A 247,087-nucleotide genomic window follows, 5' to 3' on the forward strand; every position below is an offset into this window, starting at 1 on the left:
AAGTAATACCTGCCTAACCCAGGAAGGAGTGCAGAACCGCCTTAGTAAGATTAAAATTGACAAATCACCAGGCCCTGATGGCATTCACCCTCGGGTATTAAGGGAGTTAAGTACTGTGATAGACAGGCCTCTATTCCTTATATTTAAAGACTCGATAGAAACAGGGTCTGTTCCTTTTGATTGGCGGCAAGCAAATGTGGTACCAATATTCAAAAAGGGGTGTAAACGGGAACCTGGAAACTATAGGCCGGTAAGCTTAACATCTGTTGTGGGTAAAATGTTTGAAGGGTCTGTAAGGGATACCATTATGGAATATCTCAATGTTAATAAATGTTTAACTCCATATCAACATGGATTTATGAAGGATCGCTCCTGTCAAACTAACCTGATCAGCTTCCATGAGGATGTGAGCTCTCAAATGGACCAAGGAGAATCATTGGATGTCATTTATCTCGACTTCTCTAAAGCATGTGACACTGTCCCACATAAAAGATTGGTAAGTAAGAGGAGAAAGCTTGGGCTAGGGGAAAATGTGTGTAGATGGGTAGGTAGCTGGCTTAGTCATAGAAAACAAAGAGTGGTTATTAATGGGGCATCCTCAGATTGGGCCAGGGTTACTAGTGGGGGACCACAGGGGTCTGTATTGGGCCCCCTACTATTTAATATATTTATTAATGATCTAGTGGATGGCTTACACAGTAAAATATCAGTATTTGCAGATGATACAAAACTATGTAAGGTAGTTAGCACAAAGGAGGACAGTTTGCAACTACAGACAGATTTGAGTAAATTGGAGAATTGGGCTGAAAAATGGCAAATGAGGTTTTACACAGATAAGTGTAAGGTTATGCACATGGGAAGGAGAAACAGATGCTACAATTACTTACTAAATGGGAAACTGCTGGGGAAATCAGACATGGAAAAAGACTTAGGCATCTTAGTCAATAAGAAGCTAAATTGGAGTGCCCAGTGTCAGGCAGCTGCCACCAAAGCAAATAGGGTCATGGGATACATTAGAAGAGGTCTTGGGACACAAGATGAAAACATAATTCTCCCTCTGTACAAATCACTCGTCAGACCATCAGATTGTGTGCAATTTTGGACGCCGGTGCTCAAGAAAGACATTACTAACTTGAAAGGGTTCAAAGGCGGGCTACTAAAATGATAAATGGAGTTGGTTCACTACAATACCCAGAAAGGTTATCAAAATTAGGTCTATTTACTCTAGAAAAGAGAAGACGTAGGGGAGACTTAATATATGTGCACAAGTATATCAGAGGGCAATACATAGATCTCGCCAGTGAACTGTTTGTACCAAGAACAAGGGGGCATTCTCATCGTTTGGAGGAAAGACAATTTCTGCACCAGCATAGAAGAGGGTTCTTCATGGTAAGAGCAGTGAGGCTCTGGAATTCTCTTCCTGAGGAAGTGGTGATGGCCAACTCACTGAATGAATTTAAGAAAGGAATGGATGCTTTTCTTGTGAGTAACAGTATAGAAGGTTACGAATAACAGAATATTATAGGTAGATGGGTGACCCAGCTTAGGGGAAGGAATTTTTTTCCCAATGGAGAAAATTGACTTCTACTCTGTGGGTTTTTTGCCTTCCCCAGGATCAACAATGCAGAACAGCTGCACTAAAAATAGGCTGAACTAGATGGACATAAGGTCTTCCTTCAGCCTTCAAAACTATGTTACTATGTTTTTGCTCGATTTCTAAATTCTGTATGTATTCTTCTAGACTTTGGTCTTCTTGTTTAAATTTAACGTAGATACAGATGGAAATAAATGTATTGTCCTATAACGTAAGAGGTCTTAACAACCCATACAAACGACATGTTACATGGAGGGAAATAAACTATACCAAGCTGACATCGTATGCCTACAAGAGGTGAAATTCGCTAGGGATAACCATTCAGTGTTTCAACACAAACATTATACCCATACCTTTGAAGCATTTGGTGAAAAGAGGAAAGCTGGGGTTATGACCATAATCAGTAATAAAATACCGTTCCAGTTGATCAGCGAGGTAGTTGACCCAAGGGGGAGATTTCACATATCGTTATGTAAACTTAATGGCAAAACATTCATCAATGATAACATCTATGCACCTAATACAAAACAGTTCCCTTTTTTCAACAAAGTAATTCGAAAAATTAATAATATCAAACAGGGTGAACTGTTGATATTAGGAGATTTTAATATGGTGCCCGATAAGCATATGGACTCCTTCTCTTCTGCATGCCTATCGGCCTCATCCTTGGGTAACTGGTTGCTCAAGAATGAGCTGTTTGATGCTTTTAGGTGCCTAAACTCGTCCTCCCGTGAGTATACCTACTACTCTGATGTCCATGGCTCCTCGTCCAGGATAGATTTATTTCTTACAAATATCTTCTCACCTAAATTCAAAAAGGTTGAAATGCTTAATAAATCCTTTTCTGTCCATACTCCCCTAATGGCTAAATTTGTAATAGGGCCCCCGGTTAATAACACCTTTTTGTGGAAAACAAACCTAAGCATACTCAAAATCCCAAAATATCCAAAATCTTTAGAAGACTCCATAAGAAACTACTTCAATGAAAACTCTACTGGAACCATAGATCCATTTACTCTTTGGCAAGCTCATAAGGCAGTTATCAGGGGATGCCTTATGCAGCTTTCCTCCAGACATAAAAAAGAAAATAGGGAAAAGATATCTAGTCTACAAGCGAGTATTAAAATAAAAGAGGAACAGCAGTCTAAATTAAGTACTCCATTAATTAAGTGGAAGGTGGACCCAGGCAACTATAGGCCAGTGAGTCTGACTTCTATACCAGGAAAGATCTTTGAACAAATTATTAAATAACATGTATGTCAGTACCTGGATTAGAATGAAGTGATTAACGAGAGTCAGCATGGGTTTGTAACTAATAAATCATGTCAGACTAACTTAATTTCCTTCTATGACGGTATCACTGATTGGGTGGATCAAGGAAATGCTGTAGATATAGTATATCTTGACTTCAGCAAAGCATTTGACAAAGTCTCTCACACAATCCTTATTGAAAAAATGACTAAGTATGGAATGGACACGGCAACTGTTAGGTGGATTCATAACTGGCTTAGTGATTGGACCCAAATAGTGGTCGTAAATGGCTGCACATCCAGTTGGAAGAATGTCTCAAGTGGCGTACCACAGGGCTCTGTCCTGGGCCCTGTATTGTTCAACATCTTTATCAATGATTTAGATGAAGGAAATGAGGGTAAACTGATTAAATTTGCTGATGACACAAAGTTAGGAGGGATAGCTAATACTAGAGAAGAGAGAGAGAAGATTCAAAAAGATATAAATAAACTGGAGCAGTGGGCAGCAACTAACAGAATGGTTTTTAACGGAAAAATGCAAAGTACTACATCTGGGCAATAAAAATGAAAAAAGTATATACAGAATGGGAGGAATAGGGCTAAGCAACAGCACAAGTGAAAAAGACTTGGGTATACTAATAGATCACAGACTGAATATGAGTCAACAGTGTGATGCAGCAGCAAAAAAGGCAAATGCAATTCTAGGATGTATTAACAGAAGCATACAGTCTAGATCACGTGAAGTCATTATTGCCCTCTACTCCTCTTTGGTCAGACCTCATCTGGAATACTGAGTCCAGTTTTGGGCACCACATTTTAAAAAAGACATCAACAAACTGGAGCAAGTTCAGAAAAGAGCGAGCAGAATGGTGACCGGTCTGCAAACCCTGTCTTATGATGAAAGGTTGCATGATTTGGGAATGTTTAGCTTGCAAAAGAGAAGACTGAGAGGAGACTTAATAGCTGTCTACAAATATCTCAAGGGCTGTCACATTGCAGAAGGATCATCTTTATTCTCATTTGCACAAGGAAAGACTAGAAGCAATGGGATGAAACTGAATGGGAGGAGACACAGATTAGATATTAGAAAAAACTTTTTGACAGAGTGATCAATGAGTGGAACAGGCTGCCACGAGAAGTGGTGAGTTCTCCTTCAATGGAAGTCTTCAAACAGAGGCTGGACAGACATCTGACTGGGATGATTTAGCGAATCCTGTTTTGAGCAGGGGGGTGGACCAGATGGCCCAGGAGGTCCCTTCAAACTGTACGATTCTATGATTCTATGATTCACGCTACTCATATGGAAATTCTGAAACTGAGACAAGAGCTCAGTGCACAGATTTTGAATGAGTATGACTCAGCTCTCAGAGCCTCAAAACTCGCTTCTTACTCATTATTATTATTAATATTTATTTCTATAGCGCCATTGATTCCATGGTGCTGTACATGAGAAGGGGTTACATACAAATTACAGATATCACTTACAGTAAACAAACTAACAATCACAGACTGATATAGAGGGGACAGAGGACCCTGCCCTTTCGGGCTTACATTCTACAGAATGGTGGAGAAGGAGACAGTAGGTAGGGGGGTTGCAGCACCTCCAGTGATGGTGAGGTGGTAGCTCCAGTAGTGGTGAGGGGGTAGCGGGGTCATTGCAGGCTGTAGGCTTTCCTGAAGAGATGGGTTTTCAGGTTCCGTCTGAAGGATCTGAGTGTCGTTGATAGCTGGACGTGTTGGGGCAAAGAATTCCAGAGGATGGGGGCTATTCGGGAGAAGTCTTGGAGGCGGTTGGGTGAAGAGCAAATAAGTGTGGAGGAGAGAAGGAGGTCTTGGGAGGATCGGAAATTACGTGAGGGAAGATATCGGGAGATTAATTCTGAGATATATGGAGGAGACAGGTTATAGATCGCCTTGTAGGTCAGTATTAGTAATTTGAATTGGATATGCTGAGGGAATGGAAGCCAGTGAAGAGATTTGCAGAGGGGAGAAGTGGAGGAGTAGCGAGGAGAGAGATGAATTAGTCGGGCAGCAGAGTTAAGGATGGACTGGAGAGGTGCGAGGGTGTTAGCAGGGAGGCCACAGAAAAGGATGTTGCAGTAGTCGAGACGCGAGATGATGAGGGCATGCACAAGCATTTTAGTAGAGTGAGGGTTGAGGAAGGGACGGATTCTGGAAATATTTTTGAGCTGGAGGCGGCAGGAGGTGGAGAGAGCTTGGATGTGCGGTTTGAAGGACAGAGCAGAGTCAAGGGTTACTCCGAGGCAGCGGGGGAAAGCGTGATGTCGTCAATTGTGAAAGATAGGTCAGGTAAGGAGGATCTGTGAAATGGGGTAAAGATGATCAGTTCAGATTTGTCCACATTCAGTTTGAGGAAGCGGGAGGAGAAGAAGGAGGATATGGCTGATAGACACTCCGGGATTCTGGACAGCAGAGAGGTGACGTCTGGGCCAGAGAGGTAGATCTGAGTGCCACCGGCATAAAGATGGTACTGGAATCCGTGGGACTTTATGTGTTGCCCCAGGCCAAGTGTATAGATTGAGAAGAGTAGGGGTCCTAGAACAGAGCCTTGGGGACTCCACAGAGAGAGGGTGGGATGAGGAGATAGTGTGGGAGTGGGAGACGCTGAATGTGCGGTTGGAGAGGTATGAGGAGATCCAGGATAGGGCAAGGTCTTTGATACCAAAGGAAAAGAGGATCTGTAGTAGGAGGCAGGGGTCAACTGTGTCGAAGGCAGAGGACAGGTCTAGAAGGAGGAGTATAGAGTATTGTCCGTTCGCTTTGGTTGTGAGTAGGTCGTTAGTAATTTTGGTCAGGGCTGTCTCAGTGGAGTGATGGGGAGGAAACCAGATTGTAGATTGTCAAAGAGCAGGTTAGATGAGAGATGGGAGGAAAGTTCAGCGTGGACGTGCTGCTCCAGGAGTTTGGAAGCGAATGGGAGCAGCGATATTGGGCGATAGCTGGACATAGCGGTTGGGTCGAGGGTTGGCTTTTTGAAGAAAGCACATCCACAGGACATTGTACAATTTTTCAAAGAATGCAGAAAAGACATTCACAATTAGAGTTGAGCGAAACGGGTCGGTCAAATTCAAAAGTCGGCGACTTTCGCTGAAGTCAGGTTTCATGAAACGAAAGCCGACCATAGCGTGAGGTCAGCGACCAGAGCGCCAAAGTCACGTTTCAAATTATGCTTCCAGTGCCCTTTTTCAGCCAATGATGGAGGATGCACACTGTGGGCAACGCGATGACATAGGCATCAGTCACCACCATCTTTGAGAAGGGCATGCAAGTGATTGGCTGGCTTTGTGTGGCGTCACAGAGGCTATAAAAGGGCGTGCACGCTGACCGCCATCTTCTGCCGATCTTAGCATTAGGGAGAGGTTGCTGCTGCTGATTCAGAATAAGGGAGAGCGTTAGGCAGGGAAAAAGAACCAAAAACTGCTTCTGTTGTAAGCGATTTCCACTTACAACACAACAGTTTGTGTGCAGAGACAGGGGAGGCTCTATTTTTGTGCATCAGCTCTGTTAGTTATTAGGCTGCCTTATAAGGCTCCCTGATAGCTGCATTGATGTTTGCACACTGCTGTGCAAACTGCTTTTTTAAAAGCAAAAATACTTCTCTTCCTCTTTTCTGCAGTTACCAAGCATTCATTTTTCCACACTTTTGTGTGCAGCAGTCCTGCTTATTAGGCTGCCTGCGTCCATACTTGGACTGAGAGCATCATTGTCAGCGTCCTCAAATCTCTAGTGAGATTCAAATTCTCACCAATACTATATACACCCTCCTTAGGAGATGTTCCAGCAACTTCGACCAAAGGATGGTTAAAATCAAAAGACTTTATTCCAAAAAAATGATTAAAAACAGAATAGATGCATAAAAAACATATGGTTCACCAATGTGACAGACGCTTACGCGTTTCGGACTAGAGGGTCCTTACTCATAGCTTAACATCTTACAAATAAACATGCACCTATATACACTTGCTGGCTGAAGTAAAGTGTTTACTTTTTTTTTTTTTTTTTTATGGTGGAGAAAATCCTCCCTTCTTGCTATTGTGGACCTCCGCCCATTTTATTTCCCTCCCACTTTACTTCAGCCAGCAAGTGTATATAGGTGCATGTTTATTTGTAAGATGTTAAGCTATGAGTAAGGACCCTCTAGTCCGAAACGCGTAAGCGTCTGTCACATTGGTGAACCATATGTTTTCTATGTATCTATTCTGTTTTTAATCATTTTTTTGGAATAAAGTCTTTTGATTTTAACCATCCTTTGGTCGAAGTTGCTGGAACATCTCCTAAGTATTGTGCCTACAAGACTTTCCGGAATCCAAGTTCCATGCACCGCCCAGGATTGATTGCATTCCTCCAGACTTCGCATTTGCTACGGTTTGGTGAGCTGACAAAAATGTTTTTCCTTTGTGTACTTGCCGGTTTATGTCTTGCTCCTATAAACCAGTAGCTGAATTTGATCTTTAATAATAATTTTCTCTGGAGTGAATAGTTCATTTTCTGAAGATAAAGACTATTTATACAATATGGCTGAAGGTGAAGTGTCCTTTAAAGACTCAGAATTTTTTTCTATAAAAAATGTGGATAGACTTAACAAGGCCGCTGCTGTTTTTTCTAGAACAAATAGAGTGGATTTGAAAAATCATGATAATATTGAAAAATCTATATCAGAATTGGAAAAACAAATGATCATTAGATTAAAAACGTGGTGGGATCTGACCACTTTGCAACATTATATAGGTCATGAAATGATCCCTAGAGGTTTAAGATTGAATAAACGCTCCACAGTTCTATTTGATGTCTCATTTTCTGACAAGTGGAATAACATTCTGTCAGATTGTTCCATAAAATGAATGTCCCTTATTATCCAGTATGAGGAAGAAAAAGTTTCCGTTTTGGATAAAAAAATCAAAGATATTGAAACCGAATTAATACAATTTGAGAAAACGGATTATTATATCAAATCTAAAAAGAAGATCTTTGATAATCTGAATATGCTGGAAGGGGACATTGTAAAAAGGAAACAAGAAAAATTTAAAAGAGACATTAGAGATTATGATGAAAATGTGGTCTACAATTGGAAAAAATTCAATAGAAATAATACCCCGAACAGTAGTTTTCGAAAGCGGTATAAATCGCAAAGACATGTGAGTTTTTCGTCTACTGATAATACAGATGGGTGTACTGATCAATCTGATGTAGACAGAGAAGAACAGGCAGCGAGTACTAGTTCTATCCTGACAAAAAACTTGGATTCACAGAACAAAGGATTGTCATCAAGAAAAAACGAAGGCGGGCAGGGCGAAAATATCGTAAGACGAAATTACTACACCAGGTAGTACCAAAAGAGGAACAAACAGTTCTAAACCTGTCAGCTACAATTTTATCAGATGCACAGGTGGAAGTTCTGGAGAAAGGATTGGGTTTTGTCCCAAATAAACAGTTTAATCTTTTTGACACAATTCTGGACATGAATAAATTTATCAGAGGTTTAACAATAAAGAAACATTTTTTTGACGAACAAGACTCTATTCATACTGTCCAAGATGAGATTCCACCTGTGAATGAATATTCAGAAAAATCTTTTTCAGACCAGATTATTTTAAAAAATTTGTATGAAATGTCAGAAGAAGAAAAAAATTTTTTGGACATAAATGACCATCTGTTTGGAAACAGGGTTCCCAATCCTACTTATTACCCAGTGCAGTCACGTAGCACAGTGATGGAGGAATTTCAAATAGTGGTGGAAAGTGAACTTACCAAATTGGCATTGGAAAATAAAAATCAGAACAATAAAAAAAAACTTAACAAAAAAACAAAAAAATGCATTGGAGGAATTGAAGAAAAATTCTAACATTGTTATAAAAAATTCAGATAAAGGTGGATCTACTACTATACTGGATACTGGTCTTTATGAACAAGAAGTGAATAAGTTGCTTCAAGACAGTGTTGTGTACAAGCCGTTAATAAAAGATCCTACAGAGGAGATAAGAGTTCTTTTAATGAAAATTTTGGAAGAAGGACATTTGATGGGTTTTCTTACTAGTCAGCAATTGGAATTTATGAATCCACCTTTCCCCAAAATTCCTCTTTTTCATGCCTTGCCCAAGGTTCATAAGGGGGTATTTCCCCCACCTATGCGGCCTATTGTATCTGGAATAGGGTCATTATTGGAGAATTTGGGGGATTGGTTGGATGCACGACTTCAACCACTAGTATTGAGATCACCCAGCTATATCAAGGACAGTAAACATGTGTTACGTGTAATGAAGAACATCAAGTGGAATAGTAATTATACATGGGTTACTGCAGATATTTCTACACTGTATTCATTGTGAGGTGCCAAGGGGAGAGGTACTAGAAAACAGGTATGTTTCTCCCCGTTTCATTTCATATGTCTCCCTGTACTGATGATGAAGCCAGTTTATTTCACTGTAATCCAGTCCTGGTTTCCTTAGTGATCAGCATGGAAAGGACTGGTAGTTCCCCCTCCACTAATTCAATCCAGGTTTTGGTTTCCTGACTGGTCCAGCTGATATAATCAGGAGGAGCTGGAATCTCTCAGTCTATCGTCTGCTGAGCTGGGAGCTGACACAGTAAGATAACATGGACTTGTTTGCTGTTATATAGGTTTATTTTGTAGTTAGCCTGCTATTGTTAGTTAGTGGCCAGACGGCCTTAGACGTTTTATTTCATGTTTGGCATGTGTAACATTGGATAATAAGTGTGCACAATAAATATGCCGTGTCCATATTGCTAGTCTGCTGAAGTGACTTCATAGCCACACGCTTGTGCCAAAGCAAAGATCCTAGCTGAGCTATCTATTCCCCACAAATGGTGTTTCGAATGCGGGCACTTGTGGCTGCTGGACTGTGACTGCAGAGAAAACGCTGTGTATGTCCTGGCTGAAAGCTTCTGCGCTTTTGAAGAGCCAAGAGTCCAGTAATATGGAGGAACTAGTGAAGCAGTTATTGCAAGCAAATGTGCAGCAACAGCAGACTAATGCTTGCTTCCAGAAGGCTCTGGAGCAGCAACACCAGATGCAGCAAGAGCAGTTGGAGGCAATAAAACAGGCCTTGGTTCGGCAACCCCGAGATGAGGGAGACCGTGCACAAAGCGCTGCTAGTGCGCAGAAAGCCGTACAGAAGACTTTGCTTAAAATGACCGCAGACGATGATGTGGAAGCATACCTCACCGTGTTTGAACGTATTGCAGAACGTGAGCACTTACCACTGGACAGATGGGCTGAGGTAGTGGCTCCATTTCTGAGCGGAGATCCACAAAAAGCCTATTACGATCTGAGTGGAGCAGATGCTATGGACTATATCAAACTCAAAGGCGAAATCCTGGCAAGGCTGGGAGTAAACACGTATGTACGTGCACAGAGGGTGCATTTATGGAATTTTGTGGAGCATCAGCCAGCCCGCTCACAAATGCATGATCTCATCCATCTAGTAAAAAAATGGCTGCAACCGGAGGCTTTGACGTCCGCACAGATGGTGGAGCGTGTTGTTCTAGACAAGTACCTGAGGTCCTTACCCGCTAAGATCCAGAGGTGGGTTGGACAGGGTGACCCAACTACCGCTGACCAGTTGGTGAATATGGTCGAACGCTACAATGCTTCTGAAAGCCTACTCCAAGGGACGTTAGCACCCCACTGGCCCCCCAAGAAATCGCTGGAGAGTCCTGCGAAACCTACTCCATCTTCAAAAGAAGAGAACGTCACAATGAAGGGTAGCAGACTTACAAAGGACTATGGAGGTGGTACGGGCTCACATCAAGCCAGCAGACCTCGTCTGGGATCTCCATCGAGGAGACAAGGGCCTATACAATGTTGGCGATGTCGCGGGCTTGGCCATGTAGCAGCTAACTGCCCAATGACTACAGAGCCAATGGACTGTAATGCTATGAGGCGTCTTTCATTATATGTGCAGTCAGTCTGTGTGGCGGAGACCCTCACGGGAAATGAACAACACGTGTGCCATGTCGAGGTTGACGGTTATAGTGTGAATGCCGTCTTGGATTCCGGCAGTCAAGTAACGTTGGTACATGCCAGTTTGGTGGACTCTAGCGCCCTAACGAACTTAACCGTGGGCATTAGTTGCATCCATGGGGATACTAAGAACTACCCCACTGCCTGGGTTACTCTTGCCACGGCAGTAGGGACCAAAAGACATCAGGCGGCAGTCATAAAGTCTATGGGACACAGTGTAATCCTGGGGAGAGACTTTCCCTTATTTTGGGACTTGTGGAACTTCAAAAGTGGCATGAACCCTCTAGCTGAAGACGGTGCTCCGGAGCTAGCCCCTGAACCATTGCAGCAAGACGACGGAGAACTCATCTCAGAGGAAGTACTAGAATCTGTGGACTCTCCTCTGGCTGTGTATGCAGGCGAGGCAGACCAGCTAGAGGATGTTTTAGAAATGCCTGACCTTGAGGTGGCCCGTGGTAAGTTCGGGACCGCTCAGCACCAGGATCCTACTCTAGCAAGGGCGTGGGAAAACATAAAGGTCTCAGGGAAGACCATTGTACCCAGGGGCTCAAAACGAGTTCCCACACGTGGCGGTGCAGCAGGATATGTTGTATCACATAGACAAGGTGCGAGGGGTGGTGGTAGAACAACTAGTGGTACCTAAGTCCTTTCGCCAGGTAGTTTTGGAGTTGGCACATAAACATCCCTTGGGAGGACACCTGGCGGTAGAAAAGACAAAACACCGTATTCTGCAACGTTTCTTTTGGCCGGGTCTAGTGGGAGACGTGACCCAGTACTGTCGGTCATGTCCTACGTGTCAATTGACCGCACCTATGTCACATTTTAGAAGCCCCTTAGTGCCCTTACCAATAATAGAGGTGCCCTTCGAGAGGATAGCAATGGATATAGTCGGTCCATTAGTTAAATCAGCCAGGGGTCATCAGTACATTTTGGTAGTATTGGATTACGCCACGCGTTATCCCGAAGCAGTGCCCTTGCGGAATGCCAATGCGAAATCAATTTCAAAGGAGCTGGTTAATATGTTTTCCCGCACCGGCATTCCGAAAGAGATACTTACGGATCAAGGGACCCCCTTTATGTCTCGTATACTTAAGGATTTATGTAAACTGCTAAAAATCTCCCATTTGCGTACCTCAGTATATCACCCTCAGACTGATGGTTTGGTGGAGCGCTTTAACAAAACCCTAAAGGGAATGTTGAAAAGGGTGGTGGATAAGGACGGGAGAGATTGGGATGCCCTACTACCATACCTCCTGTTCGCTATACGTGAGGTACCCCAATCCTCCACAGGCTTTTCACCTTTTGAGTTGGTTTATGGGCGGTGTCCTAGAGGCCTGTTAGATATTGCCAAGGAGACTTGGGAACAAGAGGTGACTCCTTATCGCAGTGTAATTGAACACATAACACTTATGCAGGACCGAATTGCAGCAGTTATGCCAATAGTTAAAGAGTGTTTAGAGCGCGCACAACATGCCCAAAGCACGGTATACAACCGAGCGGCAAAAGCACGAGTCTTTCAACCCGGAGACAGGGTGTTGGTATTGGTGCCTACCATAGAGAATAAATTTCTTGCGAAATGGCAGGGACCATACGAAGTGCTGGAACGAGTAGGTGAAGTAAATTATAAGATACACCAACCAGACAAGAGAAACCCCGAACAAATATACCACATAAACTTGCTTAAGGCCTGGCGGGACAGGGAGAGTCTGGTGGCAGGAGCTGCCCTTGAGGATGGGCCTCGAGGGGCACCACCTTCTAAGGTAAAGGACCCCCAGGTAGCTCCGCCAGAAGTGGGTATTGCAGACACGCTATCCGAAAGCCAAAAACGAGAGACCAGGGAGTTCATACAGAGGAACGCAGATATTTTCTCGGAACTTCCTGGCCGGACTCACCTAATTAAACATGACATTATTACTGATCCACAGGCGCGGGTACGGCTTAAACCATATCGAATTCCGGAGGCTCAGAGACAAGCCATTGCCCAGGAAGTGAAGAAGATGTTAGAGCTCGGGGTCATTGAGGAGTCCTGGAGTGATTGGGCTAGCCCTATCATACAGGTGCCCAAACCCGATGGGACTATCCGATTTTGTAACGATTTTCGGAAAGTAAATGAAGTATCGAAATTCGATGCCTACCCGATGCCAAGAGTCGATGAACTGATAGAGAGACTGGGTTCGGCTAGGTACATATCCACTATTGACTTAACAAAAGGTTATTGGCAGATTCCCCTCACGGAATCAGCCAAAGAGAAAACTGCCTTTGTTACGCCCCAGGGATTATTCCAGTACCGAGATATGCCATTTGGGTTGCATGGTGCCGCAGCCACCTTCCAACGTCTAATGGATATTGTCCTGAAACCCCATGGCCAGTATGCATCTGCGTACTTGGACGACATTATTATCTTTAGCAATGACTGGGACACGCATTTGTCAAAAGTACAAGCCGTCTTAGACTCCTTAAAAACAGCTGGGTTGACTGCCAATCCCAAGAAATGTACGTTGGGATTGGAAGAGGCTCGCTATCTGGGATATAGCATAGGGAGAGGCGTCGTGAAGCCTCAAGCCAATAAAGTGGATGCTATTCAAAATTGGCCACGACCGGTAACCAAAAAACAGGTTGGAGCTTTTTTAGGGATCGTTGGTTATTATAGGCGGTTCATCAAACATTTTGCGACCATCGCAGCTCCTCTCACAGATCTTACTAAGGGGTCGAAATCTGTCACAATAAAGTGGAACGCAGAAGCAGAGGAGGCCTTTCAGCGATTGAAAACAGTCCTCTGTGACCAACCAGTGTTGGTTGCACCAGACTTTAAACGGGAGTTTATTGTCCAAACAGACGCCTCTGGGGTGGGCCTCGGCGCGGTTTTGTCTCAAGAAGTAAATGGCGAGGAACACCCAGTGGCCTATCTAAGCAGAAAGCTTACGAGAGCAGAAAAGAACTACAGTGTAGTTGAGCGGGAAGCCCTGGCTGTGAAATGGGCCCTGTGCACCTTGTGCTATTATTTACTAGGTCGCCAGTTTAGGCTAGTGACGGACCATTCGCCCCTAACATGGATGTCCCGGGCAAAAGAAGGCAATGCACGGGTGACACGCTGGTTCTTAGCATTACAAGGGTTTAAATTTTCCGTTGAGCACAGGGCGGGCACAGCGCACAGAAATGCAGATGCGTTGTCTAGAACGCACTGCTTGGTGACTCGTCGTGTCCGACCCCACGGGCTCGAACAGAGGAGGGGGGTGTGTGAGGTGCCAAGGGGAGAGGTACTAGAAAACAGGTATGTTTCTCCCCGTTTCATTTCATATGTCTCCCTGTACTGATGATGAAGCCAGTTTATTTCACTGTAATCCAGTCCTGGTTTCCTTAGTGATCAGCATGGAAAGGACTGGTAGTTCCCCCTCCACTAATTCAATCCAGGTTTTGGTTTCCTGACCTGGTCCAGCTGATATAATCAGGAGGAGCTGGAATCTCTCAGTCTATCGTCTGCTGAGCTGGGAGCTGACACAGTAAGATAACATGGACTTGTTTGCTGTTATATAGGTTTATTTTGTAGTTAGCCTGCTATTGTTAGTTAGTGGCCAGACGGCCTTAGACGTTTTATTTCATGTTTGGCATGTGTAACATTGGATAACAAGTGTGCACAATAAATATGCCGTGTCCATATTGCTAGTCTGCTGAAGTGACTTCATAGCCACACGCTTGTGCCAAAGCAAAGATCCTAGCTGAGCTATCTATTCCCCACATCATCTATACCTCATCATCTAGCTATTCGTGCACTTCAGGATCAGTTGCTTAAATATACTAAATACAGTGTGGAATTGCAGCAATTTATTTTATCTGTAACTGAATTTTTGTTAAAAAACAACTATTTTATGTTTAAAAGGAAAAGCAATTTGTTCCTTCAATTACAAGGATGTGCGATGGGGGCAAAATTTTCCCCATCGCTTGCAAATATATTTGTTACTTGGTGGGAGGAAGAAAAAATTTATGGTCAGGAAAATATTTTTATGGATCATATAGAATTTTTTGGAAGATTTATTGATGATCTGATAATAATATGGAAGGGTGATCCAGATAATATAAAAGAATTCATAAAATTCCTTAATACTAATAATCATAATCTAAAATTTACATATCATATGAATAAGGAACGAATTGCTTTTCTTGACATGATGTTGATTGGAAATGAAGCAGATTCTAGGGTTGAAGTATGTTTATATAGAAAACCGCAATCAGGTAATTCTTTGTTGCATGCTAGCAGCAACCATCCCAAACATGTCATTAATAATCTCCCAGTAGGTGAATTTGTGCGTGCCAAGAGGTGCTGCACAACTGATTCATTTTACAGACAGGAATGTGAAGTAATTGACGAACGATTAAAGACTAGAGGTTATCGCAAGCATCAAATTAATAGGGGTAAAATTGTAGCAGAAAGAAAAACAAGAGATGATTATTTGGAAATAAAATCAAAATTTAGTAATTTTCAGGAGAAACCAGTTTTTATTACTAAATATAGTGATCAATTTAATCAAATAACGGAAATTATTAAATCAAATCTACCTATCTTACGGGTGGATCCAACTTTGAGAACTATATTGGATAAAGGCTGCAATTTTATTCCTAAAAAAGGAACTACAATTGCGAATATTTTGTCCCCCAGTGATCACACTTTGCGTTTTTCATCAGAAAATAATTCAAGCTGGTTATCTGTCTCTGGTAGCTATCGTTGTGGAATAAGATCATGCGGTTTATGTAAATACATGTATAATACGTCTACATTTAAATCCACAGTTACAAAAAATGAATATGTCTTAAATATGTTTGCCAACTGTAGTTCCACATATGTTGTTTATTTAATAACATGTGAAACATGCTGTATTCAATATGTGGGCAACACCACACGTTCTCTTCGCAAAAGGATTTCTGAACATCTTTATGATTCATGTAATAAAACTACAAGGAGTCCCTCGGGAGCCTCTCAGCATTTTATTTCTGTACATGGAGGAGATGTCAGTACTTGCAGGGTTAATATAATAGAAACTGTCCCAAACCCCAAGAGGGGAGGTGATAGAAAAAAGGAATTGCAGCGTAAAGAAGCAATGTGGATTTTTAAGTTAAAAACACGATATCCCGCAGGCATGAATTTAAAGTCTGATCTTTTATATGTATATGATTGAGATGATGTGGTGATTTCCTCCATGTTCAGATACAATGCTTTTTTTTTTTTTTATGGTGGAGAAAATCCTCCCTTCTTGCTATTGTGGACCTCCGCCCATTTTATTTCCCTCCTACTTTACTTCAGCCAGCAAGTGTATATAGGTGCATGTTTATTTGTAAGATGTTAAGCTATGAGTAAGGACCCTCTAGTCCGAAACGCGTAAGCGTCTGTCACATTGGTGAACCATATGTTTTTTATGCATCTATTCTGTTTTTAATCATTTTTTTGGAATAAAGTCTTTTGATTTTAACCATCCTTTGGTCGAAGTTGCTGGAACATCTCCTAAGTATTGTGCCTACAAGATTTTCCGGAATCCAAGTTCCCTGCACCGCCCAGGATTGATTGCATTCCTCCAGACTTCGCATTTGCTACGGTTTGGTGAGCTGACAAAAATTTTTTTCCTTTATATACACCCTCCACCTTGTCATACACCATCCAATTTCAGCCTGTTACATTGAGGTGTAATCTCTACTGGCCCTGAGATACTAGTTCAGCGTCTTCAAATCTCTAGTGAGATTCAAATTCTCACCAATACTATATACACCTTCTACCTTGTTTTACAGTACCATATAGCTGGTGGAATTGTGGGTACATTTTCACAAAAATGAGGAAGTATGGTGGAAGAGGCCATGGAAGTGGGCGGGGTTGCCAGCTGGTCCTGATGGTGGTGGTGTTGGTAGTGGCAAAAGCACAATAGCACCTAAGGCAGGAGGTGTTGAGCCTGCGTCATCATCTGGCTCCACAAGGCCTCGAAGGCTCCCTTTTCTGGGAGTAGGTAAACCGCTTTTAAAGCCGGAGCTTCAGGAACATGTTTTGGCTTACATTGCTGACACAGCCTCCAGCTCTCTCGCCTCCTCTTCTGAAGTTTCAAAAAATAAAAGCACTGAGTCGTCAGTGGAGGCTCCTGGTCAGGAACAACACCTTTCCTTGTGTCCTTCACCCCTACCAAAAGTGAAGGATGCGGCAGGCCACACTACAGATTACTCCATGGAGCTCTTTTCACATACTATGCCTGGGTTATCAAGTCAAATCGTGAATTCCCCAGTCCAAGATAAATCTGACATGGAGTGCACTGATGCACAGCCACTGCTAGATTTATCTGCTGGTACATTCACTCAGAGCACTACATTGTCCTCGCAGTGTACTGAGCCAGAATCTGACCCTGATGAAACTCAGGTGCCCCTTCCCGCATACTATACCACCTTACACGGTGACACAGAGGAAGGTGCACATGAAATTGAAGAGGAGGTGATGGATGACCCAGTTGTTGATGCAGATTGGCATCCATTGGGGGAAGAGGGTGCCGCTGCCAATAGCTCAGAAGAGGAGAAAGATCCGCAGCAGGCAACGACATCGCAACAGCTGTTATCTGGCAGGACCGTAGCAGTCCAAAAACGTGTTACAAAAGCCAAAAGAGTTGCAGGACAGCTTGGCCAGACGGTCAAATTAGCACAGCGTGCAAGGCCTCAAAATGTCTTCCATAGTAGGAAGAGTGCAGTGTGGCACTTTTTTTTAACAAAATCCTAATGATCAGGCAAAAGTTATCTGTAAGAAGTGCACAAAGACCTTTAGCCGAGGGAAAAATCTGAGAAATTTGAATACCAGTTGAATGCTTAGACATTTAACCACCATGCACTTGCAAGCGTGGACGGACTACCAAACCTCACGTACCACATGTGCACCTGCTCCGAATGGAGATAGTCAGCAACGCTACATCGCTTCCCACACTGTAAGCCCACCGGTTAGCACACCACCAGCAGCAAATGTCGAGGTGTCGTCGCAAGGGCAAAGCAGTCATGGAATCACAATGTTATTGCTACGAAAGACTGAATCTAGGCCATCAGCAACACCACCAACACCATCACAAACCCTCTCTTAGTCCGCCATGTCCACCGCGAGTTCCACCATATGCAGCTCTCAAGTCCAGCTCACCCTACCAGAGACTCTGAGTAGGACAAGAAAGTACTCATCCTCTCATCTGCGTACACTGGCTTTGAATGCCCACATTGTCAAACTAATCTCGTTAGAGATGATGCCCTACCAGTTGGTTGAAAGCAAAGCTTTCCGCGAGCTCATGGCCTACACAGTACCATGCTATGACCTACCCAGTCGGCACTTCTTTTCGCGAAAAGCCATCACAGCCCTCCACGTGCATGTGAAAGACCGCATTGTCCATGCACTCAAGCAATCAGTGAGTGGAAAGGTGCACCTCACAACAGATGCATAGTCCAGTAGGCATGGCTAGGGCCGTTACGTGTCCATCACTGCGCACTGGGTTAATGTGGTGGATGCAGGGTCCACAGGGGACAGCGGCAGTGGGACAGTGCTGCCTAGCCCACGGTATAGGAAACAGTTGGCTGTAGGCGTTCGACCCTCCTCCTCCAGAAGCGAAAGCTCGTCCACAAAGCGCAGTCGCACGAGCACTCCATCCGCAGCTGCCAGTGTTGCACATGAGGTGTCCCACTATCGAACAGCTAGTGGTAAGCGTCAGCAGGCTGTGTTGAAGATGATGTGTTTGGGCGACAACAGACACACGGCGGAGGTACTGGCCGACTACTTGCAGCGACAAACTGAGTCATGGCTGGGCAGTCTACATCTTGAAGCAGGCAAGGTAGTTAGTGATAATGGCGGGAATTTTGTGGCAGCCATAGCCCTTTCAAAACTCAGACACATACCTTGCCTGGCTCACACCTTGAACCTGGTGGTGCAGTGCTTCTTCAATAATTATCCGGAGTTAACACCCCTGCTCCATAAGGTGTGAAGACTGTGCTCGCACATCCGCCGGTCGCCCGTACACTCCAGTCGTATGCAGAAGCTGCAGCGATTGCTCCACCTTCCCAAGCACCGCCTAATTAGCGACGTTGCAACAAGGTGGAACTCCACCCTGCACATGGTTCAGAGGCTGTGCGAACAGAGGCAGGCTGTAATTCATTTGTGGGAGGATACACGGTCAGGCAGTTTGCGGGCAGACATGGAGTTGTCTGGTGTGCAGTGGTCGAAGCTGAAAGAACTCTATAAAGTCCTTCAGTGTTTTGAGGAATGCACATGGCTGGTAAGCGCAGGGGACGCCATCATAAGCATGAGCATCCCACTTATGCTTCTGCTCATGCAAACTTTGACACATTAAGGAGCAGGGGTCTGCAGCCGGGGAGGAGGAGGGAAGCCTTGATGACAGTCAGCCATTGTCTGCTCAGGGAGGTTTCGTGGACGAGGTGGAGGAAGAGGAGGAGGATGATCAGGATGATTATTTTGGGGAGGAGGATGCTTCTCAGGGGGCAAGAAAAAATGTTGGCGTGGCAAGGTCAGGTACAGGGTTTGTGCGTGACTTGAGGGATGCTGATTTGCCAGAAAGTGCTCCTCCACCCAGCACTCGCAGTGCATCATTGACACCTGGAATATTGGCCCACATGTCTGATTATGCCTTGCAGATCCTATAAAGGGACCCCCGCATTGCCAAAATGATGAATGATGACGACTACTGGTTGGCCAGCATCCTGGATCCACACTATAAAGGAAAATTCCAAAACATAATGCCACAGGAGAACCTAGAGCTAATATTGGCTAACAAACAAGCAACTCTGGTAAACCATTTGTTTGTGGCATTCCCAGCACACAGCGGCTGTAATGTTTCTCCCACGAGCCGTAGGGGGCAACATGGAAGAGGTGTTCGTGGTGCACACAGCCGAAGTGGCGTTGGACACAGGGGTTTCATGACCATGTTGTGGACTGATTTTTCAAGTACTGCTCACACGACTGGTAATACTGCATCGATTGAAAGTGACAGGAGACAGCAGTTGTCAACTATGATAACAAACTACTTCTCCTCCCATATCGATGTTCTCCCTCACCGGTCATTCCCCTTTGACTATTGGGCCAGTAAACTTCACACCTGTCCTGAATTGGCACAATATGCCATACAGGAGCTCGCTTGCCCTGCTGCTAGTGTGTTATCTGAAAAAGTCTTCAGTGCTGCTGGATCAATCCTGACAGAAAAAAGGATCCGTCTGTCGACCCAAAATGTTGATGATCTAACCATTAAAATGAACCATGCATGGGTTTCAAAGGATTTTGTCCCACCCTCCCCTGCTGACACGTAGGTTGCCAGAAAAATGGCTCGCTTTTGTCCTCCTCTTCAATTACTCCATTTGCAGCTGCTGAATGTCCAACATCAACATATGCCATTTTTTCCACCTCCCTAACTGGGCTGCCTCCCCCCACAGGGCCAGGGTCACCACCTGGCGCACGCACCTGTGCGAGTGCCGTTGCCCTGGACAGGTGGGTGGGCCCACTCTTGGGCAACAGCACTGGCACAGGGTCCCTCATAGTACAATCAAGTGTCTCTGACGGTGGGGGTGCACACCTGCCATCAGACACCGGCGTACTATGAGGGGCCCTGTGCCAGTACTGCCGGCCATGAGTGGGCCCCCCCTGCTTGCTCAGGGCACCAGCACTTGCAATACTTACCTCTCCCTGCTCCACCACTGTGTAGTCTGGCCTGTTAAATACTTCACTGGGACTGCTGTTGTGAGTTCATTCTCCCCTCCGTCATTGAGGCCTGGTGAACTCCCTATTCTAGTGAAGGAAGGTAGTGAGCCTGATTATCAGGCACCTGGGACTAATGAAGATGATTGGCTGAGTGGAGTCACTGACTGGATTTAAGGCAGCCTACGCCCTTTCTGCCCTGCGGGTGATTTCTCTGTGGACTCTTGGACACCAGTCTGATTCCTGCTCTCCTAAAGCTAAGTTTTCTGTTTTGCCTTTTTGCATTTAAGATTTGTTTTTGTTTTTCTTGCTTTTTGGATTCTGCCACTCCCTGCTGGAGTGTGCAGTGTTCCGTTAGCTCTGTCTTCTGAAAGTACCTGAGTGCTGATTTAGTTTTTGAAGCTTAGTTGCTTCAGGGCCATTTTTATATCAGCTTGTTGGCTTTTGTCTCTGATAGGGTTTTGGCAGATTGCAGACAGCAGCCTTCCTTTCCGTTCCTATCTAGGTAGTTTTTGGGCCCCGTCTTTGCTCAGCCTGTCTTTCTGTCTGTGTAAGTGTTTTCATCTTGCTTCACCGTCATTATATGTGGGGGGCTGCCTATTGCTTTGGGGTCTGCTCTGGGGCAGTTAGATTTCCCCTTTCCTTCTTTAGGCCTATGTATCTCTCCGGCTGTGATCGAGGGGTCTAGGTCATCGTAGGAACCCCCCACGGCTACTGCTAGTTGTGTTGATAGGTTCAGGGGTCTGCAATCTGATAGTTGCCAACTTCTCTTTTTTTCTGGACTTAGCTAGCATTTCTGTTTTTGCCTCCTACGGTGACTCAATCATAACAGAATCACCCGCCCAACCGCAGATCCTGGGGTACTCAATAGCAGGAAAGAATTGTGTTTAAAAAAAAAAAAAAAAAGGAGTTGGTATATTCTTTCCTCTATATCTCTGAGGCCGTAGGGGGAATTTTTTTTTTTTTCTCTCAATGGAGATAAAGCAAGTGTCTGATCGTGTGGAGCAGCTCGCTGCTGAAGTGCGAGGAATTTCCGCCTATCTGACTCGTTCACATGCTGTTGAACCAAAGATCCCCACACCTGATGTATTTTTTGGGGATCGATCTAAATTTTTGAGTTTCAAAAATAATTGTAAATTATTTTTTGCTTTGAAGCCTAACTCGTCAGGGAGCCCCGCGCAGCAGGTTAAAATTGTCATCTCTTTGCTGCGTGGCGATCCCCAGGATTGGGCGTTTTCTTTGAAACCAGATGACCCTATTCTGACTAATGTGAACGCATTTTTTCAAGCCTTGGGGTTGCTGTACGACGAACCTAATGCTATTGATCAGGCTGAAAAGACCCTGTTAGCATTGAACCAGGGTCGAGAATCTGCAGAGCTGTACTGTCAAAAGTTCCGAAAGTGGGCGGTCCTTACTACCTGGAATGATAGTGCCTTGGCTGCTCTCTTTCGGAGGGGTTTGTCAGAAGCCGTAAAAGATACTATGGTGGGATTTCCTGTTCCCTCTGGTCTGGACGATTCTATGTCTTTAGCCATTCAGGTTGATCGGCGTTTACGTGAACGCAGGATTACACGAGAGGTGTTGCCACCGGTTGAACAGACGTCTGAACCTATGCAATGTGATAGAGTTTTGTCTAAGGCGCAACGTCAGGAATTCAGAAGGCGCAATAAGCTGTGTTTTTTCTGTGGAGATGCCTCACATATTATTTCTGTTTGTCCTAAACGTGAGAAACGCTTTGCACACACGTTTTCTGTTGGTGGGGTTCAGCCTAAGTTTCTTTTGGCGATTACTCTGATCTGTTCCCTGTCCACATTTTCCGCCAAGGCTTTTGTGGATTCGGGAGCAGCGCTAAACCTAATGGACTTGGATTTTGCTAAACGTTGTGGATTTCTGTTGACACCTCTGCAGACACCTATCCCTTTGAGGGGGATTGATGCTACCCCTCTGGCTAAAATTAAACCTCAGTTTTGGACCCAGTTGGTCATGCGGGTCGCCCCAGACCATCAAGAAAATTGCAGATTTTTGGTGTTGCATGGTCTGCATGATGCCATTGTTCTGGGGTTTCCCTGGTTGCAGATTCATAATCCAGTTTTGGATTGGAAGTCTGTGTCTGTGGTGAGTTGGGGTTGCCAGTGTACCTTTTTAGTGAGGCTCCGGTTTTTTCCACCTCTCCTCAGTCGCATGAGGTTCCTGACTATTTGGCGGACTTCTATGATGTATTTAGTGAGAATGAGTCTGCGTCCTTGCCTCCTCATAGGAGTTATGACTGTGCAATTGAACTAAGCCCGGGGTGTAAATTTCCTAAGGGTCGGCTCTTCAATTTATCTGTACCCGAGCACGAGGCTATGCGGTCCTATATTAAGGAGGCGTTGGCGAAGGGTCATATTAGACCATCCTCTTCACCCTTAGGTGCCGTTTTTTTTTTTTGTGGCCAAGAAGGATGGTTCTTTAAGGCCTTGTATTGATTATCGTGCCCTCAATAAAATTACTATTAAATATCAGTATCCGTTACCCCTGATTTTGAATCTATTCTCTAGAGTCAGAGGTGCTTGCTGGTTTACCAAGCTTGACCTCAGGGGGGCGTATAATCTTATCCTCATTAAGCAGGGGGATGAATGGAAGACGGCATTTAATACTCCGGAGGGACATTTTGAGTACCTGGTGATGCCTTTTGGGCTCACTAATGCCCCTTCTGTCTTCCAGTGCTTCATGAACGATATTTTCCGAGACTTTGTCGATAAATTTTTGACTATCTATCTGGACGATATTTTGATCTTCTCCAAGGATTGGGATGCTCATGTAGAACATATTCGGACTGTGTTCCGGATCTTGAGAGAGAATTCTCTGTATGTCAAGGGATCAAAATGCCTTTTTGGAGTACAGAGGATTTCTTTTTTGGGATTTATTTTGTCTCCGTCAACTATTGAAATGGACCCGGCCAAGGTACAGGCCATTTATGATTGGGTTCAGCCCACTTCTTTGAAGGCCCTCCAGAAGTTTTTGGGTTTTGCTAATTTTTATCGGAAATTTATAGCAAAATTTTCTAGTATTGCCAAACCATTGACTGACCTGACCAGGAAGGGTGCGGATGTGTTGAATTGGTCTCCGGAGGCTGTTGCTTCCTTTCAGGAGCTGAAGCGTAGATTTACCTCCGCCCCGGTTCTGCGGCAACCTGATGTCTCACTCCCGTTTCAGGTAGAGGTGGATGCTTCTGAGATTGGTGCAGGAGCAGTGTTGTCCCAAAAGGATCCGGTAACATCTAAAATGAATCCCTGTGCTTTCTTTTCCCGAAAGTTCTCTGCATCTGAACGTAACTATGATGTGGGGAATCGGGAACTGTTGGCCATGAAATGGGCATTTGAGGAGTGGAGACATTGGTTGGAGGGAGCCAAACATCAAGTTGTGGTCCTCACTGACCACAAAAATTTGATTTACCTAGAGTCGGCTAAACGCTTGAACCCTAGACAGGCTAGGTGGGCCTTGTTTTTTACACGTTTTGATTTTGTGGTCTCTTTCCTTCCTGGAACTAAGAATGTCAAGGCAGACGCCCTCTCTAGGAGTTTCTTTGCTGATTCTCCTGTGGTGACCAAGCCTGCTACCATCTTAGGCGAAGGGGTAGTTCTTTCTGCCATCTCGCCCGATTTGAGACTTGCTCTGCAAGAGTTCCAGGAGGACAAACCTGAGCGTTGCCCCAGTGGAAAGTTGTATGTTCCTGACCAGTGGAAGAAGAGAGTGATGTCTGAATTTCATTGCTCTGCATTGGCTGGTCATCCGGGTATTTTTGGTACTAGAGATCTGGTGAGTCGCTCTTTTTGGTGGCCCACCTTGTCTCATGATGTCAGGAATTTTGTGCAGTCCTGTGGGACTTGCTCCCGGTCTAAATCTTGTTCTCGCTCTAGTGGGTTGTTGATGCCTTTGCCGGTCCCCAGGAGGCCATGGACCCATATTTCAATGGATTTCATCTCTGATATGCCGGTCTCTCAAAGAATGACTGTTATTTGGGTGATTTGTGATAGGTTCTCTAAGATGGTTCATCTTGTACCACTCCCTAAGTTGCCATCTTCCTCTGAGTTGGTGCCCCTGTTTTTGCAACAGGTGGTTCGCTTGCACGGGATTCCTGAGAACATTGTATCTGACAGAGGAGTTCAATTTGTGTCTAAATTTTGGAGGACGTTCTGTTCCAAGTTGGGAATTCAGTTGTCCTTCTCCTCTGCTTTTCACCCTCAGACCAATGGGCAGACAGAGAGAACAAACCAGACCTTGGAGTCGTATTTGAGATGTTTTATTTCCGCTGATCAGGATGATTGGGTTTCATTTTTGCCCTTGGCCGAATTTGCTTTAAATAATAGAGCTAGTTCTGCCACTTTGATGTCACCTTTTTTTTGTAACTTTGGGTTTCATCCTCGATTTTCTTCAGGGCAGGTGGAGCCCTCTGCCTGCCCAGGTGTTGACACTGTGGTGGAGAGAATGCACCAGATCTGGGACCAAGTGGTGGATAAGTTATCTCTCTCCCAGGAAAAGGCCCAGCGGTTTTCCAATCGACATAGGACCATTGGTCCCCAGTTTAAGATTGGTGATATGGTGTGGTTATCATCAAAAAATATTGCTATGAAGGTGGCTTCTCCTAAGTTTAAGCCTAGATTTATTGGACCTTACAAGATTTTGGAGATTATTAATCCGGTCTCTTTTCGTTTGGCTCTTCCTGTCACATTTAAGATCCATAATGTGTTCCATAAGTCCTTGTTGAAGAGGTTTGTTGAGCCAGTTGTGCCTGAGGTGGCACCTCCGGACCCTGTATTGGTTGAAGGTAACTTGGAATATGAGGTAGAGAAAATTCTGGATTCCCGTCTGGCTAGACGGAGACTCCAGTATTTGGTTAAGTGGAAGGGTTATGGTCAGGAGGATAATTCCTGGGTCTCTGCCTCTGATATTCATGCCAAAAGATTGGTGCGTGCCTTTCATCGGGCTCACCCTGATCGCCCTGGTAGCGTTGTTGAGGGTTCGGTGACCCCTCCTCAAGGGGGGGTACTGTTGTGAGTTCATTCTCCCCTCCGTCACTGAGGCCTGGTGAACTCCCTATTCTAGTGAAGGAAGGTAGTGAGCCTGATTATCAGGCACCTGGGACTAATGAAGACGATTGGCTGAGTGGAGTCACTGACTGGATTTAAGGCAGCCTACGCCCTTTCTGCCCTGCGGGTGATTTCTCTGTGGACTCTTGGACACCAGTCTGATTCCTGCTCTCCTAAAGCTAAGTTTTCTGTTTTGCCTTTTTGCATTTAAGATTTGTTTTGTTTTTCTTGCTTTTTGGATTCTGCCACTCCCTGCTGGAGTGTGCAGTGTTCCGTTAGCTCTGTCTTCTGAAAGTACCTGAGTGCTGATTTAGTTTTTGAAGCTTAGTTGCTTCAGGGCCATTTTTATATCAGCTTGTTGGCTTTTGTCTCTGATATTGTTTTGGCAGATTGCAGACAGCAGCCTTCCTTTCCGTTCCTATCTAGGTAGTTTTTGGGCCCCGTCTTTGCTCAGCCTGTCTTTCTGTCTGTGTAAGTGTTTTCATCTTACTTCACTGTCATTATATGTGGGGGGCTGCCTATTGCTTTGGGGTCTGCTCTGGGGCAGTTAGATTTCCCCTTTCCTTCTTTAGGCCTATGTATCTCTCCGGCTGTGATCGAGGGGTCTAGGTCATCGTAGGAACCCCCAACGGCTACTGCTAGTTGTGTTGATAGGTTCAGGGGTCTGCAATCTGATAGTTGCCAACTTCTCTGGTTTTCTGGACTTAGCTAGCATTTCTGTTTTTGCCTCCTACGGTGACTCAATCATAACAGACTGCCAATACAAATTTGGTGAAATGATAGATGATGGTTAAGATGTAGCTATGCCCTGTCCTGCTGGGCTCTATCTTCAGATGATCAATGGCTTCCATTTGTTATGGACGTCGACTCACAATGAGATGCAGTGGTGGTTTATCATCAGCTTTCAAGTTTTTCGACTCACAGACGTGTGACATTCCTGCACACATTTTTAAATGTGTCCTCTCATGCCAATCCAATAGAATCGCCTACGGCCTGTGGCTTCTGTCTTTTGCACTCCAAAGTTACCTGACAGATCATGATAGGCAGTGAGGACAATGTCTACATCTCTCCCTGTGATCACAATTTGATGGAGATGAGTAACGGTGATGGGTTCCACGGTACTGCGATACAGCAAACCTTTCTTCACAAGAACAGTATTTGCTGTCTCCACAGACAAAGTAATTGAGGGTCAGCATCGTCTTTGAGAATTCTCCCGGGAGTTTTTCCCGTGATTAGTAATTCCAAAGTTTCTGCAATCACTTGACTTTCTGTCTGTACTTGTATCCATCTCGTTTCCTCTTGCGGAGAGTCTGGACTGTCTTACTAAGACTGAAATATATATGAAGATTGAAAAATACCCCAACAGTGTATACTGGTGTACGCTTCGAATACATAACCCTTTTTCTACTTTTTAGATTCTTGTCTAATCCATACTGAGGCTGTGAGTGTCTTTGTTGGACTCCAGAAATATACACGCAGATTTTTAATGTTTAAACTATGCTATATATACCTGCTATCCAGTGATACTGTACCCTTTCTCAACTTTCTACAATCACGTCGAATCCATACTGGGCCTGAGACCTTCTGAGTCTGACTCATGATATATAGACATAGGTTTTTAATGTGTAAACTATGCTATATATATATACCTGTTATCCGGTGATACTGTACCCTTTCTCAACTTTCTACAATCTTGTAGAATCAATTCTGGGCCTGAGAACGTCTGAGTCTGCCTTCTGATTAGAGATGAGCGGTGTTCGAGTCGACCTGTTCGCCAAGTTAAAATTCCAGCTGTTTTTGCAGGTGTTCGAGCCGTTCATCGAACTCGAACACTTTGCTCAAAATTCGGCTGTTCGAGAACGGTTCGTTCACAAAAAAGCGTAACTTCATTTTCACATTAATAATGGTTTTCAATGTTAATAGACTGTTTCATGGCATAGTAGCGGTGTGTGATAGCAAGCGGTGTAGTACACCTGTCAAGGAGCTAAACCGTGTGTGTTTCTAATAATTTTTTACCGCATCTTGTCCAGAAAATCCTTTAGGGCCTTGTAGCACTGTCTGCTACTCAGCAGAGGAGCCCACCAGTGAACCTAGCTATGCCGCCTGTTTATGAAAGAACCAGTTTTTGACTGCATTTAGCACAGTTAATACTTTGGGCCTAGTAACTGTGTCTGCTGCTCATCAGTGGAGCCCACCCGTGAACCAAGCTGTGCCGCCTGTTTATGTAAGAACCATTTTTTAACTCCATTTAGCCCAGTGAATACTTTGGGACTAGTACCCGTGTCTACTGCTCAGCAGAGGAGCCCACCTGTGAACCTAGCTATGCCGCCTGTTTATGTAAGCACTGTCTGCTACTCAGCAGAGTTACCCACCCGTGAACCAAGCTATGCTGCCTGTTTATGTAAGAACTGCATGCTACTCAGCATAGGAGCCCAGCTGTTAAGCAAGCTACAGCACCTGTGGTTTGGACAATTAATTTTTTCACATTCTTTCTGGAATGCCGGTTAGGCCTAATTCCGGAATTCCGGCTGATCTGCACTTACTGAAGAAATCCTTGTTCGCGGGGAAGAATTGGAATCCCAGATCCCCATCACTAACAGTGTTCAGCGGGTTATCTGCACCTGTAAGCGACACACGCTGGTCCTTTCAGTGTAGTACGCATGCAGCCCCGGACATGTAAGGGCATGACAGACCTGTTATTGCTCGATCTCGCATGCCAGAGCCTCGCATGTCCCTCTAGTAAGCTTGACGCGTACCGCGGGGGCATGCCGGAGTCTCGTTCGTTAACGGAATTAAGCTGACAAATCGCTAGCACAACTAAAAATGGACATCCACCACCGCCCACTGAATTGACAAAGCTTGCAATCTATCCATCTTTTCTGTAGCTGGCATGGTTGAGGTTTCCCGGGTGGAGTCGAATTAAGCCGCAGGCTCCACTCCTGGTGGTGCCCTTCTGGACATTCCTTTAAGGTTCAGCTTTGCAACCATACTGCCCCCCCGGAAACCAAACACTTTGCCTTCATGGGCGCTGTTCGGAGGTTCGTGGGAATAACGCCGCCCGATCGGCAGTTGTCATAATTTATGGTGGGAAGTTCGACGGTATATGATCATCTTCGATTTCAGATTTTTATTTTTTTTTTGTATTTTACATTTTTATTCCAGCCTTTCTTGACTTCATAAGGGCATGGCATGCCTATATCTGTGTCTCCTCCTCCTCCTTTTACTCCTCCACCTCTTTTCTATATGTAGTTGCTTTTTCCATATGTTATTTTTGTATTCTGAGCATTTTATCTGCTTTGGGACACCTTTTAAGGTGTTTTGTAATTGTTTTCTATGTGTTAGTATATGTTTGCCTGCCATTGTTTTCAATGGTGTTCGTCGAACGTTCGACAAACATTCGACGAACTTGCCTCCTGTTCTACGAACCAAAACGAACTCGAACACTAGCGGGGTGGCTCAACACTACTCCTGATATATAGATGTACATTTTTAATGTTTAAGCTATGCTATATATACCTGGTATCTGGTGATACTGTAACCTTTCAGCCAGGAAGTCCTCCTCCACCCACCACTCTAAGTGTATCATTGACACCTGGAACATTGTCCCACATGTGTGATTATTTCTTGCGGATCTTCTTGTTATATTGTGGTGTGATCCATCCTGAGCATGTGACAGTCTGTGGGTTACTCCTTCAATTTAGATGTACATATAAAAATTACCACAACACTAGTGTATACAGCTGTACGCTTGTGATACATTACCCATTTCCTGCTTTTTATATTCTGGTCTAATTCAAACTGACCAAGTGAGAGTTATTTTCTAACTGTGGAAATAAATACTGAGATTGACAACAATGACCCCTACACTGTGTACAGCTGTACTCTTCAGATCCATTACCGTTTTAAGGCTTTTTATATTGTGTTGTAATCCATACTGAGCCTGAGAGCGTCTGTGTCTGCCTCCTGAAATATCTATGGAGATTTAGAATGTTTAAACTATACTATATATACCTGCTATCTGATGATACTGTACACTTTTTCTACTTTTTATATTCTTGTCTAATCCATACTGAGCCTGTGAGCATCTGTGTGACTGATGGTATATATAGGGAGACTGACAATCATCCTTTGACTGTATAGAGCTGTACGCTTCTGATACAGTACCATATATCTGATGTTATTTTGGGTTCATTTTCTGCAAAATTTTGAAGTTTGGTGGAAGAGGCCGCAGATGTGGTCGTTGGGGGGCCAGCTGGTGCTGATGGTGGTGGTGCATCTTCTGGTAGTGGCAAAAGCACAATAGCAGCTAAGGCAGGAGGTGTTGAGCCTGCGTCATCGTCTGGCTGCCGAACGCCTGGAAGGCTACCTTTTCTGGGAGTAGGTTAACCGCTTTTAAAGCTGGAGCATCAGGAACTGGTTTATATTGCTGAAACAGACTCCAGCAAATATGCCCTCCTCTTCTGAAGTTTCAAAAAATGTAAGCACTGAGTCGTCAAGTGCTGGCTCCTGCTCAGGAAGAACCCCTTTCCTTGTGTCCTTCACCCCCACCAAAAGTGAATGATGCAGCAGGCCACACTTCACATTAGTCCATGTAGCTCTTTCTATCATACCATGCCTGGGTTATCAAGTCAAATCGTGAATTCCCCAGTCCAAGATGAATCTGACATGGAGTGTGGGTGGCCAGCCAGGGTAGTGGGGTTAATCGGTAATGGGCCGGTGTCTCAGAGGGATGTGTCACGTTGGTGGTGATGACCCATTCCGTGGCCCTGGGCTCCATGCAAAGGGGTGAATAACGTTTATAGGTGAATGATACGTGACACCACCTGTGGTTTCTGGTCAGATTGACCCGCGTTGCAGTGTCGCTTCTCTAGGACAGATGTTGTGGTGCAGCTAAGATGTAGAAGCCCTGCACAGGTAGAGCCGTAGTCGCAGGGCAGATGAAAGAGTTGGTAGATGGTGTGCAGTGCAGGATGTAGCAGAGCCGTGTGCCAGGCGCAGGAGAAAGATGACAGACACAGTCGTGCAGTTACTTTACCTGTACTTGGTAAGTGCTGTCCAGGACCCAGAGTACAGATGGAGGAGTTGGTCAGCCTGGAAGCAAACTTGGAATTCTCTCTCTGCAGATAGGTAGTGTGGCCTCCATTCTAGCGCTTATCTGAGGTACTCGCAGTACTGAGTTCACTGAAGTTCCCCCTGTTGACTCTCTTTTGGAACTTTCTCGTATGGCAGGCAGCCATAGCCTTTTCCTTCTGGCTTACACACGTCGCTGCTGGGGCCTCCGAGCCTTAGTTGGGAACAGAGCATTTACAGCTGCTACTTCCTCCGGTTTTTGCTGCAGGACCGTCAGTGTCCCTACAAACTCGGAGACCGGAATCCGGACCATTCGCGCCAGCTAGGAGTGAGCCTTAATTCTGCTCATCCTCCAGCTCCCCTTCTCACGTCCACACACTTCCTCTTCCCTTCACAGACTGCCCTAACTTACCTCCTCCTGACCACAGAGAGCAGCTCCTCAGCAGTCAGGTTCAGAGGTCTCCCTGCTGGCCTGGAGTGGGAACTGTGTTGTGTGTTGGTTTAACTGCTAGAGAGATCCTTCATTGCTCCCAAGCATGACATCACACTCCCTAGGAGGAAGGTAATGCCACTGTGGCGACCGTACTCCTGGGGGCGCCACAAGTGCACTGATGCCCAACCACTGCTAGATTATTCTGCTGGTACATTGATCCAGACCACTACATTCCCCTCGCACTCTACACAGCCAGAATCTGACCCTGATGAAACTCAGGTTCCCCTTCCTGCATAATATACCACCTTACACGGTGACAAAGAGGAAGGTGCAGATGAAAGTGCAGGTTCCTTGAGCAGGTAGGGTGGCATACTCATGGGCGATGGCACTGGCACAGGGCCCCTCATAGAACGCAAAAGTGTCTCTGCTGGTGGGAGGGCCCACCCACCGTCAGACACACCGCCGTACTATGAGGGGCCCTGTGCCAGGACCGTCGTCAACGAGTGGGCCCCCCTGCTTGCTCTGGATCACAGCACTTGCAAAGTTGAAATACTTACCTCTCCCTGCTTCACCGCCGTGACGTCTTCCGCGTTTCCTGACAGTGACATTCTGGTCAGAGAGCGTGATGACATCACGTCTGTACACCCTCTGTCTAACCAGTCCAAGTGCAGTGAGATGAAAGATGGGGACGAGGAGTCCAGACTAGTACAGGGATTCCCTAGCGAGGAGTCTTATTTAATTGTTTTCAATGTTGGGACAGCAATTTTTGGGGAGCACTATACTCTGGAGAATGATATATGAGGCCCACCATACACTGGAGCATTCCAAAGGTGGACATCAGACACTGGAGCAGCATTTACAGGGCCCATTATACACTGGAGCATTAGAAATGGGTCCCATTATATATGGAGCATTATTTGGGCCCATAAGACAGTGGAGCTTCATCCATGGAGCTCATCATATACTGTATCGAGCATTATATGGGACCAATGATTCTGTATGGAGAAATATATGGGCCTCATTACTCTGTATAGTGCACTATGCGGTGGCCATAATACTGTATGGAGTAATATACTGTCCGTTTTTGGAGCTATTGGAGAATTTAAAATGGATATCAGTCATGTGATGTAAGAAGTGAAGTATTTTTCATTGTACTAAACCAATATTTCTCTGCCATATCGGAAGATCATGAATTGTGGCATGTGTTAAAAGAGCCCAGTGACACTCTTTGGCCCAGGGCCCACGAAAATCTGGAGCCAGCACTACCCCCCCACAACTTTAGCCAAATAACCCCCAGTTTTCAATGCCTAACTATTATTATAAAGTAAGTTAAGGTTGACAAGCTTAAGTAATAAGAATTGATGTTTTTGGCATTAAAATGGGCACTGTAGGTTTGTTTCCTGTCCTCCACTCCCTGCCGACCTTGGTTCCCCATTGACTTGAATTGGGTTTCGTGTTTCAGTCGGCCTTCGACTTTTCACGATAATTGGCCGATTGCATTCGACCCGACTTTTGAGAAAGTCGAGTTTCATATCGACCCGAAAAAGGCAAAGTCGCTTATCTCTATTCGCAATCTAAATCTTTATTCCTCAATTCCTGCCCCAAGCGAGTTGTCTATTGATTCATTTCTCTCTGGCTTGAACCTTCCGCAAATTGATAAATTGGAGTTAGAGTTAGAGATTTTTAATCACCCTATTAGTGCTGAAGAAATAACCAACTCTATTAGTCATCTTAAGCCACTGAAATCTCCAGGCTCGGACGGCTTTATTAATGAATACTACCAATTATTCTCTAAACTTTTGTCCCCACAATTGCAATCTCTTTTTGATCATGTATCGACTTGTGGTTCCTTTCCCAAAAATATATTGGAAGGTACGATCATAATGTTACCCAAAGGGAAGGATGAACTTGACAAGGTCGAAAATTTGAGGCCTATCTCCCTGATTAATGGAGATGTTAAGATTTATGCTAAGATCCTGGCTGATAGGCTTAAGATCCTATTACCGAAATTGATCAAAGATGATCAAGTAGGGTTTATTGTAGGCAGGCAAGCGTTCGACGGCACAAGAAGGATAATAAATATTTTGAACATGATTAGGTCTTCTAATGTCCCCTCTTTGTTCTTGTCCCCAGATGCCTAAAAGGCTTTCGACAGAGTAAATTGGGTATACCTCCAAAATGTCTTATCTTGGTTTGGATTTAATGATAAATTTATTTCTAGTGTCTTTTCTTTATATGTAGAGCCCAATGCTAGAGTATACATGAATAATCACCTTTCTAAACCCTTTGCTACTACAAATGGCACCAGGCAGGGGTGTCCCTTATCCCCCTTGCTTTTCGCAATAGAGCCTCTGGCTGAAGCCATTAGGGCATCTGTCTCCATACCAGGGATAGAAACTAAAGTCCATTCACATAAAATTAATCTATTTGCTGATGATCTCTTTATATCAGTCACGAATCCGGTTGAATCTGTGGAGGCCCTGAAAATAATATTAGAACAGTTTTCTAACATATCTTTTTTTAAAATCCACAACGCTAAGTCCAGAATTCAACCTTTTAACTTGACACGAACGGATATTGAGGACGCTATAGGCCAGACTAAATTTCAGCTAGAGGAGAGGAGCTTGACATACCTAGGCATCAATATTACCTGTGATCTCCAAACGATTATCCTATCCAATATTGACATTCTGGTTAAGACTATCTCTAAAGACCTTATCCCTTTCTGGCTTTTAGAACTTACATTGCTTGGCAGGGTATTGGCGGTCAGATCCTTTTTTCTTACCTAAGATCTTATATATTTTTCGGACAATCCCCTTAAAACTGCACATGAAACTGACTATCAAGCTACAAAACTTGATAAACTCATTTATTTGGCAAAATAAAAAACCAAGAATAGCAAATAACATTTTATATAGATGCAAAAACAATGGCAGAGTGACCTTACCGAACATATGGGCTTATTCCCGAGCGACCTTTATCAAGCATAGTTACCAATGGTTTAGGGAGGGGGGGGGTTGTCCTTCATGGATGGATTTGGAATTGGCCCATAATAATTACAGCTCTCTGCAGACCCTGTTTTTCAAGTTTATGCTGGAATGGACGTCCAAAACTCATAGTCACCCAATTTTTGATGCAGTTTTTGATGCTTGGAGGAAACTTGTTAAATTTAAAAATCTTGATGATAGAATTGCCATTCTGAAATCTCTTCCCCTCAAATTTGTCTCACACATATATAACTTTTCACTATCAAGTATATGGTATGACTCTTATGTTACAAAGGTCGGGGATGTGTGGGATGGGTGTCATTTTCTATCTTTCTCTGAGCTCAAGGACAAATACCATCTTCCTTCGGCAGAGTTTATGCCTTATTTGATGTTAAAAGAGCATATCCAAAAACAACTTCGCAATAGTTTCCAATTTAAAAATTGTCTCTGCACTAGTGGGTAACCCTAACCTCAAAACCAAATGGTCTCTTAAAAGCATTTACCTCTATTTTAACGGGGATACTGAGTTTTTAAAAAACAATTACATGGCTAGATGGGAGGTAGGTTTGAAGTCATCCATACAGTTGGACCAATGGGAATACGCGATCAAACTCTCATATAAATCCACTGTATCGATGAGTTTACATGAAACTTTTTTTTGAAGGTTATGCTTAGGTGGTATTACATGCCTACGCGTCTGTCACATACTAGTACAGATATTTCGCCTTTATGCTTTATGCTGGAGAGGCTGTTCTCAACCCGGAAACTTATATCATATTTTCTGGTGCTGCCCGAAGCTGCGAAGTCTATGGTCACAAGTCAACTTTCATGTAACCTCTCTATCCTAGACTCCTATTGAGGTCACCCCAAGAATGGCGCATTTGTCCTTGGACTTTGAGAATGTCAGCCCATCCATCAAATTTGTGATCTTACATATCCTCTTGACGGTTAAAAATTGCATCGCCACATGGTGGAAAAAACCTGATGTGAATAAAATTTACTGATATCATAGAACTCTTGCACACACTCAGTTGAATGGAAGAGAAAATTGCTTTCAACTCCGGTACCTTAAATAAGTATTACTTGAAGTGGGAAGTGTGGAATTTAACCCCTTTACTCCCAAGGGTGGTTTGCATGTTAATTCCTGGGCCAATTTTTACAATTCTGACCACTGTCCCTTTATGAGGTAATAACTCTGGAATGCTTCCATGGATCCCGGTGATTCTGACAATGTTTTCTTGTGACATATAGTACTTCATGTTAGTGGTAAAATTTTATTCATATAACTTGCGTTTATTTGTGAAAAAAACAGAAAATTGGCAAAAATTTTGAAAATTTTGCAATTTTCCAACTTTGAATTTTTATGCTCTTAAATCACAGAGCTATAGCACACAAAAAACTTAATAAGTAACATTTCCCACATGTTTACTTTACATCAGCACAATTTGGGAACCAAATTTTTTTTTCCTAGGAAGTTATAAGGGTTGACCAGCGATTTCTCATTTTTACAACACCATTTTATTTTTAAGGACCACATCACATTTGAAGTCACTTTGAGGGAATACCCAAAAGTGACACCATTCTAAAAACTGCACCCCTCAAGGTGCTCAAAACCACATTCAAGAAGTTTATTAACCCTTCAGGTGCGTCACAGGAATTTTTTGAATGTTTAAAAAAAATGAACATTTAACTTTTTTTCACAAAAAAAATTACTTCAGGTTCAATTTTTTTATTTTACCAAGGGTAACAGGAGAAATTGGACTGGAAAAGTTATTGTGCAATTTGTCCTGAGTACGCCGATACCTGATATGTGGGGGGAACCACTGTTTGGGCGCATGGCAGAGCTTGGAATGGAAGGAGCGCCGTTTGACTTTTTCATTGCAAAATTGGCTGGAATTCAGATTGGATGACATGTCACGTTTGGAGAGCTCCTGATGTGCCTAAACAGTGGAAACACCCCACAAGTGACCCCATTTTGGAAACTAGACCCCCCCAAGGAACTTATCTAGATATGTGGTGAGCACTTTGAACCCCCAAGGGCTTCACAGAAGTTTATAACGTACAGCCGTACAATTAAAAAAATCATATTTTTTCCACAAAAATGATCTTTTCACCCCCAATTTTTATTTTCCAAAGAGTAACAGGAACCTAAAAGTTATTGTGCAATTTGTCCTGAGTACGCTGATACCACATATATGGGGGTAAACCACTATTTGGGCACATGGCAGAGCTCGGAAGGGAAGCAGCGCCATTTAACTTTTTTGGCTGGAATTGAGATCGGATGCCATGTCACGTTTGGAAAGCCCCTGATGTGCCAAAACAGTGGAAACCCCCCAATTCTAACTCCAACCTTAACCCTAGCCCTAATGGGAAAATGGAAATAAATACATCTTTTTATTTTATTATTTTTGCCTAACTAAGGGGGTGATAACGGGGGGGTTTAATTACGCTAAAAGACGCTTTTTATTGTAAAAATAGTTTTTGCATCACCACATATTGAGCTATAATTTTTCCGTATTTTGACCCACAGAGTAATGTGAGGTCTTATTTTTTGCGGGATGAGTTGACGTTTTTACTGGTACCATTTTCGGGCATGTGACATTTTTTTATCGCTTTTTATTCCGATTTTTGGGACGCTGAATGAACAAACACCATCGTTTCATGAATTTCTTTTGGGGGAAGCGTTTACACCGTTCCGCCTGTGGTAAAATTGATAAAGCCCTTTTATTCTTTGGGTCCGTACGGTTACGGATACCTAATTTATGTCTTTTTTTATGTTTTGGCGCTTTTATGCATTGAAAACAATTTTATATAAAAAATAATTATTTTTGCATCGCTTTATTCTGCAAGCTATAATTTTTTTATTTTTTTGCGGATGATGCTGTATGGCAGCTCGTTTTTTGCGGGACAAGATGACGTTTTCAGCCGTGCCATGGATATTTATATGCGTCTTGTTGATCGCGCGTTATTGCACTTTTTGTTCGGCGGCATGATAATAAATCATTATTTTTTGCTTAGTTTTTTATTTTTATTTTTTAAGGGGTTCACTAAAGGGGTTAACTAATGGGACAGTTTTATAGGGTGGGTCATTACGGACGCGGCGATACCAAATATGTGTACTTTTATTTATTTATTTTTTTTCAAAAAATGAATTTATTAGGGAATTTTTTTTTTTTTTAATTTATTTAGCGATTTTTAAAAAAATTATTTTCACACTTTTTTTTACTTTATTATAATGTCCCAGGGGAGACATCACTGTCATGTGACAGATCACTGATCTGTCACATCACAGATCGCTGTGACAGATCAGCGACCTGTCATAGGCACTGCTGCAGGCTTCCTCATGCCTGCGTTCTGCGGGCAGGGAGGAAGCCAGCTCCCTGCAGGCCCCCGAAGGTCCCAGTCGCTATATTGGATCCGGGGACCTGCAGGGAGAGAGGCCCCCGCAGCAGCGCTGCACATTGCGCTGCTGTGGGGGTCTCAGAGAAGCACGGAGGGAACCCCCTCCCTGCCGATGCTTCCTTTAGCCCCCGGTACACCACGATCATGTTTGATCGCGGTGTGCCAGGGGTTAACGTGTCGGGGGCGGTCCGTGACCGCACCTGACACATAGTGCCGGGTGTCAGCTGTGATAATCAGTTGACACCCAGCCGCGATCAGCTGCGCTCCCCCCCGTGAGCGCAGCTGATCGCACTAGACGTACTACTCCGTCCTTGGGACTTAGGTTCCAGGTCACATGGACGGAATAGTACGTCTAATGTAGGAAAGGGGTTAAGGTTCCGATAATTCTGCCTTTATTCATACTCTTTCATTAATATGTCTGTAGTTTGAATTATAAAAGTATCTGTAAGTGTATTTTAATGACCACTGTCTGGAAGTAGAGTGGAGCTTGCTAGCTTTTTATTTTCCCTTGTCCCTTTTGTTTCCCCTTTCTTTCCCTTTTAAAGATAAAATTACAATAAAAATCATTTGAAAGGAAGTATAATCTGGCCAATATTTTGTAGTGAGTTTCTTGGAGGGAAGCACCAGTTGTAGATGAAAAGGTCCATTTAAGGGCTTGAGACGAATTTTCAATGGAATATGAAATATTCACGTTTCTTTTTGATTAAAGTAAATGTATGTTCTTTGAAATGTTTATGTCATCATTGAACTATTGATTGATCTCCTATGTTTTTATTTTTTGTATTATCAAAAAGAATTGAGATTGTTCTGGGGAAAGTAAGAAGGAATTTTAGTTTTGTATTTATGTATTCCTCTTTTTTATATATAGATCTGAGTCACTTTTAAGAGATTTAAATGTTTGTAATTGTCCAGAGTTAGAGTCTGATAGGTGAAATATTGTAGATGATGCCTATTGGTTTATGAAAATTTTCGGTATGGCAAGTTCTAAGAATATGTTTGGTATATTATGAGTATTAATTTTAGATAATTTATCCTTACTTGCAAGATGTATTTTTTTCCCTGCATATACTGAGCGTCAGGATCCTGACAGCGCCGGCGTAGAGCCTCCGTTGAGCAGGGACTCACCCGCACTGTAGGGGGTCCGGGGACAGGTACAGCCGGAAAGTACAGATGCACAGGACCTGTGGACGCTGAAGTTTAGCAAGCAGTCACAAGACCTACGGTCATGTGACTGCAAGGGGGCGGGGCTTAGCATCCTGCTTTCAGAGATGGCAGGACACTATACAGAAATACTCAGAGTCAGGCAAAACGGAGGTCATACACAGTACGGGCAAGCTAGGTACAGGAGGGATATACAAATGGGAGGTCAGACAAAGCAAAAGGTCATACACAGTACGGGCAAGCGCGGTACAGGAGGGATATTCATGAGGGAGGTCAGACAAAGCCAAGGGTCATACACAGCACAGGCAAAGCAGGTACAGAGTCAGCAAACCAGAGATGTAAACTGTAACAGAACAGGGTCAGAATACTAGGCAGACGGACAATGATTGGCATGACGCACGGACAGAGCAGGGTCAGGCACACTCAGATAGGAGTATAAGCGACAGGGGACGGCTCTCCCCTGAAGCTATAAAAACCCTCCCCAGATCCACAGAGAGGCTCTCAGAGTTAACTCCTACACCACCTACCCAAAACTCAAAACACACCATGAGAGTACCCCTCCTTCAACGGGGGGCCTCCGGACCCCCAGATCTCTCAGGTTACCGAGCATGGTAAGCTCTAACCAGACGATCAGTGTGCACTAACCTGGCTGGTACCCACGATCGGTCCTCTGGACCGTACCCCTTTTAATGTACAAGATATTACAAGGAACCGTGTACCCACCGAGACTGTACAATGTTTTGCACTTCGAACTCCATATGACCGTCTACCAACACTTGAGTTGGTATGGAACCAGGTTCCTCTACCACCGAGCCTACTGGTTTGAGTAGAGACCAATGGAACACATTATGAAGTTTCAAGGATGCAGGGAGAAGTAAACGATATGCCACTGGGTTGATTACCTCGGTTATTACATAAGGGCCAATGAATTTAGGTCCCAGCTTGGTGGAAGATACTTTTAAGGTTATGTTTCGTGTAGAAAGCCATACCTTATCCCCACACTGTAGTGTCAGACCCGGATCCCTCTCATTGTCAGCAAAACGTTTATACTTCTCTTGTGCTCTGGAAATGTTCGTCCGAACCTTAGCCCATAAATCACTTATTCTGCTGACGCCCCTGGACAGCTTGAATCCAGCTGTGAGAACTCACCAAAGTGAGGGTTCAATCCATAATTAATAAAAAATGGTGATCTACCCGTGGATTGGTTTATTCGACTGTTAAAGGCGAACTCCGCCAATGGTAAGGCCTCGCACCAGTCGTCCTGTATCGTGGAAGGTAAACACCGGAGGATCTGTTCCAATGACTGATTGGTGCTTTCCGTCTGTCCATTGCTCTCTGGGTGGTAAGCTGAGGAGAAAGACAGAGATATCCCCAACTTCCTACAGAAAGCCTACCAAAACTTAGCCACAAATTGTGTCCCCCTGTCCGAGACAATGTTAGTAGGTACCCCATGGAGGCGAACAATTTGAGAAAGGAAGTGTCGAGATAGAACTTCTGTAGACGGTAATTTAGTCATGGGTACAAAATGTGCTATCTTAGAGAATCTATCCACAATTACCCAAATTACCGTATTACCCCGAGAAGGAGGGAGGTTAGTGATGAAGTCCATGGACAAATGAGTCCAAGGCCTTCTTGGAATTGTTAAAGGCACCAATTCCCCGGCCGGCAATGAGAGCTCTTTGAACGTGCGCAAACCCCGCATGCAGTGACATGTTTCTTAATCTCCCCCGACATACATGGCCACCAGAAGACTCTTTTTATCGCCTCACCTGTGGCAGCAATACCTGGATGAGCGCCCAGTTTAGAGTCATGAAACTCTCGCAGGAGATCAGAATGCAAGTGTTGCGGGACAAACAATTTTTTAGCGGGTTTGGACCTTGGAGCTAAAGATTGAGCCTCCATAATCTCCCGTTCCAGTTCCGATGACAGTGCAGCTAAAACTACCCCAGGTTGAAGAATGGATGACGGAGGATCAGGGGCAGACAATGGTTCAAAACTGCGAGATAATGTGTCTGCTTTCACATTTTTAGATCCTGGATGGAACGTAATCGAGAATTGAAATCGGGAAAAAAAAGTGACCAACGGGCCTGTCTGGGGGTCAATCTCATAGCAGTTTTGATATATTCCATATTTTTGTAATCAGTGATGACCGTAATTGGATGTTCTGCCCCTTCCAAAAAATGTCTCCATTCTTCAAATGCCAGTTTAATTGCCAGAAGCTCTCTATTCCCAACATCGTAGTTTCTCTCTGCCAGAGAAAACTTTTTGGAAAAATAAGCACAAGGTCTAAGGTTAGTCAGGGTAGCTGGCCCTTGAGATAACACAGCCCCTACCCCTACCTCAGAGGCGTCAACCTCCACCACAAATGGCAAGGACGGATCTGGTTGCACAAGTATTGGAGCAGACATTAAACAATTTTTTAAAACCAGAAAGGACTGTTTCGCCGAGGGGGACCAATTTTTGATATCAGCCCCTTTGCATGTGAGATCGGTGAGAGGTTTCACAATCTGTGAGAAGCCCTTGATAAATCTACGGTAATAGTTTGCGAATCCCAAGAAGCGCTGGAGTCCTTTCAGGTCCCGAGGTTGGACCCACTCCACAATGGCTTGCACTTTCTTGGGATCCATCCGAAACCCCTGTGGCGAGATTATGAGTCCCAAGAACGTTAGCTCCTGGACGAAAAAAGTACATTTTTCAGGTTTAACAAATAATTGGTTTTCCCTGAGTCTTTGAAGTACTGTTTTGACATGGAACAAATGAAACTCTTTGTCAGTCGAGTAAATCAGAATATCATCCAAGTAAATGACAACGAAGCAGCTGATGAGGTCCGCAAACACCACATTAATGAAGTTTTGAAAGATCGCTGGGGCATTAGTGAGGCCAAATGGCATCACTAAATTTTCAAACAATCCCTCTGACATGAGAAAGGCAGTTTTCCATTCGTCCCCTTCTTTAATTCTTATCAAATTATAAGCCCCACTAAGATCCAATTTGGAAAACCATTTTGCCCCTGAAAGTTGGTTACACAAATCTGGAATCAGGGGTAAAGGGTACGTATTCCTGACAGTAATTTTGCTGAGTTCTCTGAAGTCGAGGCAGGGGCGCAGGCCACCATCTTTCTTTTTAACAAAGAAAAACCCTGCTGCTACCGGAGAAACTGAGGGTCTTATATGCCCTTTTCGGAGACTTTCCGTTATGTATTCCTTCATTGCCAGACGCTCAGGTCCTGACAAATTAAATAAACGGGCTTTGGGCAATTTGGCCCCAGGGTTAAGGTCTATAGTGCAGTCAAATGACCTATGTGGGGGTAATGCCTCAGCCTCGCTTTCGGAGAACACGTCCTCAAAGTCCTTTAGGTACTTCGGAATACCCTCCAGACAAACAGAAGACTCACAGGCAGGTTTTGCAGGTGTAACACAGAACACAGGTTTATAGGCACAGTCAATACATTTAGGACCCCACTTAACAATCAATCCAAATCAATAACTGGGTTGTGCCATTGAAGCCACGGCATGCCCAATACCAGCCCTTCGGGCAGGTTGTCCATGACAAAACTTTTCATCTCCTCAACATGGGAGGAACCAACATGCAAAGCAAAACTGTTAGTAACATAATGAATCCCCGAATGGGTGAGAGGGGAAGAGTCAATGGCCACGATTTTCAGAGGGGTCTCCAACCTGACTGTCCCTATCTTGACCCTGGAGACGGTACTGGAACTGACCAGGTTAAGTGATGAACCGCAGTCCACCAAGGCTGTAGAAATGAAATGACAGTTGTCTACTACCAGTTCAACATTAACTAGAAATTTAGGGCATGAGGAAAAAAGTACCTGGGGGTCTGGGCAGCCTCCTCAATCACTACCCAGACCTAGTAGTTTCCCGTCGGCTTGGAGGACATTGGACAATCTCTCCTCCAATGTCCTGGTTCCCCACAGTAGAAGCAAAGCTGTTTCTCACGGTGGCGCTTCCTCTCTTTCTCTCTGACCGAGGTGGCACCAATTTCCATAGGCACAGGACTGGCCTCCACCTCTTTACTACTGGAAAACAAGGACGACTCGGAGTGCATAACCCCTCTGGCTCTGAGCCGGTGATCCATCTGCACGGCTTGGGTCATGGCATCCTACAGACTGTCAGGAGGTGGATGCAGAACCAGGGCGTCCTGAAGGCGTTCCGACAGGCCCCTACGGAATAGTCCACGGAGAGCAGCATCATCCCAGGAGACTTCCACTGACCACCGTCGAAACTCAGAGCAGAACCACTCTGCTGAGTGCCGACCATGACGTGTGCTCATCACCATGTCCTCTGCCAAGCGAACCCTGTCTGGTTCGTCATAAATGCGGCCCAAGGCCTCAAAAAATGCATCCACAGTCATACGTTCTGGGGCTGTGGGGGCTAGAGAGAAAGCCCAGGCTTGGGGGGCACCCCGAAGTAGGGAAATAATCATCCCCACCCTCTGAAATTCTCCCCCAGACGAACGGGGTCTCAGGGAAAAGAACAATTTGCATCCCTCTCTAAAAGCCCTGTACTCTCTTTTGTCCCCAGAAAAAGAGTCCGGCAGTTTAACCGGAGATTCCGGGGAAGTAAGTGACACGTCCCTGATCTCAGGACCGAGAGCTCCCTGTACAGTAATAACCAGCTGCCGCTGGGTTTGGGCCATAGAGCGCTGCTCCACATTAAGTTTCTGCCAGTTTCTGCCAAAGAACTGCCAGGCTGCTCAGGTCACCCCCACTGTCCATACTTATAGAAACATACAGGCCATTAACACCCAGAAACTTATGAAGAACTTGCAGTCTTCATTGGCCCCTATCTCCTCCCTCTCCTGTCCTGATTCTGCATTGAAGCATTACAATGAAACACTTCAAAGTGCCCTGGATGAATTTGCACCCCCTATAAATAGAACACCACAATGCAGACGGCGACAACCCTGGCACACGGTGCAAACACGTTTCCTGCAGCGGTGCTCCAGGTGCACCGAACGTCTGTGGAGAAAATCCAATCTACCCGAAGATTTCATCCATTTTAAGTTTATGCTTAGAACATACAACACTGCCCTTCACCTCTCCAAACAAACCTATTTCAACACCCTCATCACCTCACTGTCTAATAACCCGAAACGTCTCTTTGACACTTTTCATTCTCTACTCAATCCAAGAGTACAGGCCCCAACCACGGAGCTCCGAGCTGACGATCTGGCCAATTACTTCAAAGAAAAAATTGACCAGATCCGACAGGAAATTATCTCCCAATCACCTCATACCATGCACTGTCCTCCCTCCCCCACTGCATCGAACTCACTCTCTGATTTTGAACCAGTCACAGAAGAAGAAGTAAGCAGGCTCCTTGCATCTTCTCGCCCAACTACTTGCACCAGTGACCCATTTCCGTCACAGCTCCTTCAGTCCCTTTCCCCTGCTGTCACCCCTCACCTAACTAAAATATTTAACCTCTCTCTCTCTTCTGGTATTTTTCCCTTCTCATTTAAGCATGCCATCATACATCCACTACTTAAAAAACCATCCCTCGACCAAAACTGTGCCGCTAACTATAGACCTGTCTCTAATCTTCCCTTCATCTCTAAACTCCTGGAACGCCTGGTCCACTCCCGTCTTATCCGCTATCTCTCAGAAAACTCTCTTCTCGACCCTCTCCAATCCGGTTTCCGCTCTTTACACTCCACTGAAACTGCCCTCACTAAAGTCTCTAATGATCTGCTAACAGCTAAATCAAATGGTCACTACTCCATGCTAATTCTCTTGGATCTCTCTGCAGCATTCGACACTGTGGATCATCAGCTCCTCCTCACTATGCTCCGTTCCATTGGCCTCAAGGATACCGTTCTCTCCTGGTTCTCCTCCTATCTCTCCGACCGCTCCTTTACTGTATCTTTTGCCAGTTCCTCCTCCTCTCATCTTCCCCTTACTGTTGGGGTCCCCCAAGGATCGGTTCTAGGTCCCCTCCTCTTCTCCTTGTACACTGCCCCTATTGGTCAAACAATCAGTAGATTTGATTTCCAGTACCATCTCTATGCTGATGACACCCAATTATACGCTTCTTCTCCTGACATCACGCCAGCCTTTCTAGAAAACACCGGCGATTGTCTAAACGCTGTGTCTAATATCATGTCCTCACTATATCTGAAACTGAACCTGTCAAAGACTGAACTCCTGGTGTTTCCTCCCTCTACTAATGTACCTATACCCGACATTGCCATTTCTGTGTGTGGTTCCACTATTACTCCCCAGCAACAGGCCCGCTGTCTTGGGGTCATACTTGATTCCGAGCTTTCCTTTGCCCCCCACATTCGATCACTGGCTCGCTCTTGTCATCTGCACCTAAAAAACATTTCTAGAATTCGACCTTTTCTTACCTTTGACTCTGCAAAAACTCTTACTGTTTCTCTTATTCATTCTCGTCTCGACTATTGTAACTCTCTTCTAATCGGTCTCCCTCTTACCAAACTCTCCCCCCTCCAATCTGTCTTGAATGCTGCAGCCAGGATCATATTCCTCACCAATCGTTACACCGATGCCTCTACCTTGTGCCAGTCATTACACTGGCTACCCATCCACTCCAGAATTCAGTATAAACTTATTACCCTCACTCACAAAGCCCTCCATGGCTCAGCACCACCCTACATCTCCTCCCTTGTTTCAGTATACCACCCTACCCGCGCCCTCCGTTCTGCTGATGACCTGAGATTAGCATCCTCAATAGTCTGAACCTCCCACTCCCGTCTCCAAAACTTTACACGTGCCGCGCCAATTCTTTGGAATGCACTTCCCAGGTCAATACGATTAGTCCCCAATCCCCACAATTTTAAGAGTGTCCTGAAAATGCATTTATTCAGACTGGCCTACCATCCCAACACATTAACCTAATCTATCCCTGTGTGGCAGAGCCAAAAGTTTTACCATAACCAGGTTCCCCGCATCATGTTCCCACATGCTTTATGCCTCCATTAGCCCTCTGTGTCTGTACTGTTACACACTTAACATTATGACTGGTCCATACAATCAGGGTAACTGTTACCACCCACCTTTCGTGTCTCCCTCTTTCCTCATAGACTGTAAGCTTGCGAGCAGGGCCCTCTTTCCTCTTGGTATTTGTTATAATCTACTGTATGTGATTATTGTTATGCTGTAATGTCTATTGTCTGTACAAATCCCCTCTGAAATGTGCTGCGGAATATGTCGGCGCTATAAAAATAAAATGTATTATTATTATTATTATTAAGTTTCTGAAACATTTGTGATAGTTGTTTAACCTGGTCAGATAATGTTTGCATGGGGTCCATGATGCAAGCTGTAATTCCCACACTCACACACCTTACTCTCAGGGGCAGGGGAATGAACTGTTATAGGTCGCTTATAATGTCAGGATTCTGACAGCGCCGGCGTACAGCCTCCACTGAGCAGGGACTCACCCGCACTGTAGGGGGCCCGGGGACAGGTACAGCCGGAAAGTACAAATGCACAGGACCTGTGGACGCTGAAGTTTAGCAAGCAGTCACAGGACCTACGGTCCTGTGACTGCAAGGGGGCGGGGCTTAGCATCCTGCTTTCAGGGATGGCAGGACACTATACAGAAAACTCAGAGTCAGGCAAAACGGAGGTCATACACAGTACGGGCAAGCGAGGTACAGGAGGGATATTCAGGAGGGAGGTCAGTCAAAGCCAAGGGTCATACACAGCACAGGCAAAGCAGGTACAGAGTCAGCAAACCAGAGACGTAAACCGTAACAGAGCAGGGTGAGAATACCAGGCAGATGGACAATGATTGGCGTGACGCACGGACAGAGCAGGGTCGGGCACACTCAGGAGTATAAGTGACAGGGGACGGCTCTCCCCTGAAGCTATAAAAACCCTCCCCAGATCAACAGAGAGGCTCTCAGAGTTAACTCCTACACCATCTACCCAGAACTCAAAACACACCATGACACTGTGTTAGGAGTGGCGAAAGGCACTAAAAAAAATAAATAATTAAAGTGCCTTCGCCACTCGGGGTCCACCGTGCGGCAGGTGATATGACTGCTGCTAAAGAGGCAGAGCACTATGGTATTAATGTGCACGGGGTTAACTGCACCCGGAGTGCACTGAAGCAAGCTCTGTTAAAGACACAGAGCCGCAGCCTTAAAGCACACCAAAACGCTGTGTCTGTTCAAGCCACAGAACAACAGCGACACGGTAATAAAGGGTCACAGGAGCAGTCTTAAATGTCAGAACTACTCAGACAAGACCTACCGTGAAAAAGAGGTGCGAGACGTCACAACTGCGAACGCTCGAGAAACTGCAATCGCAGCGCGGTGTGAACGGAGCCTCAGTGGAGACACCGCAATATCGCTGGCGCGATGCAGGGCGCTAGCTGCTGAGACAGGAATAGCTGGAGCGCGATGGCGCTGGCGCTGCTACTGGCGGCTGCCCAATCACTCACACAATCGTATTATCAGAGGGAAGGGGTTTCTTAATAAGTCAGTCACAAGTACAAGCATCCGTCACCATACATACAGCAGCAGTATGAAAATACTAGCGCATGGCATAGCGGCCATGCGCACTTTTTTATAGCGTACGGGACCTGCCAGAAATCTCCAGAGCCCTGAGCTAAGCCAATGGAATCAGGAGCAGGACCTGAGCACCTGACTCCTGAACTCCAATGGGAGCTCACTCCAGGAGCATGCTCAGAATCTGGCTGAAAGGACTTAGCCTCTGGAGACAAATGTGAGGATCTGGATGTCTGCATAAGTATGGCAGGACATAGATTCCTAACACACTGAGGCCTTAAGTGTGGGGAAGCTTAGTAATATAAGTTTTATAACAAGAATATAAGCCTGAATTAGAGATGTGAGAGGGATGTTATTGTTGAGGTACGTCTCGATCTCTAACTAATCTGATTTCCATGATTGGAGAAACCATTTTTGTGTCAGGTTTATTAAATTGGTTAATATCCTGTAAGGTTGTGTAATCTCATGCCACCTCTTCTTTTGTTTTTAATTAGAATATGTTTTGCTATTCTGGTCATCTTATGTTTTCATATAAATTTGGACATTTGTTGCTGTAGCTTTTTAAGCCAGGTGCCCGATATGATCAAGGGGGATTGTGTGGAATATATAGAATATTTTGGGTAGAATCAACATTTTGTATAAAGTTGTCTTTCCTTTTCAAATATTTTTTATTAAGGTTTTATATGAAATATAAGGTAAGAAGAGGTAACAGAAAAAAGGAAAGGAGGGGAAAAATAAAAAATAGAGAACTCCACTCTGATACAGAAATATACATAAAATTCAAACCAGACTCCAAGTTTACAACAAAGTTAAATACAAATATGAATGGCTTTACATAAATAAAGAGTTCCAAACAGCCCATTTAAGGTGATATTTATGCAGATCATTGTTGTTGAATGCAAATCTTTCTTGTAACTGGCTATGTGAGCGCAAGTTATCAAGGATGACTGAGAATGAAGGTGTTTCATTCTTCCTCCACCATAGAGCAATCAAATTTTTTACCACTGTGAATATATGTATCATTACATATTTTATGGAGAAATCAACCTGTTCCATGTCCAAGGACAATATCGCCATCTGGGGAGTAACGACAATTGTATTTGACGTCAATAAGCCTACATGTTCTTTAGTGTTTGTCCACAAAGGTTTCAACTTTGGGCAGCTCCAAAAAATGTGATATAGGTTCCCAGGGAGAGTGCAACCCCTCCAACATAAAGGAGAATTTTCACATTTTATATGTGCTAATCTCGTAGGTGTGTAGTACCATCGAACCAACACTTTGTAATAAATCTCCTGCAGTGTCATAGATGTGATGGCTAGGGATGAACGACTTTGCCTTTTTTAGGGTCGAGTCGGGTTTCATGAAACCCGACTTTCTCAAAAGTCGAGTCGAACAAAATTGGCCGACTATCGTGAAAAGTTGAAGGTCTGACTGAAACACGAAACCCAATGCAAGTCAATGGGGAAGCAAAGTCGTCAGGGAGTGGAGGACAGTAAACACACCTACAGTGCCCATTTCAATGCCAACGACATCAATTCTTATTACTTAAGCTTGTCAACCTTAATTTACTTTATAATAATAGTTACGCACTGAAAACTGGGGGTTATTTGGCTAAAGTTGTCGGAGGGGTAGGGCTGGCTCCAGGTTTTCGTGTGCCCCGGGCGAAAGAGTGTCAGTGGGCCCCTTTAACACATACCACAATTCATGATGCTCCGATACGGCAGAGAAATATTGATATAGTGCAATGACAAATACTTCACTTCTTACATCACATGACAGATATCTATTTTAAATTGTACAATAGCTCAAAAACCGGACAGTATATTCCTTCGTACAGTATTATGGCCACCACATGGTGCGCCATACAGAGTAATGAGGCCCATATATTTCTCCATACAGAATCATTGGTCCCATATAATGTTCGATACAGTATATGATGAGCTCCACATAATGCTACAGTATATGATGGTCCCCATATAATGTGCCATACAGTATAGGACGGTCCCCATAGAGTAGAATGAGTCCCACATATTGCTCCATACAGTATAATGTGTTGCATATAAAGCTCCATACAGTATATGATGGGCCCCATATATTGCTCCATACAGAATGGGCTCCATATAATGCTCCATACAGAATAGGCTTCATATGTACTCCATATAATGCTCCATACCCTATATGATGTCCCATAAATAATGAACCCCATATGATGCTCCAGTATATGATGGGCCCCATGGATGATGCGCCATTATACAATGGGCCTATATAATGCTCCATATATAATGGGCCCCATATGATGCTCCAGTATATGAGGGGCCCCATGGATGATGCTCCAGTGTATGATGGGCCTATACACTGTGTGCAGAATTATAAGGCAAATGAGTATTTTGATCACATCATCCATTTTATACATGTTGTCCTACTGCAAGCCGTATAGGCTTGAAAGCCAGCAGCCAATTATGTAAATAAGGTGATTTGCATCTCTGTAATGAGGAGGGGTGTGGTCTAATGACATCAACACCCTATATAAGGTGTGCTTCATTATTAGGTAACTTACTTTCCTTTGGCAAAATGGGTCAGAAGAGAGATTTGACAGACTCTGAAAAGTCAAAAATTGTGCAATGTCTTGCAGAGGGATGCAGCAGTCTTGAAATTGCCAAACTTTTGAAGCGTGATCACTAAACAATCAAGCGTTTCATGGCAAACAGCCAACAGGGTCGCAAGAAGGGTGTTGATAAAAAAAGGCTCAAAATAACTGCCCATGAATTGAGGAAAATCAAGCGTGAAGCTGCCAAGATGCCATTTGCTGCCAGTTTTGCCATATTTCAGAGCTGCAACGTTACTGGAGTATCAAAAAGCACAAGGTGTGCCATACTCAGGGACATGGCCAAGGTAAGGAAGGCTGGAAAACGACCACCTTTGAACAAGAAACATAAGATAAAACGGCAAAACTGGGCCAAGAAATATTTTAAGACAGATTTTTGTAAGGTTTTATGGACTGATTAAATGAGAGTGACTCTTGATGGGCCAGATGGATGGGCCCGAGGCTGGATCAGTAAAGGCCAGAGAACTCCACTCTGACTCAGACGCCAGCAAGGTGGAGGTGGGGTACTGGTATGGGCTGGTATCATCAAAGATGAACTTGTGGGACCTTTTCGGTTGAGGATGGAGTGAAGCTCAACACCCAGACCTACTGCCAGTTTCTGGAAGACACCTTCTTCAAGCAGTGGTACAGGAAGAAGTCGGTATCGTTCAAGAAAAACATGATTTTCATGCAGGACAATGCTCCATCACATGCACCCAAATACTCCACAGCGTGGCTGGCCAGTAAAGGTCTAAAAGAAGAAAAAATAATGACATGGCCCCCTTGTTCACCTGATCTGAACCCCATAGAGAACCTGTGGTCCTTCATAAAATGTGAGATCTACAGGGAGTGAAAACATTACACCTCTGGGAACAGTGTCAGGGAGGCTGTGGTGGCTGCTGCACGCAATGTTGATGGTAAACAGATCAAGCAACTGACAGAATCCATGGATGGAAGGCTTTTGAGTGTCATCGTAAAGAAAGCTGGCTATGTTGGTCCCTTTTTTTGGTTTTGAATGTCAGAAATGTTTATTTCTAAATTTTGTGTTATATTGGTTTACCTGGTGAAAAAAAACAAGTGAGATGGGTAGATATTTGGTTTTTAATAAGTTGCCTAATAATTCTGCACAGTAATAGTTACCTGCATAAACAGATATCCTCCTAAGATAGCCAAATCTAAAAAAAACCCACTCCAACTTCCAAAAATATGAAGCTTTGAAATTTATGAGTCTTTTCGGTTGATTGAGAACATAGTTGTTGTTCAATAATAAAAAGAATCCTCTCAAATACAACTTGCCTAATAATAATTGTGCAAACAGTGTATAATGTTCCATATATAATGGGCCCCATTTATAATGCTCAAGTGTATGATGGGCCCCATGGATGATGCTCCAGTGTATGATAGGCCCCATTTATAATGCTCCAGTGAATAATGGGCCCCGTATATGATGCTCCAGTGTATGATGGGCCCCATGGATGATGCTCCAGTGTATGATGGGCCCCATTTATAATGTTCCAGTGTATAATGGGCCCATATAATGCTCCATATATAATGAGCCCCATATGATGCTCCAGTGTATAATGGGCCCTATCTATGATGCTCAAGTGTATGATGGGCACTGTATATAATTCTCCAGTGTATAATGCTCCCCATATATTGCTCCAAACATTAGAAAAAATGAAATACCTCTCCTCACTGGGCACTGCTCTACTCTAGACTCCTCAGCATCGCCATCTTCCAGCTCTGTGCACTTGGATTGTTCAGGCAGAGGGCGTACAGACGTGACATCATTGTGTTCTCTGACCTGAATGTCACTGTCGGGAAAGAGGTCACAGCAGTGGAGCAGGGAGATGTAAATATTGCAAGTTGCATCAGCACCTGGTGCACCCGGGCAAGTGGCGGTGCCCTGAGCAGGTGGGGGGCCCACTCGTGGGCGATGGCACTGGCACAGGGCCCCTCACAGAAGGCCGGTGTCTCTGATGGTGGGGGGGCCCACTCGCCGTTACAGACACCGTCGTACTATGAGGGGCCCTGTGCCAGTGCTGTCGCCCACAAGTGGGCCCCCCTGAGCAAGCAAATTGTGTCCCACTTGTTGTTGATTCTTCACCAAAAATTTACATTTGGTATCTTTATGTTTGATGCATGATATGTGAGAAAAGGTTGAAAAGTTCCAGGGGGCCGAATACTTTTGCAAGGCACTGTATATGTTATTCTTGAATCACTCAACTGCGTAGTAACCTCTTTGAATACTTTTCTAGCATATATTTTGTTTTTAGAAAAGTCTAAAAAGACTTTAATGTGATCATATGGTGCTGGAAAGATCTTTCTATCTCTCAGAAATTTTAATATTTTTTCTTTTGTCTCAAAAAAAAAGCAAGCGTAGAATGGTCTGGGGGAATACCTTTCGGGCGCGGAAGTCTGTGAATCCTATCAATGGTCAAATGGATGTCAGATAATGAGGGGATTGCCTTTTTAAAGAGGGCTGTAGAGTAAGCAGAGAGGTCAGTTTGCAATATAGTTTCTGGGATCCCTCCCAATTTAAGGTTATTCCGACAGCTCCTGTCTTCCAGGTCCGTCAATTTAGATTTTAATGAGGAAATTTCGTCCCTCAAGTCCAAATTTTGTTGTGTGAGTGTCTCTGTTGTGCTTTCTAATCTTGCAATTTTGTTTTCAGCAATCTCGAATCGATGCGTAAATTTGTCACTGACCTCTTGTATAAGGTTTCTTTGTGACTCGAAATTCAGTGTTATAGAATCTTTTAACGATTTACAGAAATTGGCAAGAATACCTCCGGATACTTGTTTATCTGAAGTAAACAAGGTTTCATAGTTGATTGTGTCTAATGTTGCGCCCTCAGAAAGCAAGGTTACTGGCCGACCTCTATTTGTAGAGGCTTATTTGGGCTGCCATTAAGGGAGAATTCCTCCGATGTACTGTCTGAATCTAAGACAGAAATACCACTACCCCTGTCTCCCCTCCCCAGGGTTTTTCGTTTGTTAGACTGAGAAAGGTCCATAGTGCCTTCGGGTGTTGTATCAAATTCAGTAGTCCCGGCACAATTATCAGCAACCACATTAGGTTTCTGAGTATTGTGAAACTCGGGGAGTAGGTCCCTTTGTATCATCTTTCCCTGTGCTGATTTGAGATCAAGTAAAGAGATCACTCTGCAATGATGAGTGACAAGCAGTATATCTTAACAATAGAGTCTCCGATCTCTTTAATGACACCAATTATGGTGGCAGTATACAGGTATAATGCAAATACTCCACTTAACAGTGAGTTTTATATGTACGGAATAATGCCCCTTAAGTAACTAAAAATCTCTAAGCTGCTAGTATTCCCACAGTGGGATTAATGGATGTAAATTGCGAAGCCAGTCCTTAAGAAAAATTCAGAGGGGGCAACCACAGCACAGCAGAGTCAGGCGTGAGTTAATTACCTCTCACCCTGAAAATAACTCTGCGTACCCTTGTAGCCAACGCAGAGCTCTCCTGGTTGTGATAATAGGCACCCTTCCCACAATTTGACGATAATTTTAACACTTATCTCCACTGGTATAAAGCAAGTGCTTAAGAGACTAAGAAAAAAGTGATTCATGACTGGCTTAGTGATCGGACCCAAAGAGTGGTCGTAAATGGCTGCAGATCCAGTTGGAAGAATGTCTCAAGTGGGGTGCCACAGGGCTCTGTCCTGGGCCCTGTATTGTTCAACATCTTTATCAATGATTTAGATGAAGGAATTGAGGGTAAACTGATTAAATTTGCTGATGACACAAAGCTAGGAGGGATCGCTAATACTAGAGAAGAGAGAGAGAGGATTCAAAAAGATATAAATAAACTGGAGAAGTGGGCAGCAACTAACAGAATGGTTTTTAACAGGGAAAAATGCAAAGTACTACATTTGGGCAATAAAAATGAAAAAAGCATATACAGAATGGGAGGAATAGGCCTAAGCAACAGCACATGTGAAAAAGACTTGGGTATACTAATAGATCACAGACTGAATATGAGTCAACAGTGTGGTGCAGCAGCAAAAAAGGCAAATGCAATTCTAGGATGTATTAACAGAAGCATACAGTCTAGATCACGTGAAGTCATTATTTCCCTCTACTCCTCTTTGGTCAGACCTCATCTGGAATATTGTGTCCAGTTTTGGGCACCACATTTTAAAAAAGACATCAACAAACTGGAGCAAGTTCAGAAAAGAGCAACCAGAATGGTGACCAGTCTGCAAACCCTGTCTTATGAGGAAAGGTTGCAGGATTTGGGATTGTTTAGTTTGCAAAAGAGAAGACTGAGAGGAGACTTAATAGCTGTCTACAAATATCTAAAGGGCTGTCACATTGTAGAAGGATCATCTTTATTCTCATTTGCACAAGGAAAGACTAGAAGCAATGGGATGAAATTGAATGGGAGGAGACACAGATTAGATATTAGGAAAAACTTTTTGACAGAGTGATCAATGAGTGGAACAGGCTGCCACAAGAAGTGGTGAGTTCTCCTTCAATGGAAGTCTTCAAACAGAGGCTGGACAGACATCTGACTGGGATGTTTTAGCGAATCCTGCTTTGAGCAGGGGGTTGGACCAGATGACCCAGGAGGTCCCTTCCAACTCTACAATTCTATGATTCTAAGATGTCACTCTGTAACAGTAAGCGGCAAACAGTATATCTAAAGAATATAGTACATAGAGTCTCCAAATTCCTTAATGACACCAATTGTGTTGGCAGTTTACAAGTATTAGGATTTAAAGAAAGAGAATGCAAATACTCCACTTAATAGTGAGTTTTATATGTACGGACCAATGGCAGAGTCTCTTAGGTAACTAGAAAGTTCTAAACTGCTAATATTCCCACAGTGGGATTGATGAATGTAGATTGCGAAGCCAGTCCTTACGAAAAATGCTGGAGGGGGCAACCACAGCACAGTCAGGCGTGAATTGATTATCTCTCACCCTGAAGAACAACTCTGCGTATGCTTGTCTCTGTTAGCCAATGCAGAACTCTCCCCACACCTGGTATTGTTCAGTGCTCCTCAGGTCTTAAGGCCCCGTCGCACACAGCGAGATCGCTGATTTTGCGATGCATCAGCGATCTCGCCAGTGATCTCGCTGTGTGTGACACGCATCAGCGACTGGCCCCCCCGCCGGGTATCGCTGACCGTGCAGGAGTGTCCTGGGCTGTTTTTTGATCGTTAGTCTCCCACTGGCCAGCACGCATTGCGTGTGGCAGCGGGAGAGCAACGATCAGCGAGCTCCCAGCGCTGTAAGAAGACGCTGGGAGTTGGTATCCAAGGTATCAGGTAACTAAGCGTGCGCGTCGCTTAGTTACCCGCTGTGTACCTTGGATACCTGCGTGCTGGCGCTGGGAGCTGGTATCCAAGGTAAATATCGGGTAACTAAGTGACGCGTGCTTAGTTACCTGATATTTACCTTGGATACCAGCGTCCTCGCTGGTCCTGATCGCTGGTGAACTCTGCCTAGTGATCATGTAACGAGGCATCAGCGATCCTGACAAGGTCGTGTCGTTGTCAGGATCACTGGTGCATCGTTTAGTGTGACTGTTACTTTACTGTGGTAATTGGCACCCTCCCCACAATGTAACAATAAACTGTAATACTTATCTCCACTTGCACAGAGGTTTCAAGCTATATTGGATCCCACAGCCCAGCAGAGCTATTGATTAAAGTTTTAACAGCTGCTCTTGCTCTTCCTGTGCAATCGCCGCTCACCGCTATTTTACTTTCTTCTCCTGTGGCGCCGCTGGATCTTCTGCTCTTTCAGCCGCTGTCATTGACTCACCGCGTCTTCCCGCTGGAGTAATGGCATCACTGTCTTCTTCAGCAGCGCTCCAGACCCGCCGCCCTTTAGTCAGTTTACCGCGATCTCACAGTCGTCACCACCTCTTCTTCCGTCTTACGGTACCTACTCCTCCTCCGGCCGCAACGTCAGCTGTTGCGTTCCTGCTTTCTTGTTTCAGCCCGCTCACCTCAACTTTGCTATGGCGCCTTCCTCACCGCCATTTCCTGCAGCACCGCTGGTTATATTTACCTCAGTGACACTGTGTGTCCTGGTCCTCCTGCTCACCTGAAGAGCGGTAAGCACTGAACCTTCATTATCGCGGGCACTGCTCCCGGCGTGTTCCGGTTAGTCAACGATGACGTAACCCCACAGTGAAGGGACTCCTGGACTCTTGCCACTTAGGCTAAGTGCACACGTAGCAGAAAATTTCTGCTCAAAAACCTGACTCCCTTCCCAGAAACCGCGTTATTTTCTGTGCGTTTTCCACGCGGTTTTGATGCGTTTTTTTCCCGCGCGTTTTCCAAACGCATAGAACTAGCCAGAAACGTGGAAAATTCAGCGAAATTAATGATCATGCTGCGTTTTTTACCGCGATGTTTTTTTCGCTGTAAAAAACGCATCAATATGCACAAAATGTGCAAAATGCATAGAAATTAATGGGAAGCTTATTTTTAGCGGTTTTTATAGCGGTTTTATTGGCAAAACCGCTAAAAATACCACTAAAAAAACGCTGTGTGTGAACACAGCCTTATGAACAGAATCTTCCCGCCATTACCGCGTCCGCCAATGCCGTTTACCTCAGGCTTGTAAGTGAAGGAAGGATGTCAATTCTTTTGCAAGCAATGTCCAGTGGCTTCAGGAATGTTAAGGAATGGTGTTACTACTAGTAATTATTAATAAAACTTCTGTTTACACATGTTGTAGTCGCTTTTGTGGTCAGTTATGCGGGAGCTCAAAGCTCAGACGTCCACCTTCGCGTTGAGCTGAAGCCACGCTCCCTAAAGTTGTCTTTCCTAACCAGCTATTATCAAAGCTAATTCGTCTTGAATCCTCATACATTCTGTGTAAGTTTTCCTTGATCAATGTGGGATCCGGGTTTGTGATCCATTTGCCCAAGTATGGAATGCTGGATTTTTCTATTTAAAGTTAGATTTATTTCTTAATTTTTTTCTTGCTTCTTATTCAAGAAAAAAAGATTTAGATTTATCTGCATTTATTTTGTATAATGAGGCTTTTGTGAATGTTTGCTTGGCTTCTGAATTCTAGTGCATTTATTACGTCTGTTATGGAAATTAATATGTGTCAGCATATCAATGAATTTTATGCTAGTAGGTATTCCTTTGATGCTATTATTTAATCTTATAGATTCCGCAAAGGGCTACATTATCATGGCAAATAGGGTTGAGAGAGGGCACCCCTGTCTCGTGCCATTGGAGATAGGGAAGTTTGATAAGTAGTTTTAGCTAGTGCATTAGTTGAGGGGACTGAGCATAAGGTCATGATGCTTTTTTAATATTTGGCCAGTAAATTCACATTTTTCTAAAGTTGACCGCATAAATCCCCAGTGTACTCTGCTGAACTGCATCTGCATCCAGAGATAGGAGTTGCTTTATTTCTAATTCTTTTATCTCTATTGGACATTAATTTGGTAACTGTTATTCGAATAATGTTTTATTTGAACTGACTGGATCCATTTGTCAATTTCATCGGCTAATAGAGATTTGATCTCTTTTCTGAGTTGTAGAAATTTGGATGGTATGGGAAACAGACAGCGAGAGGAAGAGGAGATGACGGGGAGCCAGAGAACAAAACACTGACGGAGCGGTCAGAGATAGGAAGAGAACCAGGAGAGAGCAGTGTCCTTAATGCCTAGTGACTGGAGCCTAGAGTGGAAAACGGTGGTCAACAGTGTCGAAAGCTGCAGATAGGTGAAGAATGAGCAGAGAGTGGTCACCGTTACGTTTTGCTGTCAGAAGGTCATTGGTCACTTTGATAAGTGCAGTTTCAGTCGAATGTAGGGGGCGGAAGCCGGACTATGAAGGGTCTAGGAGGGCGTGAGTGGAGAGGTAATGGGTAAGGCGGGAGTAAACTAGGTGTTCCAAAAGTTTAGAGATGAAGGGGAGATTGGAGACTGGTCTGTAGTTGTTTGTGCAGGATGGGTCAAGAGCGGGTTTCTTTAGTAATAGAGTAACAATGGCATGTTTGAAGGAGGATGGGAAAATGCCCGATAAGAAGCAGAGATTAAAGATTGCAGTTAGGTGAGTTGTGACGACTGGAGATGTGAGGGAATGGGGTCGGTAGTGCATGTGGTTGGACAAGAGGAGTCTGGAGACTTCTGTGATGGTATCAAATGTGGAAAGTGAGCAAGGGGAGATGCAGGAAGGGATGGGAGTCACAGCACTTGGTGGTTGGGAGTAGATTTCCTGACGGATATTGTCTATTTTTTCTGTAAAGTGGGAGGCCAGGACGTCAGCACAAATGTCTGTGATAGGGGCTTGGGCTTTTGGCCGGAGGAGGGAGTGAAAAGTGTCAAAAAGTTTTTTGGGGTTGTTGGCTAATGAGGAGATCAGGGTGGTGAAGTAGGTCTGTTTGGCGAGGTGAAGGGCAGTGTTATAGGTTCTTAACATAAATTTGAAGTGGATGAAGTCTTCTGGTGTGCGGATTTTTCTCCATAGGCGTTCCGTACTCCTAGAGCATCGCTGGAGAAGTTGAGTTTGCGATGTGAGCCAGGGCTGTTTTACTCTGTGCTTGGAGGTTCTTTGGGGGAGGGGCGCTACTAGGTCAAGGGTGCTTCTAAGAGTGTCATTGTAGTGATGAACAGCCAGATCAGAACAGGAAAAAGAGGAGATTGGGGACAGTGATGAGTGTAGGGAGTCTGAAAGTGTCTGAGGGTTAATGGCTTGTAGGTTTCTGTGTGGTAGGTAGGAGTGAGCTGGGGTCGGAAAGGATTTGTGAGCGTGAAGAAGAGAATGTTGTGGTCAGAGAGTGGAAGCGGTGAGTTATTTAGCTTAGTATTTTGGAATCAAATTATGGTGTAATTAGATGATGTTGCCTAATTCCAGGCATGAAACCTCTTTTGTGGACAATATAGTCCTCTAACACATAGTGAGAGGATATTTGGACTCTTCTTTAAGCATTAGAGGGAAGAAGTAATCACACCAGTCAATATACTTAAATTTATTTTTTATACAAATAAATCACTACTTTTTTTTACATTTCTACATTATTTTTGATGAAACAACAGATTTGTATTTCTTCCTGTGGGAGGAAAACAGAACAAACAAGACAACATTAAGAACATAGAATCATAGAATCGTAGAGTTGGAAGGGACCTTCTGGGCCATCTGGTCCAACTCCCTGCTCAAAACAGGATTCGCTAAATCATCCCAGTCAGATGTCTGTCCAGCCTCTGTTTGAAGACTTCCATTGAAGAACTCACCACTTCTCGTGGCAGCCTGTTCCACTGATTGATCACTCTGTCAAAAAGTTTTTTCTAATATCTAATCTGTCTCCTCCCATTCAGTTTCATCCCATTGCTTCTAGTCTTTCCTTGTGCAAATGAGAATAAAGATGATCCTTCTACAATGTGACAGATATTTGTAGACAGCTATTAAGTCTCCTCTCAGTCTTCTCTTTTGCAAGCTAAACATTCCATCTTATTGTAATGTACATTTGATCTAGGTCTAGTCTGCCTAGAAGATTCCTGGAAGGTGTCCAGGTGTAGACTGTTCCTGGGTATGCCCTCCATAGCAGGGTAAAGTTCTGGCAGAGCCAGGGCACCCCAACCATTCTGTGGCTTAGGTATTCTGTAAACATCTGCAGACCCATTGCTGGCAAAAAGCCATCGCTTGACCCAAGCGCTATGTCCAGCTATCGCACCATATCTTTACTCCCATTTGCTTCTAACCTCCTTGAGCAGCACGTCCATGCTGAACTTTCCTCTCACTTTGCATCTAACTCGCTCTTCGACAACCTAAAATCTGGCTTCCGTCCCCATCAGTCCACTGAGACTGCCCTGATCGAACTTACTAATGACTTACTTACAGCCAAAGCTAACAGACAATTCTCTATACTCCTCCTTCTAGACCTGTCCTCTGCCTTCGACACAGTTGACCACAGCCTCCTACTACAGATCCTCTCTTCCTTTCGTGTCAAAGACCTTGCCCTATCCTGGATCTCTTCATACTTTACCGACTGCACATTTAGCGTTTCCTACTCCCACACTACCTCCTCATCTCGCCCTCTCTCTGTTGGTGTCCCTCAAGGCTCTGTCCTAGGACCCCTTCTCTTCTTAAGCTATACCCTTGGCCTGGGACAACTCAAAGTCTTATGGCTTCCAGTACCATCTATATGCTGATGACACTCAGATCTACCTCTCTGGCCCAGATGTCACTTCTCTGCTCTCCAGAATCTCAGAGTGTCTATCAGCGATATCCTCCTTCTTCTCCTCTCGTTTCCTCGAAACTTTTTGACAGTTAGAGCGATCAATGAGTGATCCTCCATATATTTCCGAACTAATCTCTCAATATCTTCCCTCACATAATCTCCGGTCCCCCCAAGACCTCCTCTCCTCCATGCTTATTCGCTCCTCACCCAATCATCTCCAAAATTTCTCCCGAATATCCCTGATCCTCTGGAATTCTTTGCCCCAACACGTCCGGTTATCCACCACATTTACAGTAACATAGTTAGCAAGGCCCGAAAAGAGACATTTGTCCATCCAGTTCAGCCTATATTCCGTCAGAATAAATTGCCAGGTTTACGTCCTTCTAAAGAACCTTATAACTGTAAGATACAATATTGTTACGCTCCAGGAAGACATCCAGGCCTCTCTTGAACCCCTCGACTGAGTTCGCCATCACCATCTCCTCAGGCAAGGAATTCCAGATTCTCACTGCCCTAACAGTAAAGAATCCTCTTCTATGTAGAAAAACCTTTTCTCCTCCAGACGCAGAGAATGCCCCTTGTGACCGTCACCTTCCCTGGTATAAACAGATCCTCTGAGAGATATTTGTATTGTCCCCTTATATACTTATACATGCTTATTAGATCGCCCCCCAGTCATCTTTTTTCTAGACTAAATAATCCTAATTTTGCTAATCTCTCTGGGTATTGTAGTTCCCCCTTCCCATTTTTTTATTTTGTTGCCCTCCTTTGTACTCGCTCTAGTTCCATTATAACCTTCCTGTGCACCGGTGCCCAAAACTGTACACAGTATTCCATGTGCGGTCTAACCAGGGATTTGTTCAGAAGGATCCATTTGGATCCTTCAGACAGAACCTGAAAACCCATCTCTTCAAAAAAGCTTACAACCTGTAATGACCACGTGGCCACCTCAACACCATCGGAGCTACTGCAACCCCCAACCTACTGTCTCCTTCCCCATAATCCTGCAGAATGTAAGCCCACAAGGGCAGGGTCTTCTTCCCTCTGTACCAGTCTGTCATTGTTAGTTTACTGTAAGTGATATCTGTAATTTGTATGTGACCCCTTCTCATGTACAGCACCATGGAATCAATGGCGCTATATAAATAAATCATAATAACCTAGTATTGCAGGCCACAGGTAGTACTTGAGGTCTGGCATTGTTGATTCTGCCGCACTAGGGTGTGGCCCGTCTTAATTGTCTGTGGCCAAATTGGATCTTTGGTAGAGATTTTACGTGCACGGAGAAAAGAATACACAAGACAAGGTGTATCGTGTCAGTATGATTCTTCTCTGTCTTTAATCCAAAAATGAACAGCTTTTATACAGAGTTTGTGTTATTACATCATGGGTACGTTTCCAGGTTACTATTTGTCATTCCCATACCGCTACACAATCATTATGTACGTTTCCACGTTAATATTTACTGTTCTCATACTGTTCTCATATCGCTACACAATACTTATGTACATAAGTATTGTTTTCTAGCCCGATCCACCCTAATCCACCCAGTTCATTAAATATTAAATGAAGCTTAGGTGGGTGATATCATACAGAAACAATTAACAGAAAATCAGAAATATCTTAGAGAATCAGAAATATCTTAAAGCAACATGATCAGCAAAGCGTCCATATAGTGGTACAGTTTTGATTCTTGTATATATTCATATGCCATATATTTTCCCCTTAACAGCATAGGCTGGCTACTACAGATCTGGACTTTGCTATGGTCTAGTTCTTTTTGCAGTGTTGCTGCGGAGACCCAGTGTCTTTATCATTCTTCCTGGTTTTAATCATCTTGGTGCCTGGAGTGTTATGGAGCAAGATAGACTTGGGTTTTGGGTGGATGCTTTTTAAGGCACTTTTAAGTCACTTATTTATGGGCTCAACTGTGGAGTCTCAGCACAGCGCAACACTTCTGTAACACTTCAAGCCATGCCCCCCTCTCCACATTTTTGTGCAGGTAAGGTTGGCTTCACAGCTGCAAGACTTCAATTATAACAATAATAATAATTTTATTTCTATAGTGCCGACATATTCCGCAGCACTTTACATTTCAGCCTTTAGAAGTTTCCTTAATTACCTGTTTCTAAAAGTGGGGCAGCTGCATAGGAAACTTGTTATCTTGCAAGACTTTCTCTCTTTTATGGATATGCCTGTAAGCATTTTAATGGTTTGACAAACATGACTTTAAATGAATATCAATTTCAGTTGATATAAATTGTAAGAAATATTTTTGTCCCCATTTTATGTTTTTGGCATGTTGTTGCAAAATAGCTTATGATTTTCTTCATTGTGAACAGGCACTTAAAGGTATATTGTCAAGTTTGATATTAATTGCCTATAAGGGCTAACTGGTTCGAACACGGACCAGTAATGCCTGGACTTGCCACTGCTCTACTAACCCAAACATGACAGCTTCATATATTTCTATGAGGCTGTCATGCTCGGTCAGGAGGCCCATAGCAAGTCCATGCATTGCGGTCATAGATCGGACTGAAATCCACAGACATGTTAATGAGCCTTTACTTCTTGGTCAATGTGTATAATGTTCTGATCACTGGTAGTGTCACTATTGGGATCCCCTGATCCCGAGAAACCCTGGGTAGATGAAGTGGTGGCTGATTATATACACTGCCACTACATTTATTCTTACTGGGAGCACTGCAGTAGGCTGGTCTTTGGCACACCCATAATAACAAATGGAAAAAAGGAGATAGTAATCTAGCGGGACAAATGTAGTAAAATCCAGGAAAAAAAACTTTGTCAAAATATAAATAAAATACAAGGGTGGAATCACCAGCGGCACACTGACCAAGTGTCACAACCATGATTAAGGCTTCTTAGCTGAAAAGGGTTGGTCAGTGTGCCGCAGGTGATTCCACCCTTGTATTTTATTTATTTTTTGACAATAAAGTTTTTTTCCTCGATTTTACTACATTAGTCCCTCTGGATTACCATCTCCAATATTCCCATTGAAGACTTGTCTGGTTCCGGGCTATCCGTGCAGGACTTCTCATCTGAACTCCAACAACGTGGTGAAATGACTTTCTTCTCATTTTTCTCCATATAACAAATGGAGCTGCTCTTCAGAGCCTCAGACCCTGGGATTGGTGGGGTGTCCATCGGTCGGACCCCCAGAAATCAGGATTTTATCTGCTGTGCAGTAGTTAAGGAATAACTTTCAAACTTGATAATACACCTTCATGCAATATATCAGACGACATCATACGGCAATATCCTACAATTTCTACATTAAAATGGCTTACATGTTGTGTGAGTTCGCTGATGTTGAACAAGTCCTGATTTTTGGATAAAACATTTCCCACATTCTGAACACGAAAATGGCTTCTCCCCTGTGTGAATTCGTAAATGTTGAATGAGACCTAATTTCTGCCTAAAATATTTCCCACATTCTGAACATGAAAATGGCTTCTCCCCTGTGTGAATTCTTAAATGTTGTATAAGACCTGATTTCTGGCTAAAACATTTCCCACATTCTGAACATGAAAATGGTTTCTCTCCTGTGTGAACTCTCTGATGTCGAACAAGACGTGATTTTCGGTTAAAACTCTTCCCACATTTTGAGCATGAATATGTCTTCTCTCCTGTGTGATTTTCTTGAGGTTTCTCAATATGATGTTTAAGCTTACAACACTTCCCACATTCCAGGCATGAATATGACTTTTCTGCTGTATGAGTTCTCCGATGTTCAACAAGATGTAAATTTCTAGTAAAACATTTTCCACATTCTGAACATGAAAATGGCTTGTCACCTGTATGACTTCTTAGATGTTGCATGAGACCTGATTTCTGACTAAAACATTTCCCACAATCAGGACATGAAAATGTTGTATTTTTGGTGTGAAATGTTTTTTCTCTTGTGTGAATTCTCTGGTGTTTAACAAGATCTGAATTCTGGGTAAAACATTTCCCACATTGAGAACATGAAAACGGCTTTTCTCCAGTGTGAATTCCTTGATGTCTCTCAAGATGATGTTTCAACTTAAACCATTTCCCACACTCCAAGCATGAAAATGCTTTATCTTCTGTATGAGTTCTCTGATGGCCAAGAAGATGTGATTTCCGAGTAAAAGATTTCCCACATTCTGAACATGAAAATGGCCGGTCATCTATGTGAATTCTCTCATGCATGGAAAGACTATATTTCTTTCTAAAACATTTTCCACATTCTGAACATGAAAATGGCTTTTCCTCTGCATGAATTTTGTAAGGGATAACAAGATCTGATTTCAGACTAAAACCATTCTCATCAGGACAAGAAAATGGTTTCTCACCTGCATGAATTCTTACATGTTCCACAAGAGAATTTTTGCGCATAAAACATTTCCCACATTCCAAACATGAATACGGCTTCTCCCCTGTGTGACTTCTCTGATGTTCAACAAGATTTGATTTATTGGTAAAACATTTCCCACATTCGGAGCATGAATATGGTTTTTCTCCCGTGTGAATTCTCTGATGTCTTTCAAGACAGTCTTTACGTATAAAGCATTTTCCACATTCCAAACACGAAAATGGCTTTTCCCCTGTGTGAATTCTATGATGACCAACAAGATGTGATTTCCTAGTAAAAGATTTTCCACATTCAGAGCATAAAAATGGCTTCTCTCCTATATGAATTTTCTGATGTTCCTCTAGAGCTGATTTTCTAGTAAACGATTTTCTACATTCGGAACATGAAAATGGCCTTTCATCTATGTGAATTCTCTTATGTATTGAAAGATTAGATTTCTTTTTAAAATGTTTCCCACACTCAGAACATGCAAAATTTTTTGCCAGTCTCAGTTCTGAACTTTTTTTGACAATCAATGATGGACTATTGTCTACTTCAAAATGGGGAAATAAGAGCAGATATCCATGGGAGTCTCCTATACATTTTTCACCTGCAATAACAAAGATATATATATATATATATTATAATTTATACATAACAATTCATACAATGAGCAAAACCTGTATCAAAATATAGTTAACAAGGCGAGATTTACACACTGCGGCATCCAGTAATGCTGTTGGTCAACACTTTCAAGTTTTTTACGGAGGTTGTCTTAGAGAAAAACATCGTCAGATTAGATCTAGCATTACAACTGCATTTTCATGGCGAGATCGTGTCCAGCTACGTGCTCTACAGCCCCCATGCAGGGGAAATGTAGCAGCTACGGTATTTTAATAGCTGTCCCAACAGTCACAAAAATGAGCAGTGGTGTCCTAGACATAAAATCTTCATTCTGTTATATGCATCTCTGCCGGTGGATACAACACATGAGGTTATTTATTCTGGTGTGAAGGTTTGTCTTTTTTTGGTAAAATATATCAGTTTTCATTAACCCAAAATTGAGTTACAAAAGCACGGATACATTTTGATTCTGTTTTTGGGAGTAGGATTTTTTTTACTAATAGGTATTTGTGCATCTGTAAAGAGTTTAAAGATTAAAAATAATACATTAATGACACTGCATGGAGAGCACTGCTATTCAATCTGCCATTGCATAAATACTTGAACACGTATCTATGGCCATTCCAAGTAGGGTTACACAAAAAAGACCTGTGGACCCACAAAAACCCATCAACATTCTGCTGCCATGTGGCAAGATGAGATGACAGAGGCAGGATCCTCCTATTAAACTGTTTAAATAATGCATAACAGCTCATATGGCAAAGTGTCAGCCGTAATATACAGCTGCTGACCCCTGTAGATACTACAGGCCCAGCTTCTGAGCCCGAACCAAGCCATATATTCATTCCGCTTTTCAGGTGCAACCACCCACCAGCTGTGCACATGAACTGTTTTTGTATTATGTGGTTAATAAAAATGATAAAGAAGAGGGTGAGATACTCACCCCTGTAGAACACTGCTTGTAACTGTGACCCAAACTTAGGATGTTCTATAAATACCCCCCAAAAAAGAAGGAAAATTGCACTCATGGCCTCTTTAAAACTTGAGGAAAAACGATATGCAAGAAGGCGCGCTGCTGATAAAAGCTTCATGGCTGAGGTAAAATCAAAGGAGTTTAATATTAAACTTAATTATTAAACTCCTTTGATCAGGGCCGGTTTTAGGCAAAGTGGGGCCCTAGGCAAAGTTTAAAATGGGGCCCCAAATGCTAACATATTGCACATCACACGGAAGCATTTCTGTTGCATTTATGCGGTGAGCTGAGAACACTAAATGAGTGTGATTGACAATACTGAAGTCGTTCGCTTGTTTCCCGTCCTCTTTACACCAACTGAGAAACAATGATGGGGAGAGAACAATCACTAATGGATCAATCTGTCCCCATACAGTATCATGTTATCAGCAGCACATCTACAGTTTACACCGGCAATGTGCTGCCAAGGACAATGATTTCTGTTCCAGCATAAACAATCCAATCACTCGATGAATATGCAGCATTTTGCTTGTTTAGTATAATACACCCCATAGTCCTTCATATATTGTAATGTGCACCACAGTCCTCCATATAGTATAATGTGCCCCATAGTCCTCCATATAGTATAATATACTCCCCATAGTCCTCCATATATTATAATGTGCACCACAGTCATCCATATTGTAAAATGCACACCCCATAGTCCTCTATATAATATAATATGCCCCATAGTCCTCCATATAGTATAATACACTCCTCAGTCCTCCATATAATATTATACACTTCCCATAGTCCTCTATATAGTATAATACACTCCTCATAGTCCTCCATATATTAAAATACACTGCTCAGTCCTCCACATAGCAGAATACACTCCTCATAGTGCTAAATATAGTATAATGCACCGCTATATTCATCCATGTAGTACAATTCACTTCCCATAGTATAATGCACACCATAGTTCTTTATATAGTATAATGTATTCCCCATAGTCCTCTATACAGTATAATGCAGCCCACATATAGTATAATGCAGCCACCCCATAGAGCATAACGCAGCCAACCCACAGCGTACAATGCAAGTTCCCCACAGAGTATAATTTAACCCCCCCATAGAATATAATGCAGCCCCCCCTCATATGTAGCCTCCTCAGAGTATGATGCAATCACCCCTCATAGTATATAAATATAATATAGCCCCCCCATAGAATATAATGTAGCCCCAAATAGAATAGAATATAGCCCACCTCCCCATAGAATATAATGTAGCCCGCCCCATCAGAGCATGATGCAATCCTCCCTCAAAATCTAATACAGCCCCCCATGGAATATAATGTAGCCCCCATAGAATATAATACAGCCCACCTCCCCATAGTATATAATGTAGCCCCCATAGAATATAATGCAACCCCCCATAGCATATAACACAGCCTCCCCCATAGAATATAATGCAGCCCCCATAGTATATAACACAGCCTCTCCGTAGAATATAATATACCCCCATAGTATATAACACAGCCTCCTCCATAGAATATCATCTGCAGAGACTTTGAAGACTTAGGCAAGAAAGTGAAAGAACTGGGAGCGCAGTTGGTCTTCTCTTCCATCCTCCCAGTGGATGGCCATGGAACAAGGAGGTGGAATAAGATTCTGCAGGTGAACAACTGGCTACGTCGATGGTGCCGTCAGCAAGGATTTGGATTTCTGGATCACGGAGTGAACTACTTATACGATGGACTACTTGCTAGAGATGGGGTGCACCTTACGAAGACTGGAAAGCATGTATTTGGAAGTCACCTTGCTACACTTGTAAGGAGAGCTTTAAACTAGAACAACATGGGAAGGGAAGCAAAAGACCAGAAAAAGCCATACACCTGACAAATGCTATTGAGAACTCTGCTATTAGAAGTGGAAAGGAAGAACAAAGACGAAAGAATCTAATTAATAAAAATATTGGAGAAAGAGAAACCAATCACAAACTAAAATGTCTCTATACTAATGCACAAAGCATGGGCAACAAACAAGGAGAATTGGAACTACTAACACAGGAACAGAAATATGATGTAATTGGAATCACTGAAACTTGGTGGGACAATACACATGATTGGAATACAAGACTAGAAGGATACAACTTATTTGCAAGAAACAGACTTGATAAACGAGGAGGGGGTGTCGCATTGTATGTTCGAAATGCGTATATCTGCACAGAGATTGAAGCTTCAGAGACTGGGAGTTCTGTGGAAACTGTTTGGGTAAGAATACAAGGACAGAACAATGGAAAGGACACCATTGTAGGCATTTACTACAGGCCGCCTGTGCAAGCCGAATATATAGATGAACTCTTTATGCATCAGATGGCCAAGTTCTCCAAAAAATATGACATAGTTGTCATGGGAGATTTCAACTATCCAGACATTTGTTGGGAATCTCTCTCAGGCAAAACTAACAGGTCAAGGAAATTCTTATCCTCTCTTGCTGACAACTTTATCTTCCAAAAGGTAAGGGAGAAAACAAGGGGAACTGCTACCTTGGATCTAATCCTTATAAACAGGGAGGAAATGGTTGAGGAGGTAAAAGTGGCTGGGACCCTAGGAGGTAGCGACCATGCTATTTTAGAATTTTGGATTACTAGAGGTGGAAGACCTGTGAAGACTCAGACGTCAAGGTTAGATTTCAGAAAGGCAGATTTTAAGGGATTCAGAAAGAGAATTGGAGGGATCCAATGGCTGGATATCCTTAAAGACAAAAATGTCCAGGAAGGATGGGAAATCTTGAAAAATGAAATTCTCAAAGCACAGTTGTTAACAATTCCGAAAAGAGGGAAGAATAGGAAGCATTTAAGGAAACCAGGATGGATGAACACAGAACTTAAGCACATGCTAAAAAGGAAGAAAAAAATGTTTATAAAATGGAAAGAGGGAGGCATATCTAAAGAAGAATATAATGCTGTCTGCAGAACCTGCAGGGCACAAATCAGATTAGCTAAAGCTGAAAATGAACTGAGGCTTGCAAGAGATGTCAAAAGCAATAATAAAGGATTTTGGGGATATGTCAAAAGTAAAAGAAAAGTCAAAGATGCTATAGGATTTTTACAGGATGAAAATGATGAAATGGTAAGACAGGATGTTGAGAAGGCTGAACTTTTAAATTCCTATTTTGCATCTGTTTTCTCTCAGAAAGGAAATGCAACATCAACTGTTATTCACTGTCCTATTAAGGGAATAGAAGAATCCAGGATATCTATAAACAGAAAGATAGTGAGGAAATACTTAGCTAACCTAAATGAATTCAAGTCTCCAGGTCCAGATGAATTACACCCCAGAGTACTGAAGGAGATAGCAGAAGAAATTTTTGAACCCCTCTCCATAATCTTTGAAAATTCTTGGAGAACAGGAGAAGTGCCAGAAGACTGGAGAAGAGCAAATGTTGTTCCTATCTTCAAAAAGGGGAAGAAGGTGGACCCAGGCAACTATAGGCCGGTGAGTCTGACTTCTATACCAGGAAAGATCTTTGAACAAATTATTAAACAACATGTATGTCAATACCTGGATAAGAATGAAGTGATTAAACAGAGTCAGCATGGGTTTCTAACTAATAAGTCATGTCAGACTAACTTAATTTCCTTCTATGACGGTATCACTGATTGGGTGGATCAAGGAAATGCTGTAGATATAGTATATCTTGACTTAAGCAAAGCATTTGACAAAGTCTCTCATACAATCCTTATTGAAAAAATGACTAAGTATGGAATGGACAAGGCAACTGTTAGGTGGATTCATAACTGGCTTAGTGATCGGACCCAAAGAGTGGTCGTAAATGGCTGTACATCCAGTTGGAAGAATGTCTCAAGTGGGGTACCACAGGGCTCTGTCCTGGGCCCTGTATTGTTCAACATCTTTATCAACGATTTAGATGAAGGAATTGAGGGTAAACTGATTAAATTTGCTGATGACACAAAGCTAGGAGGGATAGCTAATACTAGAGAAGAGAGAGAGAGGATTCAAAAAGATTTAAATAAACTGGAGAAGTGGGCAGCAACTAACAGAATGGTTTTTAACAGGGAGAAATGCAAAGTACTACATCTGGGCAATAAAAATGAAAAAAGCATATATAGAATGGGAGGAATAGGGCTAAGTGACAGCACATGTGAAAAAGACTTGGGTATACTAATAGATCACAGACTGAATATGAGTCAACAGTGTGATGCAGCAGCAAAAAAGGCAAATGCAATTCTAGGATGTATTAACAGAAGCATACAGTCTAGATCACGTGAAGTCATTATTTCCCTCTACTCCTCTTTGGTCAGACCTCATCTGGAATATTGTGTCCAGTTTTGGGCACCACATTTTAAAAAAGACATCAACAAACTGGAGCAAGTTCAGAAAAGAGCGACCAGAATGGTGACCGGTCTGCAAACCCTGTCTTATGAGGAAAGGTTGCAGGATTTGGGAATGTTTAGTTTGCAAAAGAGAAGACTGAGAGGAGACTTAATAGCTGTCTACAAATATCTAAAGGGCTGTCACATTGTAGAAGGATCAACTTTATTCTCATTTGCACAAGGAAAGACTAGAAGCAATGGGATGAAACTGAATGGGAAGAGACACAGATTAGATATTAGAAAAAACTTTTTGACAGTTAGAGTGATCAATGAGTGGAACAGGCTGCCACGAGAAGTGGTGAGTTCTCCTTCAATGGAAGTCTTCAAACAGAGGCTGGACAGACATCTGACTGGGATGATTTAGCGAATCCTGCTTTGAGCAGGGGGTTGGACCAGATGGCCCAGGAGGTCCCTTCCAACTCTACGATTCTATGATTCTATGATTCTATGAATATAATGTACACCCCAACAGTATATAACACAGTCAGATAGTATATAACACAGCCTCCCCCATAGAATATAATATACCCCCATAGTATATAACACAGCCTCCCCTATAGAATATAATATACCCCCAATAGTATATAACACAGCCACATAGCATATAACACAGCCTCCCCCATGCAATATAATATACCCCCATAGTATATAACACAGCCTCCCCCATAGAATATAATATACCCAACAGCATATAACACAGCCACATAGTATATAATACAGCCTCCCCATAGAATATAATATATCCCCATAGTATATAACACAGCCTCCCCCATAGAATATACCCAACAGCATATAATACAGCCACATAGTATATAATACAGCCTCCCCCATAGAATATAATATACCCCGATAGTATATAACACAGCGTCCCTATAGAATATAATATACCCCCAATAGTATATAACACAGCCCGCATAGTATATAGCACAGCCCACATAGTATATAACACAGCCCTCACAGTATATAGCACAGCCCGTATAGTATATGGCACAGCCCGCATAGTATATAACACAGCCCGCATAGTATATAGCACAGCCCGCATAGTATATAACACAGCCCTCACAGTATATAGCACAGCCCGTATAGTATATGGCACAGCCCGCATAGTATATAACACAGCCCGCATAGTATATAGCACAGCCCTCATAGTATATAGCACAGCCCGCATAGTATATAGCACAGCCCGCATAGTATATAGCACAGCCCAAATAGTATATAGCACAGCCCAAATAGTATACAGCACAGCCCGCATAGTATATAGCACAGCCCGCATAGTATATAACACAGCCCTCATAGTTTATAGCACAGTCCACATCTACTCTCCTCCCCTGAGAATGACCCCAGTCCAGTACTCACTGTTATAGAAAAAAAAACAAAAAAAAACACACTCCTCACCTCTCCTCATGCCCGCGCTGCTCCTGGCTCCTCTCTCAGCAGCTGCACTGCTGGCACACAGTCATCGCGCACCCGCCGTGTCAGAGGCAGAGCGGGGAATGAAGGGAGAGGGATCGTCAGCTGACACTCTCTCCTCCATCATTGATTTGAACTGTACTGGCAGACGTCGGTATAGTTCAATGCGATAGGGGGAGACGGCACTGGTGGCAGGCGGGCCCCCCTGCCTCACAGGGGCCCCATAGCAGTTGTATGATGGGTCTCTAGCTGGGGCCCCTGGGGGAGCGGGGGCCCTAGGCAGCTGCCTGGTGTGCCTGCCCCTAACACCGGCCCTGCCTTTGATTTTACCTCGGCCATAAAGCTTTTATCAGCAGCGCACCTGAATGTAATGTAGTATTTCTGACCGGTGTCCTGCAGCAGCTGCTACCTATACCTTTCTCATGTTGCTAGTCTGCAGCCTTATCAGGTGAGTGGTCTTACATTTCTATTTTCTCCTTACCATCAGATAAGACCCTATTGTGCTTTTTGTCTCCTAGCTTTCTCTCCATCTTTAAAACTTCAACACTTTAATAGAAAGGTTAAAACATCGGGTTGCAGCGCTGAACGGAACGCATGAAGAACAACAGCCGTTTCACGCCAAACAGTGCTCTAGTTACTGGGACCTGTTGAAGTGCTGTTTGGTGTGAAACGGCAGTTGTTCTTCAAGCGGTCCAACCCGATGTTTTAACCTTTCTATTAACCCCTTCCTGACATGAGACGTACTATCCCGTCCATGGGACCCGGGCCCCTATGCCCATGGACGGGATAGTATGTCTAGCGCGATCAGCGGCGCCCACGTGGTGAGCGCCGCTGATCGCGGCCGGGTGTCAGCTGATTATCACAGCTGACACCCGGCACAATGTGTCAGGGGCGGTCACGGACCGCCCCCGACACATTAACCCCTTGCACACCGCGATCAAACATGATCGCGGTGTACCGGGGGTTAAAGGGAAGCATCGGCAGGGAGGGGGCTCCCTCCGTGCTTCCCTGAGCCCCCCCACGGCAGCGCAATGTGCAGCGCTGCTGCGGGGGACTCCTTTCCTCCAGGCCCCCGGATCCAAGATGGCGACGGGGGCCTGAGGAAGCTGGCTTCCTCAGTGCCTGCAAAGCGCAGGCATGAGGAAACCTTCTGCAGTGCCTGTGTCAGATCGCTGATCTGTCACAGTGATCTGTGATGTGACAGATCAGCGATCTGTCACAGGACAGTGATGTCCCACCTGGGACTATTTAATAAAGTAAAAAAAAAGTGTTAAAATAATTAAAAAAAAATCGCCAAATAAATTAGAAAAAAAAAAAAATATTCCCCCAATAAATCCATTTTTTGGAAATAATAAAAAAAAACCAATAAAAGTACACATATTAGGTATCGCCGCGACCGTAATGACCCGCCCTATAAAACTGTCCCATTAGTTAACCCCTTTATCGAACCCCTTAAAAAATAAAAATAAAAAACGAAGCAAAAAATAATGATTTATTATCATACCGTCAAACAAAAAGTGTAATAACGCGCGATCAAAAAGACGCATATAAATATCCATGGTACCGCTGAAAACGTCATCTTGTCCCGCAAAAAACGAGCCACCACACAGCATCATCAGCGAAAAAATAAAAAAGTTATAGCTCACAGAATAAAGCGATGCTCAAATTATTTTTTATATAAAATAGTTTTCATTGCATAAAACCGACAAAAACATAAAAAATGACATAAATGAGGTATCGCTGTAACCGTACTGACCCGAAGAATAAAACCGCTTTATCAATTTTACTGCACGCTGAACGGTGTAAACGCACCCCCCCAAAAGAAATTCATGAAACGTTGGTTTTTGTTCATTCTGTGTCCCAAAAATAGGAATAAAAAGCGATCAAAAAATGTCACGTGCCCGAAAATGGTACCAATAAAAACGTCAACTCGTCCCGCAAAAAATAAGACCTCACATGACTCGGTGGGTCAAAATACGGAAAAATTATAGCTCTCAATATGTGGTGATGCAAAAACTATTTTTACAATAAAAAGCGTCTTTTAGCGTGCGACAGCTGCCAAATATAAAAACCGCCATAAATAGTAAATCAAACCCCCCGTCATCACCCCCTTAGTTAGGGAAAAATAATAAAATTAAAAAAAAAAGTATTTATCTCCATTTTCCCGTTAGGGCTAGGGTTAGAGCTAGGGTTAGGGCTCAGATTAGGGTTAGGGGTGTGTTGGGGTTAGGGTTGGAGTTATAATTGGGGGGTTTCCACTGTTTGGGCACATCAGGGGCTCTCCAAATGCAACATGGCATCTGATCTCAATTCCAGCCAATTCTGAGTTGAAAAAGTCAAATGTTGCTCCTTCCCTTCCAAGCTCTGCCATGCGCCCAAACAGTGTTTTACCCCACATGTAGGGTATCAACCTACTCAGGACAAATTGGAAAACAGTTTTTGGGGTCCAATTTCTCCTGTTACCCTTAGGAAAATAAAAAATTGGGGGCAAAAATATCATTTTTGTGGAAAAAAATGATTTTTTTATTTTCACGTCTGAGTGTTATAAACTTCTGTGAAGCACTTGGGGGTTCAAAGTGCTCACCACACATCTAGATAAGTTCCGTGGGGGGTCTAGTGTCCAAAATGGGGTCACTTGTGGGGAGTTTCAATAGTTTAGGTACATCAGGGGCTCTCCAAACGCACATGACACCCGCAGACCATTCCATCAAAGTCTGCATTCCAAAACGTCACTGCTTCCCTTCCGAGCCCCGACGTGTGTCCATACAGTAGTTTTCTCCCACATATGGGGTGTCAGCGTACTCAGGCCAAATTGGACAACAACTTTTGGGGGTCCAATTTCTCCTGTTACCCTTGGGAAAATGAAAAAATTGGGGACTAATTGATCATGTTTCTGGAAAAAATACGATTTTTTTATTTTCATGCCCTGGCATTATAAACTTCTGTGAAGCTCTTGGGGGTTCAAAGTGCTCACCTCACATCTAGATAAGTTCCTTAGTGGGTCTAGTTTTCAAAATGGGGTCTTTTGTGGGGGGTTTCCACTGTTTAGGTACATTAGGGGCTCTCCAAAGGCAACATGACACCCGCAGACCATTCCATCAAAGTCAGCATTCCAAAACGTCACTACTTCCCTTCCGAGCCCCGACGTGTGCCCATACAGTAGTTTTCTCCCACATATGGGGTATCAGCATACTCAGGACAAATTGGACAACAACTTTTGGGGTCCAATTTCTCCTGGTACCCTTGGGAAAATAAAAAAATGGTGACTAAAAGATCATGTTTGTGGAAAAATTACGAATTTTTTATTTTCACGCCCGGGCATTATAAACTTCTGTGAAGCACTGGGGGGATCAAAGTGCTCACCACACATCTAGATAAGTTCCGTAGGGGGTCTAGTTTCCAAAATGGTGTCATTTGTGGGGGGTTTCCACTGTTTTGGTACATCAGGAGTTTTCCAAACGCGACATGGTGTCCGATCTCAATTCCAGCCAAAAACGTCAAATGGCGCTGCTTCCCTTCCGAGCTCTGCCATGCGCCCAAATAGTGGTTTACCCCCACATGTGGGGTATCAGCGTACTCAGGACAAATTGCACAATAACTTTTACGGTCCTGTTACCCTTGGAAAAATAAGAATTGAGGGTGAAAAGATCATTTTTGTGGAAAAAATATGATTTTTTAATTGTATGGCTTTATGTTATAAACTTCTGTGAAGCCCATGGGGGTTCAAAGTTCTCACCACACATCTAGATAAGTTCCTTAGGGGGTCTAGTTTCCAAAATGGTGTCATTTGTGGGGGGTTTCCACTGTTTTGGTACATCAGGGGTTTTCCAAACGCGACATGGTGTCCGATCTCAATTCCAGCCAAAAACGTCAAATGGCGCTGCTTCCCTTCCGAGCTCTGCCATGCGCCCAAATAGTGGTTTACCCCCACATGTGGGGTATCAGCGTACTCAGGACAAATTGCACAATAACTTTTAGGGTCCTGTTACCCTTGGGAAAATAAAAATTGGGGTGAAAAGATCATTTTTGTGGAAAAAATATGATTTTTTTAATTGTACCGCTGTACGTTATAAACTTCTGTAAAGCCCTTGTGGGTTCAAAGTTCTCACCACATATCTAGATAAGTTCCTTGGGGGGGTCTAGTTTCCAAAATGGGGTCACTTGTAGGGGGTTTCCACTGTTTAGGTACATCAGAGACTCTCCAAACGTGACATGGCGTCCGATCTGAATTCCAGCCAATTTTGCATTGAAAAAGTCAAACGGCGCTCCTTCCATTCTGAGCTCTGCCATGCACCGAAACAGTGGTTCCCCCCCACATATCAGGTATCTGCGTACTCAGGAAAATTGCACAATAACTTTTGCAGTCGAATTTCTCCTGTTACCCTTGGTAAAATACAAAAAATTGAACCTGAAGTATTTTTTTTATGAAAAAAAGTTAGATGTTCATTTTTTTTTAAATATTCAAAAAAATTCCTGTGACGCACCTAAAGGGTTAATAAACTTCTTGAATGTGGTTTTGAGCACTTTAAGGGGTGCAGTTTTTAGAATGGTGTCACTTTTGGGTATTTTCTATCATATAGACCCCTCAAAGTGGCTTCAAATGTGATGTGGTCCTAAAAATAAAATGGTGTTGTAAAAATGAGAAATCGCTGGTCAACTTTTAACCCTTATAACTTCCTAACAAAAAAAAATTTTGGTTCCAAAATTGTGCTGATGTAAAGTAAACATGTGGGAAATGTTAGTTATCAAGTTTTTTGTGTGCTGTATCTCTGTGATTTTAGGGCATAAAAATTCAAAGTTGGAAAATTGCGAAATTTTCAAAATTTTCGCCAAATTTCCGTTTTTCTCACAAATAAACGCAAGTTATTTGAATGAAATTTTACCACTAACATGAAGTACAATATGTCACGAGAAAACAAGGTCAGAATCACCGGGATCCATGGAAGCGTTCCAGAGTTATGACCTCATAAAGGTACAGTGGTCAGAATTGTAAAAATTGGCCCGGTCATGAACGTGCAAACCACCCTTGGGGGTGAAGGGGTTAAAGTGTTGGTTTTAAAGAGGCGGTGAGTGCAATTTTCCTTCTTCCTTTTTGGATGTTTTGCAACTGTTTTTTCTGAACACACGCATAGTCTCATGGAGGTCTAATCATCTCAATTCATGCTAGTGAGGAGTGAACAACAGATGTTGAAGGAACACACCTGCCCCATGTGTTCTATAAATACCATCATCTGTTTTATATTACAAAGCCATTTGTTAACTCAATTACATATAATTTCCCATAATTCCAAAAATTGTGAATCAAATGCCTTTAAAAATTTCCAAATATGGATTCTTTGGTCCTACCAAAGTCCAGTCTAGCTTGCCACATGACATTGACTTGCCCGGTCCAATCTAGGTATCCACATGGCACCCATGTCCCTAGCCCAGTCCAATATAGCTAGTCACATGACATGCATAGTTTTAGCCCAGTCCAGTGTAGCTACATGGACCTCATTTGACAAGGCCAGTCAAGTCTACCTTCCCAATGGAGTACTCTTCTCACTATCCCAGTCCCGTTCAGCTAGACACATGGCATCTGTTACACCCGGTCCCCGTTCTGGCGCGGCGCCCAGGTCTGCCACTGTTACACCTGGTCCCTGTCCTGGGCACTCACCTCGTGCCTCGCACGCTGTCCTTAGGCAGCAAACGGCTCCCTCTGTGTCTCATGCTGCTGCTCAGCATTCATGTCTCTCCCCTGCCCCCACCTCCTGGCGTCCTGTCAGCATATCTGTAACTAAAGCTATTATGGCACACCCGCGTGCTCTTCTGCCTTCTTAAAGGGACAGTGTGCATTTTTCAAAAAGAGCAATTATCCAATGGCAGCGCACTGGCTGCTATTTCTGGCCTCTCCTCCATAGGGAGAGCTCCGGAGCAATGAGTATCATTGCTACATCCAGTTCTCTTGCTAACCTGTCTGCACTACGTCTGCAGTCTCTGTGCATTCTCTAATGCTATCTGTCTCCACAGAGTATCCTGATCATCCTGGTTATATCTGCAACCATCTGGGTGAAAGCCATCCCATTCTGCCAACAGCTATCCAAGTCCGAGGACTGTGTCAAGGTCACTGGAACCAGCTACTTACCAACTACCCGGATCCAGGACCCATCTCATTATGGACTCTGCTGTTACTTCTGTTATCCCTTTTGGTCCTGCTGGGACAGCTGCCACGTGTCTGGGGTCTAACTGGAGGTAGCACCTGTGTCCTCCGGGTATTCCATTCTGGTCCTGTTTGAGGGGCTTTACTACGGGTACCCGGGGCTCACTAGTCACGCCCCCTTCGGAGCCTCCCGGACCGTGGTCCCGAGGTTCCACTTTAAAAATAAAAAACGAATGTGAACTTCACCATCTCTGCCTCTGCTTCCATTCGTTACAGCATCCACATCATTAGTCCTTTTGAGCTAGCCTCATGACACTCAAATCCCTAGATCAGTTCAGTATAGCTTGCCAAACAGTATCCATGCCCTTAGACTGATGCCATCTAGCTAGCAACATGAATCCCAAAGCACTATTCAAGTCCAGTTTTGCTAGTCAGAAGGCACCATATAAATTCACTGTGGGCTGCCAGTACTGCCCTCATCTTTCTTTGTCCATTTATATTTGTTAATGTCATGCTGACAGTTAAGGCCAGAATGAGGTGCAGTCAGGGTTTAGAGCACACTGAGTAGACCCGGTGTACACCATCCTGGTTCTTAAACTAGTGCTGTACTTCATGTAGTTAAGCAAGAAGTAGTTTCAGACCACCTTCTTTTGGACCTGGAATTCCTTTTTGGGAGTTGCCTTCCAGGAGTTATATGCTTAGGTTCAGAAATATTTGGACAGTGACACAAATTTTGGCATTTTAGCCGTTTACCAAAACATATTCCAAGATTCAGTTATATAATCAATCTGGGCTTAAGGTGGCGACTGTTATGAACTCATTTTATGCTCCACCAGTTGAGAGTTCTCCTTCCGTTCTCCCTCTCGTGGTGACAGGAGGTAGTGAGGTTGGTTTAAGCGGTAGTAATCTGCCACCTGATGAGGAGGATAACGATTGGATCTCTGGAGTATCAATCAGACTGGATATAAGACAGCCGACGTCCTATCCTGGTGCTGGTGATTCAGTCTGCTTCTCAAGTCTTGGACTTCAGCTCTCTTCCAGTCTTCTCAAGTTAAGTTTGTTTTTTGCTAATGTTCACACTTGCGCTTGTTGGTCAATTCAGTTTCTTGTGTGATCAGCCTGCCCCTGCTGGGGCTATGCTGAATTTCCACTCCTATTTATCTGTATTTGCCAATCTGCCTTTTTTGTCCCTTATTAGATTGGCCTCTTTTGGCTCTGTCTCAGAATATTTCAAAGTGCTGATATAGTGGGAGAAGTCTAGTGAATTCAGGGTTAATTTTGCTATCAGAAGTGTTGGACATTATTTTGGTAGGTTTTTTTTTGGCAGATTGCAGACAGTATCTTTCCTTTCCTGTCCTTTCTAGTTAGTCGGGCCCCATCGTTTGCTCAGCCTATTTTCCTGCCTTTGTTTGTATTTTCATCTTGTTTCACCGTCAATACATGTGGGGGGCTGCCTTTCCTTTGGGGTCTGCTCTGGGGTAGTTAGTTTTCCTCTTTTCCTGCTTTAGGCTTATGTAGCTCTCTGGTTGTGATGAGGCGTCTAGGACCATCGTAGGAATGCTCCACGACTGCTGCTAGTTGTGTGGTTAAGATCAGGGATCTGCAATCTGCATAGTTACCAACTTCTCTGGGTTTCTGAGACTTAGCTTGTTGTTTTTTCTTCCTCCTCGGTGACCCATTCATAACAGAATCACCAGCCATACTGCAGATTCTAGGGTACTCAAAAGCAGGAAAGAATTGTTAAAGAAAAAAAAAAAGTGTCAGAATTTTTTTTTTATATTTTTTCCTCTTTTTCTCTGGAGCCGTAGGAGGATTTTTTTTTTTTCCTCTCCTAATGGAGATTAAGCAACTGTCTGATCGTGGGGAGCAACTTGCTGCTGAAGTGCAGGGAATTTCCACCTACCTTATTCAGTCACATGCTGCTGAACCTAAGATCCCTACTCCTGATGTGCTTTCTGGAGATCGGTCTAAATTTCTGAATTTTAATAATAATTGTAAATTATTTCTTGCCTTGAAGCCTAACTCATCGGGGAGCTCTGTGCAGCAGGTTAAAATTGTCATCTCCTTACTGCGCTTCTCTGACACCTGAAAATCCTATTCTGACTAATGTGGATGCATTTTTTCAGGCCTTGGGGTTGTTGTATGATGAACCAAATGCCGTTGATCAAGCTGAGAGAACCCTGTTGGCATTAGACCAGGGTCAGGATCCTGCAGAGTTGTACTGTCAAAAATTCCGAAAGTGGGCGGTCCTTACTACATGGAATGATAGTGCATTGGCAGCTCTCTTTCGGAAAGGTTTGTCAGAGACCGTAAAAGATGTTATGGTGGTATTTCCTGTTCTCTCTGGTCTGGATGGCTCTATGTCATTAGCCATTCAAGTTGATCGGCGTTTACATGAACGTAAATCTACACGGGAGGCGCTGCCACCTTTTGAACAAATGTCTGAACCTATGCAATGTGATGGGGTTTTGTCTAGGGCGCAACGTCGGGAGTTTAGAAGGCGTAATAAGCTGTGTTTTTTCTGTGGAGACGCCTCTCATACTATTTGTCTGCCCTAAACGAGAGAAATGTTTTGCACACATATTTGCTGTGGGCAGTATACAACGTAAGTTTCTTTGGCAATTACTCTGATATGCTCCTTGTCCACATTTTCCACTAAGGCTTTTGTGGATTCAGGAGCAGCTCTGAATCTGATGGATTTGGACTTTGCTAAACGTTGTGGTTTGTCCAAGATGCCTCTGCAGACGCCTATTCCTTTGAGGGGTATTGATGCCACTCCTTTGGCAGAGAATAAACCTGTTTTGGACCCAGGTGATAATGCGAGTTGGCCCAGACCACCAGGAAAATTGTAAATTTTTGGTGCTGCATAATTTGCATGATACTATTGTTCTGGGGTTCCCCTGGTTGCAAACTCATAACCCAGTTTTGGATTGGAAATCTGTTTCTGTGGTGAGTTGGGGATGTCAGTGTGTTCTTAGGGATGCTCCTGTTTTCTCCACCTCTCCTCAGTCTCATGATATTCCTGATTATCTGGCTGAATTCTCTGATGTATTTAGTGAGAGTAAGTCTGCATTTTTGCCTCCTCATAGGAGTTATGGCTGTGCAATTGAGTTGATGCCTGGGTGTAAATTTCCCAAGGGTCGGCTTTTCAACTTATCAGTACCCGAACATGATGCTATGCGATCCTATATTAATGAGTCGTTGGAGAAGGGTCATATTAGACCATCCTCGTCACCTTTAGGCGCTGGGTTTTTTTTGTGGCCAAGAAAGATGGTTCATTAAGACCGGTGTATTGATTATCGTTCCCTTAACAAGATGACGGTTAAATATCAGTACCCGTTACCTCTGATGTCTGATTTATTCTCCAGAGCTAAGAGTGCCTGCTGGTTTACTAAGCTTGACCTCAGGGGGACGTATAATCTTATTCGCATCAAGCACGGGGATGAATGGAAGACGGTGTTTAATACTCCGGAGGGACATTTTGAGTACCTGGTGATGCCTTTTGGGTTCTCTAATGCCCCTTCTGTCTTCCAGTCCTTTATGAATGATATTTTCCGAGACTTTGTGGATGAGTTTTTGATCATCTATCTGGATGATATTTTGATCTTTTCTAGTGATTGGGATTCCCATGTGGAACATGTCCGGACTGTGTTCCGGTTTTTGAGGGAGAATTCCCTGTTTGTTAAGGGATCGAAGTGCCTCTTTGGTGTACAGAGGATTTCATTTTTGGGATTTATCTTGTCCCCATCGACTATTGAAATGGACCCGGCCAAGGTACAGGCCATTTAAGATTGGGATCAGCCTACTTCTTTGAAGGCTCTCCAGAAGTTTTTGGGTTTTTCTAATTTCTATTGTAAATTTATAGGTAATTTTTCTAGTATTGTCAAACCACTGACTGATCTGACCAAGAAGGGAGCTGATGTGCTGAATTGGTCTCCTGAGGCTGGCTCAGCATTTCAGGAGGTTAAGCGGAGATTTACTTCAGCTCCAGTTTTACGGCAACCTGATGTCTCACTTCCATTTCAAGTGGAGGTAGACGCTTCTGAGATTAGTGCAGGAGCTGTTTTGTCCCAAAAAGACCCTGTGACTTCTAAGATGAATCCCTGTGCCTTCTTTTCTCGAAAGTTCTCCCCATCTGAACGCAACTATGACGTGGGGAATCGGGAATTGTTGAACATGAAATGGGAATCTGAGGAGTGGAGACATTGGTTGGAGGGAGCTAGACATCAATTTGTGGTCCTCACCGATCACAAGAATCCGATTTATCTGGTGTCGGCCAAACGCTTGAATACTAGACAGGCTAGATGGGCCTTGTTTTTCACGTGTTTTAATTTTGTGGTCTCTTTTCTTCCGGACACTAAGAATGTTAAGGCAGACGCCCTTTCTAGGAGTTTCTTTGCTGATTCTCTTAATGTGACCGAGCCTACTACTATCCTAGGTGAGGGGGTAGTTCTTTCTGCCATTTCGCCCGATTTGAGATGTGCCCTGGAGGAATTTCAGGAGGATAAACCTGAGCGTTGCCCTATGGGAAGATTGTATGTTCCTGACCAGTGGAGAAAGAGAGTGATGACTTAAGACCATTGCTCCGCATTGGCTAGTCCTCCGGGTATTTTTGGTACCAGAGATTTGGTGAGTTGGTTGTTTTGGTGGCCTGCCTTATCTCGTGATGTCAGGAATTTTGTACAGTCCTGTGGGACTTGTTCTCGGTCTAAACCCTGTTCTCGTTCTAGTGGGTTGCTGATGCCCCTGCCGGTGCCCAAGAGGCCATGGACCCATATCTCAATGGATTTTATTTCTGATCTTCCTGTCTCTCAGAGAATGACTTATCTGGGTGATTTGTGATAGATTTTCGAAGATGGTCCATCTTGTACCAATCACAAAGTTACCATCTTCAGCTGAGTTGGTACCCTTGTTTTTACAACAGGTGGTTCGGTTACACGGGATTCCTGAGAACATTGTATCCGATAGAGGGGTCCAGTTTGCTTCCAGATTCTGGAAAGCTTTTTGTTCCAATCTGGGAATTCAGTTATCCTTCTCCGCGTTTTATCCCCAGACCAATGGGCAGACAGAGAACAAACCAGATGCTGGAGTCTTATTTAAGATGTTTTATATCTGCTGATCAAGATGATTGGGTCTCATTTTTGCCCTTGGCCGAATTTGCGCTGAACAATAGAGCTAGTTCTGCCACTTTGATGTCACCCTTTTTCTGTAATTTTGGGTTTCATTCTCTTCAGGGCAAGTGGAATCTTCGCCCTGCCCAGGTGTGGACACTGTGGTTGTAAGAATGCAGCAAATATGGGACCAAGTAGTGGATAAGTTGTCACTCTCTCAGGAAAAGGCCCAGCATTTTTCCAACCGGCATAGGACCATTGGTCCCCGGTTTAAAGTGGGTGATATGGTTTGGTTGTCGTCTAAGAATATTCCTATGAAGGTTGCATCTCCAAAATTTAAGCCAAGATTTATTGGACCTTATAAGATTTTGGAGATTCTTAATCCTGTTTCTTTTCGATTGGCTCTTCCAGTTACGTTCAAAATCCATAACGTATTTCACAAGTCACTGTTGAAGAGGTTTGTTGAGCCAGTAGTTCCTGTGGCGGCACCTCCTGACCCTGTATTGGTTAAAGGCAATGTGGAATATGAGGTAGAGAAAATAATGGATTCTCGTTTGGTTAGACGGAGACTCCAGTATTTGGTCAAATGGAAGGGTTATGGCCAGGAGGATAATTCTTGGGTCTCTGCCTGATATTCATGCCAATAAATTGGTTTGTGCTTTTCACCGGGCCCATCCTGATCGGCCTGGTGGCATAGATGAGAGTTCGGTGACCCCTCCTCAAGGGGGGTACTGTTATGAACTCATTTTATGCTCCACCAGTTAAGAGTTCTCCTTCCGTTCTCCCTCTCGTGGTGACAGGAGGTAGTGAGGTTGGTTTAAGTGGTAGTGATCTGCCACCTGATGAGGAGGATAACGATTGGATCTCTGGAGTATCAGACTGGATATAAGACAGCCGACGCCCTATCCTGGTGCTGGTGATTCAGTCTGCTTCTCAGGTCTTGGACTTCAGCTCTCTTCCAGTCTTCTCAAGTTAAGTTTGTTTTTTGCTAATGTTCACACTTGCGCTTGTTGGTCAATTCAGCTTCTTGTGTGATCAGCCTGCCCCTGCTGGGGCTATGCTGAATTTCCACTCCTATTTATCTGTATTTGCCAATCTGCCTTTTTTTCCCTTATTAGATTGGCCTCTTTTTGCACTGTCTCAGAATATTTCAAAGTGCTGATATAGTGGGAGAAGTCTAGTGACTTCAGGGTTAATTTTGCTATCAGAAGTGTTGGACATTATTTTGGTAGGTTTTTTTTGGCAGATTGCAGACAGTATCTTTCCTTTCCTTTCTAGTTAGTCGGGCCCCATCATTTGCTCAGCCTATTTTACTGCCTTTGTTTGTATTTTCTTCTTGTTTCACCATCAATACATGTGGGGGGCTCTTTCCTTTGGGGTCTGCTCTGGGGCAGTTAGTTTTCCTCTTTTCCTGCTTTAGGCTTATGTAGCTCTCCGGTTGTGACGAGGCGTCTAGGACCATCGTAGGAACGCTCCACGACTGCTGCTAGTTGTGTGGTTAAGATCAGGGATCTGCAATCTGCATAGTTACCAACTTCTCTGGTTTTCTGAGACTTAGCTTGTTGTTTTTTTTTCCTCCTCGGTGACCCATTCATAACAGGCGACTATCAGCTTTAATTTAAAGGTATTCACTAGAGATGAGCGAATACCGCACTGACTTTGGTCTTGATAAAATACAGTGTACCGACACCAGCAGATGACATAGCTCCCCAAACCATCACTGATTGTGGACACTTCACACTGGACCTTAAGCAGCTTGGATTGTCTGTCTCTCCACTCTTCCTCCAGACTCTGGGACCTTGATTTCCACCAAAACCTTTTTGTCCACTCATGGTTAGTGGTTGGGTGAAGTCATTTGTCAAACTACTGTGTTTTCTTTTTTTAAATCATGACAACCCAAAACATCCAAATGACCCTGATCAAAAGTTTACATACCCTGGTGATTTTGGCTTGATAATATACACAGAAGTTGACACAAATGGGTTTGAATGGCTACTACAGGTAACATCCTCATCTGTGACCTGTTTGCTTGTCACTTTTCTGACGTCAACGCGAACACCGTGGGAAAATTTCCCACGGTGCTCGCGCTGACGTCAAATTATTGTTATTTATTTATATAGCGCCATTAATTCCATGATGCTATAAATGAGAAGGGGAGGTTACATACAAATTTACAATGACAGACAGGTACAGAGGGGAGAGGACCCTGTCCTTGCGGACTTACATTCTATGGGATAGTGGGGAAGACACAGAAGGGTCACATCGGACACATTGAGGCATAGAATTTCAGAGGATAGGGGATATTCAGGAGAAATCATGGAGGCGGTTGTGTGAGGAACGAATAAGTGTGGAGGAGAGTAGGAGGTCTTGGGAGGATTGAAGATTACATGAGGGAGATTATTTCAGAGATATAGGGAGGGGAAAGGTTGTGGATGGCTTTGTAGGTCAGTGTTAGTAGTTTGAACTGGATTCGTTGGTGAATTGGGAGCCAGTGGAGGGATTTGCAGAGGGGAGAGACAGGGGAGTAGCGAGGAGAGAGGTGGATTAGTCGGGCAGCAGAGTTGAGGACAGACTGGAGTGGTGCAAGAGTTAGCAGGGAGGCCACAGAGGAGAGTGTTGCAGTAGTCAAGGCGGAAGATGATGAGGGCATGTACAAGAGTTTTAGTAGATTGAGGGCTGAGGAAGGGATGGATTCTGGAAATATTTTTGAGTTGGAGGCGACAGGAGGTGGCAAGAGTTTGGACGTGTGGTTTGAAGGACAGGGTAGAGTCGAGAGTTACTCTGAGGCAGCAGATTTCAGGCGCGGGAGAGAGCGTGATGTTGTTTACCATAATAGATAGATAGATTGGGTAGGGAAGATACGTGAGATGGAGGAAAGATAATGAGTTCAGTTTTGTCTACCTTGAGCTTTAGGAAGCGAGAGGTGAAAAAGGAGGATATGGCTGATAGACACTCTGGGATTCTGGAGAGCAGAGAGGTGACATCTGGGCCAGAGAGGTAGATCTGAGTGTCATCGGCATACAGATGGTACTGGAAGCCATGGGACATTATGAGTTGTCCTAGGTCAAGAGTATAGATGGAAAAAAGTAGGGGCCCCAGGACAGAGCCTTGGGGGACTCCAACAGAGAGGGTGGGATGAGGAGGTAGTGTGGGAGTGGGAAACGCTGAATGTGCTGTCAGAAAGGTATGATGTAATCCAGGACAGGGCGAGGTCTTTGATGCCAAGGGAAGAAAGAATCTGTAGCAGTAGGCAGTGGTCGACTGTGTCAAAGGCAGAAGACAGGCCGAGAAGGAGGAGGATGGAGAATTGTCTGTTAGCTTTGGCTGTGAGTAAGTCATTAGTAATTTTGGTCAGGGCAGTTTCAGTGGAGTGGTGGGGGCAGAACATATAAGTGAAAACAGTTCATTGGCCGTGAACTCGCAGGACCTGTCTGACGGCACCGCGAGCAGAACTTTCTCATGATCGCGGCGCCATCAGATAGGTAATAGGAGTTCACAGGCAGACACTGAGCACATGGTGCTCAGTGTCTACTGGATGACAGACTGTATGGTCGCATCATGCAACCATGCAGCCTGCCATCTAGATGTAGCAGAAGTAGACCCGTCGTGGGACAAATGGATTAAAAGCATCTCTGTGGAAAGGTGAGGAATATTGGTTTTTTTTTACCTCTTTTGCAGATGACTAGGGCATCAGGGGAATGGGTGAGGTCATAAATATGGATTAATTAAGACTATTAAAGGAGTCTGTGTCTTTCTTTCAGTTAAAGGACTTTTTTCTGGGTGTCTGTGTTTTCATACAATGTGACTATGGGGTTAGTAATGGGGTCTCAGTCACCAGTGGTACTCAGCCTGTACTGTCGCATCTTGGCAATGACATGGGACATGGATTACGACGTGGGACAAAACTACAAAGAGGTGTGGGATATTGTTTTTTATATTTTAGTTTTATTACAGGAGAACGAGTGCTTTGATGGAATTAGGCTAGGTTCACATTGCGTTAGGGGCCATGCATTGAGCGCATCCGTTACATAGTGGCACTAGCGCTATGTAACGAGTGCATTAACACACCCATTGGCCGCAATTATAGTAACGCATCCTAACGCATGCCAATATCGGCATGCGTTGCTTTATGACGCATCCTCGAACGCGGTCTGCAGCGTTTTAGGGTGCGTCGGGTCTAGCCTCTCCATTAGTAATCCGTGGGCTTGATGTCACCTGACAATACAAAGGTGACATCAACCCCACAAATATGAACCCACTTGCCACAGCTACAGGGCAAGTGGGAAGAGCCGGGCTAAGCACCAGAATTAGCGCATCTAATAGATGCGCCTTTTCTGGGGGGCTGCGGACTGCTATTTTTAGGCTGGGGGGGCACTTTATCCATGGCCCCTTACCAGTCTGAGAATACTAGCCCCCAGCTATGAACTTTAGCAAGACGGGTTATCAAAAATGGGGGGTACCCCATGCCGTTTTTTTAAAATTATTTAAATGATTAAAAAAAACAGCTTGGGGACCCCTCTATTTTTAATAATCAGCCTTGCTAAAGCTGACAGCTGTGGGTTGCAGCCCCCAAATGTGAGTTTTGCCTGGCTGGTTATCAAAAATACAGGGGAACCAACGCTGTTTTTATTTTTTATTTATTTACAGCACAGAAGCAGCTGGTGAATACTCCCATCCACCGCTACTGCTCTCACTTTTATTAGCGGCAGCAGTTGTCAGCTGATGAGAGCAGTAGTCCCATCAGCTGACACCACTGACCAGAGGTACACTTTATACCTCTGATCACAGCTGAGAGCTCACGCTGTCTTTTGACAGCATGGGAACCGCGGCTCTCTGACTGGTGGGGATGATTTCACCGCCGATCAGAATCGCTACACAGCTTTTGTGTTGTGGATGTTCGGCTATATTCAGCGATTAAATTGGCGAATATTGCAAATTTGGCGATCGTGAGCTGAACCGAATATTGAAATATTTGCTCATCTCTAGTATTCACATCCTAACTGGAGGAGGGGTTTAGGCATTTTAGCTCTTTAATATGTAGCTGCCTTTTATTAAAGGGACCAAAAGGTAATGTAAGTAGACAATTATCTCAAAAGCTCTTTGGTGGACTGCATGAGCTTTTCACTCATTTATCCATCATCAATTAAACAAGTAAATGGTCTGAAGCTTATTCCAGGTGTGGCGTTTTCAAATGAAAGCTGTTGCTGTAAACCCACAACATGCGGTAAAATAAGCTCACAATGGGAGAGAAACAGACCATCATTAGGCTGAAAAAAAAGATGAAATCCATCAGAGAGATGGCAGAAATTTTAGGTGTGGTCAAGTCAACAGTTTGGTAAAGTCTGCAAAACATAGTGCACACTGGTGAGCTTGGGAACTCAAAAAGGCCTGGACGTCCACGGAATACAACAGTGGTGGATGATCGCAGAATCCTTACCATGGTGAGGAAACATTCTCCTGGAAGTAGGAATTTCAGTATTTAAGTCTACCATAAAGAGAAGACTTCATGAAAGCAAAAACATAAGGTTCACCATAATGTGCAAACTTTTAATCAGCTTAAAAGCAGAAAGGCCAGATTAGACTTTGCCAAAAAACATCTAAAGAAGTCACCTACTTTAAAATAAACCAGAATGATAAGAAAGTATGGAGAAAGCTTGGAACGGCTCATGATCCAAAGCACAGCACATCCTCCGTAAAACATGGTGGAAGCAGTATCATGTCGTGGGCATACATGGCTGCCAATGGCACCAGGTCACTAGTGGTTATTGATGATGTGACTGAAATGTCAAGGATAACAGCCGATTCTACTTTACCCGGCTCTTCCTACTAGCCCTGGAGCAGAGGCAAGTGGGGTAATATTTGTGGAGTTGATGTCAGTTTTGTAATGGCAGCTGACATCAAGCCCACAGGTTGGTATTGGAGAGACGTCTATAAGATGCCCCCATTATTAACACCAGTTATATTGTAATAAAGAAGACACAAGAATAAAGTCCTTTATTTGGAATAACATTTTCACCTTATTTTATGCATTTATTTTCAAAAAATAAAAAATCACCATATTCCTCACCTGTCTGATGATAATCCATATGTCCCACGATGCGCTCCATCTCTGCTACATCTGGATTGCATTGCTGAGCAATGGCATGATGTGACCACTCAGCCGCGAATCTATGAGACATTGAGCTGAGCCTGGGAACTCAGCTGCAGCGCTGAGTGGTGACGTCAATAGAGTGAGCGGAGTTCACAGTCAATGAACTTCAGTGTCTTCAATGTCGTCAGCGCTGGCTTTGTGAGAACTTTCTCACAAGTGCAAACATCAGTGAGGTCACCGAAGTAAATCGACTAAGATCTCGGCGCTGCAGTTGAGTTCTCAGGCTTAGCGCCTCATGGATTCATGGCTGAGTGGTTGTATTATGCTACTGCTCAACCATGAAATTCAGACATAAAACAAAACCATGTGGAACAAAACCATAAAAGACCCATAAATGTCATGCACTGAATAGTACTGACCAGATAGGAATCTATAGTGGACACTCCTAAATAGCATATTAAACAGAAGAAATGGAGTACAAGTCCAATTAGACAAAAATACAATTTATTTTATAAATCAGATTGATGTTAACATTACAACATATAATATATACAAAAAGAATCAGGTACTATGCTGCTTTTGTCCCAAAGGATATTTATATATAAAGTGCTTAGTGCATTACAAAAGTGATGGGCCAATAGTTCCAAGCTCTATATTTAGAGAGGGTCACAAACAGGTGCGCAATCTGAATGAAACAACCTATTTTCAAACGCCATTGTGCTTACCCATAATCACTAGGAACAGGACAGGAGCAGCGCCGCCTGTCCTGTTCCCATGTGACCCTCTCTAAATATAGAGCTTGGAACTATTGGCCCATCACTTTTGTAATGCACTAAGCACTTTATATATATTTTTTGGGACAAAAGCAGCATAGCACCTGATATTTTTTGCATATATTATATGTTGTAATGTTAACATCAATCTGATTTATAAAATAAATTGTATTTTTGTCTAATTGGACTTGTACTTCATTTCTTCTGTTTAACATGAAATTCAGATGTAGCAGAGATAGAGTGCATCATGGGACACAACGAAACTGACATCAACCCCATTCTTATTACCCCACTTGCCACCGCACTAGGGCAAGAGGGAAGAGCAAAGCTAAGCAACAGAATTGAGGCATCTAATGGATGCGCCATTTCTGGGGCAGCTGAGGGCTGATGTTATTAGTTTGGGAGGGGGTCAATATCTAATATCCTTTCCTAGGCTATTAACCCCTTCACCCCGAGCCTGTTTTCACCTTCATGACAAGGCCAAATTTTACAATTCTGACCAGTGTCACTTTATGCGGTAATACCTTTGGAATGCTTCAACAGATCCCACTGATTGTGAGACAAATTATACTTCATGATAGTAGTAAAATTTGTTTGATACGGCTTGCATTTATTTGTGAAAAAAGCTAAAATTTGGCGAAAGTTTTTAAATTTTCAAACTTTTAATTTTTAAACCAGAGACTTGTGTCACACCAAATAGTTAATAAATAACTTTCCTACATGTTTACTTTATATCAGCACAATTTTTAAAACATTATTTTGTTTTGTTAGGAAGTTATAAGGGTTAAAAGTTGACCAGCAATTTTTCATTTTTCCAAAATTTACAAAACTGTTGTTTTTTAGGGACCATATCACATTTAAAGTGACTTTAAGGGGTCTATATGACAGAAGATACCCAAAAGTGGCAACCCAGTAAAAACTGCACCCCTCAAGGTGCTCAAAACCACATTCAAGAAGTTTATTACCCCTTCAGGTGCTTCACAGGAATGTGGAAGGAAAAAAATGAACATTTACATTTTTTCACAAAAATTTAATATTTGAGACCATTTTTTTTATTTTACAAGGGGAGCAGGCTAAAATGGGTCAAAAATGTGTTGTGTAATTTCTCCTGAGCACCCTCATACCCATGTGTGTGGGAAAACTACTGTTTGGGTGCACAGCAGAGCTTGGAAGGCAAAGAGCGCCATTTTACATTTTGAATGTAAAATTTGCTGGAATAATTTGTGGACGACATGTCGCGTTTGGAGAACCCCTAATGTGCCTAAGCACTGGAAAGCCCCACAAATGACAAGATTTTGGGAACTGAAACCCTCAGGGAACTTATCTAGAAGTGTGGTGTGCACCTTGAATCGCTAGGTGCTTTAAGAAGTAGTAGTTTATAACTATGGTTTTGGCATCTCAGACAAATGTCTGTCCAGCCTCTGTTTGAAGACTTCCATTGAAGAACTCATCACCTCTCGTGGCAGCCTTTTCCACTCATTGATCACCTTCACTGTCAATAAGTTTTTTCTAATATCCAATCTGTATCTTCTCCCTTTCAGTTTCATTCTATTGCTTTTCATGTTTCCATGTGCAAATGAGAATAAGGATAATCCCTCTCTACACTGTGATATTCCTTTAAATAGTTGTAGAAAATTATTATGTCTCATTATTGCCTTCTTTTTTGCAAGCTAAACATTCCCAGATCCTTTAACCATTCCTCATAGGACATAATTTGCAGTCTGCTCACCATTCTGGTCGCTCTTCTCTGAAATTGCTCTAGTTTTTCAATGTCTTTCTCTAAAATGCAGTGCCCTGAACTGGACACAGTGAAACAGATTATGTCACGCGGCGGCTGCCGCGCGCTCCTCTCTCTGCCTCCTCCCGGCCGCAGCTTACCCTTCCTCCGGCATCCTGCTTCCCTCTGCGCCGCCGTCCTCGGTCCTCCCCGGCTCCTCTTCTCTGTCCGGCGGTCCCCTTCGTCCGGTCTTCCGGACCGCGCCGGGTGCGCGCTCCCGCCCCTCCTGCTCGGCGGGCGCGCGCACATACTGTGCCTGGGCACGCGCGCTCCTCCTCCTCCTCCTGAGGACGCGCGCCTGCTCCTCCTTAGGTCACGACCCGGAAGTCCTCCTACTAGCCCCTATATCTGGCCGCCTCTTCCTGCCAGCGGTGCCTGAGTATCACTGCTTTTCCCTAGTGATTTTGGCCGCCCTCTATGCTCGCTATCGCGTCCTGTCCATCCGTGGCTCGTTCACCTCTCCTTTTTCCTCTTTCCTAGGTCCTGTGTCTCCCAGCCGTGCCCGCCTGTCCTGTGTCTCCCAGCCGTGCCCGCCTGTCCTGTGTCTCCCAGCCGTGCCCGCCTGTCCTGTGTCTCCCAGCCGTGCCCGCCTGTCCTGTGTCTCCCAGCCGTGCCGCCTGTCCTGTGTCTCCAAGCCGGTACCGTCAGTCCTGTACCCCCAACCCGGCTCTAGTAGTCTGTCTGTCGTTACTCTCCAGGGTACCAGCTGCCGTGGTAATAGTTACCCGCGGGCTTGCCCCAAACGCTCCCTGTATAGGGGGTGGTCCACCTGGTCAGCTCGCCCCCGGGAGGTTCGTTGCCACGGTCTAGCGGGTCCACCCCAGGTGTACCTTACAGAATACTCAGGCCATGGATTCCGCTGGTACCCCGACCCCGACCCAAAAGGAACTTTTGTTCCTTCGTGAGAATCAGGCGAGGATCATGTCGTTCCTCAAGTCGATGGAGTCCAGACTTTCATCTCTGCAAACCTCCGATCCGGGGATTGCCTCCCAGATCTCCGGCTTACAGCAGGAGCTTGCTCAGCAGCGCGACACCCAGGCCCATATTTTAAACTACATAGCTTCTGTAGATAACCGCCTTCTAGCTCTACAGACGGCGGCCGCTGTCCCTGTGCCTGCGGCAGCTTCCCAGTCCTCGCCCCGCTTGGCTAAACCCCCACGCTATAGTGGGGATCCCAAGCTCTGTCGGGGGTTCATTAACCAGTGTCAGTTGCACTTCGAGCTGGCACCCCTGCAGTATCACTCCGACCGGGCCAAGGTGGCCTTTATGATTTCCCACTTAGAGGGTGAGGCATTGGCTTGGGTGAATCCTTTGTGGGAGCGAGATGACCCGATAGTCTCCCAGCTCGCAACCTTCTTGGAGACATTCCGCAAGGTCTTTGATGAGCCCGGGCGTCTGGTCTCCGCTACCGAGTCCTTATTCTGCCTTCGCCAGGGTGCTCTCTCTGTGGGACAGTACGCCATCCAGTTCCGTACGTTGTCTTCTGAACTAGGATGGAACAATGAGGCTTTAGTAGGGGCTTTTTGGCGTGGCTTGTCGCCCCGAATCAAGGATGAGTTGGCAGGCAGGGATACACCTACTTCTTTGGAAGATCTCATCTCGCTGGCAACGCGAATTGACTTGCGTTTCCGCGAGCGTTCCCGCGAGGCCGTCAGGGAGAGAAGACCCACTCGGTTCTCTCCCCCGATGCGCAGTCCTCCCCGCGCCCGGCCTTCCACCTCGGCGTCAGCCCCTGAACCCATGCAGGTTGACCGACTCAGGCCCGCAGAGCTACGCCGCCAGGAGAGACTCACTCATGGTCTCTGTCTCTATTGTGGCAGTGCCTCCCACCTTCTACGTTCCTGCCCTGTGAGGCCGGGAAACTCCTCCGCCTAGGACAGGTAAGAGAGGCCTCCCTAGGTGCCTGCGACACCTCTCTACCTTTGACCCTTCCTGTTTTGTTTATCCAGGGATCCAAACGTTTCTCGGAGCTAGCCTATATTGACTCAGGGGCTGCTGGTAATTTCATCCAACTCGAGGCGGTGAAGAGATTGGGGATACCTGTTAGGTCCTTGGAGGTTCCCCGGCAGTTAGCCTCAGTCGACGGGATTCCCTTGCGCGAGACCGTAACGTTGGTCACTGAAGAGCTGGAATTACAGATCGGGGTCCTGCACCGTGAGAGAATAACCTTCTTCGTGCTGCCATCTCTATCCCACACCTTGCTCCTGGGCCTTCCGTGGTTGAGGATGCATGAACCTGTCCTAGATTGGCGGACCGGAGACATCCTTCGCTGGGGCTGCGTTTGCCAGACTAGATGTCTTCGTCCAGTACAACCCCTCAAATGCTCGTCTCCTGTCTCGGGTCCTGCGGATTTGCCCTCGGTCTATTGGGCTTTTTCAGATGTCTTTGATAAGAAAGAGGCAGAGGCTCTTCCACCGCATCGGCAATATGATTGCCCCATCGAGCTTGTTCCCGGCTCGACTCCGCCCCGGGGGCGAATCTATCCCTTGAGTCCACTCGAGTCCCAGGCCATGTCTGAATATGTACAAGAGAATTTGGCCAAAGGCTTCATCCGAAAGTCTTCTTCTCCCGCTGGGGCTGGCTTCTTTTTTGTTAAGAAAAAGGACGGGTCTCTCCGCCCCTGTATTGACTATCGAGGTCTTAACCAGATTACCATCAAGAACAGATATCCTCTGCCTCTCATCCCCGAGCTGTTCGACCGGCTGCGAGGTGCGCGAATCTTCTCTAAATTGGATCTCCGAGGAGCCTATAATCTCGTCCGTATTCGCTCCGGAGATGAATGGAAGACCGCCTTCAACACCAGGGATGGACACTACGAGTACCTCGTCATGCCCTTCGGGTTGTGCAACGCTCCCGCAGTTTTTCAAGAATTCGTGAACGACATCTTCCGAGACCTTCTGTACTCCAGTGTGGTTGTATACCTTGACGATATCCTGATCTTCTCTCCTGATCTGTCCACCCACAGAAGAGATGTCCGCCGAGTGTTGTTCCGATTGAGGGAGAATCGTCTGTACGCCAAATTGGAGAAGTGCGTCTTTGAACAGTCCTCCCTTCCATTTTTGGGATATATCATCTCCGACTTCGGCCTGCGTATGGATCCGGCGAAGGTGTCTGCCGTGCTCAACTGGCCACGTCCCCAAGGGGTGAAAGCCGTTCAGCGATTTCTCGGCTTCGCAAATTATTATCGGCAGTTCATCCCTCATTTTTCCTCATTGGCCGGCTCTATCTCATCTTTGATTCGTAAAGGAGCCAACCCGCACGTCTGGACCCCTGAAGCAGAGGAGGCCTTCCTATCTCTAAAACGAGCTTTTACCACGGCTTCCGTACTCCATCGTCCTGAGGCCAACAAACCGTTCGTCCTCGAAGTGGATGCATCAGCAACTGGAGCCGGAGCGGTTTTGTCTCAAAAATCTTCTTCCGGTAAACTCGTCACGTGCGGCTTCTTTTCCAAGTCCTTTTCCACCCCAGAGCGGAATTATTCCATAGGGGACCGAGAACTGCTGGCCATCAAGTTAGCTCTAGAAGAGTGGAGATACTTATTGGAGGGCGCCGCACATCCCTTCACCATCTTCACAGATCATAAGAATCTAGCTTATCTTCGGTCTGCGCAGAGACTCAACCCACGCCAGGCCAGGTGGTCTCTGTTCTTCGCTCGATTCGATTTTGATCTACATTTTCGCCCAGGCAACAAGAACCTCAAAGCTGACGCCTTGTCCAGATCCTTCCTTCCCTCAGATGTCGAAGAAGAACCCACGCATATCTTGGATCCATCCCGGCTCATCACGGTGGCACCACTTTCTCTTCTCTCACCTCCACCTGGCAAGACTTTTGTGCCGGAGAAGGACCGAGGACGAATCCTTTACTGGGGACATGCTTCCAAGCTGGCTGGCCATCTCGGGATTAAGAAGACACTTCACCTGGTAGCCCGCTACTACTGGTGGCCGACTCTTCCCCAGGATGTCCGGGATTTCATCGCCTCCTGTCTCTCCTGTGCCAAGATCAAGGTGCCTAGGCAGTTACCTTCTGGGCTTCTACACCCGCTTCCTATACCCTCGTCCCCCTGGCAACACATTGCCATGGACTTTATTACGGACCTACCCCACTCTGCCAACTGTACAGTCGTCCTAGTGGTGGTTGATAGGTTTTCTAAGATGGCACACTTCGTTCCCCTTTCCGGCTTACCATCAGCTCCAGCCTTGGCGAAGATCTTTGTTCAGCACATCTTCCGTCTTCATGGACTGCCCCAACATATTGTTTCTGACAGAGGAGTCCAATTTACCTCTCGCTTCTGGACAGCCCTATGCAGATCAATGGATGTCACTCTCGACTTCTCCTCATCTTACCACCCCCAGTCCAACGGTCAGGCTGAACGGACAAATCAGTGCTTGGTGAACTACCTCCGGCATTTTTCCAATGTCCACCAGAACGACTGGGCTGAACTTCTCCCGTGGGCTGAGTTCGCCTATAATAACCACGCCAGCGAGTCTTCAGGCAAGTCCCCTTTCTTTATCGTCTATGGGCAACATCCTGGTGTACCTCTACCGGTTCCTCCTGTCTCGGGTGTACCGGCGGCTGACCTTCTGACCGGGGAATTCTCCAGGATCTGGCAGGAGACCAAGGCCGCTCTCGAGTTGGTACGTAACAGAGTTAAGAGACACGCCGACAAAAGACGCCTGGATGCTCCGCCATATCACCCTGGTGATAAAGTTTGGCTGGCCTCCAAGTTTATTCGCCTCAAGGTCCCTTCCCATAAACTGGGTCCCTGTTATATTGGACCTTTTGCGATCTTGTCCCATATTAACGATGTCTCCTATAAACTACGGCTTCCTGCCTCTCTCCGTATCCCTAATGCCTTTCATGTGTCCTTGCTAAAACCAGTCGTCTTCAATCGTTTCCTTTCTAAAGCCCCTCACTCACCCCCGCCTGTCTCCGCAGACGATGTATTTGAGGTTAAAGATATTTTGGCCATGAGAAAGCAAAAGGGGAGAACCTTTTTCTTGGTTGATTGGAAGGGCTTTGGTCCCGAGGAGAGGTCCTGGGAGCCCCAAGAGAACATCCAGGCCCCTCGAATCTTGGCCAAATTCTTTTCCGGACTGCGGAGGGGGGCGCGTAAGGAGGGGGGGGTACTGTCACGCAGCGGCTGCCGCGCGCTCCTCTCTCTGCCTCCTCCCGGCCGCAGCTTACCCTTCCTCCGGCATCCTGCTTCCCTCTGCGCCGCCGTCCTCGGTCCTCCCCGGCTCCTCTTCTCTGTCCGGCGGTCCCCTTCGTCCGGTCTTCCGGACCGCGCCGGGTGCGCGCTCCCGCCCCTCCTGCTCGGCGGGCGCGCGCACATACTGTGCCTGGGCACGCGCGCTCCTCCTCCTCCTCCTGAGGACGCGCGCCTGCTCCTCCTTAGGTCACGACCCGGAAGTCCTCCTACTAGCCCCTATATCTGGCCGCCTCTTCCTGCCAGCGGTGCCTGAGTATCACTGCTTTTCCCTAGTGATTTTGGCCGCCCTCTATGCTCGCTATCGCGTCCTGTCCATCCGTGGCTCGTTCACCTCTCCTTTTTCCTCTTTCCTAGGTCCTGTGTCTCCCAGCCGTGCCCGCCTGTCCTGTGTCTCCCAGCCGTGCCCGCCTGTCCTGTGTCTCCCAGCCGTGCCCGCCTGTCCTGTGTCTCCCAGCCGTGCCCGCCTGTCCTGTGTCTCCCAGCCGTGCCGCCTGTCCTGTGTCTCCAAGCCGGTACCGTCAGTCCTGTACCCCCAACCCGGCTCTAGTAGTCTGTCTGTCGTTACTCTCCAGGGTACCAGCTGCCGTGGTAATAGTTACCCGCGGGCTTGCCCCAAACGCTCCCTGTATAGGGGGTGGTCCACCTGGTCAGCTCGCCCCCGGGAGGTTCGTTGCCACGGTCTAGCGGGTCCACCCCAGGTGTACCTTACAGATTAGGTCTAACCAAGGAGTAGAGAGGGATAATTACTTCATGTGATCTAGACTTTATGCTTCTCTTAATACATCCCAGAATTATGTTTGCCTTTTTTTGCTGCTGCATCACACTGTTGACTCATGTGCAGTCTGATCTACAGGGTGGGCCATGTATATGTTAAAGTGTTAACCTCTATGACATGTCAATGGCTGTAAACAAAGAGAAACTTGTAAATAACGCATTAAAGAATAAAGTTACATTAAAACTAATCACACCATTGTTTTTCTTGTGAATTTCTCAATAAATTTGATGTTACATGACCCTCTTCCCATTGGAAAAAATAAAGTTGGATCCAAAATGGCTGACTTCAAAATGGCCACCATGGTCACCACCCATCTTGAAAAGTTTTCCCCCTCCCATATACTAATGTGCCACAAACGGAAAGTTGATATCACCAACCATTCCCATTTCATTTAGGTGTATCCACATACATGGCCCTCCCTGTATTAGTATACCCAGGTACGTGCTGTTGTTTAGTTCTATTCCTCCCATTCTGTAGGTGTCATTTTTGTTTTTCTTTCCCAGATGTAGAATCTTGCATTTCTTCTTGTAAAATACCATTCTATTAGTTGTTTCCCATTGTTCAAGCTTATCTAGATTCTTCTGAATTCTTTCTCCATCTTTTCTAGTGGTAGCTATTCCTTCTAGCTTTGCATCATCTGCAAATTTGGATATTTTACATTCAGTTCCATAATCTAACATACATAGTAACATAGTTTTTAAGGTTGAAGGAAAACTTTAAGTAGATCTAGTTCAACCATAGCCTAACATGTTGATCCAGAGGAAGGCAAAAAAAACCCATGTGGCAAACAGTAAGCTTCACATTGGGGAAAAAAAATTCCTTCCCGAATCCACATACGGCAATCAGACTAGCTCCATGGATCAAAGCAATATCAAGGAAACTAGTGTATATACCCTGTTATATTATACTTTTCAAGAAAGGTATCCAGTCCCTTCTTAAATTTTATTAGGGAATCACTCATTACAACATCATACGGCAGAGAGTTCCATAGTCTCACTGCTCTTACAGTAAAGAATCCGCGTCTGTTAGTATGCTTAAACCTTCTTTCCTCCAGACGTTTAGGATGCCCCCTTGTCCCCGTCACAGGTCTAAGAGTAAAAAGATCATTAGAAAGGTCTTGGTATTGTCCCCGCATATATTTATACATTGTAATAAGATCACCCCTAAGCTTTCGTTTTTCCAAACTAAATAACCCCAAGTGTTATGAATGAGTCACCGTAGGAGGCAAAAGCAGAAATACAAGCTAAGTCCAGAAAACCAGAGAAGTTGGCAACTATCAGATTGCAGACCCCTGAACCTATCAACACAACTAGCAGTAGCCGTGGGGGTTCCTACGATGCCCTAGACCCCTCGATCACAGCCAGAGAAATACATAGGCCTAAAGAAGGAAAGGGGAAATCTAAACTGCCCCAGAGCAGACCCCAAAGCAATAGGCAGCCCCCAACATATAATGACGGTGAAGCAAGATGAAAATACTAACACAGACAGAAAGATAGACTGAGCAAAGACGGGGCCCCAAAACTACCTAGATAGGAAAGGACAGGAAGGCTGCTGTCTGCAATCTGCCAAAACCCTATCAAAAACATAAGCCAACCAGCTGATATGAAAAAGGCCCTGAAGCAGCTAGGCTTCAAAAACTGAATCAGCACTCAGGTATTTTCAGAAGACAGAGCTAAATGAATTCAGCACACCCCAGCAGGGAATGGCAGAAATCCAGAAAAACAAAGCAAAAACAAAGTCAAAGCACAAAAGCAAAAGGCCGAGCAGCAAACTTAGCTTTGGAGGAGCAGGAATTCAGACTGGTCTCCAAGGATCCCACAGAGAAATCACCCGCAGGGCAGAAGGGCGTCGGCAGCATTATATCCAGTCCGTAACTCCACTCAGCCAGTCACAATCATCAGCCTCAGGTGTTTGACAATCAGGCTCACTACCTTTCTTTACCAGAAGAGGGAGTTCCTCGGGCCTCAGCAAAGGGGAAAATGAACTCACAACACCCAAGTATAATAACCTGTCTTGGTATTGCAGACCCCCCAGTTCCCTAATAACCTTGGTCGTTCTTCTCTGTACCCGCTCCAGTTCAGCTATGTCTTTCTTAAACACCGGAGACCAGAACTGTACACAGTATTCTAAGTGTGGTCGCACTAGTGACTTTTATAGAGGTAACATTATGCTCTCCTCATGGGCATCTATGCCTCTTTTAATGCATCTCATTATTTTATTTGCCTTTGCAGCAGCTGCCTGACACTGGCCACTAAATGAGAGTTTGTCATCCACCCATACACTCAGGTCTTTATCTGTGACAGTTTTGCCCAGTGTTTTACAATTAAGTACATAATTATGCATCTTATTTCCTCTGCCGAAGATCATTTACAAAAATGTTGAAAAACACTGGTGCCAGGACAGAGCCTTTTGGTACCACACTTGAAACAATCTTCCAATTGGATGTGCAATCATTTATTACCACTCTTTGAGTACGACCACTGAGACAGTTATTAATTCACGTAACAATAGCCTTTTCAATCCCATATTTTGTCATTTTTTCAATAAGGATAGTATGATATACTTTATCAAATGCTTTGCTGAAGTCAAGATATACTATATCTGCCACATTTCCCTGATCTACCCAGTCAGTGATTCCATCATAGAAGAAAATTAGATTAGTCTGGCATGACTTGTTTGCTACAAACCTAATGGCTCTGGTTAATTACTGTATTCTTATCCAAGTACTTACATATATGCTCTTTAATAGTTTGTTAAAATATCTTACCTGGTATGGAAGTAAGGCTTACTGGCCTGTAATTTCCTGGCTCTATCTTTTTTCCTTTTTGAATATAGGGACAACAATTGCCCTTCTCCAATCTTCTAGGCCTTCTCTTGTTCTCCAGGAATTTTTCAAAGATTCTAGCTAGTAGTTTCAATATTTCTTTCAATACCCTATAATTCAACTGGACCAGGAGATTTAAATTCATTTAAATTAGCAAAGTGTTCCCTCACCATCTCTCTGTATTAGATAGTGTGGTTTCTTTTATTAATTCGATAACACAGTGAAGATCAGTTGATGTTACTTTCGCTTTCTTAGAGTACATAGATGCAAATTAGGAATTTAAAAGTTCGGCTTCTCAACATCATTTTCACCACTTTACCCTTTTCATCCTCTAAATATCATCATTATAGCATCATTGACTTTTATTTAGCTTTTGAAATACCACCACATTTTTTAATGTTCTTGCTAGCTTCACTTCATTACTGGCTTTAGCTCTTCTAACACTTGCCCTGCACTCCCTGCAGACAGCCTTATATTCTTTAGATATACTCCCTCTTTCCATTTGATATACATTTATTTTTTCCTTTTTAGCAAGTGATAAGTTCTTTGCTCATCCATCCTGGTCTCTTTAAATGTTTCCAATTCTTTTTTCGTTTCAGAATTGTTACTGATTGTGCAGTCAGAATTTAATTAAGCAAAATCTTCCATCCTTCTTGGCCTGTGAGGATTGTAGGAAAGCATGTCCCATAGCCTGTTATGGTCAGGGGAAAGTGTTACCCACTGCCTGCCAGGCTCATGGCAAAGTGAAATCCACAGCCTGTCAGGGTGGTGGGAAAGTGTGTCTCACAGCCTGTCGGGAAGGGGGGGCGGGAAAGTAGTATCCTTAGTATGTCAGGGTGGTGGGAAAGAGGTACCCATAGCTTGTCAGAATGATGGGAAAATAGTATCCTCAGCCTGTCAGGGTGGTGGGAATGTATTGTCCACATTCTGTCAGGGTGAGGGGAAAGAGTTACTCATTGCCTGTCAGAGTAATGAGAAAACATGGTTATCTCATGGGGAGACAGCCTACATAGCAGCTGTAAACCGCAGTCAGTGTCTGGAACGCAGATAATGCGATGCCTTCTAGACCCTCATCACTCAGATATAACAGGACCAGATACTAACCCAACGCAGGTCCCGATGGGTTGTTGTAGTTTCAGACTGCACTACCTATGGATGCCAGTCTGGAGGCAATGAGTGACCTCACAGAGAATCTCCGAGTCCCAGAAGGAGATGGTACTTTGGGTTCAGAGAGGTTGTGCTGTAAGGTGGGCTTGGGAGATGATCTGCAAAATCAATCTCCTGTGCCCTTTCCAAAAGGGGGAGGAGTCACAGAGAAATCATTAAAATCCATAAGACATCTCCAGAAGGGAGAAGAGCTGACACTCCAACCTCCTTTGAGGTAAGCCTACACATTGAACATATGTAACTAATTACAGCTAGGGAGAGACAAACTAATAAAATTAGGGGAAATAGAGAAAGGGACGACTCTTCAACCTCTTTTGAAGCAGCGGCCCCCTGCAGTGACCAGGTGATTAGAACAGTAAATACTACTCTTTCAACAAGATACCAAAATGGACGTTCTTTCACACAAAGGTAACTGTTCCAATCATCAATGCAGCATGGTAGACTTTTTGTCTCCGGTGTTAAGTGATGAATATTGCGTCGATCTGATATCTACAGGAGATATATTTTTTGTGTCAAAGTGAAGGACGGACAACCCTCACTTGAATCACTGTAGGGCCACTAGAAAATAATAATAACGTTCCAATAGATCATGCTATCCAGCTTATGCTTGATCCCTATGTAAAGGTAAAATCACAAAAAGAAATTATGACAAAATCTACCCCCTGGAACCACCAGGGGCGAAGATATTCTGTAAGTTGGGGTTCTCATAAAATTTAAACAGACTTAGCACATCTCACAATCAGCCCCAAAAGGGGCTCATCAAGAGGAGATACGTGGGCATAACCTTGAACTAATAAGAAGCAGAATCTGGGTTTGGGTCATTCTGGGAAGACATAGTTTGCTGTGAGAGTGGCCCATCTTTCTAATCAGAATGTGCCCTCCACTAAGCTCTGAGCCATTTCCGCGACACAGGTTTAACAATTTTCTTTTGTTATCCTTTTTTATTGTATGTAATTACACACTGACAAGCAAAAGTAACAATGTTTTGAACTTTTGACTTTCAGGCTCTATATCTCACCATCCATAGAATCATAGAACCGTAGAGTTGGAAGGGACCTCCTGGGCCATCTGGTCCAACCCCCTGCTCAAAGCAGGATTCGCTAAATCATCCCAGTCAGATGTCTGTCCAGCCTCTGTTTGAAGACTTCCATTGAAGGAGAACTCACCACTTCTCGTGGTAGCCTGTTCCACTCATTGATCACTCTAACTGTCTAAAAGTTTTTTCTAATATCTAATCTGTGTCTCCTCCCATTCAGTTTCATCCCATTGCTTCTAGTCTTTCCTTGTGCAAATGAGAATAAAGTTGATCCTTCTACAATGTGACAGCCCTTTAGATATTTGTAGACAGCTATTAAGTCTCCTCTCAGTCTTCTCTTTTGCAAACTAAACATTCCCAAATCCTGCAACCTTTCCTCATAAGACAGGGTTTGCAGACCGGTCACCATTCTGCTCGCTCTTTTCTGAACTTGCTCTAGTTTGTTGATGTCTTTTTTAAAATGTGGTGCCCAAAACTGGACACAATATTCCAGATGAGGTCTGACCAAAGAGGAGTAGAGGGAAATAATGACTTCACGTGATCTAGACTGTATGCTTCTGTTAATACATCCTAGAATTGCATTTGCCTTTTTTGCTGCTGCATCACACTGTTGACTCGTATTCAGTCTGTGATCTATTAGTATACCCAAGTCTTTTTCACATGTGCTGTTGCTTAGCCCTATTCCTCCCATTCTGTATATGCTTTTTTCATTTTTAGTGCCCAGATGTAGTACTTTGCATTTTTCCCTGTTAAAAACCATTCTGTTAGTTGCTGCCCACTGCTCCAGTTTATTTATATCTTTTTGAATCCTCTCTCTCTTCTCTAGTATTAGCTATCCCTCCTAGCTTTGTGTCATCAGCAAATTTAATCAGTTTACCCTCAATTCCTTCACCTAAATCGTTGATAAAGAGGTTGAACAATACAGGGCCCAGGACAGAGCCCTGTGGTACCCCACTTGAGACATTCTTCCAACTGGATGTGCAGCCATTTACGACCACTCTTTGGGTCCGATCACTAAGCCAGTTATGAATCCACCTAACAGTTGCCTTGTCCATTCCATACTTAGTCATTTTTTCAATAAGGATTGTATGAGATACTTTGTCAAATGCTTTGCTGAAGTCAAGATATACTGTATCTACAGCATTTCCTTGATCCACTCAATCAGTGATTCCGTCATAGAAGGAAATTAAGTTAGTCTGACAAGACTTATTAGTTACAAACCCATGCTGACTCTGTTTAATCACTTCATTCTTATCCAGGTACTGACATACATGTTGTTTAATAATTTGTTCAAAGATCTTTCCTGGTATAGAAGTCAGACTCACTGGCCTATAGTTGCCTGGGTCCACCTTCTTCCCCTTTTTGAAGATAGGAACAACATTTGCTCTTCTCCAGTCTTTTGGGACTTCTCCTGTTCTCCAAGAATTTTCAAAGATTATGGAGAGGGGTTCAAAAATTTCTTCTGCTATCTCCTTCAGTACTCTGGGGTGTAATTCATCTGGACCTGGAGACTTGAATTAATTTAGGTTAGCTAAGTGTTTCCTCACTATATTTCTGTTTATAGATATCCTGGATTCGTCTATTCCCTTAATAGGACAGTGAAGAACAGTTGATGCTACATTTCCTTTCTGAGAGAAAACAGATGCAAAATAGGAATTTAAAAGTTCGGCCTTCTCAACATCCTGTCTTACCATTTCATCATTTTCATCCTGTAAAAATCCTATAGCATCTTTGACTTTTCTTTTACTTTTGACATATCCCCAAAATCCTTTATTATTGCTTTTGACATCTCTTGCAAGCCTCAATTCATTGTCAGCTTTAGCTAATCTGATTTGTGCCATGCAGGTTCTGCAGACAGCATTATATTCTTCTTTAGATATGCCTCCCTCTTTCCATTTTATAAACATTTTTTTCTTCCTTTTTAGCATGTGCATAAGTTCTGTGTTCATCCATCCTGGTTTCCTTAAATGCTTCCTATTCTTCCCTCTTTTCGGAATTGTTAACAATTGTGCTTTGAGAATTTCATTTTTCAAGATTTCCCATCCTTCCTGGACATTTTTGTCTTTAAGGATATCCAGCCATTGGATCCCTCCAATTCTCTTTCTGAATCCCTTAAAATCTGCCTTTCTGAAATCTAACTTTGACGTCTGAGTCTTCACAGGTCTTCCTCCTCTAGTTATCCAAAATTCTAAAATAGCATGGTTGCTACCTCCTAGGGTCCCAGCCACTTTTACCTCCTCAACCATTTCCTCCCTGTTTATAAGGAATAGATCCAAGGTAGCAGTTCCCCTTGTTTTCTCCCCTACCTTTTGGAAGATAAAGTTGTCAGCAAGAGAGGATAAGAATTTCCTTGACCTGTTAGTTTTGCCTGAGAGAGATTCCCAACAAATGTCTGGATAGTTGAAATTCCCCATGACAACTATGTCATATTTTTTGGAGAACTTGGCCATTTGATGCATAAAGAGTTTATCCATATCTTCAGCTTGCACAGGCGGCCTGTAGTAAATGCCTACAATGGTGTCCTTTCCATTGTTCTGTCCTTGTATTCTTACCAAACAGTTTCCACAGAACTCCCAGTCTCTGAAGCTTCAATCTCTGTGCAGATATACGCGTTTCTAACATACAATGCGACACCTCCTCGTTTATGAAGTCTGTTTCTTGCAAATAAGTTGTATCCTTCTAGTCTTGTATTCCAATCATGTGTATTGTCTCATCAAGTTTCAGTGATTCCAATGACATCATATTTCTTTTCCTGTGTTAGTAGTTCCAATTCTCCTTGTTTGTTGCCCATGCTTTGTGCATTAGTATAGAAACATTTTAGTTTGTGATTGGTTTCTCTTTCTCCAATATTTGTATTAATTAGATTCTTTTGTCTTTGTTCTTCCTTTCCACTTCTAATAGCAGAGTTCTCAATAGCATTTGTCAGGTGTTTGGCTTTTTCTGGTCTTTTGCTTCCCTTCCCATGTTGTTCTAGTTTAAAGCTCTCCTTACAAGTGTAGCAAGGCGACTTCCAAATACCTGCTTTCCAGTCTTCGTAAGGTGAACCCCATCTCTAGCAAGTAGTCCATCGTAAAGGTAATTCACTCCGTGATCCATAAATCCAAATAGTTGCTGACGGCACCATCGACGTAGCCAGTTGTTCACCTGCAGAATCTTATTCCACCTCCTTGTTCCATGGCCATCCACTGGGAGGTTGGAAGAGAAGACCACCTGCGCTCCCAGTTCTTTCACTTTCTTGCCTAAGTCTTCAAAGTCTCTGCAAATGGTTTCCAGGTCATTTCTTGCGGTGTCATTTGTCCTCACATGTAGTAGCAGGAATGGGTAGTCATCTGTAGGTTTGAAGAGTCCTGATATCCTGTCAGACACATCTTTAATTTTTGCACCTGGAAGACAGCACATTTCTCTTGAAGTTACAGTATATCCAGTCTGCAGATAGCGGCCTCTGTTCCTCTCAACAGGAACTACTGCTTAGGACGTGAGACTACCATTATTTTATAGACAATCAACTTGGTTAATGTTACATAGATGAGATTTTCGTAATTTACTTCACATCACCATGATACGTCAAACCAACCAACAAAAATTGTTTATTACACTTCACAAGTTGTCATCCTCAACACATTAAGCGCTCTCTTCCTAATACTCAACATTGCCACATAGATTGCATCATTTCCAATCACTCCAATCGAGTCATTAGACACCATGAAATGCATTTAAAGTTTCACCGTTGGGGCTATCCTGCACACATTATGCGATCTAGAAGTACAAAAAACCTTTGAGTTGTTAACACTAATAGAAAGGCCGTCACCAGCACCTATCACCCAGTACCACCTTTATGCTGACTATACTCAGATCTTCCTCTCTGGCCCAGACGTCACCTCTCTGCTGCCCAGAATCCCAGAGTGTCTATCAGCCATATCCTCCTTCTTCTCCTCTCGCTTCCTCAAGCTCAATGTGGACAAATCTGAACTCATCAACTTTTCTCCATCTCACAGATCTTCCTTACCTGACCTATTACAATTAATGACATCACGCTTTCCCCAGTACCGGAAGTCCGCTGTCTCAGAGTAACCCTTCACTCTGCCCTGTCCTTCAAACCGCACATCCAAGCTCTTTCTACCTCCTGTCGCCTCCAGCTCAAAAATATTTCCAGAATCCGTCCTTTCCTCAACCCTCAATCTACTAAAATGCTTGTGCACGCCCTCATCATCTCCCACCTCGACTACTGCAACATCCTCCTCTGTGGCCTCCCTGATAACACCCTCACACCTCTCCAGTCCATCCTTAACTCTGCTGCCCGACTAATTCATCTATCTACTCGCTACTCCTCCGCTTCTCCCCTCTGCAAATCTCTTCACTGGCTCCCATTCCCTCAGCGTATCCAGTTCAAATTACTAATACTGATCTACAAGGCCATCTATAACCTGTCTCCTCCATACGCCTCTGAACTAATCTCCCGATACCTTCCCTCACGTAATCTCCGGTCATCCCAAGACATCCTTCTCTCCTCCAGACTTATCTGTTCCTCACTCAACCGCCTCCAAGACTTCTGAATAGCCCCCATCCTCTGGAATTCTTTGCCCCAACATGTCCGACTATCAACCACATTCGGATCCTTCAGACGAAACTTGAAAACCCATCTCTTCAAGAAAGCCTACAGCCTGCAATTACCCCGCTGCCTCCTCACCACTACTGGAGCTACCATCTCACCATCACCAGAACTGCTGCAACCCACCAACCTACTGTCTCCTTCCCCACCATCCTGTAGCATGTAAGCCCGAAAGAGCAGGGTCCTCTCTCCCCTCTGTATCAGTCTGTCATTGTTAGTTTGCATACTGTAAGTTATATCTGTAATTTGTATGTAACCCCTTCTTATGTACAGCACCATGGAATCAATGGTGCTATATAAATAAATAATAATAACTAGATGGGCATTTCCTGAAGGAAATCCATGGTGCTTGAACAGCACTGCCAGCTTTACAGCAGTGTATCAGGTGTCGACTGTAAGAAAGTAAAGTTAGAATATGAATGTTGTGTATAGCCACTTTGGCACATTTGGCACCTCAGTAGCCACTTTGGCCACTTGGTAGCTACTTTGGCACATTCGGCACCTCAGTAGCCACTTTGGCCACTTGGTAGCCACTTTGGCACATTCGGCACCTCAGTAGCCACTCTGGCCACTTGGTAGCCACTTTAGCACATTTCGCACCTCGGTAGCCACTTTGGCCACTTGGTAGCCACTTTAGCACATTTGACACCTCGGTAGCCACTTTGGCCACTCGGTAGCCACTTTGGCACATTCAGCACCTTGGTAGCCACTTTGGCCACTTGGGAGCCACTTTAACCATGTTGACACATGCTGCCACTTTGACTCGGGGGCCACTTTGGCACACTGGGCTTCTAAAGCCACTTTGGCGTCCGACTCGCAGTGATTGGCACTCCAGCTGTTGGAGAACTACAACTCCCAGCATGCCTCAACTGCTGCAGGTTGCAAGGGCATGCTGGGAGTTGTAGTTTTACAACAGCTGGAGTGCCAAGGTTAGCCATCATTTTGGCCACTTGGTAGCCACTTTGGCCACTTGGTAGCCACTTTAGCACATTTGACACCTCGGTAGCCACTTTGGCCACTCGGTAGCCACTTTGGCACATTCAGCACCTTGGTAGCCACTTTGGCCACTTGGGAGCCACTTTAACCATGTTGACACATGCTGCCACTTTGACTCGGGGGCCACTTTGGCACACTGGGCTTCTAAAGCCACTTTGGCGTCCGACTCGCAGTGATTGGCACTCCAGCTGTTGGAGAACTACAACTCCCAGCATGCCTCAACTGCTGCAGGTTGCAAGGGCATGCTGGGAGTTGTAGTTTTACAACAGCTGGAGTGCCAAGGTTAGCCATCATTTTGGCCACTTGGTAGCCACTTTGGCACTTGGTAGCCACTTTGGCACATTCAGCACCTCGGAAGCCACTTTGGCCACTTGGTAGCCACTTTGGCACATTCGGCACCTCGGTAGCCACTTTGGCCACTTGGTAGCCACTTTGGCACATTCGGCACCTCGGTAGCCACTTTGGCCACTTGGTAGCCACTTTGGCACATTTGCCACCTCGGTAGCCACTTTGGCACATTTGGCAGCTCGGTAGCCACTTTGGCCACTTGGTAGTCACTTTAGCACATTTGGCACCTTGGTAGCTACTTTGGCCACTTGGTAGCCACTTTAACCATGTTGACACATGCTGCCACTTTGACTCGGAGGCCACTTTTGCACACTGGGCTTCTAAAGCCACTTTGGCGTCCGACTCGCAGTGATTGGCGCTCCAGCTGTTTGAGAACTACAACTCCCAGCATGACTCAACTGCTGCATGTTGCAAGGGCATGCTGGGAGTTGTAGTTTTACAACAGCTGGAGTGCCAAGGATAGCCATCACTGGGTGGGGCTTTTCAGAAGACATTGGCGCGCTGCACCTTTAAGACCTAGAATCAGCAATCTGTCAGCTTCTATTAGCTAATACAGGTCATATGTGGAAGCTGCATTTGCAGAGCTGCCATCTTTGTAAGGTCACTGCACCTGCGCTGTGGCTTCAATCCATGTCAGTTGGGGGTCATGGAAAGATCGCCATTAATTCCTATGGGAACATTTTTGCTTAAAATGCGATTTTTTTAAAAACTACAAATCGGATCTACTCCAAAAATACATAGCACACCTGTCCCCACCGAGGGCTTCGAAACGCCGCCTGAACGGGGTCTCTGCACTGAGCGGTTAAGGCTACATTAATTGCAGAAAACGAGGAGTGGAATAAACTAGATGTGTATTTCCTGAAGGAAGTACAGATAGTGCTTTGAAATGGTGCCCGGGCTGCCCCTTTAAGAGAGACTTGCCTGCTGCCCCTGCAAGACTTTCAACTCAGGATCCGTTTTAACTGTGGGTGCCTTTCAGGGGCAACTTTGGCCTGTGGAGCCCCTCAGGGTCTGATTTGGTGGGTGGGGCCCCTCAGGATCCGATTCGGTGGCCTGGGCTCCTCAGGGCTTGAATTGGTGGACGGGATCACTCAGGGTCCGATTTTGTGGCCGGGGCCCTTCAGGGACCGATTTGGTGGGTGGGGACCCTCAGGGTCCGATTTGGTGGGCGGGGCCACTCTGGGTCCGATTTGGTGGGCGGGGCCACTCTTGGTCCAATTCGGTGGGCGGGGCCACTCTGGGTCCGATTTGGTGGGCGGGGCTCCTTAGGGTCCGATTTGGTGGGGGGGGCCCTCAGGGTCCGATTTGGCGGGCGGGGCCACTCTGGGTCCGATTTCGTGGGCGGGGCCCCTCAGAGTCCGATTTGGTGGGCGGGGCCACTCTGGGTCCGATTTGGTGGGCGGGGCCACTCTGGGTCCGATTTGGTGGGCGGGAACAGTCTGGGTCCGATTTGGTGGGCGGGGCCACTCTAGGTCCGATTTGTAGGGTGGGGTCAATCAGCCTCCAATTTTGAGCCTGGGGTCCCTCAGCTTTTGATTTAGCGCGCAGGCCTTTTAAGACTCATTTTGGTGCGCCGGCCCTTTAAGAATCACTTTGTCGCGTCGGCCCTTTAAGAGACAGTTTGGCGCACTGGGCTTCTAAATCCACTTTGGCGCACATTCTCTCTCAAGGGCATGCGTCATGTGATGAAGCTAGATTTGCATTTGTGCTGTGGGTTTCGCTTTAAGAGCTGATATTATCTGGCAGAAACTATGTCCTGGTGGGGTCATGTAAAGTTCGTAGGCGTTGGCATAGTAACTGGGTCTGCCTGTTGAACTGCCACCAAATAGGACCTGGAGTGGCCCCGCCCACCAAATCGGACCCAGAGTGCCCCCGCCCACCAAATCGGACATAGAGTGCCCCCTCCCACTAAATTGGACCCAGAGTGGCCCCTGAGAGTCCAATTTGGTGGGCAGGGCCCCTCAGAGTCCAATTTGGTGGTTGGGGCCACTCTAGGTCCGATTTGTTGGGCAGAGCCCCAAAGTGTCCGATTTGGTGGGTGGGGACACATGGGCGGGGCCACTCTGGATCTGATTGGTGGACGGGGGCCCATAGGGTCCTATTTGGTGGGTGGGATACTGGGTCCGAAATGGTGGGCGGGGCCACTCTGGGTCCGATTTGGTGGGCGGGGAGTCTCAGGGTCCGGTTTGGTGGGCAGGGCCCCTCAGAGTCCGATTTGGTGGACGGGGCCCCTCAGAGTCCGATTTGGTGGGCGGGGCCACTCAGGGTCCGATTTGGTGGGCGGGGCCACTCAGGGTCCGATTTGGTGGGAGGGGCCACTCAGGGTCCGAGTTGGTGGGAGGGGCCACTCAGGGTCCGAGTTGGTGGGAGGGGCCACTCAGGGTCCAATTTGGTCAGCGGGGCCACTCAGGGTCCGATTTGGTCAGCGGGGCCACTCAGGGTCCGATTTGGTCAGCGGGGCCACTCAGGGTCCGATTTGGTCAGCGGGGCCACTCAGGGTCCGAATTTGGTCAGCGGGGCCACTCAGGGTCCAAGTTGGTGGGCGGGGTCACTCTGGGTCCAATTTGGTGGGCGGGGCCCAACAGAGTCCAATTTGGTGGGTGGGGCCACTCTAGGTCTGATTTGTTGGGCAGGGCCCCATAGTGTCCGATTTGGTGGGCGGGGCCACTCTGGGTCCGATTGGTGGACGGGGACCCATAGGGTTCGATTTGGTGGGTGGGGCCACTCTGGATCCGAATTGGTGGGCGGGGCCACTCTGGGTCCGATTTGGTGGGGGCGCCATAGGGTCCGATTTGGAGGCCGGGGTCGCTCAGCCTCCTATTTGGAGGCCAGGGTCGCTCAGCCTGTTTTTAAGGCTGGGGTGGCTCAGCCTCCGATTTGGAGGCCGAGTGGCTCAGCCTCCGATTTGGAGGCAGGGGTCAATCAGCCTCCGATTTGCAGGCCAGGGTCGCTCAGCCTCTGATTTGGAGGCCGGGGTGGATCAGTCTCCAATTTGGAGGCCGGTGTGTGGCTCAGCCTCCGATTTGGAGGCAGGGGTCAATCAGCCTCCGATTTGCAGGCCAGGGTCGCTCAGCCTCTGTTTTTAAGGCTGGGGTGGCTCAGCCTCCGATTTGGAGGCCGAGTGGCTCAGCCTCCGATTTGGAGGCAGGGGTCAATCAGCCTCCGATTTGCAGGCCAGGGTCGCTCAGCCTCTGATTTGGAGGTTGGGGTGACTCAGCCTCCGATTTGGAGGCCGGGGTGGATCAGTCTCCAATTTGGAGGCCGGTGTGTGGCTCAGCCTCCGATTTGGAGGCCGGGGTCGATCAGCCTCCGATTTGTAGGCCAGGGTGCATCAGCCTCTGATTTGAAGGCCGGGGTGGCTCAGCATCCGCTTTGGAGGCCTTGTAGGCCAGGGTCGATTAGCCTCCGATTTGAAGGCCAGGGTGGCTCAGCTTCCGATATGGAGCCTGGGGTCACTCAGCTTTCGATTTGGCGCGCTGGCCCTTTAAGACTCATTTTGCTGTGCCAGCCCTTTAAGAATCACTTTGGCGCGTCGGCCCTTTAAGAGCCAGTTTGGCGCACTGGGCTGCTAAATCCACTTCTGCGCACATTCTCTCTCAGGGGCGTGCGTCATGTGATGAAGATAGATTTACATTTGTGCTGTGGGTTTCGCTTTAAGAGCTGATATTATCTGGCAGAATCTGTGTCCTGGGGGGGTCATGTGACGTTCGTAGGCGTTGGTATAGTAACTGGGTGTGCCTGCGCATAGCAATGAGCTTAACTGCCATTTGAATCGCCTCAGGGCATGTTTTCTCTGTGGCAAAATTTCCCCATTGAAATGCATTGAGACAATACATTCCAATGATGGGAAAATGTTTTATGAAACGCAAATTGCGCAAAAACTACAAATCCGATCGACACGAAAAATACTTACCACACCACTCATGGACGCGGGCTTCGAAACGACACCTCAACGGAGTCTGTGCGTGTAGCGGTTCGGGCCAAATTAATTGCGGAATTCAACTGAATAATAATAAGAACTAGATGTGTATTTCCTGAAGGAAGTACAGATAGTGCTTTGAAATGGTGCCCCTTTAAGAGAGACTTGCCTGCTGCCCCTGCAAGACTTTCAACTCAGGATCTGTTTTGACTGTGGGTGCCTCTCAGGGGCCACTTTGGCCTCAGGGTATGATTTGGTGGGTGGGGCCCCTCAGGATCCGATTCAGTGGCCTGGGCTCGTCAGTGCTTGAATTGGTGGCCGGGATCCCTCAGGGTCCGATTTTGTGGGTGTGGCCCCTAAGGGTCCGATTTTGTGGGGGTGGCCCCTCAGGGTCCGATTTTGTGGGTGGGGCCCCTCAGGGTCCGATTTTGTGGGTGGGGCCCCTCAGGGTCTGATTTTGTGGGTGGGGCCCCTCAGGGTCCGATTTTGGGGCCGAGGCCCCTCAGGGTCCAATTTTGTGGCCGAGGCCCCTCAGGGTCTGATTTTGTGGGTGGGTCCCCTCAGGGTCTGATTTTGTGGCCGAGGCCCCTCAGGGTCCGATTTTGTGGCCAGGGCCCCTCAGGGTCTGATTTTGTGGCCGGGGCCCCTCAGGGTCCGATTTTGTGGGTGGGGCCCCTTAAGGTCTCATTTTGTGGGCGGAGCCCCTCTGGGTCCAATTTGGTGGGCAGGGCCTCTCAGGGTCCGATTTTGTGGCCGGGGCCCCTCAGGGTCCTATTTGGTGGGCGGGGCCCCTCAGGGTCGGATTTGGTGGGCAGGGTCCGTCAGGGTCCGATTTGGTGGGCTGGACCCCTCAGGGTCCGATTTGGTGGGCGGGGCCCCTCAGAGTTCAATTTGGTGAGCGGGACCCCTCAGGGTCCGATTTGGTGAGCGGGGCCCCTTAGGGTCCGATTTGGTGAGTGGGGCCCCTCAGGGTCTGATTTGGTGGGCAGGATCTCTGAGTCCGATTTGGTGGGCGGGGCCCCTCAGGGTCGGATTTGGTGGGCAGGGCCCGATTTGCTGGGCGGGGCCCCTCAGGGTCCTATTTGGTGGGCGGGGCCCCTCAGGGTCGAATTTGGTGGGCAGGGCCCGTCAGGGTCCGATTTGGTGGGCGGACCCCTCAGGGTCTGATTTGGTGAGCGGGGCCCCTCAGGGTCTGATTTGGTGGGCAGGATCTCTCAGAGTACGATTTGGTGGGCGGGGCCCCTCAGGGTCCGATTTGGTGGGCAGGGGCCCCTCAGGGTCCGATTTGGTGGGCGAGGCCCCTCAGTGTCCGATTTGGTGGGCGGGGCCCCTCAGGGTCCGATTTGGTGGGCGAGGGCGCACTTTGGCGCACACTCTCTCTCAGGGGCATGCGTCATGTGATGAAGCTAGATTTGCATTTGTGCTGTGGGTTTCGCTTTAAGAGCTGATATTATGTGGCAGAAGCTCTGTCCTGGGGGCGTCATGTGACGTTCGTAGGCGTTGGCATAGTAACTGGGTGTGCCTAAGCATATCCATGAGCTTTACTGCCATTTCAATCGCCTCAGGGCACGTTTTAAGTTTCCCATTGAAAAGCATTGAGACAATGCATTCCAATGACAGGAAAACAATTTTTCTAACGCAAATTGCGCAAAAACTACAAATCCGATCGACACGAAAATTACTTAGCACACCACTCATGGATGCTGACTTCGAAACGACACCTCAACGGAGTCTGTGCGTGTAGCGGTTCGGGCCAAATTAATTGCGGAAATCAACTGAATAAGAAGTTAGCAGCGTTCAGATTACAATATAGTGCTTTTTTCAAACCACTATAACTAGATGTGTATTTTCTGAAGGAAGTACAGATAGTGGTTTGAAATGGTGCCCGGGCTGCCCCTTTAAGAGACTTGCCTGCTGCCCCTGCAAGACTTTCAACTCAGGATCTGTTTTAACTGTGGGTGCCCCTCAGGGTCCGATTTTGTGGGTGGGGCCCCTTAGGGTCTGATTTTGTGGGCGGAGCCCCTCAGGGTCCGATTTTGTGGGTGGGTCCCCTCAGGGTCTGATTTTGTGGCCGGGGCCCCTCAGGGTCCGATTTTGTGGCCGGGGCCCCTCAGGGTCCGATTTTGTGGGTGGGTCCCCTCAGGGTCTGATTTTGTGGCCGGGGCCCCTCAGGGTCCGATTTTGTGGCCGGGGCCCCTCAGGGTCCGATTTTGTGGGTGGGGCCCATCAGGGTCCAATTTGGTGAGTGGGGCCCCTCAGGGTCCGATGTGCTGGGCGGGGTCCCTCAGGGTCCTATCTGGTGGGTGGGGCCCCTCAGGGTCTGATTTGGTGGGCGGGGCCCCTCAGGGTCTGATTTGCTGGGTGGGGCCCCTCAGTGTCTGATTTGGTGGGCGGGGCCCCTCAGGGTCCGATTTGGTGGGCGGGGCCACTCTGGGTCTGATTTGGTGGGCGGGCCACTCTGTGTCTGATTTGGTGGGCGAGGCCCCTCTGGGTCCCATTTGGTGGGCGGGGCTATGCTGGGTCCGATTTGGTGTGCAGGGCCACTCTGGGTCCGATTTGGAAGCCAGGGTGGCTCACCCTCCGATTTGTAGGCCAGGGTCGATCAGCCTCTGATTTGGAGGCCGGGGTGGCTCAGGCTCCAATTTGGAGCCTGGGGTCACTCAGCTTTTGATTTGGCGCACCCACCCTTTAAGACTCATTTCGGTGCGCCGGCCCTTTAAGAATCACTTTGGCGCGTCGGCCCTTTAAGAGCCAGTTTGGCTCACTGGGCTTCTAAATCCACTTTGGCGCACATTCTCTCTCAGGGGCATGCATCAAGTGATGAAGCTAGATTTGCATTTGTGCTGTGGGTTTTGCTTTAAGAGCTGATATTATCTGGCAGAAACTGTGTCCTGGGGGTCATGTAAAGTTCATAGGCGTTGGCATTGAAATGTGTTTTGAGTTCATTTTCCCCTTCACCATTGAGGTCTGATGAACTCCCTCTTCTGGTGAAGGAAGGTAGTGAGGCTGATTACCAATCACCTGAGCAGGATGATGATGATGACTGGGTGACTGGAATTGCTGACTGGATATAAGGCAGCCGACGCCCTTCTGCCTTGCTGGTGACTTCTCAGAGGGATTCTAGGAGACCAGTCTGATTCCTGCTCCTCAAAAGCTAAGTTTTCTGCTCTGCTTTTTGCATTTGTGTTTTGGTTTTGTTTTGCCTTGTTTTTCGGAATTTCTGCCATTCCCTGCTGGGGTGAGCTGAATTCCTTTTTGCTCTGTCTTCAGAAAATACCTGAGTACTGATATAGTCTTTTTGAAGCCTAGCGTCTTCAGGGCTTTTTTCCCTATCAGTCTGTTGGCTCTTGTTTTGATAGGGTTTTGGCGGATTGCAGAAAGCAGCTTTTCTATCCTGTCCTATTTAGTTAGCTTGGGCCCCATCATTTGCTCAGCCTATCTTTCTATCTGTGTGAGTGCTTTTTCATCTTGCTTCACCGTCATTATATGTTGGGGGCTGCCTATTGCTTTGGGGTCTGCTCTGGGGCAGTTTAGATTTCCCTTTCTGTCTTTAGGCTATTTAGTTCTCCGGCTGTGATCGAGGGGTCTAGGGCACCGTAGGAACCCCCCACGGCTACTGCTAGTTGTTGTTGATAGGTTCAGGGGTCTACAATCAGATAGCTGCCAACTTCTCTGGTTTTCTGGACTGTGCTAGTATTTCTGTTTTTGCCTCCTACGGTGACTCATTCATAACAGAAATGCATTGAGGAAAATGTTTTTTCAAACACAGATTGCGCAAAAACTACAAATCCGATCGACACGAAAAATACTTAGCAAATCACTCGTGGACGCTGGCTTCAAAACGACACCTCAACGGAGTCTGTGCATGTAGCGGTTCTGGCTGCATTAATTGCGGAAAATCAACTGAATAACTAGACGTATATTTCCTGAAGGAAGTACAGATAGTGCTTTGAAATGGTGCCCGGGCTGCCCCTTTAAGAGAGACTTGCCTGCTGCCCCTGCAAGACTTTCAACTCAGGATCTGTTTTAACTGTGGGTGCCTCTCAGGGGCCACTTTGGCCTCAGGGTATGATTTGGTGGGTGGGGCCCCTCAGGATCCGATTCAGTGGCCTGGGCTCCTCAGGGCTTGAATTGGTGGCCGGGATCCCTCAGGGTCCAATTTTGTGGGTGTGGCCCTTCAGGGTACGATTTTCTGGGTGGGGCCCCTCAGGGTCCGATTTTGTGGGTGAGTCCCGTTGGGGTCCAATTTTGTGGCCGGGGCCCCTCAGGGTCTGATTTTGTGGCCGGGGCCCCTCAGGGTCCGATTTTGTGGCCGGGGCCCCTCAGGGTCCGATTTTGTGGCCGGGGCCCGTCAGGGTCCGATTTTGTGGTTGGGGCCCCTAAGGGTCTGAATTTGTGGTTGGGGCCCCTCAGGGTCCGATTTTGTGGCCGGGGCCCCTCAGGGTCCGATTTTGTGGGTGGGGCCCCTTAGGGTCTGATTTTGTGGGTGGAGCCCCTCTGGGTCTGATTGGGTGGGCGGGGCCACTCAGGGTCCGATTGGGTAGGTGGGGCCACTCAGGGTCCGATTGGGTGGGCGGGGCCCCTCTGGATCCGATTTGGTGGGCGGGGCCCCTCAGGGTCCGATTTGGTGGCGGGGCCCCTCGGTCAGATTTGGTGGGCGGGGCCCCTCAGGGTCCGATTTGGTGAGCGGGCTCCCTAAGGGTCCGATTTGGTTGGCGGGGCCCCTCAGGGTCTGATTTGGTGGGCGGGGTCACTCTGGGTCCGATTTGGTGAGCGGGGCCACTCTGGGTCTGATTTGGAGGCCAGGGAGGCTCAGCCTCCGATTTGTGGGCCAGGGTCGATCAGCCTCCGATTTGGAGGCCGGGGTGGCTCAGCCTCCGAGTTGGAGCCTGGGGTCACTCAGCTTTCGATTTGGCGCGCCGGCTCTTTAAGACTCATTTCGGTGCGCCGGCCCTTTAAGAGCCAGTTTGGCTCACTGGGCATCTAAATCCACTTTGGCGCACATTCTCTCTCAGGATCATGCGTCATGTGATGAAGCTAGATTTGCATTTGTGCTGTGGGTTTCGCTTTAAGAGCTGATATTATCTGGCAGACACTGTGTCCTGGGGGGTCATGTGAAGTTCGTAGGCGTTGGCATAGTAACTGGGTGTGCCTGCGCATATCAATGAGCTTAACTGCCATTTGAATCGCCTCAGGGCACGTTTTCCCTGTGGCATCATTATAGTGGTTTTAAAAAACCACTATATTGTAATCCGAACGCTGCTAACTTATTCTCCTTCTTATCATTCAGTTGATTTCCGCAATTAATGCGGCCCGAATCGCTACACGCACAGACTCCGTTGAGGTGTCGTTTCGAAGCCAGCGTCCACGAGAGGTGTGCTAAGTATTTTTCGTGTCGATCGGATTTGTAGTTTTTGCGCAATTTGCGTTTGAAAAAACATTTTCCCGTCATTGGAATGAATTGTCTCAATGCTTTTCAATGGGGAAATTTTGCCACAGACAAAACGTGCCCGAGGGGCCCCGCCCACCAAAATCGGACCAAGAGTGGCCCCGCCCACCAAATCGGACCCTGAGGGGCCCTGGCCACCAAATCAGACCCTGAGGGGCCACGGACAACAAGTCGGACCCTGAGGGGCCCCGGCCACAAAATCGGACCCAGAGTGGCCCCGCCCACCAAATCAGACCCAGAGTGGCCCCGCCCACCAAATCGGACCCTGAGGGGCCCTGGCCACCAAATCAGACCCTGAGGGGGCCCACCCACCAAATTGGACCCTGAGGGGCCCTGCCCACCAAATCAGACCCTGAGGGGCCCCACAGGCCAAAGTGACCCCTGAGAGGCACCCACAGTTAAATCGGATGTTGAAAGTCTTGCAGGGGCAGCAGGCAAGTCTCTCTTAAAGGGGCAGCCCGGGCACCATTTCAAAGCACTATCTGTACTTCCTTCAGGAAATACACATCTAGTCTCATTGAAATGTATTGAGGAAAATGTTTATTCAAATGCAAATTGCGCAAAAACTACAAATCCGATCGACACGAAAATTACTTAGCACACCTCTCGTGGACGCTGGCTTCGAAGCGACACCTCAAGGGAGTCTGTGCGTGTAGCGGTTCGGGCCGCATTAATTGCGGAAAATTAACTGAATAATAATACGTTAGCAGCATTCAGATTACAATATAGTGGTTTTTTCAAACCACTATAATTACAATAAGTTGCTTTCTTCAAAGCACTAGAAATATAAGAAATCGGATGACAATATGTTGCTTGGACCTAGAGGTTCCAGCTCCATATTAATAATTTATGGGTAAGATTAACCATTGCATCATGAAACACTGAGGTGTCTAATATAAATCGTACCCAAACATTCCCAAGTTCCAGAACAAGTCACTTTTTTGCAATGAAAGACCAAGAAATGTTAAACACCATTGAGTAAGGGCTGACATTGGCTCTCCATGTATTAGACAACACAAAAGACACTTGCTAGCCAGCATCATGGCACTGTTCCTTGTTTAAGCCATTTTCAGTGTTCTGATATCAGAAAAGTGGATTCCTTCACTCTCCCTATTCTGACAAACTTTTTTTGTTTAAGGCCGGGGTCACACTAACCGACGCAAAATACGGTCCATAATTTACATGGGTAATACGGATGAATGACCCCTAAATAGTGCTCCGTATGTCATCCATAAGCAAGGTGTGGTCGCGTATTTTGCGCATGTCAGCATCCGTATGTAATCCGTATGGCATCCGTATGGCGAGATTTTCTCGCAGGCTTGCTAAATGGACATGTAACGGTTTTGAGGCCTGCAAACAATTTAAATAATTAGCCTGCACCCTATTTTTTGCCTCTGGAACAGGTGGCTGCCTCCATTCTGTCCATTTGTGACCTTGTCTTCACTAGGTGTGTTCGTGTTGTATGTGCAACATGTCAGACAGTCTGAGTTTCAAAACAACTGAGCAGGTTCTCTTCAACTGGCTTTTGTCACGCCACTTTGGTCAACCATACACAGTGATAGTGGATCCGCGGAGGAGGAGATGCATGTGGGTCCATCCACTTTTGAGGCAACGACTCACAAGAGGTCATTTTCACCGCCTCTATTCTTCTCTGCGGGAGCATCGTGCAAAATTCTACCAATACTGTGGCATGAGCCTTGCAACATTTGATCGACTCTTGGAGACAGTGCGCCCTGGGATCACCTTTCAGGACACAAGGATGAGCAAAGCTAGATCTGCAGAGGAGCGACTTCTACTCACATTACGGTATGTACTACACAGCCACATTCTCTATGTTCATGATGTGTTGCCCAAAGTATGTATTTTTTGCTTCTTGGACTAAGTTTAATGCCCTCATCTTATTCCAGATATGTTTAAGCTTACAGACCAGAATGTTATGTGTAATATGTACTGAATATCACGTAGTCATTGTGCGACCAAATATGTGTGCGTTAGTAGATATGAAATCCTAACAAGTTTGGTATGTATGTACCTGTTTTTGGTTAATTTGTGCATTCTAAAATGTTCCTTATCTGCTGTTCTTCAGCTTCCTGTCCACTGGCCCGCCCTCCACCATGAGTTTCTGATTGGAAGATCTACCATTTCTGGCATAGTCAGGTCTACACGTAGTGAAATATGGTCAAGACTACATCAACTCGTCATGCCCGAGCCCAGGATGGAAGACTGGTTGAGGATATCAAGGGACTTTGAGGACGACTGCCAGTTTCCTAATTGTATTGAGGCCCTTGATGGCAAACATATCCGGTGCGTAAGCCGCCGAACTCTGGCTCCCAATTCTTCAAGTATAAACAATACTTTTCTGTTGTATTGTTGGCTCTGGCAGACCCTCAATACAAGTTTATAATTGTTGACATTGGGGCCTATGGAAGGACAGGAGACTCTCGAGTCTTCAATACTTCCATACTGGCTCGGCGGCTACGCACCAACCAGTTGGATCTACCACCACCATGCCAGCTACCAGGCTCCACTGAAGAATCAGTCCCTTATGTCCTTGTGGCAGATGAGGCCTTTCAGTTAACACGCAATGTCTTGAGGCCATATCCCCGGCGCAACCTTGACCACCGGCGCAGAATTTTTAACTTGCGCCTATCACGTGCTCGGCGACTGGTGGAGTGTTCCTTTGGCATTCTTTGTGCCAAATGGCGGGTACTCCAGTCTGAGCTGAGTGAACAAAATGTTAATGAAGTAGTTAAAGCCAGTGTGGTTCTTCATAACTTCACCAGGATACATGATTGTTCTTCCTCTGCTGGTGTTGTGCGTGGGTCGGACAATGTGCGTAGGGCGAGACCACCTATCAACCCTCAACGTAGACCGCTCTCTGGCCTCAAAGTGCGTGATATTTTCACAAATTACTTTATGTCACCTGAGGGGGAAACTTCTTGGCAAGAGCATGCTGTGTCTATGTTATAATTTTTTGGTTTATATGTGTCTAAATATATATATTTCTTCCCCTTCTGATTCTATGACTGTTGAATTGCATTGGTAAGCGTATGTTAGTATGCTGACACGGTTTTTTAGAATTGAGACAGACGTAAAATGTAGTAGACAAATGTTTACTTTTGCCTTTTTTTTTTTTTTTTTTTAAAGCAAAACATATTATTGCCCTATGAGAACTGTGGCAATGGGCCAAATTGGCCTTTTTGCAGTTGTGAACATTTTTTCCAAATAACATTTTCACACATAGAAAAAAAAACAACATAATGCAATACCAAAATGGCTACATTATAAATTTTGGTAAGTTGGGGAAGGAGAAGGTGGAAGACCAGCCTGTGGTTGCTGCTGGCTACTTTGCCCAACATCGCCCTGTGTGGGGGCATACTGTTGCCCATGATGTGGGGAGTGTACTGCCTCCTGGGATTGTTGTGGGTACTGGCCAGAGTGATACGGAACAGGGGCATCTTGTTGGCTCGGGTAGGCCCGTGTCTCATACCCACCAATATATCCATGTCGTCTCCAACTAGGTTGGGACCAGCCTCCAGCACTGGGTGGGAACAAGTGGCCATATTGGTGAGGTTGGCTAGAGCCAGACATATGTGGCTGCTGTTGGGAAGGTTGGGTAGGGGGAGGAAGTGGGTGAGGTATAGGCCCACGTATTTGAGGATCCTCAGAGCCTGCTTGAGCAAGCATGTGTGTGGGGTGTCTAAGGCGCATTAGATTTCTGGGTGAAAGCTGCTACCTCTCCAGATATTCAAATAATTCATATGGGGTATTGGGGTGTGTGCAAGCATCAAGCAGGATCTGAAAACATACTCGAATAAGGAGCCTCACCTCACGGGAAAGGGCACGAAGATAAAGGGCCAGGCTGCGCGATTATGCCTCCTCGCCATCATCATTATTTTCTCTAGCCAAATAGTTGAGGACCCCAGTGTCCACATTTGTACGTGCATCTTGGGCAGGGATCTGGCGCCTTCTTCTTCCTCGCCGGGATGCTCCAGCAGGCTGTGGGGAGCCCCGGAGCTGGGCAGTTGGGCTGCTGCTCATGTTGCCCTGCTCCTCCTGTATGGCTGATGGTGCAGCAGCAGATGGTCCTGGTTGTGGATGTGGTCCTGGTGGTGGGGTTTGTGGAGCAGGCACTGGGTTCTCCTGAGACGATTCTTCACCCATGCTTCTTGTAGGGGGAGAAGATGGGCCAGCCACCTCATCCCCTACAGGATCAATGATGGTCTCTGTATCTGAGCCAGTTTCTTTCTCCGTAAGGTTGGACTGAGTTCCGTTATGAAATAGAACAGAGCAAAAAATAAATCAATATTTTTGGCCCTGTAAAGTATCGGTGTAATGTGGTGTGAGGTATCTACTTACGGTCTCAAATCCAGAATAGGGGCGAGGAAGGAGAGGCAGTCATAATAGATGTATTTCCTCTTTAGGTGGCCCGCATCACCACTCCTGGACCGCTGCTGACGTTCCCGCCTGTATTGGTCGCGGATGCTGCACCAGCGTCTCATCACATCTTCCACTGCAATGTGACAGGAAATTTTCTCAATTTCACATATTTGCTAGGTCAAATTTGCTACCAGTAGCCTAGGCATGTGGCCTTCTGGGGTGTGCTTTCTACCCAGGGCGGCATATATAATTGGGGCATCCAGGCCAGATACACAGGGTCACAATGGTTCAGGGATCAAGTAACTACACTTAATAACTTGGTAGGCTAGGAGGATGAGGAGCTTGTGGCCTGGGCCAAATTATGGCAGTGTAAAACCATGGGTCACATAAAAATCTACCCGCCTCATGAGGAAAAAAGTAGAAGCACAGGAAGGGGGGGCTGATTCTATATGCATTTTTTGACGTGAGGTAATTTTAAACAGTTTTTGGGTTGTACTTACTCAGTTGCTGCTGCTCCTCACGTGGCCGATCACCAAAATCGTGGAACATCTGGTGACATATGCGCCTCCATGACGCCTCCTTTCTTGCCCGGTTCGCATAATGGGCATTACGTTGGTCCCAGATTTCCGGCCGCTCCTGCACTAATACAATCAGCATCTCCACAATGACGCTGCTGTACTCCGTGGAGGCGTACTTCCTGGATGTCTGGAGCGCTTTTTGAGCTCATTTGCATGTCTAAGCTTCCTGATGATGGATTGGCCCATTTCCTGTCACCTGCCAAAAGACCTGCGTATTTCTCGCAAGTCACACGTGTGGTCCGTGTGTAATCCGTATTTTTTGCGCACACAGACTTGCATTGGCGTACTACGGGCGTAGTACGCTGACAGTCCCAGCATGCTGCGATTGGCACGGACCGTAGAATACGGACGAGAAATATACGGCTGGTGCGAGGGACCCCATAGAGAATCATTGGTCCGTGTGTAATGCGTGCTTTTGACGCCTCTCACTCGTCCGTATTCCTCTCTAGTGTGACCCCGGCCTAAGGGTTTTTCACTTGTGAATCATCATTTGTTGTGTATGTGATTAAATCCCCCTGCGGTCTCGGATATGTTGGTGAGAGCCAGCATACCCGAGGCCGCATTTCTCAGCACAAGCCGACCATTCAAAGTAGACACATCCTTCTGCCCATTCTAGCTCATTTAATGATCATGGGTCATTCAATTTTCACAATTGAGGTGGCAAATTATTGAACACATACCACTTGCCTGACAAGAAATTGAAAGAAAGTGAATCCTATATGACCATACTCTCGAAACGTTGCTTCCACGCGGCTTAAATAGAGAATATGAGGTTTACTCTGAGATCTCCTTGCACATCCATCAACAATAGTTAATTCATTATTTGTCTCTTCTTTTTTCTAGATGACCTTACTAATCCCAGGTAGCTATGGCTGGCTTCTTCTGGCTTTTCCTTCCCTTCACTTCGCATCTTACATGGTTTCTCACCTTTTCCTTTTTTATTTTCTTTTTTCTTCTAATTATTATTTACATATTTTTTTCTCTTTTTTCTTCATTTTTTATTTAATTATATACCACACTTCCCTTTGAATACTTATGTTTTTCTTTACCTTTTTTGTTTTACCCGTTTTTGTTATTATCCACTCTGGTTGCATTGCATGTACCATCTATTCTATCTGTTCTTATACTTGGCACTTTCCATCACCGATTGATACCAGTTGAATGGCGCCTGCGCACTACACACCCGGGACTCCGATATCATCTCCATGCTATCCGCATCACACGACCAGAACATTGTTGCCGCCCCGACGTCATAAAAGGTGCCTCTTCCTGCCTCACAGTATCTCCACTACACCACCGGAGTTTCACTACCCAGACCCAGGGCCGTTTTCCCCCCTGGTATTTCCTATAGCGCAGGGCTTATTTTGCACTTTGACCATGTGTTTTGTACACTGCGCTTCATGCCTATAAAATCTACGGTACTTACCCTACTCTTTTCGGCGTTTTCTTGCTCCATCCCCATTGTTTTAGTTTTGCTGCTTCCAAAGTGTTGGGTCATCTTCTATCCAATTTTTTTATTTTTCAATCCTTTCGAATTTTACCTTTTTTATTTTGTGTCCTTCTTTCTGGACATGGAGCCCGTGGCATTGGATCAATCCGACGGTTTACATGCAGGAAGGACAAATGTGGAGTCGTAGTTCATGGAATGAGAACAACATGACAAATTGCAGACACTCAGTACTAAATCCGTGGCGCCACGAATCTAGCAGAACGCGAGGTAACAACTCGCTGAAGTCTTACAATGATTGTGGCAGGTCCCTCGAAGTCTTACAGTATACAAGGAGATTTCTGATTTCAAAGACAACAAATCTTTTTTGGGTGAAGGGGACAGTATATTTTTGAAATGTTCTAAAGACCTTCTGAATTTGGTCCTGAAATACAATCTTCAGAATTATGCAGAGGTAAACCAAGAATTGATTAACACTAAAGATGAACCTCGTTCCCGTTTCACCGATAATCAGTGGTTGTCTTGTGATCGTAACAGTAAGCTAAATAAACAATTGATTCTTAAGGGCCTGTCACACTAAGCGATATCGCTAGCAATATCGCTATAACTTGTGACGCAGCAGTGATATTGCTAGTGGTATCGCTGTGTGATACTTACCTACGACCGCTCCCCTGCTGGTTATCGCTGATCGCGCGAGAACGTCCTGGACCGTTTCTCGTCGTCAGCTTCCTGCGGCGCTTCCTGTGGAGAGACGAGCGATGAGCGTGGAGCCGGGCGGGAGGACGTCAGGATCGCCTAGTGTGACAGGTAAGTAGTGACCCCCGTCCCCAGCGATGTCGCTGGTGAGATCTGCCTGTGTGGCAGCTCACTAGCGACCACTTAGCGATGCACCAGTGATCCTGACCGCGTCATATCACTGGTCGGGATCGCTGGTACAGTGTGACAGGGCCTTTAGCCAGTCAGATATCAAGCAACACAAACGTGATTAATTCTTAAGGGACAAAAGGGATTTAGATTCTGGCATTATCCACATGGAATACAAATAAAAAAGCCCCAAGGAAGAGAAGAGCGAATATTGCAGGTAGGAAAAATAATTCCAGAAAATTCAAAAAGGGCTCACTACTGATTCAGATTCTAGTGTGACTGATGACATGGGCGCTACTACCTCAGCCGCTGTTGCTAATCCATTAACCCCTTTAGGCGCAAGACCAGATGAGGGGGCAGGAGGAGGAACAAATATGGGCGCAATACGCAAGAGGAAACAAGTATCGTGGAGACATTCAATGAAACCACTGACACTAGCAGCCAGATTCGGAATTTGTCTGCCATCTTTTGGACACTGCTATGATATCCGTCTTCTCTAAAGGTTTGGGCTTTTGTCTACCGGGGATTTTTGATATTGTTGACTTTAAGATTGATATGTTTAAGGCAATTAGAAAAAAATCATCTTTATAAAGCACTAGCTGAAGAGCCCGGCGTTGCCTGGGCCTAGTAACCAACTGTGGTTAGTTATAACAAATTATAATGATTATATTGCACATAAAAAACATTTCACATCATATATTCCACACTACATATCTGCAACACAAACTAACTAAACGATCACCCAAGTACTGATAGGATTTTATTTTCAACTCATTCAAGAGCCTTTTGATAAACAACATTTTTGGTTTTTCCTTTCGGTGCAAAGATGAACAGATTTTTGGCAGTTCCAACTCTTGAACAGACCACGTAAAGTTGACCATGACAAAAGCATGGAGATTGCAAATCGATCCCTACTACTTTCAAGGACTCTCCCTGAGCATTGTTAATGGACATTGCAAATAGCAGTTGAACTGGAAACTGGAGGCGTTTAAAAACAAAAAACAAAATCAGATGGAATGAGTGGAATGAGTGGAATGAAAATGTCCTCTCCTTTGGCACATCCTGTTTCTGAGCTGTGTATCTAACCCAATCCTGTGTGATAATGTCTGCTGAGCCGTGTATCTAATCCTATCCTGTGTGATACTGACTGCAGAGCCGTGTATCTAACCCTATCCTGTGTGATAATGTCTGCTGAGCCGTGTATCTAATCCTATCCTCTGTGATACTGACTGCAGAGCCGTGTATCTAATCCTATCCTGTGTGATACTGACTGCTGATCCGTGTATCTAATCCTATCCTGTGTGATACTGACTGCTGAGCTGTGTATCCAATCCTATCCTGTGTGATACTGACTGCAGAGCCGTGTATCTAATCCTATCCTGTGTGATACTGACTTCTGAGCCGTGTATCTAATCCTATCCTGTGTGATACTGACTGCTGAGCCGTGTATCTAATCCTATCCTGTGTGATACTGACTGCTGAGCCGTGTATCTAATCCTCTCCTGTGTGATACTGACTGCTGAGCCGTGCATCTAATCCTATCCTGTGTAATACGGACTGCAGAGCCGTGTATCTAATCCTATCCTGTGTGATACTGACTTCCGAGCTGTGTATCTAATCCTATCCTGTGTGATACAGACTGCTGAGCCGTGTATCTAATCCTATCCTGTGTGATACTGACTGCTGAGCTGTGTATCTAATCCTATCCTGTGTGATACTGTCTGCTGAGCTGTGTATCTAATCCTATCCTGTGTGATACTGACTGCTGAGCCGTGTATCTAACCCTATCATGTGTGATACTGTCTGCTGAGCCGTGTATCTAATCCTATCCTGTGTGATACTGGGCTCCCCCTGCAGTCTGTGTCAGAGGGTGGTCTGTGTTTTGCACGGTAATAAATTGTGTTATTTCCAGATTTACAGAAGGACGATAACACCATAGAAATGATAAGAATAATCGGCAAAATTGTTTGGTGAATTGGAACGCGCAGGGTTAAAATTTTGCCTCACAACATAGCTTAGGACGCTCTCGGCGTCCAGACGTGCGACTGTGCCAAATTTTGTGGCTGTAGCTGCGACGGTGCGGATGCCAATCCCGGACATATACACACATTCAGCTTTATATATTAGATTTGCTATCCAGTTCAGAGAGTGATCCTGCGGTTTTAGAGGGCGAGAATGCACGGGCTCTTGGTCCCCTTGGTTTTATGGTACCAGGGTGTAGTGATGATTTCTGCATTGTTATGTGGTCTGAGCGATCCATCTGTACAGGGGGGTAATTTAGATTGTGAGCCCCATCGGGGACAGCGATGATGATGTGTGCAAACTGTAAAGCGCTGCGGAATATGTTAGCGCTATATAAAGATTATTATTATTATTATTATTATTATTATTATTATTATTAATATACAGCAGTGGGCATTCCATTCACTGGAGTTCAACCCTCAGCTATGCCACCTATTTCCCCGGGGAATATCATTGATTTTTTCTCTGAACAAGTGATTAATGACGTTGAAGCTTTGTCAGGACACAAAGCATCAGTTACCATCAGGAGCCAGGCAGACAAAGGAGGGGACACAGTGCCGAAGAAGCGGATCGCCACTGATCAGACAAGAAGACAGATTTTCTTTCCAACTAAAGTTTATAAAAGCGAGTTGAGAACATTTTTTAGAGACCAAGTAGAAAAAAGAATTTTGTCACGTAAAAAAGCAAAGAAATTGTTACCAAGTTTCCACGCAGAGCCTGTGGGTACCACATCCCAAAAATTCACAAAATTCACAAATCATTAACCCACCCCCCCAGGTGGTCGTATCGGTCTCTGAGCCCCTCTCCAAGTACATGGATTGGCTTTTGCGCCCCATTTTAAGGACAGTACCTTCCTATATTAAGGATGCCAACTCATTTTTATTAGCATTAAGAGCTTTTGATTGGCAGGAAGGTTTTTCTTTGGTGTCTACTGACGTGGTCAATCTGTACACGAGAATTCCTCAGGCAGGGGGGGTAGAGGCGTTGAGGATGAGATTAACAGGGACTGACAACAGTGTTGATTACACAAATTTCACTTGCGATGGTGTTCCATTTATTCTTGAACACAACGCCTCCATGTTTTTGGATAGATGTACTTGCAGTGGGTTGGCACCGCTATGGGCACCCCCGTTGCATGTACTTTTGTATGTCCATAATGTAAATAACTCTTTTTTCAAACATATCAAACTTTATCTAAGTTTATCTAAGATTTGTTGACGGCATATTTATGGCGGGGGACGGATCACAGATTACCTCAATACATCAAATTCCATGACCATGAATTTCACCTCCATATCTGGGGGTATGGAACTTGATTTTCTACATGTGAAAATTAAAATAAATCAGGGATTAATTAACACAGAAGTTTTCCGTAAACCCACTTCAACAAATTCCTTGTTGCATTACAAGTGCGCCCACCCAGCACATGTAAAAAAATCAGTACCATATCGCCAATTTTTAAGGTTAAAAAGAGTCAATAATGACCTCTTGAACCTTGAGGTACAGGCCTTGGATTTATATAAAAGATTCCCAGAAAGAGGATATTCCTAAAAAGTTTTGGACAGAGATAGAGACAGGGCATTCAACCCCGACTCTGTGAGTGCAAATGTATGCCCCTGTGAATAATCGCTCTGCTGCGGCTGCAATGAGTTCGGGTGTAACAAATAAAAAAGCAAAGAAAACGTTACTGGAGGTGAGGGGCCGGGACACAGTGCGTGTTCCCTGGAGAGGCTGGGACGTGGTGCACATAGCCTTGAGAAGCTGAGACACAGTACACATAACTCTAAGAGGCCAGGACACAGTACGCGTTCCCCAGAGAGAGGCCGAGACATGGTGCACATACTCTCAAGAACCCGAAGCATGGTGCACGTTACCTCCAGAGGCCAGGACAGGGTGTGCACACCACTTCCACATGGCTGAAGTGCGTATGTGCATACGTGGCTCATGTCACGTCTGAAAGATGGGTACACTGTGGACATATAGTATACCTGAGTGACCGGGACATGGTCCTAACAATCTGGGGACTAACCACCTGGGGTCTGATAGAGAAACCTTGAGAATCATGGTATCATGGGACCTGCTCACTGATTCTGCTATTGTGATCAGGATCCTCCTGCCTCCTCATAGGTTTTAAGATGTTCTAGTCAGGACTCTCCAGTCTCGTCATAGATTGTAAGCTCTTGAGATCAGGACACTCCTGTATCACAAAAGATTGTAAGCTCTTGACATCAGGACACTCCTGTATCCTCATAGATTGAAAGCTCTTGAGATCAGGACACTCCTGTATCCTCATAGATAGTAAGCTCTTGAGATCAGGACACTCCTGTATCCTCATAGATAGTAAGCTCTTGAGATCAGGACACTCCTGTATCCTCATAGATCGTAAGCTCTTGAGATCAGGACACTCCTGTATCCTCATAGATAGTAAGCTCTTGAGATCAGGACACTCCTGTATCCTCATAGATTGTAAGCTCTTGAGATCAGGACACTCCTGTATCCTCATAGATAGTAAGCTCTTGAGATCAGGACACTCCTGTATCCTCATAGATAGTAAGCTCTTGAGATCAGGACACTCCTGTATCCTCAAAGATAGTAAGCTCTTGAGATCAGGACACTCCTGTATCCTCATAGATCATAAGCTCTTGAGATCAGGACACTCCTGTATCCTCATAGATTGTAAGCTCTTGAGATCAGGACACTCCTGTATCCTCATAGATTGTAAGCTCTTGAGATCAGGACACTCCTGTATCCTCATAGATCGTAAGCTCTTGAGATCAGGTCACTCCTGTATCCTCATAGATCGTAAGCTCTTGAGATCAGGTCACTCCTGTATCCTCATAGATCGTAAGCTCTTGAGATCAGAACACTCCTGTATCCTCATAGATAGTAAGCTCTTGAGATCAGGACACTCCTGTATCCTCATAGATTGTAAGCTCTTGAGAACAGGACACTCCTGTATCCTCATAGATTGTAAGCTCTTGAGATCAGGACACTCCTGTATCCTCATAGATTGTAAGCTCTTGAGATCAGGACACTCCTGTATCCTCATAGATTGTAAGCTCTTGAGATCAGGACACTCCTGTATCCTCATAGATCGTAAGCTCTTGAGATCAGGACACTCCTGTATCCTCATAGATTGTAAGCTCTTGAGATCAGGACACTCCTGTATCCTCATAGATTGTAAGCTCTTGAGATCAGGACACTCCTGTATCCTCATAGATTGTAAGCTCTTGAGATCAGGACACTCCTGTATCCTCATAGATCGTAAGCTCTTGAGATCAGGACACTCCTGTATCCTCATAGATTGTAAGCTCTTGAGATCAGGACACTCCTGTATCCTCATAGATTGTAAGCTCTTGAGATCAGGACACTCCTGTATCCTCATAGATTGTAAGCTCTTGAGATCAGGACACTCCTGTATCCTCATAGATCGTAAGCTCTTGAGATCAGGACACTCCTGTATCCTCATAGATTGTAAGCTCGTGAGATCAGGACACTCCTGTATCCTCATAGATCGTAAGCTCTTGAGATCAGGACACTCCTGTATCCTCATAGATTGTAAGCTCGTGAGATCAGGACACTCCTGTATCCTCATAGATAGTAAGCTCTTGAGATCAGGACACTCCTGTATCCTCATAGATTGTAAGCTCGTGAGATCAGGACACTCCTGTATCCTCATAGATAGTAAGCTCTTGAGATCAGGACACTCCTGTATCCTATCCTCATAGATTGTAAGCTCTGGTAATTAGGAATATGCAGTATCCATCCCAGTGAGGGACAGCAGGGAGAACATTATAGATATAAAGGGGAGAGAAGCAGATGATTTGTGGAAGTCTCTTACCATTTCCTGATGCTGTTATGGTATCTTCCATTCCACCCTTCACTCCTCCATCACTTTCCTGCAAGAACCCAATAGGACACGAGAAAAATTAGAATAAAGAAAAAAAAGAACTTAGATGATCCTGAGTTCACAGAAAGGTGAATCCTCTCCCTAAGTAAAGACGCCTGGTATCCCTGCTGGGGACTGCACCTTCTTCTCTCCTCTCCTTGTGGTGGTCCTACTGGGAGAAACTGCTCATCTCATCTCTTACAACTGCACTAATGGATTACGTCCCCCTTAAACGACTTATTGTCGCGTTGCAGATGAAGTGGCAGTAATGCAGGCACACTGAGTCCAGAACTCATTATTATGGGCACCACATAGTCCTCTATACAGTATACAGTATTATGGGCACCACATAGTCCTCTATACAGTATACAGTATTATGGGCACCACATAGTCCTCCATACAGTATTATGGGCACCACATAGTCCTCCATACAGTGTTATGGGCACCACATAGTCCTCCATACAGTGTTATGGGCACCACATAGTCCTCCATACAGTGTTATGGGCACCACATAGTCCTCCATACAGTATTATGGGCACCACATAGTCCTCCATACAGTATTATGGGCACCACATAGTCCTCCATACAGTATTATGGGCACCACATAGTCCTCCTTACAGTATTATGGGCACAACATAGTACTCCATACAGAATAATGATCCCCATATAATGCTCCATACAGTATAATGAGCCCCATATATTGTTCCATACAGAATAATGAGCCCTATAGAATGCTCCATACAGTATAATGAGCCCCATATATTGCTCCATACAGAATTACGGGCCCCATATATTGCTCCACACAATATATGAAGGGTCCCATATAACGATCCATATATAATGAGCCCCATATAATGCTCTAGTATATGATGGGCCCCATATATTGCTCCTTACAGAATGATCACCATATATTGCTACATACAGTATATGAAGAGCCCCATAAAACTCTCCATATATAATGAGCAAAAGACAAAAAACTGACTGGCACATCCAGACTAGTGTGAATAAGTGCATAACAGGAGGAGCTACCTCCATATACAATATACAAAAAAAGGTTGCACTCTATCATGCTAAAGCATGTCAATGTGGAATATGTGAAATTTGAAAAGCAATACAGCTTTGGAGTATTAGGAAAAAATATGAGACACTTAGCATAAAATTTGATATCATATTAGATGGGTGTCATGAAATATGACGTAAGTCTTATTGTTGAATCACGCACACTGAACTCTGCTACATCTGCTTATGACATGCCAGCCCAGAAACACGCTGTGGGCTTGTCCCCCCCCCCACAGCTCCTGCTCCCTTTTCAATACAGCTGTAACTTGAGACTCCAGTGTGTGATCTCACCCCTCCCTCCTGCTACCAGCTAAAACTGGTAGAGCAGCTTTCAATCCGCATGGTGAGTTCTTTGTTCTAGGAAACTTAAATATTAGGGCATATCTCAACCCCAATTATGGATATAAGTATGAAAGTTACACATTTGGAATGTGCATTGATAGAACTACACCCCAGTGAATTTTCTACGTTCCAGTAGCAGCCGAATCCAAGTTATGGATTTGGCCTGAAGCGGGTTATGGACTTATATGAATGCCAATTTCACGCTGAGAAAAAGGATAATTTTGTCTACTTCCTTCGAATCTCACAGCCCGAGTTACAATGGTTACGAGGTTTTAGTAAGTTCTTAGCAACTTTGGAAAAGGTTACTTGGCACTCAAAATCGGAGAAGCAATTTTTTCTTTATTGTGCATCCAGACAAAAATGGACTCATATCATATGAACGTTTTCGGTCCAACAACGGACTTCATCAGAAAGGTCTTTTTGTTTCTTTAGAGTAGACTATAAGTTACAAAAAAAGTAAACAAGAAAACAAAACAATATGTCAGAACAATGCTATAGACATATAGTACACTTTCAGAATAATAAATAATAATCTGACGTCAGAAGCAGGATCTATAGTGAAGGAAAGTGACTGCAGAAATTCATTCCAAAAGTGTAAAAGGATATCCTTTTTACTTATAGCCATTTCACCATAGTTGTGGACTTTGGTCCCTGAAAAAATTTTTGTTACTCATAAATTTGTTTTCCTTAACCATGTTCTCACCCTCATTTATGGCACAGATGAAATCTGAAAACTGCATCTACACTTTTGGATTGTCTACTCTAAAGAAACAAAACGACCTTTCTGATGAAGGTCCGTTGTTGGACCGAAAACGTTGATATGATACGAGTCCATTTTTGTCTGGATGCACAATAAAGAAAAAATTGCTTCTCCGATTTTGAGTGCCAAGTAATTTTGTATATGTCTATGGGTTGGAAACCTTACTTGAGCACCAATTCTCCTCTGTTTTTCTCTGGAGTGCCGTGTTTTTTTGTGTACTAAACTTTGGAAAAGGGGCGTACATCCCATTGCTTTGCCCCCAGTGAGGTCACCCAGCTAAAATTATAAGGCTAGGAGGCTGATTCAGGGGGCATTCAGACCTGGGGGAAACAGCGTATATGTTACACCACTCTGACATACTCACCCGGCCTCCACTCCCACGCCGTCTCTACATACTCACCCGGCCTCCGCTCGCACGCCACAGCCTCTCACCACCCGACGGCCACGACGGTCACCTCTGACAGGCTCGCGGCCGACGCCATCTCTATGCGCATGCGGCATAGGCCGCGCCTCCCTTCTGCTTCTTGTGCTCCGGCTGTGACCTGACCCGGAAGCGCCTTCGGACCAATGGCAGACCAGATGGGGCCATATCAGGCCGCTTCCCCCTGAGGGAGGCGCCTGATCGCTGTGTTACCTTGCACACTGGGCCCTGCTTCCTCCTGTGCTCTCTGCAGCCTCTCGGTTCCATCCTCTGTTTCCTGCAGCAGCCTCACAGCCCTGTCATCCGTGTTCCCTGTAGTATTCTCCATCCTACTCCAGTCCTGTTCCTGTTCCATCCTACTCCAGTCCTGCTTCCTGTGTTCCTGTTCCATCCTAATCCACTCCTGCCTCCGGTGTTCCAACTCCATCCAGCTATCCACACTCCTACAATCCTACTCCAGTCCTGTCTCATGTGTTTAGCTCCAGCCATCTCTCCACGTTCCAGCCTTACAGTCTACACTTCAGTCCCGCACTCCTACTCCAGTCCATCCTGAGCCGCCCCTCTCGGTACCGGCTACCGTGGTACTTGAACCCCTGGGCCTGCTCCTAACGGTCCCTGTATAGGGGTTGGTTCCACCTGGCAGCTCGCCCGGGGCCCCTCGGTGCCACAGTCCAGAGCGTCCACTCCTGGAGATTCCGGCTCCTGACCACTCATGCTAACAGTATACCATCCATGCTGTGGGCTGAATCCTTGCCTTTGGGAACTCCTCCCCCCCACCACATGGCTTCCCATGGACTGAGATATCTGTAAGTGTTCATTTTCACCTTTAATCCTTCTTTATTTTGTAATTGCCTGTACATTCTATAATTGTCTCAATTTGTAACATCTTTTTGTATATTTGTAAACACTGTCTACTTTTTGAAGTAAAATACAAAATTACTAGCTTCGTTTCTCCTTGCTCTATAACGTACTTTCATGTCTCCTGGGGCTAAATTAACGCTACTGTTCGGGTCGGCCCCTGACCCGATATTAATTAAGCACGAATCAAGGGGCTGGCGGCAGACACATTGGTGGCAGCGGTGGGATAACCAAATATATCCCCCCTGTAATTCATGACATATTGGTGGCAGCAGTGGGATATACATAAATTCCTGCTAAAGAAGAACTAGGGGCAACCAAACACCCCCAGTTCATGACAATGGGCAGATATTTGGCCAAATTTTATGCTAAGTGTCTCATATTTTTTCCTAATACTCCAAAGCCGTATTGCTATTGAAATTTCACATATTCCACATTGACATGCTTTAGCATGATAAAGTGCAACCTTTATTGTATACCATATATAATGAGCCCCATATACTGTCCATATATAATGAGCCCTATATAATGCTCCACACAGTACATGATGGGCCCCATATAATTATCCATATATAATGAGCCCCATATAATGCTCCACACAGTACATGATGGGCCCTATATAATTCTCCATATATAATGAGCCCCATATAATGTTCCACACAGTACATGATGGGCACTATATAATGCTCCATATATGAGCCCCATATAATGCTCCACACAGTACATGATGGGCCCCATAATTCCCCATATATAATGAGCCCCATATAATGCTCCACACAGTATATGATGGGCCCCATATAATGTTCCATATATGAGCCCTATATAATGCTCCACACAGTACATGATGGGCCCCATATAACAGTCCATATATAATGAGCCCCATATATTTATCCAGTATATGATGGGCCCCATGTAATGCTCCATATGTAATGAGCCCCGTATAATGCTCCAGTATATGATGGGCCCCATATATTGCTCCAGTATATGATGGGCCCCATATAATGCTCCAGTATATGATGGGCCCCATATAATGCTCCAGACAGAATGGGCTCCATAAAATGCTCCAGTACATCATAGGCCCCATATAATACTCTATACAGAATGGGCCCATATAATGCTCCAGCACATGATGGACCCCATATAATACTCTATACAGAATAGACCCCATATAATGCTCCAGTATACGATGGGCCCCATATAATGCACCATACATAATGGGCCCCATATAATGCTTCAGTATATGTTGGGTCCCATATAATGCTCCATACAGAGTAATGGGCCCCATATAATACGCCAGTATATGATGGGCCCCATTAATTGCTCCAAACATTAAAATAAACAGTCACCTCTACTCACCGGCCGCTGTCTTCTGGGTCTCAGCTCTGTGACTGCTCAGAGGAGGGAGCGCACAATAGTCACATCATCGCGCCCTCGGACCTCAAACGTCACAGAGTCAGATGACACGGAGGACAACGCAGCGTAGGAACGTGGAGAGGTAAGTATTGCAATTGGGGGCCCATAGCACGGTTGCATCCCAGACAGCAAGTGAGTCCCAGGCCTGCAACTACCGTCCATGTTCTCCACTGCCGAGAGCGCACAATCAATTGTGTGCTCTACTGCAAGCACGGATTCTGGCCGAGCACGCACTCCACTGCCAAGTGCCCCCACAAAAGCTTCAATACATCAGTCAAGAATGGATTTCCAGAAATATTCACCAACCTCTCCATCCTGGAGGACAATTCTCTTTTCCTCCTCATCCATGGAGTATACAGGACATGGCCATCTCTCTGCTGAATCTGTCTGACGGCAACGATCTGTAGATGAAGTCAGAATGCATCATCTATATGTGATCATCAGAAAAGGGGGCATCAAGGAGACCCTCAGCCCATTTCCCCCCTATAAGTAGGATTGCCTCCTCTTACCTGGAGATGAGAGCAGTTGATGGTTCTCAATCATAAAGCTCCTGTACTGATCCCAGTGTCCTTCTATATAATCCAACTCCTCCAGGGTGAAGAAAACAGCGACGTCCTGACACCTGAGAAGTACCTGACAACCAAAAAGGCAGACATCACCCAGAATCCCCCAGTGTACACTGTATAATCTCCCAGCAGTCTCCACTCCTCCCATCACCCAGAATCCTCCAGTGTACACTGTATAATCTCCCAGCAGTCTCCTCTCCTCTCATCACCCAGAATCCTCCAGTGTACACTGTATAATCTCCCAGCAGTCTCCTCTCATCACCCAGAATCCTCCAGTGTATACTGTATAATCTCCCAGCAGTCTCCTCTCCTCTCATCACCCAGAATCCTCCAGTGTATACTGTATACTCTCCCAGCAGTCTCCTCCCATCACCCAGAATCCTCCAGTGTGTACTGTATAATCTTCCAGAATTCTCCTTTCATCACCCAGAATCCTCCAGTGTATACTGTATAATCTCCCAGCAGTCTCCTCTCATGACCCAGAATCCTCCAGTGTGTACTGTATAATCTCCCAGCAGTCTCCTCTCATGACCCAGAATCCTCCAGTGTACACTGTATAATCTCCCAGCAGCCTCCTCTCCTCACCCAGAATCCTCCAGTGTATACTGTATAATCTCACAGCAGTCTCCTCTCATGTCCCAGAATCCTCCAGTGCACACTGTATAATCTCCCAGCAGTCTCCTATCCTCTCATCACCCAGAATCCTCCAGTGTATACTGTATAATCTCCCAGTAGTCTCCTCTCATCACCCAAAATCCTCCAGTGTATACTGTATAATCTCCCAGCAGTCTCCTCTCATCACCCATAATCCTCCAGTGTATACTGTATAATCTCGCAGCAGTCTCCTCTCATCACCCAGAATCCTCCAGTGTATACTGTATAATCTCCCAGCAGTCTCCTCTCATCACCCAGAATCCTCCAGTGTATACTGTATAATCTCCCAGCAGTCTCCTCTCATCACCCAGAATCCTCCAGTGTATACTGTATAATCTCCCAGCAGTCTCCTCTCATCACTCAGAATCCTACAGTGTACACTGTATAATCTCCCAGCAGTCTGCTCTCATCACCCAGAATCCTCCAGTGTACACTGTATAATCTCCCAGCAGTCTCCTCTCCTCGCCCAGAATCCTCCAGTGTACACTGTATAATCTCCCAGCAGTCTGCTCTCATCGCCCAGAATCCTCCAATGTACACTGTATAATCTCCCAGCAGTCTCCTCTCATCACCCAGAATCCTCCAGTGTATACTGTATAATCTCCCAGCAGTCTCCTCTCCTCGCCCAGAATCCTCCAGTGTACACTGTATAATCTCCCAGCAGTCTGCTTTCATCGCCCAGAATCCTCCAGTGTACACTGTATAATCTCCCAGCAGTCTCCTCTCATCGCCCAGAATCCTCCAGTGTATACTGTATAATCTCCCAGCAGCCTCCTCTCCTCTCATCGCCCAGAATCCTCCAGTGTACACTGTATAATCTCCCAGCAGTCTCCTCTCCTCACCCAGAATCCTCCAGTGTATACTGTATAATCTCCCAGCAGTCTCCTCTCCTCTCATCACCCAGAATCCTCCAGTGTATACTGTATAATCTCCCAGCAGTCTCCTCTCCTCACCCAGAATCCTCCAATGTACACTGTATAATCTCCCAGCAGTCTCCTCTCATCACCCAGAATCCTCCAGTGTATACTGTATAATCTCCCAGAAGTCTCCTCTCATCACCCAGAATCCTCCAGTGTGTACTGTATAATCTCCCAGCAGTCTCCTCTCCTCTCATCGCCCAGAATCCTCCAGTGTATACTGTATAATCTCCCAGCAGTCTCCTCTCCTTTCATCGACCAGAATCCTCCAGTGTACACTGTATAATCTCCCAGCAGTCTGCTCTCATCGCCCAGAATCCTCCAGTGTACACTGTATAATCTCCCAGCAGTCTCCTCTCATCACTCAGAATCCCCCAGTGTATACTGTATAATCTCCCAGCAGTCTCCTCTCATCACCCAGAATCCTCCAGTGTATACTGTATAATCTCCCAGCAGTCTCCTCTCATCACTCAGAATCCCCCAGTGTATACTGTATAATCTCCCAGCAGTCTCCTCTCATCACCCAGAATCCTCCAGTGTATACTGTATAATGTCCCAGCAGTCTCCTCTCATCACCCAGAATCCTCCAGTGTATGCTGTACAATCTCCCAGCAGTCTCCTCTCATCACCCAGAATCCTCCAGTGTATACTGTATAATCTCCCAGCAGTCTCCTCTCATCACCCAGAATCCTCCAGTGTATACTATATAATCTCCCAGCAGTCTCATCTCCTCACCCAGAATCCTCCAGTGTACACTGTATAATCTCCCAGCAGTCTCCTCTCATCACCCAGAATCCTCCAGTGTATACTGTATAATCTCCCAGCAGTCTCCTCTCCTCGCCCAGAATCCTCCAGTGTACACTGTATAATCTCCCAGCAGTCTGCTTTCATCGCCCAGAATCCTCCAGTGTACACTGTATAATCTCCCAGCAGTCTCCTCTCATCGCCCAGAATCCTCCAGTGTATACTGTATAATCTCCCAGCAGCCTCCTCTCCTCTCATCGCCCAGAATCCTCCAGTGTACACTGTATAATCTCCCAGCAGTCTCCTCTCCTCACCCAGAATCCTCCAGTGTATACTGTATAATCTCCCAGCAGTCTCCTCTCCTCTCATCACCCAGAATCCTCCAGTGTATACTGTATAATCTCCCAGCAGTCTCCTCTCCTCACCCAGAATCCTCCAATGTACACTGTATAATCTCCCAGCAGTCTCCTCTCATCACCCAGAATCCTCCAGTGTATACTGTATAATCTCCCAGAAGTCTCCTCTCATCACCCAGAATCCTCCAGTGTGTACTGTATAATCTCCCAGCAGTCTCCTCTCCTCTCATCGCCCAGAATCCTCCAGTGTATACTGTATAATCTCCCAGCAGTCTCCTCTCCTTTCATCGACCAGAATCCTCCAGTGTATACTGTATAATCTCCCAGCAGTCTCCTCTCCTCTCATCGCCCAGAATCCTCCAGTGTACACTGTATAATCTCCCAGCAGTCTGCTCTCATCGCCCAGAATCCTCCAGTGTACACTGTATAATCTCCCAGCAGTCTCCTCTCATCACTCAGAATCCCCCAGTGTATACTGTATAATCTCCCAGCAGTCTCCTCTCATCACCCAGAATCCTCCAGTGTATACTGTATAATCTCCCAGCAGTCTCCTCTCATCACTCAGAATCCCCCAGTGTATACTGTATAATCTCCCAGCAGTCTCCTCTCATCACCCAGAATCCTCCAGTGTATACTGTATAATCTCCCAGCAGTCTCCTCTCATCACCCAGAATCCTCCAGTGTATGCTGTATAATCTCCCAGCAGTCTCCTCTCATCACCCAGAATCCTCCAGTGTGTACTGTATAATCTCCCAGCAGTCTCCTCTCATCACCCATAATCCTCCAGTGTATACTGTATAATCTCCCAGCAGTCTCCTCTCATCACCCAGAATCCTCCAGTGTATACTGTATAATCTCCCAGCAGTCTCCTCTCATCACCCAGAATCCCCCAGTGTATACTGTATAATCTCCCAGCAGTCTCCTCTCATCACCAGAATCCTCCAGTGTATACTGTATAATCTCCCAGCAGTCTCCTCTCATCACCCAGAATCCTCCAGTGTATACTGTATAATCTCCCAGCAGTCTCCTCTCCTCACCCAGAATCCTCCAGTGTATACTGTATAATCTCCCAGCAGTCTCCTCTCATCACCCAGAATCCCCCAGTGTATACTGTATAATCTCCCAGCAGTCTCCTCTCATCACCAGAATCCTCCAGTGTATACTGTATAATCTCCCAGCAGTCTCCTCTCATCACCCAGAATCCTCCAGTGTACACTGTATTATCTCCCAGCAGTCTACTCTCCTCACCCAGAATCCTCCAGTGTATACTGTATAATCTCCCAGCAGTCTCATCTCCTCACCCAGAATCCTCCAGTGTACACTGTATAATCTCCCAGCAGTCTCCTCTCATCACCCAGAATCCTCCAGTGTACACTGTATAATCTCCCAGCAGTCTCCTCTCATCGCCCAGAATCCTCCAGTGTACACTGTATAATCTCCCAGCAGCCTCCTCTCCTCACCCAGAATCCTCCAGTGTATACTGTATAATCTCCCAGCAGTCTTCTCTCCTCTCATCGCCCAGAATCCTCCAGTGTACACTGTATTATCTCCCAGCAGTCTCCTCTCCTCACCCAGAATCCTCCAGTGTATACTGTATAATCTCCCAGCAGTCTCCTCTCATCGCCCAGAATCCTCCAGTGTATACTGTATAATCTCCCAGCATTCTCCTCTCATCACCCAGAATCCTCCAGTGTATACTGTATAATCTCCCAGCAGTCTCCTCTCCTCACCCAGAATCCTCCAATGTACACTGTATAATCTCCCAGCAGTCTCCTCTCATTACCCAGAATCCTCCAGTGTATACTGTATAATCTCCCAGCAGTCTCCTCTCCTCTCATCACCCAGAATCATCCAGTGTATACTGTATAATCTCCCAGCAGTCTCCCCTCATCACCCAGAATCCTCCAGTGTATACTGTATAATCTCCCAGCAGTCTCCTCTCATCACCCAGAATCCTGCAGTGTAAACTGTATAATCTCCCATCAGTCTCCTCTCATCACCCAGAATCCTCCAGTGTATACTGTATAATCTCCCAGCAGTCTCCTCTCATCACCCAGAATCCTCCAGTGTATGCTGTATAATCTCCCAACAGTCTCCTCTCATCACCCAGAATCCTCCAGTGTATACTGTATAATCTCCCAGCAGTCTCATCTCATCACCCAGAATCCTCCAGTGTACACTGTATAATCTCCCAGCAGTCTCCTCTCATCACCCAGAATCCTCCAGTGTACACTGTATAATCTCCCAGCAGTCTCCTCTCATCGCCCAGAATCCTCCAGTGTACACTGTATAATCTCCCAGCAGCCTCCTCTCCTCACCCAGAATCCTCCAGTGTATACTGTATAATCTCCCAGCAGTCTCCTCTCCTCTCATCGCCCAGAATCCTCCAGTGTACACTGTATTATCTCCCAGCAGTCTCCTCTCCTCACCCAGAATCCTCCAGTGTATACTGTATAATCTCCCAGCAGTCTCCTCTCCTCTCATCGCCCAGAATCCTCCAGTGTATACTGTGTTATCTCCCAGCAGTCTCCTCTCATCACCCAGAATCCTCCAGTGTATACTGTATAATCTCCCAGCAGTCTCCTCTCATCACCCAGAATCCTCCAGTGTATACTGTATAATCTCCCAGCAGTCTCCTCTCCTCACCCAGAATCCTCCAATGTACACTGTATAATCTCCCAGTAGTCTCCTCTCATCACCCAGAATCCTCCAGTGTATACTGTATAATCTCCCAGCAGTCTCCCCTCATCACCCAGAATCCTCCAGTGTATACTGTATAATCTCCCAGCAGTCTCCTCTCATCACCCAGAATCCTGCAGTGTAAACTGTATAATCTCCCATCAGTCTCCTCTCATCACCCAGAATCCTCCAGTGTATACTGTATAATCTCCCAGCAGTCTCCACTCATCACCCAGAATCCTCCAGTGTATTCTGTATAATCTCCCAGCAGTCTCCTCTCATCACCCAGAATCCCCCAGTGTACACTGTATAATCACCCAGCAGTCTCCTCTCATCACCCAGAATCCTGCAGTGTAAACTGTATAATCTCCCAGCAGTCTCCTCTCATCACCCAGAATCCTCCAGTGTACACTGTATAATCTCCCAGCAGTCTCCTCTCATCGCCCAGAATCCTCCAGTGTACACTGTATAATCTCCCAGCAGCCTCCTCTCCTCACCCAGAATCCTCCAGTGTATACTGTATAATCTCCCAGCAGTCTCCTCTCCTCTCATCGCCCAGAATCCTCCAGTGTACACTGTATTATCTCCCAGCAGTCTCCTCTCCTCACCCAGAATCCTCCAGTGTATACTGTATAATATCCCAGCAGTCTCCTCTCCTCTCATCGCCCAGAATCCTCCAGTGTATACTGTGTTATCTCCCAGCAGTCTCCTCTCATCACCCAGAGTCCTCCAGTGTATACTGTATAATCTCCCAGCAGTCTCCTCTCATCACCCAGAATCCTCCAGTGTATACTGTATAATCTCCCAGCAGTCTCCTCTCCTCACCCAGAATCCTCCAATGTACACTGTATAATCTCCCAGTAGTCTCCTCTCATCACCCAGAATCCTCCAGTGTATACTGTATAATCTCCCAGCAGTCTCCCCTCATCACCCAGAATCCTCCAGTGTATACTGTATAATCTCCCAGCAGTCTCCTCTCATCACCCAGAATCCTGCAGTGTAAACTGTATAATCTCCCATCAGTCTCCTCTCATCACCCAGAATCCTCCAGTGTATACTGTATAATCTCCCAGCAGTCTCCACTCATCACCCAGAATCCTCCAGTGTATACTGTATAATCTCCCAGCAGTCTCCTCTCATCACCCAGAATCCCCCAGTGTACACTGTATAATCACCCAGCAGTCTCCTCTCATCACCCAGAATCCTGCAGTGTAAACTGTATAATTTCCCATCAGTCTCCTCTCATCACCCAGAATCCTCCAGTGTATACTGTATAATCTCCCAGCAGTCTCCTCTTATCACCCAGAATCCTCCAGTGTATACTGTATAATCTCCCAGCAGTCTACTCTCATCACCCAGAATCCTCCAGTGTATACTGTATAATCTCCCAGCAGTCTCCTCTCCTCACCCAGAATCCTCCAATGTACACAGTATAATCTCCCAGCAGTCTCCTCTCATCACCCAGAATCCTCCAGTGTGTACTGTATAATCTCCCAGCAGTCTCCTCTCATCACCCAGAATCCTCCAGTGTACACTGTATAATCTCCCAGCAGTCTCCTCTCCTCACCCAGAATCCTCCAGTGTATACTGTATAATCTAACAGCAGTCTCCTCTCATCACCCAGAATCCTCCAGTGTATACTGTATAATCTCCCAGCAGTCTCCTCTCATCGCCCAGAATCCTCCAGTGTACACTGTATAATCTCCCAGCAGTCTCCTCTCCTCTCATCGCCCAGAATTCTCCAGTGTACACTGTATAATCTCCCAGCAGTCTGCTCTCATCACCCAGAATCCTCCAGTGTACACTGTATAATCTCCCAGCAGTCTCCTCTCATCGCCCAGAATCCTCCAGTGTACACTGTATAATCTCCCAGCAGTCTCCTCTCATCGCCCAGAATTCTCCAGTGTACACTGTATAATCTCCCAGCAGTCTGCTCTCATCACCCAGAATCCTCCAGTGTACACTGTATAATCTCCCAGCAGTCTCCTGTCATCACCCAGAATCCTCCAGTGTACACTGTATAATCTCCCAGCAGTCTCCTCTCATCACCCAGAATCTTCCAGTGTACACTGTATAATCTCCCAGCAGTCTGCTCTCATCGCCCAGAATCCTCCAGTGTACACTGTATAATCTCCCAGCAGTCTCCTCTCATCACCCAGAATCCTCCAGTGTATACTGTATAATCTCCCAGCAGTCTCCTCACATCACCCAGAATCCTCCAGTGTATACTGTATAATCTCCCAGCAGTCTCCTCTCATCACCCAGAATCCTCCAGTGTACACTGTATAATCTCCCAGCAGTCTCCTCTCACCACCCAGAATCCTCCAGTGTATACTGTATAATCTCCCAGCAGTCTCATCTCCTCACCCAGAATCCTCCAGTGTACACTGTATAATCTCCCAGCAGTCTGCTCTCATCACCCAGAATCCTCCAGTGTACACTGTATAATCTCCCAGCAGTCTCCTCTCATCACCCACAATCCTCCAGTGTACACTGTATAATCTCCCAGCAGTCTCCTCTCCTCTCATCGCCCAGAATCCTCCAGTGTACACTGTGTTATCTCCCAGCAGTCTCCTCTCATCACCCAGAATCCTCCAGTGTATACTGTATAATCTCCCAGCAGTCTCCTCTCCTCACCCAGAATCCTCCAATGTACACTGTATAATCTCCCAGCAGTCTCCTCTCATCACCCAGAATCCTCCAGTGTACACTGTATAATCTCCCAGCAGTCTCCTCTCATCACCCAGAATCCGCCAGTGTATACTGTATAATCTCCCAGCAGCCTCCTCTCCTCTCATCGCCCAGAATCCTCCAGTATACACTGTATTATCTCCCAGCAGACTCCTCTCCTCACCCAGAATCCTCCAGTGTATACTGTATAATCTCCCAGCAGTCTCCTCTCATCACCCAGAATCCTCCAGTGTACACTGTATAATCTCCCAGCAGTCTCCTCTCATCACCCAGAATCCTCCAGTGTACACTGTATAATCTCCCAGCAGTCTCCTCTCATCACCCAGAATCCGCCAGTGTATACTGTATAATCTCCCAGCAGCCTCCTCTCCTCTCATCGCCCAGAATCCTCCAGTATACACTGTATTATCTCCCAGCAGACTCCTCTCCTCACCCAGAATCCTCCAGTGTATACTGTATAATCTCCCAGCAGTCTCCTCTCATCACCCAGAATCCTCCAGTGTACACTGTGTTATCTCCCAGCAGTCTCCTCTCATCACCCAGAATCCTCCAGTGTATACTGTATAATCTCCCAGCAGTCTCCTCTCATCACCCAGAATCCTCCAGTGTATACTGTATAATCTCCCAGCAGTCTCCTCTCATCGCCCAGAATCCTCCAGTGTACACTGTGTTATCTCCCAGCAGTCTCCTCTCATCACCCAGAATCCTCCAGTGTATACTGTATAATCTCCCAGCAGTCTCCTCTCATCACCCAGAATCCTCCACTGTACACTGTATAATCTCCCAGCAGTCTCCTCTCATCACCCAGAATCCTCCAGTGTATACTGTATAATCTCCCAGCAGTCTCCTCTCATCACCCAGAATCCTCCAGTGTATGCTGTATAATCTCCCAGCAGTCTCCTCTCATCACCCAGAATCCTCCAGTGTATACTGTATAATCTCCCAGCAGTCTCCTCTCATCACCCAGAATCCTCCAGTGTATACTGTATAATCTCCCAGCAGTCTCCTCTCATCACCCAGAATCCTCCAGTGTATGCTGTATAATCTCCCAGCAGTCTCCTCTCATCACCCAGAATCCTCCAGTGTATACTGTATAATCTCCCAGCAGTCTCCTCTCATCACCCAGAATCCTCCAGTGTATACTGTATAATCTCCCAGCAGTCTCCTCTCATCACCCAGAATCCTCCAGTGTATACTGTATAATCTCCCAGTAGTCTCCTCTCATCACCAAGAATCCTCCAGTGTATACTGTACAATCTCCCAGCAGTCTCCTCTCATCACCCAGAATCCTCCAGTGTATACTGTATAATCTCCCAGCAGTCTCCTCTCATCACCCAGAATCCTCCAGTGTATACTGTATAATCTCCCAGCAGTCTCCTCTCATCACCCAGAATCCTCCAGTGTATACTATATAATCTCCCAGCAGTCTCCTCTCATCACCCAGAATCCTCCAGTGTATACTGTATAATCTCCCAGCAGTCTCCTCTCATCACCCAGAATCCTCCAGTGTATACTGTATAATCTCCCAGCAGTCTCCTCTCCTCACCCAGAATCCTCCAGTGTATACTGTATAATCTCCCAGCAGTCTCCTCTCATCACCCAGAATCCCCCAGTGTATACTGTATAATCTCCCAGCAGTCTCCTCTCATCACCCAGAATCCTCCACTGTACACTGTATAATCTCCCAGCAGTCTCCTCTCATCACCCAGAATCCTCCAGTGTATACTGTATAATCTCCCAGCAGTCTCCTCTCATCACTCAGAATCCTACAGTGTACACTGTATAATCTCCCAGCAGTCTGCTCTCATCACCCAGAATCCTCCAGTGTACACTGTATAATCTCCCAGCAGTCTCCTCTCATCACCCAGAATCCTCCAGTGTATACTGCATAATCTCCCAGCAGTCTCCTCTCATCACTCAGAATCCTACAGTGTACACTGTATAATCTCCCAGCAGTCTGCTCTCATCACCCAGAATCCTCCAGTGTACACTGTATAATCTCCCAGTAGTCTCCTCTCATCACCCAGAATCCTCCAGTGTATACTGTATAATCTCCAAGCAGTCTCCTCTCATCACCCAGAATCCTCCAGTGTATACTGTATAATCTCCCAGCAGTCTCCTCTCATCACCCAGAATCCTCCAGTGCATACTATATAATCTCCCAGCAGTCTCCTCTCATCACCCAGAATCCTCCACTGTACACTGTATAATTTCCCAGCAGTCTCCTCTCATCACCCAGAATCCTCCAGTGTATACTGTATAATCTCCCAGCAGTCTCCTCTCATCACCCAGAATCCTCCAGTGTATACTGTATAATCTCCCAGCAGTCTCCTCTCATCACCCAGAATCCTCCAGTGTATACTGTATAATCTCCCAGCAGTCTCCTCTCATCACCCAGAATCCCCCAGTGTATACTGTATAATCTCCCAGCAGTCTCCTCTCATCACCCAGAATCCTCCACTGTACACTGTATAATCTCCCAGCAGTCTCCTCTCATCACCCAGAATCCTCCAGTGTATACTGTATAATCTCCCAGCAGTCTCCTCTCATCACCCAGAATCCTCCAGTGTATACTGTATAATCTCCCAGCAGTCTCCTCTCATCACCCAGAATCCTCCAGTGTACACTGTATAATCTCCCAGCAGTCTCCTCTCATCACCCAGAATCCTCCAGTGTATACTGTATAATCTCCCAGCAGTCTCCTCTCATCACCCAGAATCCTCCAGTGTATACTGTATAATCTCCCAGCAGTCTCCTCTCATCACCCAGAATTCTCCAGTGTATACTGTATAATCTCCCAGCAGTCTCCTCTCATCACCCAGAATCCTCCAGTGTATACTGTATAATCTCCCAGTAGTCTCCTCTCATCACCAAGAATCCTCCAGTGTATACTGTACAATCTCCCAGCAGTCTCCTCTCATCACCCAGAATCCTCCAGTGTACACTGTATAATCTCCCAGCAGTCTCCTCTCATCACCCAGAATCCTCTAGTGTATACTGTATAATCTCCCAGCAGTCTCCTCTCATCACCCAGAATCCTCCAGTGTATACTGTATAATCTCCCAGCAGTCTCCTCTCATCACCCAGAATCCTCCAGTGTATACTGTATAATCTCCCAGCAGTCTCCTCTCATCACCCAGAATCCTCCAGTGTATACTATATAATCTCCAAGCAGTCTCCTCTCATCACCCAGAATCCTCCAGTGTATACTGTATAATCTCCCAGCAGTCTCGTCTCATCACCCAGAATCCTCCAGTGTATACTGTATAATCTCCCAGCAGTCTCCTCTCATCACCCAGAATCCTCCAGTGTATACTGTATAATCTCCCAGCAGTCTCCTCTCCTCACCCAGAATCCTCCAGTGTATACTATATAATCTCCCAGCAGTCTCCTCTCATCACCCAGAATCCCCCAGTGTATACTGTATAATCTCCCAGCAGTCTCCTCTCATCACCCAGAATCCTCCACTGTACACTGTATAATCTCCCAGCAGTCTCCTCTCATCACCCAGAATCCTCCAGTGTATACTGTATAATCTCCCAGCAGTCTCCTCTCATCACTCAGAATCCTACAATGTACACTGTATAATCTCCCAGCAGTCTGCTCTCATCACCCAGAATCCTCCAGTGTACACTGTATAATCTCCCAGCAGTCTCCTCTCATCACCCAGAATCCTCCAGTGTATACTGCATAATCTCCCAGCAGTCTCCTCTCATCACTCAGAATCCTACAGTGTACACTGTATAATCTCCCAGCAGTCTGCTCTCATCACCCAGAATCCTCCAGTGTACACTGTATAATCTCCCAGTAGTCTCCTCTCATCACCCAGAATCCTCCAGTGTATACTGTATAATCTCCAAGCAGTCTCCTCTCATCACCCAGAATCCTCCAGTGTATACTGTATAATCTCCCAGCAGTCTCCTCTCATCACCCAGAATCCTCCAGTGCATACTATATAATCTCCCAGCAGTCTCCTCTCATCACCCAGAATCCTCCACTGTACACTGTATAATTTCCCAGCAGTCTCCTCTCATCACCCAGAATCCTCCAGTGTATACTGTATAATCTCCCAGCAGTCTCCTCTCATCACCCAGAATACTCCAGTGTATACTGTATAATCTCCCAGCAGTCTCCTCTCATCACCCATAATCCTCCAGTGTATACTGTATAATCTCCCAGCAGTCTCCTCTCATCACCCAGAATCCCCCAGTGTATACTGTATAATCTCCCAGCAGTCTCCTCTCATCACCCAGAATCCTCCACTGTACACTGTATAATCTCCCAGCAGTCTCCTCTCATCACCCAGAATCCTCCAGTGTATACTGTATAATCTCCCAGCAGTCTCCTCTCATCACCCAGAATCCTCCAGTGTATACTATATAATCTCCCAGCAGTCTCCTCTCATCACCCAGAATCCTCCAGTGTATACTATATAATCTCCCAGCAGTCTCCTCTCATCACCCAGAATCCTCCAGTGTATACTGTATAATTTCCCAGCAGTCTCCTCTCATCACCCAGAATCCTCCAGTGTATACTGTATAATCTCCCAGCAGTCTCCTCTCATCACCCAGAATCCTCCAGTGTATACTGTATAATCTCCCAGCAGTCTCCTCTCTTCACGCAGAATCCTCCAGTGTATACTGTATAATCTCCCAGCAGTCTCCTCTCATCACCCAGAATCCCCCAGTGTATACTGTATAATCTCCCAGCAGTCTCCTCTCATCACCCAGAATCCTCCAGTGTATACTGTATAATCTCCCAGCAGTCTCCTCTCATCACCCAGAATCCTCCACTGTATACAGTATAATCTCCCAGCAGTCTCCTCTCATCACCCAGAATCCTCCAGTGTATACTGTATAATCTCCCAGCAGTCTCCTCTCATCACCCAGAATCCTCCAGTGTATACTGTATAATTTCCCAGCAGTCTCCTCTCATCACCCAGAATCCCCCAGTGTATACTGTATAATCTCCCAGCAGTCTCCTCTCATCACCCAGAATCCTCCAGTCTACACTGTATAATCTCCCAGCAGTCTCCTCTCATCACCCAGAATCCTCCAGTGTGTACTGTATAATCTCCCAGCAGTCTCCTCTCATCACCCAGAATCCTCCACTGTACACTGTATAATTTCCCAGCAGTCTCCTCTCATCACCCAGAATCCTCCAGTGTATACTGTATAATCTCCCAGCAGTCTCCTCTCATCACCCAGAATCCTCCAGTGTATACTGTATAATCTCCCAGCAGTCTCCTCTCATCACCCATAATCCTCCAGTGTATACTGTATAATCTCCCAGCAGTCTCCTCTCATCACCCAGAATCCTCCAGTGTATACTATATAATCTCCCAGCAGTCTCCTCTCATCACCCAGAATCCTCCAGTGTATACTGTATAATCTCCCAGCAGTCTCCTCTCATCACCCAGAATCCTCCAGTGTATACTGTATAATCTCCCAGCAGTCTCCTCTCCTCACCCAGAATCCTCCAGTGTATACTGTATAATCTCCCAGCAGTCTCCTCTCATCACCCAGAATCCCCCAGTGTATACTGTATAATCTCCCAGCAGTCTCCTCTCATCACCCAGAATCCTCCACTGTACACTGTATAATCTCCCAGCAGTCTCCTCTCATCACCCAGAATCCTCCAGTGTATACTGTATAATCTCCCAGCAGTCTCCTCTCATCACTCAGAATCCTACAGTGTACACTGTATAATCTCCCAGCAGTCTGCTCTCATCACCCAGAATCCTCCAGTGTACACTGTATAATCTCCCAGCAGTCTCCTCTCATCACCCAGAATCCTCCAGTGTATACTGCATAATCTCCCAGCAGTCTCCTCTCATCACTCAGAATCCTACAGTGTACACTGTATAATCTCCCAGCAGTCTGCTCTCATCACCCAGAATCCTCCAGTGTACACTGTATAATCTCCCAGTAGTCTCCTCTCATCACCCAGAATCCTCCAGTGTATACTGTATAATCTCCAAGCAGTCTCCTCTCATCACCCAGAATCCTCCAGTGTATACTGTATAATCTCCCAGCAGTCTCCTCTCATCACCCAGAATCCTCCAGTGCATACTATATAATCTCCCAGCAGTCTCCTCTCATCACCCAGAATCCTCCACTGTACACTGTATAATTTCCCAGCAGTCTCCTCTCATCACCCAGAATCCTCCAGTGTATACTGTATAATCTCCCAGCAGTCTCCTCTCATCACCCAGAATCCTCCAGTGTATACTGTATAATCTCCCAGCAGTCTCCTCTCATCACCCAGAATCCTCCAGTGTATACTGTATAATCTCCCAGCAGTCTCCTCTCATCACCCAGAATCCCCCAGTGTATACTGTATAATCTCCCAGCAGTCTCCTCTCATCACCCAGAATCCTCCACTGTACACTGTATAATCTCCCAGCAGTCTCCTCTCATCACCCAGAATCCTCCAGTGTATACTGTATAATCTCCCAGCAGTCTCCTCTCATCACCCAGAATCCTCCAGTGTATACTGTATAATCTCCCAGCAGTCTCCTCTCATCACCCAGAATCCTCCAGTGTACACTGTATAATCTCCCAGCAGTCTCCTCTCATCACCCAGAATCCTCCAGTGTATACTGTATAATCTCCCAGCAGTCTCCTCTCATCACCCAGAATCCTCCAGTGTATACTGTATAATCTCCCAGCAGTCTCCTCTCATCACCCAGAATCCTCCAGTGTATACTGTATAATCTCCCAGCAGTCTCCTCTCATCACCCAGAATCCTCCAGTGTATACTGTATAATCTCCCAGCAGTCTCCTCTCATCACCCAGAATCCTCCAGTGTATACTGTATAATCTCCCAGCAGTCTCCTCTCATCACCCAGAATCCTCCACTGTATACAGTATAATCTCCCAGCAGTCTCCTCTCATCACCCAGAATCCTCCAGTGTATACTGTATAATCTCCCAGCAGTCTCCTCTCATCACCCAGAATCCTCCAGTGTATACTGTATAATTTCCCAGCAGTCTCCTCTCATCACCCAGAATCCCCCAGTGTATACTGTATAATCTCCCAGCAGTCTCCTCTCATCACCCAGAATCCTCCAGTCTACACTGTATAATCTCCCAGCAGTCTCCTCTCATCACCCAGAATCCTCCAGTGTATACTGCATAATCTCCCAGCAGTCTCCTCTCATCACTCAGAATCCTACAGTGTACACTGTATAATCTCCCAGCAGTCTGCTCTCATCACCCAGAATCCTCCAGTGTACACTGTATAATCTCCCAGTAGTCTCCTCTCATCACCCAGAATCCTCCAGTGTATACTGTATAATCTCCCAGCAGTCTCCTCTCATCACCCAGAATCCTCCAGTGCATACTATATAATCTCCCAGCAGTCTCCTCTCATCACCCAGAATCCTCCACTGTACACTGTATAATTTCCCAGCAGTCTCCTCTCATCACCCAGAATCCTCCAGTGTATACTGTATAATCTCCCAGCAGTCTCCTCTCATCACCCAGAATCCTCCAGTGTATACTGTATAATCTCCCAGCAGTCTCCTCTCATCACCCAGAATCCTCCAGTGTATACTGTATAATCTCCCAGCAGTCTCCTCTCATCACCCAGAATCCCCCAGTGTATACTGTATAATCTCCCAGCAGTCTCCTCTCATCACTCAGAATCCTACAATGTACACTGTATAATCTCCCAGCAGTCTGCTCTCATCACCCAGAATCCTCCAGTGTACACTGTATAATCTCCCAGCAGTCTCCTCTCATCACCCAGAATCCTCCAGTGTATACTGCATAATCTCCCAGCAGTCTCCTCTCATCACTCAGAATCCTACAGTGTACACTGTATAATCTCCCAGCAGTCTGCTCTCATCACCCAGAATCCTCCAGTGTACACTGTATAATCTCCCAGTAGTCTCCTCTCATCACCCAGAATCCTCCAGTGTATACTGTATAATCTCCAAGCAGTCTCCTCTCATCACCCAGAATCCTCCAGTGTATACTGTATAATCTCCCAGCAGTCTCCTCTCATCACCCAGAATCCTCCAGTGCATACTATATAATCTCCCAGCAGTCTCCTCTCATCACCCAGAATCCTCCACTGTACACTGTATAATTTCCCAGCAGTCTCCTCTCATCACCCAGAATCCTCCAGTGTATACTGTATAATCTCCCAGCAGTCTCCTCTCATCACTCAGAATCCTACAGTGTACACTGTATAATCTCCCAGCAGTCTGCTCTCATCACCCAGAATCCTCCAGTGTACACTGTATAATCTCCCAGCAGTCTCCTCTCATCACCCAGAATCCTCCAGTGTATACTGCATAATCTCCCAGCAGTCTCCTCTCATCACTCAGAATCCTACAGTGTACACTGTATAATCTCCCAGCAGTCTGCTCTCATCACCCAGAATCCTCCAGTGTACACTGTATAATCTCCCAGTAGTCTCCTCTCATCACCCAGAATCCTCCAGTGTATACTGTATAATCTCCCAGCAGTCTCCTCTCATCACCCAGAATCCTCCAGTGTATACTGTATAATCTCCCAGCAGTCTCCTCTCATCACCCAGAATCCTCCAGTGTATACTATATAATCTCCCAGCAGTCTCCTCTCATCACCCAGAATCCTCCAGTGTATACTATATAATCTCCCAGCAGTCTCCTCTCATCACCCAGAATCCTCCAGTGTATACTGTATAATTTCCCAGCAGTCTCCTCTCATCACCCAGAATCCTCCAGTGTATACTGTATAATCTCCCAGCAGTCTCCTCTCATCACCCAGAATCCTCCAGTGTATACTGTATAATCTCCCAGCAGTCTCCTCTCTTCACGCAGAATCCTCCAGTGTATACTGTATAATCTCCCAGCAGTCTCCTCTCATCACCCAGAATCCCCCAGTGTATACTGTATAATCTCCCAGCAGTCTCCTCTCATCACCCAGAATCCTCCAGTGTATACTGTATAATCTCCCAGCAGTCTCCTCTCATCACCCAGAATCCTCCACTGTATACAGTATAATCTCCCAGCAGTCTCCTCTCATCACCCAGAATCCTCCAGTGTATACTGTATAATCTCCCAGCAGTCTCCTCTCATCACCCAGAATCCTCCAGTGTATACTGTATAATTTCCCAGCAGTCTCCTCTCATCACCCAGAATCCCCCAGTGTATACTGTATAATCTCCCAGCAGTCTCCTCTCATCACCCAGAATCCTCCAGTCTACACTGTATAATCTCCCAGCAGTCTCCTCTCATCACCCAGAATCCTCCAGTGTATACTGTATAATCTCCCAGCAGTCTCCTCTCATCACCCAGAATCCTCCAGTGTATACTGTATAATCTCCCAGCAGTCTCCTCTCATCACCCAGAATCCTCCAGTGTATACTGTATAATCTCCCAGCAGTCTCCTCTCATCACCCAGAATCCTCCAGTATATACTGTATAGTCTCCCAGCAGTCTCCTCTCATCACCCAGAATCCTCCAGTATATACTGTATAGTCTCCCAGCAGTCTCCTCTCATCACCCAGAATCCTCCAGTGTATACTGTATAATCTCCCAGCAGTCTCCTCTCATCACCCAGAATCCTCCATTGTACACTGTATAATCTCCCAGCAGTCTCCTGATCACCCAGAATCCTCCAGTGTACACTGTATAATCTCCCAGCAGTCTCCTCTCATCACCCAGAATCCCCCAGTGTATACTATATAATCTCCCAGCAGTCTCCTCTCATCACCCAGAATCCTCCACTGTACACTGTATAATTTCCCAGCAGTCTCCTCTCATCACCCAGAATCCTCCAGTGTATACTGTATAATCTCCCAGCAGTCTCCTCTCATCACCCAGAATCCCCCAGTGTATACTGTATAATCTCCCAGCAGTCTCCTCTCATCACCCAGAATCCTTCAGTGTACACTGTATAATCTCCCAGCAGTCTCCTCTCATCACCCAGAATCCTCCAGTGTATACTGTATAATTTCCCAGCAGTCTCCTCTCATCACCCAGAATCCCCCAGTGTATACTGTATAATCTCCCAGCAGTCTCCTCCCATCACCCAGAATCCTCCAGTCTACACTGTATAATCTCCCAGCAGTCTCCTCTCATCACCCAGAATCCTCCAGTGTATACTGTATAATCTCCCAGCAGTCTCCTCTCATCACCCAGAATCCTCCAGTGTATACTGTATAATCTCCCAGCAGTCTCCTCTCATCACCCAGAATCCTCCAGTGTATACTGTATAATCTCCCAGCAGTCTCCTCTCATCACCCAGAATCCTCCAGTATATACTGTATAATCTCCCAGCAGTCTCCTCTCATCACCCAGAATCCTCCAGTGTACACTGTATAATCTCCCAGCAGTCTCCTGATCACCCAGAATCCTCCAGTGTACACTGTATAATCTCCCAGCAGTCTCCTCTCATCACCCAGAATCCCCCAGTGTATACTGTATAAAATCCCAGCAGTCTCCTCTCATCACCCAGAATCCTCCACTGTACACTGTATAATTTCCCAGCAGTCAACTCTCATCACCCAGAATCCTCCAGTGTATACTGTATAATCTCCCAGCAGTCTCCTGATCACCCAGAATCCTCCAGTGTACACTGTATAATCTCCCAGCAGTCTCCTCTCATCACCCAGAATCCCCCAGTGTATACTATATAATCTCCCAGCAGTCTCCTCTCATCACCCAGAATCCTCCACTGTACACTGTATAATTTCCCAGCAGTCTCCTCTCATCACCCAGAATCCTCCAGTGTATACTGTATAATCTCCCAGCAGTCTCCTCTCATCACCCAGAATCCCCCAGTGTATACTGTATAATCTCCCAGCAGTCTCCTCTCATCATCCAGAATCCTTCAGTGTACACTGTATAATCTCCCAGCAGTCTCCTCTCATCACCCAGAATCCTCCAGGGTATACTGTATAATCTCCCAGCAGTCTCCTCTCATCACACAGAATCCCCCAGTGTATACTATATAATCTCCCAGCAGTCTCCTCTCATCACCCAGAATCCTCCAGTGTACACTGTATAATTTCCCAGCAGTCTCCTCTCATCACCCAGAATCCCCCAGTGTATACTGTATAATCTCCCAGCAGTCTCCTCTCATCACCCAGAATCCCCCAGTGTATACTATATAATCTCCCAGCAGTCTCCTCTCATCACCCAGAATCCTCCAGTGTACACTGTATAATTTCCCAGCAGTCTCCTCTCATCACCCAGAATCCCCCAGTGTATACTGTATAATCTCCCAGCAGTCTCCTCTCATCACCCAGAATCCTTCAGTGTACACTGTATAATCTCCCAGCAGTCTCCTCTCATCACCCAGAATCCTCCAGGGTATACTGTATAATCTCCCAGCAGTCTCCTCTCATCACACAGAATCCCCCAGTGTATACTATATAATCTCCCAGCAGTCTCCTCTCATCACCCAGAATCCTCCAGTGTACACTGTATAATTTCCCAGCAGTCTCCTCTCATCACCCAGAATCCCCCAGTGTATACTGTATAATCTCCCAGCAGTCTCCTCTCATCACCCAGAATCCCCCAGTGTATACTATATAATCTCCCAGCAGTCTCCTCTCATCACCCAGAATCCTCCAGTGTACACTGTATAATTTCCCAGCAGTCTCCTCTCATCACCCAGAATCCCCCAGTGTATACTGTATAATCTCCCAGCAGTCTCCTCTCATCACCCAGAATCCCCCAGTGTATACTATATAATCTCCCAGCAGTCTCCTCTCATCACCCAGAATCCTCCAGTGTATACTGTATAATCTCCCAGCAGTCTCCTCTCATCACCCAGAATCCTCCACTGTACACTGTATAATTTCCCAGCAGTCTCCTCTCATCACCCAGAATCCTCCACTGTACACTGTATAATTTCCCAGCAGTCTCCTCTCATCACCCAGAATCCTCCACTGTACACTGTATAATTTCCCAGCAGTCTCCTCTCATCACCCAGAATCCTCCAGTGTACACTGTATAATTTCCCAGCAGTCTCCTCTCATCACCCAGAATCCCCCAGTGTATACTGTATAATCTCCCAGCAGTCTCCTCTCATCACCCAGAATCCTCCAGTGTATACTGTATAATCTCCCAGCAGTCTCCTCTCATCACCCAGAATCCTCCAGTGTACACTGTATAATCTCCCAGCAGTCTCCTCTCATCACCCAGAATCCTCCAGTGTACACTGTATAATCTCCCAGCAGTCTCCTCTCATCACCCAGAATCCTCCAGTGTACACTGTATAATCTCCCAGCAGTCTCCTCTCATCACCCAGAATCCTCCAGTGTATACTGTATAATCTCCCAGCAGTCTCCTCTCATCACCCAGAATCCTCCAGTGTACACTGTATAATTTCCCAGCAGTCTCCTCTCATCACCCAGAATCCTCCAGTGTACACTGTATACTCTCCCAGCAGTCTCCTCTCATCACTCAGAATCCTCCAGTGTATACTGTATAATCTCCCAGCAGTCTCCTCTCATCACCCAGAATCCTCCAGTGTACACTGTATAATTTCCCAGCAGTCTCCTCTCATCACCCAGAATCCCCCAGTGTATACTGTATACTCTCCCAGCAGTCTCCTCTCATCACCCAGAATCCTCCAGTGTATACTGTATAATCTCCCAGCAGTCTCCTCTCATCACCCAGAATCCTCCAGTGTACACTGTATAATTTCCCAGCAGTCTCCTCTCATCACCCAGAATCCCCCAGTGTACACTGTATAATCTCCCAGCAGTCTCCTCTCATCACCCAGAATCCTCCACTGTACACTGTATAATCTCCCAGCAGTCTCCTCTCATCACCCAGAATCCTCCACTGTACACTGTATAATCTCCCAGCAGTCTCCTCTCATCACCCAGAATCCCCCAGTGTATACTGTATAATCTCCCAGCAGTCTCCTCTCATCACCCAGAATCCTCCAGTGTATACTGTATAATCTCCCAGCAGTCTCCTCTCATCACCCAGAATCCTCCAGTGTATACTGTATAATCTCCCAGCAGTCTCCTCTCATCACCCAGAATCCCCCAGTGTATACTATATAATCTCCCAGCAGTCTCCTCTCATCACCCAGAATCCTCCAGTGTATACTGTATAATCTCCCAGCAGTCTCCTCTCATCACCCAGAATCCCCCAGTGTATACTATATAATCTCCCAGCAGTCTCCTCTCATCACCCAGAATCCTCCAGTGTATACTGTATAATCTCCCAGCAGTCTCCTCTCATCACCCAGAATCCTCCACTGTACACTGTATAATTTCCCAGCAGTCTCCTCTCATCACCCAGAATCCTCCACTGTACACTGTATAATTTCCCAGCAGTCTCCTCTCATCACCCAGAATCCCCCAGTGTATACTGTATAATCTCCCAGCAGTCTCCTCTCATCACCCAGAATCCTCCAGTGTACACTGTATAATCTCCCAGCAGTCTCCTCTCATCACCCAGAATCCTCCAGTGTATACTGTATAATCTCCCAGCAGTCTCCTCTCATCACCCAGAATCCTCCAGTGTATACTGTATAATCTCCCAGCAGTCTCCTCTCATCACCCAGAATCCTCCAGTGTACACTGTATAATCTCCCAGCAGTCTCCTCTCATCACCCAGAATCCTCCAGTGTACACTGTATAATCTCCCAGCAGTCTCCTCTCATCACCCAGAATCCCCCAGTGTATACTGTATACTCTCCCAGCAGTCTCCTCTCATCACCCAGAATCCTCCAGTGTACACTGTATACTCTCCCAGCAGTCTCCTCTCATCACCCAGAATCCTCCAGTGTACACTGTATAATCTCCCAGCAGTCTCCTCTCATCACCCAGAATCCTCCAGTGTAAACTGTATAATCTCCCAGCAGTCTCCTCATCACCCAGAATCATCCAGTGTATACTGTATAATCTCCCAGCAGTCTCCTCTCATCACCCAGAATCCTCCAGTGTACACTGTATAATCTCCCAGCAGTCTCCTCTCATCACCCAGAATCCTCCAGTGTACACTGTATAATCTCCCAGCAGTCTCCTCTCATCACCCAGAATCCTCCAGTGTAAACTGTATAATCTCCCAGCAGTCTCCTCATCACCCAGAATCCTCCAGTGTATACTGTATAATCTCCCAGCAGTCACCTCTCATCACCCAGAATCCTCCACTGTACACTGTATAATTTCCCAGCAGTCTCCTCTCATCACCCAGAATCCTCCAGTGTACACTGTATAATTTCCCAGCAGTCTCCTCTCATCACCCAGAATCCTCCAGTGTATACTGTATAATCTCCCAGCAGTCTCCTCTCATCACCCAGAATCCCCCAGTGTATACTATATAATCTCCCAGCAGTCTCCTCTCATCACCCAGAATCCTCCACTGTACAATTTCCCAGCAGTCTCCTCTCATCACCCAGAATCCTCCAGTGTATACTGTATAATCTCCCAGCAGTCTCCTCTCATCACCCAGAATCCCCCAGTGTATACTGTATAATCTCCCAGCAGTCTCCTCTCATCACCCAGAATCCTCCACTGTACAATTTCCCAGCAGTCTCCTCTCATCACCCAGAATCCTCCAGTGTATACTGTATAATCTCCCAGCAGTCTCCTCTCATCACCCAGAATCCCCCAGTGTATACTATATAATCTCCCAGCAGTCTCCTCTCATCACCCAGAATCCTCCACTGTACAATTTCCCAGTCTCCTCTCATCACCCAGAATCCCCCAGTGTATACTGTATAATCTCCCAGCAGTCTCCTCTCATCACCCAGAATCCTCCAGTGTATGCTGTATAATCTCCCAGCAGTCTCCTCTCATCACTCAGAATCCTCCACTGTATACTGTATACTCTCCCAGCAGTCTCCTCTCATCACCCAGAATCCTCCAGTGTACACTGTATAATTTCCCAGCAGTCTCCTCTCATCACCCAGAATCCTCCAGTGTATACTGTATAATCTCCCAGCAGTCTCCTCTCATCACCCAGAATCCTCCACTGTACAATTTCCCAGCAGTCTCCTCTCATCACCCAGAATCCTCCACTGTATACTGTATACTCTCCCAGCAGTCTCCTCTCATCACCCAGAATCCTCCACTGTACAATTTCCCAGCAGTCTCCTCTCATCACCCAGAATCCTCCACTGTATACTGTATACTCTCCCAGCAGTCTCCTCTCATCACCCAGAATCCTCCAGTGTACACTGTATAATTTCCCAGCAGTCTCCTCTCATCACCCAGAATCCTCCAGTGTATACTATATAATCTCTCAGCAGTCTCCTCTCATCACCCAGAATCCTCCACTGTACAATTTCCCAGCAGTCTCCTCTCATCACCCAGAATCCTCCAGTGTATACTGTATAATCTCCCAGCAGTCTCCTCTCATCACCCAGAATCCTCCAGTGTATACTGTATAATCTCCCAGCAGTCTCCTCTCATCACCCAGAATCCTCCAGTGTATGCTGTATAATCTCCCAGTAGTCTCCTCTCATCACCCAGAATCCCCCAGTGTATATTGTATACTCTCCCAGCAGTCTCCTCTCATCACCCAGAATCCCCCAGTGTATACTATATAATCTCCCAGCAGTCTCCTCTCATCACCCAGAATCCTCCACTGTACAATTTCCCAGCAGTCTCCTCTCATCACCCAGAATCGCCCAGTGTACACTGTATACTCTCCCAGCAGTCTCCTCTCATCACCCAGAATCCTCCAGTGTATGCTGTATAATCTCCCAGCAGTCTCCTCTCATCACCCAGAATCCTCCAGTGTATACTGTATAATCTCCCAGCAGTCTCCTCTCATCACCCAGAATCCCCCAGTGTATACTGTATAATCTCCCAGCAGTCTCCTCTCATCACCCAGAATCCTCCAGTGTATACTGTATAATCTCCCAGCAGTCTCCTCTCATCACCCAGAATCCTCCAGTGTATACTGTATACTCTCCCAGCAGTCTCCTCTCATCACCCAAAATCCTCCAGTGTATGCTGTATAATCTCCCAGCAGTCTCCTCTCATCACCCAGAATCCTCCAGTGTATACTGTATAATCTCCCAGCAGTCTCCTCTCATCCCCCAGAATCCTCCAGTGTATACTGTATACTCTCCCAGCAGTCTCCTCTCATCCCCCAGAATCCTCCAGTGTATACTGTATAATCTCCCAGCAGTCTCCTCTCATCACCCAGAATCCTCCAGTGTATACTGTATAATCTCCCAGCAGTCTCCTCTCATCCCCCAGAATCCTCCAGTGTATACTGTATAATCTCCCAGCAGTCTCCTCTCATCACCCAGAATCCCCCAGTGTATACTGTATAATCTCCCAGCAGTCTCCTCTCATCACCCAGAATCCTCCAGTGTATACTGTATAATCTCCCAGCAGTCTCCTCTCATCACCCAGAATCCTCCAGTGTATACTGTATAATCTCCCAGCAGTCTCCTCTCATCACCCAGAATCCTCCAGTGTATACTGTATAATCTCCCAGCAGTCTCCTCTCATCACCCAGAATCCTCCAGTGTATACTGTGTAATCTCCCAGCAGTCTCCTCTCATCACCCAGAATCCTCCAGTGTATGCTGTATAATCTCCCAGCAGTCTCCTCTCATCACCCAGAATCCTCCAGTGTATGCTGTATAATCTCCCAGCAGTCTCCTCTCATCACCCAGAATCCTCCAGTGTATACTGTATAATCTCCCAGCAGTCTCCTCTCATCACCCAGAATCCTCCAGTGTATACTGTATAATCTCCCAGCAGTCTCCTCTCATCACCCAGAATCCTCCACTGTATACTGTATAATCTCCCAGCAGTCTCCTCTCATCACCCAGAATCCTCCAGTGTATGCTGTATAATCTCCCAGCAGTCTCCTCTCATCACCCAGAATCCTCCAGTGTATACTGTATAATCTCCCAGCAGTCTCCTCTCATCACCCAGAATCCTCCAGTGTATACTGTATAATCTCCCAGCAGTCTCCTCTCATCACTCAGAATCCTCCACTGTATACTGTATAATCTCCCAGCAGTCTCCTCTCATCACCCAGAATCCTCCAGTGTATACTGTATAATCTCACAGCAGTCTCCTCTCATCACCCAGAATCCTCCACTGTATACTGTATAATCTCCCAGCAGTCTCCTCTCATCACCCAGAATCCTCCAGTGTATACTGTATAATCTCCCAGCAGTCTCCTCTCATCACCCAGAATCCTCCAGTGTATACTGTATAATCTCCCAGCAGTCTCCTCTCATCACCCAGAATCCTCCAGTGTATGCTGTATAATCTCCCAGCAGTCTCCTCTCATCACTCAGAATCCTCCACTGTATACTGTATAATCTCCCAGCAGTCTCCTCTCATCACCCAGAATCCTCCAGTGTATGCTGTATAATCTCCCAGCAGTCTCCTCTCATCACCCAGAATCCTCCAGTGTATACTGTAAAATCTCCCAGCAGTCTCCTCTCATCACCCAGAATCCCCCAGTGTATACTGTATACTCTCCCAGCAGACTCCTCTCATCACCCAGAATCCTCCAGTGTATACTGTATAATCTCCCAGCAGTCTCCTCTCATCACCCAGAATCCCCCAGTGTATACTGTATAATCTCCCAGCAGTCTCCTCTCATCACCCAGAATCCTCCAGTGTATACTGTATAATCTCCCAGCAGTCTCCTCTCCTCTCATCACCAAGAATCCTCCAGTGTATACTGTATAATCTCTCAGCAGTCTCCTCTCATCACCCAGAATCCTCCACTGTACACTGTATAATCTCCCAGCAGTCTCCTCTCATCACTCAGAATCCTCCACTGTATACTGTATAATCTCCCAGCAGTCTCCTCTCATCACCCAGAATCCTCCAGTGTATACTGTATAATCTCCCAGCAGTCTCCTCTCATCACCCAGAATCCCCCAGTGTATACTGTATAATCTCCCAGCAGTCTCCTCTCATCACCCAGAATCCTCCAGTGTATACTGTATAATCTCCCAGCAGTCTCCTCTCCTCTCATCACCAAGAATCCTCCAGTGTATACTGTATAATCTCCCAGCAGTCTCCTCTCATCACCCAGAATCCTCCAGTGTACACTGTATAATCTCCCAGCAGTCTCCTCTCATCACCCAGAATCCTCCAGTGTATACTGTATAATCTCCCAGCAGTCTCCTCTCATCACCCAGAATCCTCCAGTGTATACTGTATAATCTCCCAGCAGTCTCCTCTCATCACCCAGAATCCTCCAGTGTATACTGTATAATTTCCCAGCAGTCTCCTCTCATCACCCAGAATCCTCCAGTGTATACTGTATAATCTCCCAGCAGTCTCCTCTCATCACCCAGAATCCTCCACTGTACACTGTATAATTTCCCAGCAGTCTCCTCTCATCACCCAGAATCCTCCAGTGTACATTGTATAATTTCCCAGCAGTCTCCTCTCATCACCCAGAATCCTCCAGTGTATACTGTGTAATCTCCCAGCAGTCTCCTCTCATCACCCAGAATCCCCCAGTGTATACTGTATAATCTCCCAGCAGTCTCCTCTCATCACCCAGAATCCTCCAGTGTATACTGTATAATCTCCCAGCAGTCTCCTCTCATCAACCAGAATCCTCCAGTGTATACTGTATAATCTCCCAGCAGTCTCCTCTCATCACTCAGAATCCTCCAGTGTATACTGTATAATCTCCCAGCAGTCTCCTCTCATCACCCAGAATCCTCCAGTGTATACTGTATAATCTCCCAGCAGTCTCCTCTCATCACCCAGAATCCTCCAGTGTACACTGTATAATCTCCCAGCAGTCTCCTCTCATCACCCAGAATCCTCCAGTGTATACTGTATAATCTCCCAGCAGTCTCCTCTCATCACCCAGAATCCTCCAGTGTATACTGTATAATCTCCCAGCAGTCTCCTCTCATCACCCAGAATCCCCCAGTGTATACTATATAATCTCCCAGCAGTCTCCTCTCATCACCCAGAATCCTCCACTGTACAATTTCCCAGCAGTCTCCTCTCATCACCCAGAATCGCCCAGTGTATACTGTATACTCTCCCAGCAGTCTCCTCTCATCACCCAGAATCCTCCAGTGTATACTGTATAATCTCCCAGTAGTCTCCTCTCATCACCCAGAATCCTCCAGTGTATACTGTATAATCTCCCAGCAGTCTCCTCTCATCACTCAGAATCCTCCACTGTATACTGTATAATCTCCCAGCAGTCTCCTCTCATCACCCAGAATCCCCCAGTGTATATTGTCTACTCTCCCAGCAGTCTCCTCTCATCACTCAGAATCCTCCAGTGTATTCTGTATAATCTCCCAGCAGTCTCCTCTCATCACCCAGAATCCTCCAGTGTATACTGTATAATCTCCCAGCAGTCTCCTCTCATCACCCAGAATCCTCCACTGTATACTGTATAATCTCCCAGCAGTCTCCTCTCATCACCCAGAATCCCCCAGTGTATATTGTATACTCTCCCAGCAGTCTCCTCTCATCACCCAGAATCCTCCAGTGTATACTGTATAATCTCCCAGCAGTCTCCTCTCATCACCCAGAATCCTCCAGTGTATACTGTATAATCTCCCAGCAGTCTCCTCTCATCACCCAAAATCCTCCAGTGTATGCTGTATAATCTCCCAGCAGTCTCCTCTCATCACTCAGAATCCTCCACTGTACACTGTATAATCTCCCAGCAGTCTCCTCTCATCACCCAGAATCCTCCAGTGTATACTGTATAATCTCCCAGCAGTCTCCTCTCATCACCCAGAATCCCCCAGTGAATACTGTATACTCTCCTAGCAGTCTCCTCTCCTCTCATCACCCAGAATCCTCCAGTGTATACTGTTTAATCTCCCAGCAGTCTCCTCTCCTCTCATCACCAAGAATCCTCCAGTGTATACTGTATAATCTCTCAGCAGTCTCCTCTCATCACCCAGAATCCTCCAGTGTACACTGTATAATCTCCCAGCAGTCTCCTCTCATCACCCAGAATCCTCCAGTGTATACTGTATAATCTCCCAGCAGTCTCCTCTCATCACCCAGAATCCTCCAGTGTACACTGTATAATCTCCCAGCAGTCTCCTCTCATCACCCAGAATCCTCCAGTGTATACTGTATAATCTCCCAGCAGTCTCCTCTCATCACCCAGAATCCTCCAGTGTATACTGTATAATCTCCCAGCAGTCTCCTCTCATCACCCAGAATCCTCCAGTGTGTAATCTCCCAGCAGTCTCCTCTCATCACCCAGAATCCTCCAGTGTACATTGTATAATCTCCCAGCAGTCTCCTCTCATCACCCAGAATCCTCCGGTGTGTAATCTCCCAGCAGTCTCCTCTCCTCTCATCACCCAGAATCCTCCAGTGTATACTGTATAATCTCCCAGCAGTCTCCTCTCATCACCCAGAATCCTCCGGTGTATACTGTATAATCTCCCAGCAGTCTCCTCTCATCACCCAGAATCCTCCAGTGTATACTGTATAATCTCCCAGCAGTCTCCTCTCATCACCCAGAATCCTCCAGTGTATACTGTATAATCTCCCAGCAGTCTCCTCTCATCACCCAGAATCCTCCGGTGTGTAATCTCCCAGCAGTCTCCTCTCATCACCCAGAATCCTCCAGTGTACACTGTATAATCTCCCAGCAGTCTCCTCTCATCACCCAGAATCCTCCAGTGTATACTGTATAATCTCCCAGCAGTCTCCTCTCATCACCCAGAATCCTCCAGTGTATACTGTATAATCTCCCAGCAGTCTCCTCTCATCACCCAGAATCCTCCGGTGTGTAATCTCCCAGCAGTCTCCTCTCATCACCCAGAATCCTCCGGTGTGTAATCTCCCAGCAGTCTCCTCTCCTCTCATCACCCAGAATCCTCCAGTGTATACTGTATAATCTCCCAGCAGTCTCCTCTCATCACCCAGAATCCTCCGGTGTGTAATCTCCCAGCAGTCTCCTCTCATCACCCAGAATCCTCCGGTGTGTAATCTCCCAGCAGTCTCCTCTCATCACCCAGAATCCTCCGGTGTGTAATCTCCCAGCAGTCACCTCTCCGGTCAGCAGCTCAGTGATCTTGTCGGTGATGTCTAGGATCTCATTCTCCGGTATCGGGGATTCTGTGATGCGGCGTTTGCTCCTCCTCCTCGCTCCGGACACATGGGGTGTCACACAGTCACCGGACGCCTTCTTCGCCACCGTGTGCTCCTGGGTAAGGTGGGAGACGCTGATCACTACATGGAGTCTAATAATCCTTCATCTTTCCAGTCATTCTCTGCTTTATTACTACAGATAATGAGGTCACATGATACTCTCACCTTTCCCGTTATCAGCTCCATTATCTTTAGGGCGAGGGTTACAATCTCTGCAGCCATGTGTCTTCTGTCCTCTTCCATCCTCGGCAGGACATTTTCCATTATAAAGCTCTTGTACTGATCCCGATGTCCTTCTATATAATCCCACTCCTCCAGGGAGAAATAGATAGCCACGTCCTGACACCGGAGAGGAGCCTGACAACCGACAAGGCAGATATCACCCAGAATCCTCCAGTGTATACTGTATAATCTCCCAGCAGTCTCCTCTCATCACCCAGAATCCTCCAGTGTATACTGTATAATCACCCAGCAGTCTGCTCCCCTTTCGTCACCCAGAATCCTCCAGTGTATAATGTATAATCTCCCAGCAGTCTCTCCTCATCACCCAGAATCCTCCAGTGTATACTGTATAATCACCCAGCAGTCTCCTCTCCTCTCATCACCCAGAATCCTCCAGTGTATACTGTATAATCTCCCAGCAGTCTCTCCTCATCACCCAGAATCCTCCAGTGTATACTGTATAATCTCCCAGCAGTCTCCTCTCCTCTCATCACCCAGAATCCCAAAGTGTATACTGTATAATCACCCAGCAGTCTCCTCCCCTTTCGTCACCCAGAATCCTCCAGTGTATACTGTATAATCTCCCAGCAGTCTCCTCTCATCACCCAGAATCCTCCAGTGTATACTGTATAATCTACCAGCAGTCTCCTCCCCTTTCGTCACCCAGAATCCTCCAGTGTATAATGTATAATCTCCCAGCAGTCTCTCCTCATCACCCAGAATCCTCCAGTGTATACTGTATAATCTCCCAGCAGTCTCCTCCCCTTTCGTCACCCAGAATCCTCCAGTGTATACTGTATAATCACCCAGCAGTCTCCTCCCCTTTCGTCACCCAGAATCCTCCAGTGTATACTGTATAATCTCCCAGCAGTCTCTCCTCATCACCCAGAATCCTCCAGTGTATACTGTATAATCTCCCAGCAGTCTCCTCTCCTCTCATCACCCAGAATCCTCCAGTGTATACTGTATAATCACCCAGCAGTCTCCTCCCCTTTCGTCACCCAGAATCCTCCAGTGTATACTGTATAATCTCCCAGCAGTCTCCTCTCATCACCCAGAATCCTCCAGTGTATACTGTATAATCTCCCAGCAGTCTCCTCCCCTTTCGTCACCCAGAATCCTCCATTGTATACTGTATAATCTCCCAGCAGTCTCCTCTCCTCTCATCACCCAGAATCCTCCAGTGTATACTGTATAATCACCCAGCAGTCTCCTCCCCTTTCGTCACCCAGAATCCTCCAGTGTATACTGAATAATCTCCCAGCAGTCTCCTCTCATCACCCAGAATCCTCCAGTGTATACTGTATAATCTCCCAGCAGTCTCCTCCCCTTTCGTCACCCAGAATCCTCCAGTGTATACTGTATAATCTCCCAGCAGTCTCCTCTCCTCTCATCACCCAGAATCCTCCAGTGTATACTGTATAATCTCCCAGCAGTCTCCTCTCATCACCCAGAATCCTCCAGTGTATACTGTATAATCACCCAGCAGTCTCCTCCCCTTTCGTCACCCAGAATCCTCCAGTGTATACTGTATAATCTCCCAGCAGTCTCCTCTCATCACCCAGAATCCTCCAGTGTACACTGTATAATCTACCAGCAGTCTCCTCTCCTCACCCAGAATCCTGCAGTGTAAACTGTATAATCTCCCAGCAGTCTCCTCTCATTACCCAGAATCATTCAGTGTATACTGCATAATCTCCCAGCAGTCTCCTCTCATCACCCAGAATCCTCCAGTGTATACTGTATAATCTCCCAGCAGTCTCCTCTCATCACCCAGAATTCTCCAGTGTATACTGTATAATCTCCCATCAGTCTCCTCTCATCACCCAGAATCCTCCAGTGTATACTGTATAATCACCCAGCAGTCTCCTCCCCTTTCGTCACCCAGAATCCTCCAGTGTATAATGTATAATCTCCCAGCAGTCTCCTCTCATCACCCAGAATCCTCCAGTGTATACTGTATAATCACAAAGCAGTCTCCTCCCCTTTCGTCACCCAGAATCCTCCAGTGTATACTGTATAATCTCCCAGCAGTCTCCTCTCATCACCCAGAATCCTCCAGTGTATACTGTATAATCTCCCAGCAGTCTCCTCTCATCACCCAGAATCCTCCAGTGTACACTGTATAATCTACCAGCAGTCTCCTCTCATCACCCAGAATCCTCCAGTGTAAACTGTATAATCTCCCAGCAGTCTCCTCTCATCACCCAGAATCCTGCAGTGTAAACTGTATAATCTCCCAGCAGTCTCCTCTCATTACCAAGAAACCTTCAGTGTATACTGCATAATCTCCCAGCAGTCTCCTCTCATCACCCAGAATCCTCCAGTGTATACTGTATAATCTCCCAGCAGTCTCCTCTCATCACCCAGAATTCTCCAGTGTATACTGTATAATCTCCCAGCAGTCTCCTCTCATCACCCAGAATCCTCCAGTGTATACTGTATAATCTCCCAGCAGTCTCCTCTCATCACCCAGAATTCTCCAGTGTATACTGTATAATCTCCTAGCAGTCTCCTCTCATCACCCAGATTTCTCCAGTGTATACTGCATAATCTCCCAGCAGTCTCCTCTCATCACCCAGAATCCTACAGTGTATACTGTATAATCTCCCAGCAGTCTCCTCTCATCACCCAGAATTCTCCAGTGTACACTGTATAATCTCCCAGCAGTCTCCTCTCATCACCCAGAATCCCCCAGTGTATACTGTATAATCTCCCAGCAGTCTCCTCTCATCACCCAGAATCCTCCAGTGTACACTGTATAATCTCCCATCAGTCTCCTCTTATCACCCAGAATCCTCCAGTGTATACTGTATAATCTCCCAGCAGTCTCCTCTTATCACCCAGAATCCTCCAGTGTATACTGTATAATCTCCCAGCAGTCTCCTCTCATCACCCAGAATCCTCCAGTGTATACTGTATAATCTCCCAGCAGTCTCCTCTCCTCACCCAGAATCCTCCAGTGTATACTGTATAATCTCCCAGCAGTCTCCTCTCATCACCCAGAATCCTCCAGTGTATACTGTATAATCTCCCAGCAGTCTCCACTCCTCACCCAGAATCCTCCAGTGTATACTGTATAATCTCCCAGCAGTCTCCTCTCATCACCCAGAATCCTCCAGTGTATACTGTATAATCTCCCAGCAGTCTCCTCTCATCACCCAGAATCCTCCAGTGTATACTGTATAATCTCCCAGCAGTCTCCTCTCATCACCCAGAATCCTCCAGTGTATACTGTATAATCTCCCTGCAGTCTCCTCTCATCACCCAGAATCCTCCAGTGTATACTGTATAATCTCCCAGCAGTCTCCTCTCATCACCCAGAATCCTCCAGTGTATACTGTATAATCTCCCTGCAGTCTCCTCTCATCACCCAGAATCCTCCAGTGTATACTGTATAATCTCCCAGCAGTCTCCTCTCATCACCCAGAATCCTCCAGTGTATACTGTATAATCTCCCAGCAGTCTCCTCTCATCACCCAGAATCCTCCAGTGTATACTGTATAATCTCCCAGCAGTCTCCTCTCATCACCCAGAATCTTCCAGTGTAAACTGTATAATCTCCCAGCAGTCTCCTCTCATCACCCAGAATCCTCCACTGTATACTGTATAATCTCCCAGCAGTCTCCTCTCATCACCCAGAATCCTCCAGTGTATACTGTATAATCTCCCAGCAGTCTCCTCTCATCACCCAGAATCCTGCAGTGTAAACTGTATAATCTCCCAGCAGTCTCCTCTCATTACCCAGAATCCTTCAGTGTAAACTGTATAATCTCCCAGCAGTCTCCTCTCATCACCCAGAATCCTGCAGTGTAAACTGTATAATCTCCCAGCAGTCTCCTCTCATCACCCAGAATCTTCCAGTGTAAACTGTATAATCTCCCAGCAGTCTCCTCTCATTACCCAGAATCCTGCAGTGTAAACTGTATAATCTCCCAGCAGTCTCCTATCATCACTCAGAATCCTCCAGTGTATACTGTATAATCTCCCAGCAGTCTCCTCTCATCACCCAGACTCCTCCAGTGTATACTGTATAATCTCCCAGCAGTCTCCTCTCATCACCCAGAATCCTCCAGTGTACACTGTATAATCTCCCAGCAGTCTCCTCTCATCACTCAGAATCCTCCAGTGTATACTGTATAATCTCCCAGCAGTCTCCTCTCATCACCCAGAATCCTCCAGTGTATACTGTATAATCTCCCAGCAGTCTCCTCTTATCACCCAGAATCCTGCAGTGTAAACTGTATAATCTCCCATCAGTCTCCTCTCATCACCCAGAATCCTCCAGTGTATACTGTATAATCTCCCCGCAGTCTCCTCTCATCACCCAGAATCCTCCAGTATATACTGTATAATCTCCCAGCAGTCTCCTCTCATTACCCAGAATCCTCCAGTGTACACTGTATAATCTCCCAGCAGTCTCCTCTCATCACCCAGAATCCTGCAGTGTAAACTGTATAATCTCCCATCAGTCTCCTCTCATCACCCAGAATCCTCCAGTATATACTGTATAATCTCCCAGCAGTCTCCTCATCACCCAGAATCCTCCAGTATATACTGTATAATCTCCCATCAGTCTCCTCTCATTACCCAGAATCCTCCAGTATATACTGTATAATCTCCCAGCAGTCTCCTCTCATTACCCAGAATCCTCCAGTGTACATTGTATAATCTCCCAGCAGTCTCCTCTCATCACCCAGAATCCTGCAGAGTAAACTGTATAATCTCCCATCAGTCTCCTCTCATCACCCAGAATCCTCCAGTATATACTGTATAATCTCCCAGCAGTCTCCTCTCATCACCCACAATCCTGCAGTGTAAACTGTATAATCTCCCAGCAGTCTCCTCTCATCACCCAGAATCCTCCAGTGTATACTGTATAATCTCCCAGCAGTCTCCTCTCATCACCCAGAATCCCCCAGTGTATACTGTATACTCTCCCAGCAGTCTCCTCTCATCACCCAGAATCCTCCAGTGTATACTGTATAATCTCCCAGCAGTCTCCTCTCCTCTCATCACCCAGAATCCTCCAGTGTATACTGTATAATCTCCCAGCAGTCTCCTCTCATCACCCAGAATCCTCCAGTGTATACTGTATAATCTCCCAGCAGTCTCCTCTCATCACCCAGAATCCTCCAGTGTACACTGTATAATCTCCCAACAGTCTCCTCTCATCACCCAGAATCCTCCAGTGTATACTGCATAATCTCCCAGCAGTCTCCTCTCATCACCCAGAATCCTCCAGTGTATACTGTATAATCTCCCAACAGTCTCCTCTCATCACCCAGAATCCTCCAGTGTATACTGCATAATCTCCCAGCAGTCTCCTCTCATCACCCAGAATCCTCCAGTGTATACTGTATAATCTCCCAGCAGTCTCCTCTCATCACCCAGAATCCTCCAGTGTACACTGTATAATCTCCCAGCAGTCTCCTCTCATCACCCAGAATCCTCCAGTGTATACTGTATAATCTCCCAGCAGTCTCCTCTCATCACCCAGAATCCTCCAGTGTGTAATCTCCCAGCAGTCTCCTCTCATCACCCAGAATCCTCCAGTGTACATTGTATAATCTCCCAGCAGTCTCCTCTCATCACCCAGAATCCTCCGGTGTGTAATCTCCCAGCAGTCTCCTCTCCTCTCATCACCCAGAATCCTCCAGTGTATACTGTATAATCTCCCAGCAGTCTCCGCTCATCACCCAGAATCCTCCAGTGTATACTGTATAATCTCCCAGCAGTCTCCTCTCATCACCCAGAATCCTGCAGTGTATACTGTATAATCTCCCAGCGGTCTCCTCTCATCACCCAGAATCCTCCAGTGTACACTGTATAATCTCCCAGCAGTCTCCTCTCATCACCCAGAATCCTCCAGTGTAAACTGTATAATCTCCCAGCAGTCTCCTCTCATTACCCAGAATCCTTCAGTGTATACTGCATAATCTCCCAGCAGTCTCCTCTCATCACCCAGAATCCTCCAGTGTATACTGTATAATCTCCCAGCAGTCTCCTCTCATCACCCAGAATCCTCCAGTGTATACTGTATAATCTCCCAGCAGTCTCCTCTCATCACCCAGAATCCCCCAGTGTACACTGTATAATCTCCCATCAGTCTCCTCTCATCACCCAGAATCCTCCAGTGTATACTGTATAATCTCCCAGTAGTCTCCTCTCATCACCCAGAATCCTCCAGTGTATACTGTATAATCTCCCAGCAGTCTCCTCTCATCACCCAGAATCCTCCAGTGTACACTGTATAATCTCCCAGCAGTCTCCTCTCATCACCCAGAATCCCCCAGTGTATACTGTATAATCTCCCAGCAGTCTCCTCTCATCACCCAGAATCCTACAGTGTACACTGTATAACCTCCCAGCAGTCTCCTCTCATCACCCAGAATCCTCCAGTGTACACTGTATAATCTCCCAGCAGTCTCCTCTCATCACCCAGAATCCTCCAGTGTACACTGTATAATCTCCCAGCAGTCTCCTCTCATCACCCAGAATCCCCCAGTGTATACTGTATAATCTCCCAGCAGTCTCCTCTCATCACCCAGAATCCTACAGTGTATACTGTATAATCTCCCAGCAGTCTCCTCTCATCACCCAGAATCCTCCAGTGTATACTGTATAATCTCCCAGCAGTCTCCTCTCATCACCCAGAATCCCCCAGTGTACACTGTATAATCTCCCAGCAGGCTCCTCTCACCACCCAGAATCCTCCAGTGTACACTGTATAATCTCCCAGCAGTCTCCTCTCATCACCCAGAATCCTCCAGTGTATTCTGTATAATCTCCCAGCAGTCTCCTCTCATCACCCAGAATCCTCCAGTGTATACTGTATACTCTCCCAGCAGTCTCCTCTCATCACCCAGAATCCTCCAGTGTATACTGTATAATCTCCCAGCAGTCTCCTCTCATCACCCAGAATCCTCCAGTGTACACTGTATAATCTCCCAGCAGTCTCCTGATCACCCAGAATCCTCCAGTGTATACTGTATACTCTCCCAGCAGTCTCCTCTCATCACCCAGAATCCTCCAGTGTATACTGTATAATCTCCCAGCAGTCTCCTCTCCTCTCATCACCCAGAATCCTCCAGTGTATACTGTATAATCTCCCAGCAGTCTCCTCTCATCACCCAGAATCTGTATAATCTCCCAGCAGTTTCCTCTCATCACCCAGAATCCTCCAGTGTACACTGTATAATCTCCCAACAGTCTCCTCTCATCACCCAGAATCCTCCAGTGTATACTGTATAATCTCCCAGCATTCTCCTCTCATCACCCAGAATCCTCCAGTGTATACTGTATAATCTCCCAGCAGTCTCCTCTCATCACCCAGAATCCTCCAGTGTACACTGTATAATCTCCCAGCAGTCTCCTCTCATCACCCAGAATCCTCCAGTGTATACTGTATAATCTCCCAGCAGTCTCCTCTCATCACCCAGAATCCTCCAGTGTGTAATCTCCCAGCAGTCTCCTCTCATCACCCAGAATCCTCCAGTGTACATTGTATAATCTCCCAGCAGTCTCCTCTCATCACCCAGAATCCTCCGGTGTGTAATCTCCCAGCAGTCTCCTCTCCTCTCATCACCCAGAATCCTCCAGTGTATACTGTATAATCTCCCAGCAGTCTCCTCTCATCACCCAGAATCCTCCAGTGTATACTGTATAATCTCCCAGCAGTCTCCTCTCATCACCCAGAAACCTCCAGTGTATACTGTATAATCTCCCAGCAGTCTCCTCTCATCACCCAGAATCCTCCAGTGTACACTGTATAATCTCGCAGCAGTCTCCTCTCCTCACTCAGAATCCTGCAGTGTATACTGTATAATCTCCCAGCAGTCTCCTCTCATCACCCAGAATCCTCCAGTGTACACTGTATAATCTCCCAGCAGTCTCCTCTCATCACCCAGAATCCTCCAGTGTAAACTATATAATCTCCCAGCAGTCTCCTCTCATCACCCAGAATCCTGCAGTGTAAACTGTATAATCTCCCAGCAGTCTCCTCTCATTACCCAGAATCCTTCAGTGTATACTGCATAATCTCCCAGCAGTCTCCTCTCATCACCCAGAATCCTCCAGTGTATACTGTATAATCTCCCAGCAGTCTCCTCTCATCACCCAGAATTCTCCAGTGTATACTGTATAATCTCCCAGCAGTCTCCTCTCATCACCCAGAATCCTCCAGTGTATACTGCATAATCTCCCAGCAGTCTCCTCTCATCACCCAGAATCCTCCAGTGTATACTGTATAATCTCCCATCAGTCTCCTCTCATCACCCAGAATCCTCCAGTGTATACTGTATAATCTCCCAGCAGTCTCCTCTCATCACCCAGAATCCTCCAGTGTATACTGTATAATCTCCCAGCAGTCTCCTCTCATCACTCAGAATTCTCCAGTGTATACTGTATAATCTCCCAGCAGTCTCCTCTCATCACCCAGAATCCTCCAGTGTATACTGTATAATCTCACAGCAGTCTCCTCTCATCACCCAGAATACTCCAGTGTACACTGTATAATCTCCCAGCAGTCTCCTCTCATCACCCAGAATCCTCCAGTGTATACTGTATAATCTCCCAGCAGTCTCATCTCATCACCCAGAATCCTCCAGTGTATACTGTATAATCTCCCAGCAGTCTCATCTCATCACCCAGAATCCTCCAGTGTACACTGTATAATCTCCCAGCAGTCTCCTCTCATCACCCAGAATCCTCCAGTGTAAACTGCATAATCTCCCATCAGTCTCCTCTCATCACCCAGAATCCTCCAGTGTATACTGTATAATCTCGCAGCAGTCTCCTCTCATCACTCAGAATCCTCCAGTGTATACTGTATAATCTCCCAGCAGTCTCCTCTCATCACCCAGAATCCTCCAGTGTATACTGTATAATCTCCCAGCAGTCTCCTCTCATCACCCAGAATCCTCCAGTGTATACTGTATAATCTCCCAGCAGTCTCATCTCATCACCCAGAATCCTCCAGTGTACACTGTATAATCTCCCAGCAGTCTCCTCTCATCACCCAGAATCCTCCAGTGTAAACTGTATAATCTCCCATCAGTCTCCTCTCATCACCCAGAATCCTCCAGTGTATACTGTATAATCTCGCAGCAGTCTCCTCTCATCACTCAGAATCCTCCATTGTATACTGTATAATCTCCCAGCAGTCTCCTCTCATCACCCAGAATCCTCCAGTGTATACTGTATAATCTCCCAGCAGTCTCCTCTCATCACCCAGAATCCTCCAGTGTATACTGTATAATCTCCCAGCAGTCTCCTCTCATCACCCAGAATTCTCCAGTGTATACTGTATAATCTCCCATCAGTCTCCTCTCATCACCCAGAATCCTCCAGTGTATACTGCATAATCTCCCAGCAGTCTCCTCTCATCACCCAGAATCCTCCAGTGTATACTGTATAATCTCCCATCAGTCTCCTCTCATCACCCAGAATCCTCCAGTGTATACTGTATAATCTCGCAGCAGTCTCCTCTCATCACTCAGAATCCTCCATTGTATACTGTATAATCTCCCAGCAGTCTCCTCTCATCACCCAGAATCCTCGAGTGTATACTGTATAATCTCCCAGCAGTCTCCTCTCATCACCCAGAATCCTCCAGTGTATACTGTATAATCTCCCAGCAGTCTCCTCTCATCACCCAGAATTCTCCAGTGTATACTGCATAATCTCCCATCAGTCTCCTCTCATCACCCAGAATCCTCCAGTGTATACTGCATAATCTCCCAGCAGTCTCCTCTCATCACCCAGAATCCTCCAGTGTATACTGTATAATCTCCCATCAGTCTCCTCTCATCACCCAGAATCCTCCAGTGTATACTGTATAATCTCCCAGCAGTCTCCTCTCATCACCCAGAATCCTCCAGTGTATACTGTATAATCTCCCAGCAGTCTCCTCTCATCACTCAGAATTCTCCAGTGTACACTGTATAATCTCACAGCAGTCTCCTCTCATCACCCAGAATACTCCAGTGTACACTGTATAATCTCCCAGCAGTCTCCTCTCATCACCCAGAATCCTCCAGTGTATACTGTATAATCTCCCAGCAGTCTCATCTCATCACCCAGAATCCTCCAGTGTACACTGTATAATCTCCCAGCAGTCTCCTCTCATCACCCAGAATCCTCCAGTGTAAACTGTGTAATCTCCCATCAGTCTCCTCTCATCACCCAGAATCCTCCAGTGTATACTGTATAATCTCGCAGCAGTCTCCTCTCATCACCCAGAATCCTCCATTGTATACTGTATAATCTCCCAGCAGTCTCCTCTCATCACCCAGAATCCTCCAGTGTATACTGTATAATCTCCCAGCAGTCTCCTCTCATCACCCAGAATCCTCCAGTGTATACTGTATAATCTCCCAGCAGTCTCCTCTCATCACCCAGAATTCTCCAGTGTATACTGTATAATCTCCCATCAGTCTCCTCTCATCACCCAGAATCCTCCAGTGTATACTGTATAATCTCCCAGCAGTCTCCTCTCATCACCCAGAATCCTCCACTGTATACTGTATAATCTCCCAGCAGTCTCCTCTCATTACCCAGAATCCTGCAGTGTAAACTGTATAATCTCCCAGCAGTCTCCTATCATCACTCAGAATCCTCCAGTGTATACTGTATAATCTCCCAGCAGTCTCCTCTCATCACCCAGACTCCTCCAGTGTATACTGTATAATCTCCCAGCAGTCTCCTCTCATCACCCAGAATCCTCCAGTGTACACTGTATAATCTCCCAGCAGTCTCCTCTCATCACTCAGAATCCTCCAGTGTATACTGTATAATCTCCCAGCAGTCTCCTTTCATCACCCAGAATCCTCCAGTGTATACTGTATAATCTCCCAGCAGTCTCCTCTCATCACCCAGAATCCTCCAGTGTAAACTGTATAATCTCCCATCAGTCTCCTCTCATCACCCAGAATCCTCCAGTGTATACTGTATAATCTCCCCGCAGTCTCCTCTCATCACCCAGAATCCTCCAGTATATACTGTATAATCTCCCAGCAGTCTCCTCTCATTACCCAGAATCCTCCAGTGTACACTGTATAATCTCCCAGCAGTCTCCTCTCATCACCCAGAATCCTGCAGTGTAAACTGTATAATCTCCCATCAGTCTCCTCTCATCACCCAGAATCCTCCAGTATATACTGTATAATCTCCCAGCAGTCTCCTCATCACCCAGAATCCTCCAGTATATACTGTATAATCTCCCATCAGTCTCCTCTCATTACCCAGAATCCTCCAGTATATACTGTATAATCTCCCAGCAGTCTCCTCTCATTACCCAGAATCCTCCAGTGTACATTGTATAATCTCCCAGCAGTCTCCTCTCATCACCCAGAATCCTGCAGTGTAAACTGTATAATCTCCCATCAGTCTCCTCTCATCACCCAGAATCCTCCAGTATATACTGTATAATCTCCCAGCAGTCTCCTCTCATCACCCACAATCCTGCAGTGTAAACTGTATAATCTCCCAGCAGTCTCCTCTCATCACCCAGAATCCTCCAGTGTATACTGTATAATCTCCCAGCAGTCTCCTCTCATCACCCAGAATCCCCCAGTGTATACTGTATACTCTCCCAGCAGTCTCCTCTCATCACCCAGAATCCTCCAGTGTATACTGTATAATCTCCCAGCAGTCTCCTCTCCTCTCATCACCCAGAATCCTCCAGTGTATACTGTATAATCTCCCAGCAGTCTCCTCTCATCACCCAGAATCCTCCAGTGTATACTGTATAATCTCCCAGCAGTCTCCTCTCATCACCCAGAATCCTCCAGTGTACACTGTATAATCTCCCAACAGTCTCCTCTCATCACCCAGAATCCTCCAGTGTATACTGCATAATCTCCCAGCAGTCTCCTCTCATCACCCAGAATCCTCCAGTGTATACTGTATAATCTCCCAACAGTCTCCTCTCATCACCCAGAATCCTCCAGTGTATACTGCATAATCTCCCAGCAGTCTCCTCTCATCACCCAGAATCCTCCAGTGTATACTGTATAATCTCCCAGCAGTCTCCTCTCATCACCCAGAATCCTCCAGTGTACACTGTATAATCTCCCAGCAGTCTCCTCTCATCACCCAGAATCCTCCAGTGTATACTGTATAATCTCCCAGCAGTCTCCTCTCATCACCCAGAATCCTCCAGTGTGTAATCTACCAGCAGTCTCCTCTCATCACCCAGAATCCTCCAGTGTACATTGTATAATCTCCCAGCAGTCTCCTCTCATCACCCAGAATCCTCCGGTGTGTAATCTCCCAGCAGTCTCCTCTCCTCTCATCACCCAGAATCCTCCAGTGTATACTGTATAATCTCCCAGCAGTCTCCGCTCATCACCCAGAATCCTCCAGTGTATACTGTATAATCTCCCAGCAGTCTCCTCTCATCACCCAGAATCCTGCAGTGTATACTGTATAATCTCCCAGCGGTCTCCTCTCATCACCCAGAATCCTCCAGTGTACACTGTATAATCTCCCAGCAGTCTCCTCTCATCACCCAGAATCCTCCAGTGTAAACTGTATAATCTCCCAGCAGTCTCCTCTCATCACCCAGATTCCTGCAGTGTAAACTGTATAATCTCCCAGCAGTCTCCTCTCATTACCCAGAATCCTTCAGTGTATACTGCATAATCTCCCAGCAGTCTCCTCTCATCACCCAGAATCCTCCAGTGTATACTGTATAATCTCCCAGCAGTCTCCTCTCATCACCCAGAATCCTCCAGTGTATACTGTATAATCTCCCATCAGTCTCCTCTCATCACCCAGAATCCTCCAGTGTATACTGTATAATCTCCCAGTAGTCTCCTCTCATCACCCAGAATCCTCCAGTATATACTGTATAATCTCCCAGCAGTCTCCTCTCATCACCCAGAATCCTCCAGTGTACACTGTATAATCTCCCAGCAGTCTCCTCTCATCACCCAGAATCCCCCAGTGTATACTGTATAATCTCCCAGCAGTCTCCTCTCATCACCCAGAATCCTACAGTGTACACTGTATAACCTCCCAGCAGTCTCCTCTCATCACCCAGAATCCTCCAGTGTACACTGTATAATCTCCCAGCAGTCTCCTCTCATCACCCAGAATCCTCCAGTGTACACTGTATAATCTCCCAGCAGTCTCCTCTCATCACCCAGAATCCCCCAGTGTATACTGTATAATCTCCCAGCAGTCTCCTCTCATCACCCAGAATCCTACAGTGTATACTGTATAATCTCCCAGCAGTCTCCTCTCATCACCCAGAATCCTCCAGTGTATACTGTATAATCTCCCAGCAGTCTCCTCTCATCACCCAGAATCCCCCAGTGTACACTGTATAATCTCCCAGCAGGCTCCTCTCACCACCCAGAATCCTCCAGTGTACACTGTATAATCTCCCAGCAGTCTCCTCTCATCACCCAGAATCCTCCAGTGTATTCTGTATAATCTCCCAGCAGTCTCCTCTCATCACCCAGAATCCTCCAGTGTACACTGTATACTCTCCCAGCAGTCTCCTCTCATCACCCAGAATCCTCCAGTGTATACTGTATAATCTCCCAGCAGTCTCCTCTCATCACCCAGAATCCTCCAGTGTACACTGTATAATCTCCCAGCAGTCTCCTGATCACCCAGAATCCTCCAGTGTATACTGTATACTCTCCCAGCAGTCTCCTCTCATCACCCAGAATCCTCCAGTGTATACTGTATAATCTCCCAGCAGTCTCCTCTCCTCTCATCACCCAGAATCCTCCAGTGTATACTGTATAATCTCCCAGCAGTCTCCTCTCATCACCCAGAATCTGTATAATCTCCCAGCAGTTTCCTCTCATCACCCAGAATCCTCCAGTGTACACTGTATAATCTCCCAACAGTCTCCTCTCATCACCCAGAATCCTCCAGTGTATACTGTATAATCTCCCAGCATTCTCCTCTCATCACCCAGAATCCTCCAGTGTATACTGTATAATCTCCCAGCAGTCTCCTCTCATCACCCAGAATCCTCCAGTGTACACTGTATAATCTCCCAGCAGTCTCCTCTCATCACCCAGAATCCTCCAGTGTATACTGTATAATCTCCCAGCAGTCTCCTCTCATCACCCAGAATCCTCCAGTGTGTAATCTCCCAGCAGTCTCCACTCATCACCCAGAATCCTCCAGTGTACATTGTATAATCTCCCAGCAGTCTCCTCTCATCACCCAGAATCCTCCGGTGTGTAATCTCCCAGCAGTCTCCTCTCCTCTCATCACCCAGAATCCTCCAGTGTATACTGTATAATCTCCCAGCAGTCTCCTCTCATCACCCAGAATCCTCCAGTGTATACTGTATAATCTCCCAGCAGTCTCCTCTCATCACCCAGAAACCTCCAGTGTATACTGTATAATCTCCCAGCAGTCTCCTCTCATCACCCAGAATCCTCCAGTGTACACTGTATAATCTCCCAGCAGTCTCCTCTCATCACCCAGAATCCTCCAGTGTAAACTATATAATCTCCCAGCAGTCTCCTCTCATCACCCAGAATCCTGCAGTGTAAACTGTATAATCTCCCAGCAGTCTCCTCTCATTACCCAGAATCCTTCAGTGTATACTGCATAATCTCCCAGCAGTCTCCTCTCATCACCCAGAATCCTCCAGTGTATACTGTATAATCTCCCAGCAGTCTCCTCTCATCACCCAGAATTCTCCAGTGTATACTGTATAATCTCCCAGCAGTCTCCTCTCATCACCCAGAATCCTCCAGTGTATACTGCATAATCTCCCAGCAGTCTTCTCTCATCACCCAGAATCCTCCAGTGTATACTGTATAATCTCCCATCAGTCTCCTCTCATCACCCAGAATCCTCCAGTGTATACTGTATAATCTCACAGCAGTCTCCTCTCATCACCCAGAATACTCCAGTGTACACTGTATAATCTCCCAGCAGTCTCCTCTCATCACCCAGAATCCTCCAGTGTATACTGTATAATCTCCCAGCAGTCTCATCTCATCACCCAGAATCCTCCAGTGTATACTGTATAATCACCCAGCAGTCTCATCTCATCACCCAGAATCCTCCAGTGTACACTGTATAATCTCCCAGCAGTCTCCTCTCATCACCCAGAATCCTCCAGTGTAAACTGCATAATCTCCCATCAGTCTCCTCTCATCACCCAGAATCCTCCAGTGTATACTGTATAATCTCGCAGCAGTCTCCTCTCATCACTCAGAATCCTCCAGTGTATACTGTATAATCTCCCAGCAGTCTCCTCTCATCACCCAGAATCCTCCAGTGTATACTGTATAATCTCCCAGCAGTCTCCTCTCATCACCCAGAATCCTCCAGTGTATACTGTATAATCTCCCAGCAGTCTCATCTCATCACCCAGAATCCTCCAGTGTACACTGTATAATCTCCCAGCAGTCTCCTCTCATCACCCAGAATCCTCCAGTGTAAACTGTATAATCTCCCATCAGTCTCCTCTCATCACCCAGAATCCTCCAGTGTATACTGTATAATCTCGCAGCAGTCTCCTCTCATCACTCAGAATCCTCCATTGTATACTGTATAATCTCCCAGCAGTCTCCTCTCATCACCCAGAATCCTCCAGTGTATACTGTATAATCTCCCAGCAGTCTCCTCTCATCACCCAGAATCCTCCAGTGTACACTGTATAATCTCCCAGCAGTCTCCTCTCATCACCCAGAATCCTCCAGTGTATACTGTATAATCTCGCAGCAGTCTCCTCTCATCACTCAGAATCCTCCATTGTATACTGTATAATCTCCCAGCAGTCTCCTCTCATCACCCAGAATCCTCCAGTGTATACTGTATAATCTCCCAGCAGTCTCCTCTCATCACCCAGAATCCTCCAGTGTACACTGTATAATCTCCCAGCAGTCTCCTCTCATCACCCAGAATCCTGCAGTGTAAACTGTATAATCTCCCATCAGTCTCCTCTCATCACCCAGAATCCTCCAGTGTATACTGTATAATCTCGCAGCAGTCTCCTCTCATCACTCAGAATCCTCCATTGTATACTGTATAATCTCCCAGCAGTCTCCTCTCATCACCCAGAATCCTCGAGTGTATACTGTATAATCTCCCAGCAGTCTCCTCTCATCACCCAGAATCCTCCAGTGTATACTGTATAATCTCCCAGCAGTCTCCTCTCATCACCCAGAATTCTCCAGTGTATACTGTATAATCTCCCATCAGTCTCCTCTCATCACCCAGAATCCTCCAGTGTATACTGCATAATCTCCCAGCAGTCTCCTCTCATCACCCAGAATCCTCCAGTGTATACTGTATAATCTCCCATCAGTCTCCTCTCATCACCCAGAATCCTCCAGTGTATACTGTATAATCTCCCAGCAGTCTCCTCTCATCACCCAGAATCCTCCAGTGTACACTGTATAATCTCCCAGCAGTCTCCTCTCATCACCCAGAATCCTCCAGTGTAAACTGTATAATCTCCCATCAGTCTCCTCTCATCACCCAGAATCCTCCAGTGTATACTGTATAATCTCCCAGCAGTCTCCTCTCATCACCCAGAATCCTCCATTGTATACTGTATAATCTCCCAGCAGTCTCCTCTCATCACCCAGAATCCTCCAGTGTATACTGTATAATCTCCCAGCAGTCTCCTCTCATCACCCAGAATCCTCCAGTGTACACTGTATAATCTCCCAGCAGTCTCCTCTCATCACCCAGAATCCTGCATTGTAAACTGTATAATCTCCCATCAGTCTCCTCTCATCACCCAGAATCCTCCAGTGTATACTGTATAATCTCGCAGCAGTCTCCTCTCATCACTCAGAATCCTCCATTGTATACTGTATAATCTCCCAGCAGTCTCCTCTCATCACCCAGAATCCTCGAGTGTATACTGTATAATCTCCCAGCAGTCTCCTCTCATCACCCAGAATCCTCCAGTGTATACTGTATAATCTCCCAGCAGTCTCCTTTCATCACCCAGAATCCTCCAGTGTAAACTGTATAATCTCCCAGCAGTCTCCTCTTATCACCCAGAATCCTCCAGTGTATACTGTATAATCTCCCAGCAGTCTCCTCTCATCACCCAGAATCCCCCAGTGTATACTGTATAATCTCCCAGCAGTCTCCTCTCATCACCCAGAATCCTCCAGTGTATACTGTATAATCTCCCAGCAGTCTCCTCTCATCACCCAGAATCCTCCAGTGTATACTGTATAATCTCCCATCAGTCTCCTCTCATCACCCAGAATCTTCCAGTGTATACTGTATAATCTCCCAGCAGTCTCCTCTCATCACCCAGAATCCTCCAGTGTATACTGTATAATCTCCCAGCAGTCTCCTCTCATCACTCAGAATTCTCCAGTGTATACTGTATAATCTCCCAGCAGTCTCCTCTCATCACCCAGAATCCTGCAGTGTAAACTGTATAATCTCCCATCAGTCTCCTCTCATCACCCAGAATCCTCCAGTATATACTGTATAATCTCTCAGCAGTCTCCTCTCATCACCCAGAATCCTGCAATGTAAACTGTATAATCTCCCAGCAGTCTCCTCGCATCACCCAGAATCCTCCAGTGTATACTGTATAATCTCCCAGCAGTCTCCTCTCATCACCCAGAATCCTGCAGTGTAAACTGTATAATCTCCCATCAGTCTCCTCTCATCACTCAGAATACTCCAGTGTATACTGTATAATCTCCCATCAGTCTCCTCTCATCACCCAGAATCCTCCAGTGTATACTGTATAATCTCCCAGCAGTCTCCTCTCATCACCCAGAATCCTCCAGTGTATACTGTATAATCTCCCAGCAGTCTCCTCTCATCACTCAGAATCCTCCAGTGTATACTGTATAATCTCCCAGCAGTCTGCTCTCATCACCCAGAATCCTCCAGTGTACACTGTATAATCTCCCAGCAGTCTGCTCTCATCGCCCAGAATCCTCCAGTGTATACTGTATAATCTCCCAGCAGCCTCCTCTCCTCTCATCGCCCAGAATCCTCCAGTGTACACTGTATAATCTCCCAGCAGTCTCCTCTCCTCACCCAGAATCCTCCAGTGTATACTGTATAATCTCCCAGCAGTCTCCTCTCCTCTCATCGCCCAGAATCCTCCAGTGTACACTGTATTATCTCCCAGCAGTCTCCTCTCATCACCCAGAATCCTCCAGTGTATAATGTATAATCTCCCAGCAGTCTCCTCTCCTCACCCAGAATCCTCCAATGTACACTGTATAATCTCCCAGCAGTCTCCTCTCATCACCCAGAATCCTCCAGTGTATACTGTATAATCTCCCAGAAGTCTCCTCTCATCACCCAGAATCCTCCAGTGTGTACTGTATAATCTCCCAGCAGTCTCCTCTCATCGCCCAGAATCCTCCAGTGTACACTGTATAATCTCCCAGCAGTCTCCTCTCCTTTCATCGACCAGAATCCTCCAGTGTATACTGTATAATCTCCCAGCAGTCTCCTCTCATCACTCAGAATCCCCCAGTGTATACTGTATAATCTCCCAGCAGTCTCCTCTCATCACCCAGAATCCTCCAGTGTGTACTGTATAATCTCCCAGCAGTCTCCTCTCATCGCCCAGAATCCTCCAGTGTACACTGTATTATCTCCCAGCAGTCTCCTCTCATCACCCAGAATCCTCCAGTGTATACTGTATAATCTCCCAGCAGTCTCCTCTCCTCACCCAGAATCCTCCAATGTACACTGTATAATCTCCCAGCAGTCTCCTCTCATCACCCAGAATCCTCCAGTGTATACTGTATAATCTCCCAGAAGTCTCCTCTCATCACCCAGAATCCTCCAGTGTGTACTGTATAATCTCCCAGCAGTCTCCTCTCATCGCCCAGAATCCTCCAGTGTACACTGTATAATCTCCCAGCAGTCTCCTCTCCTTTCATCGACCAGAATCCTCCAGTGTATACTGTATAATCTCCCAGCAGTCTCCTCTCCTCTCATCGCCCAGAATCCTCCAGTGTACACTGTATAATCTCCCAGCAGTCTGCTCTCATCACTCAGAATCCCCCAGTGTATACTGTATAATCTCCCAGCAGTCTCCTCTCATCACCCAGAATCCTCCAGTGTGTACTGTATAATCTCCCAGCAGTCTCCTCTCATCGCCCAGAATCCTCCAGTGTACACTGTATAATCTCCCAGCAGTCTCCTCTCCTTTCATCGACCAGAATCCTCCAGTGTATACTGTATAATCTCCCAGCAGTCTCCTCTCCTCTCATCGCCCAGAATCCTCCAGTGTACACTGTATAATCTCCCAGCAGTCTGCTCTCATCACTCAGAATCCCCCAGTGTATACTGTATAATCTCCCAGCAGTCTCCTCTCATCACCCAGAATCCTCCAGTGTATACTGTATAATCTCCCAGTAGTCTCCTCTCATCACTCAGAATCCCCCAGTGTATACTGTATAATCTCCCAGCAGTCTCCTCTCATCACCCAGAATCCTCCAGTGTATACTGTATAATCTCAAAGCAGTCTCCTCTCATCACCCAGAATCCTCCAGTGTATGCTGTATAATCTCCCAGCAGTCTCCTCTCATCACCCAGAATCCTCCAGTGTACACTGTATAATCTCCCAGCAGTCTCATCTTCTCACCCAGAATTCTCCAGTGTACACTGTATAATCTCCCAGCAGTCTCCTCTCATCGCCCAGAATCCTCCAGTGTACACTGTATAATCTCCCAGCAGCCTCCTCTCCTCACCCAGAATCCTCCAGTGTATACTGTATAATCTCCCAGCAGTCTCCTCTCCTCTCATCGCCCAGAATCCTCCAGTGTACACTGTATTATCTCCCAGCAGTCTCCTCCTCTCACCCAGAATCCTCCAGTGTATACTGTATAATCTCCCAGCAGTCTCCTCTCCTCTCATCGCCCAGAATCCTCCAGTGTACACTGTGTTATCTCCCAGCAGTCTCCTCTCATCACCCAGAATCCTCCAGTGTATACTGTATAATCTCCAAGCATTCTCCTCTCATCACCCAGAATCCTCCAGTGTATACTGTATAATCTCCCAGCAGTCTCCTCTCATCACCCAAAATCCTCCAATGTACACTGTATAATCTCCCAGCAGTCTCCTCTCATCACCCAGAATCCTCCAGTGTACACTGTATTATCTCCCAGCAGTCTCCTCTCATCACCCAGAATCCTCCAGTGTATACTGTATAATCTCCCAGCAGTCTCCTCTCATCACCCAGAATCCTCCAGTGTATACTGTATAATCTCCCAGCAGTCTCCTCTCATCACCCAGAATCCTCCAGTGTACACTGTATAATCTCCCAGCAGTCTCCTCTCATCACCCAGAATCCTCCAGTGTACACTGTATAATCTCCCAGCAGTCTCCTCTCATCACCCAGAATCCTCCAGTGTGTACTGTATAATCTCCCAGCAGTCTCCTCTCATCACCCAGAATCCTCCAGTGTGTACTGTATAATCTCCCAGCAGTCTCCTCTCATCACCCAGAATCCTCCAGTGTATACTGTATAATCTCCCAGCATTCTCCTCTCATCACCCAGAATCCTCCAGTGTACACTGTATTATCTCCCAGCAGTCTCCTCTCCTCACCCAAAATCCTCCAATGTACACTGTATAATCTCCCAGCAGTCTCCTCTCATCACCCAGAATCCTCCAGTGTACACTGTATAATCTCCCAGCAGTCTCCTCTCATCACCCAGAATCCTCCAGTGTATACTGTATAATCTCCCAGCAGTCTCCTCTCATCACCCAGAATCCTCCAGTGTATACTGTATAATCTCCCAGCAGTCTCCTCTCATCACCCAGAATCCTCCAGTGTACACTGTATAATCTCCCAGCAGTCTCCTCTCATCACCCAGAATCCTCCAGTGTGTACTGTATAATCTCCCAGCAGTCTCCTCTCATCACCCAGAATCCTCCAATGTATACTGTATAATCTCCCAGCAGTCTCCTCTCATCACCCAGAATCCTCCAGTGTATACTGCATAATCTCCCAGCAGTCTCCTCTCATCACCCAGAATCCTCCAGTGTATACTGTATAATCTCCCAGCAGTCTCCTCTCATCACCCAGAATCCTCCAGTGTATACTGTATAATCTCCCAGCAGTCTCCTCTCCTCACCCAGAATCCTCCAGTGTATACTGTATAATCTCCCAGCAGTCTCCTCTCATCACCCAGAATCCTCCAGTGTATACTGTATAATCTCCCAGCAGTCTCCTCTCATCACCCAGAATCCTCCAGTGTATACTGTATAATCTCCCAGCAGTCTCCTCTCATCACCCAGAATCCTCCAGTGTATACTGTATAATCTCCCAGCAGTCTCCTCTCATCACCCAGAATCCTCCAGTGTATACTGTATAATCTCCCAGCAGTCTCCTCTCATCACCCAGAATCCTCCAGTGTACACTGTATAATCTCCCAGCAGTCTCCTCTCATCACCCAGAATCCTCCAGTGTGTACTGTATAATCTCCCAGCAGTCTCCTCTCATCACCCAGAATCCTCCAGTGTGTACTGTATAATCTCCCAGCAGTCTCCTCTCATCACCCAGAATCCTCCAGTGTATACTGTATAATCTCCCAGCAGTCACCTCTCATCACTCAGAATCCTCCAGTGTATACTGTATAATCTCCCAGCAGTCTCCTCTCATCACCCAGAATCCTCCAGTGTACACTGTATAATCTCCCAGCAGTCTCCTCTCATCACCCAGAATCCTCCATTGTATACTGTATAATCTCCCAGCAGTCTCCTCTCATCACCCAGATTCCTCCAGTGTATACTGTATAATCTCCCAGCAGCCTCCTCTCATCACCCAGAATCCTCCATTGTATACTGTATAATCTCCCAGCAGTCTCTTCTCATCACCCAGAATCCTCCATTGTATACTGTATAATCTCCCAGCAGCCTCCTCTCATCACCCAGATTCCTCCAGTGTATACTGTATAATCTCCCAGCAGCCTCCTCTCATCACCCAGAATCCTCCAGTGTATACTGTATAATCTCCCAGCAGTCTCCTCTCATCACCCAGAATCCTCCATTGTATACTGTATAATCTCCCAGCAGTCTCCTCTCATCACCCAGATTCCTCCAGTGTATACTGTATAATCTCCCAGCAGTCTCCTCTCATCACCCAGAATCCTCCAGTGTATACTATATAATCTCCCAGCAGTCTCCTCTCATCACCCAGAATCCTCCAGTGTATATTGTATAATCTCCCAGCAGTCACCTCTCATCACCCAGAATCCTCCAGTGTACACTGTATAATCTCCCAGCAGTCTCCTCTCATCACCCAGAATCCTCCAGTGTATACTGTATAATCTCCCAGCAGTCTCCTCTCATCACCCAGAATCCTCCAGTGTACACTGTATAATCTCCCAGCAGTCTCCTCTCATCACCCAGAATCCTCCAGTGTATACTGTATAATCTCCCAGCAGTCTCCTCTCATCACCCAGAGTCCTCCAGTGTATACTGTATAATCTCCCAGCAGTCTCCTCTCATCACCCAGAATCCTCCAGTGTATACTGTATAATCTCCCAGCAGTCTCCTCTCATCACCCAGAATCCTCCAGTGTATACTATATAATCTCCCAGCAGTCTCCTCTCATCACCCAGAATCCTCCAGTGTATATTGTATAATCTCCCAGCAGTCACCTCTCATCACCCAGAATCCTCCAGTGTACACTGTATAATCTCCCAGCAGTCTCCTCTCATCACCCAGAATCCTCCAGTGTATACTGTATAATCTCCCAGCAGTCTCCTCTCATCACCCAGAATCCTCCAGTGTACACTGTATAATCTCCCAGCAGTCTCCTCTCATCACCCAGAATCCTCCAGTGTATACTGTATAATCTCCCAGCAGTCTCCTCTCATCACCCAAAGTCCTCCAGTGTATACTGTATAATCTCCCAGCAGTCTCCTCTCATCACCCAGAATCCTCCAGTGTATACTGTATAATCTCCCAGCAGTCTCCTCTCATCACCCAGAATCCTCCAGTGTATACTGTATAATCTCCCAGCAGTCTCCTCTCATCACCCAGAATCCTCCAGTGTATACTGTATAATCTCCCAGCAGTCACCTCTCATCACCCAGAATCCTCCAGTGTACACTGTATAATCTCCCAGCAGTCTCCTCTCCTCACCCAGAATCCTCCAGTGTATACTGTATAATCTCCCATCAGTCTCATCTCATCACCCAGAATCCTCCAGTGTATACTGTATAATCTCCCAGCAGTCACCTCTCATCACCCAGAATCCTCCAGTGTACACTGTATAATCTCCCAGCAGTCTCCTCTCCTCACCCAGAATCCTCCAGTGTATACTGTATAATCTCCCATCAGTCTCATCTCATCACCCAGAATCCTCCAGTGTATACTGTATAATCTCCCAGCAGTCTCCTCTCATCACCCAGAATCCTCCAGTGTACACTGTATAATCTCCCAGCAGTCTCCTCTCACCACCCAGAATCCTCCAGTGTATACTGTATAATCTCCCAGCAGTCTCCTCTCATCACCCAGAATCCTCCAGTGTATACTGTATAATCTCCCAGCAGTCTCCTGTCATCACCCAGAATCCTCCAGTGTATACTGTATAATCTCCCAGCAGTCTCCTCTCATCACCCAGAATCCTCCAGTGTATACTGTATAATCTCCCAGCAGTCTCCTCTCATCACCCAGAATCCTCCAGTGTATACTGTATAATCTCCCAGCAGTCTCCTCTCCTCACCCAGAATCCTCCAGTGTATACTGTATAATCTCCCAGCAGTCTCCTGATCACCCAGAATCCTCCAGTGTATACTGTATTATCTCCCAGCAGTCTCCTCTCATCACTCAGAATCCTCCAGTGTATACTGTATAATCTCCCAGCAGTCTCCTCTCCTCACCCAGAATCCTCCAGTGTATACTGTATAATCTCCCAGCAGTCTCCTCTCCTCACCCAGAGTCCTCCAGTGTATACTGTATAATCTCCCAGCAGTCTCATCTCATCACCCAGAATCCTCCAGTGTATACTGTATAATCTCCCAGCAGTCTCCTCTCATCACCCAGAATCCTCCAGTGTATACTGTATAATCTCCCAGCAGTCTCCTCTCATCACCCAGAATCCCCCAGTGTACACTGTATAATCTCCCAGCAGTCTCCTCTCATCACCCAGAATCCTCCAGTGTATACTGTATAATCTCCCAGCAGTCTCCTCTCATCACCCAGAATCCTCCAGTGTGTACTGTATAATCTCCCAGCAGTCTCCTCTCATCACCCAGAATCCTCCAGTGTATACTGTATAATCTCCCAGCAGTCTCCTCTCCTCTCATCACCCAGAATCCTCCAGTGTACACTGTATAATCTCCCAGCAGTCTCCTCTCCTCTCATCACCCAGAATCCTCCAGTGTATACTGTATAATCTCCCAGCAGTCTCCTCTCCTCTCATCACCCAGAATCCTCCAGTGTACACTGTATAATCTCCCAGCAGTCTCCTCTCATCACCCAGAATCCTCCAGTGTATACTGTATAATCTCCCAGCAGTCTCCTCTCATCACCCAGAATCCTCCAGAGTACACTGTATAATCTCCCAGCAGTCTCCTCTCATCACGCAGAATCCTCCAGTGTACACTGTATAATCTCCCAGCAGTCTCCTCTCATCACCCAGAATCCTCCAGTGTATACTGTATAATCTCCCAGCAGTCTCCTCTCATCACCCAGAATCCTCCAGTGTACACTGTATAATCTCCCAGCAGTCTCCTCTCATCACCCAGAATCCTCCAGTGTATACTGTATAATCTCCCAGCAGTCTCCTCTCATCACCCAGAATCCTCCAGTGTATACTGTATAATCTCCCAGCAGTCTCCTCTCATCACCCAGAATCCCCCAGTGTACACTGTATAATCTCCCAGCAGTCTCCTCTCATCACCCAGAATCCTCCAGTGTATACTGTATAATCTCCCAGCAGTCTCCTCTCATCACCCAGAATCCTCCAGTGTATACTGTATAATCTCCCAGCAGTCTCCTCTCATCACCCAGAATCCTCCAGTGTATACTGTAGAATCTCCCAGCAGTCTCCTCTCATCACCCAGAATCCTCCAGTGTATACTGTAGAATCTCCCAGCAGTCTCCTCTCATCACCCAAAATCCTCCAGTGTACACTGTATAATCTCCCAGCAGTCTCCTCTCATCACCCAGAATCCTCCAGTGTACACTGTATAATCTCCCAGCAGTCTCCTCTCATCACCCAGAATCCTCCAGTGTATACTGTATAATCTCCCAGCAGTCTCCTCTCATCACCCAGAATCCTCCAGAGTACACTGTATAATCTCCCAGCAGTCTCCTCTCATCACCCAGAATCCTCCAGTGTACACTGTATAATCTCCCAGCAGTCTCCTCTCATCACCCAGAATCCTCCAGTGTATACTGTATAATCTCCCAGCAGTCTCCTCTCATCACCCAGAATCCTCCAGTGTACACTGTATAATCTCCCAGCAGTCTCCTCTCATCACCCAGAATCCTCCAGTGTATACTGTATAATCTCCCAGCAGTCTCCTCTCATCACCCAGAATCCTCCAGTGTATACTGTATAATCTCCCAGCAGTCTCCTCTCATCACCCAGAATCCCCCAGTGTATACTGTAGAATCTCCCAGCAGTCTCCTCTCATCACCCAGAATCCTCCAGTGTACACTGTATAATCTCCCAGCAGTCTCCTCTCATCACCCAGAATCCTCCAGTGTATACTGTATAATCTCCCAGCAGTCTCCTCTCATCACCCAGAATCCTCCAGTGTACACTGTATAATCTCCCAGCAGTCTCCTCTCATCACCCAGAATCCTCCAGTGTATACTGTATAATCTCCCAGCAGTCTCCTCTCATCACCCAGAATCCTCCAGAGTACACTGTATAATCTCCCAGCAGTCTCCTCTCATCACCCAGAATCCTCCAGTGTACACTGTATAATCTCCCAGCAGTCTCCTCTCATCACCCAGAATCCTCCAGTGTATACTGTATAATCTCCCAGCAGTCTCCTCTCATCACCCAGAATCCTCCAGTGTACACTGTATAATCTCCCAGCAGTCTCCTCTCATCACCCAGAATCCTCCAGTGTACACTGTATAATCTCCCAGCAGTCTCCTCTCATCACCCAGAATCCTCCAGTGTACACTGTATAATCTCCCAGCAGTCTCCTCTCGTCACCCAGAATCCTCCAGTGTACACTGTATAATCTCCCAGCAGTCTCCTCTCATCACCCAGAATCCTCCAGTGCACACTGTATAATCTCCCAGCAGTCTCCTCTCATCACCCAGAATCCTCCAGTGCACACTGTATAATCTCCCAGCAGTCTCCTCTCGTCACCCAGAATCCTCCAGTGTATACTGTAGAAATCTCCCAGCAGTCTCCTCTCATCACCCAGAATCCTCCAGTGTACACTGTATAATCTCCCAGCAGTCTCCTCTCATCACCCAGAATCCTCCAGTGTATACTGTATCATCTCCCAGCAGTCTCCTCTCCTCACCCAGAATCCTCCAGTGTACACTGTATAATCTCCCAGCAGTCTCCTCTCATCACCCAGAATCCTCCAGTGTACACTGTATTATCTCCCAGTAGTCTCCTCTCATCACCCAGAATCCTCCAGTGTATACTGTATAATCTCCCAGTAGTCTCCTCTCATCACCCAGAATCCTCCAGTGTATACTGTATAATCTCCCAGCAGTCTCCTCTCATCACCCAGAATCCTCCAGTGTATACTTTATCATCTCCCAGCAGTCTCTTCTCATCACCCAGAATCCTCCAGTGTACACTGTATAATCTCCCAGCAGTCTCCTCTCATCACCCAGAATCCTCTAGTGTATACTGTATCATCTCCCAGCAGTCTCCTCTCCTCACCCAGAATCCTCCAGTGTACACTGTATAATCTCCCAGCAGTCTCCTCTCATCACCCAGAATCCTCCAGTGTACACTGTATAATCTCCCAGCAGTCTCCTCTCATCACCCAGAATCCTCCAGTGTATACTGTATAATCTCCCAGCAGTCTCCTCATCACCCAGAATCCTCCAGTGTACACTGTATAATCTCCCAGCAGTCTCCTCTCATCACCCAGAATCCCCCAGTGTACACTGTATCATCTCCCAGCAGTCTCTTCTCATCACCCAGAATCCTCCAGTGTACACTGTATAATCTCCCAGCAGTCTCCTCTCATCACCCAGAATCCTCCAGTGTACACTGTATTATCTCCCAGTAGTCTCCTCTCATCACCCAGAATCCTCCGGTGTGTAATCTCCCAGCAGTCACCTCTCCGGTCAGCAGCTCAGTGATCTTGTCGGTGATGTCTAGGATCTCATTCTCCGGTATCGGGGATTCTGTGATGCGGCGTTTGCTCCTCCTCCTCGCTCCGGACACATGGGGTGTCACACAGTCACCGGACGCCTTCTTCGCCACCGTGTGCTCCTGGGTAAGGTGGGAGACGCTGATCACTACATGGAGTCTAATAATCCTTCATCTTTCCAGTCATTCTCTGCTTTATTACTACAGATAATGAGGTCACATGATACTCTCACCTTTCCCGTTATCAGCTCCATTATCTTTAGGGCGAGGGTTACAATCTCTGCAGCCATGTGTCTTCTGTCCTTGTTCATCTCTGAGGGCTCATTGAGACCAAAGACCACTGTCGCATACAGGAGACTTTAGCTGTAAAATGTCCTAGATGTAAAGAACCTGGGGTAGAACAAGGAAAAGAGATCACACAGTCACATTCATTGACTACATGGTCTCACTCGGAATTAGGAAAGGATTAGAAATGGATGTGACACACAATACTTAAAGAAAAGTATGTGCCCCCTCCAGGTCCTTTTCTGCCCTCCCATCCTATATCGATAGACATTTATATGGAGCTCGCAGTCTTCTGGGAAAGTTTTTACTAAATTTGGAGATGTCTGTGACAATTTACTCATCAAGAGAGTTTTAAACTAGAACAATGTGGAAAGGGAAGCAAAAGACCAGAAAAAGCCATACACCTGACAAATGCTATTGAGAACTCTGCTATTAGAAGTGGAAAGGAAGAACAAAGACAAAAGAATCTAAATAATAAAAATATTGGGGAAAGAGAAACCAATCACAAACTAAAATGTTTCTATACTAATGCACAAAGCATGGGCAACAAACAAGGAGAATTGGAACTACTAACACAGGAAAAGAAATATGATGTCATTGGAATCACTGAAACTTGGTGGGACAATACACATGATTGGAATACAAGACTAGAAGGATACAACTTATTTGCAAGAAACAGACTTGATAAACGAGGAGGGGGTGTCGCATTGTATGTTCGAAACGCTTATATCTGCACAGAGATTGAAGCTTCAGAGACTGGGAGTTCTGTGGAAACTGTTTGGGTAAGAATACAAGGACAGAACAATGGAAAGGACACCATTGTAGGCATTTACTACAGGCCGCCTGTGCAAGCTGAAGATATGGATGAACTCTTTATGCATCAAATGGCCAAGTTCTCCAAAAAATATGACATAGTTGTCATGGGAGATTTCAACTATCCAGACATTTGTTGGGAATCTCTCTCAGGCAAAACTAACAGGTCAAGGAAATTCTTATCCTCTCTTGCTGACAACTTTATCTTCCAAAAGGTAGGGGAGAAAACAAGGGGAACTGCTACCTCGGATCTAATCCTTATAAACAGGGAGGAAATGGTTGAGGAGGTAAGAGTGGCTGGGACCCTAGGAGGTAGTGACCATGCTATTTTAGAATTTTGGATAACTAGAGGAAGACCTGTGAAGACTCAGACGTCAAGGTTAGATTTCAGAAAGGCAGATTTTAAGGGATTCAGAAAGAGAATTGGAGGGATCCAATGGCTGGATATCCTTAAGGACAAAAATGTCCAGAAAGTATGGGAAGTCTTGAAAAATGAGATTCTCAAAGCACAATTGTTAACAATTCCAAAAAGAGGGAAGAATAGGAAGCATTTAAGGAAACCAGGATGGATGAACACAGAACTTATGCACATGCTAAAAAGGAAGAAAGAAATGTTTATAAAATGGAAATAGGGAGGCATATCTAAAGAAGAATATAATGCTGTCTGCAGAGGCGATCGCTCTGCAGCAGTTAACCTTTTATACACCGCAATTCCAGCACCACTTCCTTATCCACCTAGCAGCAGGTAAAATCCGCTTCCATTTTTGCTTTACACACCTGCATACTTATATCCCACTATTTGGATGATCATTTGGTGTCTATAATGTTGATTATTATTTATTCCTTGTGCCTTCACCAATTTTGGTGAATTTTTTGGTGTCCTTACTAGTGTTGAGCGATACCACCCGATACTGAAAAATATCGGATCGAAATGGATCGGCCGATCTAAAAAAAGTATCGGGTATCGCCAATTCCGATCCTGGAAGTCCCATTCAAGTCAATGGAACAGAAATATCGGAATTAAAAAAAACCCTTTCTTTCCCTGTCGGTTAATTCTACATGAAGAAAAACAACTGATAATAATGTAGAATGTATTGTGGGAGGTGTAGGAGACATTAAAGCCATAGAGGTTTAGCCCAATCAAATGGAATAGCAGGAATTTGTTTTTTTTAAAGACGTTCGTAGTTACAAAGATATTGACTATGTTAGTGTCTTTAATTTTTTGTCCGATATGTATGTTTCACTACGTCCATGCTCTTCACCTTCTTTTTTACTTCTCCCGCACTTTCTCCTTCATCATCTTCAGCAGCAGCAGTATCTTCTTTTTCTTCCTCCTATTCTTCTTCTTCCTATTCTTCATCTTCTTCCTCTTCCTATTCTTCTTCCTATTCTTCTTCATCATATTCTTATTTGTGTCAGGCATTCCTGTAGTTGTTATCTATAAAAGTTTGAAGATTACACCTTCCGTTCAGCCTGTCACAAAAGATTTACAACAGGATTTGTCCGTGTTCATTTTGGCCTGCAGCAGCAGGCCTTTTCCATGGGCACCACGAGGAGGAACGGACTCACCCCCATACACTGCTTAGTCTTCTTCTGCTTATAAATTTGATAATCTCATTTGCTCAGATTTTTAGTCTTATGCTTAATGTTCTTCTGCTTTTGGTTTTTATGCTTCTTGGTCTTCTGTCTCTTGTTGTTCTGCATCTTGGTGGGTGTCTTCCTGTTCTTTGTCCTCTTGGTCATCTTCTTCAGGGTCATCTTTTAGGTATTCTTCTGTGTGGTCTTCAGGGTCGTCATCTTCAGGGTCATTGTCAGGGAGATCCAGAGTGAGAATCAAAAACCATTTCCACAAGCTTGAACTTTGAAAAGTAGCGGAAGTTACAAGAAGGCTGCGGAACTGGCGAGAACCAGGTGATGGTACTGGAATCCGGAGTGGCAGCAGAATGAACAAGAGCCAATGGCACAACCGTGGACCAGCTGACGGTGCTGGAACACGGTTACTAAGCAGGAGGTACCTGTGCTCCAAAGCACTACCAAGGACCAGCAGACGTTGGTGGAACTCGGATACCGACAAGGAGGCACCTAGGCCAAAGGCTCTGCCGGGAACCAGCTGACGTTGCTGGAACCCGGATGGGTAGCAGAAGGTACCCATGATTAACAAAGTGTCGCGTCCGCGAGCAGGTCGCAGTTAGCGAAACCCACAGTCCTACAGGGGGTGTTTTTCCTATTGGCACTATGGAACCAGCCTTTGTTACCAGAACCCGCAGTCCATATAGGAAGCACTGAAACTGCAGGCACCATAGACTCGGCTAACCCGACCGCAACACGACAGGACAATGTATCAGTGGCAAAGTGACGTTGACACTACCCGGAAACAGCAGGCGTGCTGGAACCAGGCTGGGCTGGAGGGAGAGCCCCTGCCAAAGACACTTCCGAGAACCAACTGACGGTGCTGGAACCCGGAGGGGTAGTATTAGCTACAAGAGTCAATGGAACTACCGAGAACCAGCTGACGGTGCTGGAACCCAGAGTGGCAGCAGAAGGAACAACAGCCAATGGCACAACCGTGGACCAGCTGACGGTGCTGGAACACGGTTACTAAGCAGGAGGTACCTGTGCTCCAAAGCACTACCAAGGACCAGCAGACGTTGCTGGAACTCGGATACCGACAAGGAGGCACCTAGGCCAAAGGCTCTGCCGAGAGCCAGCTGACGGTGCTGGAACCCGAATGGGTAGCAGAAGCTGCAAGAGCAAATGACACTAGCGAGGACCAGCTGACGGTGCTGGAACCCAGAGGGGCAGCAGAAGGAACAAGAACCAATGGGACAACCGTGGAACAGCTGACGGTGCTAGAACATGGTTTCTAAGCAGGAGGTACCTGTGCTAAAAAGCACTACCAAGGACCATCAGATGTTGCTGGAACTCGGATACCGAGGAGGCACCTAGGCAAAAGGCTCTGCCGAGAACCAGCTGACGGTGCTGGAACCCGAATGGGTAGCACAAGGTACCAAGGAAAAAAACAAAGTTGCAAGGCCGTGAGCCGGCCGCAGTTACCGAAACCCACAGTCCAACAGGGGGTGCTTGTCCTATTGGCACTACGGAACCAGCCTTTATTATCAGAACCCGCAGCCCACATAGGAAGCACCGAAACTGCAGGCACCATAGAATCGGCTAACCCGACCGCAACACGACAGGACAACGTATCAGTGGCAAAGTGACGTTGACACTACCCAGAAACAGCAGGCGTGCTGTAACCAGGCTGGGCAGGAGGGAGTACCCGTGCCAAAGACACTGCCGAGAACCAGCTGACAGTGCTGGAACCCGGAGGGGCAGCAAAAGGAACAAGAGCCAATGGCACAACCGTGGACCAGCTGACGGTGCTGGAACACTGTTTGAAAGCAGGAGTTAACCCTAACCCTAAGCACTACCAAGGACCAGCAGACGTTGCTGGAACTCAGATACCAAGAAGGAGGCACCTAGGCCAAAGGCTCTGCCGAGAAACAGCTGACGGTGCTGGAAACCGGCTGGGCAGGAGGGAGTACCCGTGGTAAACACACTTCTGAGCAGCAACATGCGACGTTGAAGCCCAGGGGTCAATCATGCAGCAGGCTGAGGCCAACTTGGAGCGAGTTTTATATTGGTTGTACAAAACTACTGATTGTAACCCTGCTCCACTTTGGCCTCTGGCTCTACTGTCTAGTATTTCACCTGGCCTCCAACCACGCCAACTGCTGCTCTGCAGTGTTGTCTGCACAATCCACACTTGTTCGTGAGTTACTGGGACTCAGTCACGTCCGTTGATCCCCTGATGTGTGTCCGGCAAGGTGTCCTGCTCTGTCCACATTCCCACAACTATTAATGGGATTGGGGACAGAGCAGGAGACATTGCAGGACACACATCAGGGGATCAACTGACGTGACTGAGCACCAGTAACACAGGAACAAGTGTGGATTGTGCAGACGGCACATCAGAGCAGCGACTGGCGGGCTTGGAGGCCAGGGGAAATACTAGAGACAGTACAGCCAGAGGCCTAAGTGGACCACGGTTAAAAGTCAGTACTAGTGTGATGTTGGAGGCAGCAGTAGACTTTGCCATCCGCACAGCAGGGGAACAGCTGGCGTTACTGAACCCCACAGACACAGGAGCGAGTGATTCTATCTGTGCGGACGGCACTTCCAAGCTACAGCTGGCTGTGTTGAAGCCCAGGATCAATGCTCCGAGCAGGCTGAGGCCTACTTGGAGCAAGTGGAAAATAACATGTAGTGTGATGTTGGAGGCAGCAGGAGACTTTGCCATCTACACAGCAGGGGAACAGCTGGCATTACTGAACCCCACAGACACAGTAGCGAGTGTTTTTCTCTGTGAAGACGGCACTTCTGAACACCAACTGGCCTTGTTGGAGACCAGGATGAGGCATGGAGTAGGCTGAGGCCTGATAGGGTTGGCATGTGGAGGCAGCAGGAGACTTTGCCATCTACACAGCAGGGGAACAGCTGGCATTACTGAACCTCACTAACACAGGAGCAAGTGTGTGTTTCTCTGTGAAGACGACACTTCTGAACACCAAATGGCGTTGTTGGAGACCAGGATGAGGCATGGAGCTGGCTGAGGCCAACTTGCAGCACGTTTTATAGAGGTAGTAGACTACTACTGATTGTAACCGTGCTCCACTATGGCCTCCGGCTCCACTGTCTCTAGTATTTCCCCTGGCCTCCAACCCCGCCAGTGACAGCTCTGAAGTGGCATCAGCACAATCCACACTTGTTCCTGTGTTACTTGGGCTCAGTCCCGTCAGTTGATCCCCTGATGTGTGTCCGGCAAGGTCTCCTGCTCTGTCCTCATTCACACTACTAGTAAGGGGAATGTGGACAGAGCAGGAGACCTTGCCAGACACACATCAGAGGATCAACTGACATGACTGAGGCCAAGTAACACTGGAACAAGTGTGGATTATGCAGACGCCACTTAAGAGCTGTCAGTGGCGGGGTTGGAGGCCAGGGGAAATACTAGAGACAGTGGAGCCAGAGGCCTAAGTGGAGCAGGGTTAAAAATCAGTAGTACAGTCATGGCCAAAAGTTTTGAGAATGGCACAAATATTATATTTTCACATGATCTGCTGGCGTCTGGTTTTTATGTGTGTTTGTCAGATGTTTTTATCACATACAGAAATACAACTGCCATCATATTATGAGTAGCAAAAGGTTATATTGACAGTTAGAATGAGTTAATGCAGAAAGTCAATATTTGCAGTGTTGACCCTTCTTCAGGACCTCAGCAATTCTCCCTGGCATGCTCTCAATCAACTTCTGGATCAAATCCTGACTGATAGCAGTCCATTCTTGCAAAATCAATGCTTTTATTTTGTCTGAATTTGAAGGTTTTTGTTTGTCCACCCGTCTCTTGATGATTGACCACAAGTTCTCAATGGGATTAAGATCTGTGGAGTTTCCAGGCCATGGTCCCAAAATCTCTATGTTTTGTTCCCTGAGCCATTTAGTTATCACCTTTGCTTTATGGCAAGGTGCTCCATCATGTTGAAAAAGGCATTGTTGATCGCCAAACTGCTCTTGGACGGTTGGGAGAAGTTGCTCTTGGAGGACATTTTGGTACCATTCTTTATTCATGGCTGTGTTTTTAGGCAAGACTGAGAGAGAGCCCATTCCCTTGGCTGAGAAGCAACCCCACACATGAATGGTTTCAGGATGCTTGACAGTTGGCATGAGACAAAACTGCTGGTAGCGCTCACCTCGTCTTCTCCGAATAAGCCGTTTTCCAGATGTCCCAAACAATCGAAAAGGGGATTCATCAGAGAAAATGACTTTACCCCAGTCCTCAGCAGTCCACTCCCTGTACCTCTTGCAGAATATCAGTCTGTCCATGATGTTTTTCCTGGAGAGAAGTGGCTTCTTTGCTGCCCTCCTTGAGACCAGGCTTGCTCCAAGAGTCTCCGCCTCACAGCGCGTGCAGATGCACTCACACCTGCCTGCTGCCATTCCTAAGCAAGCTCTGCACTGCTGGTAGCCCGATCCCGCAGCTGAAACACTTTTAAGAGACGGTCCTGGCGCTTGCTGGTCTTTCTTGGGCGCCCTGGAGCCTTTTTGTCAACAAGGGAACCTCTCTCCTTGAAGTTCTTGATGATGCGATAGATTGTTGACTGAGGTGCAATCTTTCTAGCTGTGATACTCTTCCCTGTTAGGCCATTTTTGTGCAGTGCAATGATGACTGCACGTGTTTCTTTAGAGATAACCATGGTTAACAGAAGAGAAACAATGATGCCAAGCACCAGCCTCCTTTTAAAGTGTCCAGTGGTGTCATTCTTACTTAATCATGACAGATTGATCTCCAGCCCTGTCTTCATCGACACCCACACCTGTGTTAATGGAACAATCACTGAAACGATGTTAGCTGGTCCTTTTAAGGCAGGGCTGCAATGATGTTGAAATGTGTTTTTGGGGATAAAGTTCATTTTCTAGGCAAATATTGACTTTTCAAGTAATTGCTGTTAAGCTGATCACTCTTTATAACATTCTGGAGTATATGCAAATTACCATTAGAAAAAATGAAGCAGTAGACTTTGAAAAAAATTAATATTTGTGTCATTCTCAAAACTTTTGGCCATGACTGTAGTTTGAATGTGGATGGAGCAGGAGACTTTGCCGTCCACACAGCAGGGGGGCAGCTGGCGTTACTGAACCCCACTAACACAGGAGCTAGTGTATTTCTCTGTGCAGACGACACATCTTAGCGACAACTGGCTGTGTTGAAGCCCAGGGATGATAGTTCAGGTGGTAGAAACATGAACGCAACAGGAGACCTGTATACAGTTGCCAACCAATTATTTAGTCGGGAAGAGGACTGGCAAATTCTGGGGAGATCCAGGCCTTGTTCATTTTCAGAAAAGTAAGCCGGTCGACGTTATCGGAAGAAAGTCGCGTGCGACGGTCTGTTAGTACACCACCTGCGGCACTAAAGACGCGTTCCGATAATACACTGGCAGCAGGGCAAGCCAGCACCTCCAATGCATACTGGCTAAGCTCTGGCCATGTATCCAGCTTAAAGACCCAAAACTTGAAGGGGGAAGAGCCATCTGGGAGTACAGTCACAGGGCAAGACATGTAGTCTGTCACCATCTGACGGAAACGTTGCCTCCTGCTGACTGGAGCCGTCAGTGATGGTGTAGACAATTGTGGCGGACACACAAAACTTTGCCACATTTGGGCCATAGTGGTCTTGCCTTGTGCTGAGGCGCTGCCTCTGCTCCCTCTTTGTGCAGAGTTTCCTCCACTGGCTCGGCACACAGAGGTGCTTTGTAAAGCACTAGCACCACTGCTGTCGGGTGGAATGGAGAACATGATGGACTGCACCAGTGTGGCTTGGTACTCCCGCAGTTTACGCTCCCGGTTCAATGTTGGTATGAGGGTTTGCAAGTTGTCCCGGTAGCGAGGATCTAGGAGGGTGTACACCCAATAATCAGCCGTGTAGAGAATGTGGGCGATGCGGCGGTCGTTTCTCAGGCACTGCAGCATGAAGTCAACCATGTGCTGCAGACTCCCAACTGCCAAAGAACCGCTGTCCCCTGCTTGAGGCGTGATCTCTGCCTGCTCTGCATCACCCCACCCTCACTGTACATACTGACTAGAACTTTGTGTACCTCCCTCCTCTGGAGAGATGTATTCCTCCTCCATCGACTCCTCCTCACAAAGTGTCCCCTGCCTAGGCCTTTGTGAGGAAGCACGTAGCGCAGACTGTGCAGAAGCAGATGGCATTTGGGACTCCTCATCCTCCACCTCTTCCAAAACCTCATCCCTTAGTGCTTGCAGTGTTTTTTGAAGCAGGCAGATAAGGGGGACAGTCATGCTGACTAGTGCATCATCTCACTCGCCATCCGCGTGGAATCGTCGAAGGCACGCAAAACGAGGCAGATGTCCTTCATAGAGGCCCACTCAGTGGTGCTGAAGTGTGACCGGCGCACATTGCGACTTGTTTGCGCCTGATGCAGCTGTACTTCATTACTGCTGCCTGCTGCTCACACAACCGCTCCAACATATGTAACGTAGAATTCCACCTGGTGGGTAGGTCACATATGATGCGATGTTCCGGAAGGCGTAATCGGCGCTGCAGAGCAGCAAGGCGCGATCTTGCCGTGCTGGAACGCCGCAAGTGAGCGCACTCTATGTGGACCTTGTGCAGCAGTGCATCAAGATCCGGATAGTCCCTCAGAAAGCTCTGCATGACCAAGTTGAGCACATGTGCCAGACATGGGATGTGAGTGAGGTTGCCTAGGCCAAGAGCTGCCACCAGATTTCGGCCATTGTCACACACTACCAAGCCCGGCTGGAGAGTCGCTGGCACAAACCACACGTCGCTCTCCTGCTTGATGGCATTCCAGAGCTCCTGCGCTGTGTGGCTTCGATTCCCCAAAGAAATTAATTTCAGTACGGCCTGTTGACGTTTGGCCACGGCTGTGCTCATATCGGTCGTAACAGGCTCCTGCTGCGCTGTTTCAGAGGAACTGGAGTAGGAGGAGGAGTCAATATGTACAGACTGGATTCCTGCAATCCGTGGATTTGGCAGAACACGTAGAGCGCCACTCTCCAGATCTATACCCGGCTCCACAACATTGACTCAATGGGCAGTGAGGGAAAGGTATCGTCCTTGTCCACGGTTACTGGTCCACGCATCAGTGGTCAGGTGAACCTTGCTACTGACGGCGTTTAGTAGCGCATGTTTTATGTTTGCCTCCACATGTTTCTGCAGGGCAGGGACGGCTCGCCTGCTGAAATAAAAGCGGCTGGGCACGGTGTATTGTGGGACTGCCAATGCCATGAAGTCCCAGAAGGTGTCAGTCTCCACCAGCCTGAATGACAGCATTTCAAGAGCCAGTAGTTTGGCAATGCCAGCATTCAGAGCCTGTGCTCGGGGATAGTTTGCCGAGTATGGCCGCCTTTTCTCCCATGCCTGTGCTACCGATGGCTGCCGAGTGGCCTGGGAGTGTGAGGATGACTTGGAACGTGGTGCTGTGGGTGGAATGTCACAGGGTCTCCGGACAACAGTGCCAGAGGTTCTTCCTTGGCGATCCTGTGAGGAAGCCGAACCAGCTGTGTGTGAGCTGGAGGAAGAGGCCCCAACACGAGCTGAAGAGGTGGTAGGTGGTGCTGTACGTTGGCCTACGTCTTCAGTGTGTCTGTGTAACTCCAGCTCATGCTTGGTCCGCACATGTTTCCACATATTAGTGGTATTGAGGTTGCTGACATTTTTCCCTCTTTTGACTCTCTGATGACACAGCTTGCATTTGACAAAGCAAATGTCATCTGCAACTGTGTCAAAAAAGGACCACGCACTGCAAGTCTTGGGAGCGCCCGTTTTGCCTTTTGAAAGTGGAATGCTCCTAACGGGTGCCGAAGTGGAGGCTACAGGCAACTAAGTCTGCCCCCTCCCTCTCCCTCCGGTTTTGGCCGTTCGGGGAATCTCTTCCTCAGAGCTGCTCCCACCACCTTCCTGTTCCTCACGCCATGATGGGTCAAGGACCTCATCATCTACACTCCCCTCTTCAAACACCTGCTTCTACTGGGTTGTCTCGCCAGCACCGTACGCACCAGAAAGTGGTAACTGAGTCTCGTCATCATCTGATGCGTACTGAGGTGTGCTGACCATAGGCACTGGCCCACCCGCCTCTTCAGATTCAGAGGGACAAAGAAGTTGCGCATCACTGCATACTCCCTCTTCTTCACATTCTGGAATGCTGCTTGGCTGGCCCCCTCTTTCCAAACCAACAGATTCCAAGAACAGAAGTAGAGACTGTGATGGCTCCTGTCCAGGGCTCTCTGACTGCCTGGGCACTTTGGCAGGTGGTGAAGAGACAGATGGTTGCTCTTCGGTGCTCTGGCCCTGAGAGGATGTGGAAGTAATTGAAGTCGATGCGTTAGCTGCCATCCATCCGACAACGGCTTCAATTTGTTCCTCCCGCAGCAGTGGGGTACGGTGAGGTCAAACAAAGCTGCGCATAAAGGACTGTTGCCTGCTAAAACTGGGGGATGCTGACTCACTGGTGCCAACAGCAGGCACAGAATTCCCACGTCCTCTCCCTGCAGAATCCCTACGTCCTCTCCCTGCAGAATCCCCACGTCCTCTCCCTGCTGAAACTCCACGGCCACGGCCACGTGCCTTACTCCCTGCCTTCTTCATCTTGCTAGACTGAGAAAGATAGGCAGAAAAGTACAAAGGGGGGCCTTAGTGTGCTTATTCCTGAACAGCTGGTTACAGGTATAAGAAACACTAATTTTATGAAGTGTGTGTGTGTCAACTACTCTTTAATGGGAGCTAATGTGGCCTACACGACTTTCAAATGTAGTGTTTGGTGAACTTTGTTGGTTTTTTTTGGGGAAAAAAAACTAAAAGGATGTGACCAAAGATTTGAAAGTCAGAGTATCACCAACTTTCTGGAGCTATTACAATGCAGGCAGGTAACCTACAATGCAAAAGATGAGGCTCCAAAAAAATTGGGTAATACTAATCTGGCTGCAGCTGAAGGGCACAAGCCAGAAAAAAGGCTCCTCTATCTACTCCTATATAGTGTTTGCAACTAACCAATGTAGATGGATATGGATGGATGCACACTAATAGGAGAAGAAAAAATGAGCTGCAATTAAAGAAAAATATGTGTGAGGCAGTGACACACACTGAGCGGCCTACAACCAGACGTAGCTGCAGGACACACTACTCAGCGTGAGCTGCACTCACACACAGTCAGAGACCTCTCAGACAGCCGTGAACAGTGCAGAGAAGTGGGCACTAGCACTGAAAGGCTGCAGAAAGGCTCCGCTGTCTACTACTAGTGTTTGCAACCAACGTATATGGATACGGATGGAAGCACACTAGATAGAATTTTTTAAAAATAAGCAGCTCAAAAAGAAAAATATGTATGAGGCAGCAGGGAGGCACGCTGGGCGGCCTACAACCAGACGTGGCTGAAGGACTCACGCCACAGCGTGAGCTGCACTCACACAGCCCTTGCAGACAGCTGTGAACACTGCTGCTAGGGAAAAGAAAGCTACAGTGGTGGTTTATGTAGCCTGGGTAAAGCACAATACTGTTTTGAGAATCGCTATTTCTCACTGTCCCTCACAGTCTTCAACAGCAGCCTGTCCCTAACTGAATTCACAGCAGAGTGACCAGAAATGGCGGCGGCGGTGGCTTTTATAGTGTATCATGACATCATTTCAGCAGCCAATCACAGCCATGCCAATAGTTAACATGCCTATATGCCTAACAGGATGTGCCCACACTTCTGAGGATTCCCATTGGCTGAATCAAAGCGAGTGGGCTGATAGCATTATGGGAACTTCCGATTCCGGTATCCGATATGAAAAAAGTATCGGAAGTCAGTATCGGAATTCCGATACAGCTAATATCGGCCGATACCCGATACTTGCGGTATCGGAAAGCTCAACACTAGTCCTTACCCTTTTATCCCCCTTCCCCGCTGAACAGCATTTAATATTGCTTTTTTGCAAAAATTGGCAGTAGCAAACAATTGCATACTATTGTCCTTTTTACTTTACACCTTGATAACTCTACAAGGCTTATTAATGATTCAACTGCATCTATAACATAAATATTGATTTGTGTTGCAGACTACCCTCTTTATTAGGAGGCTCAATGCTCTGTCTTTTTAAGCTTGTTCTATATTTTATTGTTACTTAATAAAGATAATTGTTTTATTTCACTTTTTTGCCTATTATGACTTACTTTCGTATGGCACCCACCATTACGAAATATGTTGAACTAAGTGTTGAAGTGACTTCTCGACTACAAGAAAAAGGACCATGAGATTATCTGCAGAACCTGAAGGGCACAAACCAGATTTGCTAAAGCTAACAATGAACTAAAGCTTGCAATAGAGGTCAAAAGCAATAAAAAAGGATTTTGGGGATATGTCAAAAGTCAAAGATGCTATAGGATTTCTACAGGATGAAAATGATGAAATGGTAAGAAAGGATGTTGCGAAGACCGAACTCTTAAATTCCTATTTTGCATCTGTTTTCTCTCAGAAAGGAAATGTAACATCAATTGATCTTCACTGTCCTATTAAAGGAATAGAAGAATCCAGGATATCTATAAACAGAAAGATAGTGAGGAAACACTTAGCTAACCTAAATTAATTCAAGCCTCCCGGTCCAGATGAATTACACCCCAGAGTACTGAAGGAGATAGCAGAAGAAATTTTTGAACCCCTCTCCATAATCTTTGAAAATTCTTGGAGAACAGAAGTGCCAGAAGACTGGAGAAGAGCAAATGTTGTTCCTATCTTCAAAAAGGGGAAGAAGGTGGACCCAGGCAACTATAGGCCGGTGAGTCTCACTTCTATACCAGGAAAGATCTTTGAACAAATTATTAAACAACATGTATGTAAGTACTTAGATAAGAATGAAGTGATTAACCAGAGTCAGTATGGGTTTGTAACTAATAAGTCATGTCAGGCTAACTTAATTTCCTTCTATGACAGAATCACTGACTGGGTTAATAAGGGAAATGCTGTAGATATAGTATATCATGACCTCAGCAAAGCATTTGACAAAGTATCGAACAAAATCCTTATTGAAAAAATTACTAAATATGGAATGGACAAGGCAACTGTTAGGGGTATACATAACTGGCTTAGTGATCGGACCCAAAGAGTGGTCGTAAATGGCTGCACATCCAGTTGGAAGAATGTCTCAAGTGGGGTACCACAGGGCTCTGTCCTGGGCCCCGTATTGTTCAACATCTTTATCAACGATTTAGATGAAGGAATTGAGGGTAAACTGATTAAATTTGCTGATGACACAAAGCTAGGAGGGTTAGCTAATACTAGAGAAGAGAGTGTCACGGGGCAGTAGGGAAAAAACAGGAGATGTGGAAACAGGGCCCCTGAACTGCCCCTCAGGCTAAAGGGGGTGCCCTGACTCTTCTTAACTTGGGGGTACACTTAATGATAGTGAGGCCCAAGTCCCCGACCTGTCCCTATGTCCTGTTTAGCCCTGAGCTAAACCCCAACCCCCTTCCCAGGAGGTGAGACAGGGAATAAAATGAACTGCACCGCAAACCAAAGGAAAGATAAAGCAGACACCACGGGGTTAAAGCAAATAAAAAAACAAAACTTAGCTTTGTCTGCTTCCAATGCTTCAAGCAGCAGAGAAAGGCTCCTGAACTCAGCTTTCAGCAGCAACACCACTGCTCCAGATAAGCTGAACCCCCTCTGCACCAAGTAGGTCCAGTCTTCACCAAGGTTGGTTAGCAAATGACCATTATTACCAACAGCTAGTTGGTGTACCAGGTGACCTTATATAGGAAGGTGGGAGTGGGCTCCAGCAGACTAACTGTTGTGAGTTCATTTTCCCCTTCACCATTGAGGTCTGATGAACTCCCTCTTCTGGTGAAGGAAGGTAGTGAGGCTGATTACAAAGCACCTGAGCAGAATGATGATGACTGGGTGACTGGAATTGCTGACTGGATATAAGGCAGCCGACGCCCTTCTGCCTTGCGGGTGATTTCTCTGAGGGATTCTTGGAGACCAGTCTGATTCCTGCTCCTCAAAAGCTAAGTTTTTCTGCTCTGCTTTTTGCAATTGTGTTTTGGTTTTGTTTTGCCTTGTTTTTCTGATTTCTGCCTTTCCCTGCTGGGTGAGCTGAATGCCTTTTTGCTCTGTCTTCAGAAAATACCTGAGTACTGATATAGTCTTTTTGAAGCCTAGCGTCTTCAGGGCTTTTTTCCCTATCAGTCTGTTGGCTCTTGTTTTTGAGAGGGTTTTGGCGGATTGCAGACAGCAGCTTTTCTATCCTGTCCTATATAGTTAGCTTGGGCCCCATCATTTGCTCAGCCTATCTTTCTGTGTGAGTGTTTTTTCATCTTGCTTCACCGTCATTATATGTTGGGGGCTGCCTATTGCTTTGGGGTCTCCTCTGGGGCAGTTTAGATTTCCCTTTCTGTCTTTAGGCTGTATAGTTCTCCGGCTGTGATCGAGGGGTCTAGGGCACCGTAGGAATCCCCCACGGCTACTGCTAGTTGTTGTTGTTAGGTTCAGGGGTCTGCAATCCGATAGCTGCCAACTTCTCTGGTTTTCTGGACTTAGCTAGTATTTCTCTTTTTGCCTCCTACGGTGACTCATTCATAACAACTATCTAAACATGCAGTAACACCAGTGGCCACCGGGGGCAAAAACTGATATTAACCCCCGATGGCCTGAAAGGAAAAAAGGTTTAATATGCGAGCAGCTCACACTGACAGATCCAAAAAAAGGATCGTGACAGTACCCCCTGTTATGATTGGGTCACCGAGGAGGAAAACAAGACCAAGCTAAGCCACAGAAAACCAGAGAGGTAGGTAAGCAGATTGCAGACCCCTGATCCTATCCACACAACTAGCAGTACCCGTGTAGCGTACCTACGATGATTCTAGACGCCTCGACACAGCCGGAGGACTAAAAAAGCCTAAAGCAAGAAAAGGGGAAATCTAAACTGCCCCAGAGCAGACCCCAAAAGAATAGACAGCCCCCAAACATATATTGTCGGTGAGACAAGATGAAAACACAAACACAGGTAGGAAAATAGGCTGAACAAACGATGGGGCCCACACTAACTAGAAAGGACAGGAAAGATGCTGTCTGCAATCACGCCAAAAAAACCCTGCAAAAATGTCCAACACTTCTGATAGCAAAAAAAACCCTGAAGTCACTAGACTTCACCCACTATATCAGCATTCTGGCATATTCTGAAAACAGTGCAAAAAGAGGCCAATCTAATAAGGGACAAAAAGCAACCTGGCACAAACAGTAACATAAGGATGGAAATTCAGCACAGGCCCAGCCGGGGATGACTGAGCACACAAAACTGAATAGACAAAACCAAATCAAATGTGAACAATAGCAAAGAACACTTAGCTTGAGCATGCAGGGACTGAACTGGAAACTAAGACCTCAGGAGGCAGGAAAAATCACCAGCATGGACAAAGGGAGTCGGCTGTCTTAAATCCAGTCAGAGACTCCAGATGTCCAATCGTCGTCCTCATTACCAGGTGGCAGGTCTCTGTTAATTAGATCAGCTTCATTACCTCCTGCAACCACCAGAGGGAGCCCGGAAAGAGAACTCACAACTCCTCCGTCAACACAACCAGCTCCACCCACCCCCACCAGCAACCAGAGGTAGACCAGAAAGTGAATTCACAACAACCCCCCTTACAATGAGGGGCCTCAGGACCCTCAACACTACACCTCACCGGAAAACCACCTACAGTGAGGACGCCTAGATCCACCAGAGTTCACCTCAGCAACCACCTGACTCTCAGGTTCATGGCAAACGTGGACTGATGGAGGTGCCAGTGTATGCTCCGGAGGCACCACAAATCTCCAGAGCACCGACCTGGGAAATGAGTTGTGTATGGGCATTACTGGGGGTAACTCCAGGTGGTAAGTCCCCGGGCCGAGAATGGCTGACACCCGATACGGCCCGATCACCCGTGAACTCCAGACCCCTGCAGTACACTTCCACTGGATGTTTTTGGTGGACATCCATACATACTCGTTCACATACAGGTCCGGACTTGAACGTTTATTGACACACACACACGTTTGCCACAAGACGGTGAACTCTTCCAGGAACTGACAACAGAGGCTTCCCCCTGTGTCACCACACTCACACCCCCACCATACTCAGAGGGAACCACCACCCTCCTCCGACCCCTCCTCCTATGAGGACTCCGCCTCTCAGGGTTGGCTAATGGGGAGGGTTTAGACTAGCCCCTACTCTCTGGCAGCACCTCTGCTGTCCCCACTGGAGAAGAAGGGGACGTTTGTAGAAAGATGGCAGAGACAGTAGCCCCCAAGCAGCAGCCCTCACACGACTGATCCCAGCTGACTACTTCCCTAGACCGCCAATCTATGACCGCGCTGTGTTTTTCCAACCAAGGGAGGCATAAAACGATAGGTGATGGCATTACCCCCAAAACGTAGCATGACAGGGACTCTACATGATGTGTCCCTATACGCAGATGTATATTTTCCACGACTTGGGTCAACCTCCCCTGGCTCAGTGGGACAGAATCAATGGCCTGGACGCTTATGGGTTTGGCCAGCGTCCTACACCTCAGGCCATGGGTCTGGACAAAGTGAGCGTCCACCAGATTGACTCTCTCTCCACTGTCCACAGACACAGGTATGCCCTCAGGTACCCCGCCAATCACCACTTCTGCTGACAAAGTACACTGAGAGGGCAAAATGGAGGAAATATACACTCCCTGGTTGCCTGCCTCAACACGACCAGGGGGACGCGGCTTCTTAGATGGTACAGAGGTTTTGGCGCGAGCTGGACAGACCCTAAAAAAATGGCCAGTCTGCCCTCAGCAAAAACATGCCCCCAAACCATGATGAACCGCAGGCAACACCACTGGGGAACCAACTCCTCCCACCTGCCTGGGCTTGTCAACCTGCACCAGTAAGTCCACCTCCCTAGCGTGGACTACAGGGGGCATATTCGCCAAAGCCGCAAAAAACTCGTCCACCGACCGTAGAGATGGTGAATCGGCCGGCAGGGAGAAGGCCCAGGATTGGGAATCACCTTTAAGGAGGGATATGATGAATCCCACCCGCTGTTCCTCACTCCTTCAGGAGCTTGCAGGCCTCCTGAAAAACCCAAAAATTATCTCTCCCTCCGAAAAACCTGTCTGGGAGAGATAACTTGGGTTCTGGTTGACCCTGAACCTGAGCTGAGGCCCCGAACCCCACCAACTGCTGCAGCTGCTGCTCCACCACACCACGCTCCTCAGTGAGGGTCTAAAGCAATTGGACACAGGTCTGCATTAGGGCCATGGCTCACCAGAAAAAATGGGTGATTAGTAATAATGTCACGGGGCAGTAGGGAAAAAACAGGAGAGGTGGAACCAGGGCCCCTGAACTGCCCCTCAGGCTAAAGGGGGTGCCCTGACTCTCCTTAACTTGGGGGTACACTTAATGGTAGTGAGGTCCAAGTCCCCGACCTGTCCCTATCTCCTGTTTAGCCTTAAGCTAAACTCCAACCCCCTCCCCAGGAGGTGAGACAGGGAATAAAGTGAACTGCACCGCAAACCAATGGAAAGATAAAGCAGACACCACGGGGTTAAAGCAACTAAAAAAAACAAAACTTAGCTTTGTCTGCTTCCAATGCTTCAAGCAGCAGAGAAAGGCTCCTGAACTCAGCTTTCAGCAGCAACACCACTGCTCCAGATAAGCTGAACCCCCTCTGCACCAAGTAGGTCCAGTCTTCACCAAGGTTCGTTAGCAAATGACCAGTATTACCAACTGCTAGCTGGTGTACCAGGTGGCCTTACATAGGAAGGTGGTCTCCAGCAGACTAATTAAACATGCAGTAACATCAGCAGTCACCGGGGGGCAAAAACTGATATTAACCCCCGATGGCCTGAAAGGAAAAAAGGTTTAATATGCGAGCAGCACAAACTGACAGATCAAAAAAATGGATCGTGACAGAGAGAGGATTCAAAAAGATACAAATAAACTGGAGCAGTGGGCAGCAACTAACAGAATGTTTTTTTTAAAAAAATCAGATAAATTTTTATTTAACCAAATTCAGGGACAAAACAATAGAACAAAAATCGCAATGAAAACATTAACAATGTTCATTAGTTTCAGAAATTCCCACCTTCCCTTCCCCTCCCTCCATTACATACAAGAGCAGCAAATAATGCATGGTGTAACCTAAGTTCAGGGTCATCTTCTCTCCACCCAAGGTGTCCACAGTGTCTCAAATGCAAAAAGGCAAATGCAATTCTAGGATGTATTAACAGAAGCATACAGTCTAGATCACGTGAAGTCATTATTTCCCTCTACTCCTCTTTGGTCAGACCTCATCTGGAATATTGTGTCCAGTTTTGGGCGCCACATTTTAAAAAAGACATCAACAACCTGGAGCAAGTTCAGAAAAGAGCGACCAGAATGGTGACCGGTCTGCAAACCCTGTCTTATGAGGAAAGGTTGCAGGATTTGGGAATGTTTAGTTTGCAAAAGAGAAGACTGAGAGGAGACTTAATAGCTGTCTACAAATATCTAAAGGGCTGTCACATTGTAGAAGGATCAACTTTATTCTCATTTGCACAAGGAAAGACTAGAAGCAATGGGATGAAACTGAATGGGAGGAGACACAGATTAGATATTAGAAAAAACTTTTTGACAGTTAGGCTGAGTTAACACGTGGCGTTTTTTTCGCGTTTCCGCGGCAGTTTTAACCGCGCGATTTTGCCGCGAAAAATAAGCATCCCATGCATTCCTATGGGATTCCGCAATGCTGTGCTAATGCTGCGGTTTTTACCGCGGCGGAATCGCTTCGCGGTAAAAACCGCAGCATGCTCATTATTTTGCGGAATCGCGGCGATCCCGCACCCATAGGAATGCATTGTTCCGCTTCCTTCCCGCATGTGGCTGTGCACACCATGCGGAAAGTAAGCGGAACAATTGCGGATGGTACCCACGGTCCGGAGGAGAGGAGACTGTCCTCCGGGCTCTGGGTACCATATCCCTGTAAAAAATAGAATTTAAAATAAAAAATATTGTTATTCTCACCTTCCGACGTCCCGCGCAGGCTTCCCGCCTCTCTCCACGCTCCCGTTCCCAGTAGTCCTTTGCGAAAGTGCCCGCGATGGCGTCCGATCTCGCGGGATCGCGAAGTCTCGCGGTAATTCGCGCGACGTCATCGCGAATTACCGCGAGACGTCGCGATCCCGCGAGAACTGACGTCATCGCGGGCATTTTCGCAAAGGACTACTGGGAACGCCTGCGCGGGACGTCGGAAGGTAAGAATAACAATATTTTTTATTTTTTTTTTTACATTCTATCTTTTACTACTGATGCTGCATAGGCGGCCTCAGTAGTAAAAAGTTGGGCAAACTCGTCAAACACTATGTCTGACGAGTGTGACCAACCTGTCAATCAGTTCTCCCAGCGATGCTACAGATCGCTTGGAAAACGCTAGCATTTTGCAAGCTAATTACGCTTGCAAAATGCTAGTTTTTCCGCGGGAAAATCGCGGGAATTTAAAATGCGATTTTCCCGCGGACTGGAATTCCGGAATTCTCGCGGTAATTTCCGCGAGAGTTCCGGTACGTGTGCACTTAGCCTTAGAGTGATCAATGAGTGGAACAGGCTGCCACGAGAAGTGGCGAGTTCTCCTTCAATGGAAGTCTTCAAACAGAGGCTGGACAGACATCTGTCTGAGATGATTTAGTGAATTCTGCTTTGAGCAGAGGGTTGGACCCTTCCAACTCTACGATTCTATGATTCTAAATGTTCTTATGCCTTTTCTCTTAACGTAAATGTCTTTTTCCATATTCACAATAGAGTCAGACTGTCTGAAAATTTCCCTCAATGTTGGCGGATCTTTATTTATCCAGTGTCTGGCGATCAGTTTTCGCGCAATATATAATAATCTAGCTATAGCCACCTTATATTTTTTATGTCTCCACATACAACCATACGCTCCTCCTATGGCACTAAGCACCGCCGTCCAATATGGGTTCAGATTTGGACACTGCCATAACATATGGAGAATTCCAGCCCTCTCCATTCGGCACCGAGGACACTCAGAAGTCTGTCTCTGACCCGCTCTATACAGCCGTTCAGGAGTCCTATATAATCTATGGAGTACATATATCTGCGAGAGTCTGCCTGGTTCACTCAGCGATAATTGGGGTATATATTCCATAATCACTTCCCATTTATCTTCCTCTATCCTACCCAACTCCTCCTTCCAGTTTCCCTGTGCTCTAATAGGGTAATTCTTTAAAAAAGTATGCATTAGATCCTTATAAATGCCCGACACTACCCCTTTTGTTCCCCCCTCTGCACAGACATAATCAATCAATATATCCTTGTGAATCTCCATATTCATCGTCCTACTCTGCATAACATAAGCATGCCTAAACTGCCCATATTGAAATCTGCAGACCTCCGGTAGCCCATAATCTTCCTGCAACTTTCCAAAGGGCACCAGTCCCTGCGCGTCCTGCACCTGAACCATGTACTGTATTCCCAGTCTCATCCAATTTTTAAATTCTCCCATTTTAACAAATTCCGGTAGAGTCTCATTTTGCCATATCGGGGAAAAATTTGTCAAGTGTTCCAAACCCCTAATCTTTTTAATTGCCTCCCAGACTTTATGTATCAGCGCTAAAGTAGATTACATCAAACCTAACTTCCTAAAACTTCCTGCCTCCAACCCCTGAACCAAGGGGATCCCTAACAATCACCTGAACCAAGACCCTTTGTGTTGAACCAGCCCCAGACACATCCCTCCACCCCCTCTTCTGTTGGCCCTGAGCAGCTAAGTAGTAAATCCAAGGGTTCGGAAGCGCCAGTCCCCCTCCATCCTTGGGCCTCTGCAATATCTCAAGTCTGATCCTTGGCTGCTTTTTCCCCCCCCACACAAAATCCCTAAATATAGAGTCAATAGTACAAAACCACCGCTTAGGGAACCAGACAGGGGCATTGTGCAAGAAGAATAGCAGTTGGGGCATCAAAATGATCTTAATCAGATTAACTAATCCCACTACTGAAAGATACAGTTTACACCACGCCCCTACTTTACTCCTAAACTTACTCAGCAGTGGAATCAGATTCAAATCTGCATAGCTCAAAATTGGAAGTGCCACCTGAATGCCCAGGTATTTTAACTGTTGCACCACTGCCAACCTACTACCCTCCCCCGACACCGACAAATCAACAGTGTGTGCTTAACCCCTTCACCCCCAAGGGTGCTTTGCACGTTCATGACCGGGCCAATTTTTACAATTCTGACCACTGTCCCTTTATGAGGTAATAACTCTGGAGCTTCCATGGATCCCGGTGATTCTGACAATGTTTTCTCGTGACATATTGTACTTCATGTTAGTGGTAAAATTTCATTCCTATAACTTGCGTTTATTTGTGAAAAAAACAGAAATTTGGCGAAATTTTCGCAATTTTCCAACTTTGAATTTTTATGCCTTTAAATCACAGAGATACGGCACACAAAAAACTTAACTAACATTTCCCACATATTTACTTTACATCAGCACAATTTTGGAACCAAAATTTTTTTTTGTTAGGAAGTTACAAGGGTTAAAAATTGACCAGCGATTTCTCATTTTTACAACACCATTTTATTTTTAGGACCACATCACATTTGAAGCCACTTTGAGGAGTCTATATGATAGAAAATACCCAAAAGTGACACCAGTCTAAAAACTGCACCCCTTAAGGTGCTCAAAACCACATTCAAGAAGTTTATTAACCCTTCAGGTGCTTCACAGGGATTTTTTGAATATTTAAAAAAAATTAACATTAACTTTCTTGCACAAAAAAAATACTTCAGGTTCAATTTTTTTTATTTTACCAAGGGTAACAAGAGAAATTGGACTGGAAAAGTTATTGTGCAGTTTGTCCTGAGTACGCGGATACCTGATATGTGGGGGGGAACCACTGTTTCGGCGCATGACAGAGCTCAGCAGGGAAGGAGCGCCGTTTGACTTTTTCAATGCAAAATTGGCTGGAATTCAGATCGGACGCCATGTCACGTTTGGAGAGCCCCTGATGTATCTAAACAGTGGAAACCCCAAGTGACCCCATTATGGAAACTAGACCCCCCAAGGAACTTATCTAGATATGTGGTGAGAACTTTGAACCCACAAGGGCTTCACAGAAGTTTATAACGTACAGCGGTACAATTAAAAAATCATTTTTTCCACAAAAATGATCTTTTCACCCCCAATTTTTATTTTCCCAAGGGTAACAGGACCCTAAAAGTTATTGTGCAATTTGTCCTGAGTAGGCTGATACCCCACATGTGGGGGTAAACCACTATTTGGGCGCATGGCAGAGCTCGGAAGGGAAGCAGCGCCATTTGACTTTTTTGGCTGTAATTGAGATCGGACACCATGTCGCGTTTGGAAAACCCCTGATGTACCAAAACAGTGGAAACCCCCACAAATTACACCATTTTGGAAACTAGATTCCCCCCCCCCCCAAGGAACTTACAGTGTCTACAAGTAGTATTCAACCCCCTGCAGATTTAGCAGGTTTACACATTCGGAATTAACTTGGCATTGTGACATTTGGACTGTAGATCAGCCTGGAAGTGTGAAATGCACTGCAGCAAAAAAGAATGTTATTTCTTTGTTTAATTTTTTTTTAAATTGTGAAAAGTTTATTCAGAGGGTCATTTATTATTCAACCCCTCAAACCACCAGAATTCTGTTTGGTTCCCCTAAAGTATTAAGAAGTATTTCAGGCACAAAGAACAATGAGCTTCACATGTTTGGATTAATTATCTCTTTTTCCAGCCTTTTCTGACTATTTAAGACCCTCCCCAAACTTGTGAACAGCACTCATACATGGTCAACATGGGAAAGACAAAGGAGCATTCCAAGGCCATCAGAGACAAGATCGTGGAGGGTCACAAGGCTGGCAAGGGGTACAAAACCCTTTCCAAGGAGTTGGGCCTACCTGTCTCCACTGTTGGGAGCATCATCTGGAAGTGGAAGGCTTATGGAACTACTGTTAGCCTTCCACGGCCTGGACAGCCTTTGAAAGTTTCCTCCCGTGCCGAGGCCAGGCCTGTCCGAAGAGTCAAGGCTAACCCAAGGACAACAAGGAAGGAGCTCCGGGAAGATCTCATGGCAGTGGGGACATTGGTTTCAGTCAATACCATAAGTAACGTACTCCACCGCAATGGTCTCCGTTCCAGATGAGCCCGTAAGTTACCTTTACTTTCAAAGCGTCATGTCAAGGCTCGTCTACAGTTTGCTCATGATCACTTGGAGGACTCTGAGACAGACTGGTTCAAGGTTCTCTGGTCTGATGAGACCAAGATCGAGATCTTTGGTGCCAACCACACACGTGACGTTTGGAGACTGGATGGCACTGCATACGACCCCAAGAATACCATCCCTACAGTCAAGCATGGTGGTGGCAGCATCATGCTGTGGGGCTGTTTCTCAGCCAAGGGGCCTGGCCATCTGGTCCGCATCCATGGGAAGATGGATAGCACAGCCTACCTGGAGATTTTGGCCAAGAACCTCCGCTCCTCCATCAAGGATCTTAAGATGGGTCGTCATTTCATCTTCCAACAAGACAACGACCCAAAGCACACAGCCAAGAAAACCAAGGCCTGGTTCAAGAGGGAAAAAATCAAGGTGTTGGAGTGGCCTAGTCTGTCTCCTGACCTTAACCCAATTGAAAACTTGTGGAAGGAGCTCAAGATTAAAGTCCACATGAGACACCCAAAGAACCTAGATAACTTGGAGAAGATCTGCATGGAGGAGTGGGCCAAGATAACTCCAGAGACCTGTGCCGGCCTGATCAGGTCTTATAAAAGACGATTATTAGCTGTAATTGTAAACAAGGGTTATTCCACAAAATATTAAACCTAGGGGTTGAATAATAATTGACCCACACTTTTATGTTTAAAATTTATTAAAATTTAACTGAGCAACATAATTTTTTGGTTTGTAAGATTTATGCATCTGTTAATAAATCCTGCTCTTGTGTGAAGTTTGAAGGCTCTAACTTATTTGCATCTTATCAAACCTGCTAAATCTGCAGGGGGTTGAATACTACTTGTAGGCACTGTATCTAGATATGTGGTGAGCACTTTGAACCCCCAAGGGTTTCACAGAAGTTTATAACGTACAGCCGTACAATTAAAAAAATCGTATTTTATCCACAAACATGATCATTTAGTCCCCAATTTTTTTATTTTCCCAAGGGTACAAGGAGAAAATGGACCCCAAAAGTTGTTGTCCAATTTGTCCTGAGTAAGCTGATACCCCATATGTGGGAGAAAACTACTGTATGGGCAAACGTCAGGGCTCGGAAGGGAAGTAGTGATGTTTTGGAATGCAGACTTTGATGGAATGGTCTGCAGGTGTCATGTCGCGTTTGGAGAGCCCCTGATGTACCTAAACTATTGAAACTCCCCACAAGTGACCCCATTTTAGAACCTAGACCCCCCACGGAACTTATCTAGATGTGTGGTGAGCACTTTGAACTCCCAAGTGCTTCACAGAAGTTTAGAACGCCCAGGCGTGAAAATAAAAAAATCATTTTTTTTCCACAAAAATTATATTTTTGCCCCCAATTTTTTATTTTCCTAAGGGCAACAGGAGAAATTGGACCTCAAAAGTTGTTTTGCAATTTGTCCTGAGTAGGCCGATACCTCATATGTGGGGGTAAACCACTATTTGGGCGCATGGCAGAGCTCGGAAGGGAAGCATTGCCATTTGATGTTTTTGGCTGGAATTGAGATCAGACGCCATGTTGCGTTTGGAGAGCCCCTGATGTGCCCAAACAGTGGAAACCCCCAATTCTAACTCCAACCCTAACCCCAACACACCCCTAACCCTAATAGGAAAATGGAAATAAATACATTTTTTTTATTTTATTATTTTTCCCTAACTAAGGGGGTGATAACGGGGGGTTTGATTTACTATTTATGGCGGTTTTTATGTTTGGCGGCTGTCACACGCTAAAAGACGCTTTTTATTGTAAAAATAGTTTTTGTATCACCACATATTGAGAGCTATAATTTTTCCATATTTTGACCCACCGAGTCATGTGAGGTCTTATTTTTTGCGGGACGAGTTGACGTTTTTATTGGTATCATGTTCGGGCACGTGACATTTTTTGATCGCTTTTTATTCCGATTTTTGGGACGCAGAATGAACAAAAACCAGCGTTTCATGAATTTCTTTTGGGGGGTGCGTTTACACCGTTCCGCGTGCGGTAAAATTGATAAAGCGGTTTTATTCTTCGGGTCAGTACGGTTACAGCGATACCTCATTTATGTCTTTTTTTGTGTTTTGGCGCTTTTATGCAATAAAAACAATTTTTTATAAAAAATAATTATTTTTGCATTGCTTTATTCTGCGAGCTATAACTTTTTTATTTTTTCGCTGATGATGCTGTGTGGCGGCTCGTTTTTCTGCGGGACAAGATGACGTTTTCAGCGGTACCATGGATATTTATATGCGTCTTTTTGATCGCGCGTTATTACACTTTTTGCTCGGCGGTATGATAAAACATTTTTTGCTTCGTTTTTTATTTTTATTTTTTAAGGGGTTTGCTAAAGGGGTTAACTAGTGGGACACTTTTATAGGACGGGTCGTTACGGATGCGGCGATACCAAATATGTGTACTTTTATTGTTTTTTCCAAAAAATGAATTTATTAGGGAATATTTTTAATTTAATTTAGCGATTTTTTAAAAATTATTTTTACACTTTTTTTTTTTTTTAACTTTATTACATTGTCCCAGGGGGGACATCACAGATCACTGTGACAGATCAGCAATCTGTCTCAGGCAGTGTGCAGGTTTCCTCCTTGCCTGCGCTTTGCAGGCAGGGAGGAAGCCAGCTCCCTGCAGGCCCCCGAAGGTCCCCGTCGCCATCTTGGATCCGGGGACCTGCAGGGAAGGAGACCCCCGCAGCAGCGCTGCACATTGCGCTGCTGTGGGGGGCTCAGGGAAGCACGGAGGGAGCCCCCTCCCTGCTGATGCTTCCCTTTAACCCCCGGTACGCCGCGATCGTGTTTGATTGCGGAGTGAAAGGGGTTAACGTGTCGTGGATGGTCCGTGACCGCCCCTGACACATTGTGCCGGGTGTCAGCTGTGATAATCAGCTGACACCTGGCCGCGATCAGCGGCGCTCACCACGTGGGCGCCACTGATCGCTGTGACGTACTATCCCGTCCCTGGGAATTAAGTCCCAGGGCACATGGACGGGATAGTACGTCACATGGCAGTAAGGGGTTAAAGATAGTTTTGCCCCCGATGGCCATTAGGGTCATTGCACCGTGGTGGTTTCAGTTCTAGTTTTGCCCCCGGTGGCCGTTAGGGTCATTGCACTCTGGCTAGTTTAGCGCACGTGATTATAAAGCAGGTGTGATTGCTCTGGCTCTGCTATAAAAGAGTGTCAGGTGTTACAATCAGGGTTGGTGATATTGCTCATTTCCAACCAAGTCTGGTGGAGGAAGGAACTACAGAGAGGAGTTCCTTGCAGCTCTGACAAAGCTTGGAGAAGTAGCAGCGATTCTGGAGGAAAGCTGCATTCTGGTGGTGGACTCTGTTGCTGGGAGAAAGAGCAACAGAGCAAAGCTAAGTGGTGTTGTCCCTGTTTGTGACTTCCCTTATGTGTGTTTCAGTGCAGTGGTGGGATTAGTTTCTGCACCGTCCATTTCATTAGAAAGGAGTAGGTGCAGGGCGAGCTAGGGTTCTTAAGTTCCAGCTCGGCAACAGGTGCGGAGCCTGTATAGGGAATGTTAGGAGGGTAGCGACTGGCTCAGTGGAGTGTAGGAGGTCTCCACGTCCCCGTTCCCTATCGCAGGGCCCTCCATTGTATCGGTTTCCCTGGTTTTTCCCCTTATTTAAATTCGCCCTGCTGGAGGCGGTGTATCCAGTTTCACGTGTAATTCTGAAATTCGCCTGCTGGAGGCGGTGTATCCGGCTGCACGTTATATTATTTAAAGTCACCCTACTGGAGGCGGTGTATCCAGGGTCACGTGTGTGAGAGAAATTCGCCCTGCTGGAGGCGGTGTGTCCAGCCACACGTTGACATCACACTATCACTGTCTTTAATCCTCGGGAGCCCTGCTTCCTGAAGAAAACCCTCTATGTCACCAATGAATCCCCCGATCCCGAATAATATAGAATCGTCTAAATTACTCCAAAATACCCTCTGTGTCCCCCACCTCCCTCATCAGTCTTCAATTTATATACATGAGACGATTCCCTCTGCGCCGCTACCACCACTGACAACAGATGCCCCACTTTTTCACCTTCATCATAAAATTGCGTTTTCTGGAAGGTCCTCCTCCTCTCTGCTTTCCTCAAATACACCTTATTAACCTCTTCCTGTGCACCCCTTAGCCTACTCTGATTTTCTGCTGACGAGTCCAGTACCATGTCCCTCTCTAAGGTTTCTATTATTTTCCTGTCTTCTAGCTGAGATTTCGACTTACATCTGGAAATCTCTCGAAACAAAAGACCCCTCAGGACTTTCATCGTGTCCCAGACCACCCATCAGCACTCCCTTCATTAATCCGCTAATACTCCTCCAATTCTTCCTTTATAGTATTCATATTAATATATTGCAGCCACACTGGGTTCAACTTCCCCCCACCTCCCTTCCCAATCTTCCCCCCATCCGTCTAATAGACAATTCTATAGGCTTATGGTCTGGAATCACCCTTGGGAGGTATTCCACTCCACAGACCAGTTGTGTCATTAGTTCATGTCCCAGTGCTATATCTATTTGGGAGAGAGACCCATGCGTCGCAGACTAACAAGAGTAGCACACCGCGTTCTCATTCCTCACCCGCCACAGGTCCATCATTCCAATCTCTGTAATATGCCGTCCGTTTCCTAATGCTTTTACCTGCACTCTGTTTAGGCCTATCCCACCCCTCATCTATAACATTATTGACATCACCAATAATAAGTAATGGTAATCCCGTACACCGCTTATATAATTCCATAACCTCACATAACGTTTTCCCGCTATATGGCGGTGGTGTGTACATAGCTGCTATACATAGTGATTGCCCATAGATTTTACAAACAACAAAAATATACTGTCCTTCACTATCAACAAGGCTTTCAATTTCTTCACATGGCGTAGACGCTCCTATTAACGGGAGACCCCTCTAGCATATGAAGAATGTGGCAGGATATGCTCTCCCAATTTCCCGCAGTACATGAGTCTCCTGGAGACATAGAATAGCCGGCCTCCTCTTCCTAGCATATTCCATGATCGCCGTTCTTCGTCTTCCCTCGGACAGTCCTCTTACATTCCAACTAAGGATTTTAATTCTATCACCCATCATACAATTCTATACATACAAGTTCCCGACCCTTGAAAATATCTTGCAGCTCTCCGTATGCAGTAAAACTCTTCCCTAAACAATTAACCCCTCTCCTCCCCCATATACAGTAACCCAACAAACCAGTTCTCCCGCTGTATTTTTCCCTCCAACGTCTAGCTACCCTATAAACGTTACCTCTGAACCACTATCCAAACTCCTGCACACCTCCTCCGCATATAGGCATTATTACTACAATCAGTCCCTCCATAGTTCAAATGAATTTATATGCAGGAACCAGAAACCTCCATATAACAGCACCGGCTTTTAGTTTGTTCTTGTCAAAAAACGACACGACACAGCGCGGCCTTTCACTCCGCTCACTTCCCTCTGTCCTTATCCGCCTGGAGCCGCTTGTTGTTTAAGTGAAGCCATTTCACAGCGCCCTCCGGTGCTTGGAAAACATGCCCCATTAAAGCGCAGATCTTTGGCCGTTCTTGCTTTCCTTAGTATAATATCTCTGTCTCTATAATTAAGGATCCTAGCAAGGATAGTACGGGGGGGTCCCGGCGGGAGGGGTCTCATGGGGACGCGGTGCGCTCTCTCCACCGCATAAAGTTTGGTCAAGTTATCGGCGCCAGTTTTAGTGCGGAGTCACTCCTCAATAAATGCTGTAGGATCGGTCCCTTCCGCCTTCTCGGGGATGCCCACGAATCTCACATTATTCCACCTTGAGCGGTTTTCCAAGTCATCATCTTTATCAGCCAGGGCAGCACCTCTCTGCAAACATTGAGTGTGCGACTTCTGCATTTTAGCAAGTTGATCCTCCAGCACACTCACTCTCTCCTCCACTGCCCCCACCCTGGCATCAGCTTTATTTATGGCTGCCTTCATGCTGGACATTTCTTCTTTAACCCCATCAACTCTCTGTGTAAGGGTCTTACAGAATCTAACCAAGTCATATAAATCCTTCAATGTGGGTTCCCCTACCACACGCTCCACAATGTCTTCCTGCTCCACACTCTTTTCCCGCCGTTCATCCTAACCCACTAACCCCACCTGTACCGAATCAGCCTCTGAGTCTTCCTTCTCTTTCTCCTCGGTCTCCCCTTCTAACATCACCTTTGCTGTTCCTTCCAGCCTTGCAAACTTCTCCAACTTCGCTGCTATCTCGAGTCTCCGTGCATAGGAGGCATTTGCTTCATTTGCCTTCCAGCAGCCTCCAGGCTGTCGGCTGCAGCCTCAGCCCTGCTCCCAGCTCCTGTCTTTGCATCTTGCTGCTGTCTTTTTCCCATGGCCTCAGGTCACCAGAACACAGCCTGTGTGTCAGGATCTGCCTTCACTCTCCTCCTCCACCAGCTGGGATCCTTATCAGCACTCCAGAGGGACTTTGAACAGGATAAATGAAGATATACAGCAGAGAGGTCACAGGAGCCGTCTGCTCACATCCAGTGCTAGGCCACGCCCCCCAGAATGGTTTTTAACAGGGAAAAATGAAAAGTACTACATCTGGGCAATAAAATGAAAAAAATCATATACAGAATGGGAGGAATAGGGCTAAGCAACAGCACATGTGAAAAATAGAATTAGACTTACCGGTAATTCGGTTTCTAGAAACCTTCCACGACAGCATAGGAGGAGGTCGTCTCCACACCCTAATGGGGGACAGGAAGCACGAGAGGTTGAAAGGTCCCTCCCACCTCCCTCTCACCAGTGACTTATAACTGATTACCATAGCACCGGTTACCTTAAGATTCTCAGAATTTTCTCCAAGAATGCAGGGAGGGAAATAGTGGTGTCGTGGAAGGTTTCTAGAAACCGAATTACCGGTAAGTCTAATTCTATTTTCTCTAGCAACCTTCCACGAGAGCATAGGAGGCATAACAACCTATACTGCACTAGGGGGGGGACAATGGCCTGAAGAACTTTTCGGCCAAAGACTAAATCCCTGTTAGATACAAGGTCTAATCTGTAATGTTTGGTAAAAGGTATGTAAGGAGGACCAGGTTGCTGCCTTACAAATCTGCTCTGAAGATGCGCCTGCCCTCTCAGCCCATGAAGTAGAGGTAGACCGCGTTGAATGCGCCTTGATCCCTGCAGGGGGAGTGATGTTTTGCGCCAGGTAAGCTTCACAGATAGCTCTTCTAATCCAGTTGGCAATGGTGTTCTTTGCCACCTTTTTTCCCTTGTTTGGGCCAAAAGTAGTGGAGAACTATACGTCTTACATCCAGCGTGTGAAACACCTCCTCTTTAGAGTTTGCTGGGTTCTGGCAGAATGAAGGAGGGATTATATTCTGTGACCTGTGGAAGTCAAACACAACCTTCGGTAGAAAGGATGGATCAAGAGAGAGCACTATGGAGTCGTCTCTAACCGTTAGGTAGGGTTCCCTAACCGAGAGAGCTTGGAGCTCTCCCACTCGCCATGCTGAAGTTATTGCTATAAGGAAGGCCACCTTACAGGTGAGGAGCTGGGAAGTACAGGATGACAAGGGCTCGAAGGGAGATTGGGTGAGTCCCATAAGTACCACATTCAAGTCCCATGTTGGGACAGCTATTAGTTTCTTTGGATGAAGTCTAGTAGCCGATGTCATGAATCTTCTTATCCACCTGTGGTTGGCCAAGTCACAGTCGAACATAGAACTTAATGCTGACACCTGTACTTTCAATGTGCTAGGTTTTAGACCTAGTTCCAGCCCCCTCTGCAGGAAGTCTAAGATACGGGAAATGTTGGGCCTTTCAAGGTCAGGCCAGTTTGGTAGATACCATGAAGAGAACTTCTTCTTTATTTTATTATATATAGCGATAGTGACTGGTTTCCGAGACTTCTGGAGAGTCTTTATTACCGCTTCCGATAGACCCCTGGCCCTCAGGATCTGGGCTTCAGTAGCCAGGCCGCCAGCCTCATTCCCCGGAGGTTTGGGTGATGTAGAGGGCCCTGCAAGAGAAGGTCGTCTTCCGTGGGTAGGATGAATGGCCCCTCCACCTGCAGTTCCGTTATCAGAGAGTACCAGCTCCTCTTCGGCCATAGCGGAGCTACTAGGATGGCTGGAGTTTGATCCTCCCGAACCTTCCTCAGGGTTGCGGCAAGGATTGGAACTGGCGGGAAGGCGTATGCAAGATGGAACCTCCACCTGTGGGCAAAGGCATCTACTCCCAGGGACCTGTCCCTGGGGTTGAGTGAGAAGTAGTTTTCCACTTGAGCATTCTCTCCTGAGGCTAATAAATCCACCTCGGGGAGGCCCCACCTGTTGACTAGTTTCTGGAGGATTATTTTGTTCAGGGTCCATTCGCCAGGCTGGACGCTTTTTCTGCTTAGGAAATCCGCCTGCAGATTGGCGGTACCCTTCAGGTGAATTGCAGTCAAAGAACGGAGGTGCTTTTCGGCCCAAGAAAATATTCGGTTTGAAAGGCCCTCCAGGCTGCTGGATCTCGTACCCCCTGGGTGTCTGAGATGGGCTACTGTTGTTACATTGTCCGAGTAGACCCTGATATGCTGGCCCTGGACCTGGTGCTTTGCTGCCACAGAGCCTTCTCCACCGCCTTCAGCTCCCTGAAGTTTGAGGATCTTGCGCTCACTTTCTAGCTCCACAAACCCTGGAATGGGTGTCGAGACACCACAGCTCCCCAGCCTCTTTTGCTGGCGTCTGTCGTTACCGTGACTAATGGGGTCTGAGACCAGCTGATTCCCTTGCACAATTTTTCGTGGTCAATCCACCATGCCAGCGAAGCTCTCACTGCCCCTGGGGTCTGGACCTTCCTGTTCAGGCAGGTGTGATCCCGGTTCCAGTTTTTTCGAATGTGGGACTGGAGCGTTCTGGAGTGAGCCTGTGCCCAAGGCACCGATTGGATACAGGAGGTCATAGACCCTAGTATGGACATAGCTGACCTGAGGGTCGGGGATCTCTGTTCCCTGAACTTTGAGAAACTTGATATTATGGATCTCTGGTGTTCCTCCGGGAGCAAGGACATTTGATTTTTTGAATCCAGTCGGATTCCTAAGAATTTCACCTCCTGGGAAGGTTGGATTTGCGACTTCTTTATGTTCGGGATCCATCCTAACGACTGGAGAATGTCCAGAGTCTGAGTCACCTGTAGCTCCAGAGTACAGTAGGAGGCTGCTATTATTAGTAGGTCGTCCAGGTAGGGTACAATACATATGCCCTGGCTTCTGATGTGGGACACAGCCTCTGTCATGATCCTGGAGAATACTCGAGGCGCAGATGATATCCTAAATGGAAGCACGTTGTACTGGAAGTGTTTTATTTCTGGACCCTGATGGATCGCGAACCTCAGATACTTCCTGTGGGAAGGATGGATGGGGATGTGGAAATAGGCATCCTTCAGATCTATAGTAGCCATAAAGTAATCCTGCCCTATCAGAGGAATGGTGGTCCTTACCGACTCCATCTTGAATTTGTGGTATGCAATGTGCCAGTTGAGGCCCTTTAGATTTATTATTATTCTCGACTCTCCTGTGGTTTTTTTTTACTAGGAACAATCTGGAATAATGCCCTCTTCCTTGTTCCTCCACAGGGACCTGAGAGATGGCTTTTGATAGCAGAAGCTGCTGAATGCCGGAGTTTAGAGCTGGGATCTCCCAAGATGGTAGGGAGGTGACTCTCATACCCCGCGGGGGATAGGATTCGAGTTCCAGCAGTAGGCCCTCTCTGATCACACTGAGGACCCAGGGGCTGTTGGAAATCAACTGCCAGGCAAGAAAGAATCTCAAAAGCCTTCCCCCCCCACCGGGATCGAGTCATTGTTTTTCTTGGGGCTGCTGCTGTTGCTGCTGGGGGACCAGGATGTTCCTGCCTCTCCCTTTAGCATAGCTCCATCTTCCCTTCTCTCGTGGTTGGGATGACTGATTCTGGGGGGCTCGAAAAAGACGTTTCCTTGTGGTTCTCTGCTCGGGAAGCACTTTCTTTTTGTCTGTGGCTTTTTCCAGAATTTCATCCAAGGCAGGGCCGAAGACATGTTCACCTTTAAAGGGTAAAGAGCATAGTTTAACCTTGGATGTAATGTCTCCGCTCCACGTCTTAAGCCAGAGGGCTCGTCTGGCAGAGTTTGATTGTACCATGGCTCTGGCAGAAGTACGGATCATCTCCATTGATGCATCTGCCAGGAAGCCCATAGCTCTCTGCAAGATAGGGAGTGAGTTAAGGAGGTCACCCCTTGGGGTACCATGTGAAATATGGTTCTCTAGTTCCTCAATCCATTGAAAGAGGGACCTAGAGACACAAGTGGACGCAATTCCTGATTTCAAGGTGGCCGCAGAGGTTTCCCATGTTTTCCTCAGGAGGCTTTCAGCTTTACGGTCCATCGGGTCTCTAAGCTGAGACGCATCGTCAAATGGTAGAACCGTCTTCTTTACCACCCTTGCCACCTGGACATCAACCTTCGGGATGTCCCATTTAAACTCCTCTCCTTCCAGAGGAAATCTATGACGGAGCTCTGAAGGGGCTGAGTAACGTTTCTCAGGGTATTCCCATTCCTGGAAGGTCATGTCTGCTATGCTTTTATGAACTGGAAAGCCTGCTCGTTTAGGCCCTTCATATCCCCAAAACATGCGATCCTGTGCTGTTTGCATGACAGGTTCCTCTTCTAGGCCCATAGTGGCATGTACTGCGCTAATTAACTCCTCCACGTATTCTGTGGAAAGGAGATACCTTCTAACATCAGGTGCCCTAGAGGTCCCTGGTTGCTCCCAATTTTCGGAGCTCGAGTTGAATGACCTCTAAAACTCAGATTCTGAATCCTCCACCTGCATCCTCCGCTTTTATAAGGGTGGTGAGCCCATAATTGGAGGGGGTGGAGGTGGCGGAGGGGGGCTAAAGAGCTCTGAACCTGATGGGTGACCAAGCTGTGGATCTCGTCAATTAATGACGGGTGCTCAGTCCTGACCACTTTATCCGTGCATGCCTGACATAGCTTTTTCTCCCAATTACAGGGAAGCTTCGTACTGCATATGGCACACTTTGCCGATTTGCTGAAGGTATTGGTGCTTTTATGGGCAGACTTTTCTCCCTATAAAGATAGAGGGGGAGAAGCAGTTTGAGGACCTCTAACACTCACTGTGGCCGGGGCAGCGCTAGGCTCTGCAGATGCAGGGCAGGAAGAACCGTCCATGACAGCAGGGGATTTCCCTTACCTGTCGGCGTCTTCCGGCGGGTTAATAACGGGTTAACTCCGCCCTCAGCGCGTCAGTTTGATTCCCCCTCCTCCTCCCTGGGTCCTGGAGCAGGCACAGCAGGCACCGGCGAGCTCCGCGCGCTGGCAGCAGAATGGGGGCTGCCATGACAGCTCCACATACCCCGGAAGTGACCTTTTCGCATGACGTCACTTCCGGGTCTCGCCAGCACGCAGGGGAGGAGATACCGGAGAGCTGCGGGAGGCCTCCGGCGGGGATCCCTGGCCCGCTTTACTCCCCAAAGGGGAGCACGGGAGGGCCAGGAACGGTCCCGGATTCAAAAAGAAGGCGGGAGCAGAACGGAGGAGGGAAGGCTGCGCCACCGACCACCACTGCCCGGCTCTGGAACTTTTCATAGAATAAAACGCACCAACCAACCAAAGGACCTCTTAACCATGAAGAACCAGACAGGGTGTATTTATTAAATTATATTTTATTTATAAAGGTGGTTACATTAAAACCAATTATGTTTTAATTGGTTTTAATGTAACCACCTGTATAAATAAAATAAAATATAATTTAATAAATACACCCTGTCTGGTTCTTCATGGTTAAGAGGTCCTTTGATTGGTTGGTTGGTGCGTTTTATCCTTAGTAGTGTGCAATCACTAATTTTACTAACACTGGTGGTATATAATTTTTATTATTATTATTATTTTTTTTTTATGGTTACTAAGAATTGATTGGTTTATTATATTCCAGTGCTGGTGTGTTTTTTCTAACTTTTCATTGAATCATAGAATGGTAGAGTTGGAAGGGACCTCCTGGGCCATCTGGTCCAACCCCCTGCTCAAAGCAGGATTCGCTAAATCATCCCAGTCAGATGTCTGTCCAGCCTCTGTTTGAAGACTTCCATTGAACTCACCACTTCTCGTGGCAGCTTGTTCCACTCATTGATCACTCTAACTGTCAAAAAGTTTTTTCTAATATCTAATCTGTGTCTCCTCCCATTCAGTTTCATCCCATTGCTTCTAGTCTTTCCTTGTGCAAATGAGAATAAAGTTGATCCTTCTACAATGTGACAGCCTTTAGATATTTGTAGACAGCTATTAAGTCTCCTCTCAGTCTTCTCTTTTGCAAACTAAACATTCCCAAATCCTGCAACCTTTCCTCATAAGACAGGGTTTGCAGACCGGTCACCATTCTGGTCGCTCTTTTCTGAACTTGCTCCAGTTTGTTGATGTCTTTTTTAAAATGTGGTGCCCAAAACTGGACACAATATTCCAGATGAGGTCTGACCAAAGAGGAGTAGAGGGAAATAATGACTTCACGTGATCTAGACTGTATGCTTCTGTTAATACATCCTAGAATTGCATTTGCCTTTTTTGCTGCTGCATCACACTGTTGACTCATATTCAGTTTGTGATCTATTAGTGTACCCAAGTCTTTTTCACATGTGCTGTCACTTAGCCCTATTCCTCCCATTCTATATATGCTTTTTCCATTTTTATTGCCCAGATGTAGTACTTTGCATTTCTCCCTGTTAAAAACCATTCTGTTAGTTGCTGCCCACTTCTCCAGTTTATTTAAATCTTTTTGAATCCTCTCTCTCTCTTCTCTAGTATTAGCTATCCCTCCTAGCTTTGTGTCATCAGCAAATTTAATCAGTTTACCCTCAATTCCTTCATCTAAATCGTTGATAAAGATGTTGAACAATACAGGGCCCAGGACAGAGCCCTGTGGTACCCCACTTGAGACATTCTTCCAACTGGATGTGCAGCCATTTACGACCACTCTTTGGGTCCGATCACTAAGCCAGTTATGAATCCACCTAACAGTTGCCTTGTCCATTCCATACTTAGTCATTTTTTCAATAAGGATTGTATGAGATACTTTGTCAAATGCTTTGCTGAAGTCAAGATATACTATATCTACAGCATTTCCTTGATCCACCCAATCAGTGTTTCCGTCATAGAAGGAAATTAAGTTAGTCTGACATGACTTATTAGTTACAAACCCATGCTGACTCTGTTTAATCACTTCATTCTTATCCAGGTACTGACATACATGTTGTTTAATAATTTGTTCAAAGATCTTTCCTGGTATAGAAGTGAGACTCACCGGCCTATAGTTCCCTGGGTCCACCTTCTTCCCCTTTTTGAAGATAGGAACAACATTTGCTCTTCTCCAATCTTCTGGCACTTCTCCTGTTCTCCAAGAATTTTCAAAGATTATGGAGAGGGGTTAAAAAATTTCTTCTGCTATCTCCTTCAGTACTCTGGGGTGTAATTCATCTGGACCTGGAGGTATGCTATAGCAGCCGGCCAGACAGCACACCAGACCTCTCCATGCCCCATGGGGAACAGGAAAGACACTGGTGAGAGGGAGGTGGGAGGGACCTTTTAACCTCTCGGGCTTCCTGTCCCACATTAGGGTGTGGAGACGACCTCCTCCTATGCTGTCGTGGAAGGTTGCTAGAGAAAAGACGGGTATACTAATAGATCACAGACTGAATATGAGTCAACAGTGTGATGCAGCAGCAAAAAAGGCAAATGCAATTCTAGGATGTATTAACAGAAGCATACAGTCTAGATCACGTGAAGTCATTATTTCCCTCTACTCCTCTTTGGTCAGACCTCATCTGGAATACTGTGTCTAGTTTTGGGCACCACATTTTAAAAAAGACATCAACAAACTGGAGCAAGTTCAGAAAAGAGCGACCAGAATGGTGACCGGTCTGCAAACCATGTCTTATGAGGAACGGTTGCAGGATTTGGGAATGTTTAGCTTGCAGAAAAGACTGAGCGGAGACTTAATAGCTGTCTACAAATATCTAAAGGGCTGTCACATTGTAGAAGGATCATCTTTATTCTCATTTGCACAAGGAAAGACTAGAAGCAATGGGATAAAACTGAATGGGAGGAGACACAGATTAGATATTAGAAAAAACAGAGTGATCAATGAGTGGAACAGGCTGCCACGAGAGGTGGTGAGTTCTCCTTCAATAGAGGTCTTCAAACAGAGGCTGGACAGACATCTGTCTGGGAAGATTTAGCGAATCCTGCTTTGAGCGGGGGTTGGACCAGACGACCCAGGAGGTCCCTTCCAACTCTACCATTCTATGATTTTATGACCTCACTTTGAGCGCCTACTGGACTGTGACTTCACTGGGAGCTCCTACTGGGCTGTGACGTAACTGTGAGCTCTTACTCAGTTGTGACGTCAAAGTGAGCCCCTACTGGACTAGAACATCACTGTGAGCTCTTTCTGGACTGTAACTTCCTGTGACCTACTACTGAACTGGGATGTCACTGTGAGCTTGTAATGCTAAGTAGATATGATTTTGTGGAACATTCTAGAATCTCCCATTGCACTCTACTGATGACATTGTAGCCTGTCATACCTGCAGCATTCCCCCTTGCCCCCTCCTTAGCAGCTGTGTGTGTCCTCTCTGCCTACAGCTCTGTGTCTGCATTGGTAATAGGACACCAGTCATTTCCTGAGTGCCTAAGGAATGTTGATTAGCTAAGTGAAAGAATGTCTTTGTTTGAACCATGCAGGGCAAGCATATGAATGATATTAAAATAAACATTATTTTAATGATATTAAAATAAGCCTAGCGCGGGCTCCGGTCGCAACAGAAAAATGAAACGGACATTTCTGTGATCTGCGTGGACCCGGCTTCGCTACCGTGGCTCTTGCGAAGTTCTAACACCCCCGAAACTGAGATATGGATTACTCCCAAATGGAGTGTCCTAACTACTGCATGTTTGGTTTGGTTTTATTGTATTCGATAAATGGGGAAAAATGATTCCATGTACGTTGTGACGAACAGCCCACCGCCGTTCGTCCACTTACGGGCGACACTGTCGGGAGTCCCGCTGCCACCAAAACGCGACGGACAGCGGACCCTGTGTCACCACTATGTCACAGTCCCACCACTGACACGGGTGTATCAGCGGACGGAGGGGCGTGACACAATGCCGGCACACGGCTATCACAGGCGCAGTGGGGCTTATCTTAGTTATCCCAACACTGGCACCATGTGACCAAAAATATCCAGCAAGCTAATCTCGCTCTACAATTTGCCGCAGGGGGAGTTTAATTTGAATGCCCCACCACTGCTATCAATCTTCCAAGTACTGCGGGGATTTATGTATATCCCACTTTCTCAGTTCCACTTTGGAACTCGCAGCTCTCCGGCGCCCCCCTTACCCTCAGGTCAGTCAGGGAACTGCACCTAGGATAATTAGTCGCCGGACGGGCTGCCTGTTGTGAACCGGCAATTAGGCTTCTGCAGTAAGGGAATTATCAATGCTGTGGCTGAAGCCCCTTACTCAGCAATATAAGACCCTTCTAGACTGCCAGCAAGCCGTAATAGCCGTACACAACGCGCTGCCACCAGTCACGGTTACTTAATTCACAGTGTTAAATTAAGAGGGTCCGTGGCTAACCCCTTGAATTAGTAGCGATTATCTATCAAAGGCGTATAGTTCGATTCTTAGAGCATGGAGACAGATCTAAATAATTTCATTTATTTTCCGAAAGAGGACAGTGATTACAGATAAAAGTTGCTATAAAATTGAGACATAAAATATGTACAGTACAGGTATAAAATAAAAGTGGAGAAAACAAAGAGATTGCACTCACAGTTCCATATTGTTCCTTAGGCAGACCATGCGGCTAAGGTGGGTGGAGGCGGAGCTGCACTTCTCCGCTCATCTGGATCTTTCTAGCACGACGACTTGAGCTGTTCTGAGCTGGTTCTGCCAGGGAATGCCTTATAGACTTTCCTATGTGACATCACAGAGAGGTGCATTCTGGGTTGATCCCACCTCTCTTATCCAAGTTATGTTTTGGCTACAAAACTTAGATTAGCTATAACTTTATGGGAGAAGCTGGTATGGACTCATCAGTGGTATCATGTTTCCCAGCGTAATGAGCCCATCAAGAAAACATCAAACATCTATGCGATATGACCGTCCATTTGGGCGCAAATCATATCTCAGGTTCTGGACATCCGAGAGTTTTGCAACAGGCACCACAGCGAAGCTGGGTCTGCTCGGATCGCAGAAATATGATTTTTATATTTCTGCTGGGTATGGTTTTCGCGGGACAATCCCTTATTGTTTTATTCAAACTCCTGGTTTCAAACAAAGAGTTTAGTTCCCGCACTTTTTTTCTCTTTCAGCTGAGAGAAGCCAAATGGTGTGAGGAAGATGGTCTAGCTAATTAACATTCCTGCTCTTCCAGAGGAAGTGGCAGGGTTGATAAAACCTGGGGGGAAGGAATTCCTACTACTGAGAGTTTAAAATGTCCTAGGATGGAGGATTTGTTAGCACATTGCAACAGAAAACATATCTTGCAGAAATGGTACATCACATACGTGTTTATACAAGGTCCCCCCGGCTAGATCTACTCATTATAAGTTTTACAGTAAATTATAACTTCAAGAGTAGGGGGCTGAACCTCCCCAGCCGGCCCCTTCTGTGACGTCACACAGGAGAGGCCATAAGGCATGCCAGTGAACAAACCAGTCTGTTAAGCGGGATTTTTCATGCTGAAAGGACCCACCAGATGTCGGGAGATGTTTGGCTGGCTGTCTGCCCATCCCCGGCCACATGGTTTGCCTAAAGACAATTGAGCAACTGTAAGTTTTAATTTCTGCTTTTCATCCCTGTTATTTTATATTTGCAATGTATATATCTAATGTCTCTACTTTGTAACAACTTTTTATCCATGTAATCACTGCCCGCCTTTTGGGAATAAATCATAAAATTATCAGTCTGTCTTCATGCTCTAAGAAACGAACACGTGCCTTTAGGTAATTATGCTACTGAATTGGGCTGGCTTCGAACCCCTCTATTAGATCTATAACTTAAGCAGAGAAACCAGGAGCTGGTGGCGGCGTGGTGAGTCTTGCTTGGTTGGGCTAGCTGGCAGCACGGAAGGGTCTTATATGCTGATTGGGTGGCTGAGACCAAAGCATTGATAATTCCCTTACTGCAGCGGTCTAATCGCCTGTGCACAACAAGTAGCCCATCCGGCGACTAATTATCCTAGGTGTAGTTCCCTGACTGACCTGAGGGTAATGGGGGCGCCGGAGAGCTGCGAATTTCAAATTGGAACTGAGAAAGTGGGATATACATAAATCCCAACAGTTCTTGGAAGGTTGTTACTTGTTAGCAGTGGTGGGGCATCCAAAATAACCCCCCTGCGATAAATTGTTAGGGCAAGACTAGCTTGCTGTATTTTTGTTACATGGTGCCAGTGGTGGGATAACTAAGATAAGCCTGCACTGTGCCTGTGATAGTCGTGTGCCGGCAGTGCATCGCATTCCGTGACATACCGGTGTCAGCGGTGGTATCGTGACAGAGCCCCTACTGGGCTGGGATAGCACTGTGAGCACCTACTGGGCTGTGACGTCACTATGAGCTCTTACTGGACAGTGACGTTGCTGTGAACTCCTCCCACTGGGCTGTGACATCACTGTGAGCTCCTAATGGATTGTAATATCAACGTGAGCTTTTACTGGACTGTGACGTCGCTGTGAGCTCTTACTTGACCGTGACGTCGCTGTGAGCTCTTACAGTAGCGTAATATCATTGTGAGCTCCTACTGGACTGCAGCATCACAGTGAGCTCCTACTGGACTGCAGCATCACAGTGAGCTCCTACTGGACTGCAGCATCACAGTGAGCTCCTACTGGACTGCAGCATCACAGTGAGCTCCTACTGGACTGCAGCATCACAGTGAGCTCCTACTGGACTGCAGCATCACAGTGAGCTCCTACTGGACTGCAGCATCACAGTGAGCTCCTACTGGACTGTGACATCACAGTGAGCTACTGATGTCACAGCCCAGTAATGTGAGCTACTACTGAAATGTGACATCACTGGGAGCTCCCACAGGGCTATGACGTCACTGGTAACTCCTACTGGGCTGAGACGTCGCTGTGAGCTCCTACTGGACCGACATCTCTGTGAGCTCCTCCCACTGGGCTGTGACGTCACTGTGAGCTCCTAATGGATTGTAATATCAACGTGAGCTCTTACTGGACCGTGATGTCGCTGTGAGCTCTTACTTGACCGTGACGTCGCTGTGAGCTCCTACTGGACTGCAGCATCACAGTGAGCTCCTACTGGACTGCAGCATCACAGTGAGCTCCTACTGGACTGCAGCATCACAGTGAGCTCCTACTGGACTGCAGCATCACAGTGAGCTCCTACTGGACTGCAGCATCACAGTGAGCTCCTACTGGACTGCAGCATCACAGTGAGCTCCTACTGGACTGCAGCATCACAGTGAGCTCCTACTGGACTGCAGCATCACAGTGAGCTCCTACTGGACTGCAGCATCACAGTGAGCTCCTACTGGACTGCAGCATCACAGTGAGCTCCTACTGGACTGCAGCATCACAGTGAGCTCCTACTGGACTGCAGCATCACAGTGAGCTCCTACTGGACTGCAGCATCACAGTGAGCTCCTACTGGACTGCAGCATCACAGTGAGCTCCTACTGGACTGCAGCATCACAGTGAGCTCCTACTGGACTGCAGCATCACAGTGAGCTCCTACTGGACTGCAGCATCACAGTGAGCTCCTACTGGACTGCAGCATCACAGTGAGCTCCTACTGGACTGCAGCATCACAGTGAGCTCCTACTGGACTGCAGCATCACAGTGAGCTCCTACTGGACTGCAGCATCACAGTGAGCTCCTACTGGACTGTGACATCACTGGGAGCTCCCACAGGGCTATGACGTCACTGGTAACTCCTACTGGGCTGAGAAGTCGCTGTGAGCTCCTACTGGACTGACATCTCTGTGAGCTCCTCCCACTGGGCTGTGACGTCACTGTGAGCTCCCACTGGACAGTGAATTCACTGTGAGTTCCTACTGGGCAGTAACATCTCTGAGCTCCTCCCACTGGGCTTTGACTTAACTGTGAACTCCTACTGGACTGTAACATCACTGTGATATCCTACTGGACAGTGAAGTCACTGTGAACTCCTACTGGGCTGTGACATCAATGTGAGATACAACTGGGCTGTAACGTTGATGTAAGATCCAACTGGACAGTGACATCACTGTGAGCTTCTACTGGACTGGGACGTCTCTGTGAAGTCCTACTGGACTGTAACATCATTATGCGCTCCTACTGGACCGTGACGTCACCGTGAGCTCCTACTGGACCGTGACGTCACCGTGAGCTCCTACGGGGCCGTGACGTCACCGTGAGCTCCGACGGGGCCGTCACGTCACCGTGAGCTCCGACGGGGCCGTCACGTCACCGTGAGCTCCGACGGGGCCGTGACGTCACCGTGAGCTCCGACGGGGCCGTGACGTCACCGTGAGCTCCGACGGGGCCGTGACGTCACCGTGAGCTCCGACGGGGCCGTGACGTCACCGTGAGCTCCGACGGGGCCGTGACGTCACCGTGAGCTCCTACGGGGCCGTGACGTCACCGTGAGCTCCTACGGGGCCGTGACGTCACCGTGAGCTCCTACGGGGCCGTGACGTCACCGTGAGCTCCTACGGGGCCGTGACGTCACCGTGAGCTCCTACGGGGCCGTGACGTCACCGTGAGCTCCTACGGGGCCGTGACGTCACCGTGAGCTCCTACGGGGCCGTGACGTCACCGTGAGCTCCTACGGGGCCGTGACGTCACCGTGAGCTCCTACGGGGCCGTGACGTCACCGTGAGCTCCTACGGGGCCGTGACGTCACCGTGAGCTCCTACGGGGCCGTGACGTCACCGTGAGCTCCTACGGGGCCGTGACGTCGTGACGTCGCTCTGAGCTCCTAGTGAGCTGTGACGTCGCTCTGAGCTCCTAGTGAGCTGTGACATCGCTCTGAGATCCTAGTGAGCTGTGACGTCGCTCTGAGCTCCTACTGGGCTGTGACGTCACTGTGAGCTCCGACTTGACTGTGACGTCACTGTGAGCTCTTACTGGGCTGTGACGTCACTGTGAGCTCTTACTGGGCTGTGACGTCACTGTGAGCTCTTACTGGGCTGTGATGTCACTGTGAGCTCCTACTGGGCTGTGACGTCACTGTGAGCTCTTACTGGGCTGTGACGTCACTGTGAGCTATTACTGGGCTGTGATGTCACTGTGAGCTCCTACTGGGCTGTGACGTCACTGTGAGCTCTTACTGGGCTGTGACGTCACTGTGAGCTATTACTGGGCTGTGATGTCACTGTGAGCTCCTACAGGGCTGTGACATCACTGTGAGCTCCTACTGGGCTGTGACATCACTGTGAGCTCCTACTGGGCTGTGATGTCACTGTGAGCTCCTACTGGACTGTGACATCACTGTGAGCTCCAACTGGGCTGTGACGTCACTGTGAGCTCTTAATGGACTGTGACGTCACTGTGAGCTCTTACTGGGCTGTGACATCACTGTGAGCTCCTACTGGGCTGTGATGTCACTGTGAGCTCCTACTGGGCTGTGATGTCACTGTGAGCTTCTACTGGGCTGTGACGTCACTGTGAGCTCCAACTGGGCTGTGACGTCACTGTGAGCTCTTACTGGACTGTGACATCACTGTGAGCTCCAACTGGGCTGTGACATCACTGTGAGCTCCTACTGGGCTGTGACATCACTGTGAGCTCCTACTGGGCTGTGACATCACTGTGAGCTCCTACTGGGCTGTGATGTCACTGTGAGCTCCTACTGGACTGTGACATCACTGTGAGCTCCAACTGGGCTGTGACGTCACTGTGAGCTCTTACTGGACTGTGACGTCACTGTGAGCTCTTACTGGGCTGTGACATCACTGTGAGCTCCAACTGGGCTGTGATGTCACTGTGAGCTCCTACTGGACTGTGACATCACTGTGAGCTCCAACTGGGCTGTGACGTCACTGTGAGCTCTTACTGGACTGTGACGTCACTGTGAGCTCTTACTGGGCTGTGACATCACTGTGAGCTCTTACTGGACTGTGACGTCACTGTGAGCTCTTACTGGGCTGTGACATCACTGTGAGCTCCAACTGGGCTGTGATGTCACTGTGAGCTCCTACTGGACTGTGACATCACTGTGAGCTCCAACTGGGCTGTGACGTCACTGTGAGCTCTTACTGGACTGTGACGTCACTGTGAGCTCCAACTGGGCTGTGACGTCACTGTGAGCTCTTACTGGACTGTGACATCACTGTGAGCTCCAACTGGGCTGTGACATCACTGTGAGCTCCTACTGGGCTGTGACATCACTGTGAGCTCCTACTGGGCTGTGACATCACTGTGAGCTCCTACTGGGCTGTGACATCACTGTGAGCTCCTACTGGACTGTGACATCACTGTGAGCTCCAACTGGGCTGTGACGTCACTGTGAGCTCTTACTGGACTGTGACGTCACTGTGAGCTCTTACTGGGCTGTGACATCACTGTGAGCTCCAACTGGGCTGTGATGTCACTGTGAGCTCCTACTGGACTGTGACATCACTGTGAGCTCCAACTGGGCTGTGACGTCACTGTGAGCTCTTACTGGACTGTGACGTCACTGTGAGCTCCAACTGGGCTGTGACGTCACTGTGAGCTCTTACTGGACTGTGACGTCACTGTGAGCTCTTACTGGACTGTGACGTCACTGTGAGCTCTTACTGGGCTGTGACATCACTGTGAGCTCCAACTGGGCTGTGATGTCACTGTGAGCTCCTACTGGACTGTGACATCACTGTGAGCTCCAACTGGGCTGTGACGTCACTGTGAGCTCTTACTGGACTGTGACGTCACTGTGAGCTCTTACTGGGCTGTGACATCACTGTGAGCTCCTACTGGGCTGTGACATCACTGTGAGCTCCTACTGGGCTGTGACATCACTGTGAGCTCCTACTGGGCTGTGACATCACTGTGAGCTCCTACTGGGCTGTGACATCACTGTGAGCTCCTACTGGGCTGTGACATCACTGTGAGCTCCTACTGGGCTGTGACATCACTGTGAGCTCCTACTGGGCTGTGACATCACTGTGAGCTCCTACTGGGCTGTGACATCACTGTGAGCTCCTACTGGGCTGTGACATCACTGTGAGCTCCTACTGGGCTGTGACATCACTGTGAGCTCCTACTGGGCTGTGACATCACTGTGAGCTCTTACTGGGCTGTGACGTCACTGTGAGCTCTTACTGGGCTGTGACGTCACTGTGAGCTCTTACTGGGCTGTGACATCACTGTGAGCTCCTACTGGGCTGTGACATCACTGTGAGCTCCTACTGGGCTGTGACATCACTGTGAGCTCCAACTGGGCTGTGATGTCACTGTGAGCTCCTACTGGACTGTGACATCACTGTGAGCTCCAACTGGGCTGTGACGTCACTGTGAGCTCTTACTGGACTGTGACGTCACTGTGAGCTCTTACTGGGCTGTGACATCACTGTGAGCTCCTACTGGGCTGTGACATCACTGTGAGCTCCTACTGGGCTGTGACGTCACTGTGAGCTCCTACTGGGCTGTGACGTCACTGTGAGCTCTTACTGGGCTGTGACGTCACTGTGAGCTCTTACTGGGCTGTGACATCACTGTGAGCTCCTACTGGGCTGTGACATCACTGTGAGCTCCTACTGGGCTGTGACGTCACTGTGAGCTCCTACTGGGCTGTGACGTCACTGTGAGCTCCTACTGGGCTGTGACGTCACTGTGAGCTCCTACTGGGCTGTGACGTCACTGTGAGCTCTTACTGGGCTGTGACGTCACTGTGAGCTCTTACTGGGCTGTGACGTCACTGTGAGCTCTTACTGGGCTGTGACGTCACTGTGAGCTCCTACTGGGCTGTGACGTCACTGTGAGCTCCTACTGGGCTGTGACGTCACTGTGAGCTCCTACTGGGCTGTGACGTCACTGTGAGCTCTTACTGGGCTGTGACGTCACTGTGAGCTCCTACTGGGCTGTGACGTCACTGTGAAGTCTTACTGGGCTGTGACGTCACTGTGAGCTCTTACTGGGCTGTGACGTCACTGCGAGTCAATGGAAGCTGTGGAGGTCGCCACACTCACTCACCAGAGAACAGCCGTGTACACGTACTACGCATGCGCTGCACTCAATCATGTCAGTTCTACAGGACCTTCAATGAGGTTGTGTCAATTGTTGAAAATGATATGGAAGGTCACGTGATCAGTTGTCAACAACTGTAAGTGGCACAGGACCTTACATGATGACGTCATGGTCACGTGATCAGTCACCTGGCACAAAAGACACCAGTCCCCGCCCGCTGCTCCCAGCTCTGCAGCCAACGCTTTGCTACAGTGAGCGCCATCTGCCGGCTGTGCTGCAACCTGCGGGCGTCTGTGCGGTACCGCGCTGTGCACACTGTGCTGCCCCCGTACCTTCACCCGGTCCAGAGGCTGCCGCCATCCGAGAGCTCCCCCGCTCCACTCCACAGTGGCACGTCATAGCAGGAGGCGGAGCCTTCACATTAACCATCTCATTGTGATTCCTTAAGTAGGGTGGAGCTTGTCACCCAGCAACAGTGACGTCATTACATGGAGTGTATATAGGAGAGCAGTGATATCATTACATGGAGTGTATATAGGAGAGCAGTGATATCATTACATGGAGTGTATATAGGAGAGCGGTGATATCATTACATGGAGTGTATATAGGAGAGCAGTGATATCATTACATGGAGTGTATATAGGAGAGCAGTGATATCATTACATGGAGTGTATATAGGAGAGCGGTGATGTCATTACATGGAGTGTATATAGGAGAGCGGTGATATCATTACATGGAGTGTATGTAGGAGAGCAGTGATATCATTACATGGAGTGTATATAGGAGAGCAGTGATATCATTACATGGAGTGTATATAGGAGAGCGGTGATATCATTACATGGAGTGTATATAGGAGAGCAGTGATATCATTACATGGAGTGTATATAGGAGAGCAGTGATATCATTACATGGAGTGTATATAGGAGAGCGGTGATGTCATTACATGGAGTGTATATAGGAGAGCGGTGATATCATTACATGGAGTGTATATAGGAGAGCAGTGATATCATTACATGGAGTGTATATAGGAGAGCAGTGATATCATTACATGGAGTGTATATAGGAGAGCGGTGATGTCATTACATGGAGTGTATATAGGAGAGCGGTGATGTCATTACATGGAGTGTATATAGGAGAGCGGTGATATCATTACATGGAGTGTATATAGGAGAGCGGTGATATCATTACATGGAGTGTATATAGGAGAGCAGTGATATCATTACATGGAGTGTATATAGGAGAGCAGTGATATCATTACATGGAGTGTATATAGGAGAGCGGTGATGTCATTACATGGAGTGTATATAGGAGAGCGGTGATGTCATTACATGGAGTGTATATAGGAGAGCGGTGATATCATTACATGGAGTGTATATAGGAGAGCGGTGATATCATTACATGGAGTGTATATAGGAGAGCGGTGATATCATTACATGGAGTGTATATAGGAGAGCGGTGATATCATTACATGGAGTGTATATAGGAGAGCGGTGATATCATTACATGGAGTGTATATAGGAGAGCGGTGATATCATTACATGGAGTGTATATAGGAGAGCGGTGATATCATTACATGGAGTGTATATAGGAGAGCGGTGATATCATTACATGGAGTGTATATAGGAGAGCCGTGATGTCATTACATGGAGTGTATATAGGAGAGCGGTGATATCATTACATGGAGTGTATATAGGAGAGCGGTGATATCATTACATGGAGTGTATATAGGAGAGCGGTGATATCATTACATGGAGTGTATATAGGAGAGCCGTGATGTCATTACATGGAGTGTATATAGGAGAGCGGTGATATCATTACATGGAGTGTATATAGGAGAGCAGTGATATCATTACATGGAGTGTATATAGGAGAGCAGTGATATCATTACATGGAGTGTATATAGGAGAGCAGTGATATCATTACATGGAGTGTATGTAGGAGAGCGGTGATATCATTACATGGAGTGTATATAGGAGAGCAGTGATGTCATTACATGGAGTGTATATAGGAGAGCAGTGATGTCATTACATGGAGTGTATATAGGAGAGCCGTGATGTCATTACATGGAGTGTATATAGGAGAGCGGTGATATCATTACATGGAGTGTATATAGGAGAGCAGTGATGTCATTACATGGAGTGTATATAGGAGAGCGGTGATGTCATTACATGGAGTGTATATAGGAGAGCCGTGATGTCATTACATGGAGTGTATATAGGAGAGCGGTGATGTCATTACATGGAGTGTATATAGGAGAGCGGTGATGTCATTACATGGAGTGTATATAGGAGAGCGGTGATATCATTACATGGAGTGTATATAGGAGAGCGGTGATATCATTACATGGAGTGTATATAGGAGAGCGGTGATATCATTACATGGAGTGTATATAGGAGAGCGGTGATGTCATTACATGGAGTGTATATAGGAGAGCGGTGATATCATTACATGGAGTGTATATAGGAGAGCAGTGATATCATTACATGGAGTGTATATAGGAGAGCAGTGATATCATTACATGGAGTGTATGTAGGAGAGCGGTGATATCATTACATGGAGTGTATGTAGGAGAGCAGTGATATCATTACATGGAGTGTATATAGGAGAGCGGTGATATCATTACATGGAGTGTATGTAGGAGAGCGGTGATATCATTACATGGAGTGTATATAGGAGAGCGGTGATATCATTACATGGAGTGTATATAGGAGAGCGGTGATATCATTACATGGAGTGTATATAGGAGAGCAGTGATATCATTACATGGAGTGTATATAGGAGAGCGGTGATATCATTACATGGAGTGTATATAGGAGAGCGGTGATATCATTACATGGAGTGTATATAGGAGAGCGGTGATATCATTACATGGAGTGTATGTAGGAGAGCGGTGATATCATTACATGGAGTGTATATAGGAGAGCGGTGATATCATTACATGGAGTGTATATAGGAGAGCAGTGATGTCATTACATGGAGTGTATATAGGAGAGCAGTGATGTCATTACATGGAGTGTATGTAGGAGAGCAGTGATATCATTACATGGAGTGTATGTAGGAGAGCAGTGATGTCATTACATGGAGTGTATATAGGAGAGCAGTGATGTCATTACATGGAGTGTATGTAGGAGAGCAGTGATATCATTACATGGAGTGTATGTAGGAGAGCGGTGATATCATTACATGGAGTGTATATAGGAGAGCGGTGATATCATTACATGGAGTGTATATAGGAGAGCGGTGATGTCATTACATGGAGTGTATATAGGAGAGCAGTGATGTCATTACATGGAGTGTATGTAGGAGAGCAGTGATGTCATTACATGGAGTGTATGTAGGAGAGCAGTGATGTCATTACATGGAGTGTATGTAGGAGAGCGGTGATATCATTACATGGAGTGTATATAGGAGAGCGGTGATATCATTACATGGAGTGTATATAGGAGAGCAGTGATGTCATTACATGGAGTGTATATAGGAGAGCAGTGATGTCATTACATGGAGTGTATGTAGGAGAGCAGTGATATCATTACATGGAGTGTATGTAGGAGAGCAGTGATGTCATTACATGGAGTGTATATAGGAGAGCAGTGATATCATTACATGGAGTGTATATAGGAGAGCGGTGATATCATTACATGGAGTGTATGTAGGAGAGCAGTGATATCATTACATGGAGTGTATGTAGGAGAGCAGTGATGTCATTACATGGAGTGTATATAGGAGAGCAGTGATGTCATTACATGGAGTGTATATAGGAGAGCAGTGATATCATTACATGGAGTGTATGTAGGAGAGCAGTGATATCATTACATGGAGTGTATATAGGAGAGCAGTGATATCATTACATGGAGTGTATATAGGAGAGCGGTGATATCATTACATGGAGTGTATATAGGAGAGCGGTGATATCATTACATGGAGTGTATATAGGAGAGCAGTGATATCATTACATGGAGTGTATATAGGAGAGCAGTGATGTCATTACATGGAGTGTATATAGGAGAGCAGTGATATCATTACATGGAGTGTATATAGGAGAGCAGTGATATCATTACATGGAGTGTATATAGGAGAGCAGTGATATCATTACATGGAGTGTATATAGGAGAGCAGTGATGTCATTACATGGAGTGTATGTAGGAGAGCAGTGATGTCATTACATGGAGTGTATATAGGAGAGCAGTGATGTCATTACATGGAGTGTATGTAGGAGAGCAGTGATGTCATTACATGGAGTGTATGTAGGAGAGCAGTGATATCATTACATGGAGTGTATATAGGAGAGCAGTGATATCATTACATGGAGTGTATGTAGGAGAGCAGTGATGTCATTACATGGAGTGTATATAGGAGAGCAGTGATGTCATTACATGGAGTGTATGTAGGAGAGCAGTGATGTCATTACATGGAGTGTATATAGGAGAGCAGTGATGTCATTACATGGAGTGTATGTAGGAGAGCAGTGATGTCATTACATGGAGTGTATGTAGGAGAGCAGTGATATCATTACATGGAGTGTATATAGGAGAGCAGTGATATCATTACATGGAGTGTATGTAGGAGAGCAGTGATATCATTACATGGAGTGTATATAGGAGAGCAGTGATGTCATTACATGGAGTGTATGTAGGAGAGCAGTGATGTCATTACATGGAGTGTATATAGGAGAGCAGTGATGTCATTACATGGAGTGTATGTAGGAGAGCAGTGATGTCATTACATGGAGTGTATGTAGGAGAGCAGTGATATCATTACATGGAGTGTATGTAGGAGAGCAGTGATATCATTACATGGAGTGTATGTAGGAGAGCAGTGATATCATTACATGGAGTGTATATAGGAGAGCAGTGATGTCATTACATGGAGTGTATGTAGGAGAGCAGTGATGTCATTACATGGAGTGTATGTAGGAGAGCAGTGATGTCATTACATGGAGTGTATGTAGGAGAGCAGTGATATCATTACATGGAGTGTATATAGGAGAGGAGTGATATCATTACATGGAGTGTATATAGGAGAGCAGTGATATCATTACATGGAGTGTATATAGGAGAGCAGTGATATCATTACATGGAGTATATATAGGAGAGCAGTGATATCATTACATGGAGTGTATGTAGGAGAGCAGTGATATCATTACATGGAGTGTATGTAGGAGAGCGGTGATATCATTACATGGAGTGTATGTAGGAGAGCAGTGATATCATTACATGGAGTGTATATAGGAGAGCGGTGATATCATTACATGGAGTATATATAGGAGAGCAGTGATATAATTACATGGAGTATATATAGGAGAGCAGTGATATCATTACATGGAGTGTATGTAGGAGAGCAGTGATATCATTACATGGAGTGTATGTAGGAGAGCAGTGATATCATTACATGGAGTGTATATAGGAGAGCAGTGATATCATTACATGGAGTATATATAGGAGAGCAGTGATATCATTACATGGAGTGTATATAGGAGAGCAGTGATATCATTACATGGAGTGTATGTAGGAGAGCAGTGATATCATTACATGGAGTGTATATAGGAGAGCAGTGATATCATTACATGGAGTGTATATAGGAGAGCAGTGATATCATTACATGGAGTGTATGTAGGAGAGCAGTGATATCATTACATGGAGTGTATATAGGAGAGCGGTGATATCATTACATGGAGTGTATATAGGAGAGCAGTGATATCATTACATGGAGTGTATATAGGAGAGCAGTGATATCATTACATGGAGTGTATGTAGGAGAGCGGTGATATCATTACATGGAGTGTATATAGGAGAGCGGTGATATCATTACATGGAGTGTATATAGGAGAGCAGTGATATCATTACATGGAGTGTATATAGGAGAGCAGTGATATCATTACATGGAGTGTATATAGGAGAGCAGTGATATCATTACATGGAGTGTATATAGGAGAGCAGTGATATCATTACATGGAGTGTATATAGGAGAGCAGTGATGTCATTACATGGAGTGTATATAGGAGAGCAGTGATATCATTACATGGAGTGTATATAGGAGAGCAGTGATGTCATTACATGGAGTGTATGTAGGAGAGCAGTGATGTCATTACATGGAGTGTATGTAGGAGAGCAGTGATGTCATTACATGGAGTGTATGTAGGAGAGCAGTGATATCATTACATGGAGTGTATGTAGGAGAGCAGTGATGTCATTACATGGAGTGTATGTAGGAGAGCGGTGATATCATTACATGGAGTGTATATAGGAGAGCAGTGATATCATTACATGGAGTGTATATAGGAGAGCAGTGATATCATTACATGGAGTGTATATAGGAGAGCAGTGATATCATTACATGGAGTGTATATAGGAGAGCGGTGATATCATTACATGGAGTGTATATAGGAGAGCAGTGATGTCATTACATGGAGTGTATGTAGGAGAGCAGTGATGTCATTACATGGAGTGTATGTAGGAGAGCAGTGATGTCATTACATGGAGTGTATGTAGGAGAGCAGTGATATCATTACATGGAGTGTATGTAGGAGAGCAGTGATGTCATTACATGGAGTGTATGTAGGAGAGCAGTGATATCATTACATGGAGTGTATATAGGAGAGCAGTGATATCATTACATGGAGTGTATATAGGAGAGCAGTGATATCATTACATGGAGTGTATATAGGAGAGCAGTGATATCATTACATGGAGTGTATATAGGAGAGCGGTGATATCATTACATGGAGTGTATATAGGAGAGCAGTGATGTCATTACATGGAGTGTATATAGGAGAGCAGTGATATCATTACATGGAATGTATGTAGGAGAGCAGTGATATCATTACATGGAGTGTATATAGGAGAGCGGTGATATCATTACATGGAGTGTATATAGGAGAGCAGTGATATCATTACATGGAGTGTATGTAGGAGAGCAGTGATATCATTACATGGAGTGTATATAGGAGAGCAGTGATATAATTACATGGAGTGTATGTAGGAGAGCAGTGATATCATTACATG

At 46.1% G+C, this 247,087-nt stretch overlaps 1 protein-coding gene across 1 annotated transcript; it reads right to left on the reverse strand.

Annotated features, from left to right (window-relative positions):
* Window positions 1-61,239: 61,239 nt before the first annotated feature.
* Window positions 61,240-240,500, reverse strand: LOC141076775 (uncharacterized). The gene is made up of 9 exons (XM_073564073.1): window positions 240,419-240,500; window positions 193,259-193,415; window positions 192,993-193,148; window positions 165,723-165,914; window positions 165,457-165,612; window positions 136,414-136,537; window positions 136,211-136,305; window positions 131,004-131,061; window positions 61,240-64,874 (listed from the first exon to the last, which is right to left on the reverse strand). The coding sequence occupies exons 2-9, from the start codon at window positions 193,334-193,336 to the stop codon at window positions 63,223-63,225; spliced, it is 2,511 nt and encodes an 836-aa protein (XP_073420174.1). The 5' UTR covers window positions 193,337-193,415; window positions 240,419-240,500; the 3' UTR covers window positions 61,240-63,222.
* Window positions 240,501-247,087: the final 6,587 nt, after the last annotated feature.

The sequence above is a fragment of the Dendrobates tinctorius genome, unplaced genomic scaffold, assembly GCF_039654945.1.
Source record: "Dendrobates tinctorius isolate UK_male_01 unplaced genomic scaffold, ASM3965494v1 ptg000425l, whole genome shotgun sequence".
In the NCBI taxonomy this organism is placed as follows: domain Eukaryota; kingdom Metazoa; phylum Chordata; class Amphibia; order Anura; family Dendrobatidae; genus Dendrobates; species Dendrobates tinctorius.

Bases quoted from the DNA above. Each gene is read 5' to 3' on its own strand.
- LOC141076775 (XM_073564073.1), bottom strand. From the start codon at position 193,336: ATGAACAAGGACAGAAGACACATGGCTGCAGAGATTGTAACCCTCGCC. The intron at 193,149-193,258 runs GTGAGAGTATCA...CACCTTACCCAG, and splicing joins TGGAGCTGATAACGGGAAAG to GAGCACACGGTGGCGAAGAA. The intron at 131,062-136,210 runs GTTGGTGAATAT...GGGTTCTTGCAG, and splicing joins TTGTCCTCCAGGATGGAGAG to GAAAGTGATGGAGGAGTGAA.